Source organism: Parasteatoda tepidariorum, chromosome 11, assembly GCF_982258835.1.
Source record: "Parasteatoda tepidariorum strain Cologne lab strain chromosome 11, Ptep-v5.0, whole genome shotgun sequence".
NCBI lineage: Eukaryota > Metazoa > Arthropoda > Arachnida > Araneae > Theridiidae > Parasteatoda > Parasteatoda tepidariorum.
Genome location: NC_141765.1, coordinates 74,729,006 through 74,989,827, shown reverse-complemented (window position 1 = coordinate 74,989,827; position 260,822 = coordinate 74,729,006). Strand labels below are relative to the sequence as shown.

Below are 260,822 nucleotides of genomic sequence, written 5' to 3'. Positions count from 1 at the left end.
TGGTCAGTGTGCGGGTTGGTGTCCACTTGGATAAGTCTGCATAGTGATCGAGGGTGTGCGGTATTGGTCCTCGTTAAATGGTTCTACAGCAAAGTGCTCCACTTCACGTGCAGGTCGTTGGGCTACCGAAGCGGGGGGTGCCATCCCCTCTCCAGAGGATCAAAATTGTGATGGCATGTCTTCGGATCATTCTCAGGGATGTTTCCCAGATCGTCGCCAATAGCCCATTGTGTAGCTCTAGTGCGACGTAAATATGAACTACAACAACAGCAACAACAACAAAAAAATATTAGAAAAGGCTTTAAAAGTATTAAAATATTTATTTGAGAAAATTTTGAAAATTTGAAAAAATAATTGGCAATTTAGCTAAAAGTTAAAATTGCCATCATTTTAAATCTATAAACCTCTGAATTAAAATTTCATTATGAAATTTCTAGCTAGTTTTCGAAGATGTTATTTTTCCAAAACACAACTTTTTTTGATTAATAACTTATTTAAGAAAAACTTTTGTGACACGGACTAACAAAGAGGAAATTCAGATATCTTGGTCAGAAATGGGCCCAAAATGAAAAAACGATCTAGAAAACACTTCTAAAATTCGTGAAAAATTTTCTCCGTGAAAAGTATGAAATAAAAAATTCAGATGGTTACATCTTAAATTTGTTGTTAAGTAAAATTAATTGAAATTTCATATTAAATATTTTATAAAATATCCTTGAACGAAACCTTTATTTTTCCTTTTTTTCTTTACATTTTGTCAGTATTTTCGTCCTATGTTAGAACGGAACATAGGGATTCTATCTCAGTTGTCAGAGTTAAGGTCAGTACCAAATTTACAAAGATGAGGAAATATTGTTAATGTTAGAAATAAAATGTTGGGTGTAACCACAGAGAGCTTTCGAGTTGACAGTCAGTTAATTTTCCAACTATGCTCATTTTATGGTATATATATAGTGGCGCGACAGCCCATAGTGAGCCAAGGCCTACTGTGCCCTTCTCAGTTTTCTTGATCTTGGGCTCTGGGGTGCAGGAGCAGATGTTCCGGTTAGGTGGTCAGCCGTACGCGAAACCCCCAGTGTTTAGTTCCCAAGTATGCTTGGTACTCATTTGTCGACCCACTGAAGGTATGAAAGGCTGAGTCTACCTTGCCCGGCCCGAGGATCGAACCTAGGACCTGTGGCACGGGAGCGCGAAGTGCATTTGATTTCTTTATTTTTCCTTAAAAGTTGCAAATATTCTTTGCATTAATCACTAAACTCAAAAGTAACCTAATGTATGGTGACCAAAAATAGTGCAATAAATAATTTTGAAAATCAATAAATTATTATCTTTCAAAATTTGAATTTAAATGAAGATATAGTTGGAGAAAGTTCAGGCATTTCCATTAACAAACCATTATTATAACAGAGAGTCAATTCCAACATAGAGGTAAAGTGACCAAACACAAATTTACAATGAATAGTATCCGGATTCACTTAAAGTATTTTCAAAATAGAAATAAGCCATTAAAAATGACAAATACCTGATTGTTACTAATAAAACTATCTCTTTAAAGTCAACAAAAATCGTACTTTAAATATTATCCCAACAAATATTTTCGAAAAATTATATATTTAAAAAGGAAAAAAAATATAAATGAAAACAAACAAAAGGTAACTTGCAAATTAACCAAACTTGCAGTTCAGTTTAAAAATAGGGAAAATAGCTTGGTCAGTCAAAAATTAAAAACTGATATAGCTTATACCATATTAAATTTGGAAGTTTGCTTTGGATTTCAATTAGTGATTAATTGTGTTAAACAAGTTGTAATGCAAAATCAGAGAAGACTGATCACCTTTTCTGATTATAAAAGCAACTGATCCTTACACGTTTCTCCTGAAATCCTGGTTAATGTTTGCAATAAAAATACCAATAATGAAAGTAGAAAGAAAATAAAAATAAAAGAAAGAATAAAAAAATTTTAAATATAAGAACAACAAAATAATGAAAATATTAAAGAAAAAAATTTTGGACATAGAAAAATGAGAATAACAAGAATGTAAAAAAGTGAATTTAGAGAAAAACAAAGTAAAATATGAACTAAAAAATAAAGATTTAAATAGCAAAATGGAAAATATTCTTGGATTCTCTAATATTTTTGAGACTAAATGTGACAATGTACAACATTGCCAAAATCATCTTGACAGAAATGTGCAAATCCAAGAAAACAAAAGAAGGGATAAAAATAAAAAATTCCCAACTTAGAATATTCCCAACTTAGAAATATATATTTTTTTCAAATATTTTGCCATTGACAAAACAAATAAAAAAGGTTAATAATAAAGGTAAATAATAAAAAAATGTACTACTTTAAATAATATTGTGGTTTAATAATAGAATTAATTATATTTTATATTAAATTTAATGCTTTAATGGTTTTTCATTACTAAAAGTAAAATTTAAAATACCGAATATGACCTAACAATTACACATGGTTCAGTGGAACATGTTGTCCCCTTTTTTCTGGAAGATTCGACACTTCAATTTTTCCTCAAATTCAGCGTTTACCTATAGATATACGGCGATGGTAATTTTTTCTCTGCTTGTGGTAAAAACCACAAATAAATAATTTTTTTTATAAAGATAAGTATTTATTTGAAACTAGGATCTTCCAGTTCAAGATTGTTGAGATTTGGGACTGTTTTCCTCCTTTTGGGGAATGCAGTCCCTTATCCATTAAAAATGCCTTTAAAAATACTGAAGTCTTAATGTTAGAAATAACGACCACTGTGTCAATTTTTTTAAAATTTTGCATTCAAACAAAATATGCAATACTTCAATAAGTCAAATTTCAGATTGAATTTTTTTTAGCAAAAAGTGTCAACTTGTCCTTCCATATCTCATATCACTTGTATTTTCATATTTTCATCTTTCATTGGTTTCATGATTTAATAAACATCGTTGAACAGCTGACCCAATTTAGGGCTTACGACTACTGATGTTCACCTCCGTAGCCTTGTAATTTTAAACCCAATCCAGAAGACAAGGAAACTCAGGATCAAGTATTGGAAGAAATTTGCCATCGTGGAGGACTTTTTACTGGAACTAACCCGCATTTGTGTTAAATTAATTTAAAAAAGAAGTTTTTGAAATTTTTTAATTTACTTTTATCTAGTTTAAGTCGCAATGGGGTAGAAATTTCGAGAGATAAAATTTCAAAATATTGCTTGCACCATTTGAAAAGCAGTTCAAACTTGGATTAGCTTCGGACAAGATAGCTAATTGGAAAGTAGTTGAAATTTCAATCGACATTAAGTTTTCTCAGCAAGAAAAAGTCAGATTATATCTTTTTAGAAAACAAATTTGGAAAGTGGTCAAAATATTCAATAATTATAAATTTCCAGGAACGACAATTGAGATATATTCCGCTTGTGGTGATCAGAAAACTTGTAATGCTTGTATTGACGCAGTACCGAAGTTGAAATTTAAGTACTCCAGTTAGTCAGATAGTGGTCGAAAATTTTGATTAACAAAAAAATCTATTAGGCGATAAAATGCTGATGGATTTTTTCTGTAGTTCATAATAACATAGTAACCTTCATTATCAACAGGCATAATGCTGTATAAGAGATTTTAAAGTACTAGTTATTCGGTTTGGAAAGTGGTCAAAATTTCGATTGCAAAATTTCACCTTCACAAATATGAAGTGAGTTAATAAAAATGTAAAAAATAAGAAACATTTTTAATAAATTTGGCGGTTTATTTATATAAATAGATTTTTTTCTTAAATAATAATGAATTAATTTGCATTTTCCTCTATATCAGACTGGTTCAAATTAATTGCAGATTGAATTATTTTATATCAAATTATTTATTTGTATAAAAAATGAAATGTTATTATATAAAATATTATTCCTATGTTATTATATTATTAATTTTATAAAAAATTAAAAAGCATTTCTTATCAGTTTCTAAAAGTCACCATCACGTAAGTTAATTTTGATCATTAAAATATAACTTCGAATGCTTATAAGAAATTAAGTCTAAAACATCAGAATTCGAAGATTAAAATACCATAATAATCACCATATGAAAATTTTGATATGAAAACATTATCATTTTAATGAAAAACCGAGCTAATTTAAATAAGTACTAACTAAAAATTTTCCAGGGCTCTGGAATATTTTTAGTCAGTATTGATTTAACTTAGTATTGATTTTTAGTTAGTATTGCCTCGTTCCTAGGATAGAATCACTTCAGGACCTCAGATTTCATATTGTTGAAATAAATATTTAAATTTTTTCGAAATTAATTACTAAATTTTCTTTTCTATTTTCCATACATCATATTTTATATACTATCATTAAATATGTATATCTTATGTACAGTGCGCAAAATAAAACACAGACTACCCTAAATAACTTTTGATATAATGTTCAAGAGTTTTGACTTTCATGTTTTAGGAGTCAGTCTTAACGATTCAAGGAGGTGACCTCAAAGATCTCAAATATGCTATATAATTAGTAGCAGACGATATTTTAAGTTACTAAATCAGACACAAAAACGTATTTTTCCTGAATGACTATATCTAATTAATTTATAAAATTCGCTTATTCAAAGATAATTCAATGCAAAAAAGAACTTTTAGTAAGCATTACATATTTTTTTATTTAATAATAGTCGAAAAAATTTTGAATTGTAAGATACACAACTCTTAAAACCTTTTTAAAGAATGTAAATTTACATAACACAATACAAAATTTGAGTAAAATTGGTTGAATATTTCCTGAGAATTTGAATTCGATTTCCCAAGAACTATTTGACCGATTTCGCTCACATTTCGAACTTTGCTTTGCAAAATTACATTCTTTAAACTGATGTACAAAATTTTAGATTTTACAATACAAACATTTTCGATTATTAAATAAAAGAATAAAAAATTATACAATTTTTTAAACGTTATGTTTTGTATGGAATTTTCTTTGAATAAACTAACGTTTTCGAGATATGGTAAAAGAAATAAGAAGTAAAATTAACATTATGGGATCTAAACTTTAGACCGCTCTCCTGACCTAACTATTTAAACCATATTTCCCAGATTGGGGCGACCCCCTATATTCTGAGGGTTAGAAATTCAAATCAATCCGTCAAAAAAAAATTTATTTCAGAGAATATACGTTTTTCTGGTTAAAAGATCAAAAGTTATTTAGGATGGAGCGGGCAGCATTAGTCTTTCTTAGAAGAATATTGAATTTATGGTAAAATTTTTTAAATGTATTTTCGAATTATCTAATTTTGATTTATATGAAGACTTTTGCTCATTACTGCCTCCATTCCCATTTCATCTTTATTATAAAAAAGGTTTCAAAATACTAGAAATTAGCTTTTGTTTACTAAAAAAATGTTTTGAATATCGTCGCTGCCTCTTAAACTCTTAAGAATGTAGGGTTTTGTGCAGTGCGGGAGAAAACACCATGAATAACTTATGATCTAATGCTGGGATTATTACGAACATGCACACAATCTTAATGGTTCGAGGACCTCACCTCATATATACTAATTATTTAATGCAGACAATTATCTAAGCTATAAAATCAGATACAAAAACGCACTTTCTCTGAATAAACATGCCTCATTTTCAATGTTTTTCAATTTCTCAAGTGTGGGGTGGGGCATGTTGGAAATATGGTCCCTAGCGTTTGATAAGGAGAGCGGTCGAAAGTTTGTATCTCATATTACTTTTATGCGTATTTCACTATGCCTCGAGAAATCCTTAAGCGACTTTTCATTCGCTTAAAAAGTCGTTTAAGGATCCAAACCGGAAGTCCAAACCATTTTTTTAAGGATCCAAACCAAAAAACAGCTGCTGACCTCCTTGTATTTGAACCGATTCCTAACTAACCAAAGAGTTTTTGTGACCTACCAACAAAAATTCCTTTGGAAAATAGTCTCGTGTCTTCATTGTGGTGACCGACAGGACATTATTCACCTTATAAATACTGTCCACGGTTTCAAACGCTTCGTGGAACATGAATAATTATCAGGAAAAAAAATCAATGGTTTGTAATACTGGCTTGCTGAAGGATCATCATCAATATTATTAAAAAAATACTGGAAGATGTATTTGCCCCCAATCGAATCACTAATGCATGTCTACTTGATTCTATACTCCAATACCTACTGACCTATACACAAAGTTTTAACTCTATTTTATTTTAATGACCAAATTTTTAACTACAGCCTTCTGGATATTTAACTTCAACTGGGTTTTAATACTTATTGTACTTTTCATCGATTTTAACTTTTATTGGCCACCTACAGCAGTTTTATCCATTGATTTAACCAACCCGAGAGAGATCACTTTTGAAGATCTTTTAAACACTCACCTCAATATCCTGATTTTATACTTCAACACCTCTTAACCTTTAAACCCATTATATTTTATTGTTTAAGTTATAACCTCAGCCCACCGAACATTTTAACTTCACCTGCTTTAATTTTTCGAACTGCTCCTCGCTAATCTGTTTTGTGGGAAAGTTAAAATCATGTAACTCTCAGCGAACTACTGCCATAATTATGGAAGTAGTTCTTTGAATATTGAACACCTTAATCATATTTATTAAGTAATATGAAAATATATTTATATTACAATTACTGTAAATTCTAAACCAGTATAGTCGTTTTGAAACTATTTTGATATTGATATTGATTTTAAATTTTAATAATTGCTCAAACCTATGTTACAAGGAATTTGAAAAAATATTTGATGTATAAATTATAATTTTGATTTTAATTAACACCTCGATTGACTTTGACTGCGCGCGAGCTGTGTGTCAGTCTCTACTCCTGGGGGGCCTATGGCGACGATGGTCAAATCTCTCCGTATACTCTCTGGGGTGGGACAGGGTTTCTCTATCCTTAATAAATACAAGACTGTGACTAAATATCTTTATTATAAAATATATATAAAGAAAATATTACACGTATAGTTTCTTAGATAATAAGATTTTTAAGTACACTGCTTGACAATTGCCAAGGAACAACTGATTTATGCAAAGCAACGTTCTTAACAACCCACCAATAACCTTAAAATCAAGCTCAGAGGGCGTTATGGAGCAGAGCTCGTTATCTGTATAAAGGTCAGTGTATACAAGCTCTTCATTCATTTGAAAACTCATGCTGTTAGGTGTTTAACCAATATAGCGCAGCAGGTTGTTGAACTTAATTCTGAGAAATTCGAGGTCGTATTGCAATAATTAAGCGCAAAATATCAGTAAGACATCATTTGAGTGTGGACGAGCAGTTGGACAACTGGAAGCAGGTTAAAGTGTGGCCACAAGAGTGGGATTGTCGAAAAGTGTCATCTCGCGATTAAAAAAAAGCCGCTGAAGCTGGAAATGCTACGCGAAAGCATGATAGGGATCGTGGTAGGAACACCACTCCTCAAAAGGATGATATGTATCCTTAGTGTCAAAGAGGAACAGAAATGTCACTCCCAGTAAGATAACTGCAGAACTTGCAACCACTACCGGTACTCAAGTTTCTCCTTGAACAAACTCACGGCGATTAAATCAGATTAATTTGTATGCACAGAAGCTAGTTCAATGCATCTCGCTTGAACCACGCAGTCGTCAAGTGAGATTATGCTGGTAAGAGGACGTATTGTTTGGGGGTGACCAATAGTGGTTCAGAATGATGTTCTACGACGAATCCCGTTATTCTGGCCATCAGTTAGCGTGGAGAGGGAAGGGTGAGGTATGGACACACATGAACGTGAGGTATAGGACACACTAGAAAGTGAAGACATTGTTCGTATGCAATGGCCTGCGTGCTCCCCAGACTCGAATCCTATAGAGCCTGTCTGGGATGCCCATAGTAGGCGTGTTTTACAAAGATCACGCCCTCTCCGAACTGTGTAAGAGCAGATAACCGCTTTAAGAGAGGTGCGGCAAGACATATTCCAAGGAAACCCCGATACTTTAGTAGACATCATAAATGATATGCATTAGGGTCCAAGATAATCATACATCTTGCTGAGATAGTCATGCATGTTTCATTCAGGCAGGAAGACAGTGTTGCCAGGTGCCGATAACCGTTCACCTACAGATGGCGTTGTAAAATCCCATAAAATTTTAAAAAAAATAACCAAAATTTTAAACTTAATGAAAAAGTATTAAAAAATAGTACAAAAGTTGAATAATGTATAGAAAACATTGGTTTAATACTTTTTAGTATTTTATTTTCAACAAATTAATAATGTGCTGATAATTGAAAAAAAAAAGATGATGAACAAATGCACCATTAATTTACCTTTAAACTACTTTTCGTGTTCCCAATCTTTCTTGTACTTTTGTACATACTTCTTTTTTCCTTTATCCTTTGGCATTGTTTTTAAACCATGCACATCAAATTTTTTTATATAATTTGAATTCAAATTCACCAAACGTACAGTATGATTGAGTTAAGTAATAACTTACTACATTCAACAAGTTCTAAAATTAAATCTTAATCTTTTTGCTTCGGTTTAACATATTGATTTTCATAATACCATCTCACACATTCAGTTTTAAAGCTTGATATTTGAACAAACCAAAATGAAACTAGTAAAATTCACAAATAACCCTAAAGCAAACCCCTAAAAACAAATTCCCCTAATATACCCACTGAAGATAAAAAATCCCCCTAAATTTAGGGGGAAAGCCCCTAATCTGGCAACACTACCCGGGGCCATGGGTTCGAAACCCTGCGAGGGTCGACATTCAAATTTTTTCTTTTTATTTATATTATTTTTTTAAACATATTTTTTGTTATTTTAACGTGAATAAAGTGTTCTGCATATGAAAAAAAAACTGTTTTTCTTTGGGAAATAGTAAAAAATAGCTAATAAACGGATAAATTTCGGATAATTTTTTATTTATTTCTTTATTTTAAATTATATTATTTTCTTAAACTTCTTTTCAATATTTTAAAGCGAATAAAGTGTTCTATATGTGAAAAGAATTATTTTTCTTTGTTATAGAGCGAATAATGGCTGAAAAAGGGACAGAAGCCATATCAGGAGGCACGCACGCATCACACCCTGTAACTCCCTATAATATTAACCTATAAATTTCAAACTCTGCCCAAAATTATATCTCAATGTATCGAACAATTATTCTAAAGGATTTTTTTATAGACTAATTAGTGGGCACACAATGGGCCAAAATAAGTTTCGTTTACTTTCCGGTAGCAGGTGTTTTAAACTAAATATTCGCGAGGCAGGCATGTGAACAATGGCGCAGTAGGTAAAGCTGTGTTGTAAGTTAGATTTGTTATCCCGGGGGCGATGGGTTCGAAAGCCTGCGAGGGTCGACATTCAAATTTTTTCTTTTTATTTATATTATTTTTTTAAACATATTTTTTGTTATTTTAACGTGAATAAAGTGTTCTGTATATGAAAAAAAAACTGTTTTTCTTTGGGAAATAGGGAATAATAGCTAATAAACGGATAAATTTCGGATAATTTTTTATTTATTTATTTATTTTAAATCATATTATTTTTTTTAAACTTCTTTTCAATATTTTAAAGCGAATAAAGTGTTCTATATGTGAAAAGAATTATTTTTCTTTGTAGAAGAGCGAATAATGGCTGAAAAAGGGACAGAAGTCATATCAGGAGGCACACACGCATCACACCTTGTAACTCCCTATAATATTAACCTATAAATTTCAAACCTCGCCCAAAATTAAAGTTTAAAGTATCGAACAAGTGTACCGAAGAATTTTTTTTATAGACCAATTAGAGGGCCCACAGTGGGCCAAAATAAGTTTTGTTTACTTTCCGGTAGGAGGTGTTTTAAGCTAAATATTCGCGAGGCAGGCATGTGAACAATGGCGCAGTTGGTAAAGCTGTGTAGTAAGTTAGATTTGTTATCCCGGGGGCGATGGGTTCGAAACCCTGCGAGGATCGACATTCAAATTTTTTATTTATATTATTTTTTAAAACATATTTTTTGTTATTTTAACGTGAATAAAGTGTTCTGTATATGAAAAAAAAAACTGTTTTTCTTTAGGAAATAGTGAATAATAGCTAATAAACGGATAAATTTCGGATAATTTTTTATTTATTTATTTATTTTAAATTATATTATTTTTTTTTTAAACTTCTTTTCAATATTTTAAAGCGAATAAAGTGTTCTATATGTGAAAAGAATTATTTTTCTTTGTTGAAGAGCGAATAATGGCTGAAAAAGGAACAGAAGTCATATCAGGAGGCACGCACGCATCACACCCTGTAACTCCCTATAATATTAACCTATAAATTTCAAACCTCGCCCAAAATTAGAGTTTAATGTATCGAACAAGTGTACCGAAGAATTTTTTTTATAGACCAATTAGTGGGCCCACAATGGGCCAAAATAAGTTTTGTTTACAAACCGGGAGAAGGTGTTTTAAGCTAAATATTCGCAGGAAAGGCATGTGACGCATGGCGCAGTTGGTAAAGTTGTGTAGCAAGTTAGATTTGTTGCCCCGGAGGACATGGGTTCGAAGCCCTGCTAGGGTCGACATTCAAATTTTTCTTTTAACTCATATTACTTTTTTAAACATATTTTTTGATATTTTAACGTGAGTCAAGTGTTCTGTATATAAAAAAAAAACTATTTTTCCTTAGGAAATAGTGAATAATAGCTAATAAACGGATAAATTTCGGATAATTTTTTATTTATTTATTTATTTTAAATTATATTATTTTTTTTTTAAACTTCTTTTCAATATTTTAAAGCGAATAAAGTGTTCTATATGTGAAAAGAATTATTTTTCTTTGTTGAAGAGCGAATAATGGCTGAAAAAAGGAAAGAAGTCATATCAGGAGGCACGCACGCATCACACCCTGTAACTCCCTATAATATTAACCTATAAATTTCAAACTCCGCCCAAAATTAGAGTTTAATGTATCGAACAAGTGTACCGAAGAATTTTTTTATAGACCAATTAGTGGGCCTACAATGGGCCAAAAAAAGTTTTGTTTACTAACCGGGAGAAGCTGTTTTAAGATAAATATTCGCAGGGCAGGCATGTGAAGCATGACGCAGTTGGTAAAGCTGTGTAGCAAGTTAGATCTGTTATCCCGGGGGCGATGGGATCGAAACCCTGCGAAGGTCGACATTCAAATTTTTACTTTTTATTTATATTATTTTTTTAAACATATTTTTTGTTATTTTAACGTGAATAAAGTGTTCTGTATATGAAAAAAAACTGTTTTTCTTTGGGAAATAGTGAATAATAGCTAATAAACGGATAAATTTCGGATAATTAATTTTTTATTTATTTATTTATTTTAAATTATATTATTTTTTTAACTTCTTTTCAATATTTTAAAGCGAATAAAGTGTTCTATATGTGAAAAGAATTATTTTTCTTTGTTGAAGAGCGAATAATGGCTGAAAAAGGGACAGAAGTCATATCAGGAGGCACGCACGCATCACACCCTGTAACTCCCTATAATATTAACCTATAAATTTCAAACCTCGCCCAAAATTAAAGTTTAAAGTATCGAACAAGTGTACCGAAGAATTTGTTTTTATAGACCAATTAGTGGGCCCACAGTGGGCCAAAATAAGTTTTGTTTACTTTCCGGTAGGAGGTGTTTTAAGCTAAATATTCGCGAGGCAGGCATGTGAACAATGGCGCAGTTGGTAAAGCTGTGTAGTAAGTTAGATTTGTTATCCCGGGGGCGATGGGTTCGAAACCCTGCGAGGATCGACATTCAAATTTTTTATTTATATTATTTTTTTAAACATATTTTTTGTTATTTTAACGTGAATAAAGTGTTCTGTATATGAAAAAAAAAACTGTTTTTCTTTAGGAAATAGTGAATAATAGCTAATAAACGGATAAATTTCGGATAATTTTTTATTTATTTATTTATTTTAAATTATATTATTTTTTTTTTAAACTTCTTTTCAATATTTTAAAGCGAATAAAGTGTTCTATATGTGAAAAGAATTATTTTTCTTTGTTGAAGAGCGAATAATGGCTGAAAAAGGAACAGAAGTCATATCAGGAGGCACGCACGCATCACACCCTGTAACTCCCTATAATATTAACCTATAAATTTCAAACCTCGCCCAAAATTAGAGTTTAATGTATCGAACAAGTGTACCGAAGAATTTTTTTTATAGACCAATTAGTGGGCCCACAATGGGCCAAAATAAGTTTTGTTTACAAACCGGGAGAAGGTGTTTTAAGCTAAATATTCGCAGGAAAGGCATGTGACGCATGGCGCAGTTGGTAAAGTTGTGTAGCAAGTTAGATTTGTTGCCCCGGAGGACATGGGTTCGAAGCCCTGCTAGGGTCGACATTCAAAGTTTTCTTTTAACTTATATTACTTTTTTAAACATATTTTTTGATATTTTAACGTGAATCAAGTGTTCTGTATATAAAAAAAAAACTATTTTTCTTTAGGAAATAGTGAATAATAGCTAATTAACGGATATATTTCGGATAATTTTTTATTTATTTATTTATTTTAAATTATATTTTTTTTTTTTAAAACTTCTTTTCAATATTTTAAAGCGAATAAAGTGTTCTATATGTGAAAAGAATTATTTTTCTTGGTTGAAGAGCGAATAATGGCTGAAAAAGGGACAGAAGTCATATCAGGAGGCACGCACGCATCACACCCTGTAACTCCCTATAATATTAACCTATAAATTTCAAACCTCGCCCAAAATTAGAGTTTAATGTATCGAAGAAGTGTACCGAAGAATTTTTTTATAGACCAATTAGTGGGCCCACAATGGGCCAAAATAAGTTTTGTTTACTTTCCGGTAGGAGGTGTTTTAAGCTAAATATTCGCGAGGCAGGCATGTGAAGCATGGCGCAGTTGGTAAAGCTGTGTAGCAAGTTAGATTTGTTATCCCCGGGGCGATGAATTCGAAACCCTGCGAAGTTCGACATTCAAATTTTTTATTTATATTATTTTTTTAAACATATTTTTTGTTATTTTAACGTGAATAAAGTGTTCTGTATATGAAAAAAAAACTGTTTTTCTTTGGGAAATAGTGAATAATAGCTAATAAACGGATAAATTTCGGATAATTATTTATTTATTTATTTATTTTAAATTATATTATTTTTTTAACTTCTTTTCAATATTTTAAAGCGAATAAAGTGTTCTATATGTGAAAAGAATTATTTTTCTTTGTTGAAGAGCGAATAATGGCTGAAAAAGGGACAGAAGTCATATCAGGAGGCACGCACACATCACACCCTGTAACTCCCTATAATATTAACCTATAAATTTCAAACCTCGCCCAAAATTAGAGTTTAATGTATCGAACAAGTGTACCGAAGAATTTTTTTTATAGACCATTTAGTGGGCCAACAATGGGCCAAAATAAGTTTTGTTTACAAACCGGGAGAAGGTGTTTTAAGCTAAATATTCCCAGGGCAGGCATGTGACGCATATCGCAGTTGGTAAAGTTAAGTAGCACGTTAGATTTGTTGCCCCGGAGGACATGGGTTGGAAGCCCTGCTAGGGTCGACATTCAAAATTTTCTTTTAACTTATATTAATTTTTTAAACATATTTTTTGATATTTTAACGTGAATCAAGTGTTCTGTATATAAAAAAAGTCTATTTTTTCTTTGGGAAATAGTGAATAATAGCTAATAAACACATAAATTTCGGATAATTTTTTATTTGTTTATTTATTTTAAATTATATTATTTTTTTAACTTCTTTTCAATATTTTAAAGCGAATAAAGTGTTCTATATGTGAAAAGAATTATTTTTCTTTGTTAAAGAGCGAATAATGGCTGAAAAAAGGACAGAAGTCATATCAGGAGGCACGCACGCATTACACCCTGTAACTCCTATAAATATTAGCCTATAAATTTCAAACTCCGCCCAAAATTAGAGTTTAATGTATCGAACAAGTGTACCGAAGAATTTTTTTTTAGACCAATTAGTGGGCCAACAATGGGCCAAAATAAGTTTTGTTTACTAACCGGGAGAAGGTGTTTTAAGCCAAATATTCGCAAGGCAGGCATGTGAAGCATGGCGCAGTTGGTAAAGCTGTGTAGCAGGTTAGATTTGTTATCCCGGGAGAGATGGGTTGAAAACCCTGAGAAGGTCGACATTCAAATTTTTACTTTTTATTTATATTATTTTTTTAAACATATTTTTTGATATTTTAAAGTGAATCAAGTGTTCTGTATATAAAAAAAAGTCTATTTTTTCTTTGGGAAATAGTGAATAATAGCTAATAAACGGAAAAATTTCGGATAATTTTTTATTTATTTATTTATTTTAAATTATATTATTTTTTTAACTTCTTTTCAATATTTTAAAGCGAATAAAGGGTTCTATATGTGAAAAGAATTATTTTTCTTTGTTATAGAGCGAATAATGGCTGAAAAAGGGACAGAAGTCATATAGGGAGGCACACACGCATCACACCCTGTAACTCCCTATAATATTAACCTATAAATTTCAAACCTCGCCCAAAATTAGAGTTTAATGTATCGAACAAGTGTACCGAAGAATTTTTTTTATAGACCAATTAGTGGGCCCACAATGGGCCAAAATGAGTTTTGTTTACTTTCCGGTAGGAGGTGTTTTAAGCTAAATATTCGCGAGGCAGGCATGTGAACAATGGCGCAGTTGGTAAAGCTGTGTAGTAAGTTAGATTTGTTATCCCGGGGGCGATGGGTTCGTAACCCTGCGAGGATCGACATTCAAATTTTTTATTTATATTATTTTTTTAAACATATTTTTTGTTATTTTAACGTGAATAAAGTGTTCTGTATATAAAAAAAAACTATTTTTCTTTAGGAAATAGTGAATAATAGCTAATAAACGGATAAATGTCGGATAATTTTTTATTGATTTATTTATTTTAAATTATATTATTTTTTTTTAAAACTTCTTTTCAATATTTTTTGAAAGCGAATAAAGTGTTCTATAAGTGAAAAGAATTATTTTTCTTTGTTGAAGAGCGAATGATGGCTGAAAAAGGGACAAAAGTCATATCAGGAGGCACGCACGCATCACACCCTGTAACTCCCTGTAATATTAACCTATAAATTTCAAACCTCGCCCAAAATTAGAGTTTAATGTATCGAACAAGTGTACCGAAGAATTTTTTTTATGGACCAATTAGTGGGCCCACAAAGGGCCAAAATAAGTTTTGTTTACTTTCCGGTAGGAGGTGTTTTAAGCTAAATATTCGCGAGGCAGGCATGTGAACAATGGCGCAGTTGGTAAAGCTGAGTAGTAAGTTAGATTTGTTATCCTGGGGGCGATGGGTTCGAAACCCTGCGAGGATCGACATTCAAATTTTTTATTTATATTATTCTTTTAAACATATTTTTTTTTTATTTTAACGTGAATAAAGTGTTCTGTATATGAAAAAAACTGTTTTTCTTTGGGAAATAGTGAATAATAGCTAATAAACAGATTAATTTCAGATAATTTTTTATTTGTTTATTTATTTTAAATTATATTATTTTTTAAACTTCTTTTCAATATTTTAATGCGAATAAAGTGCTCTATATGTGAAAAGAATTATTTTTCTTTGTTAAAGAGCGAATAATGGCTGACAAAAGGAAAGAAGTCATATCAGGAGGCACGCACGCATCACACCCTGTAACTCCCTATAATATTAACCTATAAATTTCAAACTCCGCCCAAAATTAGAGTTTAATGTATCGAACAAGTGTACCGAAGAATTTTTTTTTAGACCAATTAGTGGGCCTACAATGGGCCAAAATATGTTTTGTTTACTAACCGGGAGAAGGTGTTTTAAGCTAAATATTCGCAAGGCAGGCATGTGAAGCATGGCGCAGTTGGTAAAGCTGTGTAGCAGGTTAGATTTGTTATCTCGGGAGAGATGGGTTCAAAACCCTGCGAGGGTCGACATTCAAATTTTTCCTTTTTATTTATATTATTTTTTAAACATATTTTTTGATATTTTAACGTGAATAAAGTGTTCTGTATATGAAAAAAAACTGTTTTTCTTTGGGAAATAGTGAATAATAGCTAATAAACGGATAAATTTCGGATAAATTTTTATTTATTTATTTATTTTAAATTATATTATTTTTTTAACTTCTTTTCAATATTTTAACGCGAATAAAGTGCTCTATATGTGAAAAGAATTATTATTTTTTGTTAAAGTGCGAATAATGGCTGAAAAAGGGACAGAAGTCATATCAGGAGTCACGCACGCATCACACCCTGTAATTTTCTATAATATTAACCTATAAATTTCAAACTCCGCCCAAAATTATAGCTTAATGTATCGAACAATTATTCTAAAGGATTTTTTTATAGACTAATTAGTGGGCCCACAATGGGCCAAAAAATGTTTTGTTTACTTTCCGGTAGGAGGTGTTTTAAACTAAATATTCGCGAGGCAGGCATGTGAACAATGGCGCAGTTGGTAAAGCTGTGTAGTAAATTAGATTTGTTATCCTGGGGGCGATGGCTTCGAAACCCTGCGAGGATCGACATTCAAATTTTTTATTTATATTATTCTTTTAAACATATTTTTTTTTATTTTAACGTGAATAAAGTGTTCTGTATATGAAAAAAACTGTTTTTCTTTGGGAAATAGTGAATAATAGCTAATAAACAGATAAATTTCAGATAATTTTTTATTTGTTTATTTATTTTAAATTATATTATTTTTTAAACTTCTTTTCAATATTTTAATGCGAATAAAGTGCTCTATATGTGAAAAGAATTATTTTTCTTTGTTAAAGAGCGAATAATGGCTGACAAAAGGAAAGAAGTCATATCAGGAGGCACGCACGCATCACACCCTGTAACTCCCTATAATATTAACCTATAAATTTCAAACTCCGCCCAAAATTAGAGTTTAATGTGTCGAACAAGTGTACCGAAGAATTTTTTTATAGACCAATTAGTGGGCCTACAATGGGCCAAAATAAGTTTTGTTTACTAACCGGGAGAAGCTGTTTTAAGCTAAATATTCGCAGGGCAGGCATGTGAAGCATGACGCAGTTGGTAAAGCTGTGTAGCAAGTTAGATTTGTTTTCCCGGGGCGATGGGTTCGAAACCCTACGAAGGTCGACATTCAAATTTTTACTTTTTATTTATATTAATTTTTTAAACATATTTTTTGATATTTTAACGTGAATAGAGTGTTCTGTATATAAAAAAAAGTCTATTTTTTCTTTGGGAAATAGTGAATAATAGCTAATAAACACATAAATTTCGGATAATTTTTTATTTGTTTATTTATTTTAAATTATATTATATTTTTAACTTCTTTTCAATATTTTAAAGCGAATAAAGTGTTCTATATGTGAAAAGAATTATTTTTCTTTGTTATAGAGCGAATAATAGCTGAAAAAGGGACAGAAGTCATATCAGGAGGCACGCACGCATCACACCCTGTATCTCCCTATAATATTAACCTATAAATTTCAAACTCTGCCCAAAATTATATCTTAATGCATCGAACAATTATTCTAAAGGATTTTTTATAGACTAATTAGTGGGCCCACAATGGGCCAAAATAAGTTTTGTTTACTTTCCGGTAGGAGGTGTTTTAAACTAAATATTCGCGAGGCAGGCATGTGAACAATGGCGCAGTTGGTAAAGCTGTGTAGTAAGTTAGATTTGTTATCCCGGGGGCGATGGGTTCGAAACCCTGCGAGAATCAACATTCAAATTTTTTATTTATATTATTTTTTTAAACATATTTTTTGTTATTTTAACGTGAATAAAGGTTTCTGTATATGAAAAAAAAACTGTTTTTCTTTAGGAAATAGTGAATAATAGCTAATAAACGGATAAATTTCGGATAATTTTTTATTTATTTATTTATTTTAAATTATATTATTTTGTTTTAAACTTCTTTTCAATATTTTAAAGCGAATAAAGTGTTCTATATGTGAAAAGAATTATTTTTCTTTGTTGAAGAGCGAATAATGGCTGAAAAAGGGACAGAAGTCATATCAGGAGGCACGCACGCATCACTCCCTGTAACTCCCTATAATATTAACCTATAAACTTCAAACCTCGCCCAAAATTAGAGTTTAATGTATCGAACAAGTGTACCGAAGAATTTTTTTATAGACCAATTAGTGGGCCCACATTGGGCCAAAATAAGTTTTGTTTAAAACCGGGAGAAGGTGTTTTAAGCTAAATATTCGCAGGGCAGGCATGTGACGCATATCGCAGTTGGTTAAGTTGTGTAGGAAGTTAGATTTGTTATCCCGGGGGCGATGTTTTCGAAACCCTGCGAAGGTCGACATTCAAATTTTTACTTTTTATTTATATTATTTTTTTAAACATATTTTTTGTTATTGTAACGTGAATAAAGTGTTCCGTATATGAAAAAAAACTGTTTTTCTTTGGGAAATAGTGAATAATAGCTAATAAACGGATAAATTTCGGATAATTTTTTATTTATTTATTTATTTTAAATTATATTATTTTTTTAACTTCTTTTCAATATTTTAAAGCGAATAAAGGGTTCTATATGAGAAAAGAATTATTTTTCTTTGTTATAGAGCGAATAATGGCTGAAAAAGGGACAGAAGTCATATCAGGAGGCTCGCACGCATCTCACCCTGTAACTCCCTATAATATTAAACTATAAATTTCAAACTCCGCCCAAAATTAGAGTTTAATGTATCGAAAAAGTGTACCGAAGAAATTTTTTAGAGACCAATTAGTGGGCCCACAATGGGCCAAAATAAGTTTTGTTTACTTTCCGGTAGGAGGTGTTTTAAGCTAAATATTCGCGAGGCAGGCATGTGAAGCATGGCGCAGTTGGTAAAGCTGTGTAGCAGGTGAGATTTGATATCCCGGGGGAGATGGGCTCTAAACCCTGCGAAGGTCGACATTCAAATTTTTACTTTTTATTTATATTATTTTTTTAAACATATTTTTTGATATTTTAACGTGAATCAAGTGTTCTGTATATAAAAAAAAGTCTATTTTTTCTTTGGGAAATAGTGAATAATAGCTATTAAACGGATAAATTTCGGATAATTTTTTATTTATTTATTTATTTTAAATTATATTATTTTTTTAACTTCTTTTCAATATTTTAAATCGAATGAAGTGCTCTATATGTGAAAAGAATTATTTTTCTTGGTTAAAGAGCGAATAATGGCTGAAAAAGGGACAGAAGTCATATCAGGAGGCACGCGAGTATCACAACCTGTAATGTTCTATAATATTAACCTATAAATTTCAATCTCCGCCCAAACATATAGCTTAATGTATCGAACAATTATTCTAAAGGATTTTTTTATGGACTAATTAGTGGGCCCACAATGGGCCAAAATAAGTTTTGTTTACTTTCCGGTAGGAGGTGTTTTAAGCTAAATATTCGCGAGGCAGGCATGTGAACAATGGCGCAGTTGGTAAAGCTGTGTAGTAAGTTAGATTTGTTATTCCGCGGGCGATTGGTTCGAATCCCTGCAAGGGACGACATTCAAATTTTTTCTTTTTATATATATTATTTTTTTAAACATATTTTTTGTTATTTTAACGTGAATCAAGTGCTCTGCATATAAAAAAAAAACATATTTTTTCTTTGGGAAATAGTGAATAATAACTAATAAACAGATAAATTTCGGATAATTTTTTATTTGTTTATTTATTTTAAATTATATTATTTTTTTAACTTCTTTTCAATATTTTAAAGCGAATAAAGGGTTCTATATGAGAAAAGAATTATTTTTCTTTGTTATAGAGCGAATAATGGCTGAAAAAGGGACAGAAGTCATATCAGGAGGCACGCACGCATCTCACCCTGTAACTCCCTATAATATTAAACTATAAATTTCAAACTCCGCCCAAAATTAGAGTTTAATGTATCGAAAAAGTGTACCGAAGAATTTTTTTAGAGACCAATTAGGGGGCCCACAATGGGCCAAAATAAGTTTTGTTTACTTTCCGGTAGGAGGTGTTTTAAGCTAAATATTCGCGAGTCAGGCATGTGAAGCATGGCGCAGTTGGTAAAGCTTTGTAGCAGGTTAGATTTGATATCCCGGGGGAGATGGGTTCTAAACCCTGCGAAGGTCGACATTCAAATTTTTACTTTTTATTTATATTATTTTTTTAAACATATTTTTTGATATTTTAACGTGAATCAAGTGTTCTGTACATAAAAAAAAGTCTATTTTTTCTTTGGGAAATAGTGAATAATAGCTAATAAACGGATAAATTTCGGATAATTTTTTATTTATTTATTTATTTTAAATTATATATTTTTTTTAACTTCTTTTCAATATTTTAAATCGAATAAAGTGCTCTATATGTGAAAAGAATTATTTTTCTTTGTTATAGAGCGAATAATAGCTGAAAAAGGGACAGAAGTCATATCAGGAGCCGCGCACGCATCACACCCTGTAACTCCCTATAATATTAACCTATAAATTTCAAACTCTGCCCAAAATTATATCTTAATGTATCGAATAATTATTCTAAAGGATTTTTTTATAGACTAATTAGTGGGCCCACAATGGGCCAAAAAATGTTTTGTTTACTTTCCGGTAGGAGGTGTTTTAAACTAAATATTCGCGAGGCAGGCATGTGAACAATGGCGCAGTTGGTAAAGCTGTGTTATAAGTTAGATTTGTTATCCCGGGGGCGATGGGTTCGAAATCCTGCGAGGGTCGACATTCAAATTTTTACTTTTTATTTATATTATTTTTTTAAACATATCTTTTTATATTTTAACAGGAATAAAGTGTTCTGTATATGAAAGAAAACTGTTTTTCTTTGGGAAATAGCTAATAATAGCTAATAAACGGATAAATTTCGGATAAATTTTTATTTATTTATTTATTTTAAATTATATTATTTTTTTAATTTCTTTTCAATATTTTAAAGCGAATAAAGGGTTCTGTATGTGAAAAGAATTATTTTTCTTTGTTATAGAGCGAATAATGGCTGAAAAAGGGACAGAAGTCATATCAGGAGGCACGCACGCATCACACCCTGTAACTCCCTATAACATTAACCTATAAATTTCAAACTCTGTCCAAAATTATATCTTAATGTATCGAACAATTATTCTAAAGGATTTTTTTATAGACTAATTAGTGGGCCCACAATGGGCCAAAATAAGTTTTGTTTACTTTCCGGTAGGAGGTGTTTTAAACTAAATATTCGCGAGGCAGGCATGTGAACAATGGCGCAGTTGGTAAAGCTGTGTTATAAGTTAGATTTGTTATCCCGGGGGCGATGGGTTCGAAATCCTGCGAGGGTCGACATTCAAATTTTTTCTTTTTATTTAGATTATTTTTTTAAACATAATTTTAGTTATTTTAACGTGAATAAAGTGTTCTGTATATGAAAAAAAAACTGTTTTTCTTTGGGAAATAGTGAATAATAGCTAATAAACGGATAAATTTCGGATAATTTTTTATTTATTTATTTATTTTAAATTATATTATTTTTTTAACTTCTTTTCAATATTTAAAAGCGAATAAAGGGTTCTATATGTGAAAAGAATTATTTTTCTTTGTTATAGAGCGAATAATGGCTGAAAAAGGGACAGAAGTCATATCAGGAGGCACGCACGCATCACACCCTGTAACTCCCTATAATATTAACCTATAAATTTCAAACTCTGCCCAAAATTATATCTTAATGTATCGAATAATTATTCTAAAGGATTTTTTTATAGACTAATTAGTGGGCCCACAATGGGCCAAACTAAGTTTTGCTTACAAACCGGAAGAAGGTGCTTTAGGCTAAATATTCGCAAGGCAGGCATGTGATGCATGGCGCTGTTGGAAAAGCTGTGTAACAAGTTAGATTTGTTGTCCCGGGGGACATGGGCTCGAAACCCTGCCGGAGTCGAGATTCAAATGCTTTCTTTTTTTTAATATTATTTTTTTAAATATGTTTTTTGATATTTTAACGTGAATCAAGTTTTCTGTATATAAAAAAAAACTATTTTTTCTTTGGGAAATAGTGAATAATAGCTAATAAACGGATAAATTTTGGATAATTTTTAATTATTTATTTATTTGAATTGATCTTATTTTTTTTAACTTCTTTTCAATATTTTAAAGCGGATAAAGAGTTCTATATGTGAAAAGAATTATTTTTCTTTGTTAAAGAGCGAATAATTTCTGAAAAGGGTGCATAAGTCATATCAGGATCAGGAGACACGCACACATCACACCCCGTTACTCCCTATAATATAAATCTATAAATTTCAAACTCTGCCCAAAATTAGAGTTTAATGTATCGAACAATTGTACTAAAAGATTTTTTTATAGACTAATTAGTGGGCCCACAATGGTCCAAAATAAATTTTGTTTACTATCCGGGAGGATGTGTTTTAAGCTAAATATTCGGGAGGCAATCATGTGAAGCATGGCGCTGTTGGTAAAGCTGTGTGGCAAGTTAGATTTGTTATCCCGGGGGCCATGGGATCGAAATCCTGCGAGGGTTGACATTCAAATTTTTTTCTTTATATTTATATTATTTTTTTAAACATATTTTTTGAGATTTTATCGTGAGTCAAGTGTTCTATATATAAAAAAAAACTATTTTTTCTTTGTGAAATAATGAATAATAGCTAATAAACGGATAAATTTCGGATAATTTTTATTTATTTATTTATTTTAATTTATATTATTTTTATAACTTCTCTTCAATATTTTAAAGCGAATAAAGTGTTCTATATGTGAAAAGAATTATTTTTCTTTGTTAAAGAACGAATAATGCTTGAAAAAGGGACAGAAGTCATATCAGGAGACACGCACGCATCACTCCTTGTAATTTCCTATAATATTAACCTATAAATTTCAAACTCCGCCCAAAATTAGAGTTAAATGTATCAAACAGTTGTACAGAAGAATTTTTGTATAGACCAATTAGTGGGCCCACAATGGGCCAAAATAAGTTTTGTTTACTAACCGGGAGGAGGTGTTTCAAGCTAAATATTCGCGGGGCAGGCATGTGAAGCATGGCACTGTTGGTAAAGCTGTGAGGCAAGTTAGATTTGTTGTCCCGGGGACAGTTTTGCCAGATGCCGATAATCGTTCACCCCCAGATAGCGTTGTAAAATCCCCTTAAATTAAAAAAAAAAGCCAACATTTTAAACTTAATGGTATAAGTATTAAAAAATAATACAAAAGTTAAATAATGTATAGAAAACATTGGTTTAATACTTTTCAGTATTTTATTATCAACAAATTTATAATGTGCTGATAATTAAAAACAATTATGAACAATTGCTCCATTAATTTACCTTTAAACTGTTTTTCGTGTTTCCAATCTTTCTTGTACTTTTGTACATACTTCTTTTTTTCCTCATCCTTTGGCATTGTTTTTAAACCATGCACATCAAAAATTTTATTTAATTTGAATTCAAAATCACCAAACTTGCAGTATGATTAAGCTAAGTAATAACTTGCTACATTCAACAAAGGGGTTAAGTTCTAAAATTAAATCTTAATGTTTTTGTTTTGGTTTAACATATTGATTTTCATATTAGCATCTCACACATTCAGTTTTAAAACTTGATATTTGCATGTCTCCAAAATGAAACTAGTAAAATTCACAAATAACCCTAAAGCAAGCCCCTTAAAAACAAATTCCCCTGAAATACCCACTGAAGATAAAAAATCCCCCTAAATTTAGGGGGGATACCCCTAATCACTGCCGGAAGACCCTTTTTTCAGGCTGTTTGGAAATCGTCTAAGGAGCATCTTTTTTATATTTAAATTTCTTATTTTTCGATGTGACAATATTTGTACCATTTTTCATTATAATAAATGCATATTGTCTCCACTAAATACGTACTTAGTTTCATTTCTTTTATTAATAATCTATTATTAGTTATTCTGAAAAATGTAACTGTTCTTTAGAAATTGTGAAACGGTGTATATAATCTATAAAGCAGATTAAGAAAATATCGTTAAATGAGAAGCAAATAAATAACTTACTTGTAAAAAAGTTCTTTTAATCATTATATGCCCATGACAACCAAAGAAATCTAGAAAATCTTAATTGGAAACTGGATCGTGACATTTAACATATCAGTTCAAAGAAAATGTGCTTGGCATTCATCACCTTCAAATTAATTTTATTTTGAAATCATGGAATCAAAAATAAAGTTAGAATTCTTGATCGCCATTGTCATTTTGAACGACTTAAATCATTTTGATTCGAACTATTTGAATAAAAGATATTTTTTGCTGTTGTTTTGGTTCTAAATGTCAATAAAGCACAAATACTAAATTATCTTTAAAATAATGAAAGCATCATAAACTCGAATGCTTAATACCATACACTTAATATGTATTAAAATTTTAAAAAAAGAAAAGAGAGAGAAATGCGCCTTTTTGTTAAAGAAAAAAAAAGGATATCTCGCAGCCAGTTTTGTCGTTTTGATGTCAGTGTCAAATAATAATTAATTTATGTAATTTCAGTATTAAGAAATCAGATAAATAGTTAGCGAAAACATTATTTTTTTGTCTCATGTCTCTAGGTACATTAATTTAAAGCAGAATTGAGCTGGTTGGTTTAAACCAAATGAGTTTTTTAAAATTCTTTTTAACAATTTTGTTTTTAATATTTTTTATATAATTTTTTTTTCAATTTAGAAAAATAAATTTTCACAAAATTTTGAGTTGAATTGCTGACATGAATTTGTTCACTTTAAACAAACATAAATATGTAATTTTGAAAAGTTTACATATCATTGCGTTCTTGAAAAAATGTCTATGTAAAATAAATAAATGTGAGCAAGTTTTATGTTAAATCATAATGTCTCTAAAAGTGCTTGACCACCACTAACTCTGTTTAGTTTTCAAAATTAGTTAAATAAATAAGAATTGAAAGAGTTTGGAATTACACAGCACTATGGGACAGTAATGAACTGGTTATGGCTGATGAGCATTGAAAGATGCTTTAATAACTGTTCAGTTTGATGAAATAATTCATACCTTTTGTATTTTATTTTTTTTCCTTGATTTGTTATATATTTATATTTTCTATCAGCTTCCAGGGTTTTGAAAATTATTTTATTATTTGAAGATTACAACTGGTTATTATCTAATTTTTTTTTAAATTATGCATAGTTTCAAAATGCTTTATTTTATGTGCATTGAGTTTTCGGAGAAATCAAAAAGTGTTTGAATTTGTTGAAATTACTGCTCGTCTTAAAAAATTTAAAAATGCTTTTTTTTATGTATGTGAACTTTTTCAGTTCGATTTTAAACTGTATGACATGTTATAAGATCCCAAAACATTTCTGCTCCCGAGGGCCCTGCATGCTATTAAAAGGGCCCTGGATAAGTTAGTTTTAAATACGTTCGTATGTGTAATATATGTTTCCAATACAAACAAAATTAAATCTTATGTGACCCTTTCTTTTAAAATAAAAAACACATTAAATTAAATAGATGTTCTCCTGAATATATTATTAAGCTATTTACGATTAACAACATATGACACGAAATATTGGAAGCATCACATATGATGGCAATACAAGCTTTCCAATGACAGTTCAAAGAATGGAAATTTTAAAAAGATGTATTAGAAAAAAAAATGTTATTTTCTCAATAGTAAGTATTTCCTCTGATTTAGTGAAAGTTACAACGATAAAAAGTTACAATAATTAGAAAAAGTCATCAAAACTTACTCTAAGTCTAGGTTAGATAGACACAAAGGAGAGAGTTTAAATATATCCTATATATATTGTGGCAGTTTAACTTATTAATGCATTTGGACAAAGCGTTTCGTGACAGCAAAAAACTTGTAAAATTTTAATGCTTCATTTATTTACGGGTCAAATATATTTCGTGATTTAAGTATTTTGTTCTTTTTTAATACATAAGTAAGATTTTTTTTCAACTAGCTGGACATTTTTAGGCACATATATGGTTGAATCCTTGTTCCTCAGTAAAAAGTAAAGAAACACAATGGTGCTATAAATTCAGTGGCAATTTCATCTTCAAGAGAGATGACCACTTTCCATTAATAAGTTAAGCCATACCAGGGATCGTAGGGTCCTTAAAAATTTAAAACTGGCAGCAAAAGTGAGATGTATTTTAGTAAATTCATTTTCATCACCACTACGCTCATACATAACCCTACAATAATGGAAGAGACCCTTTCAGTTTTAGAAATTTTTTAAAAAATTTCTCATGAAATACTTAAAGGTTTAGGGAACCGATTATCCGGAACGATCGGGACCATCGCTATTCCGGATAACGGATTTTTCCGGTTTTCTGAATCGCTACAAAAAGCCGTTTTTTTTATTGTTAAACCCAATTTAAAAAAAAAAAAATATTAGGAAATAATCTTAAAAAGAAAAAACGATGAAGTAATACAGTAATGATTATTTCTAAAATGATGGTATGGTAAACATCTTTCAAAAAAGAAAGAAAAATCCTAAAATCTTATGAGGAAAAAATTTTTTTTTTTAAAAATGGTGGGAAAATTTATCGAATTTCGTTCCGGTTTTTTGGTTTTCCGGTTTTCTGATTTCCGGATAACGGGTTCTGTACTGTATTATAATTTTAAAGGTGTTTAGATCATGCAATTTCTTATACTTTTCAATACATTTTAAATCTTTCAGAGTTTTGAGGGACCGGCAATAAATTACAAGCGAAATCAAGTAATTTTGAAAACCATATGCCATTAAATAGTGCAATAAGCTTTTAACTTGCATCGATAACTTTGACTGTTATTTACAATAATTGCATGGAACTTAGCACAAATGTAATCAGAAAATGAATCTAATTTGCAAATACAGAAAAAGACAAAATGGTGTGATTTTGAAAATTATTGTGTGGTATACTCTTTTCACGAGTATACCACACAATAATTTAAAGAATATTTGTTTAGAAATTTTTGATAATTATTTGATTAATGAAGACGTTAATAAAGAGGATTGGATAAATTTATGTAATGTAAACATTTTCGAAAATTATCTTTTCAATGGTATTTGCTTTTACAGACAAATTAAAGGTATTTCAATGGGTAATTGTTATTCAAGTGCTTTTGCTAATATTTCTTACATTATCATGAACATAAATTTTTACAACATAATTTATTGATTGGCCTTAAATTTATTGATGATTTCATTATTTTTGATTGCAATGATTTTGATTTAATTAATGATATTTATCCTAAGGAACTAAATGCAATTGAGACTAATTCAGAGGATAATTGAGCATATTTTTTAGATTTTGATATTAAACTTCTTAACAATAAAATTTTCATAGGATTACACGATAAAAGAAGGGATTTTAAAATTAATGCAATTAGTTTAACACATTTTAATTCCAACCTTTACTTTAAGATTTTTAAGAATATTGTGATTAGTCAAATTCTTAGATTTAAATTTATTTGTAACAATAAAACAGATTTCTTTCAGCTGTAGGGACTTCCAGGATTACCATAGAGAATAATAATTTTCCTTTTAATTAATATAATTATGATGTTTTAATTCGAAATATTTTAAAAATGTTCAAATAGTTCGGCCGATATTGAAACCCGCATAAATAGGCCTATGAGGTGAAATTTAGGATTTATTTTCCAAAGCAGATGGCAGCACTTATTAAAAGATTTTCTTGCTCATTGAATATCTTTTAGTTTCGTTTTTCAAGATTTTCAAATAGGGGTCAGCACTTGATTTATTTATAATATTTTCTTACTGATTTGGCAATTTACATTTTATTTTGATTTGGTTATTCTAACTGTAACTATTTTTATTTATAAGTGGACGTATCATTTTTAAGTCTTACTATGTGCACTTTTAAGTTGTGTTTGCTGGTTTATTAGTTTTCTGTGCTTTTTAATTCTTATAATGATTTTCTTTTATTTGTCTATCCATTATGGAGAATCAGGGCACTGTCCGTTTTGGTTTTTCCATTGACAACATAAAGGCTCCTGTGTGTTGGCAGGCAGTGTGTCCCCTGATGAAGTGCTGTCTTGCCAATACACATATCTTTCATTTTTATCTCTTTCAATTAATTTTTCCTGCTTTAATTGTTTTTTTGAAGAACTAACTTAGCATAAATATTTAAGGGGACAGTTTGTATTAAAAACGAATTTTTTCTTTTGTCTTGCGTTTTCTTGCTATAACTTTAAAAGTATTCAACAAAATTTTGGATCAATTTTTAATTAATAACACAATTATCACTTTAAAAAATTGATTTAAAATAGTGCAAGATTTAAAGTAGTTTTCTTTTTACTGCTCGTGTGTGAGATAAAGCTCTGCATATGATAAGAGATTTTTCACAAATTCTTCTATTAAACACGTTTTACTAAAACCGGTAGGTACTATGGTTGAACATCCCCATAAAAGAAAGTTTTCATACCTTCACATTTGTGTGTACGGACGACTGTTGTAAATTATAATTTGTTATTAAATTTTGTCCTACAATACAAAATGAAATTTGTGGAAAATCCCTTTTCAGAACTCTATTTTAAAAGGTACAAGGTGAAAGGTACAATGGCCTAGGGCAGTATTTCCCAAACTTATGACTTTTGTGCACCCTTTCTAAATTTTTCGTGACGCTGTGTACCACTAATAAAAAAATGAATGTATTTTTTACTACAAAAAAATTGCTCAAAAGTTAAAAAGCACAACTGGCTGTTGACACCACTAATTATTAACTGTTAACTAAACTGTTGTTGCAAATAATAGCCAATAGAAAAATACGTAATCATGAATTTTCATGACTAGCTTTGTTTTCAAATAAAATTTTTTGAAATTTCCCTTTGTTGCAAGATATTTCGCATAAGAATGCGTACCCCTGCTAAACTGTTCCCGTACCCCTGGGGGTACACGTACCACACTTTGGGAAACACTGGCCTAGGGTGTTAAAAAATACTTGTTTCCGTTGGTAATATATTAACGGTCTCTCAAACCTTTGAAAGTTTTAAACTTTATTTATAAATCTGAGAAATTGCACGGCTTTAACACCTCTAAAATTACGAATTAATCCTCTACTTCTTGTAAAATTTAAAACAAAATGTCGGAAACTGAAAATGCCTCTTCCATTATTGTAGGATATAGTGTATTTCCAAAGAAATAAATCTAGTTAAGGAATCTGGTCTCGTTTTTCCTAATGAATCTTAATGATTTTTAATGTTCTTAATGATTTCGTTTATAAATGATTTTTGTTTCGTATTCTTTAGATGAAAACTAATAAAAAGAAATCCTTTTATTATAAGCACTTTAAATTTTTTTTTAATTAGGGCCATACGAGCCCTGCATTCTCTAACATATAATCTGAAAAAACATTATAATCTACTTGATTGAAATATAATACAGACTCAGAATTTGATGAATATCAGTGTTTTGAAGAAGAATATAATACTAAAATATGAACTGGATAAGATGTGCATGCACTGGCTCTAAGGAACGTGTTTTGAAAGGCAGAAAATGTAGTTTCAAAAGTAATCTTTGCTTTAGATTTTGTTTATTAGACTCTTCTTACTTAGATTTTGCATGATAAAATTCATTCTTTACAACTTATCGTAAGTTCTTCACGATTAATCTGGACGAAATATGTTATTTTTTTATATTTTATTTAATTTTTCATTTACTGTATTAGATCAAGGCTAAAGAGTGGATAAAGAAGGCCTAGGTTGTTACTTTGAAGAGTTTCTGATTTCAGTCAGCGACGTCACGGCAGAGCAGCATCAACTTCTCACTTTAAAAATTGTTTCGCATGTTGTAACTAGAATTTTTTTTTAAAACTTATTTTAATACATTCAATGATTGCCATATTTTTTTTATTTTGAGGAGAATTTCTTCTCCTCTGATTGCAAAAATTTAAGAGTATTAGGCAAAGGTTTGCCTCGATAGCGACCGGCAAGAATTATTATAAAACACAAAGTGAGAGAACGCAATTTTCCATGTTTAATTAAAAAAATAAATATATAAAGGTGACACCAAATGAATTATAATATGTAAGAGAAGAATTTATCCTGCTGTGAATAAAAAGCATTATATTTCTTGTTTAAACGTTTAAGAACTTTTAATTTCGATATTAAAATCGATACCGACTTGTAACTTTAAGCAGAAAAGAAGAAAAAAAAATGTACAAGGTCAAAGAAAATAAAATCTTGAAGTTCAAAAGTAAAAGTTATTTATGCTTAAAAATTCTTCTAATTTTATAATATATTTTTTAGTGTCAAAATATTTATGCGTTTTAATTATAACGCCTTAATTTTAAATATTCAGGAGCAAGTGTAATATTTCCATTATCCCAAAGATTATTTTTTTAGTAATTAAGATTTTTGTTTCCTAGGGATAATATATAAAAAAAAGTTACTATTATTATTAGAAAATACATTATTACTAGAAAATACATTAAAATTAGACATCCCAATTAAAAACTATAAGGATACTTATATAGTTACATATTCTTATCGTACGCTATAAAACTGTTCTTTCTTTCTTTTAACAGTAAAAGTCAATAACTAAAATTAGAATTGTGATATTTTTCTAACTTCAAAATGTTATTTTTTAATACTGTTAGGAATGCTAAGAAAATGTATGAATACTCTATTTTTGAATAGATATAATTTGTTAGCAGTATAAAGTTTGACAGCTATTATCAGAAAAGTGTCGACCATTCAACTCATTTCTTACAAAATGTATGAACAGTAAAGTTTTCATAACCTTTACTTGTGATATTTGAAATCTGTGTGCGGCCTGACGTCATGAGTCGGAGATTCGTAACTTCAGCTCTGAGTAAGGAATGAACCAGCTCTTCTCTATTTTCTCTTTAGCCATGGTATTCGAAGGCCAACTAATGTAAGTTACTATTTTTTTCATATTTTGTTCTCTATATTTCATTATTTTTTGCTCAAAATATGTTGAAAACATGTATTAGAGCCATGGGGGTGGCTTGGGTAATAGAGAGCTCGCCTCCCAATGAAGTGAACCAGGTTCGAATCCCAGCGATGGCTGATTGATGCGAATTCCGCACCCGGCTCGCACCGACTGCAGTGCAGACGTAAAATATCCTTTGTGGTCGACGGGTCATGAGTTAGAGTCCCCTTGCCACGAGACAAACCCTGGGAGGATTTCGTTGTTTTCCTCTCCATGTAACGCAAATGCGGGTTAGTTCCCTCATTAAGTCCTCAAGGAAGGCAAATTTCTCCCAAAACGTGATGCAGAAATTTCTTTGTCTTCTGAGTTAGGTTCAAAATTATTGTACTAATATAAACTCAAAATTTGGTCAGTTGTGTAAAAAATAAATACATGTACGATTAAAAAATTAATACATGTATGAGAATTTAAAATATGAATAATTTCTTACATCCTTATTTTATTACTTTGACTTGATAAAAATATGGCCATTTTTCCTAGACTTACCCAATAATTTTAACTATTAAAAAATGAAAATGCATTTTTGCTCTTTGAAGTGAAGTAGTGATATTGGTTTTTCCTGAAGTTATAACTCATCTTAGTATGAATGACTAGAGAGCAAAAATTTCGAGTGAGTAATTATAATGTTCTTAGGTTCCTTTCAGAAAGAACGTTGTAACTCAATTACTTCAAGGGACATTCTTTTTAAGATATTTCGAATTTTTTTAAGATATGTCATAGAAAGTCATCAGATTCTTCTTCAGTTGTTAAAACCTACTGATATTCATGAATGCAGTTTGAACAATGCCCTAAGATTAAAAGTGGTTAACTGCCTAAAAGTTATTCTGATGGACGACCCATAACTTAATCATTAATAGGACTAAGATGCTGATGACCTTTAAAAAATGCAAAAAATACATCTGAAAAACATCAAATATTACTTAAAAATGAAAAAAATGAAAAGAAATGAAAAGTATGCCATTAAAAATTGTCAAAAATTGATTTATTACTAACTTTAAACTTAGCTTTTTATTAACTTAATAGGATTTTGTATTTATAAATATGATACAAGAATACGTTAATAATTAAAATAAATTTATAAATGTAAATAAATACTTAATAAAAATGTATAAGAATTTTATTTTAAAGTATTTCAGAATGTGATAAAAGAATGTCCGAAAGCAACGCCTCGAAAAACTCTCTTAAACATATAAACTTATTATTAGAGAATAAGATTCAATGCTAAATTTACAATAAATTATAAAGAGAAACCTAATTCGCAAGAAAAGCTCTTTTAAATGGAAAATTATCATTCAAAATTCATAAAAGTTATTATAAAAGGGAAAAAAAATCTAAAATACAAAAAAACCACGCCCTATAAAAGAATAAATGCATTTGTCATAGAGCCCTGATCAGAATATGTTTTAGATATGGATATTTGGTTCATTATGTTCTTAACAAAATCTTTACAAATTCAGGAAATTTAACACAACATACAGAAAGAAGTTACAATAATGCTAATATTACATTAAATTATAAAGAAAATGCCTAATTCACAACAAAAAGCTCTTTTAAGTGGAAAATTATCATTCAAAATTCATAAAAATTATCATAAAAGGGAAAAAAATCTAAAAAAAGAAAATAAATAAATAAATAAAAAAAATTAAAAAAAAAACACGTCCTGTAAAAGATTAGATGCATTTATCATCGAGCCCTGATCAGAATATGGATATTTGATTCGATAATGATCTTAACAAAATCTTCACAAGTTCAAGTATCTTAAGACAATATACAGAAAGGAAGTGTTAGTTTTATAAGAAATTACATTTTTTAGAGCAGGCTAATATAACCTGAGTTGTAATTTTAACTAACCTTTTTAAAATCATAAAATTCTAGAATATAATTTTAGATATTTCGGTACAGGGAACTTTTGAACACTTTCATTATTTTTGTCGTGAAGTATTAACTTCATAAATATTTAATCCATAGACAGATTATAAAACTATGATTATTTAATTGAGAAACAAATAGTGTTAGATTTGATGCAGAAAAGTGTCATAAAAAGTTCAGAAAATATCAATAACGGTATATTTGGGTGAGGCTATAATTTCGTGAGGCCAATATATTAGGAATAATTTATTTTTGTAATTTTCCGACTTAAATTTGTACTATAATTAAACACTCAAAAATTGTGACACTACATGTATTATTAGTTTCTACTGTCGAGACTTCGTAATTCATGATAATAGGTGTGGAAATAAATAAATTACGTTTTACACTCCAATTAAAAACCACTCAATCATTCTCAGAACAGAATTGACTTTTTCTTTGAATGTACTGAGGATCTTCATCTTGAAGAAGAAACATCTTTGGAAGGGATGACTTCACAAAATTCCCTGCCAAGATGCCTTTCTTCACGTGCGTGCAATGATCATCTTTTACAATGAGGCGCCGGCAGGAAACTTCAATTCTGATTGGTTAAGAATAAACGAAACTGCCGCCATCTACAGGTGATGCGAGAATTGTTGTGAAAATAGTCTGTCAAACAAGATCGAGGATGATTTTGAAGAGCCCATTTTTGCTCTTCATTGCTATAATATTTTTCAATTGTGCATATTCGAAGGAATGCAGGGAGTAAGTAGAACAATGCATTCTATTTAGATTATTTCGTTTGTTTATAATCAAAACAGTTCTGTTAATTCAATGAATAATTTGATGATTTGCATGAAATGTGAAATCGCAATTTGTAAAATCATTGAAGAATTTTTTTCTGCATCTTTAATTTCAATAATCAATAAACTTTTTAGCTATAAATATCCCTTAAATACTAATATTTGCTTTAAAGTGATATGTTTTGGTGTCTATTAAATCAGGTTCTTTATTTTATAGCATATTCTCCTGGTTTAATTTTGTAAGTAAAGAAAAAACTATTTTTTCCTGCAAAAACTTACGTTTCATTGCATTAATAAACATAATTTTTATTCAATATTAACGAGATCGAATATTAGTATTGTGATCTAATAAAATGAAGATGTTTAATTGCTTCAAAATATTATCTAGCTGTGGTTTAAAGAATCCTTTATATTCAATTTTTTTATACCTCATTTTTTGTATCTTATAATATTTATATTTCGTATTCGATTTATTTTAGCTGATTTACTTAGCGATGTATTATATGAATTTAAATTTTTTAATTAAATTCAAACAATACATGCTAAGTAAAATTTAAGCATTGTTGTTGCATAAAATATCTTAATTGATTCTATAAAAGACATTTTGAACATCGTTTACTACAATTTAAACATATCATTTCTGTTTCAGCAAACGATAATATATATAATTTTAATACATAGGTTAATTTTGAAACTATTTTCCTCTAAAATTTGTCCTGAAAAATCGATTTAACGTATTTTGCATAAAAAAAAAATCTAGATCGTATTCATTTTTATTGAAGTGAGAATATTTATTAAACATGCAGCACATTTTTTTAGATTATAAACTCAGTAGCTTTCCTACTATATTCAATTAATTTTAAATATCTCGAGAAATTTATGAAGTTTCTTCAGGAAAAAAACTATTGGATTTCTTTTGTGTAGTATTCAATACCCATTTAAGATTATCTGTTATAAAAATTAATGAAAATAATTATATAAAATTTCACTAAAGTGTCAGTTTTATGCAAAATATCCTGTTATAAAATTAGCTGTTAAGAAAACCTAGAGTTAAATAAGTATGAGGGCCAGAGATTTGTAACCTATTCCTTTTTTGTTTATTTCTTCTCCTCGCCTTTGCGTCAGTCATAGTTTATAACCCGTGGTAAACATATTTCGATGTTTTCTTTCCCGATAGATTCCTAAATGTGCAACCTTTTGCATAATTTTCCTGATCCATACACACTTAAAGATAATGGTCTAAGTAAGTGCCGGGAAAGCATGAGGGATAACTAGAGATTATGTACCATTTGATTTTGTTACCTAGGGTAGAGGTTCCCAATTTTAATTCACCTAACGAAACACTAAGCGATCGAGCTTCTTTTGGCGGAATCGCGATTTAAAAAAAATGCTTATTAGCAGGTTTGAATATGCTAAAAAAGATGAAAAGAAAAATTCGAATTATTTTGAAAACATTTAATAGAGTCATAGGAGCTCAGAGAGCGTTCGTCTCCCAATGAGGTAAACCGGGTTCGAATCCCGGCAAAGGCTGGTTGATTCAAATTCAGCACCCAGCTCGTATCGATCACAGTGCTGGCGTAAAACATCCTCAGTTGTACACGGATCATGGGTTAAAGTCCCCTTGCCGTCAGGATAACTGTAGGAGATTTTCGTAGTTTTCCTCACCATGTAACGCAAACGCGGGTTAGTTCCACCAAGAAGTCCGCCACGAAGGCACATTTCTCCCAATGATTGATCCAAGAGTTCCCTTGTCTTCTGTCTTGAACATTGATAGTCGTAAGCTGAAAATTCAGTCTGCTGTTCAACGACGGTTATAAAAATAAATTATTGTGAGTAGCACTTTATTTACGTCACGCTAAAGCTTCCTAATGGGCTACAGTCTTTAAAGCATCCCTCAAGATGATCCAAAAACATGTCATCACAATTTTCATCATCTGCGTAGAAGATGGCTCCCCAACTTTGGGTAGTCGAGTACTTTATGGTAGAATAGTTTAATGCGCATCCTCTGTCACTTCGCAGGGTGATTAAAGTGGTCACCTACCCCGCTCATTGATCGCAGCCAGTGTTGCTTGACTTCGGTGATCTACTTTTTTTTAAACGGCAGGCACTGAACATATCGTTCTTCGCTATGAAAGTTGCTGGAAGTGTTGCTCATTTTGCGTTGCCTAGTGAGCAGCTTGTGACCAAAGTCACGGAGATGAGTAATTATTACCCACGCTACACTGCCACACATACCAGTTCGGCCACATTCACACATCAAACACTACAGAGGACAACACTCAGAGAGAAACAGACATGCCTTGAGCTGGATTCGAACAAGCAACCCTTAGCTTCGAAGTCAGGCACGCTAACCGCTCGGGTATTTGGCCGAATCTTCGGTGATATACTGGGAACACTTAATGTGAAGAATAAAAATTATTCAATGTTTCATTAATAACGGGAAATTAGGTTTTATAATCGTAATGAAATTCATAGGTCTGCGGCGGCTTTTTATCGAGTCATTTTTGGCGTATTTATCAAACGCAGCGTAGTTGACGTTTTAGTCAAACTGGATTATCGTTTTGAAAAAAAAAATTTTTTTTAAAACTGTTGATTGGTTATCAGTGAAAAATAATTCTTTATTCTTGAACTTGGTTATTTCATTCTGAATTGTAAAGTTTGATGCGAAAGAATTATGCTAAATGCATGAAAAGGAAGAGATATACATATGGAAAAAAAAAACTAAATCTTACTCCTTCTTTTTTCATATTGAATAATTTAATAAAAGTAACCTAAACATTAAATAAATAATAGATTATTGGTTGGGTGCAAACCTATTACAGGTTTAAAAAAAGCATTGCTGGTTTAAAAAAAAAGTCCGAACTTACTGAATCACTGTGACTTCTTACGGAAACCTAGAGTTCTGCGGAACATCTACTGGGAATCGCTAACCTAGAGTATGTAATATCGAATGATTTTATATTGCAATTTGCGTAGTTTATTCGCAATTAAACTCTAATTTTAAACGAAATACTATCATTTTGATACAAGTTTTACATGATCCTTAATGCTTAAGTTATTACTTGAAAATGTTAATATTCAGAAGTGAGAGAAATAATGAAACTTTTTTTTTCTGAAATGGTACCTCTCTGGAATGTTTTTTTTTCTTTCGAGAAAAATAATTTCAGTAACTTAAGTATTGAGAAATTTTAACGTAACTTTTCTAATCCAATTTCTTATTCAAGATTTTATTTTACTGTTCAAGTTTTTACTGTTTCAAGTTTTATTTTATTATTATTAAAAGGAATTTCTGGGCTTATTAGTCGGAAAAAAATGGTTTCTTTAGATAATGAAGATTTTCGTACATTTCTAAAATTTTTTTAATGTATCATTAATGATTAAAAAGAATATTCACAAAGAAAAATTTGATGCGTTGATTTTAAATTTTTTTGTACAATTAGCAATGCTTTTGGATTTCAATGTTTTTTTAAATGACCAATTTAATTTTTAGAGAATACGAGCCTGTTTCCAACTAACTGCTTTTTAAGTTTGTAAGGCAAGCACAGGAAGGAATCGATTTATATTCAATGCTTCTTTTTACTTAAAATGTTACTAGTTTTTTTTCCACAATGTTTTTTTAAAAATATTTTTGAAGTAACCTTTCGTATAAATGCAATATGTGGTCATAAAAGACAGTAAAATCATTCAAGTATATATATTTTAATGAAATGAAAGAGATGGTACTCGTATTATTTAATTTAATTTAATGTGGAGGAAAGTATTCCCCAGATGAATCTAGAAGATGTTTCGTTAATTACACTGTCTCAAATACGGTACTTTTTCACACATTCTTTATTAATAAAAATTAACTTGAACAATTTAGAAAGTTAGAAACACAAATCAAGCAAAAAAAGAAGAATTTATAAAGATATGTATGGTAGCAAAAACAGCACTTCATCAGGGGACACACTGTCTGCTACTAAATTAATTATAACACACCAACATTTAGCATTTGAATCAACATTTCAATTTGAACACTTGAATAGTTAGTTATAATTTTTTATTTTTTAATTTAATTGTGGATGAAAAAATTTTGAATTATTAGGCATATATTTTTTATACCCTATTAACATTAATTATTTTTTATACCTACATATTTCTCTTTTGAGAAATCTGAAATTTCAAGTGTTTTTATTTAGTAGAAGCCGAGAAAAATTAATGTTATTTTTAAAAAAATAATTTAGTGACAATGAAGAAATATGTAAATGAGTTGATTAATAATTAACTTACAAGGAATTTGGCTTACGCCTGCGTAGCAAAAAATTTCATGTTAGTTTTTCGCTAATAGCCAATTGCTAATCTTTTTTTTAAAAAACTATAAATACATTGTTTCTTTTTAAGTCGTCTGAAAATTTATTAGTAATTTAGTAAAAAGATTTGAGTAAAACATTATATTCAACGAATGTCGTATTTTATAAAAGCATGTTTCTGATAAAATATAATTTACATCAGCCTTTTTTCTTTAAATTAATTTTTTAGTTCAATAATATTTCAATAATTGTACAATTTCAATAATATACATACATATGCCTAGATTTGGAATAATATATTTCTAAATTTTTTCAATATATATTTTATAATTATCTAGCAATTACAGCTTAAATTAATGTATACGTTTTATAAAAGGTATCGTTATATTTTCTTGGATAAAATTGTAATATGAACGATGATCATCTGAAATCGTATTTTGACATTTCATGACACTAGAAAGAGAATAAATGATGAATACGTAGCCGACATTTTTAAACATCTTAAAATTTCGCCACAACTAATATATTGTCTTAAACGCCTGAAACTTAAAATAAATTTTTTAATTACCTGGCCATGCGTGTTTCATAGTTCAATTTTAACATCTATTTAATTACATTTTTCAAAATAAAAGTTTTTATACTACCACGTAAATAATTTTCAATAATATACTAATAATGTTTTTTTAGTTCTTTAATTCAGGTTTTCCTTTAAAGTGAACGTTCGTTTTAAAATTATTGACAAGTTCTTAATAAAAGAAAACTTAGAATTATTGGCAGCTAGCTGAGAATTAAGTCTTGTTAGGAAATTAAGAGCATTCTGCTGCTTTAAATTTAACTCGATGCAAAACAGCTGATTATTTACGAAGCATATTATTTTTTCGAAAACTGAAGATACATTATTGATCGTCTTTTTTTATTGTTTTTTATTTATTGAGCAATAGAAAGTAAATGTGCAACGCATAAAATTACAGCAGGTTGCTTTTCTTTTTAAATGGACAAAATAATTTGGAACTACAATTTTATCTTGACGATCAAACTTATTCTCACCCTCTAACTTGCCCTTTTAAAAAGATAATATTGAAAAAAAGTTACTTCAAAAAGTTGTTAATATTATTTCTAAACATTAGCATAATTCACAAAATATTGTTATATCAGAAAAATGCTCGATATACTTTTCTGAAAATAGAAAATTGTAAAGAGATTCAAAAACAGTGCTATTATTAGAATAATCTAAAAAAACTGCTCTTTTTCTAACTTTAGATTTTTATCATTATTAAAATAAAATATACTAAGACATTTACTATTACAAATTACAAATAATTTTAAAGCTGTAATTGGTATGTTCATCAAATAATTTTACAATTTATCTATAGCCAAAGAAAGCTACATAACTCACATATTTGCTACATTCTAGAACATACATATTTCAATGTTTATAAAATGCCTCGTAACTTTCCTTAATTTCTTTAATTATAGAAAAAAGTAATATCGTGAATTATATAAAACCTTGTGAATGTGCATTATTATCTTTTCCAAATACTCTACATTTTTTACGGGATCTTTTTCGTGAAATCAGTATATAATTAAAATAATTAATGCAAATTTAGGTTTCGTTTATGGTCTTGATATTTTAAAAAGTTAAAAACTTAAAAAATACAAATACCATATAAAAAGTTCATATATTCAAATACTGCAAACTTGAAAAGTCACAAAGAATTTACATACTGATTAAAATTTTATTTTCCAAGGAGATGAAAACTAACGTTTGCTTTTTGGGCAGAAATAAACTTGAAAAATGTCTGTTGCCTAGTTATTTCGAGACATTTTTTTTATTAACAATTAAAAAGAAAGAATTCCCCAACCAAGATATGGTTTCAGTTTCTATTTCATTCTTCTTATTGTTTCAGCTGGGTTACTTAGCAACGGAGAAACACTAAGTATTTCTCTCTTGACGATCATGCAGTTAGTTTATGGCTATCCTAAACTACTCCACCTGCTATGGCGATAGCATTTGACCTTTTTTTAGGGATTACACGAAATATATATAGCTTCCAAGGACCCCAATTCCTGATCCAATTTTTTCGAAATTTGTTCTGCTGTCCCCGTATTTTAAGGGCCCTGGAATCAAAATAGGTAAAGAAAAATCATATGTTTATTCAAATAAAGTACAGTTTTGTGTCTGATTTCATAACTTAACTAACAGCTAGAACTAAATAGCATATAAGTCACCCCCTAGAACCATTAAGTTTGACACGTAATTCATAAAAATCCAATCAATTGAACTAAAATCATTGTGGGTATTTATTTTGCTCACTTCTTCTGATCACACATAAACAAGTAGCTTTGCTTTGCTGTCGCTATCTGTAGATTGGAGTGCGTGCCTTTCCAACAATGTCTATTTCCTTTATTTCCCACAGAAGTCTCTCTTAGAATGCCTTTAATGGAGATCAATAATTTAGCTTTTTAGCCTTAGCAATACAGTTAGCGACCAAATGATACTCGTTTAATGATGTGGTGGACCTTTTACGTCCTTTCTTTCTTTCAAAAGTTATTCTTTTTATCGATGGTGTTTGGAGTTAAAGGTGCAGTTTTGAAGGTTTCATTGTCTGATTTGAGAGCTGGTTGTCGCAAACAATGCAGAATGATTTTGGTGATCACCTGTCCTAATGAATCTGTTTTTCAAGTTGGTCTCATGGTATTGCCTATTAAAAGTTACAGATATCTTTAATGTTGAGCGAAGGCTCTTCTTCTGTCTTTTCACTTGGCATTATTTCCCCAAGGAAAATTTCTAACATTTAAAAGTTAAATTTAACCAATACACTGTAAAACATTCGAAAGTGCCGGTGAACACAGAAATGAGCTATTAACATCTTCTTATTAAGAAAGCTACTACCTTCACTTTATAAAGCTTGCAGCCCCTCAGCCAGAAAACTTATACGCGACGACTCAGCTTCAGATGTCACCTGAAACCGCCCTGATGTCACGATATTTTGCGCATGCGTGATATTGGTACAGCTTCAAGTAACATATCACTGTATTTTTTCAATCATTAAAAAATTAGAATTAAAAATAACAAACTCTTTTAATAAAAAAACCCCCTTGAAATTTTGCACCATCTTAACTTTCAGCATTAGAGGTTTCCAGTCCCTGTCACTCGCCAATCCACGAAACTGCTGACGTCATTCAAATCCCAGCTTGCTTCACTCAGCCTTTTCTCCGAAATCTTATTTAGTATTCCAGTTTTTATACCTTTTATAGTTTATCTTAATTATATTAAGGGTTACTCATTTGCAGATATAATAGTACGTAGCTGCATCATAATTTTCTTTCAAATAGTTGCCTCAATTACGGGCATCTTTAATTTTGATGTAAAATAACTCAATGAGTAATAACTGCATCAATAACGATTTGATAACTGAATGTTTTCTTTAAAATTTCTTTAGACTCGTGGGGACTCAGGGATAATACATTTTCTTCCAATGGTGTGACTTAGGTTCGATCCCAGCGGTGGCTGATTGATGCGAATTTTGCTCTCGATCGCAGTGCTGACGCCCCGATCACAGTGCTGACGTAAAATATCCTGACGCAACGATGATGAGTGGTAGACGAATAATGGGGTAGAATCCCCTTGTTGTCAAACTAACTGTGGGAGGCTAACGATCACCCGTAATATTGATTCACGGCATCATAACAGCCCAGCAATACGTTTGCGACATCCTTCAGCTATTTGTGAAGCCATTTTTCATCAAAACAATGCTGAGTCACACACAGCAAGGGTGTCACAAGACTGCCTCCGCCACATTTTCCTGTCCTACTTGATTCCCAGTTTTGTCACCGAACGAGCTTATCTATGACGGCAAGTTGAACAACTTCCACGTTCAGTCGATTTAGCAGAGTTTTTACAACTGTGAAACGAGGTTATAAAGGGTTTACCTGCGTCCATGACCAACTGTCTTTCATTCGCGCTAGAGGTGGCTCAAGAGGGTAATAAAACTTGTATTTTTTATTGCAATAAATGCTCCTTTATTTGCGTTAGAGGTGGCTCAAGAGGGTAATAAAACTTGTATTTTTTATTGCAATAAATGCTCCTTTATTTGCGTTAGAGGTGGCTCAAGAGGGTAATAAAACTTGTACTTTTTATTGCAATAAATGCATTATTTGTGTTAAAGGTGGCTCAAGAGGGTAATAAAACTTGTATTTTTTATTGCAATAAATGCTCCTTTATTTGCGTTAGAGGTGGTTCAAGAGGGTAATAAAACTTGTATTTTTCTTTGCAATAAATGATAACTTTAATTCGATTTTTTTAATCGTATCTAAAAATACGTTTTATTCTGACAACTTTTTCCAGAAGTGTTAATTTTATGGCAATAACGCACTTGCGTAAATCCTTTTATTTAAAGTTATTAAGATTGAAAAATAATATAAAGAGATGGTATTATATTTAAAATCAAAAATAATCTTTAGCAAAAAAATAATATAGCAAATTAATTTATCAAAATAATATTACAACTAACAACAAACAAAAGAAAATCATTCATATGTGTTTAATTATTTCAAATAAAAAAAATGCTGAAAATACAAAGTTAAAGAATGTTATTTACATTCACAATGATTTCACGTTGCCTACTTTGGAGTTTGAATTTAAAAAAAACAAAAAACAAACAAACATTGAAACAGAAAAAAAAAAACACTGAACATTTGACAAACATAAAACAGTCTACTAAGAAAAGATTTTATCTTAGTGGCGGCTTTTGAAAAATCTAATCTTAGTGTGAATTTGCTGCAACACACGGTTTTAATATACTTTGAAAATGTTTACTTCTTATTTTAAAACACAAAGTGCTTAATTGACCTTTAAGAAATGTTAAACCTGTTTTTAAAAATAAAAGTGCTTGAAAAATAAAGAGCGTAAGCAAATGCCAATTTTTTTTAACTCTCTCTGTCAATAAAAATTGATGAGCATTGTTTAAACCTTTTCAAATGCATTTGACTTAATTTAATATATATATATATATATATATATATATATATATTACACAGTTTTAGTATATTTTGGGGTGTTTACTGGGCATCAAATTTTTCTTGTCAATAGCAAAATAAAAACAAAATGAATTGGAGGTATAGGATTTTAATAAAATTGTAACCGCCTTTTTTTCATATACAACTTTGAGTTCATTGATGTATATATAGGTGATTCTCACGAAATATGAAAATTTACAGTCACTTGCTCCAAGATCTAGGACTATACAAAAGAACCTCTTTTTTCAAATTTTATTTAATAAATAGCATTGCTGTTAGTATATTAAAATGACCTTGTACTAGCATTGGCTGTTTTGTATATTTAAAAAATCCAATTGAATTTCAAAATGTCATTTTCCTGGTATATCACATACAATATTTTCAATAATACCTAGCTTCAAAACATCGCATAAATTTTTCAATATCTAATTTTTTTTTTATCTCAACCATTGTAAGCATTTCTAGAATATATGCGGATGATATTATTTTTCTGTCAATAATTTGTTTATCACAAGAAAATCTGTCATTTTCGTGGCTACTTTTATTTAGTGATTTATAACTAAAATAGGTAGCACCAGCAATCAATATCTTATGTTAATAGATTGATTAGAATACCATCCTATCTGAACATGTCTTATTGCGTGAATAAAGTAACAACTTTCTGGTTCAAAACCTATTTCAAAAAATTTTACAAGGTGATTAGGTTTTTATGTTCTCATTTTCCTGTCCTCTTGAAATCATTACTAACATGAACTATTTACATTTACCTTAGTTATTTCAAGAAATCCTGTTGTTTTCTGCGGAATGTGAGCATCTTAGGCAGAAATGTTAAATTAAAGTTAAATGCTATATAATGGCAAATTGTCATTATCCTGGCTGTCATTTTCCTTACTTATGAATGCCAGGGCATTGAAACAGTTACCAGAAATTTTTTTAAGCAGTTGAATGTAAAGAGAGAAAGCAAATATTAACCGAATACAATGTTTACGTAAGATTGTAATATGCTTGAATGTAATCAAGGTTATTTTTTTCATTTAATGATCGATTATTATACACAACTTTATTCCATACATATCAGTAACAAAAGCATTTTTGATTCTTTCTACAGAGGACAAAAGAATTAATTTAAGCAATTCATGGTCAATGTAACGCAAAGGCTTAAGTTGAGTTACTTACTATTAGCTTAAAATGACTGTTTTTTTTAACTTCTAAGCTAATATGTCATTTCCCTGACATTCAAAATTTGATGAATTTCTATTTTTTTTTCTTGAGCAAATGTCAATAAACTACACTGCTGTCTGTAAGATATTAATTTTCTTGAACTACAAAGTTCTCCTGGGCTACACGTGTGGCAAAAGCACCATCTTGTTGGAAACAAATATATTCCACCACATATAAACTCCGGTCACTTGGAAGTAAAATTTTCTCCAAAACCTTAATTTTTTAATATCGGGCATTGAATTTTTCTCCAATTTTAATGAAAACTTGCGGAAATTTGTCTGTTTTCGAAATAGCCTCCCAAAGCATCACAGATGAAACATTTTAATAACGTAGAACATAATCCTGGCTTTCCCCCTTAGAAGCATAGGGGGCTCTTCCCCCTTCCTTTTCATCATTGCAGACTCCGTGAATTTGACTCTTTCTATGAGCTTTGCACCCAACGTCCTTTCTCAGAATATCTAACATTGAATCTCATGACATTTTGAGCTCTTGTGCAAGTTTCAGGGCAGATATCCTTCGTCACATCTTTTCCCTGACCTTTTCACAGTCTTTTGTCATCAACATAGAATCTGTCGTCAACATGTCAATCACATAAAAAAACAATCAAGTGATCAAAAGCATTTAGTTTTAAAATTATTTAATATTTAAATATTCTTCAGTGATAATAATCTTAATACTATCTGTTTTATAAAAATGTTTGAAAAACAGAAATTCAACAGTAAATATTGAAGAAAGTAAAGGAGAAGAGTTCATCTACTCCAAAAGAAATATTGTTCGAAGGCAAAATGCCAGGTAGCATCAACCCTTCATACTCTATTCATCCTTTTAATTTTTGTTTAAAACTGTGTCTATTTTCTTTAGACGCTCTAACGATTCATAAAAAAGAGGGTTCTGTCACTTAAATATATTTGCTTGATTTATTTACTGTAAATTGAAGCTGCATTCAAAGCATGCATTCACGAGTCTTTGGAGATTTTTTTTTAAAAATTTTTTTTTATTTTTTTGAAATTTGCGTCATTTTAAGTAGGAGGAAAGTTATTAATTATTTTTTTTACATATCTTAAGAAAATGAACAGCTTCATAGGTTGACAGTAAAGTTACTGACAATACAAAAGAATGATTGTATGTTTAGAATGTATATTAGTAATGCAATTTAAAGATTAAATGAATTTTTTTTCGAATGAAAATTTTGATAAATATTTTTGGAATTTTCAAAATTTAATTATATTAAAATAATATTTATGTATTTTAACAATTCAATCAGTATTAGAGAAACAAAAATAAAGAAATGTATGTTTTGCTGGTTTTGTTTGGGTTAAAGATAATGAATTTCTTTTTAAACTTCCATTTCTTTATTTATTTTTCACTTCGTTCTGACATTTCACGTTCTCTTTCATGCTTAATATAATAATTCGTATATATTTTTTCTCATACTAAGTCATAAATCATGCCAAATTAAAAAAATATTTAAAAAAAAGTCAGTAAAAATAGTTTTCATATAAGCAAGAACGCTGACAACATCACAAAAAGATAAATTTAAAAAACTAATTTTTAATAAAATGTTCAACCAATAACATTACAATAGAAGTTTTTTTATTATAATTTATTACTATTTATTAAGTATTTGATAAAATTTTCTTAAAATATTTTATGCAACAGAATAATTTTTTAATAGTAACTACCAATGTTAGAACATTGTTCTGTATAAAATTGTTTTAAAGAAACGTCTACAAAATTTAGCTAGTTTATAACTTTATGAAATTCAGATAATTTACTTTATTAACTTTTCAAGCCCATCTCAGTTTAAATAAATCTTATTTAAAGCTCAATAAACTTAAGCCAACACTTGCTTATAGGATTTTAAGGAGAATCGTATCTAATTAAAGTGTTTTATCGCATAATTTTATGATCCAATTGCAACATCTGTCATTTTTTTTCGCAATTAAAGTTTTTTAAAAGGAAGATGAAATACTAGTTACTAGTTTTTAACTCTTAAAGAAAGTTTTATTTCACATAATAATGATTTCTTTAAATAAAATTATTTCTGTCAAAAAATATTTAAAAAAAATTATTTTCTATTACAAAAATTGTTCATTAAAATATGTTTTTAAATTGAAAATGATATTTATAATTATATATCATAAATATTATTATTATATAAATATTATTATATATTATAAGTATTATTATTTTATAAATATTATTATATATTATAAATATTAATATATAAATATTATTATATATTATAAATATTATTATTATATAAATATTAGTATATATTATAAATATTAGTATATATTATAAATATTATTAGTATATAAATATTGATATTATATTATTATTATAAATATAAGATTATTAATATTTGTTTTGCAGGATCAGTTGGAGGCAAACTGGTTCGAATAATAATAAAATGGTTGAACAGATAATGTTTAAAATTTTTAAATTATTGGCTTTATAACCAAAAATCATGTTAACCCAAAATAACTAAACTACACTAAAAGACTTTTGACCAGTCCTGCATTTAAGCATTTTCTACGATAGCGATTTCAAAAATTAGCGTTTCTCAATGTTAATTTGTTTTGATATAAATAAGTCTGATTTTAAGTCTATATATAATTAGTTACAGATGAGACTACCTTTAGTTTCAGCTCGTATGCCTCTACGTAAAAATATCATTGCTTTTACTGGGTTGGAATTCTTGATTTGGGCAGTTTTCATAAATATCTAAGGTATTTTATTTCATGACCAAAATATCCTAGAATTAGTAAAAATTACAATTTTTAAGCAGTAATAACTAAAAATTTATAATGACTTGAATATTTTAGAACAAAAATTTTGCATTTATGAGTTCTTCTAAGCTAAGTAAAAAGAGTTATTATTTAAAGTTCGAATTTAAGGGTTTACACGGGTCTTGGATTAAAGAGATTCTTCGTTCATAATTTATGTAATTTAGTTAAAGAATGTAAAGTTTAGTCTTCTAAAATTAAGGAACATAAAAATTTATACTTGAATATTTAAAAATGTTAAGTGTATAGTTATAGTTGAAGATCAGATAAACCAACTTTCATACTTTTTTACTAAATAATGCTTCTGAGCAGCAGCTTAGCTTTGATTGATTTTCCAAAATTCGTATTTCGATTTTTGAAAAAAAGATATTTTGTCAACAACAAACATGACACCGTTTTTATCTTGCTATCTTTTTTTCATTGTGGTTTCACACTCATTTTTTTTATAAAAAAATTTTTTTTTTCATGTAAAAGTCCCACTAAAAATTAGTTAGTTTCATGAGCAGTTTTTATAATCTTGCCGTTTGGTAATTTTTTTCTGTTTGATTTAGGAAGAAAAGAAACTGAATTGATTTAATTTTTTTCTTAAAAAAATGGAATATAAAGAATTTGCTTGTTTAAAAAAAGCTTTCAATTTTTTCAAAAAATGAAAAACATTCAGTTTTTTAAGTGTTTATTTTATTTTAGGCCCCCCCCCCAAAAAAAAACTTTGGAGAATCGACTTAGTTAAATGACTTGTAAAAAACTTTCGAGCTAATTTTTTGGTATTATATATTTTGATTAAAGTTAGATAAGATTCAATCAAAATAAGCTGATTTCGAAGAAAGTGAATGTTTTCCGAAATAAACAGTAAGCCATTCATCCAATGACATTTTGAGGGAATAGAAGTGACATCTTCCAATTCTATTTATAAGTTAATTATGATATAAAGCTCAATTTATATCTAATTCAGAATGATTATTCTATTACTAAATGAAGATATTTTGAAACTATTTTGTGAGCTAGAGATTTTTCTCATCAAAACTTTAGTCAACGACTAAAACATATGTCGTTCTTTTCTATTAAAACGAACTATTTACACTAAAATGAAATTTTCAAATTTATTTTTTTCTTTAGGAAACTATTATGTAGCAAACTATTATTGAAATTTTCTCCAAATTAGATTTATTGCATTCGAAGCGTTGGTCTAGGTAGATTTAATGCATAAGATTTTTTTTCTATCCTGGTATGGGCTGAAAAGAAATAAAGGTGGTAGTATTTTATTTATGTTTTCGTGAGCGTTAAAATATGCTCTTACTATTTGTTTATTTTTTCTTGGGAGAGAAAACAGTCATGGATAACAACCTACAGTCATTTGCCCAATTATTATATGCACTATAAGATTTTACGTAAAATCTTAATTATCAGGTGATACTATACAGCTTTATCGTTTTTACGCGGTTGAAACCAGTTTGCACTTGTTTACGTTCGTGTATCAGTTGGTTAACACTGTAATGCAATACGTTAAAAATAAATATAAATCGGAAGTATATAAAAAATCTCCCCATTACATATATGTTTAAATATAAAAGTATCGCATATAAACTCGTGCAAAGCATGCAAATATTAAAAAACTACAGAGCGTCTAATAAGTTGGTCTAATTATTATAATATACTAAAATAACACCCGATATCATAAATATTTTATATGTATATAATATATCGTCTAATTTATAAAATCATCGAATTTATATCATTTATCGCGTAATTTAACCAATTGATACACGAACGTAAGCAAGTGCAAACCGGTTTCAGTCGCGTAAAAATAGTCGAGCTGTATAGCAACACCTGATAATTAAGATTTTACAAAGAATCTCACCGGGCGTCTAATATTTTGGCCAGGTACTGTATAATGAAGTGACGCGGAGATCGAAATGAGTGGTTTAATATTTTAAACCTTTCTTATTAATCATTAAGGGGCAGTGTTTGGGGTGTCATGCGATAGAACTTCATGTTAATCCATTATTATAAATTTGCGGAACCGTCATAACCTTGTTAAAACAACTATTGACTTTTAAAGTTTTTTTTTTAAAAAAAAGACTAATTTAATTAAATGTACCAAGTAATTCATGCAAATCAACGAGATCACGAATTTATTTGTATTTATTAGTTTATTATTTAAAAAAAAGGAACTCATAAAATAAGTTTGAAAACAGAATTACACGCTATGTTCATTTCCTTAGGTTTAATATATGTTCTAAGAAATGCTTCTCTTAAGCGTCTTTACATCTGATCACTATTATTTACAATTCATGTTCATATATTGTGTTCCAAATTTTATTGTCCTGGCCTATAGGGCACCTATAACTTTTTATTACGGAGCATTCTTTTGTCACTAAAGAGCACATCTTTAGATGTGTACATTTACATTCGCGCAACCCAGGGTCGGGGTTGTTTCATTTGAAGGTAGGATTTTAATTCATTTTCTTGAACTGATAAAACACAGCATTTGAGAGAATTCCCGGGCTACCCCCCATTGGGGTGGGGCTAAATTATATTCCCTTAAGCAGATTCTTCCTACATTTATTACATATCACAACATATGAAGTTCTATGGGAAGAAAAAAAAAGAAGAAACAAAAGAAATTCCATAAAAAGAAAGAATACCCTATCCCCCCCAATTTTTTTTTTTTTTTATATATATCAAAACATGGCGATATATAAGAATCAAATGAAAAGTACTAAATAATTTAAGCGATATATAAACGATTAAAATTTCTCCTGAATAAAGTTTTAATTCGTATCTACTATATATTGTGAGAGCATAAAAAGATGCATTTTTAAATCATTTCTCTGGAAACGATTCCGTACAAAATTTTGATTTCGTAATTTAAACGTAAGTTCCTTAAAACAATTTTAATTATTCAAAAATTTATAACTTTTGATTATTATTAAATTAAGTAATTAAATAATGTGTAAAATATTTTTTGTGAGAGGTTTAGATACAAAAAACGTGAAAAGTAAAAACAAATCATAATTTATTAAGGAACATATTTTTGCAGATTTCATTTTGTATTATTTCCCCATAATTTCAGGGTCTGAATCAATCGAAGAAAAGGTATGTTTATTTAATAAAAAATAAATTTTTGTATTTTATTTCGTAATTTTATTCATACCTTAATTGATTAAAATATCTATTATGATTTCCCCGCAATACATGAAAAACTGTTAATTAGATCATAATTTATTCAGGAGGAATTTATCTGTACTACAAAACATTAAAATTATCCTCAAAAGGTTCCCATCTTAGACGGAACACAATAATATTAAAAAAATTATTGCTTTTTTCCACCCTTTTATGATTATTGTATCAAAATATTAAATTGATTTTCGTAAAAATATGAACGCTTGATATATCGACAGAGGCTACGCTAAGACATGCCTACATTTGTGCGCTCAGTTGATTAATGGATTTGCCCACTCCTATCGAAACAGTTTAATAAATTGCAAGTATTTTAATTATTTCATTGGAATGATTTGTAAAGTTATGTAAGAATTAATTGGAAGAATCATAAGAATCATTGGAGGTTATGTAAGAATTAATTGGAAGAATCATAAGAATCATTGGAAGTTGTGTAAGAATTAATTGGAAGAATCATTGGAAGTTATGTAAGAATTAATGATACTTTACATACAAATGCTAGTGGAAATAGCAAATTATTTAGTAGTAATAATTTTTAATTACGATTGCTACGAGTTCGAAATAAATGTAGGCCCAACAGCCAAGGAACATGAAGATGACCGCAGATCCTGAGACGACTAATGAAGATAGATTGACTAAAAAAGGGCTAGACTAGTACTTGAGACTGCTAAAAAGGCATCTTATGAACCTGGTAATGATGCATTATAGATAATTGTTATATATTTATATGGAGTATTCATCACAAAACTTTTAAACTCAATTTATTCGGAGTTATGTTTCTCTAACTAGTACAATTTTCCACCAATTTATTTTAAATAATGTTCATTAGAAATATAGTTTTAATTGCCCTTTTATTTGAGTTGACTGCATTTGAGTAAATCACGAAACTTATTTTAGGTCATCTTTTTTTGTGAATTAGGAAAAAAAATTATTTTTTAAAAATTCTACGAGCAACAAAATTACATTCATATAGTTTTAAAAAATCCAAACGGAATCAAATTTGGATTATATTTTTTTTCAAGTTATGAGCACAGCAAGTTATTGATGATTTATTAAACCAAGTTGTATTATATGAGTGCTACTTTTTTAAATTTTTTAACGGGATTAAATGTACAATTATCTATCAAGTTAATCACAAAAATCCTTCTTTTTTATAGGGTGTTGTTCCCCTTAAAAGCTTTAGGGATCCGCTCAAATTAATGCGTTTAATCTTTATTCCGTTGTTTTCTAGGTTATGCCTGAAATGACGAGGCTTAGTAACTGCAAATCTATTATAGACCGACTGTAAAATAAAATAACCTAACTATATTTTTACGGAATTATTTTCACGTGAAACTTGGTGAGATAATTCTCGTTCTTCCTAAAACAGAACATTTTGTTTTGGATTATCGTTTAATAAATCGTAAAATAATTGGATTATAATATTAAATTATTAGGCAATAAAAGAAAATAATGATGGCTGACATCATTTATAATTCATGTTTTACAGATGTGATTTATTAGCAATGAATTTACTCTCTTGCCATATATTCTTAACGTCTACACGCTAAAACAACATAAAAACCCATCCAAATAATGATTTGAAGCTTAATAAAATATGGGGACATAAAATCACTATAAAATAGTTATCTTGAAGCATTTATCTCGTTCTATGTTTTAGTATCCTTTTAGTTTTATAGTGCTGACTTGTTTCATTATAATCCTAATTTTCTAACGTGTGAAAGATGTTTTTATTCTAGCTGTTGAAATATTACCCGATAGTGTTGTTTATGGAAAATTGGGTATTTAGAAAGACTCAAATTTTAAATTTAATAATTGTTATTTGGTTGTTTCAGCTTTTAGTATAAAAATGTTACTACTGGCTACTTAAGAACAGATACGATGTAGGATTTATTAGATGTGCATGGATAGGACAACATTTTGCTTCATTGCTTACTTGTTAAAATGTAATCCAATTGCATTTTTTCCAGCTATTCATGGGATGCTTAAGATTGTACTTAAAGATTTGGTTTTTAGAAGTCTCTCCAATTATTACTTCTTAACTGTGAATCTCTGTTATAAGTGTTTGCCATATAAAATAGCGGGCAACCAAATATTACTACTTGAAAAAAGTGAAATTTTTTTATGATTTAGGCTAAAACATTAAATTTCTGTGTTTTTTTATTTATTAAATTCGTTAATTATGGTTTGTGTTGGAATTCGTTACAGTAAACTGATGCTGAACTAAAAAGCGAGCTTCGGAATTTGCTGAAAATGTTTTTTTCACATATAATCTGACTATTTCTACTTGTAAATACTAAAGAAATCTTTGAAAAGTATGGTCCCTGATAATATGGATCCCTTCTTGTTATTTTCGCTGTTTGCGTATTTAACCATATTTTACAGCGAATAAAGAAAACAAAACAATTTCTACATAATCATAAAATTCGTTTGATCAATTTTAACTCCTTGTAAAAAATAATCCTTAATAATTTTTCATTATTTTATTTAATATGTAATTGGTCGAAAAATATCAAACTATAAATTATTGCACCTTTTTATATTGGGGAATTTCGAATGATAGATATAAAATTTGAACTAAATCGATTGAACAGATTTTGAGAAATCAAATTTTAAGTATGCAACTTTTTTAAAATTTGATAACTCTAAAATTGATTGATTCACCTCGAAATTTGTATTTTGCCCTTTAAAATTACATCCTTTAAAATGATAAAATTTTAACACACATTAATAAATAAAATAATAAGTAAATCTGAAATTATGTTTGGATGAATGAATTTTTAATTGTGGGCAAAAATGACTCGATTCGCATAAAAATCTCGAGACATGGCACAATAAGTAAAATTAACTTTAAGAGATCGCCTCACCAAACTATTGAGATTACTATCACCCATATTTTAAGGGTGAATCCATTTATTAAGAAAAGGTGTCTGATTTCATAATATCGACTGCTCTAATTAATAAGCACTCGAATTGCTAAGATTCGTGAACATCCGATTGAAAAATCAAAAGTTAGTTGAGTGTTTACATTTTTATTTTGCACACTGTCCATATATTATGAAAATAATTACAACCTTTGAAAAAAAAGAAACAAAAATTGGTATCAAGAAAAAAAAATGATTGTGAACTGATCGTGGGGTTGAAGAGCAGAAGTTAATAGAGGATTCTGCTCCATAGTATATATAAGTATATATATGTTTCCCGCAAAGTATGAAACGCTGGCTTTCTATAGAATGCCTAAACATTGGATAGAATGCCGGAAAGTATGAAAGGCAAAGTATGAAAGTTACTTAGGCAAAATATGAAATATGAGAATTATTACATACTTTTCCTAGAGAATTATTATATACTTTTCCCTATTTAGGCAAAGTATGAAGAAAAGGTCCTAATAAGGCTATTATATAAATGACGCGCATTCCTCAAATATAGAAACGTTATCGTGAGAAAAATGAATACCATTAAGAAAAATATTTAAAATACGAATGTAAAGAAAAGTGTAAATTGTACAAAATAAAATTTATGCCCTTCTTATTAAGATAAACAAAATTTTCCTATAAAAATTAAGAAATTAAAATTAACCTATTTGTTTTAATATGATAGGCTTGAATGGCATTTTGAATTACATTTCATTATATTCGGAACGAATCGGAAATGTACTATTTCATATTTTGAATGCTTCTAATCTAGTATTCCATTGAATGCTAGATATCAAACATTGCAGGTAACACTCACACACATACACACACTAAGACACACGCACAGAGAATAAAGCTAATATGAATGCTTTGATTTACAAAAGGAATGATTAGGTGAGGTTGTGTCGAAATTGTCTATTAATTTCAATAATAGACTTTAGGATGTTCAGAGGTGTCATCTTTCCTACATTTCACTAAAGCATTATAGTTCAGAATTTAAATGAATTAAATCCTCAGTTCAAGCACAAGATTAAGGCATTTAGATTTACACTTATCCATTATTATCCACTACTTTTATCATACTATAAATATGAAAGGACAAAGACTTAGTTCGCTTATTATCTTCTCTGTTTTCTTCCATAACTAAAGTACTTTCAGTATCTAATTAACTAAACTGCTTTATTTAATTTTTAACTTGTTGGCTTTGTTCTAACTATAACTAAGAAACAAATGGTAGTAGTAAATTAAATTTTCTTAAGTTTTTTTTTATATCCAAGTTGCATTGTAACAAAAAGAAGAACAAGATTTATGACAACTTTCGTTTTAGTGCTCTATTTTCGTACTTAAATTTTGAAAGGAATGCATAATAACAATTATTTTTTAAACCTAAATAGTTTAGAACCATTAGATTATGCAAACCCAGCCATTATTAAAAAAGTGTTGCACATACATGAAAGAAATTTTTTTTCCCAAGAAAGTAATTTTTGCACCTTTATTCTTTGTAACTAAATATTTTTTTCTTATTACATTACTCACCAAATGGAAGACAAATGGTGCTAGAATGTTTCCTTTCTTCACAATTAACGAATAATTTATGACTATTTAATAAATCACAAAATAATAGAAATAATTGTCAGAGTAAATTTAATCATTCGGAAAGATGTTTCCCACCCTATATAAATACCACGTGTTTGAGATACATTTATGAATAAATTACCGAGGGAATTAAACAGGTGGAAGTAGCAAACAAATGTGTCTTTCGGATTTGCAGTATCATATATGAAGAAATAAAAACAATGCTCGATTTAAATGGCTGTTGGTGATCATAAACTGTATTATTTTTCGTTGAAATATGCAAATGAATACAGACAGTGATGTATTGGTGAATGTCCAAGATATTCGTTGATATTAATTTATTCGGTATTTTATTATTTATTAGAGTAGACATCTGATTAAGGTAGATTAGGAATAACATCCTTATAGAGAATACCGTGAAATGGACATTAAAAAACATCGGTTTACGGGACATTCACGCTTTTTGATAAATGTGATAAACATCCAGATAAATAATATTCATCAAAGTTGGCCTTTCAAAGTATTCAATTTGCAGGGACTTGAAAGAATTCCAGTTCTTAAAGACAATTTTAGTATCCCCTGTTTTTGAAGTGTCATAGAAATTCCTATATAATTTCGAAGTATAAAAGGCATGTGGAAATGTGCTAAAATTTCAAATATATATAGAAGCCCAAAGAGACTGGAAAGAATTCCAGTTCTTAAAAACAATTTTAGTATCCCCTGTTTTTGAAGTGTCACAGAAGTTTCTATATAATTTCGAAGTACACTCATGTTCATAAATTAAGGATAATTCAGAATCACACAGAAATCAAACTTTAAAATTAAAATTTCACCTGTGGAATTATCACATATATCCTGAAGAATAATATGCAAATTACAGGAAACCACTAGATGACGCTGGTAGTACGTCACAATGACGAGAGTGTAAGAGAGGGGTATATAAGGAATGGTGGCAAAGTAGTAAAATTGTTCACAAGCGCTTTAAAAGCCTTTCAGTGCAATAACCGCATAGTTATGGTACAAAGGAAGCATTTGGATGATTTTTTACGTGGCAGAATCATCGGACGACTGGAATGTGGACGCATCCAGCTGGAAGTATCCGAGAAACTTGGAATCACCCAGAGTGTCATCTCCAGGCTTTGGCAACGATTCCAAGATGATGGTAATGTGAGTAGACGTTACAGCACAGGTCGCCCCCGAGTTACAACGCCGAATGAAGATCGGTATTTGGCAGTTACTGCCAAAAGAAACAGACGGAGCACAGCATCAGACCTATCTCGTCAGCTCTCTTCAGCTACCGGTACGACAGTTTCAAGGCAGACCGTGTACAGACGCTTAGGGCACATTGGTCTATATGCTCGTAGGCCTGTCAGATGTGTTCCACTTACCGCAACTCACTGTCGCCTGCGATTAGCCTGGAGTAGAGAGCATGCATTGTGGACACCGCAACAGTGGTCTTGTGTGATGTTTTCCGACGAGTCCAGGTTTAGTTTGCAGTCTGATTCTCGCCGGACTTTCATATGGAGAGCGCCTGGTACCCGTTACCACCAAGACAACGCCATTGAACGACACCGTTACGGTGGTGCAAGATGGCTCGTTTGGGGAGGAATTATTCTTGGTTCCAGAACTGACCTGCATGTTCAGAGTGTAACGATGACAGGCCACATCTATAGGGATGTCATTCTGGAACAACATGTACGTTTGTTTCGGGACGCCATGGGTGCTGAATTTCTGTTTATGGACGACAACGCCCGTCCTCACCGTACAAACATTGTAGACGAAAGCCTTCAATCGGAGAATATCACCAGTATGGATTGGTCAGCATACTCACCGGACTTGAATCCAATAGAGCATGTGTGGGATATGCTTGGCCGACGAATTACAGCCCGTCAACCCCCTCCCACCTCTCTACCGGACTTTCGGAGGGCATTGCTTGATGAGTGGCGTAATATTCCCCAAGATCAGATTGATAATTTGATACTCAGCATGCCTAGGCGTTGTACAGCCTGTATTGCATCGTCCGAGAGACATACTCCGTATTAACCATCATACTAACCGTGCTATACTGTTTTTTGTAAATAGGTTCTTTTTTAAAATTTGCTCCAGGGAGTAAAAATCGCAATTTTTATTAATTATGTCAAATATATAGCATCCTTTTTGCTCTTTACCTTTTGTTTAATACAGACTTTACAAATAAGTCAAATTTTTTTAGCTTCTGCCTCTTTCTGTGCCTGAAGTTCATTATCCTTAATTTATGGACATGAGTGTATAAAAGGCATGTGGAAATGTTCTAAAATTTCAAATATATATAGAAGCCCAAAGAGACTTGAAAGAATTCCAGTTCTTAAAAACAATTTTAGTATCCCCTGTTTTTGAAGTGTCACAGAAGTTTCTACACAATTTCGAAGTATAAAAGACATGATGGAAAAGTGCGAAAATTCAAATACATATAGAAGCCAAAAAATATACAAGCTCCATCGCCAATAATGTCCCATTTATTCACCAATAAATATCAAAGCGTGTGACATTGTGTGCACTGCATATCAAGTAGATGATTATGAAAAATTAGCGAGCATTTTATTATGACAAACTGCGTAAAGTTTAATGCATTTCCTCTTTTTCCCTTTCCAAATAGGCGCAAAGTAAAAAATTTATAAAAAAAAAATCTAAATCGAGAAAATGTTTAAAATACAAAACGAATTCATATTCAAATAGTTTAAATTTAGGAAGCCAGGATTTCTTAATGTAACCAAATAGTTAACGTTATAGCGTGATCTTTAATAGCGGTTACTATGCCGCTCAACTTGAATTATATTCTCACATGTATGCAAAACTTGTATAAAAGTAAGGTAATTACGATTGGTAGACATCCGGAACCTTGTGCGTGTAAAGAATATTGTTTAGTTCTTATCTTAATATATTACTTGGCAGCACACGTTTTGACTTTTAGTCTATAGCCTTTTTTTATGTTTGCATAATCTGGAGACAAGGATATTAATTTTTAAAATAACGAATATATAGACGTTTAATATATATGTTATATATGTTATTTATGTATTATTATAAATATTATATATATTATTATATATATAATATATATATATCATTACATATATCATATGTACATTATTATATATATCATATATATATTATTATATATATGTTATTGTATATATGTCGAATGAATATTTTTATTATCGCTTTGAATTTCCGAAATATTTGTTAAATATCATTATTTCTCTTTGATACATCGTTTCACTCTATTCGTAATCGAATTTCTTTTATAAAAATATTTGCTGCGCCGACAAGATCTCTTGATTCACAGCTATCATGTAAGTCAGTAAAACATACTTCTCTGATAACTGGTAGTAACTTGTTAATGAAATAGCCTTATTTTTTCATTGTATTGAATTTTTATAATATTTGTATATTATTTCTCACTTAACTTGTAAAGTGCTCGACTTCGCGCACAGGTCGTCGGGCTACCAAAGCAGGGGAGCCATCCCCTCTGCAGAGGATCAAAATTGCTATGCCATGTCTTCGGATCATCCTCAGGGATGTTTCCCAGACCATCGTCAGCAGTCTATAGTGCTGCTCTAGTATGACGTAAATAAAATACCTAACTATCAACCCATTTATTTTGTTTTCCTAAAGCTCTTTAATTAGAGAGTAAATTAGTATTTGTGGTTTAAACTTAATTAGTATAAATTAGTATTTTAAGGTTCAAGAACATTGATATGTTTTGAGTTCGATTTTTTTGAGTCTATTTAATTTCTCTGTTTAAAGTTTTTTTTTTTGGATATTTATTTTCGATAGCTAAGCCGATGTTATATCTTTGTGATCGTATTTATTTTAATTTTTTCTTCAATTTTATAATCTACGGGAATCAATCATTTTCTGGTTTTCAATTTCAAATTTATTGGATTGATTGATTTTATAAAATAATTAATTTTTTCAATATTTTAGGCTGTTTTTTTGTTGCTGAATTCATAAATGTTTGAACAGTTAAGAAATTGAAATATTTGAAGCTTTATTTTAATTCAAAAACTTGATTTTATAATTGCAAATGTATACTGGGTCTTTTCAAAATTATTTTAATGGTTCAATTTTTAATTTATCTTTTACAGAATTATTTACTGAATATTTTTATAAATATGAGTAAATAAACTTTTAGCATTTATCATTACATATTTTTTTTTAAATAAATTACGCTCATCAGCATGTAGTTATTGAAACCTATATTTTACAGACATAATTGTTAATATTGTAAGTATATCTGTAAACACAAATAGTTTGAAATTTGAATAGTTTTACAAGTTTTTTTTTTGAAAATTAAATACGATTGTGTTTTATTAATTTCTTGATCAAAGTTATTAGTATTTTTTCATTTCTTACTTCCATTTTGAATCATATTGATTATTGCTATTCTAACCAGCTACGTATTATATTTCAGCAATAAATATGTAGAGCAGCAATTAAGATAATTAAAAACTATATTCTAGAGGCTAAACTCTATCCATTAACTCTGAATTAGCGTAAAATGCTTTAAAAAATAGCCTTCAAAAATTAGGTATGCAATGAATATTCGGTATTTGGTTCAAGCGAACATTTGGATTTGGTTTAATACTAAAGTAATGCAGCCGAAGATTACTAATATGGTTTACATTTATAATCATTTCAATTAATTTAGATTCTTAAATATAGAGCTATTAAATTATGTGTGCACAGTGAGCAAAATAAAAAAGATATCACCCTGATAAAAACTTTAATTGAAACTTTGCTAATTAATTAGAGCTAACTATTAATTAAATTTCAAAAGCAGACACAAGAACTTATTTTTTCTAAGTAAACATGTATTTTGTTTTACATATTTGAATTCCTGATCCTCAAAATAAGGGAGAAAAAATTTCGAAAAGATCAGATCATTAATTAGGGGGCAAGGAATCTATATATATTTGGCGATAGTTCCAAAAAACAGTCATGTAATGCTGCCTCCACAAATGGTGTAAATTAAGAATGGTGCAATTTAAGAAAACCGTACACTAATTTAAGAGAGCAATACCGAATTTTACTCCGCTGCTAATCAACCAAGTTCAGACAATAAAAAAGAATGAAATAATGTTTTGTGATTCCTCGAAGAGGTTTGTTTATTAATAGTTAATAGAAAATATCTCGAAGTTTCTAGACAATTGGCACTTTTTGAGCTGATTTATGTTCAAAAAGCAAAGATTATTTTCTTTTAAATCTCCCTTGAAAAAGAAAATTTAAAAATTTAAATTACTTGTGATTTTCCAAGCTTTTAAAATTTGAAAACATGAACTTTTTAACTATCATTATTTGTGTGTTTTTTAAGTTGTTTTTACTTTATATGAGGATTTGATACTAAAATCAAATTTGCATAACTTATTACAAGTATATATACAAAATTTTAGGGACAATCATTTTCGCATCTTTGAACGAGTCTTCCAGGCAAAAAAGTTTAAAAAAAAAAAAAAATCTTTGAAATTTTTTTTAGACCGTATGGTAATTTTAATGCACATTCGAAAGGTCTTCTATGACTGTAGAAATTGGTAAATGTTAAGTGGCATTCTGAAACATTGAAATATGCATGTTTGAGAATAACATGCTGTAAGGCTTCTATAAGTGTAGAAATTGGTAAATGTTAAGTGGCATTTTAAAACATTGGAATATGCAAGTTCAAGAATAACATGTTGTAATAATATGATGTATATTCCGGATTTATTGTTTAAAAAATCACTTCATTCTGCTAGATATTTAAGTTACATGGTTTTCTTTGGATAAAGATAATTTGCAAATAGCATCCTGATGTTTGGATACATTTTGAATTTTTTTTTTCGCAAACTCACCATAAAATTTCGCTAAGTGCTAGGTATAAAAAAAAATCTCTTAAAGACGTTGAAGAAATTCTGTTTGTAATTGAAATTTAAAAAATAGAATGAAAAAAATGGAAAATCCACTAGCACCAAAAATTTAAGTCAAATAGTTACAAACATAGTTATTTTAAACAAGTTAACGTTTCCGTCCTACTCGGAATTGTTTGAAAATGTATTTTTTATTTATCGATTCTAAAGTTTATTCTAGATACTTATTAGGGTATACTTTAGGGTATACTCTTCAATAGTTTATTTTTACACCCTTATTTGTTTTAAATTATTAAATAATTTGCTTAATATAAATTATTCAAGCTATATGATTTAATGCATCCATAGTGTAATAGAAAAAGGGGCTTCCAACGCATATTCTTATCCTCGATACCGCTATCGACAAATTAATAGAATAAGCTTAAATAAATAATATTAGCAAAATTGTTTCTCATTTTATCTTTCAAGTAATATGTTTCGTACAAACAGATTTCATTTTTGGAAATAACGAAATTCTTGAGTAGATTCCTTGGAGCAATATCATTCTTTTCCTCTTATGAAAAAATGTAGAAAAAATTTTAATTCATAATTTCTGTACAAATAATATTAACCATCTCACTCGGTATTTTTTTAATCAATAAATGTTCAAAAATTGCGTATTTTTATTACATATTTCAAATAGGACGAACATTCTAGAAAAAGCACGGTTTTGGAATCTTTTTACAGTTTTCCATTTTTAGTATTTGCTGTTTAACAAAATAAGGCATTTTTCTGATAGCAAATTATACTATAATATTAATCTTGTGAATTGTGCTTAAAGTGCAAAAATAAAGTTAATAAGAGCACATTTTTTTAACATATTTTTTAAACAGAGCAGCTTTCTTAAATGTAACTGTGTTTAAGCGTCAAAACAAAATTGTGGTTCGAATTTGTTCAGATAAAAAACGAAGCAAACAGTTGCGGTTTTTTGAGTTGCACTAATATGTATTTACTTTTCCCAAACCAAGCAAATAAGAAATAATAAAGTAAATAAATAAATAATTAGATGTTCATTTTTAGAAAAAAAAGTGCTCTTATTAAATACGATCAGACAGAAGCTTCTAGACTGTAATTTTAATGTAGCAAAATGTACTTAAATTCTTATCAGTTATACTTCTGAGAGTGGGAAAAAACTTGACAACTTGAAACAAGTAGGTTAGTATATCTAATTTTAAGGCATTTTAGTTTTATTTTACTCCATATCAGTAAGTTTCTGTCCTAATTTTCTCCTTCTTTAGTTAAATTTTTAAATTTTTTTTTTTAGTGAAACAGATGCATTAAAAAGAATGATTTTTATCTTAGGATAATTATTCTTTATTTTGAATTATCTATTTGATTATTTATTTGAATTATTCTTTACCATCTTAAAGCGTCCTGAAGGGAACCTTTATATATATATATATATATATATATATATATATATATATATATATATATATATATACAGGTGATTATCAAAATAATGGAAACACTTGTGAATAAAAGGGACATTTAAGAATTCGCTTCATAAGCATTGAAATATAATCTTAGCTACCAGTTTTTTTTTTAATATAAAAAAGTACATATATTAGGTGGTATGAGAGAGCTTTAGCAGAGTTGGCTACGTCTTGATTTTTTGTCAGAAGCGTAAAATGTCAGACCTCACAGATTTTCAGAGAGACCAAATTGTAGGAGCCCGACTAGTTGGAGCAACAGTGACCGAAACATCCCAGCTTTTAGGCGTTTCTAGAGGTACGCTGTCAAAAATCATGACAGCATACACACAGCGCTGAAAGACAAGCTCAGCAAAGCAAAATAGTGGACGGAAGGAGAAGCTGAGTGAAAGAGACCGACGGGTATTAAAGCGGATTGTAATGTCTAAAAAGAAAACAACTGCAGCCAAAGTGACCGCAGAGCTCAATCAGCATCTGGATTCTCCAGTGTCAACAATTACAGTTAGGAGATACCTTCATAAAGAGAACATTTACGGCAGAACAGCAAATCCATGCCTTCAAAATCTAGGGTGTTTCCATTATTTTGATAACCACCTGTATATATATATATATATATATATATATATATATATATATATATATATATATATATATATATATATATATATATATATATATATACATGAAAGGGTGGCAGTCATGGTTGAGTGCTGAGCAACACAGGTAGCAGTTGGATGGCAAAATGCGCATAATTCAATATTCAATGAAATATCTCCCTAAGAAAACATTAGAGAGAAGAAAATGGACATATTCAAACAAACGTTTGAGACTAAATCTATTTTAGACAAGGTATAAGTAAACAGTACATTTATTCAATACATATTTCACAAAATTGCAACGCAACTGCGTTAATAATGTTACTTTTTCTAATGCGCATAATTCAATATTCAATGAAATATCTACCTAAGAAAACATTAGAGAGAAGAAAATGGACATATTCAAACAAACTTTTGAGACTAAATCTATTTTAGACAAGGTATAAGTAAACAGTACATTTATTCAATACATATTTCACAAAATTGCAACGAAACTGCGTTAATAATGTTACTTTTTCTAACGCGCATAATTCAATATTCAATGAAATATCTACCTAAGAAAACATTAGAGAGAAGAAAATGGACATATTCAAACAAACGTTTGAGACTAAATCTATTTTAGACAAGGTATAAGTAAACAGTACATTTATTCAATACATATTTCACAAAATTGCAACGAAACTGCGTTAATAATGTTACTTTTTCTAATGCGCATAATTCAATATTCAATGAAATATTTACCTAAGAAAACATTAGAGAGAAGAAAATGGACATATTCAAACAAACTTTTGAGACTAAATCTATTTTAGACAAGGTATAAGTAAACAGTACATTTATTCAATACATATTTCACAAAATTGCAACGAAACTGCGTTAATAATGTTACTTTTTCTAACGCGCATAATTCAATATTCAATGAAATATCTACCTAAGAAAACATTAGAGAGAAGAAAATGGACATATTCAAACAAACGTTTGAGACTAAATCTATTTTAGACAAGGTATAAGTAAACAGTACATTTATTCAATACATATTTCACAAAATTGCAACGAAACTGCGTTAATAATGTTACTTTGTCTAATGCGCATAATTCAATATTCAATGAAATATCTACCTAAGAAAACATTAGAGAGAAGAAAATGGACATATTCAAACAAACGTTTGAGACTAAATCTATTTTAGACAAGGTATAAGTAAACAGTACATTTATTCAATACATATTTCACAAAATTGCAACGAAACTGCGTTAATAATGTTACTTTTTCTAATGCGCATAATTCAATATTCAATGAAATATCTACCTAAGAAAACATTAGAGAGAAGAAAATGGACATATTCAAACAAACTTTTGAGACTAAATCTATTTTAGACAAGGTATAAGTAAACAGTACATTTATTCAATACATATTTCACAAAATTGCAACGAAACTGCGTTAATAATGTTACTTTTTCTAACGCGCATAATTCAATATTCAATGAAATATCTACCTAAGAAAACATTAGAGAGAAGAAAATGGACATATTCAAACAAACGTTTGAGACTAAATCTATTTTAGACAAGGTATAAGTAAACAGTACATTTATTCAATACATATTTCACAAAATTGCAACGAAACTGCGTTAATAATGTTACTTTTTCTAATGCGCATAATTCAATATTCAATGAAATATTTACCTAAGAAAACATTAGAGAGAAGAAAATGGACATATTCAAACAAACTTTTGAGACTAAATCTATTTTAGACAAGGTATAAGTAAACAGTACATTTATTCAATACATATTTCACAAAATTGCAACGAAACTGCGTTAATAATGTTACTTTTTCTAACGCGCATAATTCAATATTCAATGAAATATCTACCTAAGAAAACATTAGAGAGAAGAAAATGGACATATTCAAACAAACGTTTGAGACTAAATCTATTTTAGACAAGGTATAAGTAAACAGTACATTTATTCAATACATATTTCACAAAATTGCAACGAAACTGCGTTAATAATGTTACTTTTTCTAATGCGCATAATTCAATATTCAATGAAATATCTACCTAAGAAAACATTAGAAAGAGAAAGACAACACATACATATTAAATATTTTTATTATCTTATAAGAAACATTTCTAGAAAACAAAAAGTTCTAATATAAAAAATCGTCAAAATAAATAGCAACTGTTTTTTGAGAACTAAATAAATGTTAATATTTTATTTCTATTACTTTATTCCTAATCTAAATTCTAAATCTAGATGAAACTAAAATACATTCCAAACATAAATAATTATTAACTAATATCTTAAAATTTGTGTCAATCCCCTATGAGATAGAAATGACATATGAGAACATAGAAATGACAGCAAAATAATATTTTGTAATTTCTGTCATTCCCCTGTTTTCAATGCTGACAGGGGAATGAAGACAAGGGAATGACAAAATTATTTTATTTATCACAATGGCATATTAAGAGCAACTGCTTTTTTTAAAAAAATAAATTAAAAACTGTATTTTAAAGACTAATTAAAGGTTATTTAAGTTTTATTGAAAAATCAGTAAGAACATGGAAGAGATCGTGTAATGACAGGTAATTAAATACTCAACAAAATATTTGAATAATCTTGACAAAACCACGCTTGTTAAATAAAATCAAAAGTAAAGCAAAATGATTAACTAGGTTGCCAGTTTCTAACGTGTTAAGTATAAAATGATATTCACTCTTTCCAGATTTAAAAATTGCATTGTTTTTTTCTCGGTGGGGGAATGACGAAAATACTAAGGGGCAGCAGCATTAAGTTTTTCAGCATCCGAGAAAATGTTTGAATTGTGTTACGCTTTGATTTTCAAGATCTATAGTTGAGCCCAGCACTATATTAGCAATTATAATAAAGATATGGGAAAGAAACTTTATTTGCTCCCTAATAACTTATTTTTTTGTTCGTAAGTAGTGACAAACAAGGGAATGATATTATTGAAAGAAAACAAATTATTTAAAAATAATTTTTACTAATGAAAATGATTTATTTTTTGATTTAAATATTTGAAACAAATTATTAAAAATTTTCTCACCTTTAGTTTTCTGTTTTTCGATATATTTCTTCAATAGTTTTAAAATGACTGAAAAGTATTTGTTTAGGGTAAGTGACCCGTATGCACAGTGCACAAAAATTAAACGGATCACCTTTAATAACTTTTCATCTAATGATCGGATCCTCACTCAGTCTTAATGGTTCACGGGAGTGACCTCAAATATGCTAAGTAATTAGTGCAGACGGCTTTGCATCAGAAAGGTTCTGGGTTCGAATACCGGACAAGGTATAGATATTCTTTTATTCTCTGTATTATCTGTCCTTACTGTGGGAGAAACATTTGCCTACCTAATAGGGTGCCCATGAAAGAGTGGCCAACAAATCTGCCCTTATACGCTTGAACTGACGAATGTCAACCCAGGTGAGCATAGTGCAGACTATATTTTAAGTTAAGAAATCTGACACCAAAACGTACTTTCGTTGAATAAACATGCCTTCATTACGACAGATTGACCCCAAAATCTAGAGGGAGAGCAATCTGGGAAATATGGTCTCAAAATTTTCGTCAGGAGGGCGGTTTGAAAACCATTTAATGTTAATTTTACTTTCTGTATGTTTCATCATATCTCGACAAATTTTTTAGGGAATTGAAAATTTCTTTCACACAATAATGAAATTTGTTTATCCAAAAGAATTTTCAGGCGAAAAATTCTTTTAGTAAATATTTTTTATCATTTTATTCAATAGTAATGGGACAAAATTTGATTTGCTGGGAATACTATTTTTACACCGTTATAAGGAATGCAATTTTACATGACCATCTACAAAAGAAAGAAAATATCCTTCAATACCGAAATTTTTTATAACAATTATAGCATATACATTTACAAATGAAATAATCTTATACGGCCCTAATTTTATAAAAAAAGCCTGCAGAAGTTTTTCCGGCTAATTATAAACTTTTTCCCATTATTTACTTTCTTTTGAAAAAGAAACAGTCCTGTATATATGTTTTAAGTTTAAATCAGTCTAGATAAGCTGGGATATTTTTTCTCGAAAATAAGGCAATAATGAAATTGCTATGATACCAGTTTTTTTCAGAAAGATTTTGTTTTAAAAAATTGCATAGGTAATCACTAAGTTTTTAAAAGTTTCTCTGATAACATAATAGTAAAAAAATTTTATTGAAAATTGTGACAATTCTCAATTATAACATATTTCCTCTTTTTCATGGTTTTCTAAGAGTCTAGTTGCAAAATAAATTTTGCACAAATAGGCAGAGCGTTATAATGGCGACAACACGTAAGTTTTTCTCATTTTTCTCTTCGTTCATTTTGGCAGGTTAACTTGTGCTTAACATCACAAGATAGATAAACACACATAAGCTGCCAAAAGTTGCCTTTCATAATAATTAATGAACAAAATTTCACTGATATCATTTACACTTGCTAGGAGGTCCTGGCATGTCGCACAATTTAATTTTGTTCAAAACAATGTGTGAAACTAATTTTATTGAATGTATTGTTCTGGTAAAAGATAATGCATACAAAATAAAATAAGTTTACATACACAAATGGGTGAAGGCTGAAGCCCATTAGCATTTCAAACATATAGAGCTTTTAAGAATGAAAAGGTGTTGCTGTCAGTTGCATTGTTAGTATTCTAGTTAGCTATTGAAAAGGCTTTGAACTTCAGAGAACATAGAATACGATTCATTTTTATTTAATTCATTGAAATACAGGCTATAAAATTGACTAGAGCATATAATTTCACACTAAAGCTAAAACATTTAAGAGCATAAAATAAAATATTGTGTCAGATACTTACAATGTATTTTCAAGTTTTGCACAGCAACTCATTGGAGAAAACTTTTGACTGCCACATGGACATTTTAAAAAGAAAATTATTTTTTTATTACTCCCTCTCTCATGTTTATTGTCTCAGCCTGTTGAAGCCCGCCATTCTGCTCTGCATGATATACCGTAAGTAAAAAGTTAAGTTAATCGAAGAAATGTTTGACCATATTTTCGAGAGAAATATGATAAAAGGAAATAAAAGTAACGTCTTAAATTAAAAAAAATTTTTTAACTTTAAATTATTATATACTAATATTGTTGACACTCTAAAGCATTTGATATTGTTTCACCTCAGTAATAAATATTGCTTTAATATTTTTTTACTCATTTTTATATCAATGTCATTTTGTGCTTAATACTCAGAAGGATTAAATGATTAGACATTTAACTCTCTCATTGAAGAACTAGTAATTTCATAAATTTGCATAATATTGCGAATGAAGAAATAAGTAAGTTTTCAGTTCTCATCGTTATATTTTATTTTATATTATATAACCGTCTTTGAACAGAAGACCCAATTTTTGGGTTTACGACTACTAATGTTCAACTGTGTAGCCTTGCAATTTTGAGCCCAATCCAGAAGACAAGTGAACTCCTGTATTAAGTATTGGGAGAAATGTTGCTTTCGTGGAGGACATTTTTGATAGAACTAACCCTCATTTGCGTTACACGGAGAGGAAACCAACGAGAACCTTCCGTGGTTAGCCTGACGGCAAAAGAACTCAAACCCATGATCCGTTTACCACTGAGGATATTTCACATCAGCACTGTGGTCGGTGAAAGCCGGATGCGGAATTCGTATTGACCAGCCATTGCAGGGATTCGAACCCGATTCTCCTCATTGGAAGGGGAATGCTCTATCCCCTGAGCCATCGTGGCTCTTATCGATATGTTTAAAAAAACATTTAAAAACTTGGTAATAGATATGAAAATCACAAATGAACTTTCATGTAATGACATTTCAAATGCATTAAACTAATGTCAGTCTATTTTTCATTCTTTGAATTTCAGTTGAAAGGAAATTTTTCTACGCAAAATTCAAGATAAATAAAATTGAAATTTGTTATTTTGAGTAAAATTTCATAAGTTTGTACTAAAAAGCTTTCGGAAACAAAACAGCTGAGATAATGTAAGCAGTTATATACAGAGGAGTCAATAAAATTGAAACAATAAAAATAATAGCAGTGTAAAATTAAAATTCTAAAAGTGGCCCCCGTAGCTGCACCACGACCATCCGGAACAATTGAGATTGAGGACATCCAGGAAGAATTCGGTGAAAAGAATATCCAGTCGTGTGAAATTTACTGAGCTCTAATCTTAAAATTTCAATCAATACCATCAATCTGTACAAAGACTGAACCATCTGCAAAAGTAAAATCATAATTAAATTGAAAAAACGAGGAGAGGACATTTTTGCACTGAAGATTGTCTGTCGTCCTATCTTCGTATTCTTACTTTTTACACAGTGTAGTGGTAAATTTTTCTGTGGAGGGTAATGCTAAAAATGTAAACATTTTATGTAAAATTTTTTTGTGGAAACAAAATGCAGAAGAATTATAAAATTTTTTGTTTTAAACTGTATTCGGTTTAAAGTTCTTTACAGTGTAACTACTTTAAATTCAAGTGTTCACTTAGATACTGAGCTAAATTAAAAGCTCACTAATTTTTATCTACATATAAGCATGCAAAGATAGTGTTGTTTACTTACAAATTGTACTTATTTTTCGTCTAAATAATTGTTATAGAGAAATGCTGTTTATAAGATTATCAGGGATTGCCTTCTATAAAAATATAAAAAATAAAGAAAGAAAATTAAAAACGGTAGCTGATCTATTTTAATAGGAAATTTCGACCACTGAGACTTTTGCATCTTGAATTACTTACGAGATATTACAGCTACTGAGCAAGTGAACTTGTATCCAAAAATATAAAAACAATTATTTCACTCTTCGTTTTATCTTCTGCAAACAAAAAATGTCTATCCTTTGCCATATTTTAGGAAGTTAAATTTTAATCTTAGTTGTAGCATTTCTTAAGAAAAAACCTAAATAATACTAACGAAAAATAAATGCACCAACTTAAATTTAATATATTGAATCGTTTTGTAATAGTATTTTTCTTGTTGTTGCTGTTACTATGTAAAATAATGGATTCAATATAAAAGAATGTGTGAAATATACTCTCAATCTTAGAGAACTTTGAATGTAATTAATAAGCAGCTGAATAATTAATTTTTAACACACACTATACTTTGATCAGATTAGCTTGTTTTTATAATTACCTAAACGTAAACTTAGAAGTTTAAAAGAACGAAAATAAATAAATGGAAGAACAAATAAATAAATAAAACTTTTTACAAGCAACTTGAAATAAGAAATAGCTTTCTTACTTTCTAACTCAGCATTTCATTATAATTTTATGATGAAGTATAAAAAACAATACGCTATAATTTTTTTTAAAAATTCAATCTGAAATAAAACAACAAAAAGCGCCAGAGAGTTTTGTACTATATATCAGGATGTTACAAATTAAGCCTACATGGACTAAATTAAAAAGTGATTAAATATACAAAAAATTCAAATTATTAGATGTATATGCGAGTATTTTTATAGTTATTGATAGTTAAATATAAACAAATCAATAATGTTAAATAATTATAAATACTTTCAAAAAATTTGCAGCCAGTAATACAATATCACTTCTCACTACATGGCCTACCGTAAAAAACAGCCTCAACCATTTAAAGAGGCAGAAGAAAAATTGTGAAATAAATATTGTAGTAACGATATTTAATTTTGAATCTGGCTTTTTAAGCAAATTTGATCTATTTTAGCTCTTTAAACCTTTTTTCTAGAATTTTGTCACTAAATTAGCTTCTTATGAAATAAATTGACTTTTTATGAAATCTCGTCACCTGAATATCTAAAATGCCTTCCAGATTCTTCGGTGTTCACAATGTCGAACAAAATTAATCTAATATCGAGCAACATTTCTGTACTACTTGGGAAATATGTCGCCCTGGTGTCACAAACTTCATTTTGACGTGACCAAGTTGAGATGTCAATAAGTCACATTTTCTTCACCAGGTGACGTCACTGCGACACTAGGTGACGCCACTTCGACGACGTCCGAGTTTGGGTTACGTCAAAATGTGACGTCACCAAAGACCCGACATTTGATCTACACATTAACGTTGCAAACACCACACGTGATTTCACAAATGAGTCCTTGTGACTGTCGCATTTTTATTGCAATCTGGTTACGGTGCTATCTGGGTATAGAGCTTTAAATTTGGACTTTTCTCAATCTAATTAGTAATAAATTCTGTTAAATAAAAATATTTTTATTTAACCAACGTAGTTAATATTAGTCAGTTAATATTCTTTATAAAACTTAGTTACTTAGTATGTATTTTTATTTTTTGTTGCTTTTCAGGGTCAGTTATAAAAATGAGCAGTAAAGTCACAAAATTCATAGTTTTGATATAAATTTGACATAAATTATATTTAAGTATTCCTTTCCTTCAAATTTGAGAATTAGAAACACTTATTAGTTTCATAACACGCCATTCTTTTATTTTTCTATAGAAAGAAGTTTATACAGGAAAAATGGGTTTGTTCGATTATTTTTTTTTTTTACATTCACTAATTGATTTAGAGAATAAAATGTTTAGAGTTATTTTTCAAAAAAATCGGCATAAATTAATCTTTTGATTTATGTCCCAAATTTTACAAACTGTTTCTATGATTTTAAATAAATTCAAGCAAGAGCTTTTATTTTTGGTAATTTTTCAGTTAAATTCACTATATTAAACATTAATTTAGACTGATCTGACGATTTTAGGTACATGGCTTGCGGAGAGTTATTTTTAAGGGATTATGTTTTGGGGGTGGAGTTTCTGCAAGCGGTACAACGGTCTAATTCCCCAAAAATATAAAACAACAGCAGTTGGAGTTTTATATTCTATTATGACATTCCACACTTCTAAGGTTTCAAAAAAGAACAAAATAGAGAGAATGTTTTAAAATTACTGCCGAATTCTCCTGTTTAAAATGCAAATTTTGCAAGATTGAACTTACATAAACAATATCCAATTTGTTAACTTTGTTTATGATGCATAGTTAGATGCAAATTACTTAGACCTTGTAAAAGGTATACCAAACAGGATGTTAGAATTCATATTCAAAAAGAAACGAACTATTTTTAAAGCCTTTTGAACATTAGATTTTGTGTCTTTGTACCAGATATTTCATGTCGTGTTTTTGACTTAATTAGATGTAATTTTATTTTAAATTTTAAGTACAATAAAATTTTATAATCGTTAATTTTTTATGTAGTTCAGAAAAATTATTTATTGTTTGAATTATTATTGGCATATTTGAAATTAATACTTGTCCTTATAATTATGAACTACAGTGTAAAACATACGTATAGCCTTATACAATTCGAATAAATTATTAAAACGTTTTTTTACTTTTCAGTGGTTTCTGTCAAAGTAACAATACAGCTCCTTTGAAATTTGAAGATATTGTTCCAAATAATTACGATAAACTTGTACCACCAACTACCAATGGTAAGTCTAAAATGTTATCATTAGTTTTAATAAGCAAGATCAGGTAATGAATTGTATAATTATAATGCTTAAGTTACAGAGTCATATTTTAAAGGAGATAACATATTTGTTTTAAAACTATTACATCACAATATTTATGGCAATATATTTATTAGTTTGATAAACTATTTGTGGCATGGGTACATCATAAATATGGTCTACGTACATCATAATTCAAAACGCCCATGAAAGCTTTTAATAAATAAAACGTGTTATTTAACATGAACTCTGTTTTTATTTGTTAATTTGATGACCATAAAATGGAAATACTAAATTGTTGTGATATTTGAAAATAAGTTTTGAAGTTCAGATCCCTAAAAATGATCAAAAAAAGATATCTCATTTTTCTTTTCTAGATGATATATACATCAATAAAACAAAATCTGTATGATTGTGTTTGTATAAAATGGAGCCTCATTTTAATTTCAAGAAGATTATCAAAACTGCGTTTATCAAAATAGTTCTTAATTTCTTATACTACTGATTCCAGAGGTAGAGAGTTAAAAGTTTTGAAAAATAATTAAAATTGTGCTTTGTTTTGATAAAATAAGTATGTTTGGCATTTTTATTTTAGAAGGAAGAAAATGGTTATTGTAAGAGTTATGATAATGGATGTTAAAATGGTGGTTAAACTTATAATCAATATTGAGCTTTAACTTTTAATTGATAATGAGGTTTTATTTCAATTATACATCATACATACATACAAGAAATACTGTAAAAAATTTTAATGCCAAAAATGAGGGCAACAAAATGATGTAGAGGTAAAGACATAGAAAAAGTAATACAAATATTTATAATTAGAGTAAAACAAGGTGCACATAAGAGTTAATATAAAACAATTTAGGATGTTTGTGATCAAAAATCAAAGAAACGTGTAGTAAAGAGATAATATCAACGCGGATAAAAAGAACCAAAGCGGAAAGAAAATATACACTACAAAATTATTTAATACAGTTTACAGAGACTTAAAAACACCTTATAGCATAACTAAGGGCATACATGCGCATTTAAACAACGAACTATTGCTTAAATAAATATATAGAAGCTTTGAAAAACATTGAAAAACAAAAAAATCTACAGATGATATCTAACGCGCTCCAACAGTGGTGTTTCGAAAAATGTAAGTATTTAACAAATGATGTGAAAACGCATGAGATTGGTTTAAACTTTTCTTATTGTAAAAGTTTTAAAGGACAGTGGTTTACTGTCCTCAGTAATTGCCTCAAATTATAACCACTACTAACTAACAGTATGCGGATGGCGCTTCTAGTTGGTTGTGCGTCTAGTTAGGTCCCTCTTCTCATTGTCGTATGAAGGGTGCAATTTATAAAAATCAAGAACTATCTTGGAAATAAGCTTCTACCTGGTCAAGAATGATGTATTAAAATACATTATGCCAAGTTATGCCGAGATTAAATTTGAGATATTGCATTCAGGATTAGATTTACAACTAGAATATAATGTATTTAGAGATAGTATTGCATTTATCATTACATCTTTATTATCATTATGAGTAATTGAATTTTATAAATGTACCGAAATGTAAATTTTGGAATGAAAGAATGAGTGAACTTATTATTTGTGAACGTTGTGTTACTTACAAGGGAAACTAGGGAAGTGTGACTCGTCAATTTTGAAATAAACTAGTAGGATGTATGCCTTATGGATAATAATTTTAGGGGGCAACATTCGTTTCGGCCCATAGAGGGTCCTATGAGAGATAAAAAATAATTAAGCATGTAGAAAAATCGGTATTTCATTACTTCAATGCAGACTATTAGTTATTGTAATTATCTCATACTCCAATTAATTTTGTGCTACTTTCACGTACTATATAATGCATATTTATTGTCAAAATTGGTTTCGAAAATTTTATATATCTGTAGTTTTTCAGAAAAAAAAATTAAAAAAATTGGCATTTTTAAAAAAAAAAAAATTTGGCATCAAATTTTTAAAATTTTTTTTCTTTTTCAAAAAATTTTCCAATATTAAAACTAGTAAACAATAATAAATTTCATTTATATGAGAGTCGAAATATAATACGCATTTTCCCAAACTGATGGAATTTTTTCATATTTAATGTGTATCCAAAAATGTGATTTATAAAAAAAAGAATTTTTTTCTTCATTTTGTTAGATCTTGCAAAAAAAATCTAAATAATTTATGTGATTGCATAAAATTAAATTGCATTTATAAAAATGTTTTCAAATTTGTTTGGCGGGAAATTTGAACTTAAAAAATGTTTAATATTTCAATTCGATTTTTTTCATAAAAGATCAACAACTGTACTGTATACACAAAATTTGAAGTGATATGTCACTTTAAGTGGAAAATCCGTTGATATCTATGTCCTGTGAATTATTCAATATTTTGTCAAAACATTGCTATCTTTATAATATTATTTTTATATCTGATATTCTAGCTAATTTTTGAAATATTTAACTTTAAAAGTTGGCATTAGCTAGGATATCAGGTATAAAGATAATTGTATGAATAATATTTCAAAAATAGCAATGTTTTGACAAAATATTGAACAATTCACAGGACAATTTTTTTTAATAATATTTTAATTTTTTGGCAAAAAATTTAAATTTTTTTGAAACTTATTTTTTTTTCATTTTTTTACCAGCTGTGCAATAAAAAAAAATAAGAAAAAAAATGTGTCTATTAAAGCGACAAATACTTACAAATTTTGTTTATATAGTACAGTTGACCTTTCAAGAAAAAAAGAAAATCATTGAAAACTGAAATATTTTTTTAAGTTCAAATTTCCCGCCAAACAAATTTGAAAACATTTTTATAAATGCAATTTAATTTTATGTAATCATTTAAATTATTTCAGATTTTTTTGCAAGATCTAACAATATGAAAAAAAAATTTTTTTTTTTATAAATCACATTTTTGGATACACATTAAATATGAAAAAATTCCATCAGTTTGGGAAAATGCGTATTATATTTCAACTCTCATATAAATGAAATTTACTACTGTTTACTAGTTTTAATATTGGAAAATTTATTGAAAAAAAAAAATTTAAAAATTTGATACCAAATTCTTTTTTTTTAAAAAATGCCAATTTTTTTTTTTTTTTTGAAAAACTACAGATAAATAAAATTTTCGAAATCAATTTTGACAATAAATATGCATTATATAGTACGTGAAAGTACCATAAAATTAATTGGAGTATAAGATAATTACAATAACTAAGAGTCTGCATTGAAGTAATGAAATACCGATTTTTCTACATACTTAATTATTTTTTTTCTCTCATAGGACCCTCTATGGGCCGAAACGAATGTTGCCCCCTAAAATTATTCCTCATAAGGCATACATCCCACTAGTTTATTTCAAAATTGGCGAGTCACACTTCCCTAGTTTCCCTTGTTAGATAGAAAAAAGATAAAGATTTCAAATTAGTACTGGAAAATTAGAAACCTGAATACCAATCAAATTGGTTGAATAGTATTAAGTTACATTATAAAAAATTATAAAAAATGATTTCGTAACAATTGATTATTTCCTGTAATTCAGTGGACATTTTAATTGATTATAGATCGGAATCTGAGAAAAGTTTATGAAAAAGTCCATAACCGGATTCGAACCTTTCAACAATCGACTCCACAGAATCAACACCTCAAAATCAAGCACAAAACTAAAGGACATGTACTGATACCATTAATAAAAATTTATTTATAGCCCTTGCCGATAGCTTTGCGATATTATATGAAGTATAACACTTTTTTAGATGTTCATCTAATCAAAATAAAAATGAAATGAAATCAGTATAATTTGCCATGATATAGCTGCTCAAGCCCATCTCATAATAGCCACAATCAAGTAATTATCTCTTTTGATGGACCAGGAAAAACTTATTACCACAATACAGTATAGTACCTACAATATTGCCATAATACTAGTAGAGATAATTACCAAAATTAATTAACCATTATCGGAGACAATAATACATGGTGATTTGCTTATGGTTCCCCTTAATTAATTCAAGTGTAAAATATTTTTATACAATATAATTAATAAATACATTCTTAAAGGTGTGGTTTTTTAAAAGTGATTTTATTGATGAAGGTTGTTTTTAAAAGTGCCATTTTTTATTAAGAAATTCTAAAAGGCATATGCTTTGAAATTACTATATTATACCGTTCATTAAAAATGTATTGATTTAAATCAATAGTGATCTTTTTAAAAAAAAATCGATAATTTAAACAGGCTGATAATAAAAATTATTGGTTGACAAAAATAATTAATCCAAATATAAATAATTTCATACAATAGAAATTATAATTATATTTTTAGGTAACTATTCTTTTAATCTGATTTTATTGATAATGAGTTTTTTTTCTTCTAAAAAATAATGAAAGTGATGCGCATGTAAATTATTATACTTCAAAACAGACTAAAAGTGAATAAGAGTGGCATGAAACTTTTAAATTGCTATTTTCCATTAAATACATATGAAATAATTTTCTCGCAAAAACATGTTTCAATTACACCCATTTATTTTTTGCTAATTCAAATACAGTGTTTTTAAATCTTATTAAATATGTAATTAAAAATGTAACATGTGTCTTATTAAATATGTAAATTAAATATGTATCATGACTTGCTCGATCCAGAATGACATAATTTTTTTTTCAGTAATGTTTTCTGATTTTTAACAATCATTAGCAAGTTAAGCTTGAAAAATAGAACTATGATTTTTTTTAAAACTCAGTAAGACATAATAATTTTATTCATTTTAGTAAGAAATATGAACTATTTTAGTTACATCATTTAAGTTAGTAATCAGAAACTTTGGATGGTAAATTTAAAAAGTTCCGATTTAAATTTAGAAAAATTCCGATTTAAATTAAATATATGATTTTGTGATTTTTATTTTTAAAAATCACTATTTTTGCCAACCGTGGCTACTGGTCAGTGTTCCCGTTATACTCTTTTCACTCGATGAACGGTAAAAGTTCAAACATTTCATGTGCATAATTTTGTTTTAAATATTATGGAGAAGTTTTGTTAGATTTAGTTACTATGGATGGGTTAAAATTGCTTTAAAATTCACTAAAATGTAACCACTTTGAAGTAAGGTTTTTCAATTTAATTAAAATTTGGTATTTCGTGCTTGGTAGCAGAGAAAATATTGCACCCAGAACTTTTACTTTTTAACCCACTTAAGGTGACAAGGGGGCACAAATTTAAGAAGAAAACTTTTTAACCAATATTCGTGAAAAAATCACATCGGTCTAATCAAAATTTTGACCAATTTTCAAACACTTTGAAAGACCCTTGTCACCTTAAAATGAACAAAGTAATTTTTTTTGCAGTTTAAATATAGTTTGTATTTTAAAACTACAGAAGTAAAAAAAAATTACAACTCGTAAAAATTTACTTTTAAGTGAAAATTGACCCAAAAACTTTACACTTGCTTCTGGCGAACAATATTGTCGAGACCACAATTTTATCAGAAAATGCATACTGTATGATTAAATTTGGAAGGATGGTCACGAGGGTGCACCAACTCTTCTCAAAGGGGGATAAGATGCTGGGTTTTAGAAAACCATTAGCGCAATCCGTCATCACCATCCTTTAAATTGTATATGAAAGTGTTAATTTGAAAAGAAAAATTTTTTTTGATCAATATTAAATTCGGAAAGAGTTTTTACGGTGTAGGATAGTGCTTGAAACCAAACATTTTGACTCCTTTTGAAAGATTTTATGACAAAACGTAAAACTAATGAGTTTTTTAAAAATTTTTTTGATCGATTTTGAAGACAAAGATGTGTTCATAGGACATCCATAAAAAAATTCTTCTGCAATGAATTGTACAAAATATCTGATTTGTGGACAGAAATTTTCGTGACACGTTGGTGGTACGTGGTCATTTTCTGATGAGTAGTATTTTCATGTTTATTTGGTTGGGAAATTAACATTAAGGTTATAGTGCGTTATAGACGTCCGCTGTATAATACCGATCCGTATTTGATTCTAATAATTGTGCGAATGATTACTTTATATCAAGTTAATACCGATTCGAGTGTTCTTACACACTTGAAAGGGTGGATTAACACAAACATTTGATAAAACCATACACCAATCTGCAGGTTGTTGGTGAAAAAGCTTGTGCTTTTCAGAGCTCCGTAAAATTGGCGAATAATTCTAGTATATTTAACTAACTTCTGGCGTAAAATGATGGTAGGGCTTATTTTAAACGTAAAACAAATACTTTTGAACCATTATTATAAGTGTAAAGGTGGATGATTGTGCAATTTTAAGATTTTGACATTATGGCGGACAAGATGGTGATTTTGTTCACATGAAATTTACAAATGAATATCCTCTAGTCAGATTGAATTGGTCATACCTATTAATTAAGTTTCAATTTTCTTTACTAATTTATTTAAAAAAAAGTCGATTATTTGCAGAGTCATTTCAATCCTCTTCTCAGATTATTTTGACACTCATATTTTTAGTTGCATAATAAAGATATTCACGTTCTCATAAGATTTGCATAAACTTATTAATTGTATAAAATAATATTTAACTTCTATTCACTTCTGTTTTTTTTTTTTCGAATTCATATTTATATTCTGTCTGTGCTGTGTGTATGACAACAAACTAATTTTATTTAAAAAAATAGTATATATATATGTATCCTAAATTTATGATTTTTCCTTTATATAGTATCGTAAAAACTCTACTGACTCACATCTTATTGTCTCACATCTTATTGTAACTGAATAACAAACATAGTGACTTTACACCCTATTTGGTGTAAAGTAAAACGTTATGTACAAAAACATTCTAGATGTTTCGCTACATCAGAAATTATCCTTGGTTTTGGTGCAATGGAACACCACTTTATTGTAAGGCCACCATATTTTAGGTTCAGGTACACGAAAATTTTTTACAGTGTAATTATTTCTTATCATCCAGTAGCTAAACTTGTCACAAATCATTTTATTCTGTTTCCAAATGAATCTGGCATTTTAAAAGAACGTACACTTGTATTTTTGCTATTGAAATATCTATATGTAAAAATTGTATTTTCTCTTGGATTGCAAGGGACTCTCTAAGGAGGATCTCTTTGGCAATCCTCTCCTAGTCTTCGACTTCCTTTCGGTCAATGAACTCGTGGATCTTGTCTGACTCCGTCAGACAGAGAAGATAAACAACAACAACAACAAAATTGTATTTTAGGTAGATGCACACTAATACCATCATGTAATAATCTAAATGGTACCTGGGTTTTTGCTTGAACACACTTATTAATATGGGCAAATGGTTTTCAAAGTTACAAAAATTGGAAACGTATATTCTGAAAATAAACAGGCCTCTTTTTGTTTGTGAAATTGGATTTTTGATCCACAGGATTTGGATACTTTCCCACTTTTTTTCCCTTTTTGTGTATTCTGCCATATTTCGGGAGCTGCAATCCGTGGCCAAATTATTAGAAGCGCTATAAGATTCTATGAAAAATCTTAATTATCAGGTGATACTATACAGCTTTATTGTTTTTAAGCGACTGAGACTAGTTTGCACTTGTTTACTTTCGTGTATCAATTGATTAACATTGTAATGCAATACGTTCGAAATAAATACATATAGGAAGTATATAAAGATCTCCCGCATAAAAACCCATTACATGTATGTTTAAATATAAAAGTATTGCCTATAAACTCATGCTGAACATGTAATTATTAAAGAACTACAGTGCGTCTAATAATTTGATCTAATTATTACAATAAAATAATATAACACCTAATATAATAAATATTTATATAATATTTCGCCTAATTTATCAAATCGTCAAATTTATATTATTATCGCCTAATTTAACCAATTGGTACCCGAAAGTGAGCAAGTGCAAACCGGTTTCAGCCGCGTACAAACAATAAAGCTGTATAGCATCACCTGATATTTAAGATTTTACATAGAATCTCATAGTGCGTCTAATAATTTGGCCAAGGACTGTAATTTAAATTTATAAAATTTGTTATCGAAAGATAATTCTATAAAAAAATAATTTCATTAATTTGTTATATTTTATTTTGTAATTTTAAATAATCAAAAAATTTTGAACTATGAAATATAATAATTTTGATATGAAATTAAAATAGGTAATTTTAATTGACAAAAGTCATAATTTGAACTAAATCGCTCGAATAGTTTATTTAATAGTTAGTCGCATTTTTAAATTTTAAATTAATAGTTTCCCATTTTAATTATTTTAATTCGTTTTTAATGCAGTTCAATATTATCATGGGGTAGTTTTCTTTTTGTATTTGAGAACGTTTAAACTGTTTTTGCGAACTTAATCTTTATTCATTAATTTAAAACCGTTATGATTTTGCCTTTTTATTCACTAGAAATAGTCATTAACCCTTTGTTTACGGTGTTTCATGCTGTACCATCATATACGGTCCACATGCTGCACCAGCCGTAAGTGAAAGGTTAAAGAAATTTCCATTATGTGGTAAAATAAAGGACTCTTTAGATGAGAAATCTTTCCTATATAACGTGCATGCATCCTTAAATATTCCTAAAATATGGAGGGAGCGACGACAGAAAATGTGTCTAAAAATAACTGAGGGGACGACACGCTTATCATCTTTCGGAGAAACATCTTACTAATGAGTTCCTTCAAAAATTCTATTCGTTGGGTGAAAGGTTTAAAAAGACCCTTTTTTAATCTTCTTTATCTTTAAAATTGGAAATTTATATTTGAATTAAATAAAGATAGAACCCAATTAAGACTTATTTTAATTCGATCTGTTAAATTAGAGTGCTTTAGAACTGTCATAAAACAGAATTTCCTTTTTTTTAATATTACCATTTTCTACCTAAAAGAAGCAATTTACTTAGCTAATAAATTAAATAAACATATATAAATAAAATTGCAGGAACGTTACAAGACCAAAACAGTGTGTGTAAAGCTTTGAGTGCAGATATCATTCGAGTACTGAAATTGTTTATTTCCATTAGTTTGTTTTCCCGTTTCTGATAATATTTTCTTCTATGAGATTCTTTACAACTATCCCATGACTTTTCATGTTCCATCAAGGCTAGTTTTCACAGTTGATTCTGGCTTTAAAATTAGATGAGTCGACTGTTTAATGTCGGTTTTAAAATAAAAAATCTTGCCTATCCTCTTTGAACCAGATTGGCACATAAGGCGCGTCTAATATTTCATTAATTATTCTAGACCAACTATTGACTTTGCTAATTGCATTCTTCATTGAGCGCTAAATCATTATTTTGAAGAATCCTTTTACCTGCGATTCATTGGGAGCAGAATAACCTGACATTGTAAGCTTCTGTTAATGCTTGCACAACCTATCTACATAATCATCTGGAGGAATTATAATATTTTTAAGATGAGAACTCTCGATTATACGCCGAGATCACATGACTATCAGGTATTGACGAATGAATAATCTGCAAAATGGTCAGAAATTGTTATCCGTGTATTATTTATAGTGTTTAAATACCTTTTAGTAACAATTGACATTTTTGTTGAAAAAAATTCTTAATGGAAAAATTAAATTTTTATCCGCAAAATACCAAGTACGAGTATATATATGCTTAAATAGAGGTAAACATACAGACATATTTATCGCTAATAAAGTATCGTGTTTCACATTTTGCGAAAATCGTGAGACAGGGTTTTGGGCAAAAAAGTATTATGTGACTCATCAAGACAAAATAGTATTCAAAAAATTCTATTTACTTTGCTACTGAAATTTCTTTTTTACTTTTAGATAAACCAAAAAGTGGATAATCAGGAGTGTATACAATTTAGGAAAATTTTAAAAAAAATCGAAAAAGAAAAACGAAACTGTATTTCCGTAACTACTTTATATTTAAAAAATTTACTTTTCAGTCTTTTGGCAAAGCAAACATTTTATAAGTTACTTTTTAAGCGTGATTGATATCTAAGTTTCCCAGAAAATATTTTTCTGACACTTTTCTCCATTCTGGTAAATAATTTAAGATATTATTATGAAAGATTTTTTTAAATTCAAACATAATATTTTAGACGTTTAGTTAGATATTGAAAATTAATTTATTAATTTTATGAAAAGTACGAATTACGAAGAGTTAGTTTCTTTAGGCAAGAAATTTCCCTTTTTTTTAACTTTCCAACACCTTGGAATGTTCGGTCTCTTTGATCGACATGTGGTCATGCCTAACATATCTTGGATTGAGTAAAAAATCCAACTGGATTTCCTGTGGAACAGTCTTTAAGTTCATGTGGGACATCAATTTCTAATTCTTATGACTAGAAGTACCGTTGGGATCGTTTACTGTAATTTCTTATGTTATTTTTGTAGATGCAGGTGAGTTTCATAGCTCATATTTTTTTTTACTTTTCCTAAATCACTTCTAAGTATACTATATCAAAATTTCACGTATTTCTGTTGGGTAGTAAAATAAATAGTTTTAAAAATACCTAAAGCAACCATAAAGGGTCATTTTGACCTCTAGAAGAAGCGTCGTTCATTTTTGAAGTTTAATGTCTGTTTTTGATTTTGAAGGACAGAAAACATTCTGAATGTGAATTGTAGATCAGAAATTAGGGTCCACCGTGTTGAAAAATGTCACGCACTACAGTTTTCGTGAAATTATATTGTATATTGGATTCGATTACCGAAGTAGCTTTGATTACTAAGATACTTCGTTCTCATTGAATTATAATTTCGTTATTGCTTCTAAAAGAAACTATGATTATAATCGATTCGCAATCGAAAATTCTGTCGAGTCGCAAAGTCCTCCATCTTCCCATAACAAATCAAAACCTCTGGGGGTACTGGATTGGAGATCGATCGTTCTCTGATTCAGGTCAAAATTACGATCTGTGGATGAATGAATGGATGCATGAATGGGTCCGCCATATAAACAGGTGTGACGTATGGTGCTGCAGAAGACGAATTCTTGACCATAGATGGCGCCACTGAAAAACAAGAACCCCACACTCTGCCTTAAATTTGCTCGGTTAATTAAAACTCTATGGTTTCACCTAGCAGGCTTGCCCGTGTGGCAACTGGCATTAGAACCAACCAACCAGCAAACTACTGACGATATTCAAAGCGTGCGAACATAGGAAGTAAAAATAATTCTCGTATCATGAGTTCTTCCTTTTTAAGTGTTTAAATTTAAATTTCCTCTTTAAAAATTATATATGAAAGCTTGTTAATCTGAAACGAAGTTTTGGTTTGCTCAACATCATATTCAGATAGATATTACAGTTTGACCTATGGACACCCCTGAAAAGAAATCACTTGAAATGAGCCAATTTAATAAAGAAGCATTCGAAAGGTATAAAGAAAAACAACATTTAAAATTCTTTTTGACATAAATGTAAGCGGAAAATATCTAAAGATAAAAAATATATATATAATATCTGAGGGGAGAGTGGAATATCCTCATATGTCATCGCTGGGTCATGAAATTGACAGTTTCAGTTAAAGTCTATGTAAAAGGCGTTCACCATCATACATCAAAAGCACGACAATATTCACTCCAAAGTATTGTAAAAAACGAAGGGTGTCAATCATTTCCTTTGCGGGTTCTTTCGTATTTCTTTAGCTGATCGATAAATATAGATTAATATTACAAAACAAAATTTATATCATAACTCAGTTAACTGAAAATTCTTTTTTAAATTATAATTTTTGATCTACGAGTGAACTAAGTGTGTTTGAAAATCATATTTCATTCGAAAATATACAGTGAATCCCAAAAGTGTTCGTAAGCTTATGACTTTCAGTGAAATAGGGCTCTATTCATTTGTTAAAATGAATATTTCAGAATGGGAATTTAATGATAAAATCTATAATTTGTTTCTAATAAAACTGCTTGTAATATTTTAAAAACAAAGTAAAAATTTATTTTTAAGATATTAATAATCAAAAAGTAACACAAATTTTACCTCACAAAAATCACCGCACATTTATATATTCTCGGATAAATTCATTATCAAAATTATCATCAATTGCTTAATTTTTTAATTTACATAATTTTTAATTTATTATTATCATTTAGTTATTCATTTATCTTTTTTTTTTCTCCATAGATATGGTAATAAAATTGGATTTTAATTCTTGCATGCGAACTCCATAATATTTTCTTTTATTATAAAAAAAAATGGCCTCTCTAGTCCTGCACAAACCACTCATTGGGGCGAGGAGGTGTTCCTGGGTGGAATGGGCGAAGCACGTAGGGAGTTTACTCCTGGTAGGGTCACCCTAGGCGAGATGGCCCATTCCATTATGCCCAGCTAAGGTTTGCAGGCAACGGAGCTGAGTCAGACTCTGATCACAGAAGCAGCATCTTTTTAACATCCACGAATAAGTCACAGATCATAATTTATGTTATCAATAGTTCCCACGTTGGTAACCACGTTAAAGTGTAAAATTTTTTGAATAAATGTATTAGAATAAATGTAGTAATTAGATTAAATTATAATTAATTAATTAAAATAACTAGGTGAGCTTTTTATTCTAGATATAGCTCAAAATTTGTGTTTAAGAAAATGGACACAACTCGAATGTATTTGATTATGTTAAACATCATGATTCCCTTTTTTCAAACTTCTCTTATGAAAATTGCTCTTTTTTTTTTTAAAAAAAAAAAGCTAATGTATGAGATGTCATCCAATTGCCTAAAACAACCAGAACTTTTTTCTAAACTAGTAATTTTTAAAAATATATTTAAAAGTTTATTTAACAAGGCTGCCATGGGTCATATAAGCATATAATATTGGTTCATTGTATGAATGTAAATTTTTAAAAACACTTCAATGCACTGAAAAGTTGCATCAGTAATATCCTCGAAGACTTAGCTTCGTAATGATTATGCCTTGAGTAGATGTCGATTTCTGTGCGCCGGCTAACAGCCTATGCATCTGAAATAAAATTCGATTAAACTTGTGGTTTGCGCTCGATTTTTTTCGAAAAAATGTCAGTTTCCGGATTCAATTGAAACATTTCGAACATTTTTCATCACGTGACAGCACGATAGCTTGACTTTGAAGGCATACCCTTATACAAGGAAGCGGTGCTTCTTCGATTCAATTTCGTCGAACCAGTTCGATAGCTATTCGATGGTGACCGGTTTCCTGATTCAACTGTAACATTAGGCCTCAATCGAAATATTCCTTGGTAGAAACTTTGAAATAGTGAATTTAAGCGAGTAGATAATTGAATAAATGTTTCTTCTTTAAAATTTGATGCATTTTTAAAATTGTTTAAACATTCTTGGAGAGTTTGTTAAAAATCAGCAATATTTTAATTTTTGATGGTTTTTTAGACTATCTTCCTCAAGGTATAACAAGACACTATTTACTTTTTCACCTAGCACATTGATTAAATTTCAGTTTTAAGACCCTCATGTATGTTTTTCGTAGCAAGGACTCGTTGCAATGATGAAAAAAACTGATTAAAATTTTCAGGCTTGTATGGGGCTGGAAAGGATAGAGTTTATTTCTGGTGTATCCTTTATTGTTTTGGGTGGGTTATACCCCTTTGATTTTCGCCTCCAGTAAAAGCATTTCTTTTTCGAGTCTTTCTGCTTTTTTTCTAACTATACTTGAATTTTGTTTTGTTTAAGTTCCCTGTCCTCTGCCTGTACCCTTTCTTCTACGGCAATAGTTTTTAACAAATACTGAATCATTTTTAAACATTCAATTTTTCTCTTTTAATTTAACAATATTGTCGGTCCCGTCTGCAATCCCTCCTATTTCTTCTAATACCTTTACTTTTTTTTTGAGTTTTTATACATCTCGAAAATAACCTGATTTGTAGAAAGCAATCCAATGGTTTTTGAAGAACGTTGTCTCAATCCAGATCATAACTGCATTCCTTCTCGGCAAAACCCCGATGGAATTTAATACAGCTTCATTTAAAACAACATTTCCTTGAACGTTATCTACTGCTCCTACACGAGAGTAAAATGGCAATTAATTGTTGGTGCAAAAATGCACATCAATATACCCTTCACGGGATTTCAAAAGGAAAAAGATGATTCTTCAAGGATCAGGATGGGAAGGAATCAGTGAGGATCGTACATCATATATATAACACCTGGTTTCATTTTACATAAGAAATACTAATTTGGTGACGTAGCCAGCCTATGCTGTCATGCACATATTGGTCATTAAGTTAAACTGACACAACGAATAACTATAATGAAATATTTAATAACGCGTAATAAACTCCTTTTTTGATTAATGAGAGCTATAAGCATGCAAGCAACACCGACGCTAACTTTAAAATCATCAGCAGTTTCAGTTACATCTTGCTCGAAACCAATGAGAAAATTTCATTTTTTAAATGTCTTTCTTTAACGATCTAATTGAAATTTTAAATGATTTTTAAGATGAGGTTCTAAAATTGTCCATTTTACCCATTGTCCAACACGCTAGCTCAATTAATTCAGGAGATACACACACTCGTTTTTTTATTATTGCTTATTATTGTTATTATTGTTTATTATTGTTAAGCATTGTCTCGAATAAGTCCCCGGTATTTGGACTTTCACAAGCCTCCTGTTGAAAAACCGCTTGACTTACTTGCATTTGATAGTGATGGTGGTCATTATAATCCATCTAATAAGTACTTGACCTTAATTATTGACAATATGACTAGATATTATATGTGGGCCTTGACGTTAATTAGAACTGTTCATTAAATTTTTCGAAATCACGTAAGTAAAAAAAAAAAAAATTAAGTGATAAAAATGCAGCTTTTACGTCTTCTCATTTTAAAGAAAACTTCCTAAGCGTCACAACGTTCAACAGCTTTTAACTGCAGCTCAAGTTCAGAAACTAATGACAAGGTCAATAGATTAGGACAAACAATAATCATTCGTTTATTTTGTAAAATTAATAAAAATTCCTCCAAAATACCATGATTAAAATTATTAAAAGAAATCATTCAGGAATATAATTTAGCTCCTCACTCTGATACAAAATTTCCTCATTCATATTTATTAAATAACATTTATTCATTTGAAAATTCTTTAAATGAGGATCCTCTAATTGAAAAAGCAAGGGAAATAGCAATAGAATAAACAAAATGCTACCACGAGAAAAATAAAGTTTTTTATGATTCCTGATTTGTGGATTTTTTACCAGATGTCATGTATAAAGACTTTAGGCATCCTAACACAAGAAAACTCTCTCCAGTTTTTAGTGGTCCTTCATTTAAAAGGTGTCTGAAAAATAAGGAATATTAAAGAGATAAACAAAAATAGGAATTAAATAAATAATACCAAGGAACGATTAAAAACGTTTCAAAGTATATGAATAAGAAATAACAGTCGACATGTTTCAAGTGCTCAAATATAGGTGCATATTTTCAAAATTTGCCAAACGTGAATGAGAATAAACAAAAATGATTTCAATTATAAAATGTTAAGCTGCCAGTGATAAGTAGAAAAAGAAAGGGGAGAAATAAAACTAGGAAAACCACAGTAGCCGAGAGAGAAAAAGAGATGAAGAACGGAACAAGAAAAAATATATATACCATATATATTACTGAATATATATATATATATATATATATATATATATATATATATATATATACTGTAAGAGTCTATGCAAAATCTTAATTTTCGGGTGATACTATACAGCTCTATTGTTTTCACGCTACTGAAACCGGTTAGTACTTGCTTACGTTCTTGTATAAATTGGTGAAATTAGACGATATATAAAATAAATTCGACAATTGGATAAAGTAGACGATAGATTATATAAACATAGAATATTTGTTATGTCAGGTATCATATTAGTATATTATAATAATTACACCAAATTATTAGACGCACTGTAGTGTTTTAATAATTGCATGTTTGCACGAGTTTATATGCAATAGCTCTTAGAGTTAAAAATAAATGAAATGAATAAATTGAATTAAAAAGTATTACTGAAAGATCGAACTATGGTGTGTGTCCTATGAATCCATAGGGCTGCGTGTCAGTCGAATTTAAATATTTTTTATGTTTTATTTTCTCTTTAATAGCTTCTAAAAAGAGCCAACTATATACGTTTTAGTTTATGTTTTGAAAAGTGTTTCTGTCTGTGAGAAATTCCCTTGAGAAATTATAATTACGAAACATACCATCCTTTTACCAGCAAATTCAAACATGAATTTTTTATGCATATGAAATGCTACATAGCAGGGCTCGAAAAACCACCCGTCCGGCCATCCTCGGCGGTCAAAAATTCCCCGCGGACAACGAATTTCTCGAATCAGACGTCCGCTCGGACGGCCATTTTCCCGTTAATGTTCGTGATACATTTTAATTTTCTTTCACCTTACAAGAGTCTAGCACCTCATTTCTAAATTGACCCTCAAATGGAATTGATGTTTCCTCTGTCTGGGAGTACTGCAGCGGTTGAAAGGGGCTTTTCAGCAATGAGCTTACAAAAAAAAACACATTACGTACTGGTCTTAAGCAAGAAGCGTTAAAAGCTATTATGAACATCTACCTAAATGAAAAACCCCTTTCAGATTTCTGTGCAGAAACCTCTGTAAATCATTGGCTTGATTGTGGAACTGGCAAACGTCATAATTGATTCATTTAAAAAACGCAGTACCCTCGGATAAATTGACATTCCAGGTAACTTGACTTTTGTCATTTAAATTATTTCATAAAAGAAATAAATTATTTCATAAAGAAATACTAGATTATTATTAGTTACCTAGTATTTCTTTTATTACTGTATAATGTAATCCTAGTAACTACTAATTCATTGTGCAATTTAGATAAATGTTTGTTTATAAATTAGCGAAAATAATATTTTTTATTTATTTAGAAGCTACGGGTTAGTTTCAAAGGAGGACGGGTACCTTGTTGGACAAGCCGTCCTCGGGGACGGGTAAAATTTCTGAGCTTTTTCGAGCCCTGCTACATAGTATTTTAAATGTAATGGTGTAAGTTTGTTACTGTTTGCTGGTGTTTTATCTTTACCACGATTAAACGAATTGTACTTTCCATACTATTTTTCCTATCAAACTAACTATTTTTCCTATCACTTTGTTTTAAACAAAATTGAATATTAAAACGATTCATTTATGATAGTTGAATAATATGATACTCTTGTTATAAAGCATTTCGAATTTAGAATCTCATTGTCTGAAAATTTTAGTTGGTATACATAAGCATATTAAGTTTAGATTATTTAAACTTATTTTTTCTGATGTATAAGCAGTATTTTTATGCATTTTCTGACCTTTTAATCAGTATTTAAAATTAAATTTTAAAAGCTTTTACCAAAACACTCTGCTTTACATAGATAATTCTAGTTTAAAATGACTTTTGTTTTACAGCTCTTATTAGGACAACAATTTTGCTTTTGTGAATATCTTGTTGAAAAATGTGATCATTTGATAGTATTTTGGCGTGAAATTTTTTATTTATATAATGATAATGAAGTTTTATAGTTATAGGTTTTTTGAGAGGAGAATATTGTTTATAATATCAATTTTACAAAATATAATATTGACCTATTTATGCTGCATTTTTTTTATTTAAGAAATATTTTTACTGCTGAACTGTAATATGTATCTTTCATATCTGCACAAATATATTTCTGAGATGTTCTTAACATTTTAGTTATCTATGTAATATTTTGAGGAAGTTTTATTTTTTCGAAATATTTAAATCTAATATCAAATATATTTTTTTAAACAAATTTGATTTTTTGGAAAATTAATTTGTCTGTTTTTTGTTTTTTAAACAAATTGTAGCATATTTTTGATAACGCAGCACTTAAGTTAATTAATATGTATTTAAAATGTTTATGAGATCTTTTAGAAATATAAATCAAATGCTTTCTTTTTGGTTGTAGACTGAAATTTCTACGTTTCAGGCAGTAAATAAATATGTTCTGAAATTTTCAGAAAAACGTTACAAAACTGACTGATTCCGAGATCATTTTTACTGTGTTGGTAATTTTATTAATTTTTTTTTTCTTTAACAATTTTTTTCTTCTCTTACCGCTTCACACATTTATTCATTTGAATTTTGGTTGTTAATTGCCAAGGTTTTTTTTAAAAATTTTTTTATTACATTTTATTCATTTCATTCTCTTCCATTTCATTATTTTACTAATTCAACCTAAACTTTCACTAATTCATTCTAAATTTGGTATCAACTATAGCTAATTCGTTTGAATTTCAGGTTCCGGACTAACTCACTACATCGTTTTAATTAATGTCAGCTATTATTTTTTCTTATTTAATTTACTATACATTCGAGTCGCTCTAGCCCCATTAGATACGGTGTATGCCTTTTAACTTGTTGTTGACTTAGTTTATCTAAGTTTGTTCCACTACACTTTATTTATTTTAAACCCGCTCAAAATAAAATTTGAAATGTTCAGTCTTATATTTCAAATACTTTAAAAAAAATATTATTTTGTAGCAATTTAATTTTTTTTAAATCATTGAACACAAAAAATAGTATTTCAATTATTTTAGTAGTATTATTTCAATTGTTTAGTATTATTTCAAAAATAAATTTACTATACAGAAGTTAAGATTTAAAAAAAATTGGTTGACTTAAATTAGGGTTTTATTTAGAAAGCTAAAGAGTTCTGATCAGTAAAAAATATATCAAGAAAGTGATTTTATGGTGTACATTTCAACAAAGAAAAACTGTTCACTATCACAAACTTTTTTTGTTGTTGCTGGTATAGTATATTTTCTAAATTTGAAATGATTTCTTAATGATTAACGGTAACGAATCCTTAACATTTAGATTGAATTTGCATAAGTAACTGTTCAAAATATTTTTGATCATTTTTGATTTAAATAATAATATAATTATGTTATTAAAAAATATTTTCTTCGAATAAGCGAGTTTTATTATAACATGTAAAAATGGCTTGATTTAATTCCGTATTTCCAAATCGATGGCAACGCAAAAAAAACTTACATTATAGGACTCTAACATATAAGGACTTTACTAAATTAGAGAGACTATATTTTTTTCAGATTACTTTTACGCTCCACATTTTAAAGGTTAAATATACGAATCGGTTGGATAAAAAACATATTTGTTCAGAGAAAATACGTTTTGCGCTTGATTTTGAAATTTAAAATATCGTCTGCACTAACTAATGTACAGTCAGGAAAAAAAAAAGATGTCACCCTGAATAACTTTCGTTCTAATGATCGGATTTTCACGAACTAAGTGTCAATCTTAATGGTTCCTGGGGGTGACCTCAAATGTACTAATTAATTAGTGCTAACTATTAATTAAGTTACGAAATCAGACACTAAAACGTACTTTCTCTGAACAAGCATGTATTTTTTTTACATATTTGGAATCTAGATACTTAAATTAGGGGGGGGGGGTAGACAAAATTAAAAAAAAATTGGGTTGTAAATTGGGTTGCAATAAAGGTTTATATATTTGGCTATAGTCTGGAAAACCGCCAAAAAAAGTTGCCAGCGCAAATGAATATTTTAAGATAACCCATTGACTAATTCAAAAGAGGAATGCTTAGTTTTACTAGGTTGCTAGGCAACCAAACTCTGATTGTAAAAAAATTTAAATGTTCTGTGATTGCTCGGAGAGGTTTAATTAATTGTTAATAGAAAATATCTCGAAGTTTTTAGGCAATAGACAATTTTTAAGCTGATTTCTGTCCAAAAAGCAAAAATAAATTTATTTTAATCTCCTTTGAAAAGAAAATTTGAATCGATTTATAAATTATTTATGATTTTCTAAGTTTTTAGAACTTAAATACATGAACTTTTTATCAGATATTATTTAGATTATGTTGTTTTTGCTGTATTTATTCGAGGATTTCATACATAACTTATTATAGCTATGTACAAAATTTTAGGGATAATAATTTTTACAGCTTTAATCGAGTCTTCTAGGCAAGAAGGTCTGAAGAAAAAAAAAGTAAATCTTGAAAAAGTAAATCTTGAAAAATAAAATGTAGATTGTATAGTAATTAACAAGGTTTTCTATAATTTATGATATTTCTTTTTTCTATAACTCAAGGAATTGCTGAATGTTCAGTGGCATTTTAAAAATATTGAAACATGATATACTTAAGAATAAGATATTGAAATAATATGTTGCATATTGCATGATTCATTGTTTAAAAAACGCTTCATTCAGCTAGATATTTAGGTTACATGGTTTTCTTTGGATAAAGATGATTAGCAAATAGCATCCTCATGTTTCGATACATTCTGAAACTTAAGTTCGCAAATTCACCATAAAATATCGCACAACATATTCTTCAATTACGATAAGCTACATTTACCACCACATACTGCTACTATGATTATTTTTGCTTTCTTATATATATCTGATACTCTCTTTTTAAACAGAGCTCGTAAGATCCTTAAGATATTGAAATGGGGGCGCAAGAACTTAAAAGATAAAATATTTATTTTCATTAACTGGTCTCAAAATTTTAATTTTTGAGTTAAATATAACTTAAAAATTAACTGGTGTTTATTCACTGGTTAGAACTGTTCCTTCACTTGGTTATCTCACTACTTATTATTTAAACCACTAAAATTTTAAAACAATATTATGTAAGTCATCGAATTTTTTTTTACATAATTTGCATTTAATAACAAATTGTCGACCCCATCATTTAGCTAAAATTAAAAATTTCAAAATTTTTATGATTTTTTTTAAAGGCAAGTTAAGCTTAAGTGTTCCTTTAATGGTAAGTTTACCCTAGAAGATGTTGAGAAATTTGCGATGTTGTGAGAGATGCTTAAAAATGCTTACTACGTATTTTTATTAATATTTATGAAATATATATTCAAGAAATTGATAAATATATTATTCCAAATCTATGCATACCTATGCATGGTATTAAAATTTTCTCAGTTATTGTAAAACAAAATCAAAAAATAAAAAATATTCACATCAAATTAGCACAATCTTGCATAATCATATTCTATCAGAAGCACGCTTTCATATAACTAGACATTCGTTGAATAAAGTGTTTTTTATTCAAAATGTTTCATTCAAATTTCTTCACTAAATTGCAAATTGATTTTCAGACGACTAAAAAAGAAACATCGTATTTTATAGTTTAAAAATAAAAATATTAGCAAACGATTATTAGCGAAAAAAATATGAATGAAATTTTACGCTTCGCGCGCTAAGTCAAGTTCCTCGTCAGTTTATCACATTTTAATATTAATCGCCCCATTTAATCATTTCTTAATTGTCACCAAATTATTTTTCTTTAAATAATTAATTTCAATTTTTTTATCTTCTAATAAATAAAAACAGTTGAAACTTTAGATTTTTCAATTAAAAAATATGTAGATTAATATGGTATAAAAATATCCATACCTTATATTTCAAAATTTTCTTCCTCAATTTAATTAAATAATAAAAAATAAAAAATAATTATTAAAAATTATTTTTCTCATGAAATTATCTTTGGGTAGAAGAGTTATATGAGTGGGTGTAATTTTTTTTAAATTGCTTTATAAAGTTTTAAAATATGACTGAAAACGCAAAAAGCGAAATTAACATTAAGGGTCCAAACTTTGAATCGCTCTCCCGACCAAACTTCCCAGATTGCGGCTACCCCCTATATTTTGAAGAAAAGGAATCCAAATATGTAAAAAAATAGATGTTTATTCAGAGAAAGTACGTTTTTGTGTCTGATTTCGTAACTTAATTAATAGTTAGCACTAATTAATTGGTTTATTTGAGGTCACCCCGAGGAACCATTAAGATTGACAGTTAATTCGTGAAAATCCGATCATTAGAACAAAAGTTATTCAGGGTGATATCTTTTTTTTTTGCGGTCTGTACCTAGTTTCGGTAGAAATTTATTCAGTTTGTATCATTTTCGTGTTTTGCTTTCAGTACAATGCAATAAACGAGTCTAAGGTTTTTTTTTCCTCTCATTTTATTGCATTTTTGACTGCTGGCAATGTAACGGATTCAATAGGAGCAAGCACCGAATAAAATGAAAAACCAGTCCTCTTCTGTGTAACAAATACTGTATGAGAAAATTATGCATAGATTTTGAATTTTTAAATTCCATTTGACTCTCTGGGGTTATTAGTGAACTGAGACTTATCTTTTTATTCCACTAAATTGTTCGAACTAGCATCAGTTATTCTTGTCATTAGTAATTTTTACTTCACGTTTAGATTAGTATTCCAATTATTAAGTTTAGAAAAAAAAATCATGAAGGAAACTTTTCTATTTATGTGAAGATTAAAACAACCCAAACTAATTGTCACCTGAAGCATCGGCTTTTCTTATCAACGGCAGGTTGTTGTCAAATTGGTCTCAAAGGGAAAGCCATTACTTGAGGGCTATAAAAAGGTATACTTTATTCATCACATTTGTTTTAGGAAAGTAAATAATCTCATTTACACTCAATTGTGTGATAAAGACACTTATGTTTGGTTCTACAGACTGTGTATTTTTTACGAGGACTGTTTTTTAAGTAAGGTCAGTTTGAAAATATAAACCAAACTAAAGAAATTTTTCCTAAAGCAAATTTATTTTTTGATCCTACATACGTTTCTCTCTTTTTTTTCTCCAAAATAATTGTCAAGTTTTTTTAACCCCTTCCTTCTCGCTCCCATGAAATTGAGAGGGTGAGGTTTCGCCTTCTTTTTCTCGCTCCCGTGATATTCCCGGGCTAGAGTGTTAAGTAGTAACGTGAAAGTAAGAATAAAACGAATAATTTTTTTTGCCCGGAAAGCATTTTATTTCTCATTTTACACACCAGATGGAAGTACTAGGATATTTTTAGGGTAATTGTAAATAGTTTATTTTAAACCAGATGTCAGCACTAATCAAATACGTGTATAATATTCGTGTATAAAAATAGACACTTTTAAGACCGTTTTCTTTAAAATTAACAGATCGTTAGGGGGTTAAACACTTATCATACCTTACAACTAGTTTCAGAATACTCTCTTCATAGTAACTTGCCACCTGTTTTGTTAACCAAGAGGTCACGATCATTTTCACGTCTTCGGCATCGTTGTACTGGTTGTCACCAAAATGATGTTTGAGACATCGAAAAAGATGAAAATCACTTAACGCAAGGTCTGGGCTGTATTGAGAGGTGGTCTAAAACTTCGCAGACCAAAGAGTACAATAAAGCTCGGGACTGAGCTGTGGAAAGAGTCATTGTCATGGAGTAGTAAAATTTCTGTCAGAGTGCCAGTAGGAAGCTTCGTGAACTTCACAAATCTGCCTGTGAATGCATGCAGCAAACAGATTTTTCGCCAAATAAAAACGCATTACTGACCGTGCTTCATATGCGGAGGGAGATTTGTTAAACCTGAACATTTTAAAGCCGTAGAACTGAACGTACAGGTTGCCTACACAGCTGTAATTGAGCACAGCTGTTCCCAAGGAATGCCAGGACACAAAGCAAGCACTCGTCACCCATTTGTGCACACAACAAAACGGTTCTTACTTAAAAAACAGCCCTAGCATTTTAACAGTTTTATACTCTATAATAGAAGTTTATTAATATAATTTGCAATGCTTTCTGAAATAAACCAAAACTGTGTTCTAATTTTGAATAAGGAGAGGTTTTTTAGTTAAGATTTGAAAGTCTGTTGGTTACCTACACAGCTAACCGTTTGTCCTTGTCAGCAAGGTGTTCATTGTATTTCTGTACAATATCATTCCTGAAAAGTAATAGGTGCACCATTTATTTTAAAAATACTAAAATAATCACAAATCACTTGCCTTTAAAATTCCTGTATATTTTCTTTATTTTCTTAGAAAAAGTCAAATCACCTGTTCTTAATTGTCCCACAAGCGGACCAAGATCAGGTGCAGACGTAAATTTTAGATTTAGACATGCTATAATTTTAGTGAAAAATATTTTATTTTACATGACAATTTAAAAATAGTATGTATAAAATTCACGCGAGATGTAGTTATCTTCTTACCATCTTCTTCTGTCGCAAACCATAACTCTTGTCGCTCAAAGGAGCATGAATGTCATTTTCTAGCGTCAGAAACAAAGAGCCTGCAACCAAAAAAACATTGTTTAGATAGATTTTATTTTCAGATTTTGAAGATCTAAAATGAAACTTTTTTAATAACAAAAGGCATTTCAAAGCATTTTAATGCTTTGAGTCTGCAACATTTAGTATCAATTTTTATTTCTAATTATTATTTAATTTCATTTTTAACAATAGGGGTGATTTTTATACCTGATAGTAGTTACAAATCTCACACAATTTAGCCTAAAAAAATGTAAGTGTAGTAAATACCGGGCAATGAGCCCTGAAAAAACACATTCAATACCTTTAAAATCATCAAAATACGGACCGGAGCATACCGAGAATTGGCTCTTAAAGTTAAAAATAAACGTCAGTGTGTAAAGAACTGAGAAACTTTACTTTAAAAAATGATCAATAATAGGAGCATGTTGACCTCATGATGATCCCATGCATGAGAAATGCAACAACCCAATCAGGAGGCAGCTTAGAATTGAAGGTTTTGTAATCATGCTGCCTGGTTCGACCCCGAGATTATCGTAACGGAACAGAACTATATTACCATTGGACTAAATCTTTATTGTTTGTTAGTCTATGAAAGAAATATGCTGGGATTTTACTTAAATTTTTTAGCAAAATACGAATAAGTTAGAAGTTAAAAAATTTAGTAACCTACATTAAAATTGACTCTTTCTTAAACTGGCAGATGTGTGGCCCGTTGGGTTTTTCGACTTTTTTGATGACAACCTTTCGCGTAAAAGGTTAATCTTCTGTGTAATTGAAAAAAAAAAAAAAAAAAAAAAAAAAAACTACGTGTTTTACGATAGAGAAGTGGCGTCTCTTTCTCTGGCTAACGCTAATAGAAAATGTTCTTCCTTGAAACATGCAGCTGATTATACAAATGTATAAAACAACAAATGTATGAATGTATTGCACAGCAGTATTCTAGGGCGTTTTTCGTCCGATGAGTTAATTATTATCCAAAGAGTTAAAATGAGTAATTTTATATTTTCTAAAATAATCTTGCATTAGGAGTGACTTATGATGTTTACATACATGTTCTTTTAACTTACTGATGAGTTACTTTCACCTTCGCTGATCATTCATCACGGAAACTTATCTTGGTTTTTTTTTCTTTGTTTTTCTTCATTTCATTCTATTTTGTGATTGTATAGAAAATAAAAATGGTTAAAAGCCGTCTGATTGTTTTAAAGGGCCTTTTCCCTAACTCTCTTGGATTTTAAGTAAAATATTTTCATTCCTTAATATTCTTAAGAGATCTTTCTCCTTCCGACTGATGTCAACTGTCGAAGGGTGAAGGTTTTTAATCCATTTAATTTTTACTTATGCTTCGGCAGTATCTAGCCGTATATAGCAAGTCATCATTTAATAAAAATTTAAGGCGTAAGGTGTCTGGTATTTCTTCATTTTTCTCTCATAAAATTATATCAATCCACATTTTTCGTAAGGTAGTTTAGAATGATATAGTTGTCCGCATTTATATTTTTGATAAATATCTTTGTTTTTGCGTGGTTTACGTTAAAAAAAATATTTAGATTCTTCCATTAATTTAAACTGCAACAAAAATAAATATAAAAAAATTTATCAATAGGTTTATTGCTTGAGAGAAAAATGTATCTAAAAAATATCTATATTTCTTTTTTGTCGAATGACATCAAAAATGCATGAAAACAAAGAAGAAAAAAATTTAAAGATGCTAAAACATTCTGATTCTAAATTAATTTTTTGAAAAAGTTAGGTGCAAAGAAAGCTATAGAATCGTGTGTCTGAAGATACCGAAAAGTAAACTAGATATCAATATACATGAAGCCTTCTATAATATATATATATATATATATATATATATATATATATATATATATATATATATATATATATATATATATATATATATATATATATATATATATATATGTTATAACCCAGTAGCAAGCAGCAAAAGCCGTAGGCAATGTTGCTATTGACTGGACCCTACACAAGTTACACTAACGGAAAAAAAATCCCAACATCAAGAAGGAGTTGTGTTAGATTAACTAAATTCGGCAGGCTTGTTTTTACAACTAAAATACGATGTATATTCAAATTTCGCGCTTGGAGCATGAACTTAGGACTAGTAGCACCTCTGTGAACATGCAAATGAAGGTTGCTTTAAATACGTGTTCTACAGTTTGCAAGAGTTATTGTTAGTTAAATTTTGACGCAGTGAATTGCTGTTAGTCAAGAATGCCATAAAGAAGACGAAGAGGCCAGCAGCTCGCTGAATTTGAACGTGGTCGTAAAAGAGAACTACGAGAAGGTGAATTTTCTTTCCGCGATATTTCACAAAGACTGGGGAGAAATTTATCCACTGAGCATGATTCTACAACCGTCGTTGAACAGCCGTCCTAATTTTTTGGGTTTACGACTACTAATGTTCAACTCCATAGCTTTGTAATTTTGAACCCAATTCAGAAGACAAAAGAACAGCTGGATGAAGTATTGGGAGAAATTTGCCTTGGTGGACGTTTTTTCGATGGAACTAACCCACATTTGCGTTATACCACGATAACCCACGAGGAAAACCACGATAATCTCTTTCGGTCAGCCTTACGACAAAGGGACTCTGACCCATGATCCGTCTAAAACTGAGTGTATTTTATGTCAGCACTGTGAGCCGGATGAGGAATTCGAATCAACCAGCCATTATCGGGATTCGAACTCGGTTCACCTCATTGGGAAGTGAGAATTATATCCCCTGAATTACCACGGCTCACTGAGCAGGATTGTTGGCAGCAGTGGTACTGTTGAAGATGACCGAGTTCTGCGCGGCCACGCGACACTTCTAAGAGGGAAGACTATCGTGTACTGCGTATGGCTGTGGCGCACTGTACTACGTCTGCATCAGAAATTCGAGCTGCAGTGACACAACGAACCGTTACAAATCGGCTGCTTCAAGTACAGCTCTGAGCAAGACGCCCGAGTACAGCTCGATTTAGAGCTCACTGGAGGACTGATGCTCGGTGAAAGTTGTATATTGGTTAGAAGGAAAAGAGGTGAGCACCTGCTACCAACCTGCCTCCAGCCTAGACACACTGGACCTACACATGGAGTTATGGTCTAGGGAGTAATTTCCCATGACAACAGAAGCACTCTCGTGGTTATTCCACTCACCTAGACGGAAAATTTGTACTTCAACCTGGTGATTCAACCTATTTTGTAACCATCCATGAGCAGCATTCAAGGGGTATTTTCCAACAGGATAACGCTCACCCTCATGCTGCTATTATAGCCCTAGATGCTCTACGGCGTGTCGACATGTTGCCTTTGCCTGCTAGATCCCCAGATCTCTCACCAATCGAGCACGTATGGGACATAATTGGATGACAACTTCAACGTCATCCAGAAACAGTATTAACTATTCCCGTATTGACTGACCTAGTGCAACAGGCAGGGAACTCCATTCCACAAAATGATATTCGGCATCTGTATGACACAATGCATGCCCATTTTAATGCTTGCATTCAAAATTCGCGTGCCCCAATATTTCACATTTGAAATGGTTTTCCTCTTAATAGCATTAAATTGTGATCATGAAACTTTAATCAATTAAATGTATTACTCAGACAAACGCATTGCCGAAAATTCATCACTTTACAATTTTTCTGGGTGTTTGGATTTTTTTTCCATCAGTGTATAATAACACGAGAGCTCAAAGATATTTGAAATATAAAATCGAAACATTTTTTAATCCGTAGTTCAGTGCTAAAACAAACTCTATCCTTGTGCACGTTGATATATACCACCACATCAACAGCCATCCTTCCAAATTATTGGATTGAACATGGTGTGTCATAAATGAATAAAAGTGACGTCTATGTTTAGGCATTTGTGGACAGTGTAAATCCCAAAAAGTAACTTTAAACTTAAATTTTAAATTGGGCCAAAAAGTGAGTGATATAATTTACTTGAAAGTTATTGCAAGTTTAAGTTTAGATTTGAAATTTTTACTTCCCGAATCCACTATCTCTGTATACAATAAACGCAAAGACTTCAAATTCGAGATACTCAGTCAAAAATTTCAAAGCTAAATTTTGTTACATTTACTTTCCAATAATTTTTTCAATACCTTTTGGTCCAATTTAAAATTTAAGCTTAAATTTTTCTTTTTGGATTTACCCTGTTCCCAAATGCTTAAACTGTTCCTTATATTCATTTATGACCCACCATTTTCAATTCAATAATTTGGAATGATGGCTGTTGATGTGGTGTAAAAGTGGACTAGGATAGATATATATTATATATATATATATATATATTATATATATATATATATATATATATATATATATATATATATATATATATATATATATATATATATATATATATAATATATATATATAATATATATATATAATATATATATATAATATATATATATAATATATATATATAATATATATATATAATATATATATATATATATATATATATATATATATATATATATATATATATATATATATATATATATATATATATATATATATATATACCTTAGAGAAAGCTGGAGACCTTTAAAAAAAAGCAAACCTCATAAAACTATTTTTTTACATCTTTTTTTTTTTCTATATAAGAGAAAGGTATAAAATGTCGCATAAGAATGTCATATAAGAAAAAAGTATTTTTGTGTGTAATCAATAATATTTTTTTCGTCTGACGCATAAAAGTTGTCAGTCTTTTTCAGAAGTGAGAGTTATTTAAAAAATATGTGTACGAATTTCTTTCTTTTGGTAATGTAGTCACTAAAATGCTAAGCCCTGAATTTCGAAGCATATTTTGCGGAGCATGTTATTCCCACTACGACATTGGAAACTACATCAATGTATAGAGCAAATTAAATTTTTGAAATATCGAAGTAAATGGAATAAAGAATTATGCAATTTTTCAGTTCTCCAAAAAGTAATTTGCATTATAGATAAAGCACCTGCTATTTTTTGAACTATTTATTGAACTATTTCACATTTAATTCAAGAAAGTAGTGTACTGAAACATGCAGTGACTGATTATTTGATCCTCCAAGTCATTAAAAAAAGTTTTAAAAAAAACAGAGGTGTGCTCCATAAAGTTTTTAAAAAATCAAACGTTTTTCAAATATAGATTCTAAATAGTGTGAAAAAATACAAATGCAATTTTAAAATTGGTTACGTAGCTTACTAATTAAACAAATACAAAAAATGAATATTAAACATGCAGTGAGTACAAAGTACAATATCAATAACAAATGACTTAATAGACAAATAACTTAAAGAGATCTCAGAAAAGTGTCCTCTACGAAGACATGCGCATCACATTTTTTCAGAAGCGAAAATAAACATTTGTTGAGCACTTTTTTTTGCAGGACTTTTTTTTTAGAATTGGCAAACGCAACAAGAATAAAAACGAACAAAGATGTCAAACAGGTCTCTCGGACAACAACATCTCTGATATACATCGTTCATACAATTGTTTGTTCTCCACTTGTCTCGCAGAACAAAACGATTAAACTGTTTTGTAAACAGAAACCTTTTTTACATCCTCAAAAAAATTTGTTATTGTTTCTGCTATTTCTGTGAACATCTTAAGAGCGTACATAAAGGCAGCATTGTAACAAGAATTTAGAACATTTAAAATAGTTTTGTATTGTAACATTGCAGCACAATATATGATCATTTTAAGAGCTAATGCTCTGAAAAATTTTGCAAGGGTCGAAATTTTCTTGATATTCTTAATAAAAAAATATTTTGACCTATTTTGGCACTTTTCAACTTTTTTCTGATTTTTTTTCTGTTATAGAGCAATATTATAACTCTTTTATAATACTCAATATAACAAGTACGATCTCTTATGAGCTCCCGTTTAAAATGCTAATAATTATTTTACAAAAGATGTATGTTTAAAATTACTAGCCTGCCGCTTTTGTAACAATTTTTTTTCGCTCTTAAATGAGTAATATTACTCGAAATAGAAATAAATAAGTAATTTTTTTCTTAAGAAATTTCTGGTATCAATATATAAAAGTGAAAAACAAACTTCATTTTATGTTCTTACAATCCTAACCGGAAATGTTTATGTACCTAACATTCGGTCACTAGTTAAGTAGTCCCTAAAGTAAAAATACCTTTGCTATTTTTGGAAATTCTGTTGCATACTTCAAAAGAATGCACCTTTATTTTCGTTGATCACAATCTATCATGCTACCTATTTTCCACCTTTATAGTTGACTATTCAGATCAGCATTCAGAATATCAATAAGTCAAAAGCCATTTCTTTTTTTTCTTACATCTTGGAAATACTTTTTATGTTTTGGCAATTTATTGTAAGTTATAACTTGCTTGAGTTTTAATGCTAGTTAAAATGTAGTTTGTGGACAGTATTAAGGAAAAACAATAAAATTTGGCATTAAATAGGTGTACTCGCTGTTTAACTGATTTTAAAGCTTTTCATTCCCCCATTAGTGTTTCCGTGTTCACAAAGATTTTAAAATTAATGGTATATTTTATTAGTTACGTGAAAAAAATGAATTCTCATGTATACGTAAGTAAAATTGAAAGATAACAATATTGTTTGTTAAGTAAATAACCATCAATAATCTTGGTTCTTCCCATTAAACTCTTATAAATACGATAATGAATGAGAAAAGCATTTAAATTAAACAAAATCAAAGTATAAAATAAAAAAAGCATGAAAATAATGTAAAAATGCATCATAATGAGCAAAAAATAATAATACAACCAAAAGCAATAAATGCACATCAGTTTTTTTTCTATGCTAACTTGTGATAAAAATAAACTTCTTAGTTTTTTAAAAGCAGAATCCTTCTATAAAATATTGCACATGCTGACTGAATTCTCGCAGTAATAAACTATTTCTGCTAATAATTTAAAATGTGTATTCAAATAAAGTTAATTCTTTCATCAAATAAAGTTAATGAATAATATTTCTGCTTCATATTGAAAAATAAATGCAATCGGTTTAACTGTCTGTCTGTCTGTGTGTGTATACACACACAGATATATATATATATATATATATATATATATATATATATATATATATATATATATATATATATATATATATATATATATATATATATATATATATATATATATATATATATTTGGTGTGATGTTTTAAAATGTATTATGAATTTCTAATAGCATGTCTCAACAACAAATCAATTTCTAAACATATATTTTCCCCCAGAATGTTTCTTATTATGTTAATTTTAAAGCGTAGAATCTTTTAATTAAATGCTTATAGCTGATTACGTAATTGTTAGCTAACGATATAAAACAATCAGTTATATGGAAAATACTTTTGAAAAGCCTTGTTTAATAAATAAATTTCTTATTAGTTAATTTTTACCAATTTTCAAAATTTAAAATAAATAAATGCAAATTAAAAGCAGTGAACTGTTTATTATTCTCCGGTGAAGTTTTGAACAAAAAAATGATATAATATAGTCTTAAACCATAATAAAGTAAACATTTAAGTATTCGCTTTCTTTAATTCATTCATAATCAGAAATAATAATTTCAACTCTACAGCACACGTAAAATTTCAAAATTGTAGTAGATAAATAACTGAATGATTGGTTGAAGAATGAGTGTAGTTAACAAAAAAGCATAATAGTTAAAGATTTAATAATCATAGACATTTAAGAAAATAATTTAATAATACCTAAAAGCTTCTCACACAGCCTCAATTTTTATTTTGCTAAAAATAGAAGAAAGCTGGTCAATGTCAAATTCTGACAGTAAAAGGAACTCTATTTCCAGTCTTTGTTTGGAAAGTTTTTTTTTATTGCTACGTATTTATTTTTGTTTATTGTTTTAGATGTAAATTAGTTGCAATGCGAGTTATGAACTAGGAAAGATTTTTTCAGTAATATATGAAGTAAATACCATTTGTAAAGCTTAAAAGCTTATTATGAAGGAGAAACAATTTGACTATTTGAATTATGATAGAAGAAGTTCTTTTCCCTACCGTTTTCTGCTAGTAAATTAAATTGTACAATTAACTATTCACATTGTTTGATTAAAAAACTTCATTCACTTCAAGAATATACAGATTAAAAATAACAGTTGACATGTTTCAAACGTTCAAAAATCGTAGCCTATTTTTGAACGCTTAAAACATGTCTACTGTTTTTTCCAATCTGTATATATTCGAAGCGAATGAAGTACAAGTAATATGTTTCTTTCTTCAGTTTCTTGGTATTATTTATTACATTTTCCATGATCTTCTTCGCAGCAAGAAATCTTTTCTTGTCGCTAATAGACTGTCTTTTCCCTCTCCACACATTTTTGTTGTGACTGCCATGAGCTCATATTTAAGGTTGTTCTTTATCTTCAAAGAGAAGAACTCACCGGTTCAGAGCAGCGTAGAACAGCTCCAGCTTGCGTAAGAACTTGATTGACATAAGAACGTTAATATAAGCCAAGTTTATAATGCTGTGGGGATAGTAGTTATCAACAATGCCAACCTTCATCTATGAAAAGTTACCCCAATTAGGTTACCCATTCTCGAAAGAGTAGTAGTTATAGAACACATATTTCGACAGTATAACAATTTTCTTAATCGACTTCTATTATCCAATTTAATTTGTCAAAAAATAATAATATTTCAGCTAGATTTATATAATTTGTTTAAAAAAAATAACATTAGTCGCATGCTTCAAGTAAAATTTGACGAAAACAGCAAATAAAATTTGAATAAACACTGATATTATGAGACATTGTGATAAGTTTATTAAAATTTAATTCCTCACTAAATTCCCTTTTATGACATGCATCATTTTCTACTCTAATTATGAAAGAGTTTGGACCAATATGGTGCAAATTGTTAATGCAATTGGTTTAGTGGAAGACTGTTAAAGTACTTATCTGTAAGCAATACTAAGTAAAATCTTGGTCAATTTTTAAAAAAGGATTAAATTTATTTAATTCTTAATATAAAAACTCTACAACTCGATCACATTTTTGCTGTGCATAAAGCGAATTCTCAGCTTGCTTTGTTCATCACATGACTTTAAGCTCATGTGATGAACAAATATTCAGTCAACTCAAAATTTATTCAACTCCTTTTATTAATGTTTGAACCGTAGTGAATATTTTTTTTTTGCATATTTTTCCTGTATGCATAAAATGTAGTATTATACAGATTTCAAAGTGCACTTTAAAAACTGTAACATATTTTATAATAATTCACTAAAAGATGTGCAACCTAAACAAGATAAGATGAGCTAAAAAATTAACTATTAAACTTATTTGCGAAATAAATGCTTTAAAATTTTTATAAATATTAAAATTGAATATTAAAATAATATCTTGGGGAAATCAGAACTTAGTATAATCTTTAATCAATACAACTAGAAATATTTTTGATAGATTAAAAATTGTTCTAAATTATTCATCTGACATAAAAAGACATTTTAAAGTCTACGAAATTTTTTTAAATAAATGTGAATTTAAAAAGCAATATGAATTTTCCTTAATGCATCACTGTAACTCTTTAATGTTCTTTCTATCACCAAATTACGTCCTATCAGTTTAATAGAGCTCATTTGAAAATTAGGTTTTTTGAAATTGTGATATTTTAGTAGTTATATGCAACGTATAAATAAAAAAATGACACAGGGATGAAAAAAAGCCCTAATTATTACTGAAGACACTGTTAATACTTTTTATTACTTTTATTGTGCTATTTAAAAGCAAGAAATTAAGAAAGAGAAACTGAATTTGGGTGTGTGTAGTAAGCAGAAAATTTTAAGAATACGAAATTATACGAATACTAGAACACTTTTCAGATTTTTTTTTCATTGCATATTTCATTTTTCTGAAAAAATATTTTTAATTTTGAAGCTCTGTTTAGCACACATATACACACAAAAAATAACACTAATTTCCACAGTATGTCTTAATTATGAAAAATTATTATGATATTATGGAACTATGAATTTGGAACAGGTGTACTTTAATATCTGAGGATCATGCCGGCTTAAAAGATATAGATTATTTAAAAATATATAATGAAATTCAAAAATTATATATATAAACAGGAAAAAATGTATAATATATAATTTATAAAAACTAAAAATGAATACCTAAAAACTGATTATTTAAAAGGTAACAATTTAAAAAAATTATTCTAAAAATAAGTATTTATTAAGGGTTACTTTTCATAAAGTAAATTTATTAACATCTTTGATTTTGACTATCATTGAATAATATCTAATATTAATATTAAAACACTGAATTTTTTTCAAAGGAAAATTAATGCTTAAAATATCTTATCTTAAATGAAAGACTAAAAGAAAATGAAAGTACAATATTCGAGTTAATAATAATTAAAACATTAAAAATGACACAATTGTCGCATTTTAAATGTAATTTTTTTATCACTTGTTAGGTTCGTAATATTGCTTCGCTAATTACGCATAAACAGATTTTTTTTCAGTGTCGTTTACCCTCTTTCTATAAATTAAATTCAACTAAGATTCTAATACGAATAAAACACATTCTTAAATTCTCTTGAAAAATGGACTAAGCCAAGAGGAGAGAGAAGTCCTCCACGCGGATCAATTTAGTAGTCCGACGTAACGAGCTTAAGCTGCGCAGTGTAGGAAAAATAAGAAAGTTATCCCTACATTCTAGTTAACTATTAATCAGGATAAGAATAAATTTATGGTTATCAGTAATCGAAACTTTGCCTCTCGTGATGAATGATTACACATTTGAAGGTGTCAGTTTGTTCAAATACCTAAGGGTAATTTTTATATAAATAAATGTACAGTAAATATTTAATAATGACACAAAAACAGAGATTAATAACAGGATAACGATGGCTAACAGATGTTATTTTGGATTGAGAAACCAACTTAAAACAAAGTTTATTTCCATTAAAAATAAGATTACTTTACTCTAATTAAGCTTGTATTATTTTATGGCAGTGAATGATGGTCTGTAAATAAAACTGATGAAAAGTGACTACTAATTTCTGAAATAAAATACTCACAACAATCTTTGGAGCTTTTAAAGAAAACGATGCGGAATCAGTACAATTATGAGAATTATACAGAAATTTAAACAATCAAACATAATTTCAGACATTAAATCCTATAGAATAAGATGGCTTAATCCTATCTATTAAAGATTACCCAGTTAAGAAGGTATGAAAGTAACTGATCAGATGGATTGATTCTTTGGGCAATAATAGATGAAAAATGGAATTTTATCAACGTTATTACAGATGCCTTCTTTATACCCGAAATTAAATAAGACTGTAAGAATACCTTTCTTAGAATCTCATTCTCTACATTTTTCAATATTTATAAAATTTTATGTAAAAATTGTTTTTCTTAAAGGAAGGTCAAAATTGTTTCCAGTTCATATTTTATTTTAATTTAAATCTATTATTGAAAACCTGAGAAAGAAATATCTTGATTATTTGATTTATTACACGTATTACTATTAAATGATTATCTTCTAAATCTAAAAAAAATATTGCCATAATGTTAGATTAGATAAATTTTTTAACTAACGTTTATGCAATAAATGAATTTTGGCAACATTTTGAAAATAAATTTTAAAGTTTTAAATAAATTAAATTTTTTGATAGTTTTATTTATCGTTGCACTTTCTTTTCCGAGGGTTTGTTGTATTTAACTAAATAAAAATCTCCTAAATTCTATATGTCCCAGTAATGTTTAATCGTTTTTTATATTTTTTTATCAGGCTTAGTTTACAAACCCGTATCATTAGTTTGCATAATACAGTGTGTTTTCGTTAAGGGTGTCTAATAATCTATAATAATGCTGAAAATGTCAATTTTACTTATATAAGAAGTATATATCTGCAAAATTCCTATTGAAACGAAACCAAACTTATATGATTGAATGCATAGGATATAATAAAAATTTGATTGATCTTTCGAAAATTTGATTGACTTGATTCAAGATAGAGCCCCTTAAAAATGTCTTTCATTTAATATTAATTTACAAAATAAAGCATTAAATGTGCATTTGTTGCAGAAAGGTATGATATCTGACTCACAGCTGAGAGGGTGAAAGCTCCGTCCCAGCTGATGACAGTATAATAATATATACTGAAAATGAAGTATAATAATATAACTGAATAATATATCTTAAATACTAAAAAAAAATTTTTTTTAATTTAAGGCCCAAAATTAAAGATTATTTATTTAGTTTAATATAAATTCTTCAGTTTTACAAACTGAAGAAAAGTTTACTTTATTTTTTCATTTAGAATACAAAATTTTTTTTTTTACAAAAAAATATTAATTAATTTTAGTATTTTTATGCCAGAAACTATATTTTATTCTTTTAATAAAAACAAAAATTTGCATTGCAAATAATTATGAAAGCTAATTGCACAAAATCTTCTAATTTTTTTTGTAATTGAAATTAAATAGCATACATAAAAAGAAAAAATATTAATTTTATAAAATGCTTTAATTATTTGCAATCGAAAAAAACACACATTTAAAAAAGCACATCATTGAAAATTTTAATTAAAATAAAATATAAAATATGTGGAAACCTTAATTTTTAAAATTAATTAATTTCCATCTAATTTTTTTTTAATTTTTAAAATAAAATTATTTAATTTTCTCTCTTTTATTTCAGTTAAAAATTTGATTTTAAAAGCCGTTTAATTATTTAATGAAGAAAATGAGTTTCCAGTAAGTAACCTTAAAAGAAAAATTTTTTCGTTATAAAATTACTTGTCATTAGAACCTTAAGCTATGAGATTTGTCCATTAAGTGTCCTTTAATGTGTCAACTCTAATACTCAACTCCTTTTATTCAAGGTTGGTTTCTTTTCTAAAGAAATTTGAAATACTTCGCTTGTTATAACTATTTAAATCATATAAATCAATTTACACTATTAAACAAAAAGGCAGCTAATAATAGAAAATATGATATGCCAAATATGATAAAAATATGCCATATATGTTTCTATTTTGGAAATTTTTATGGAATAAACTTCACTATAATGTCAAAATTCTGAAATGTAATTGTGACTTCAATTTTTTAGGTGAGCCTGCTACAGTGTACATTAGGATAGCAGTTTTAAACATTAATTTTGTTGATGAAGCTAAACAGGTAAACTACTATTCATTTAAACTACAACATAGCACCACATTTTTAGAAGGTCTTTAGAAAGCCTTACAATCTATATTTCTTAAAATGTTAAATTAGATTGGTTTCGAGGCTTATCTTTCTTTTATAAATGAAATTTCATATTAAATAAAAACATACTGTTGTTTGAGATTAGTGAGTGTGCGTAGTAAATAATTATACTAAATATCATTTGTCCTAGTGATTCAATATTCGCAAACTAAGTGCCAATCGTAGTGTTTCAATTATGATAAATGATTAGCGTTAACTATTATGAAATCAGATACATAAACGTACTTTCACTGAATGAACATGGGAGGGGGTAGTCGTAAGCTAGAACATATGTGTTCCGATTCGGTCGGACCCTTTCATGCTAATTTCATAACATATATCGATAACTTTCGAGTAGAATTAAGAAAAAATTGCAAAATGATGCTAGCAATGAAAATCATTTCTTTCATACGTAGTTTTGGAATCCCTCACAATAAATAAATAGAGGTAAGAAATGAAAGGCCGAATCACAACAGCGAAAAATGGCATCAAATTGCGTCGTTAGTAATAATGGCCTTTTAATTCTAATCTGCAATCAAACAGGTATTTTCAAGTATCATAAATAGTGATTCGTTAGATATCAATGATTTCTTCGTTTAAACATTCTTTTACGGCCTCTTATCTCTACTACATAAGAAAATTATTCAAAATGTATGTATTATTAAACACACTGTGTATGAAAATTTTAATTGAGATCAGGATTTTGCTGTGTCTGAAGTTTAGGAAAAAAATAGCTTTTCGATTGACAAAATGGTTGAGCATTAGCATATGTAAGTTTCTGGCAATACTTCCACATTTATTGCTCGATTTGCTGTCCAACTTTTCAATCACTTGATGCATTGTTTAGAACGAAATGACTAACAAATACTAAATTTTTAGGCATTTGGGGTAGACATATTCTTTCATCAAATTTGGAATGATCCTCGAATAAAAATTCCAGTATCTCACAACACTTCCCGCCTTGTTCTGGATAGTAAATGGAGACATCATTTATGGACTCCAGATACCTACTTTAAGAATTTTGTGGATGGAAAAGTCAATGATATCATTATTCCTTATAGTTATATGATTTTGGATAAGAATAGTGATTTGTTCTTTGCAGCTAGGTAAACATTTTATTCTAGAATATCTTTTTATTAATGTTTGTCTATAGAAATATTAATTTATAAGCAAACTGTGCTTCAAAGATTATAATTTTTAATACTAATTAGACAGAAATAAAGTGGTTTTTATTTTATAAATTAGTTTAATGAAAGTCAGTTTCATACAGTTGATGTGAAATAATTAACATCTTGAGAATAACACCAGAATACTTATATTGTATTAAAGAATTATAAAAGTTTCGCTGAACTGAAATAAATCGAATTTAACAAATATAAGCTTAAAAGTAAAAAAAAATATAAGCTTAAGGTGAAAAAGAGGTAAAAAAATAATAAGTTTAAAGGTTATGAAAGGTAAAAAAAGAAAAAAACTAAATTTAGTAACTAAAAAATTCTCGGCCAGAATTGGCTAGCTAATTCCTTCTCAATAAGATCTTGGTTATTTGGTTGGTGTGACTCAATTTTTTTATATCTCGCCTACGACCGTTTGCCTCATCATTTCATGATCTATAATAAATTTAAATAAAAAGTTCTTATTTAATTCTAGGGTAAGTTTAAAGCTTGACTGTGAAATGAACTTGGCTTCCTATCCACATGATGTTCAACAGTGTGAAATATCAGTCATGAGCTGTAAGTGCAGTAAATTTTATTAAAAATGAATTCTTAATAAAAACTTTTTTAAAATCTAGTTTTATTAATTAAAAAAATGATGTAACCATATACGTATACATTAGATGAATTTTTGAGCAAAAACTTTTTTCATTATTTAAATTATTAATGTCCTATTGTTTAATAATTATTAATGTCCTATTGTTAAATAATTTTAAATTTTCCACAATCTTTTTAAAAAGTTCCTTTAAAATTCACATAAATTCGATTATCTGGGATATTCGTTTATCCGAAGCTGAGTATTTCCCGACAATGTCAGTAAATTGAGGGAAGCAAACAATTTAGTGTAGAATAAACTCATTTGATGCATACTTGCTACATATAAAAGTATTACAAATTGCAAATGGCATATGTTTATATAGTTTAACAAATGAAACATTATGTCAGTAAATTGAGGGAAGTAAACAATTTAGTGTAGAATAAACTCATTTGGTGCATACTTGCTACACATAAAAGTATTACAAATTGCAAATGGCATATGTTTATATAGTTTAACAAATGAGACATTATGTTATTAAATTTCCGAAAAAATAACGATGGAAATTATCTACCATTACGAGACCTTGCAATTTGAATGCAGCAAAGTTTTAAACTGACAAAAGCTAGCACTAGTGGTTATTACATGTAATTGAAATGCTCTCTAATTATATTGCGTAAGTGTACAAATAATATTGCAATTACATATATATATATATATATATATATATATATATATATATATATATATATATATATATATATATATATATATATATATATATATATATATATATATATATATATATATATATATATATATATATATATATATATATATATATATATATGCTTTCAACTTAATCACAGTCTGCAAAGAAATTTAATCATTCTAAAAAGTTTCAGTTACCTCATCCTCTATGTTCTACACAATTAATAATAAAAGATAGTTGTTATAAAATAAAAACCTCACGTGATAACTTTTGGATTACTTGATAACCCTTTCAAATGTGCCTTTTTAAGTACTTTCTTTTAATAACACCAGGGTTGCAAAAAAACGGTTTTTTGTTTTATAAAAGTTTAAAAAAAAAAGATGTTTTGGTTTAAAGGAAATTTTTTCTCGTTTTGACTGGTTTTTTAAGGTTTTATTGAAAATTAAGATATAATAATTTCTTAATCCCTAAACTAACAGTAAGAATTTCACAAAAAATATTTTCCATTAAAAAGAATTCACAAAAATCTTTTTTTTAGCAACTGATATATATTTTGAATAAAGAGTGAAAAACTTTTGTTCCATAAATATAGTAAAAAAAGTATAGATTCCGATTATACTATTTTATTACTTCACAACTAACTTAGCAGCAAAATCAACATTTAACATCTAAATTATATTTGAGTAGTGTATTTATGTAGAGGTTCCCTCTTTATTGTCAGTTTAAATAAAAATGTATTTAAAATTATTTACATTATTAATATGTTATTATACAATTCGTTATTATACAATTCATAGTGTTATTAGTGTTATTATACAATTTATTTAATTTATATTAGTGTTATTATACAATTTACATTATTGAGTATACAATTCGTAGTATTAATCTTAATTGATTGAAGATTTCTTTTTGGTCATTTTATTCAATATAATCGAGTTTTAAATTAAATATGCTTGTTGACGTATAACAGCATTAAATTAATAAGAAAAATAAACACTTCAAAAATGTATTAAATGAATTTTGAATATTTTCTTTTTTAAAATAGCAAAACAAATATAAATTAAAAATATTTCATTAATGAATATTGGCATACTGCATTTATACAATACAAATTTGAAACCCTGGTAATAATGTATTTAACAAGTTATTTAAAATTAAGTCTAAAAAGAACTCTTTTAATAACTGCTTTTAAAAACTAAAGGAAGGGAAATTAGTGATGGTCTTTCAAGCATTTTTAAAAGACATGACGACTTAATATTTCTCACATTAATTTATTTTATAAAGATATTTTTGTGGAAGCCAAACTCTACATAAATATTAAAAAATCACAAATTTATGTTTATTTACAGTAATAGAGAATTCTATTAGCGATGAAGCTCAAAAATCTAATAAGAAATGTAAGAAAACTTATATTTTTGTATTTGGTTGTAATCAAACTGATAGAATTCATATAAGCAATAGAAAATGTAATTATTAAAATTTTTTTTAAAAAAAATAGTCTTAGAATTTAAATTTTTTTAAATCATGGTTTAAACTAGACAATTCTGAATAGCACTATTCAGATTAATCAATGTTCTTTCTTAAAAATTTTCCAACTTCATGAATTAAATATTTGCTTCAAAATCAGACAACTTTCACCAGTTCGTTTTTCAACCCGCACCACTTCCATAATATAAAAATCTTACGCAAAAACTCAAGCTAATCACGTCATATGTTTTAAGACCAACAATAAGTGACGTATTTTATTTTGAAGTGTTTGTTTCTATCTGGTGGAAAAAATGGTTTCACAGTACCAATACAAATATATATTTGCCAAATTCTCAAATTAAAATTATTTTTCAGTGACACATACAACAAAGAATGTAGTCTTGAAATGGAAGGAATTTCAAATTACTCAAAATATTCTATTAGCTCAATATTATGTGAGTGGAAACAGTAGTTTAGGTGGAACAAAGAGGTATAGCATAGGTACGTAAATCTTTTTATTATCACTATAAGAATCCTTTTATAATTTTCTCGTAAATACTCTTTCATTTTATATATTCAAAAAGTATGTAGAAAAATAGCATATATGGGCTAATTTGTAATAACCACCTTTAATGCTTATAATCTATGTCAAAAATGAAAAACATCAGGCATCACCGACAAATACAGAGCAGCAAGCAACAGAACAAACGTGCTCCGTGACTTTACGGACGCCCTATATTTTAGCGAGAAAACAAAAGCACTGTCTATTCACAAAAGAAACCATTTTGAATTGTTAGATTCAAAAAATTTTAAACTGCATGTTTGTAGTTTTGAATGACATCATCCGGGTAAAAGTATTATTTTTCAAGAACTTATTTCCTAACATAATCTGTATAGATCCTGATTTAAAGATGGCACGGAGTTTAAGGCTCTGTATCGGACTTTTCGGTGTAGCCTAATCATCAGCTTTAGATGAATAAGTACCTGAGCGAATGGTGTGGGTAACAAATATCACTGTATTATGGTGACTCCCTTCGTCAACAACTTGCTGCTGTGGTTTAGAGCAGCGATTCTCAACCTTGGGGGCGCGAGCACACTAGAGAGGTGGCGCGATCCAAGAGAAAATATTACTTCAAAAATTTGATTAACTGACTGAAAAGAAAGCACACATACGCATAGAAAACAAAATACATTTCAACTTATTTTACTTTAATAAGTTATTAAATAACTTATTAAATCAAAACTTAGGGTGGGTGAGCCAAAGGTGGCCATGGCTACCCTTGGCTCATTTGGAGTGGCAAATTATTTTTATATGTATCATATACATTGATAGTTCTTGTGTGACGTCACTAGTGATACTTTTGAGTTAACTCATTGAAATAAATCAAGAATTACTGAGTTCATTCTTTCAAAAGAGTTCACTAACAGTAACTAGTAAGTAAGAGTTAACTAATCATATTGGAGTTAACTAACCTAACCCATAACTAGTATAAAAATACCCAATTTAAGAAAATAACAGAATCTATCACAAAAACAAATTGTCTTTTGGTTTCACCACTTGTCGTGAAGTCTAGGAATTTTTCTTTATCAATTGAGAGTCATTCGGGAGTCTTATGAAATAGATCCCTAACCCACTCGCAACATACTACCAGTTTTTCATCAGAAAAAAAATACCTTTTTTAATTATTTGTCAGCATGGCTTAATGATTTTAAAAGGTTACAAAAACAAATTTTAGATGTTCTTTGTTAGTCTTGTAAGTTTTAGTACAATCAGCCACATTTGCAAACATTGTTAGGCTTTTTTACTTTAAATTTCCGCTCCACAATTCCAATTTTCTACGAAAAGCATTAACTTTATCACTTGTATCCAACATATGTGTAATAAAATAGTAACGCTGAATGTACTGAACCCATGTCTTTACAAAGTGCGGAAAAAATTCTCGATTTCAGGGGCCTCATTTTTGTATAATTTACTACGGTTATGACAATAGTTAACACAATATTCAGACCATGACTCATTTCTTTCGAAGCCAAAACTTTTCTGTGGTTCATGTAATGCGTCCAGACGCACTGAGGTGATTTTTGTTTTACAAGTACTTGTATACTTTGGAATCTTCCTGACATTAAACGAACACATTGGTGCAATTTTTCTATTCTACGTTTCCCACGTTTATAAAATCATTTAAAACAGCAAGTAATGGGAGTGCTGTTGTTATGAGTTCTATTGGTTTGCAGAAATGTAGCTATTCTACTACTGACGTAATCACGAAATCGAATAAGCAATTAAATGAGCATCTTTATTACTATCGGTTACTTTATTGAGCGGTATTGAAAATAATTTGTCACGCAACTTAGAGAAAAGCTGACACTGTACATTTTCAGCTATATCACCAATTCGACGAGCAACAGTATCATTTGAGAGATGTATGAACTGCAATTATTTTAAAAATTACATCCAAACATAGTTTCTATTATCTGAATTGCTGCTGGGAAAATAAGTTCTTCACCAATAATGTGAGGTTTTTTACATCTGGCTAATTTACATGAAACTTTGTAAGATGCAATTAAAGTTTTTTTTATTATTCACAGACAAGGTTTCTGTAAAAAAATGATTTTTGCTTTTTATATGATTTTAATTTTAATTTTAAGAATTCTTTCGGTTTTTTGACGTACTTACTATGAAGCTTTTTCAAATGTCGTTTAAGTTTATTAGACTTCATGCTGTCTGCGACCAACATTTTCGAGCAAATGATGCACAGGAACCTTTCTTCTTCATTTACTTCAGTACTGGTAAACTCCAAATTTAAGTATTCTTGAGAATATTTTCGTGATTTTATTTTTGGAACCACGCTTGTTGCTGCTTGACTATCGTCTAATGCTGTTTTACTTCCGTTTAAAAATTTATCCACGGGTCTGCATAAATCTGCTGCCTTGAATATTTAATACAGTGAATTACAATTAACAAGAAAATATGTATAACATACACATTTATGATAGATTCGATAACGATAGAAGGATCAACTCGAAGGAGATTGACTGGAATTTAAATTTGCGTTATCGAACATTTTCCGTCTTCCTATGAGAAAAAATTTGCTCTGCGTATGTTCCAGACGCCATCGGTGGTGTGGATTCCTTTCCACAAATATTACTTTTTTATTGCTTAGTCATGCTTCTGATTTATTTCTTTTATTATTCAAAAAAATGGATTCACTGCTTCTAAATATAGCTCACCCCGTCTAGGTTAACTTTCACTGAAGAATTTTTCTATTTTCATATTATTTTAACGTTACCTCCCTGTTTGGCTCTCATTTCAAATATAATATTTAAATTTTCCTCTCTTTCATTGACTTCATCTGCTCAACGTCCCCTTTGGCAAAATGCAAGATGTGATTTCCTCCAAACGCTGGCACGCTTTTACTTTTGTTTTGGCAGTTAGTTAAAAATATTTTAAAAACAGAATTTAAAATATTCAATATACATTATTGTTGCATACATTTTATTGTAAGCGCGGGGGGCGCTGTGAAAAGTATGATTGAAACCTGGGCCGCGAATACTGAAAGGTTGAGAAAAGCTGGTTTAGAGGATAGAGCTTCCCAATGAGGTGACCCAGGTTCGAATCACAGTAATCGATACAAATTCTGCTCGTATCCGGAAGAAATATCCTCAGTGATACACGGATTATGGGTTACAATCCCCAAGCTGTCGGGATACCGTGTGATGTTTTTTGTGGTTTTCCTTTACATGAAACGCAAATGCAGGTTAGTTCCAGCGGAAAAAAATTCTCCACGAAGGCTAGTTTGTCCCAATTCCTGATGTAGAAGTTTCCTTGTCGGCAGGGTTGGGTTCAAAATTATAAGGTGGCGCAGTCTAACATTGATAATCGTAAACTAAAAATTGGGTCGGCTGTTCCACAACGGTTAAAAACAAATGGGTGTTAAATTTACTAATTAAAAAGTATATTTAAGTTATGTTCTTCGATCCACCAAGATTTCAGATTCATACGGAATAAATGATCAGTAGATTATTTAAAGTGATAATATTTTTAACTCACTGTAGCATAAAACTTTTCTTGACATATTTTAAACAAATTGTTGGAAGTTTTTTGTTTTTGACTTATAAATCATTTTTTAGGTGAATTTTCCTTTGTTGCTGGAAGAATCCATTTAGCCAGAAGATTAGGATATTTCTTAATTAATAAGTACATCCCATGCGTCCTCATTATTTGTATGTCTTTTGTAACATTTTGGATTCCTGCTGAAGCCTATCCTGCAAGAGTTACTTTATCAGTTACATCTCTACTAACAATTGTAACTCAACAATATCAAAGTGCAATGCCTTCTGTATCGTATGTCGTTGCTTTGAATATTTGGATGCTTTCTTGTATTGGATTTGTATTCTGTTCTCTTCTTGAGTATGCTTTTGTAATTGCGGTCATGAATAACAAAGGAGCTGAGATATGGCCATTTCGTAAGGTAAATATCTTTAATTATATTCTGTGAAACACACCCAGACTATGAAACCATACTTCCACTGTAGGTTACGAAGCCTCCATGACGACTGACGCGAGTGCGTTTTTATTTAGTTTGTATGGATTAATGCAGCTCCTATTTTAATATTTTTGCTTAATCAATTTTCTTCTATTAAAATATCAAAGAATGTAAAGAATTTTCTCGTCGAATCCTTCACGGAGTTTCTCTCTCAGCACAAACAGCAACTCTTGTTCTACCTACTATTGTAACTTTATGAACAAATTTGGCATCAACCCTTTGTCGTAGTTTTAAATTGGCGTCATGCTGGTCTGAATTAATTTTCGTTGAGCGAAAAGTATAATATGCAAGATTATGAAGAAAAAACAAAATTTATTAATTCTTTTTTAAACTTTGGATTTATGTAACACAATAATATGTTCTAATTTTATGTAAAAATCATATTTTATAGTTCTCCATCGTGTGGTATCTTTCAAAGCACTATAAGCAATATAAAGTCCTGCTTTTTGAGAACATGTGTCGCAAAAATAATTAGCTTGGCGTCTTCCGCCTTTAATTTTTCTGTTTGAACATACAAAACAATCTTTACTCTTTAAGTCTTCACAGTGCCGCAATATATGTAGTTTGCCATTAAGCTATGGCTAACATCTTTGCTATGGCGGCTGAGAGCATACATACGACTAGAACGGTAAAAAAGCTTTAATGGCTGAGAGTAGACTGCAAAGGGTTAATAAAGGAATTTAAATTGTTTTTCTGAAAAAAATATTATTTCTAAAAAATATGACCCAAAAATTTTGATTTCAGTTTACTTCTATCCCTCTCATTTTGAACATTTGACGTGGAAGTAGAAATGGATCAAATACATTGTAAATTACATATAAAATATATATCGTATTTTATAAATTTTACAAACTAGATTTTTTTCAAGAAATTTTTATTTTTTTACGAATTTTTGAAGAAAAGAAAATTTAGGAATCAAATTCAAATAGATCACAGTACTTTGAAGAAAGTGAATTTACATACACTTTTATTATTTCTTTTATTTGAAGCAACTTTATTGCTTTTATGATAGGAGTTTTTTTTAATTCTAATATTAAATGTTAAAAACAATAACAATAAATGTTAAAAACACAGACTTTCATTAGTCAAAAAATGCTTTTCATTCCTTTACTTTGAAAAAAAAGCGTATAAAAAATTATGTGTAGTAACACACAGACATTATAAAAAGAAAAGTTGTGCTGACGGAGTTTTGAACAAAAACTTGACAGCGCAAGAAAATTTTGTTTACTTACTTAAATTAATTTTGTATCTTCATTTATTTAAAATTTTAGTTATAGTTGGTATTGCTTAATAAAAGTTGAAACAAGGTCAACTTTATTTTCGCCTTAAGGTCGATGTGAGATGGCCATCTTGCACAGTAAAAAAAAAGTGAAGCTAAAATATTACATTTCATGCAGTTGACCATGAAAAAAGCTGTAAGGAATGAATTTTACTTCGGAAAAAGAGTAAAAAGAATATAATAAAAGAATAAAGAATATCTTATGTACAGATTTAATTAAACCATTCCAAGAACCTTTACTACGCGTTTTGAGAAAAGTTTTCATTGTTTGTGCATATTTCATGGAGCCATTGCATGTACCTTGCAGATTTCATGGAACCATATTTTTTAGTTGTGGTATTGTATTCTTCACCACAAATGACACACTTATAATTATCAAATTTTGAGTGTGTAGAATCTCGTAATTCACTGATGTGCAAAAATAAGGATGAAATGGTAAAACTAGCATAACAACAAAATAGGCTGTTACAACGAAGTGAAAAGGCATTGAGAAGACCAATCACGGCAAGGAAAAGTAGTAAATTTGCCTATATGCACATTGACGTACCGGCGGGCGTGTCGTAAGGAAATAAAACAAATTGGTGGTGGAAGCGCAGTATTTATGCTAATGGTATTGCACGGTATACATCAGTTTAAACGAAGTGGATTTGTTGTTACGGTGCGATATGGCCAACAGATAACACAGAAGACGACATCTGGATGAGTTTACTCGAGGTCGAATCATTGGACAGTTAGAAGAAGATCAAAATGTGAACAGTGTGGCTGCGTTGTTCGGGATAACCCACGTTTCACGAGCTTGGAACACATTTCAGAAAACAGGAATAGCTGTCCGGAGGTTTAGTAGAGGTTTTCCTCGCACAACCACGCAGCGGACGACCAGTATATAATCCTATAGGCTAGAAGGAATAGACGGCTGACAGCAGGAGAAATCGCTAGGGGCACACACAGCAAGGTACTGGACGCCCAATATCATGTTTTACCGTGGCCAGGAGACTGAACAAGGATGGTCTATTTGCACGATGGCCACTACGGTGTGGTCCATTAACACTAGTTCAACGAAGACGCCGTTTAATGTGGTGCCGGTAACACAACTGAACAGATGTGCAATGGTACTCTTTACGGATGAGAGCAGATTTAGTCTTATCAGTGATTCTGGAAGCATACAGCATGGAGAGAGCAAGGAATACGCAATATCCCCTCTAACATCATCGAAAGAGACCTATTTATAAGAGGCAGAGTTCTTGTATGAGGTGGTATCATGCTTGGTACCCGCACTGATCTATACATCATCCAAGGTGGCTCAGTCACTGGTGCCCACTATTGTATCAAGGTTCTCCTTCGTCACGTGCGTCTTTTTGCAGTGCTGGGGGTTCTGAGTTCTTTTTACTGAACGATGATGCTGCACCTCAGCGTACAGTAACTGTCACAGAACTGTTTGAGAGTGAATATATTGCATGCATGGAATGGCCGACTATGTCCCCAGATTTTAATCTGATTGAACACACGCTGGACACTCTAGGGGGCTCATGGCAGTACGTGCCCAACAGCCAGTAACAATTCCGCAGCTGCGATTAGAATTACAACAGGAATGTGCAGCAATTCCTGAAGAGCTTGTTAACAACCTGGTCCTCAGCATGGGCAGATGATGGCAATCCTGCATAGCAGTCAGAGGTGACCATATCCCATTTTAAAGGCTACAATATCCTTGCCAATCCCGTGTAGCATTGACGTTTTGATCCTTTATACAATTGTGTTTTAAGCCTATATTTCAATAAAGTTCCTTATTATTCCTGTGGATTAAATTCTTTTTTGCAAGTTGTTTACTTTTCCATATTCTTACATTTTGAGGATCCTGTGGTATAATTTTTTATCGATTTTCAATACTGCAGCTCAAGCGTTCAGTCGAAAAACAACTTCGTCCTCAATTTTTGCACACCAGTGTATGTAGGGTTCCATCTAGTACGTTATAGTGTTGCATCGGATAATGCACTGCTGGACAATTGCTAAGGATAAACCACAAATGGCTGCATAGCGCATAAAAAAAATTAAGGGTGGTAAAATGCCAAGTGAAATAAAAAAAATGACAGAATGTTGACACGTTAAAAAAATGGTAATTTACTGTGCTCTGAAACCAGAAGGTTCGAAATCTGTTCAAGGAATAAAACAGCGATTTTGTATTGAAAACGCGAAAATAAAAAAAATGCAAATACCATTTGTAGGCATCATAGAGTAAGATGTCAATAGGGAGTCATAGAGGGCGATAAAACGTCGTGGCATGCTTTACACGACAGTATTCAGCATCTGTTGGGGCAATTTGTCCCATTTATTTGGCGGTGCACGGATGAGGTGCTCTCGTTTATTGCAGGACATTCTCGATCAGCAACACTCCTACCCAAAGTGTATCACGCTTTTTCAATGGGATTCAGATTTGAAGAACGTGCTGGCTATACTAGGTGTTGAATATCCTCGCTCTGTGCACACTCCTTGACTGTTCGATGAGATGTCTATAAAAACAAATTTATCAGTAACAGATCCATGGAACAAGTGAGGAATCAGAAAATGATTAATGTAACGGTGACCAGTCCCCAGTTGGAAGAATATAGAGGGTGGCGTACGGTCATTAATTATAATGACAACCCATACCATGTCACTACATGTAGGATATCCTTTCTTGTATGTCTACTCAACTAAACGCAGTATCACGCCAGATCATTTGGCCTCGACAATCAAACGAGAGACTTATTCTATTCTCATCAGATAAAAGTGTGGTAGAAGAATGCTGATCAAAATATTGGTAGAAGAATATAAAAAAAACTATGAAAATGCAATCTTTTTTCGGTTATAAAATTCGTTTTCAAAGGAACTGCATAGCTGACAACTTCAGAAGTTTTTATATTAAAAATGGTAATAACAATGTTCTTATACATTCTGGAATTAATAAACGTAGTTTTAAATGATTTTTAACAACTTGAACATGCAAATAGTTTTCAAGAAAGGTCTATTATTTGAAGTAGCTTTTAAGATGCTTACGATAAGAAAATATTTGTTTTCCTTTATCAATGCAATTATGCGATTGTTGTTTCACTTTTCTCGCTAAGTGCAAATGTTGGTTGCTATATAAATGAAAATAAAATTAAAGCAACTTCAATCCCGCCAAACTATCTGGCAAATATCTTTCAAAAAAAAGAGAAAGAAATCTTCCTGATAATAAAATTTGCGCGTGCTGTTATCCGTATAAGTGAAACCAGTACCAACAGCATCATTAAGCAAGAGAACTTCAGTACTTGAGTGCAAGATCGTGATCCAATATGCTTTTCCAAACCTTCCATAATGATTGACGTACACTGAAGGGCCTTTTATTTGAAGACGACGAACATCAACACTATATAAAATGTATGAGAGGGGAGACGCGTAATCTCAAAGCAGCATTCTTAAACAAGTGGGATCAGTTGAAACAGAAATAGCCTTATTTTCAAAATACGCAAAGGAAAAAATTGACTGAATCTTCATGTACTCACTCTTAATTGTTTAAAGGGGTGATCGCTAATTAATTTGTTCAAACAATGTTTTAAGTTACGAAACACAAAAACGTACTTTTTTAAAACTTTTTTCTGACCCTCAAAATATAGGGATACACGCAATTTGACCAGGACATCGGACGCATTTTACTTGTTGCGTATTTTGCCTTATCTTGAGAACTTACTTTTTTGCATATAATTAATTATACAATTAGTTTATCAAAGATAATTACAATGCAAGAAATAATTTTTAATAATTGTTTATTTTAAAATAGAAAAATTTTGCAATTATGATGTAAACAAATTTTTAAAACATTTCTAAGAAAGTAATTTTATATGGCAAAATGCAAAAAGAATTGGTCGTATAGTTTCTAAGTTGCCGGGAAGTCTTAGCCCACGAATAGAGGTTATCGAAATGAAAGAAAACAGTGCTGCTTTTCAGACAAAATCCGTATTGTTTTTTTATGGCATAAACCTTTAGTAAACGTATAACTAAATGGTGTAGAAATAATTTTTATAAATGTATTGACTACTTAATAAGGATAGTTTAAAAATAAGACATAATTAGAGAGTTGTCATAGTAAAAAAATTGTTTGCACAATATTTTTAAAAATATTTAAAAACATTTTATTTAAGAAAATATAAAAAAGCCAGATACAAAAAAGGATGCAAAATGATGCCGAATACAAAGCAATTAAAAGATAGCATCAGCTCACACGATTATATCCGCAAAACAGGCGCTTTCTAATATTGTATTAATATCGCCAAAGCAAAATATAACAATACTATAGTAAGAGGAGCACCCAAATTGAAACTAAAATAGAACATATTAAGTAAAAAATATACGAAATAAAATAAATCAAGCAAAAAATAGAAAATAAAATACAGAATGAAATATAAAATGTTATCTATAAAGCGAAGAGCGATATAGTATGAACTTACACGTTCTGGAATCTCTCAAGAATGATTTAAAATATTTTCGTAATAAGTTTGCCAGATTACAAAATATGAAAATAGAAGAGTAAATAGAGGAATATTTTATGTCTCGTTCTCACGGCACATAAAATACTCACGGCACATAAAGGACTGAAGTGCATTTGATTTTTTTTGTTACTTTAGATTGGCTCGAAAATGGATGAGAGCAATCTAATAATATTTTACTAAATAATTTAAAGTTTATAAATAATAAGATTGATATTTAATTATACAATTTTAATGATTCTAGAATGATTCCGGTTTGCACAGATTTTTAGCCAAGGATTTTCCCGAATTGGATTTGCAAATGGTATAAATATGAATTTAGTTAACAAAGAAGTTTTTAGTAAATTTATCAATAATAATAACATACAATTAACTAAATGTTTTTATTTAGAACTGAATTAGATTAGTCGGGTATAAATTGTTTTCTATCCATTGTTTTTTAATTTTGAAAGAGTTTGTCTATTTTTTTTTTTTTTGGATAAATGAAAATTACTACATATTCTTTTAATTCTATTCACTTGATTAAAAATGGTATTTAATTAAATGTTTTTAGAAACATTATAATTCCAAGTAATTAGTTTATATTAAAGTTAAAATAATTTCTTTTCTCGTATAAATAAATCAACAATGCAAATATTTTCTTTTTTATTACCTAAATCCAAACAAATGAAATTAATATTATCATCATGATTACGAAGCAAGGTTAATTCCTTGGGGCAAATATTATTTTTAAAAAATCGCATTATCTTGAAAATTAAAAATAATCAAATCATCAAAAATTTTAAAACAAATTTAGTATTAAGAGAATAATTTTTTTATCATGATAGTGTAAAAATAAGTTAACTAAGAGAGAGGAAAAATCAGATTCTTGTTGTATTCCATCAATTTGAATAAAAATATGCTTTCCATTGTAAAGATAATAATTAAAAAGACATATATTAATTAAAATTTCCCAATAATCAAAATCGCAATTTAGGATATTTTTAAAATTATATTAAAAATTCAAAAGAAAATCTTTTAGTTTAGAAAGGAGAATACTATTGGAAGGATTCTGGAAATCAAGAGAAGTCGCAATAGAATAATTCTATTTTGTTTAATAAATTCTAAAACCGGTATATCATTAGTGATAATCCAAGAAAAACCTTTTTTTTTTAAATGTTTTTAAAATTATTTTATTTTAATAATTTTTCTTCTTTTCATTCATCTTTATTATTTTTCATGCTTTCTCTAGATTTTTTTAACTTATTTTATGAGTTCTATATCCTTTCAGCTTATGCGCAGTTAAAGAAACTTATTATTTTTCTTAATTTTCATCGTTTTTCTCTATTTTTCTTTTTATCCTTTTTGTTCTTATATATATATATATATATATATATATATATATATATATATATATATATATATATATATATATATATATATAAAATATATATATATAAACGCGAAAGCGTTTAATGTGGAATAATAATTTAAGAAGGGGAATTTAGATAAGGAAATAGCATAAAAGGATAGATAGAAGCTTTTTATGTTACACGCCCCTTCCCGAAAATCTTTAATTACCATCTCAAAATTGAATAAAAAACATCTATTTACAATACTTTCCCAGGGATAGAAGAACACTTAACATGAAAAGAATAAAATTTGTAATCTCTACACTCATTACATAAAAGTAATATGAATTATAAAGAAATGCATTTTTGCACACAGGATAAAAATTTTAACACAATTAAAATGTTGTAAAAAAGAAATTTCTGTAGCTGGGCTACTAGCAAATTGAAGAGTTTGATCATCATTTCTAACAGTCTTTATGACTTAACAGCTTCTTTCAGTTCGAAGTCATTTGTTTGTAGTTCACAAAAAAACTTCAGCATCGCTTACTTTTTCTACTTTGAAGTTCAAAAGGCTGTTTTTTGAAGTCTCCATCGTATTATGAAATGATGCTTTTTTACGAATAATATCCTATTTTTGTAACTACTGTGTGTTTGAAACTGTTACTCATGTCTGTTGGGTCAAGTTTAGCTTATCTAAAGCCAGCGCTGTCTACGGTTATTTTGAAAATGGCTCTAAACGTCGATATAGAGAAAAGCCACAGTTTTGTGAAAATAAAAAGCGTTTGTGGTCTAATTTTTTAAAATTTAAAAACTTACTCGGATGCTGTCTTACCAGGGCAATCCATAAAAATTTGCTGAAACTGAGAATAGGATAGCGGTTTTCATAATTTTCATCTAGGTGGGAAAATATCGTCAAATTGTCGATTTTTAAAAAAAATTTAAAATATTTAAGTTATTTGTCTGTTCTAAAGCCCAGATAATTCTTCACTTCAAGATTATTTTTTTGTTTAAAATTATAGCATTGCTTCAAGTGTAAGGCACTTAAACAACGCCTGTTTTATTTTCCTTGGCGACAGAGCTTCGAAAAACAACGTTAAGGATTCAGTATTTTTAGGGGAATATTTGCTGGCTATAGGAGGATATCCTAAAGGAGGAAAACAGTCCCAAATCTCAGCAATATTGTGCTGGAAGATCCTAGTTTCAAAAATGTGTTATATAATAATTTTTTTTTATCTATTTGCGGTGTTGACCACAAACAGAGAAAAAGAAACCATCGCCAAACAGGTAAACGCTGAACTCTGAAGGATTGGATCTTCCAGAGAAAGGGGACAACATGTTCTTCTGATCAATGTTATTGCACGTCATATTCAGTACTTTTTTCTTTAAAAAAATATATTTTGCACCAATGAAAAACCATTAACGCTATTTAAGCTCCCTAAAACTTATTCAAAATTTTAATAAACCTAAACGAATTATTCATTTTCAAAAAATATGACAGTGCTAAGCTTCAAAGATCTTCATCCAATCTAGACAAAATAGTAGGAAAATGTTTAAACGACTGTCATTTTATGACGGGAGATCGTTAATGACAATCATAAATTGTTTAAACATTCAGACTAATGTGTTTTTTCTGTAGTTCGAAAAATTATTAAAATTTTTGAAGTAAATATTTTGTACAGTATTAAATCTAAAAGCAAAGAAGATCCCGATAATTTAAAAGATTATAGTTATTTTAATTAAATTTAACTAATTAACAATTAGGAGTAGCTGAAAATCTTAAATTTTCTCTTGGCCCATAACTTTGACCTTTTCCATCCCTAAAACAAAAATCAATTCTTAAATTCAAAAATTTATGTAGATTGCCCTAAGTAAGTTTTAACAGAGCTTTTTTAGTTATAAAAGACTCAAACAATTCAACTATTCAGCTTTTATAGACAACACAATGTTAAATCATTAATACAACCATGAATTATTGCATTTTACAGTTTAAAAAAAGTAAATAAATATTTTCTTAACTTAACAAAAAAGCGACTGGTGGGAAAGCATTTTTAATGATGATCACAAGCAAAACTTATGGTAAGATGACCAAAAAATCTAGTCCTCCCATTTTAAGCTTCTGCTTTTCTGTGGTTTCTGATTAACAATTTTTAAGAAAAAGAACCCCCAGAAAGTTTCTACGGGATGAAATTTACGTCTAAAATTTGGACCAAGCCTCCTGTGTAGACCCCCAGAAGCCAAAAAAAGGAATCCGTCAACATTTTTTCTGCAGTAATAAAGATAAAAGTGAGTAACATTTAATTTTGCAGTATTTTCCTCCCGTCAGAAAAAGGACATGTAACACCACTCCGGGGGATGATTTTTTAGATGTTTCCGCTAAAACTTTCCTGAAATAGAAACTTTTTTTTTTTTAAAACCAAGAACAGAAGGTCCTATCTGAACTTTTTCCGATAGAAACAAAATTGATCAAGCAGGCGGGGTGGTTGTTAGTTTCTAGGAACTTGCAGGCTGTCATGTGACATTCAACCTCTTTGCACCCCATTATCGTCAGATATAAGAAAAGAAAAAAAAGACTTTTAGAAGGGTAAACGCCGTGAAAAGGGTAAATAATAAATATAATTATTTAAAAATTTCGGAAAAAAAGTAACGGTTTCTTTGGACATTTTCGTTACAAATACCTGTACTTCCCCCTCCCCCTAAAAAAAGCGAAAAACTAGTAAAAGTACTAAATTTTGAAAGTAACGAATTACAAGTAAAAGTACGTACTTTTTACTTTCAATTTCGTTACAAGTAACGAAAGGAAAAGTACTGCCATGTATGGTCACGGACAATCAGCTTTAAAAACTGTATTAAATAAACATTTCTTGTTGACAAATTTTTAAACATAAACATTTCTATTAGTGCCATTTGTACTTATAAAATGCATTTTATTTTTAGAACTTGTTTCCGTCTTCAAAAGCTCCTAGAGACCAGGAAAGTGATAAAGCACACAGCACAACTGAAGTTACCAAACTATCTCATCAAACTATTGATAAATTATCACGGTTGATCTTTCCATTGTTTTTTGCTATATTTTGCATTTGTTATTTCGTTTATTTTTGTCGCAGATAATTCTATAAGAATTGATTTCAATGTAAAGAGAAGTTGTACAATTGATGTTAATTTTGCAGCGAAATGATAAAGAACTTGAAGAGGTATCTTGCGACAATATATATATAAATATTTGTCAAGTTATGCACAATTTATGGCTCTGCTTTAAATATGACGTGCAAATTCCTCGTGCCAAACCTCTTTGGGATTTTCATGTACTCAATGTCCTCTTAAATATTCTAATTCATTAGTTCAAATGATATTACGAAATTGGACAAAAAAAGAACTTCTTTTTAAGGGATTGATCAAAAAATTGAACCACAATCTAAAAAATGGAGTCCGATTTGTTTAGAGTAGTCGAAAAATGTTATTTTCTTGATTTGTTTTACAATACTTCTAGAATTTATAATGCAAATCGAAAAACCTTTTACACATACTGATAAAATTCGTTTATCCAAAGATAATTCCATGCAAAAATTAATTTTTAATAATTATTCAGTTTATTAAGTTAAATTATTTAAGAATAGTAGAAAATTTTACGCTTCCTAAGGTAATTAAATTCTTAAACGCCATTTTAAAATATTCATTTTTAACTAACAAAGCTTGAACTAAATCAATAATCAAATAGTTTCTAAATCAATCAATTTCAAAAATTCTTATATTTCAAAATTTGAAAACTATTAAACCTTTGAAACTTAGTTTCGTTCAAAATTTTTGCTGAAAAAGAAATAAAGCGAGTACTCTCCATTCAATGTGGCCCAAGAGTCATAAAAAGTATGTCTTATTTTGCAACTTAAAATAACGTCTACACTGATTTGAACTACATGGAAATCCGATCAGGGTATTCACTTTTTTGTTCTGCTCTCTCTACCTAAAATTATACCTAATGTGCAAAATAGTTCAGACTCATAAACGTGTTATCCCTATGTAAACAGACACTGGAGAAATTTATGCATGGTGTATCCCAAATATCATTCTTAATATAAATTTTTGAATTCTTGAAAAATGAAGTTAAATCGCAAAACGAGTCAGAAGTTTATATTTAAACGAACAAAAACATTAACCACTATCGAAGTATAAATATTCATTTTTTTAAGGAAGTGACTTAAAAATTATATAAGCTTGTTTGATTGAAACAGAGAAGTCGGAAACCTGTTATGAAAAACACGTTTTAACAGACAGTTTCTCTGTTTGTTTCTATATTAATGAGTGACCCTTAGTATGTATTCTTTTTTGAAAAGGATACAATATATAAAAGTTGATCATTATAAAACACTCTGTATATCAGTTCGTATTAAAGTTTTTTTTTCGATCTATATATGATTAAAAAAAAATTTCTGAAGAACAGCAATTAACAAAAATATTCTCCATAACTGACCTTATAATTAAAATTATTTTTGATAATTGAATGGGAATTTGTGCATATAGACAAAAAAAAAAGATGCTTATTTGAGTCAAAATTTGAATATTTAGAAAATAATTGTTATGCAGAGAAAAAAATGAAGCTTGAATTTTTGTGTAATTTTCATTTTTTATTCCCTATAAATAAATATACAAATTTTGTCTGAATACCAATGTCACTTTTTCGAAAGATTATAATAAAAATTCACGATACTTTTCCAAGAAATCCAGTTTTCATAGTAATGAGTCAGACTTCTTCTATGCGTATCTAAAAATCACTATTCTACAATACGTAGTTTCAATGTCTTCAATATAAATATATTGAATATCACATTAATATATATCTTAAATTTTAATACCTAATTTAATTTTTTTTATCATTTTCTGTAGTATGAAGAATATTCTTAAATAGTTTTCCTTTTAATTATATGTGAATCCAGATTCATAACAATCCTTCTAATGTCATCACTGTCTTCTTTATAATTACGTGTCATAGGCGATTCGCAACATAATAAACACTTTTAAATTGTCTTGTACAGTATTATGTAGTTTTAATTTTAATTGTACGTGACTAAAGACTCACCACAGTCGTTATAGTATTCAGGCTGTGCGTCTTCGAGGTTTCGAATTCTTTAAACAAACAAAATTTTACCAATCCATCAACAAATTTTACTTAACCTGATAAGAAACATTTCTCAAATGCTGAATGCGTGAACCTTTGGGAATGACTTCTAATCTAAAGACAGATCGAGAAGCAAGTTATTTAGGATACATCTGTCTCGTATTAGCATTAAGTTGTAGTTGTAGAATATCGACGAGAAAATACAACCAATACCAATGATCGTGGCAACGAGTGTGGCACTGCCTTCAGTCTAGATGTCTTCCCCAAAGGTTCACTCATTAAACAATAGTGAAATAGAGATTTGAATGTTTCTTTATCAGATGAAGTAAATTTTGTTGATGTATTTGTAACATGTTTCGAATAAACCTTCCCAACTCCGGAGGGAACATCCTGTAAGTGGATAGTTAGGAATTTAATAGGTAAAAGGAAAACATATAAATCAGTATAGAGACTTTTACTGCAATTGCAATCATTAGTATGTGCCAATCATTATTATATGTGCAATATTTTATTGAGTATTGTTTGAAACAACTTTTTTTATTTAATGATTTATTTAAAGGCTGAAGTGATTAATAAAATGTTTTTACTTGGAAATGTTGTTTTAATGTGCACTTTCAATTTGAAAAGATTTCTTTTTAAATTTTCTATGTAAACAAAATATATATGTAAAAGAAAATCTGTATTTTATCAAATGTTTCTTAATTTCTATGTAAATTTCCTTTACACTGCTTTTGCGTTTATGGCTGGAAGAAGTGATTCATCAAAAATAAAAATGTATATGGTAAGAAGGGTATCTGTGATTCGACAAAATATTTTTTTTTAACTTCAGCATCGCAAACATAACATTGCTGTATGTCATACATCACATATATCATTAAATAATTAAAAATTAGCAAAGAAAAGAAGAAGAGAAAGAAACACTAAATGAAATCAAACAAAGCTAAAAAAACAAATGTTGTCCCAAGTTAAAAATGTCTTTCCTCACTTGATACAAAGCACTTAAAAAGAAATAAAGATAAAACAAAAAATTACTTTCTGAGAAATCAATTCCTTTCTCTGGAAATAAAAGAGAATTTCAGATTATAAATCTGCATATTTGAATGTTTCAAATATCTTCAACTATCTATAATTCAACTCGTCCTATCTGATTACGGTACGTCTGACGAAATTTTTGATTTTTATGCGATGACGCAATTCAATTGATGTACAAGTGTTAATTTTTCAACGTTGCACAATACATTTAAATTAAAAAGTTCATTAATTATTTTGAAACCTATTCATTTTGAAATGAAATGATGCCTTAACAAATCTTTTATTCATTTTCTAGCTTAACGTTATAAAATTATTCTTGAAAGTATTTAATGTATTTTTAACATAAAATTACTCACATTATTATTTATTTACAAGTTACGAGCAAAAATTTCATGACCTTCTTTAAAAGGTGGTACACAATGAGACATTTCTTTAGTTAATTTATATAAAACTACCTTAAGATGCTAATTAGAATATTAATTAATTAGCTGAATATCAAGTTTACATAGTCTCAATTAAAGAATCAAGACACATTAAAACGTTTAAATTTTAATTAAAAATGTTGTCATTCTCAGGGACGGGTTGCTACGAAGTCTTTTTCTTTATAATTCCGCCAGATGGCGTTCTTTTTAAACTTGTATATATTTGTCTAGTCATTAAACTTTTACTTTCTAACTGAATCTCTGTCTCCACAGACTACGAAAAATAATTCCACCAGGTATTTTATTGGCACTTGAAGTCAAATTCATGAATAATTCATTTTGTAGAATATTGGAAAAATATTTAAGCTTTTAATTTCTATCTGAATCTCGGTCTCCACGGACCACAAAAAATAATTCCACCAGGTATTTTATTGGCACTTGAAGTCAAATTCATGAATAATTCATTTTGAAGAATATTGGAAAAATATTTAAGCTTTTAATTTCTATCTGAACCTCGGTCTCCACGGACCACAAAAAATAATTCCACCAGGTATTTTATTGGCACTTGAAGTCAAATTCATGAATAATTCATTTTGTAGAATATTGGAAAAATATTTAAGCTTTTAATTTCTATCTGAATCTCGGTCTCCACGGACCACAAAAAATAATTCCACATGGTATTTTATTAGCACTTGAAGTCAAATTTATGAATAATTCATTTTGTAGAATATTGGAAAAATATTTAAGTGCATATATGATGCATATAGATTTCATACATAGGTAGATTTCATACATATAAATATTCTAATTTTTAATAATAATGGCAGTTTCCCCGATCGAGAGCCTGATGGATAGACCCACGAATTATTCAGAAAATCACAATTGATAGAGAAGGCTTTCATTCGTAAATTAGCAGAAGCAGAGAAACCTCACAGACTAAACTCAAGGATTTCCATTTAAATATTCATATACAAGAAATTCCACCATTCAAAACAAATTAGTCACTAATTTTTTGAAAAAAAAATTTCTGGATGTAGTTTTAAATGTAGTATTCTCCCTATCAAAGAGTCAAAAATATATTTAAATTTAAATAAAATGCTTTTCATAAAAGGAAAATAAATGCGCAATCATATATTTTAATTAGAACTCTTATAATTAAAAGAATAATCATGAATATTTCTTCAATAACAATACAAATAGTTTTTTTTTTCGTTTTAGCCTATAAATACAATTATTTGCCCAGTTATTTTTAATGTATTGTTTGAAATTAGTATTTTTCCCAACAGATGGCTAGACTGAATCTTTTTAATCAAAAATGTAATTTTCCAGTCAGTTGATAGATGATTTATGTGAAGGCAACATGACTTACGAAAATTCAATAACTCATTTATTATTCAAAGAAAAATGGAATCATAATATTGTTCAATAAATCATGCTCTTATAATCAATTAAATAAATGATAAATAAAATTCTGTAAGACTTGATATCTTTGATTTGTTGTGCGAAGTTGTTATTGTTTTTTGAATGATTTACTATTATTTAACTTGTTATTCATTCCACTTATCATTCACAAAGAAAAGTTTCGTGTCGCTAAAAGAATTTACTTAAGTACAAATCACGCTAAGTTGCGATTTGAAATTTTCAATAAAAATATGACGCAAATATTTATCTCCAGCACATGCTTTTTCTCTGAATCAAATTTGTTGAACATTTCCTCGAACAAATTATTCCGAATCAATAAATATTTGATTGAATTCCGTTTTTAATGTCGCGACTATTGTTTACGAAAGGAATCAAATTAAAATGATATAGGTTCGACAAAGTGTAATTTTAATTTTAATCGAGGACGCGTGCACTTATATTTGAATCACCTGCTTGGGATAGAAATTGCTTTAATAATTATGCATTTTAAAGAATAGTTTTAACCTAGTTGAAAAGTACTTTTATAAACAGTGGGGAAGCATTTATGCAAAGCAGATAGTTAAAATTATTAGCTTTTCAAAAATTCCATACAAGTGATTTCTGACCGATATGAAATTTCTTATTTGTTGCACTACGCCCTAAGAACATAATAATCTTTTTAGAAAGGAAAGGGTTACACAAATTTGTAATTAATCGATATGAATTTTTAAAAAAAATCTAGATGCATAAGATGGGTATTGTGCTAAATGCATATGATGGGGGGGGGGGTGCTAAAACTAAATAACTCTAAAATACCTAGTTTTTTTTATTTTTAAAATGTTTTAAAATTGTTTGTGATTTATTTAATGCAGTCTTGGATCTAAATACCTACTATCACAAAATTCTTCATTCGATTAGTTGTAGAGTTATCTAGTAATAACATTTTAAAGCTATAATTGGAACCGTAAAGATAAGGTATATATAATTCGAAATATATTTAATTGAGGTATCCTTTAGGGGATAAAATTATTTTATAAGGATATTAATGACTGTATTAATGCATTAAAACTTAAAATATTGCAGGAGGGAGTTTAATGATTTTTCGTGTACCTTAACTAGTTCTAAAACTATATTCAAAAAAAAAATTTTTTTAATCCTCGTGTAAACGATTGTAAATGCTAGAAACAATTTAAAAATTGTTATGCCTTAACATGTTTCACTTGCTTAAACTTGAATACATTATTATTAAATCCTGTTCAATTTTGTCGAGAGAGAACGAAAAGTTTCACTTTTTAAAATTACACCATCACAAAGAAGTTGTATTTTTAAATTATTATTTCACAAGAACTATTCAACCAATTTCCTTCGAATTTCGTCATTTAAATTTATTAAATCTAATTGGTATATCTTACAATTTTTTCGACCATCATTAAATAAAGTAATAAAGAAATAATTTTTAACTTAGCATTATTTTTAGATAAACATGTTTTAGATCTGTACGCGAATATTTTTGATTCTCTTTATTAGTTCTGGAGAGTTGATGAAATACAAAAAATAAAGAATTGTGGCCCATATTTATTTTGAGGGTCAAGAATCCGTCAAACAAAAATTTCTTCTAAAAAAATTCATTTTCGTATTTGATTTCTTAACTTATAATATTATGTCTTCCAATTAATCAGCATATATAAGCTGAAACTGTATATTAAGTCTTGATATATATTACCCTTGAACTATATATTGAGTCCTAGTGCGTAAAAAAATCCAATCATTTGATATAAAGTTTTGCGCCTGCAGGTCAACAGAGCATGTTTTGTTGCCTAAGAAATAGTTATGAAAGGTGTAGAATGATATTGCTTTTTTTCTTCACTGAAAGGCCGCATTATTGCGTCCCTGGATGATCTCTTTTGAACGACAATGTACGAAAATACTTCAGAATATTTCCTAAAAATCGCATTTGTCGGTAATAATCAAAATCTCTCATAATAATTTGAAGGGATGTATCAGTAAAGGGGCATTTGCGACAAAATCTTAGTTTAGTGATGCGTTCAAATAACGTTGCTCAATGCAAAATTTCTGAATTACTCTTTCATGGCACAAACTAAAGTTCCAAGTATTTGCAAAATAAATATTATAAAAATAAAAAACGAAAAAATTTAACTTTTATTTTAAAAAAAAGTGTTTTTATATATATGTGTATAAAAAATTAACATGTTCCTTAAATGAAATGTAAATCAAGCTCATAAATTTGTTCATATCGTCTAATAGGCAAACTAACTCATGAAATAGACTTATTTTTAAAACAAAATAACGTTTTGATAAACTGATTTTTCTACTAAATATTATTTATTTGAATTTTTTTCAATATCTATCCTTATTTTTCCCCCAAATAAAACTGTTTTTTTTAAGTATATAAAAAATAACTTACTCAATTATTCCGTGTTCAGATTCCCATAAAAATAGAGCCGCAACTTGATGAGGATGAGTTTATTTCATTCTAAAATACATCCTGCAACACAAAACAAAAATTACCGATACGTAAAATTTCTTCTATCAAAGAAGTGTTGTTTTAAAACAGCTCATTTTTAATTTAATAAAAATTTCACTTCAAATCATTTCCCATAAAAATAAGTTTTTTTTTCTATAACACGAACGAGAAAAAGTAGATAACTATTGAATAACTTTTGAACTGATTTAGATAATTCCCCTAACAGGATTAGAGATCAATAAGGGTGGAATCCTCACAAAAGCAACTTCAAAAGTGTTTCATTTACAATCAATGACAAAGAAACTCATTTTGTCTAGTTATACAATTAAAATGAAGAAAGTTATTAAACGAACTGAACTAATCAGATTATATATTAAACTATGAAGTAAAATTATATGGAAAATAAAGAAAACTGATGTCACATGATGCAAGGATAAAATGGTAATTATTTTTTTTATTTCTGGCTTACTTCCAGAGTAAATAATCAGTAATTGATCAATGCTCATGATTCCAAGTAATCATAATTATCTAAAAAGCAGCTATTATTTTAATTTTAATTACAATTATTATTGACAAGCAATAATGACTGGATTTCTCATGAAGATGATTCAAATGCAAGTCATCCGATTTTAGAAATAGTTATGAGTATTATGATTATTACTAATATCTGCGGCAGAGTAGTTTTTGGAATCATTAAAAGGAAACACTATCTGGAAATGTTTTTAATACTACTTCTTATTTTATTAAAATTATTTCAAAATTATAATATTTTTAATGAAAATATAATTTCTTAAAAAAATGTTTCTAAAAATTGTGATTTTATCTCAATTTGAATTCGATATATATATGACGGTGGTACTAACTACTCTTCTTTTTTAAAAAAATGTCTCGCATATGGAAAAATAAGAATATTAAAACTGTTATGCATATTTGAATAATTTGAAGTGAAGAAAAATTTCTCTTATTATTTGGCAGTATTTAGGGAGTTATTAAAGCATAACGCTTGAAGCACAGACAAAAATTTATTTTAAATGTAATTTGCAGTAAAAGCTTCAGTATTAATTTATAATTGTGTCTAGCGAAAGTAATGAATTATTGCAAAAGTTTTCCACATAATACCTAAAAATATCTCTCTCTAACCAAATAGGCCAATTTTGAACATTCGTGATATTAATTGAGTAACATGAAAGAAAAAAAAAATAATAACGTCTGGATATTTACAAATTAGTTTAAATATGATTTCTACTTGATACTATTCTTAACAAATGGCAGCAAGTTATATTACAGAGTTATATTTTTCGGGAAAGCAATTTAGTGTTTGTCTAAAATGCAACGTACGAAACCATTATTTTAAGAAAAATAAAGATTAAATTAATTTAAACATATTTTTCTATATTTAAAATAGTTTTAAAGCATTTAAACATTTTCTGTAACAAAATTGCCATATCTATACTCATGAACTACAAGGATTGTCCAAAAAATATGCGCGCAAGGCTGATAGTTTTCTCATAAATTTTATTGATAACCTGGTGTCCTAAAATTCAATGATTTCTAATTAATTTTTCTTAAATAGAAAAGTATATTTTACAGCATGTAATATAAATATGAATACAATTTAACATTTTGTTCCAATTTTTTGGGAAATATCCTAGAACAAATTATAAGGTAAAATTTAAATATTCTAAAAAATAAATAAAAAAGTCCTAGACTAAATTTAAATTCTAAAATGTTTAATTAGTCGTCTATATTATAGAATAAAATCTCTAAAAATAAAAATACAATTCTTCAATGTTGTTTAGGTTATCTATTTAACAGTAATTACGATTTTCTTTTTTCCTTTTTCGAGAAATATAGATAAAATTCAGATACTTTCAATTTATAGCTTAATGTGGTATAAAAAAATATATATGAAAAAATTTTTTAATAAGAATTATGCAAAAAAAAACTTTTCGTAAATTTTTTTATCGGTGAGTAGAATTCAAGTAAAATCAGAGATACTGTCGTGTCTATCTTTATTAATGTTTGGTAAACACGTTATAATTAAATAATAAAAAAAATATTTCGGATTTTTTGTAGGCAAATCACGCGTGATAAAACTCATTTTCTGATTTTAATTTAGAACATTTTAAATCAGGATCAACAAAAAAAAGAAAAAGAAATAAAAAAATGAGAGGGATTGTTGCCCTTTTTTGTTAGAATTGATTTTAAGAGTTTTTATAATTTTAGTTTTTCGTTGGGAAAACTTACATTTCTAGAATGAAATCGATACGTAAAACAATCTATTTTCCTCTAAGCACGCAAATTCAAGTTTGTAGCTCCCCAGTTCTTCTATTTGCAAATTATTTTAATGACAAAACTGAGGATTTGAAACATAACATTAAATGACATTTTTATTTGTTTTATTGTTGCACATACGTAAGCAGACTTGTGTGCTCAAAGTACACCTCTTTATTTAATATCATATGATAAAAATTTGAATATATTGTTTTGTTCTATAATTGCTCATTTTTAATAAGTACTGAACGTCTGTATTCCGCTGACTGTAGGTGGATTATTTATTATTTTTTTTAATGAGTTTGTGTATTTTGAGTAAATGTTTTATTCACATTTTTTATATAACATTTTAGACATATTTCTTTTTTACTGCGTATAGCTGGGACTAATGTGCTAAAGTACAGCAAAATAATTTTTTTTCTCATGCATCTTCATAAAGTTAAAATACAGTTGGAAAAAAATATCGAATCCCCCGCAGTAAATTTGACATAATATTCGAACTTTACAATACTAAATTGCAACTTAAATGATTTTAGGGCAGAGACGACGAACCTATGGCACGCTTGCCACAAGTTAGTGCATGACCAGTATTTCTGTGGCAAATGAAAAGTAATTACTTTTATTCTTTTATAATTAGGGAATAGTTAAAAAAAAAGAAAAACATTCAAAGTCCAGAGACCATCAAAGGCAGATTCAAAAACAAGTAGGATTTTGGTCGCCATTATGACATTTTCTGGTTTAATAGTTCCTTCTTCACTTTGGAAGTTATGAGGGGGGGGGTGACTTTTTCTAGGGAAATGCGCAAGGGCAATGAGTTGTTAAAAGAGAACGCGTACTCAATTGCAAGTTGTGAGAAAAAAATTTAATAGTAAATTTATACAAAGCAAGTGTATTTATCAATGAATTCTATATGAAATAAACTGTAACAAACCATCTTGTTATAAAAAGCAACAACTTGTAGCCTTTATTACGTATAATAAGTAAAATTGTATTTCAAAAATCACTCTCGTTTTTTGTGATTTCAATTTCACTTCATTAAAAAAATAAACTAGATGGAGGAATTACTAGAAATTTTTCAATTACTCTCAGTGAACTAACAGAAAGTTTCCGTAGAGGAAGTCAGCATCGAATCATGCACTGAATTTGCTGGAGCCCTTTTCAAGAATAGCTTCGTTATATGACGTCTTTTCTTCAGAGAATATTAAAATAATTCAACGAGGTAGTTCATTAATTACTGAAACAGTATGTAAAACTGAAATTATCCGTATTAAAAACAGAAAACACTCACTTATGTGAAATATCGTAAAAATGTTGGCAACCCTGCTGCTACCCATCATCTGCTACCAACTGCAGAAAATGTATTAATAAATGCAGTTTTAAAACTGTGGTGATTAGGCCAATTCCGCTACGGAATTTTTGAGGTCAAAACACTGCAAAATTACTGCAGTTAGTAAACAGCAGTAATTTTGTAGTAGCACCAAACTCAAAAATTTTGCAGTAAATATGCAGGATTATTAGATTATGTAGTGGTGCCATCTATCATAAGCGATGGGATAAACTAGACTTTTTTTATTTAAAAAAAATTTTTGTTTCTACTTTTTTAATTCATTCTATAGTTTGTCTAAGCTAAGAACTCCTCCCACCACAAAGTATGAGACCGTCTGGTGCTATGGAAACAAGAAGGACGCATTTTAGGGAGGTTAGCTTCACTCTAGGGCTAACGCAACAGACCGAAGAGATTCCCTTTCTCTTGCCGACCCGAGCTGAAACCATGCCAAAACAGAGACTCAGCACCCCTACTTGAAATTGTCATAACGCGTTACCATAGTTACCGCCACAGGTCCAGACTAATGTTTGGGGAAGTTCTTATTTTAGACAAACTATATTGATTATGAGCATCAATTTTAGAGTGCAAGGCACTATATACAATTCATATGTTGAAGGAATGTAACAATTATTAACATGTCTTCGCTGGAGATTAAACTCTCATTCTGTCGGTCGTGAAAATGACCGATTTGCCCTCTCGGCTACAGCTCAGTTGCTGACACTCCGCTAAGATCTAAATAGTTTCATTAGCAAGGGTCTAGTTTGCGTAGATAAAATACTTGTTTGTTTAATAATAATAGATGTAAACATTTAATAAACTATTTTTCTCAGAGTCAATAGTTTGACTACTGTTTTTTTTTTTTTTTTAATATTTATTTGACTTTTTATGGTTGAATACGATAAAATAACAACTAAATTAATTATTATTTAACCGTTTATAAGAGAAATTTCGAATAATGTAGATTTTCATTTTTCACCTTATTACCTGGATTTGTCATTCTTTTTTTCGGACCAATTTTAAAAACAAGCAGCTCTTTAAATCACATTTATGTTCAATTGAAAATACTATAAGCTATATTTTTTCAAACAAAGTTATTTGTTAATTTAAAAAGGATTTAAGCAATAAAATAGGTATATTGTTTTAAATTATCTAAATTCATTAGATAATTTACAAATTTCAGAAACAGACTGAAATTAATTAAGTTTTGAGGGAGAGATTTGAAGCTAAAAAATCTGGTGTTAAATATCCATTTTCGATTTCAATTGTCTAAACTCTTTAGATATAAATTTGTTTAAAACCCAAATAAAAAAATTATTTTGATTAGGCAAAATGACAAGTATAATTTTAGTTCTGAAATAGTTCTAGCTTAGTGCGAATTAAAATAAAAATAACTAATTAATATTAACAACTTACATTTTACTCTAATATTGTTTTCACCATAACTTTGTGTAAAAGCAGCTTCTTAAGTCAAACTAAATAAGTAAATAATAATTTAATTAAAAAAATTAGTAATAAATTAACTAAAATTCAAAAATATTTAAATTTATAATGTTAAGCAGATTTTAGAACAATTAAACTGTGTAAAAATCATACTTAAAAATTTTCGACACTTCTAAATTATAAAATAATTATAACTATTTCAAATATGCATTGTATGCATTTTTCTTTTATAAATATATACATTGTACCTTATCTCTGCCCGTAATGTGTATGTTTCGAATCTTTATCTAAACATAAGAAATTAAGAGTCAGAAATTTATACATAATCAAGAACAAAAATGTTATAAAAATTTGAAGATTCATTAATGAGGACTTCAAGAAACATCTATTCGATTGCCGGAAGACTCTCTCAATTTTACAACAATACAAAATAACAGCAGTTTTTCTGCAAACACATCACGAAAAATACTTCTGACTGTATGATTACTTCAAATTTATAACTACGGGTTTAAAATTTCATTATTTTTTAAATTTATCATTTTGAACCGACTTTCTAACCGAACCAAACCATTAACTTAAGTAATTTTGCAGGCAATAATTAAATTTTTTTTTAAAATAAATTATTGAGAAATTACTACACGTTGTTTACAAAATAACTGAAGTTACACAGTTAAGATTGCACTACAGGAAATCTACAGTTGACTATAGAATAATTTCAAGATCACTTCAGTTTTGTAAAAAAACTGCAGTTTTAATTTTAGCTAGATGGTACATTCACCGTTTTTTTTTAGTTTTTTTTATGAGAAAATTTTAAAATACAGTGTTTATCTATTTTGACTAATTGTAGATTAAAAAAAAGCATTGGTATTTCTTCACTGCCTAAAAACTATTAATAAAGCGTTTTATTAATAAGCACAATTATAGTTTTTAGAGTATTAAGTTTTAAAAAAATGGTTTGGAATCTCGTTCATTAATTCAAAGCATCCTTCCATTATGAGCTCTTTTGGATTTTAGGCAAAACTTTTCTTTTTCAAGAGGTTTTTATTTGATTATTTCACAGCTCATCTTTCAAAAAAGGAGAGAAATAAAAGCTTATTGTTTAAAAAATAAGTGCTTCATAACTTTTGCGTAATTTCTCTCGAAAAAATAATGCAACAATATCGTTCGTTTAGAAATTTTGAATCGGTAATTTTATACTGTATATTTTAATAGGTTACAAACTTATTTTTCATTAAATTAACTAATCATATATTAATTATAATTAAGTATTATACACAACATTCAGGCAAATTAAATAACTGACTAGTAAATAATTTAAAGCATATTTGCTTTATTTTCCTCTTTGACGTAAGACCTGACTAACAAAAATTATTTGCAAACTCTTATTCAAACGTGAAAGTAAATAAAATTTATTTCCTGTATATATTTTCTACTAAGAATAATTATATTTATGTCTGCTTTATTTTTTAACTTAAATCTAATGTTATAAATTATACTGAAAACTAAAAAAGAAAAATGTGTAATAATCTTCAAGTGGAAAAAATCAGTACTAAAAATCTGCTAAGAGTAATTTTACCGTTTTTTTTCCAATCCGTCACGGATTTTTTAAAAAACTAAAAAATCGTGGGTTAGGTCAAAAATAAGAATTAATAACTATGTAACCTTTGCGTAAAGCTTTCTGTAAAAACAATACTAATACTTTAAAATCAGGATGTAAAAACAAATAAACATTTTCTTTTCTTAAAATATTCTATATAATACTTTTATTCATACGATTTGTGCGCGAAATTTTGAATTCATTAAAGTTAATTGCTATTTGTGGACTCTGCTTTGAATTTGGTAACAAGGAGGAAAACACCACTTATTATATTTAGTGCCAAATTTTCCTTTAATACTGAGAAATGTTTCTTAAAACAATTTAATTAAAAATAATTTTATTGCTTGATTGGAAAACATGTTTTTTTAATTATTTAACTGTGAATGATAAAAGCTTTCTCTCTTGTAAAAATTCGATACTTATTGTTGTTTTAATCTTAGTCTGCTATCGCAGAAAAATTCTTTCAGTTTTATATTTAAATAATAGATGGCAAGACTATCGGAGTGATTGTTTTCATTTCCCTTTTCTTCGTGAAGAAACAATTTCTTAGATTCTATCTGTCAACTGCAAAATTCATAAAAATAACGACAAAAAAATAAAAAAAAAACATTTTATAACTAATTAGTAATCTTAAAATGTTCAATGAAAATTCTGGATATTTTCATATGTTTGAAAATTGCTTAGACTATAGTGTGTTCTACAATGGAGGCGCCATCTTTTAGACAAAATTAATCTAAGTTCTTAACGTCAGTAAGTTCTAAAACTTCTTAACGCTATTATTTTATTTATTTATTTTGTTAAATAAAAGAGTTCAAAAATATAGTAAGTTCTTTTTGATATAGTCATTATTTTACTTACAATCTACAGTTTAAAACTAGCAATTTTTTTTAATCATTACAAATTGAAAAATTTATGAATAGAGTATAAAAGACTTAGAGAAAATATGGATGGAGAATTACTATAAATTTTTATTAAACTAGATGAATGAAATACTACATTTTATTTAATTAAAAGAATAAATTATTATAGATAATTACATGTAGATTCTTGTGGCTAAAACGCGAATAGAATTTTATTAATTCTCGTTTAAACTTGAAACCAAACGAGAATGAATAACACCAAGTACACGCCAAGTAATACTAATAAGTAATAACAATTCTCTATTTTCGCTAATTTAACCCGGATTTATACCTAATTTAACACTGAAGATCTACTTAACTATTCGTGAAGATTCAAACGAAAAGTAGTCAAATACGAAATAGCTAGCTGGAGGTTACAAAGAAATATACTCTCTCTACAAGACAAAGGCAGAGACTACACCAGAAAGTGTTTGCTTTTTGCTACAAGCACTTTTGATGATGGTTATAATTATAATAAATATTAATGAGTTCGAAATTGTGGTTCAGTTCAATGATGTCAGCTTCTGATTCTACAATAATAGTCATTCTACAGACAGAAGGGGGTGGGGCCTCTTCTAACGACATATAAGGCACTCATAGGGATTTCATACTGCAGTCAGAGATCCTAGGTTGTTCTAAGATATCTTTTTCGAACGTATATTTATGAATGCATCCATAAGGAACTGTTGCAACGAAACATTTAGAAACTTTTCGTTAAAAAAACTGTTTATAAAAAAAGTATTCTGAATTTAACTATTCATTTAAAAAAAACTAATTACCTCATAACCGTCCTTACTTAAGAGAAAAATAACGGATCAAAACAGCAAAAACAAATAAAGAAAAAGAATATTAAGTAAGAACGAATTATAAACTTTACATGCATCCAATACAAAAATATCCTTGACCAAGAATGTGCCTTCGTCAGTGAACGACACATTTGCACAAAAATCTCCTGCTGTTGAATTTTGATTAAAGATTTTAACCAAATGTTTATTTATTAAATCGGTATCACTATTGGTTTTACATTAAATTTGAACTTTTGTTATTTATTATGTAAACTTGAAAAAAGAGAGCAAGCATGGTTAGGAGAATTTAAAAAAAAATTTTTTTTTAATATAAATTTTAATTCATATTAAAAATTTGAGGGGGCACTCAATCGAGATTTTTGGGTATTTCTGATTTGATATTTACATACCTAACTGAGCGCACGTAAGGGTAAAGGGTAAAAATACGTACCGATCGCCCTTATCCAAGTACTAACTATTTCAGCGTTTGGCGTAGGCGTTAAATTTGACGTAGAACAGCTCAGCATCAAATTCAACGCATACGTAAAAACGTAATTTACATCAGAATGGAAGTAAACTCTAGGTAACGCAGTACAAGTCTAGTTCGTGGTGCCTCTTAATGGTAATTTATCCTAGATTTTTTATTTTTTATTTTCTTGGATTGTAAATTTTGTTGCGCCTTCAAAAGGTGACATTCCACGGCTTTCATGTTCACACAAGTTATTTCAATCTCAATTTAGAAGTACAATTTTATCTTACTTTTGCTGTTAACTGTCCATAAATCGAGTTAGAATTAGAAGTTCGTTCGTTAGACTCAAATTTCATGTATCTCATCATGAACAATGACTCAGTTAACTCAAATCTCAAAAAATCTCTAAACATAGCGAATATTTTTTGACATATTTTTCCGACCGATATGCATATAATGTAGTATTATACAGATTTTACAGTGTTCTTCAAAAAACTATACCATTCATCCTATTATTGTGAACAGGTATACGCCAAAAGTGTGATCTTCAATCCAAAAAACTAAAAAATATTTTTGAACTGGATTAAAATTAATCTTAACGATAAATCTATCATAAAAAGAAATATTAAAGACAACAAAAATTATTGAAATACAATATGAATTTAAAATGACCTAACTGCATCACTGTAACTGTTAAATGTTTTCTCTATTTTAAAATAAAGTCTTGTCAGTTTATCGAGTTAATAGAGCTCATTTGGAATGTAGATTTAGCTAGATTAATTATGACATTTTAGAAATTTATAAAATGTATAAATTAAAAAAGGAGCTGTGACGAAAACAATTTTGGCTCACTGATGACACACAATTTTTTACCATTTTTATTGTACTATTTTAAAGCAAGAAACTGAATTTGAGAGTGTGTTGTAAGTAGAATACGAAATAATGTGAATAACACAACACTTCGCATGTTTTTATTCATTACATACTTTATATTATTACTATTATTATTATTATTATTGAAATTTTCTTTAATTTAGAAACTCTGACTACCACACAAGAAAAAAAAATAATTAACTCAATATAGCTTAGTTATGAAAATTTATTACTAAACTATTAATTCCAAACAGATGTATCTTATTCAAAAATAATTATTTATTATAGCTCAATTTTTATAAATTAAACTTAATGTGTTATAAAACTTCTTTGATTTTAACTATCTTAGAATTATATCTAATAATAATATTAAAGCATAGTATTTTTTGGAGAAAAAAATTAATGCTTAAAATGTCTTATTTTAAATAAACGACTAAAGGAAAATAAAAATACAAAATTCGCGTAAAAAAGAATTGAAACATTAAATATAATACGATATTTTGAATGTACTTCTTTCGTATCATTTGTTGAGTTTGTAATCAGATTAATCGATGTAAAGTACGCATAAACATATTTTATAATCTTTTTCAACCTTGTTTACTCTCTTTAGATAAAATAAATTCGATTAAAATCTAACTCGAATAACAATTGTTTGTAATTCTTTTCCGAAACTAATTGAGCATAGAACTCAAGCGAAAGAATAAGGAGATTCTTGATAAAGTAGAGTGGCAAAACTAGTAGGGCTATTATTTTACTTGAAATAGCCGCAAAATGCTCTGAAGCTTTTGGACACATGTTGTCCGATCCAAATTTTGACATGAACCAGTTATCTCGGACAAAATAATTGCATTTGATAATTACATTTGATGATAAAGTGGACTAATGTTTCTCCCTTTCCCCGATTGATTATACTTAATAAATTCATTATACTTCATAAACTACTTTATAAATTGTAATACTTCACAATAATGATTTTATAATAATGATAATAATACATTTATATAAATTATATTGTACTTTATAAATTACTATACACTATGAAAATTGCTGCTGATATGGTAAAAAGATCTAATGAAGAAATTTTTTTATATTTTTTTCAGATTTATAAGAGAGAAAAGTTTCAGAAAAAACTGTTAAGAGCAAAGGAATGAAGAAAAGCATTCGAACATGCCTAATAATTTTATTTATTTTAGCCACAATGGTTTGCTATGGATTTCCTTATTTTCCAGAGTAAGATATTTAAAATAATTATATTTTTTATATCTGATTTTTTAAATGAAATATACATTTATTTTGCATTGAATCTGATTTCATTATATTACATTTTCATTAAAAGCTTTAATAAATTGAATAAAGCTTTAAACTGATTAATTTGTTTTAAAATCTGTTAAAGATGTACAAAGAGTAAGATTTTTTTCCTTCAAATACTTAGACTATATATATCTGATTTCTATATGACAATTATTTTACATCGACTCTGATCTCATTATTTTACAATTAATTTTAATAAGATTTAAAAGAAAATTTCATTAAACTTTTAAAATAGTTAATTTATTTAAAAAAATATTACGTGAGTACGCCGCAGCTTCTTATTTTTCAACACCAGGGCGTGATTACTGCTAACTAGACTTGGCCCTTCGATTTAAAAGGTCCCAAACACTTAAACATCACATTTAAAACGCAAAACATTTCATGGAAAGTATACAGCATTATTTAGCGTTGAATCTTGTTAAAGTGGATGGAAGTAAAATTATAGAAAATTCAGAAATTTCATTTTCTTGTATCTCTATAAGCATTGTTATATTAAAAAAAGAATTTAAAAAATTACAATCATACTTTCAAAAGTACGAAATTGAAATTTATTTATTTGGTGCTAATATTTTGAATGTTGGTTCCTAATTTTAAATAATTGGATCGATGAAATTAGGTTTTATTAAGTCTTCTTTTAAAATGAGGGTCAAATTAATAATTGCGTGTGACCTAGGAAACAAGCCGACACATAAGGGATCAATTTAAAGGAGACACTTTTTTCATTGCCATAATATTTTCAATATCATTATAAAGATAGGTAAATCTTCTTCTATTGGCATGACAGCCCTTTGCGGGCCTTACTTTCCTCTATTCTGTTCTTTTCTTTGTAATTGTTCCCCAGTTCGTAATTCTTAGGATTTTAAAATCCTCTTCAACACAGTCAAGCCATCTGATCTTAAGCCTACTCCTATCCCTAATTCCCATTGGTTCGTAATTGAAGAACTTAAATGTTATTCGACAGCTTTACTCTGATGTATTTGTTGATATCAGCTTCCTTGAATAGCCTATATGTCGTTGTCCCCATTAGTCATCCACTTTTATAGTACCGAAAATTTTTCTCAAAGCTTTTCTCAGGTCTGCTTGTGATTCAGTTAAAGATCCTGTTTCGAACCCAAAAGTTAAGACAGGTCTAATGATTGCTTTATATAGCATTCTTTTTGTAAGTCTTTAAATTAATTTTGACTTCAGAAATGTTTTTTAAGCCAAGGTAAATATTTTGGTATTTTAAAATGAGGGGAAAATAAATGATTGAGTATGACCCAGGAAACAAGCCAAGACATAAGGAATCAATTTAAAAAGAGACACTTTTTTCCTTGTTATAATATTTTCATTAGAATTGTAAAGGTAGGTAAATCTTTTGGTATTTTATAATTAGAAGATAATGGCCAAGAGAACACATATGAAAAGAAACTAAATTTGAAAATTTTATTTATTTTCTTCTTAGTTTTAATTACTGTAATGAAATTGTAATATTCTAACGAAATGTTTAAGCAAAAAAGACATTCTTCAAATTTTTAAGCAAACTCTCATTTTTGCATAAATACACATTTTTATAAATAAACTCTATGACTCAGTAGAAAGATGCAACAAATTCAAACAAATAGAATTGTAGTTCTCCTTTCTGCCTTAACACTTGTTTTTATACAAAATAAATAACCTTCGTGACTCAATAAAGAGAAGTAAAAATAATAAATAAGTCAATAAAATTAATTAAAAAAAATATATTACTCAACAACAAGAAGCAAAAAACTCAAGTGCAATAGTTGTTTTCATTTTCGTTCAAATACACATTTTTATAAGTAAACTGTATGACTAAGAAAATAGAGAAAAACTCCGACAAATAGAATTGTAGTTTTAAATTCTGCCTAAACACACATTGTTATGAATAAACTCTGTCACTTAATGGAAAGAAATAAAGATAGAATTTTAGCTCTTGATTTTGTTTAAATTCATATTTTTGTAAATAAACACTTGTTCTTCGTCAGCACTACAGCCTAGGCCCAGGCTGTAGCTTTGAGCTAGATTTTTCCACCTGTTTATTTCCAACAACTTTAAGTTCTTTTCAACACTGTCCAACCATCTTGTAGCTGGTCTCCCTCTTCTTTTAGTTCCTTCAATATTCGAAAAAGTAAGTTTTTTAACTAGGTCTAAATCTTCAAGCTGAAAAAAGTGCCCAGCCATCTGATCCTGTAGGCCTTAATAACCCTCAAAATATTAGGTAATCTATATTTAATGTATATCTCATGAATATATAAACTTCTCTAAATATTATTTTTCTTAACTGCTCCAAAAATTGACCGAAGGATCTTTCTTTCAAAAATGAGTAGTCTACTTTCCTCTGTTTTATTAATTGTCTTATTTATTATGGTCTCGCTACCATAGAGAATAATTACTTTGATTAAGGTTTTGTATAGATTTACTTTTGTACCAGTGGAGAGGAATTTCGATTTTAATTGGTTCCTCAGACCAAAGTAGCACTTATTAGCTATCAAAAGTCTGTTCCTAACTTCAGCCCTTACCTTATTTTTGTTGGTAACAAGCGAACCCACATACTTAAACTGGGTAACTCCTTCAAAGGTATAATCCCCAATTCTGATGGACTGTACATGATGTACTCCAGAGGGCTAAATATTTATTTAATAATTATTTTAGAGAGAACAATCATCCAAGTAACTCAAAATCGTTGCACTCCTCAATAAAAGTTAGAGAAAATCGTGCAAAGTAAATCCGTAAAATTTTTCGTTTTAAGGAATAAGGGAAATCTTAGTAATTATAATTGGTCCGTTAAATAGATCCAGGGAAAAAGTCCTTCACGCGAGCTAGTTAGAGGGATAATTGTTAAAATGTTAATTAATGCATACTTGAACTAAAAATAGATTAAAAGACAGGATTTGAGTATTATTTTAAGAAAAAGATTTACAGAAAAGGAGTCACTTAAAACGTTTAGTTGATGCTTTCTATTATATATATATATATATATATATATATACATATATATATATATATATATATATATATATATATATATATATATATATATATATATATATATATATATATATATATATATCCTTCCTTCCTTCCTCAATGGCACGACAGCCCCGGATGGGCCCTGGCCTTCTCAATAAACTTCCTCCAGGCCTGCCTCTGCCTGGCAGTTGTCTTCCAGTTTGAGACTTTTAAGACTGAAAAGTCTCTTTCCACGCAGTCGGCCCATCTCAGCTTTGGTCGACCTCTGGGCCTTGATCCGATGGGCTGAGCCGAAAAGATTATGTTTGTCGGACGCTCTCTGTTCATTCGAATGATGTGACCAGCCCATTTAATTCTTTGAATTTTTACGTACTTGACAACTTCAGGCTCTCTAAGTGCCCGATAGAGTTCTGAGTTTGAACGTCTGTACCAAGTACCATCAACTTGTTTGCCCCCAAAAATGGATCTTAGGATCCGACGTTCGAAGATTCCCAAGGAATTCTCATCTTTCTGTGTTGTTGTCCAAGTTTCTGAGGCATATGTGAAGATAGGTCTGATTAAGCATTTATAAATTAACAGTTTAGTATCTCTTTTTAGTAGGTTTGAGTTTAAATATTTTTTTAATCCATAGAAACATTTACTTGCACTATTGATTCTTCTTTGTAATTCGGGTGCGATATTGCCATTAACGTTGACTTCAGAACCAAGATAAACAAAACTGTTTACTTTTTCAAACTTGTATTCACCAATTTGCAAGTGAGTTGTAGAATCAGTTATTTTGGTGCATTGCATGTACTTGGTTTTCTCCTGGTTAATAGTGAGATGCATTTTTTCTGCCTCTTTTTCCATGGATAGAAAGGCTTGCTTTAAGTCAGATTGTGTTCGCGCTATGATGTCAATGTCATCGGCAAAAGCGAAAATTTGGACAGACTTATGAAAGATATGTCCTCTGGTATTGATTCCTGAATCTCTGATAATGTTTTCTAATGCCAAATTGAAGAGTAGGCATGCCAAAGCATCGCCTTGCCTTACACCATTTTTTACCTCCATTGGTTCCGAGAAGTCATTTTGGATTTTAACTTTCTGCATGGTCTTACACAAAGTGTGGTGAGTCGTACAAGCTTGTCCGGGATATTGAATTCTCGCATAGCTTCAATGAGTCGCTTCCGGTTTACACTGTCGTAAGCAGTTTTGAAATCCACAAATAGGTGGTGGGTACCAATTCCAAATTCCCTGGTCTTTTCCAGAATCTGTCTTATGCAAAATATTTGGTCAGTTGCAGACCTGCCCCTCCTAAAACCGCACTGGTATTCACCAATGATGTTTTCTACATAGGGGCTAAGTCTGTTAAATAGAATTTTTGAAAAGACTTTATATGCAGTGCAGAGCATGCTGATACCCCGGTAGTTTGAACATTCAAGAATGTCTCCTTTTTTGTGTATAAGACAAACAGTGCTGTGTTTCCATTCTTCCGGGAGTATCTCTTTTTCCCATACTGATGTTAGAATATTATGTATGGCCTTTAACCCATCTGGTCCTGAGTTTTTTAAGAATTCTGGTGATATCAAATCTGGGCCAGGAGCCTTGTTGCTCTTAAGTTTTTGAACTGCTTCTTCAACCTCAATCATTGAAAGAGGTGCTATACACTCTTGGTTAACGTTTGGTGAACAGGACTCTGTCTGAACGCACTCTACATTAAGTAGGTTATCGAAGTGTTCATTCCACCTATTGAGAATGTCTGTTTTATCGCTTAAAATATCTCCATCTTTATTTCTGCAAAGGTTAGTTCTAGGTTTGAACTCTTGACGACCAAAGTTAATGCCACGAAAGAAAGCTCTGCTCTCATTAGACCCTCGGAGATGTTCGACATCCTTAAAGAGGTCTTCGTGAAAAAACTTTTTCTTCAACCTATGAACTTTCTTTTCTTCTCTTCTTGCAGTTTTGTATTTCTCTACTGATGCTCTTGAGTGTTTTTTACTGAGCATCATATTATATGCATCGTTTTTTCTTTGGGTCGCGTTGCGACATTCTGTATCAAACCAATCCTTTTTCTCAGCTCTTTTTATTTTGCTTATTACATTATCACATGTGTCCAATAGGGCTTCTTTGAAAGAAGTCCACTTTCCATCTATGCAATCAATATTTTCGATTGCTTTTTCATCAAGCTTCATAGTTAGTTGTGACTGAAAGTCATCCCTGACTCTAGGGGTCTTTAATTGTTCGCAGTCAAATTTCTCAAGACGTTTCCCATGACATTTACGTGCATTAGATAGTTTGGCCTTGATCCTTGATCCTGGCCTTGATTAAGGTTTTGTATAGATTTACTTTTGTACCAGTGGAGAGGAATTTCGATTTTAATTGGTTCCTCAGACCAAAGTAGCACTTATTAGCTATCAAAAGTCTGTTCCTAACTTCAGCCCTTACCTTATTTTTGTTGGTAACAAGCGAACCCACATACTTAAACTGGGTAACTCCTTCAAAGGTATAATCCCCAATTCTGATGGACTGTACATGATGTACTCCAGAGGGCTAAATATTTATTTAATAATTATTTTAGAGAGAACAATCATCCAAGTAACTCAAAATCGTTGCACTCCTCAATAAAAGTTAGAGAAAATCGTGCAAAGTAAATCCGTAAAATTTTTCGTTTTAAGGAATAAGGGAAATCTTAGTAATTATAATTGGTCCGTTAAATAGATCCAGGGAAAAAGTCTTTCACGCGAGCTAGCTAGAGGGATAATTGTTAAAATGTTAATTAATGCATACTTGAACTAAAAATAGATTAAAAGACAGGATTTGAGTATTAATTTAAGAAAAAGATTTACAGAAAAGGAGTCACTTAAAACGTTTAGTTGATGCTTTCTATTATATATATATATATCTTGCTTTACCATTAAAAGGAATGTAAAAAGTGTGTTCGAATGAACTTCGGTGGAAGAGTTGGTTCAATATTATCTTTCTTATTATTTAGGGAAGATTAATCCTTCCAATGAGCGTCCAAATCAATAATATAAGTTTTTCATTACATTCTGTAAACTAAATTCAAATTAACTTCAAATTCAGCATTTTGATAGATTTCTTCAATGCTAGGTATTCTTCGAGCGATATTCCAGAGTACCGACAGACAAGAGTAAGAACTCAGTATTATGAACTAACTAAAGAGAAATTTTCACAGATGTCTGATGAAAGTTACGAGAAAGAAAAGAATACATATGAATCAAAACATCACCGAAAAGGATTTAGGATGAATTCTTATCGAGAACAAAAGAAAAAAAATGGATTTCCGTGTCCATGCGACAGTAAAATTACTATCGAGAATAATTTGTGTTGCCACACGGAAAAAGTAATACCACCCCCTAATGATGAATGGCCAAATATACTTGGTGATTTTGATGAAGATATTATGAATGATGGTTATTTATTTTCTGATCCTGCTTTTAAGGATAAGCTTTGTCAACGAGGTTTAAAGGATTACAGCCGTTCATCGTCAAGATCAAGAGGTGAAGTATTACTTTTTAAATCTAAGCTTTTTAAAATTCCTTATTTATTTTTAATTGTTGATTTCGAAATCGTTAAACCTTGCTTGTCTGTTTTATTTATTAAATTATTCAACGGAGAAATTTTATTTATTTACTTAAATTATATCAACAATTAACGCATTCAGGAAGTCATTCTATTAAAACTGTAAGACTATCAATCAATCAGTAACTTAATCAGTAACTTTACTTTATCCATTGCAAACATTTCAGGAATATTTATAAAAGTCCGTGATTAAAAAACTTCTAGTTTTCAAAAACTGATTACAAATAATTCTATACCGGTAATTCTATACTCATAATAATTCTATACTCAATTCATTGCAAGCTTGAATTTTATTTTATTTTGTAATTGAACTTATTTTGTAATTGAAGAAAGATTTTGGAAAACTATCAGGTATAGTTAGATTTTAATTTAAATCAGAGAAGGATTGCTGTGGTTTACATCAAATTTAAAGCCAATGCGTTGGTAAAAAAAAGTTAGTAATGTTTATAACGCAAGAACAAATTGTAAGCATATATATCTTCTTAACCAGAAACAAAATCGTTATCTTATGATAGAATGTATTTGGCAGATGACGCTATGCGTATCTTTCTTATGATCATTACTATAGAGCTTGGCCAAAGGATAGGGCCAAGTTATAGAGTATCCAACTGGCGACTGACTGATGGCAAAATTAAAAATCTCGGAACCAAACAGTATGGAGAAGTTTTGGAATTTAGTTGCAAAAGTTGCCACCTGCAATCCATCGTCGATCACAGCTATCTGTTATTGCGCTGAAACGTGTGAGAATGTTGTCCTATCGGATAACAGGTGCCATTGAGCACCGTAAGTTTCTGGTACTATTGGAATATTACAGATAAGATTACAGTCTGCGCCATTTGTATTCAAAAACTCAGTATAGCGTATAGTACCATCCGCTTGCAACTTTCGTAGCTAAATTCCAAATTTTTGTTTTAAATTTTTTAAAGCTTTCCTGCTTTTAACATATTTCCATCGCGTTTTGTTTCTGGTATTTTAAAATCAACCAGTCTTTCGCTGGAGATCTTGTACATATATAACATGCTAAACATAAATAATTTTAAAGCTTTGATATTTAACAATTATTATTTGATGAATAATTTATTTTTTTAGAAAAAATAAATGTTTTAATTGTTGGAGATGAAACAATGGACTTTTTGAGTGGCACAATATATAGAGGAAAATGCAAAGTAAGCACAGAATCTTATCCAGGCTTAAGTATAACTGATGCACGGCAAAGAATGAAAGATGTTTTAGCAAAGGTTTGTTACAACCAATTATTGTTATTCGTATGTTCAATAAAAAAAAAGGAAAAAAAAACTTCTTTAAGCCAATATAACTTTGACTCGCTAAATCTGTTTTTTTCCCTTCATTATTTGCGTATTGATAGTTTTTTTTCTGGTTGAATCAAAATGTAATCATAATTTTTTTATAATTAGCTTGAGTTTCAACGCAACTGGGTAATAATAGACAACGTTCTGTCTGAACCATTGGTTCCCAAAAACGGGGAATACTTTATAGTTTCAAGGGGAAATGAGTTCTGTACTGATTACACTTGATTTTTAATCCATTTACTTGAAGTCTAAAAACAGGAGCCTGAAAGTTGTCTTTTGACGTCACAAGCCTGAAAAAAAATTAGGCAGAAAGAACGTGAGGCAAAAAGCTGATCAACACACGCCAGAGTCCTGACCTGACTTCGCCCGGCAATGCTTGTCAGTAGAATCGGAGGAAACAAATTAAATTTTCGTTCTTCGAGTGACTGCATGTGCCAGGGTACGGTTAAATGGAAAGTATGGCCCTTATATCTTCAGAAAATTGATTTAGGATCTCCTGAGATCTCTGGTAAGAGATAAAATTCAATTCGAAATTCTTTTAGTTATCCGTTGAAAAATTTCGTAAAGTAAAATGAATGTCTTAACCAAAAAAATTTTCAAAATTGTCTTTACCTAACTCTAATCCAAGAGTGCCAGAAAGAGTTTTGTTTACAGTTTTGTAGATTTATCTTTGTGAGTAAGGCATTTATATTACAAATAAAAATGACTTCAAGAAATAGATTGGAAGTTGAAAGTGACAAGTGTTTTGTATTTGGAAGCTCTGTTTGGCGCATCTAAGAATTAGCGAATTAAAAACAATCACAAGCATCTAATTGAAAAAGATGACTAAAAAGACTATACTAATACTTTATTTAATATGTAAAGCATTTAAGTATTTAGCTTAAATAATAAGTCGGTTTAAAAAATAAAATAAAAACTTTGGCATTAGTGAAACAAAATTATTGCTTAAATTTTCAAAAATGCAAAATTTGAATAAATATAGCAATTTATGGTTAGAATTTTTGTAGGGGCATAAGTTTCTAACGATGATAAAAAAATGGATCAAAATTGGTTGAGAATCACTGTGTTAAACTCAACTGTGCAAATGGGATCACGATTTTGAAAAACTTCAAACACGATTACGAAATCTTCGCGTAATTTTTTTCAAACAATAGCATTAGAAACGCAATGTGATTTTTAATTTTTTAAAAATTTGTATGAATTGAAAACAAAATTTTTTTTTATTATTGTATTTTTTAAATAAATTCTATTCTGACTTCTGTAAAAATGCTGCTTCTTTTTAGTGTTTGCAAAATTTAAATCTCCCGATTTTTAAACTTGAAATAAATCAACTGTTATGTGTCTTCAATCAAACTACAAGTCCTTCTGTATTAGAATATATCAGATCATTCCAGTTAAAACTTTTTATTAAAAATCAATTTAAAGTAGAAAGAAAGATATTGCACACTACTCAGCATTACAAAATAAAATCTAACAGTTATTTAATTAGAAAAGAAGCAGAGTTTAGGGGCCGTTCATGTGTTAAGTAAACACCTGAACAGGGATTCTCGCTTATTTTTGCTGACAAAGGGAGCCTGAACAATACTTACGTAATTCACTAAAGTTGTCAAAAATCTCTTATAAGTTTTAAAAATAAATAATTCAAAATACAAATGATAAAATTCAAAAATATTAATTTATTTGAAGAAAAAAATGAATACAAAAAAAGCCTATACTTCAGCCTATCGTTATTTTTTTAAGCTCTTTCAAATGCAAATGAGATACGAAATAGTATGATGGATGTTATTTCCAGTCGTTTCTGGGGAAAACGTTTTTTACACATAGAATACCCGTTCTTTCAATAATGTTTCGGAGAATTCTTTTCAGGAATTATTGCAACAATTAACAAAAATAAACTAGGGAACAATTTCCTGTTTTGAAATGAATATCTTGAAACAAAACTAGATATTACATCAAAATTGACGCAGTTTTAAGGAGGAGATGTATCAAAAGAAAGAGTTTAAAAGTTTTTACTATATAAACCTGTAAGAGATGTTTAAAACGAAACAAATGACTAACAAACGACTATGACTTACAACGATTATGAAACAAATGACTATGTTTAACGGAAAAATAAAAGCTTCTCACAAAATAATAAAGAGTTTAAAAGGAGTTAAGGAGGAATTGCAACAGGCTGCTAAAAAGAAATTATATTTTCTGGACTACTTTATAAAGGTGAGCTTATTTAATATGTATTATTTTTTAATATTTATTTATAGACATTAAATGAGAGCAAAAGTCCCATTTTGAAAAATGAAATTTAACGTTTTTACTCTTTAATCTAAAAATATAATTTTAGTCACCTTTCTGAAGGAGATTTTTTTGTCTTAAGCATAATAAAAGAGTATTCCCCCAACATCCCGTTGTGAGCCAGGGGTAGCATGGAGGTTAAGGCTCTACAGTTTTGAGACCAATGACATGATTGTGTGACTAGAAAGCACTGCGCACAGACCGTCTTTACTTTCAGACAACATTTTAGTGCCTTAACCAATGAGCCCTCACGACTCTTATCAAAAACTAATTTTTCTACCTATGTTTTTCTATTATTCATCAATCCATTCAATTCAATTTAAGAATACTTCAATTAAATTTTGATTCAAACAGCTAAAACAAACAAACTTGTCTAGGGAAATTAATTTTTAAACAAATAGTTTTGTGCTACTCTCTTAACTTCAATTAAAACATCTGGTAAATCGAATATTTTTCTTCAACACTTGCTGCCCAACACATTCTGTCAGTTATTGTCTTCATAAAATGCTTTTCCTTTTACTTTTGAACTGTATTTCATAATTAATATTTTCATTTTAATTCAAGCTTTGTATGTAAGTTCGATTACAAAATGTTCTTTAAATTATATACCTATATCTACATATATATCATCTTAAAAAAACTTTTGTTCGAATGTGAATTGTAGCGTAATAAAAATCAGTGGTAATGGTCCAAAAGTTGACCACAAATATGCTAATTGATTAACTATTAATTGTTACGTAATCAAACACAAAAACTTCCCTAATCTTCTTAAAATTACCTTTAAATCATTTTTTTTCTTCAAAACTTTAGGAAATAACGGCTCATTTATTGATTTTAATCAATTGTGAAACCAGACTAACAATTCATGCTACTTTTTGAATACTTTTTAGATTCGGATGTTATAATTATTATTAGTAAGTAATTATTTATGTTTCAGGGGGATATAAAACCAGACAAACTTATTATTCATGCGGGATCTAATGATATCATCGATGATTTACCTTCTGTCACTTCTTTGGTGATTTCCAAATTGAAAAGTCTCGTAGATGACATGAGAATATCTCAAGAATCCGAAGACAGATTTTATGCATTGTCAGGTATTATTCCAAGAAATGATCCTTTGATGACATTTAATAATAAGGTACGATTTCATTGTTTAAAAAGTAGATTGATTTATTGAATTACCTTTCTAACTCTTTTAATTTTTAGAGTAAATTAATATAACACAAATATTTTCGCGCATTTCTTGAATTCCCTATTAAAAAGTCAAATTTCTGAACAAAGGGTTCAGAATAACAAATATGCTCAGGTAAACGTTAATAGATATTTCGCTAATAGATTATATTATTATTGATAATATTATATGTAATATTATATGTAATATAAAAATATTGCTTTTGTAGTGGTACGAACCTCAAAAATTCTACAGTAATACAATGTAGTCGTATTGACATTCGAGCTAAGTTATGATACGCTTTTCGTTAGGTAATGTAGAGTGCGAAAAAAGGAAAGAAAAAACGGACCACTCTGAATAGCTTTTGATCTAATGATCGGATCTTTACATTCTGGTACTCAATGTTAATGGTTCGAAGGGGCGGCCTCAAATATACTAATTAATAAGTGTAGACGCTATTTTAAGTTACGAAATCAGACACAAAAACGTATTTTCTCTGAATAAACATACCTTTTTTTTCGATGGATGTTAATTTTCTTTAATGTTAATTTTGCTTTTTGCATATTTTACCATATCTCGAGAACTTTTTAAGCGAATTGAAAAAATTTTGCACACAATTATAAAATTCGTTTATCCAAAGGTAATTCCATGCAAAAAATAATTTTTCGTAAATATTTATTATTTTTTTATTGTTTTATTTAATACTGGTCGAAAAAATTTTGAACAGTGAGGTACACAATTTTTTGCATCATTTCAAAGAATATAAAAATCAGATATTTCATAATCAGATATTTAAAATTTGATTTCTTAGGAACTATTTTACCGATTTTGCTCAAATTTCGTATTTTGTAATGTGAAATTTGATTCTTTAAAATAATGCAAAAAATTGCATAGCTTACAATTCAAAAGTTTTTTTGACCATTGTTAAATAAAATAATAACTAATAAATACTTTTCTAAAAGTTATTTTTTGCACGTAATTACTTCTGGACAAGCGAATTTTATAATTCTGTGCAAACATTTTTTAATTAGCTTAAAATATTTTTCGATATAACGAAATACGCAAAAAGTAAAATTAATATTAAGGGGTTCAAACTTTGTAGCGTTCTTCTGATCAAACTTGAGATCATATTTCCCAGATTGTGGTTACCCCTCACATTTTGGGGGTCAGAAGTCCGAATCCGTCAGGAAAAAAAGGTATGCTTATTCAGAGAAAGAACGTTTTGAGTCTGATTTCGTAACTTAAAATATCGTTTTCACGTATTAAATAGCATATTTGATGTCATCCCTTCGAACCATTAAGATTAAGTGTTAGAACATGAAAATCCGATCATGAGATCAAAAGTTATTGATGTGGTCCTTTACAGAGTGGTATACAGAGTGGTCTTTTTTTTGCACACTGTTAATTGTAATTACATCATGTTAAACTTTTCGTAAGGTAATGGACATTGTAGTTGGATTGTGATTGAGTTTTCTCAAAAGAAACGTGGAATGTAGATTAATTAGTTTATCAGGTGGGGCAATCTGTCGGGAAAGATGGGAAAAACTAGAGCTCCATAGTGCAGTCATCTATGCGTAAAGGAGAGTTTATTGTTCGAATCTTCGCCAAGGTTCGAATTGTCTAGAGCAGAGGTCGCCAAAGTGGTCTATATAGACCCCCCAGGAGTCTATTTAACATAAGCGGGGGTCGATCTGAGCCAGGGGGTCGAATGGGGGTTGATCCGAACCAGAAGGGTCGAGTGGTCGAAGGATTATCAGTATTTTTCAGATATGTGACAATTAGAAATAAAAGAAGAAGACTTGGAAATATATACTGGTAATCTTCAAAAATTGAGCGACGATTTTAAGCTGCGTTTTGTTGATTTGGAAAACATTGACATCCCTGATTGGATTATTGTGCCATTTTCTGCTCAAATTGAAAACGTGGACATCAACCAGCAAGATGAGCTTGGTGGTTATTATTATGGGGATTTGAAGCAAAGACGCTTTTTAAAAATTTAACAATAAGCAAATTTTGGACAAATATAAATATAATGCAAAAATATGTAAGACTTTACGAAATAGCTCAGCCATTTATGATAGCATTTCCAAGTTCCTATATGGTTGAAGCCGGTTTCAGTCACGTAAATTCAATCTTAACTAAGAACAGAAATAAATTAAACTAGGAGGCTCCGCCCCCTGCTCGCTAACGTTCGCCAACCCCCGAGAATTGCTACGCAATCCTATGTGGTTCACGTCGTGAACCATGGCTCGCTGCGCTCGCTCGCCAATGAACACAATGTTCTAGCACAAAGACATAGTATATTATCATCAAAGACATAGTATTTTATCATCAAAGACGTAGTATTGTACTTATGTAGACGAATTCTATCAATGTTCGTATTGGCTTTTAAAAAAGTATATTAGCTATTTAGATTGTACATGGTGAAAAAATCAAAACATTACCTAAATGAGAAACATATTAGCAAAATAAATTATAAAATATTGCAGTTACTCACCTAAATTCAATTAAATGTGTATAATAAATTAGTTAATGCTAGAAATTCTGAAAGTTTTAGAAAAAAAAATTATTATTTAAAAATATAAACTTTAAACCCTAACTTTTCCTTGTGAGATAATAACCCTCAAAAAGTCTTTCATTTTCAAGAACACAAAAATTTGTTTTATCGCCAAATGAAATATTTTTTGGTGATCAGCATCAATTTCTATATTAATTAACATTTGTGATAGCATTTTAGAACAAAATAAGCAATTAAAATTTTTCCAAAAACATTTTTTTCTGCAAAGCTTCAAGAAATTAACACTAAGCATTTAAAATTACTTTGAAAACACAATTATAGATTTGGCATCTTGGAGCAATTACTGAAAGGCTCTCAAATGACTTGACTCTTGACAGGCCAACATAAAGTTGTCCATGACTAAAAACTTGTTTAGTCAATACTAAACTGATTTTCTCAAAAGACTGACCTTGTGACTTATTTATAGTCATGGAGAAGGCCAGCCTAATTAATTCCTAATTGAGTTTAAACTAAATATTATCATGTTTTTAGGGCATGAATCTGAATTGAACAACCTGATAATGCTCACTCTGGTTATTGTTTCCGTTTTTAAAAGCGCTATATGTTGAGCCACCTCATGTGACATTTGCCATGTGACATTTTTAGCAGCGATCATTGGTCGATTTTCTAACGTTGCCATTCGGGGAGTTGTAATGAGGCTTTTTTTTGGTGCCGTGTAAGAGAAATATATATATATAGATGTGGAGTTTCAAGGGGGTTTAAGATTAAAATTGACCAATTTTGAACCCAATATAACGAACCTTGCAAAAAAAAAAAAAAAAAAAAAAAAAAAAAAAAAAAAAAAAAAACACCAGGCACACCCATGTCATTGATTAAGAAGCAATAAATCCGTAGTTACTTTACTTATTATTTCTTCTTACTTATAATTTACTTATTATTTCATAAATATTAAGGTATTTATATTTCAACATTAATATATTTTTCATAAAACTATTGTTACACTATGTACTATTACTTTAATAAATGTTTAAAATCATAAAATAAATGTACAAACACAGTATCTAATAGAGTTTTATTTCAATTAACAGAAAATTACACTTATGGGGGTCGATGGAGATTTCGAAAAATTACGTAGGGGTCGATGATCAAAAAAGTTTGGCAACCCCTGGTCTAGAGTCACCATTTGGGAAGTGCAGAATATTGGAAGGAATAGAAGGAATACTGCGGTGTCATCGCTGCGGGTCGAACACGCATCCGACCCCCAACAGGTTCAACCCGTCATGAAATCGACAAATTAGCCATCTCGGCTACAATAATTTCCGATATTAGTCCTATATGAAGATTAATCTAATATTTTGTGTCCATTATTCAGCCAATATCGGCCCTTCATAGAATTGTCTATTTAACCCGATATTTTCCAGCCACTTTTCAACCGATATCAGCCCTATATAGAAATGTTGTTGCCCAATATTAAAAGCCATTCTGGGACCAATATTAAAAAATGTTGCAGATAATATGATCAAATAATTGTCCAATTGAAGCTTTATTTTCTTACCTTTTTTTTAAGCATCTAAAAACTATTTAATAAAATAGTTTTTTTGATGTTACATTTGTATAGTTAGCGGCGTAGATGTCTAGAAGTTAGAAAAAAATTAATTTTTAATGTATTTATCGAAAACTGTTACAATAATTTATGTTAATTCCTGTCACTAGATGATATTATAAGTTTACTGTCAAAATTTCACTGTGAATTAAACTTAACGTGTATTTGATACTTATTAATTTCGCAAGTATCAAATGTAGTTATCAAGTGCTGATACATTGGACAAAATGATAATTTGTAAAATGACTAATGAAATGGAGCTTATTGAGATAAAAAAGAAAAGCAATACTGACTAACTAGTTAAAATAGACAGGGAATTGAAATAGTTATAAGGTAATGAGTAATTGAATGAGAGCAGGTGAAAACGTAAACAAACGTCGTTGGTTGACAAGTTGAGAGAGATGGATCATTAAAATGGAGAGATTATCAACGCAGAAATAAAAAAATAACTGTAAACATTTACGAATTATACCTTATGAGTATGCATCATTTTAATACCTCATAAAATCAGACAGTTATAGTAATTTCTTTTACATAAATATTTGACTTTACATAAACTAATTGAAGACGCCTTAAAATTAATGAGATGAGAATGGTAAATTTATGTGTTTCCATTGTAGTTTGCTTTTTAGTTTCTATCGATTTTGGTACACTGACCAAAATATGTAGCCTTCTTTTTCTATGGAGCTCTCCGTTTACCAAATTATACATAAATTATTATAATGAATTGAATGATTTATGTAACTTCTTACTCAACGAGGGAAAAAAAATTTCCGTATTTTTTATCTCCAAATTTATAATACCGCTTAAGTTTACTGATATCTTATGAAGCGTGGGACACATAAAGTAAGTTAGAAATGATAAGTTATGCATTTAAGAATTTTAATGATTGTGTTTTAAAATTTGCATAAAGCACACTTTTTTTTCTATTTTTCATTTTTAAGATTTGTTTTCTTGTGAAGCATACTCATACGAATAGAACATACTTTCGAATATTTAATGCCATAAATAATTTTTAAAAAATAAAAAGAACTGTAATTCAAATTGCTTGGGCCATCTAGAGCAGTGGTTCCCATTTTTTTTTTTTGGCTATGGAACCCTAAATGATTCTTTTAGTGGAACCCCGTCATTAAAAAAAATCATTGGCAGTTAAGAATGTACTAACCGAAACATTAAATAAATGATGGATTATTGATTGAACATAAATATACTTAAGAAAACTCTAACTTGCAGAATTCTAATAATCCCTCCGCGGAACCTTAGAGTTCCACGGATGACCTTAAGGGAACCACTGTTCTAGTCTTAGAAATTCTGGGTAAATGACCCTTACAATGGCTCTGAGTTCCTTAAATGAATGCTCCTTAATTTAACAGTAGTATTTATTGTCTTTTAGGTGAATTTAATAAATTCAAATGTTGGTTGGTATGCCCAACGAAATGGTATAGAATATATAGATCATTCTCATATATTTTGGCATAATGGAGAATTGCGTAAAGATTTATACCATTTTGATGGTTCTTTAAACGAAGATGGTTTGAGAAAAGTTGAAGAATCTTTATTTGAAGATAGTTGGTGTCGAAGAAATGACTATAATGATGAAGCTTGGCAGCTAAGACAGAAATTAAGGTAGAAAAGATCTATCATTCTATGAATAAGAATTAAACAAAATTAAACTTATATTCGTATTATATCTTAAAAACTAAGTTATAAACTGTATGAATTTTCTAAATTCTGGCTTTTGTCTATGAAGTAGCGGTATGGTAGTCCTATGGCTATGACTGTATGGCAAAAGGTACCAATGCTTATGGAATAATTTCCTCATAAGTTATGTCACATCATAGTCCTATAACGGCAAAAGTTTGCCATAAAAATACCATTTTACCTTACGGGGTTTTGCTTCTAGTAAAATTTTCCCATTCAGTTTTGCTACTTGCGAGAGGCAAAAATTTTGCATCCACATATAGCAAAATTTGCAAAAGCATATGGCAAAAATTTGTGATACGCATAAGACAAAGGTGTTAGATAAAATTTTACCATAGGTAAAACACCATAGGAAAATTCTATGGTACTTTTTATGGCAAACCTAAGGGAAATTTTTCTAAAGGTCATATCGATTTACTTAGATTTTCAAAAAGTTCTCACTAACGCAGAATAATTTTCAGAAATTTATTTTATTAATTTCAAAAAAAAAAAAAATACACGAAAGCCTGCAGATGGGCTAAAAACATGCTATCAACAATTAAATGCACAAACGAACTAATATAAATAAAAAATTAACGAAATTATTCTTTATCTTTTTATTATTTTTTAAAAAAACTCAGTCACTAAGATGAGCCTCTTTTATACAATTTTGTGATACGAGTATTAAAACATGTTTGTAGAATTGTTGAAATTTGTGAAGAGGGTTGCTTATTAGTTAGGATTAACTAAGTTTGATATGAATAAAAAGTTTTGCAAAAGTTATGAATATGAAAAAAGTCGCATAGTTTTGTAGTTTACTATTATAAAACTAAATACCTAAATATACTTTGTTTACTTTTTATAAAAAAAGAATTCTAACTCTGTTTATGCCTAACTTTTCTTTCAAAAATTGAGATTCTAATTTATTTGTGGATGATTGAAATTTTTATAGATTATAGTTATGTTTCTGAATTTAAAAGGAATAATTTGTGATGAAAATAATTTTTCATTTAATTTTAATATTTAATAAAAATTTAATTATTAATGAAAATTTAATTTTTAAAATTTAATTTTAATGAAAATTAAAAATTCATAATTAAAAAAATCCATTGAAAAAAATAATAGTTCAACATTTTAAAAATAATAAATAAATAAATAAATAAATTTATTCTGGCTTAAATTTGAGTAAAATATTTTTTAGTGATATCCATTCAAAACAAATTTGCTAAGATTATTTTCGAGATTTAAATTTTTTTTTAAAAAATCACTGTATTATTTTAGGAAAAAATACGAATAAAATGTCTATGTTCAGGGAATGTGCAAAGCTTGGTTAAATCGTCTTTGAACTGTTTTCGAACAAAACGCTTTGTTGAACATTATACCATTTTTCAAAAAATGGGGTTACTAAAATTCTATTTCAAAAATATAAAACTGAGGAAATGTATTTTTATTAATTTATTTAAAAAAAAGTTATAACTGCTGGAGAAAACAACATGTTTTAGTTTATTGAATTATTGAATTTCTTTCTTTTTTTTTTAATTTTACGCAAAAAGATTTTTATACTGGCACTCATATTTTACCCAAAGTTTAAAAACTCAACATTTTGATCAGTCAAAAACGATTTGAGTGATTATATCTACATCTTTAGAAAAATATTTGTAAAGGAGTACATTTTTTATAACATAACTCATCAAAAAACAGAACTGAAAGAAATAGTTTCAGGTATTAATTTCAATAATTCAAAATTACCTAAAATCTTTTTATCAATATAAGATAATTTTATGAATAAAAAAAAAAGAAAAACTAAAATAAACAAATAACAGTAAGAATTAAAGTAAGTGCAGAAATCGCAAATTTATAAAATAATTAGTAAAAGATTTAGTAAAATAAATAGTTAAAAGCATAACTGCCAATGTTTTACAGTATCTATTTTGTAGTTTTATATATGAACTTTTATTTTTTGAAATAAAATTCCTTAAAAATGAATCAAAGATGAAGGATTATTTTCTTTCTTTGTTTAGGCTTAGAAAACGGCCATCATTAGAATTGAAAGATATTCTGCCGATGGAAAGGAAAGTCTACGATAAACACTTACCACCCAAGAAAGATGGTAAATGGCTATTTTTAATTATTCCAAATGAATACTTTCTTCAGAAATATAGTTCAAGACTTATGTTTTAAAGGTCAACCAACGACGGTGCGTTTTCATGTGACTGTTTTAAGTGTGGATTCAATTGATGAAGAATCTATGGTAAACATTTTCTTTATTTGTTAGATCCTTTTAAGAATTTTAATTAATCACTGTAGCAATTAATGGAAAAATCAAGCAAATTTTAAAAATTCAGGAACAGCAGTAACCCAATTATAATTCCTTTCGACAACAATTCATTCATGAGAAGAAATGTTGCTGAAAAAAGTAAACGTTTATAAAGTTCAAAACAAAAGAAAACGCAATAAAGAAGTTTCATTCCTAATTTTCATGAAAATTAATTTCAACGCAAGCTATAAACTATTTCTAATCAGTATTGATAAAAATAAATAGCGTTACTTCTTTGTTTAATATGTCTACAATTGCTAATAAACTTGATTTATTAAAGTGGGCCAAACGAAAGTCAATTATTTAGGGTCTCATAATAGAAAAAAATTGCGAACCGCTACTCTAAAAAACATTCTCTTAATTGATAGATTCAAACAGTACATTAAAAATTTTATTCATTACTTGAATCCAGGATCTGTATTAAAGGATACAAATAGAAATATGTTAATGAAAATTTTGCGTGTACTTCTCTACGGTGACTCCGAAAGAGATGGAAAAAAACTCTCCTTGAGACACTCATTCATTAAAAGTTTTTATCACAAAATATATCCAAGTCTACACATTATTTTTAATCTCTATATAGAGTCGCCATCTGTTTCGTTTATTATCTGAAACGCGGAGACTATGCTTATTTTTCTTTGACCATTGTATTTTAAATCGAATGCATCATTGAAAATGGAAAAAAGAGACCATCTTTTCGACATAAGTCATTGTGTGCGTTTGAAATCTTTACAATATTAAGTTCTCTCTTTTTTTTAAAAATGGAATTGCAACTTTTTATTAAGAAACTCTTTCCCTTGATCTATTTGTAACTTAAGGGTTTCTTTTCAAGAAATGATACTCGCACAATTCCTACGCTTCAATACATGTCAAGATGTAGCAATAACCATCGTTAAAACTCGTTCTCCCTTTTAAATCTGCTATGTCAGTTTGAACCTGAGAAGCGTAGACGAGTTTTGTGACCATTATTTTTTCTCTTGTCCAGATACTTCTCCTTTCATCAATCGGAAAAAAGCTTTTACCCCTCCAAAACTCGCAGATAGTTCGGGATCATTAAAAAAGTTATTCAAATGCCTTCTGTCAGAGAGACAAATGTAGTGTTACTTTCTAAAAAGTGCATAGCAAAAATGATAACGATTTAAAAATAATATATATATGTATATATATATATATATATATATATATATATATATATATATATATATATATATATATATATATATATATATATATATATATATATATATATATATATATATATATATATATATATATATATATATATATATATATATATATATATATATATATATATATATATATATAAATCGAAAGCAGTATGAAAAAAAAGTTAATACAATTTAAAAAAATTTAAATACACTTATTTAATAAAAGATTATTAACCAGAATTAAGCATCACGGATTTATCTAAATTCAGAAAAATAAAGAATTCCTCTATGATCCTAAAATATCAAATCAGCGATAACATTTGCAACCATACTCCATTGAGGATCCCCTCATATTGATAAAACGATAAGTCACTGAACTGCTACCGTATCCCCATGGATATGCCGTCACAGTGATAAGATGAAAGGTCATTAGATGTCATTACGACCGGACTACTACACGGACTACTTTTTTTCAATACTACTCGGAGATTATAGAAAACAAAGTTTCGAAATTTTCAATACCAAAAATGAATTCTCACTGTTTTTCATAATTTGTTTACATTAAAAAAAATTAGAAGAGCGTGCAAAAATATTATTATTTTTAAACAAGAACTTTATTTGAATGTGAATTTACTCACGGTCAAGATGGCAAACATCATAATATACTTTAGTATATTAACCAGTAGAATCTATAATATGAAGGTGGTTAAATAAAGTCCATCGATCTTTCTCTATCTATTTTTAATGAAGAGAAATAAATACTAATAATTCCATCCCCACCTAGGTCCCAATCAAATCTTGTCTGGGCTGATGAAAAGTGGCTGATTACTTGCCGCTATTGATCACGAAACCCTAATTTGAACGACCCTCAGGGAACTGCTGCAGGAATACTTTATTTAATGTCACAGATAATGTGAAATCCCTAAAAAGACATGAATGTAATAGATTTACTTCCACTTTTTTTTTCCTTTCCCTGGAAAGTAAGACAACTGATATTGTTTACTATTTATCAAATGTCACACGCAAATGAATAAAAATTCCCAATTGTCTTTCTGCAAAATCTCTGCTTCTGAGTTGTACTCCTAAGGAAATTATATATAAAAGAGGCGATATTCAATTATCTTATATTTACTATGATGATATATTAAAAATGTGTATTTGACAAATGCTTATTTTTGACAGACCTACGTAGCAGATATATTTTTAGCCCAAAGTTGGCAAGACTATAGGTTAAGGTTACCAGAAAACATGACGGAAGGATATAGAATCTTAGATGTTGGGTGGTTGCAATACATTTGGAGGCCAGATTCATTTTTTAAAAATGCTAAAAAAGTTACTTTTCATGATATGAGTGTTCCAAATCATTACTTGTGGTTGTACTATGATAAAACTCTTCTTTACATGGCAAAGTAAGTCATTAGAATTTTTTTTCATTTTTTTAAAAAAGATGTTTTAACATTTAATACTTAGTCTTTCTTAATATTTTCATACCATATCTTCAATTTCATTTAGGGTGTGTCGGGGTAACATAAGATGGATATTGGACCCACAGTTACTATTTGGTATGTTAGGTGGCAACATAACAGTCGAAAAGGTGAAGATACATGAACATACCAATATAGAAAAAAGTTGATAGGAAAAGTAACAAATCGTCAAATATATCTTATGGATGGTGTTTTCAATACAAATGTTGGTTGGTTCTAAAGCCACTTGCCACACGGGCAAGCCTACCTGGGTGAAACCGAGCAAATTTAAGGCAGAGTGTGCGATTCTTGTTTTTTCAGGGGCGCCATTTATGGCCAAGAATTCGACTTCTGCCACATCACACTTCACACCTGTTTATAAGGCGGACCCATTCATACATCCATTCATTCATCCACACATCGTAATTTTGACCTGAATCAGAGAAAGATTGAACTCCAATCCAGTACCCCCAGAGTTATTGATCAATATAAATGTAAATGACAACAATCTCGAGCTTTTGGTCTCTCTACTTCCGGTTTAAAAGTATACAGTTGCTTATTTACGGCTTATTTTGCGAGGCGATATTTTCAAACAGATAATTTTGTCTTAAATAAAATAAATAACTAACGTAATTTCTGATCTCAAATCTGCTTTACTTCATAAGATATTAATAATATAAAGTAATTCTGAATTTGAAGAGAAAATTTGTTTTAGTTATTAATCGATGTATAGTTAAAAATGTTTACATGGTTGCTAAATTAAGAAAGAATTCTCTTCTTTGGCAGTCCTGATTTTTGTCTCTTAGTAATAAACTTAGTAAATTTTGTTTGATTAGTAATAAACAAGTAAAAACTTGTTTATTACTATTTGTTCTTGCTGCAAGCCATGTACCATCATACGTTAATGTTAGCATATTGTTCGAGCAGCGAGATTAAGTTCATTTTACAAATTATCATTTAGGCTTAAATTTCGAAGTTGGTATATTATTGACAAGGTAAGAAGTATTTTATAACAATTCGTTTTTTCAAATGATGAATCTTACGCCCCGAAATATCAAGTCCTTAAATGACGATTCTTATAACGATTCTTTTTTTTTAAACACAAATAATGAACCAGGTAAAAAAATACAGGTACACAAAAAATACTACCGAAGAGAGTCTCAAAACACAATGATCACGTTGTCAGCCAAATGACTTCAAAATACACCGGAAGTACAGGCAATAAGGCTTGTAGCGCACCCTAGTATAGAAAACACCATCCATAGATAACACTTTGTGTAGTGTTGTATTAATTAGTTCAGATTCGATTCAGACGTTGCAACGTGAAACTCTCTTGTTACTAAATACTTTTTACCATAAATAGTGTTAACAATAAATGCTGTTTCTAATGACTCTTCAACAAGACAAACTCACCAGTCATTGGTTTTACGCGCTAAGTCTGGAAAAATTGACTTTCCTTTTCCAAGAGAGCACCACTAAGGTGAAAGTGCAGCCAAGCCCCCGAAGAGATGACCGCACCACGCATTCGTGAGGAGAGTTTCAAAATTTAAACATAGATCTGAAGAAGGAAATTTTTTGCCGATTACTGTGCAGATTCAAAAGTCGATTTCTCTGGAAATCACTCAATTTTTGTATTTTGCCGTTTAAAATTACATTCTTTAAAATGATGTGAAAAGTTGTATACCTTACAATTCAAAAATGCTTCAACTGTTATTAAATAAAAATAAGTACTTAATAAAAGTTATTTTTGCGTGAAATTATCATTAGACAAATTTATACTTGGGTGCAAATTTTTTTTTAATTCGCTTTAAAAAGATTTCGAGATACCTCGAAATATGCAAAAAGTAAAATTAACATTAAGGGTTCCAAACTTTGGGCTCCTCCTGATCAAATTATTGGGACCATAGTTCCTTGATTGCTGCTACCCCCTATATTTTTGGAGTCAAAAATTCGAATCCGTCAAAAACAAATGTGTTTATTTAGAGAAATAGCGTTTTTATTTCAGATTTCGTAACCTAAAATATTGTCTGCTCTAATTAATTAGGATATTTCAAGTCACCACCTTCTAGAACGTGAAGATGTAATCATTATGAATCAAAAGCTATTTCTTTTTTTCTACTGTACATTGGACACGTTTTTTATACGAATTTTAATACAAATGTCGAGTATGAATTTTTAAGCATTTTCATAAAAATAAATTCAACATATCACTTTGAAATGTAAATTAAATATTTAAATACTATTTTCGATACATTCAAAAAAGAACGTCGTTTACAAATGTAATCAGGTTGACTTGCAATTCATCACCTATATATTCTTTAAAAACGCTAACACTCAGTTAAGCATATTTTAAAATCAAATCAGTGAGTTAGATTTTGTAAGTTAACAATAGGACGATTATATTTCGATAGTATTCCATTGAATTATTTAACAAAATAAAAAACACAAATTGTACTTATAAATTAACTTTAAAATGTATTGAAACTTCTTTATCGAACGTGTTAATATGGGGAAAAGTAAACAAGAGTTAAACTATCCTACGAATTTAATTATCCTACAATAAATTTAATTAGCTATAATACCTCGATGAACGAATTTATGACTTTTTTATAACTTACAAAGAGAACAAAATACATGCTTAATTAAGTTAAATAAATCAGCTTTTAGCTTACCGCAGGGATATTAACCCGTTTTGTCCCGATTTTATACATTAAATTTGATACAAAAAGTGGTTTTATGGAAAAAGTGGTATAATATATTATCGAAATTAATTGGTTTTCTACTGTTAGAGCATTCAAAAAGTTTTTGATAGATCAAAAAGTACCTGCTCCTTATGGTTCTAGATCTAATCAGAAATAACTAAATCATTATGGTATCTGAAAATCTTTTAATTCACCTAGATAAATGAAAATACTGAAAAAAGTTTCGCATCACAATGAATGTCTTTGAAAAAAGGAACTGTCCTAAATATATGACGCTGGGCGTTAACCGGTTAAATGAGACAAAGTTCATGGACATGTTCATCATTAAAATTAGAGAATGAGAATTACGACATTTTCTTGTCGTTATTAAAAAAAATCCTTTTTTTTTTCTTTTTTGTTTTAAAGGAAAAATTTTTTTATAACAGCGTAGAGAATATTAGATGCTGAGTTATTCTTCGATATCAAACAAAAAAATTTAACAAATTTCTAGAATACGCATTGTTGTTGTGTTGTTGACGTATGCCTGTATAGGCAGAGGGGTGCGATTGCTCTTGTTTTCCAGTGGCGCCATTTATGGGCAAGAATTCGACTTCTGCCACACCATACGTCGCACCCGTTTATAGGGCGGACTCATTCACTCATCCACAGATCGTAATTTTGACCTGAATCAGAGAACGATCGATCTTCAATCCAGTACCTCCAGAGGTATTGATTTATTGTGGGAACATGGAGGACTTCTGCAACTCGACAGATTTAACGTGCATCCCGGCGGGGTTCGAACCTACGAACTCTCGGACATGGGTCCAGCGCCCTATCGATCAGGCTATCCCGGCCTAGAATACGTATTGTTTTGACCTAAAAGTCTTCATTATCCACCGAGGGGGAATGATAGTTGGAAACTCGACTGTTAAGTTCTCTCACAAAAGGATGAGCCAGCCCTGAATTTTACTTAATTCTTCAATAACTTACTTCGAAAATTTTTAAAGCTTCTTGATTTGTGTAAGAAAATTATTTCTGCAGTTTTCAAAAAACAAAATTTCGAATAATGATATTTTTATAAGTTCAGACACAAGTTTCATTAAGGTACACATTATGATAAAAAGTCTCTCAAAACTAAAAAGTCTAGTACAATATTTCGGAGTTGAATCAACGTATCTAGTTAGGTGTTAAAAGCTTTTCTGGTTTCAAGTAATTAAATATGTGAAATCTTTTTTAGATTGACATTGGAATTATCTTGTGCAATGAAATTTGAAGCTTACCCACATGATACTCAAAATTGTTCCATGATGATAGAAAGCTGTAAGCTTATAAAAATATTTTCAGTTACTCCATCCTAATCTTTTATTCAATTTTCTGTAACATAATTTGTTTATTAGTTTGCTTAAATTTTTTAAATTATTCCCCATTTCTCAGTAGATGACATATTTATTAAACATTTCTGACATTTCCCCCCTTAAAAAATTGCTTAAAAGACAATTTTTAAGAATCTGTATAGATTTTCAAGATGTGTTTGGCAACATAAATATCAAACCATATAACATCATCAATAGATATTTCTGTTTTAATAAATTAGATCTATCATGAATAGATTTCTTTTAAACTTTATAAGTCATCTAAATTGAGAATTAAACATACTAAAACAGGAACATTCTAAAGAATCACATACTGGCCTTTGATACATATACTCATTGTACAGTACACATTCCAATGCATTCATGGTTAATACATGAATTTTTACTTCATCATCAGTCATGAAATGCATCTTGTAAAACTATGAAGACGTTCTTAAGCTTATATATTTTTTACAGCTCTTGTAGAAAATCTTTGATAAAATAGACTTTTAATGCATTATAAGGGTCTACCAGTGATCCGTTATAATATTCTATTCAACACAATAGTGCAAAGACTGCCCTTAATCAGTATTTTTAGAATCCTTATCAAAAATGAAAACAAAAAGCGTACTTATGGAGTATAGCAAAATAATATTTCTACTGTATTGTACAAATACAGTAGAAAGAAGAATGGAATAAACATCTAATCAAGTTTAATAGGAAGCTTGTAAGAGTTTTGAATAAACAACTTCTGCATTTTTCCTATCAAATTTGTCTTGTTGATATAAGTTCCCCTTCCTGTACTCTGATCGGCTCTGTTTGTCTTTCGTAAAATATTAATTTGATATTAATGAGAAATTTTTCTGTTTTCCTTTATGATAAGGATTCTGAAAGTGCATATTGAAGGTGGTCTTTACAGAACACCCTATATAGAAGTCTGAGAAATACGCAGTGAAATTTACATTTTGCTAAATAAAGAAAAAATCTAATTGATTTTATTTACCACCACTTCAAAATTTTGAGTGAATAATGGGAGGTTAGTTTAATAGCTTAAGAATGTCCAGGTAAAACTAAAAAAAAGAAAAAGAAAAAAAAAGTTGTAAATTTTATTATCAGTTCTGCACTCACATTTTAGAAAATTTACTACCCTTAAAGCTTCTCCCCACTCGAAATCTCACATCTGTTAAAGAATCAGAGAATTTTAAAAGCTCGCTTATTCAGAATATACCTTGGATGAATATAGCAACCTGGTGTCCAGATAGTGTATGACTTACTAATGTAAAAATGAGTACCGGGATCTTGATAAATTCTTAAAATAATTTTAAAACTATGATTAATAAGCAGGTTTTATAATAATAAGGATTAAGCAGGTTAATAAGCAGAAAAAAATTTTTAGGTTTTCTTCTAAAGTTGGTAAATCTTAGAGTTTGGAAAGTATGTGTAATTATTTTATATCATTCATCAATAATGACAAATACAGCAATAATAATCATAAATGCAATCGATAAATATAATTAAAAACATAACAGTAATTGATAAATATAATGAAAAATATAACAATAATTGATAAATACAATAAGAAATATAATAATATTACTGATAACTCTAAAAATAATGTTTTTTTTCGTTTTTCACATAGCAATCATGAATGTTCTTATAATAATAATAATAATAATTAAATTGTTTCATGTTCTTAATTGCAAAAAACAAATAACAAAAGAGTTGCTAAAAATGTCGTACCTCATACTCGCTGTTAAGAAAAAGAAAATGTTTCTCATAATGTTCTTTTTAAAAACTTTATAAAGATTTTAAAAAGAGACATATTTTATTCCAATACTAGTATCTCATACCGTGGATGACTTAATATTTCTGTGGAACATTTCCTCACCCCTTGTCGTTAGTGAAGACGTTGAACTACCACAGTTAGATATTGTTGAAAGCAACACAGAAGACTGTACTCTAGAGTACTCCACAGGTATTTTTTCAATAAAATTCTATCTACCTGATAATTTAAATTGTACTCAATAATTGTTGTAGGCTCTCCGCAAATAACCGATGTCGTTTCATAGGTTTATTGCAGTGCATTGCAAAGAGCCTGATTTTTCTAATCAGTTCACGGCATCATTCTATTATTAGAAAGAAAACCATTGACGAAAAGAAATTTTTATTCGATTGTATCTCATGTTAAGTAATCATGTTTATACCCAATAGTTACTATTTTCACTAAAATTTCTATATATCGTTGGCTAATTAGAAGCCCATTCCAAACAGTTTGTTTGAGCTGTTTGCAAAGAGTTTCCAGTTTGTCGTTCTAAATGAGGAAAAAACCGTTGTTTACAAAAATAATTTAAATGGTAAATAAAATAATTGAACAACACCGTTCTGGTTATGAATATTACTAAATATATTTCAATATCGCAGAAAAGAAAATGTCATCGTGAGGGAGGACTAAACAAAACATACAGCATATTGCCAGTCACTGCACATAATTTTTTCTGTTTGTTGTCAATTATAGCTGAGTCACTGACTCGACCAAACCATATCGATTACTTTATTGTTTATCTTTGTCTAGCGTCGCTGTTATTTTATTCTAAAAATGTGGTTCTAACCTCATATTATGTTTTTTACTTCCCATACCTCTAAATAACTCAATCTGAAATTTCATTTCGATTAGTTAAGCAGATAGGCCACTGCTGTTTTGAATATGGGTAGAGTTATTAATTTTTTAAAGATGAATTAAACTTTTCTAATCATTCCTAATCCTGTTATAATTAAATAAAATCAATTATTTAATTTTTATCACATTTGATTAAAAGGGAATATAAACACTTATATGCGTTTCTTAACAATCAATGTAACGGTAAATTTTCTATTCAATACAAGTGTATTAACTTATTAATCCAACAAAAGTTTTAAAGAGTTTTGAATACCGTGAAAATTTAAAAAGTTTCTTGTAATTTACTAAGTCGTTTTTGCATTTTTTTAAAAAGAAAACTCTGATCGATAAGGGGTTTTCCACATATGTCATTTTGTACTACTAAATTAGATTTAATAAAAATGACACTTGGGAGGGATTATCCCCCATAAAAGTATGTTTCCTCTTTTCTAAGGTATTATCATTTGTTATGTTTCAGGGAACTTCACTTGTTTAGCTGTTGTTTTCAATTTGAAAAGGCGACTTGGATACCATCTTTTTCACACGTATGTTCCAACGACCCTCATCGTAGTGATGTCATGGATTTCCTTTTGGATTCGACCAGAAGCAATTCCTGCTAGAGTTACTCTTGGAGTGACAAGTCTTCTTACACTAGCTACTCAAAATACTCAATCCCAATCATCCTTACCTCCTGTTTCTTATGTGAAAGCAATTGATGTATGGATGTCATCCTGTACAGTTTTTGTATTTATGTCACTTATGGAATTTGCAGTTGTCAATCATTATATGGGTTATACTGGAAGTAGCAAACTTATGAGAGGATATTCAGTGGATGAACTCGATAAGGTATATCTTTCTGAGGTAATTTAGTAATGAAAGAGCTTTCATTAGAAATGGTGGGTTAACTAATTTAGAAAATTGAAGTGGGTTCAAAAATCGTCAGTGAAAATCCTCAAAAATTTCATATCGTCAATGATATCTGGGTGGTCATTGCAAAAAGTAAATTGATATGATAATCCATAGTTAAGTTTGTATTACATAATTATGTTGTTATTGTTGATGTGTGCTTGCTTAGGCAGAAGGGGTGCGATTGTTCTTGGTTTCCAGTTGCGCCATCTATGGCGAAGAATCCGACTTCTACATAATTATGTAAATGTATAAAATAGCCATAATAGGTTATTCACTCAATAAAACTGTTCTGTTGTGCTAAGCACATATCTGCAGCCAAGCAGCAAATAACCAAACAATTTATGTTTTTAATTTCAATATCATTTATTTTTACACAAATAAAAAAGGGAGACATCATACGTGGAAGTAAAAAAAAAATGTTTGAAATTAAGCCTGCTGAGCACTTCAAGTCACGCTTTACACAAAACATCGAATTAAATCATTTTTGTTAACATGCTTACTTGATAAAGATAGCGGATTTTCTTCGAGGATGCGGCTTTAAAATTTAGAAGAGATTGAAGATATGTTGAAAACATTTCTTCCATTGCATTTTATACTTTGAAAAAAATTTAAAAAGTTTTTGAACAGCAAGGAAAGTTCTAGATGTCAAGAAGCATGTAGTACATGCGAAATACATCACTCTAATTCAGTTTTGATCGGATTTTCAGGCACCAAACATTTATTGATAAAGGGGTTGATTAGTAATTAGCCAAATAAATAATTCCATTAATAAATAAATATATATTCAAGCACAAAAACGCAATCTTTTTTTAAGAGATCCTCAAACTATCAGGTTTAGATACAATCAATAAAATATGATTGCATCAATAGCAGGAGGGAAAGTGATCTTTGGAATCCTTTAGTATTAATTTCACTTTTTATCTCTATTTAAGCGAATCACAAACTCTTTCCATACAATCGTTAATCACATTTATCCAAGGTATTAATAATTGTTCATTTTTCTTATCATTTTCATTTAACAGTATTCGAAACAATTTTATATAGTAACTTATAGAAATTTTTACATCCCTTAAAACTATGTTTAAACTATTTTAAATGACAAAATACAAAAATAAGTTAGCAGAGTACACTTGAGAAATGGAATTTAAAAATACGATTTTTTTTGAAATTTTATTACTTAAGAATTATTTAACCAATTTCATTTAAAATTTACATTTTGTCATTTAAAATTATATAGTATAAGTTATGAAAACATTCGTATTCGTGAGGGTTTATTGTGTTTTCAACCATTATTAGATTGAAAAATAATAAATAATTATAACAAAATATTTTCGATATCTTTGGATAAAGAAATTTCAAAATAAAAAAATTAATTGATTCACGTAAATAGTATATCAGAATACTAAATAAAAATTAAGGGATCTGAATATTATAAGGGGTAGCTAAACTATTGGAACCATAATATTCAGATTGTGGCTTCCTTTAATATTTAAAGGGTCAAAAATACAAATTTGTCGAAATAACGTATTTTCAGAGAAAAACGTCTTTTGTGTCCGATTTTGTAATTAAATTAATAGCTAGATCTAATAAATTAGCATATTTAATGTCAACTCTTCAGAACATAAAATATTACGGGAAAATCCTATTATTGAAACAAAGGGTGATATTATTATTTTGTGTGTGCAACCTATCTCTACCACATCAAATTAAAGAGAGGTAACAATATGTCGGAGCAAAAATGCAAAGAAGTCCCTTGACTCAGCAGTAATTTTCAAACGTTTAATAGAAAATAAGATATTTTCTTATCTTCTTTTAGTTGCTGCTTCAAAGAAAAAATGGCATCAATGTTCGAGGAAACAGTTTCAGTTCGCCACCCAGAACTCCAAACACATGTTGTGAAGTCGACATTGCTTTGGCAATCGACAGATTTTCCAGGTTTTTCTTTCCTTTTTCTTTCTTCATTCTTAATCTTATCTACTGGTGTGCATATGCATTCACGTGGTGAAGAAATACAAGAATCACAACAATCTTTGTTAATTTTTGTCGAAATAAATAATTCGTTAAGAGAGGATTTTGTTTCTTGTTTTGCATCTAGAACAACATTTTACATTTGTGAACAATTAACCAATTAACTGAATTTATCTTATTAACATTTTGAAGGAAATCTTAAGGGTAATTAGAGGTGCTGCCAGTTGTAGAAATCAAAGTAACCTACTTATTTCTTAACTAAAAACACAAATTCAATTTTAAGGAAAATAATATTTCGTTCAAAAGTGAAGTAATAATTAAAATTTAAATAGAAAAAAGCAAAAACTGAAAAAAAAGGAAAAAAGTGAATAGCAAAAAAACAAGGTTAATTTTTTATATTTTAAACTCCCTTTAACGAAATTGAGCAAAACATAAATTTCATTAAAATTATGTTGAATAAAAAAATAAATTAAATAAAAAAGCTAATTACAATCATAGCACAGAATAATGAATGTGGAAGCACCACTAGGCATTACAGCCACTATATCCTACTTGCCACTATGTTATTCCTAACCCCAGCAAATTTCCCTTAACGTAGGAGGGGATTGTGCAGTTCAGTTTTTCTTAAAGCAACTTGGAACATTTAATTTAATTTCTAATGGTAATATCTTGAAGAAAAAAAACAAAAAAATTCTTATAATCCTAAGAAAAATTTACTCATGACAATAATCATCTATTCCTGAAACTTACTTTAAGTTTAAACAACTAAAATATAATATACAGGGTGTCCCACAATGCCATGTACAAACTTGGAAGGAAGTTAGAGAACATCGTTAGGAGCCATAATTTCATAGGAAAGCTTGGGTGGAAATCGATAGGTGGTGCTGTATACGAGCACTCAAAGTCGAAAGGTGTGGCTTCCTCATTGCAGCAACAACTCCTAGAAGAAAGAAGGCCTCAGCACGGATCAATTTAGTAGTCCGACTTAACGAGCATAAACTGCTCAATGGATGAAAAATAAGAAAGATGTCACTACGCTTGGTCTATAAAGCTACGCAGTGATAGTTAATACGAAAGATGTCATTACGTTTGAACTACTAAGGGATCAAATTTCCTGTTTATGGTAACCCGTGCTGAGACCTTCTCTTTTCTAGGAGGTGCTGATTGCAAACGCCAGCTACCTGTGCTGAACAATAATCGTTTTACAAAGGCAGAGCTGGCGGACAATCTAAGGCCTAACCAACGGAAATGAACGCAATGCTGTTCAGTTGTATTGGGAAAGATAACCAACGAGAAACCAACCAAATAATCAAATATTCGCTCTGGTGCATCAGAGCCTTGCGTAACGTGGATCCTTCACAGTCAGGATTAAAGGTACTGAGCTGGTGCGAACAGCATGGAAACCTATATTCGAAGAGGGTCTGTTGCATGCTATGAACCGAAATCCTAGTACCACTTTACGGACGCTTGCAGTTGGAGCCAGAGCTTCTAGATCAACTGATCCACGTACTGCGAAACCTTACATCCTTTTTATGTTCAGAGAGTTCAGTTATTACAGTCAGATGATCACGTGTCGTCTTAGATTAGTGGATTCTACACCAAAATGCGGCGGATGTACAATTTTCCAGTTTTGTTTTGTTTATTGAGTCAACAACCTTTTCACGTGGTGGGTTGGTCAATACGCATAACGAGCACAAGTGGGTCTTAAACAACCTACACAAAACTCGACAACGAGCCGCACAACAACGCTTCACTGTTGATGTGGAGATAGGTATTATGGGGAATAACTTATTCTGGCCAGACATCTTACCACCTCAACTGGATACATACGAGTGTCTCCTCGTTCTTCAGGAGGTACTTCCGGAAATGCTTAACGTGTTCGGCATTGAATGTGATTTCAACAGGACGGGACACCAACTCATTACTGAAGGTGTGAACATAACTATTTAGACCTGACACTTAGAAATAATTGGATTGGGCGTGGTGATCCTGTTACTTGGTCACACGGATCACATCATTTAACTCCCCTTGATTTTTTTCTCTGTGGTGCTTTGAAGAGCATTGTGTACGACGCGTTCGTAAATTCTAAAAAGCACCCGGTGGCACGAAATCAATCGCTGCTGCTACGATCAGTAAAATGCCAGATATCTTCGGAAATATTCGCCAAATCCATGTCGCGTATGTGTCATGCTTGTTCCAAGCCAATTGGCGCAATTTCAAAATCCTTCTGTGATACTTGTAAATCATATATTGTATTCTTATGTTGTATAATAAAGAGTTCTACACTACATTCTGTGTTGTAGTTTTAGTGTCTTTGTGTCTCTTTGTTACGTGAGGATGACGTTTTCGACAGTGATTTCCTATGTAATTATGGTTCTTAACGATGTTTCTTACTTTCCCTTTAAGTTTGTATACAGCATTCTGGGAAACCCTGTATAGATTATCAGCTTATAGATATTTAAAATTAAAAAAAACTGGGATGCGCCAAGGCAAAGGGTTGAGAAATTACATGTACTTAATGCCTAAAGAGCATTTTTAAAAATTTATTTTAAATCTTATTTAAAGAGCATTTTATTTTAAATTTTTACAGAACACATTGAAAGGAAAGATACTAGATACTAAAATTTTTCTTAGGTAAATAAATGCACAAAATTTTACATCATAATGACATTTCCTCTCTTTAACCTAGAGCAAACTAAATATGACGAATAGCTTAATCCTTGAAGTTATAAACTATAATAATAGTCTTTTACAGATAAGAAAGTTGATCAAGAAGATACAAGTCAAAAAAAGATACAACTTCAATGTCTTAAAAATAAAGGCACACATTTTTTCATTTTTATATCAATACACCTCGGGCAATTCTCTTTATCATCCCCAAAGATTTATCATATTCATCAGTCATAGACTCAAGGCGTGAACTCAAAAACTTCGATATCATTTTGAAATACCACAAAATATACCCCTGTTATCAAAATCTCTCTTAACCAACTCTTTGCCATAAAAAAAATTTAAAGAAGTGAATAAAAAATCGGATAATTAAATTAGAAAATTATTAAGAATATATTATTATTAAGAATCAACTTCATTAAGCTAACCATTAATTAAAATTGAATTTTTTAATTTGTGGATAAGTAAATAACGAAACATGAAAAATAATTGTTACAACAATTTACAATTAACTAACCATTAGTAGTCAATAAATGAAAGGTTTTGTTAATAGAAAAATTATTGAAAATTACTTAGAATTAAACATTGATTTCGTGGATAAATTTACAATTTTAATAGAAAAGGTTTAATTAATGAATATTATATCTTTAAACATCATTTTATCAATAAGCAAAAATATTGAATTTAATCATAATTAATTAATAGGAATTTAATTAATAAGAATCATCTAAAAGAATGAGAAATAAAATACGACCTATTGGGCTAGGATGTAAAGTAACTAGACGTTCATCGATGGAAAAATAGTCCAGGAAACAACAAAAAAGGTCCAGTTCAAATGCTTGTTTTAATTGTGCTTACTTGTCATCTTTGAGGTGGAATGACGGGTTGTCCATAGTATATATTACCATTAGGAAAATAGACTGCAGCAGAACAAAACATGGGCATGCTTACACCCCCTTTTTTTGGGCAATTACTAATTATATTGGTGAGAGCCGCGGATGCAGGTTAAAGAAAGTAATGGCGAGGATCTTGTCAAGCTCAGGCATCGATAGGCGATGGGTGAAGGCTGGATTATAAACTCCAAGATGTCGAGGGAGCTCTTCAAGAAGGCCATTCAATTAGAAAATAAACACTGCAGGTTGAGTCGTGGTAGTTCAGGGGATAGAGCGTTCACCTTCCAATGAGGTGAAACGGATTCGAGTCCCAGCGATGGCTGGTCGATACGAATTCCGCACCCGGCTTGCACCGACCACCGTGCTGACGTAAAATATCTTCAGTGGTACACGGAGCATGGGTTAGATTCCCCTTGCCGCCAGGCTAACCGAGAGAGGTCTTCGTGGTTTTCCTCTCCATGTAACGCAAATGCGGGTTAGTTCCATCAAAAAGTCCACCACAAAGGCAAATTTCTCCCACTACTTGATCTAGGAGTTCTCCTGTCTTCTGAATTGGGTTCAGAATTACAAGGCTACGGAGTTGAACATTGGTAGTCGTAAACCCAAAATTGGGTCGGCTGTTCAACGACGGTTATAAAAAAAAACACTGCTGGTAGTGCCTCCGTTCAGACAACTGCAGACCGGTAAAATTTAGAAGACATGTCTGATCAGGGGAAAACTTTTTTACTCCAGCGATGATGCATCGTGATTCAGCTCCATCCAGAGAGTGTGAAAAATATTAAGAAAGAAAAATTTAATCTACTTTGGTCATAGTAGAAATGCGCTCATCGCGGAGATATCTTCGAATTTATGCAGGATTCCGTTTCTTCCTCAAAATGAATGTTCTTAAAAACTTGCTTCATCCCCACTAGTTTTTGTCAGTAGATTTTAATTTTTGGAAGAGGCAAAGAAGCAGCTTGTTACATCCAAACCAAAACAATAACGACACCTAAACCAAAGCAATGACGACGTCGCACATGCCAATCAAAAGAGCAGACAAACAGGCACCTAACAGACTAATAATTTCTAAGCAGCGAGCTTCAAAGAGGGAAAAGGGTAAAAATTTCAAAAATGAATTCAGTGACCCGATGTTACCGAAAATACGATATCTCTTATCTCCGAATTAACACATTCCAATTAAATGCAATTTGGACTAAGATCAGACTCCTGAATTGTGGGACCATTATTGTCACCCCCCCCCCAAATCTATAAACCTCTTTGAGAGCAAAATGTTTTATCTTAATCGACAATGAAGGTTCTCACCGCCTCCTCAGTTATGACCAACACGAAAATCTTTCAAAAAACTTGGTTTTGAGTTTAACTAAACTATTCTAGCTCCCAACCTCACATAAACTTCAATCAAATCAAATTTAAAATTTGGTCTGGTGAAGCCTCCCTGATCGACTGGGAAAAAGCGTGTTCCCCTAACGGGTGCCTCCGAAAGTATTGGAATCACTATATTTCGCTTTCTCTGAAAACTGCAGTATTGGTCCTCGTTAAACTGTTCTACCGTAAAGTGCTCGACTCCGCATGCAGGTCGTCGGGTTACCGAAGTGGGGGTGCCATCCCCTCTGCAGAGGATCAAAATTGTGATGACATGTCTTCGGATCATCCTCAGGGATGTTTCCCAGACCGTCGCCAATAGCCCATTGTGCAGATCTAGTGCGACGTAAATGAACAACAACAACACTTGAAAACTGCAAATTTTGCATCGAATTAGTCTCCTTCTTCCCGATCATCTTCACTTCTTCAACTCAACCTCTCCAAAAGTGTTATTTTATTTTGTTTTGTTTTGTTTACTCTTGTTTAGTTTTGTTTTGCTTTTTTTTTTTTTTTTTGGTTCTGTTTGTTTTTTTTTTTGTTTCGGTGTTTCTCTCTGTTTTGCTTCTGTTTTTGTTTTGTTTATTTATTTCTTTTTCGACTGCTGCCCTGAAAAAGGTTGTTTAACAATTCCGTCCACAATTGAAATTTCAAAAGTCGAATGACACCTCTCCCCTGGAATCAAAGTTAAGTAGTTACAAGGTCAATTATTTCGAACAAGTTAGCGTTTTCGCCTATTCGAAATTTTGGGAAAATACATTTTTTATTCATTGATCCAGAATCTATTCAAGTGTATACTTAAGGACATATTTCAATAGAGTTTCTATTTTATCTTTTATTTTATTTTTTTGTTTAAATTACTCGAGTTATATGATTAAGTGTATGAATAGTAAGATGATGGTAAACGGAGTTTTTCACTACTTTTCCTCATCTTTTCTGCCGCTGTTGTTGTTGTTGACGTATGCCTGTTTGCGCAGAGGGGGTGCGATTGTTCTTGTTTTTATAGTGGCGTCATCTATAGCCAAGAATTAGATTTCTACCACACCATACGTCACACCCGTTTATAGGAGCCGACCCATTCATACATCCATTCATTCATCCACAGATCGTAATTTTGACCTGAATCAGAGAACGATCGATCTCCAATTCAGAGCCCCAGAGCTATTGATTTGTTATGGGAACATAGAGGACTTTTGCGACTCGTCAGATTTAACGTGCATCGGTCACTTCACTACACGGGGAGTCTTCGGTAAGCTGGGTTTGAACCCACGAACTCTCGGACATGGGCCCAGCGCCCTACCGACCAGGCTGTCCCGGACCTTTCCTGCCACTCTTAACAAAATAAAGGAATAAATTTAATTTCTAATAATTTTAGTAAGTTTATTTGTTTCTGTTTCAAGCAATTAAATGCTACGTCAAAACAGATTTGCATTTTGGGATTAATTAAATCATTGTCACGTTAGAATTGAGCATAAATGAAATGTTAACATTCTTGTATTTTTACGGCGAACAAAACAGAACAATTTCTATTTATAATTTCTAAGAAATGTATACTAAAACTATTTGCTGAACATATTAATTACATCTATGAAATAATTTGTTATGCAAAAATCTCTTAATATTTCTTATTTTAGTATTAGAGAAATTCTAAAATTAGAAAAAAGAACAATTTTTTGAGATGATGATTCTAAAAGTATCATGGTTTTGGAATCTTTTTACAATTTTCTATTTTTAGTATTTGCTGTTTAACAAAATAAGGCATGTTTAGCATTTTCCTGTTGTTACGATATTCTCTTAAATTATGCTGAAGTTGAGAAATATTATTAACAACTTTTTTTCACAAATCTTTTCAACGCTATCCGTTTTTTAAGGGCAATTTTCTTAAGGCAGCGGGGGAGAATAAGTTTTAACGTCAAAATAAAATTGTAAATCCATAATTTTTTTTTCATTTAAAAAACAAAACAAACTGTTGTATTTTTTTACTGTGTACATATACTATATGTATTTACTTTTCATTATTCAAAAATAAGAAACAATGAAAAAAGAATAATCTATCTCCATTTTTCGAAAAAATAATATGCTTTGTAAATAGTCAGCTGATTTGCATCGAATAATTTTATGCATCAGAATGTTTTTAATTTCATAACAAAATTTAATTCTCAGCTAGCTGCAATAATTCTAATTATTATGCACTTGAAAATAATTTAAAAAGGAATTTTACTTTAAGGAAAAAACCTAAATTAAAGTGCTAAAAACTTTATTAATCTGTTAATGAAAAAAATAATATGCGTGGTAGCGTAAAGAATAAGATTTTGAGAAATGCTGAAATTGAAATAAATAGTTCTGCGAAACACACGCGGGCAGGTAATGGTAATTAAAAAATTTATTTTAAGATGCTTAAAAATGTTGACTACGTATTCAATATATTTTGAAGAAATGGAGCAAGATATTATTCCAAATCCATGCATGCGTATGTATATTATTGAAATTATATCAATTATTGAAAGAACAAACTAAAAAATGTACAAATATTTCTCCAGTGCAGCCAGCCCGACCCACCTCCTTAGCTGTATGGATTTTGTAAAGGAGGATTTTCTGCGCGACCCGGTCTTGTTTTTTTGATTTCCTGAAGGTGAATGGACTCATGGACCTGGTCTAGCTCCGCTAGACCAGTGGTGATGAGAAACAACAACAAACAACAAATTAAAAAATAAAATTAAAGAAAGCTGATGTTTAATCACATTCTCTCAAAAACATGCTTTTATAAAACTCGACATTCGTTGAATAAAATATTTTTTATTCAATAAAGAGTTTTATTTAATTCTCTTTACTAAATTACGAGTAAATTTTTAGACGATAAAAAAAGAAACAAATTTTATAATAAATAAAAAAAGCTTAGCCATCGGTTATCAGGGAAAAAAGTATGAATGAAACTTGACGCTGCGCTCGTGTTCCTCGTAAGTTAACAACATTTAAATATTAATCGCCCCATTTAAATATGTCTTCATTGTTGCCAAATTATTTTTTTAAAAATAATTAATTCTAATTTTTCTCGGCTTCTACTAAATAAAAAAAGTTGAAACTTCACACTTTTTGATAGAGAAATAGGTAGATTAATATGGTATAAAAAATTATACCTCATAATTCAATATTTTTTCATTCTCAATTAAATGAAAAAATAAGAAAATAATAATTATTAAAAATTATTTTTTTCCTAAAATTCTCTTCGGGCAAACTGGTTTTATGAGAGTGTGAAATTTTTTTAAATTTTTAATTAATTTTAAAAATACGACTAAAAACGCAATAAGTGAAATTAACATTAAGGAATCCGAACTTTCGATCACTCTCCTGACTATAGGGACCATATTTCCCAGAATGCGGCTCCCCTCTATATTTTGAAGGTTAAAAATCCAAATATGTTAAAGAAAATATATGTTTATACAAGAAAATAAAATGCTATAAAATAAAATATATGTATATATGTTATAATAAAATACGTTTCTTTGTCTGATTTCGTAATTAAATTAATAGTTAGCACTAAATATTTAGCATATTTGAGGTCACTACCTGGAACCATTAAGATTGACACTTACATGAAAATCCGATCAGAACGGAAATTATTCAGCGTGATATATATAAATATATATATATTTTTTTTTTTTTTTTTTTTTTTTTTTGCGCACAGAACATGCTTGAAACAGAAGTGAATGTAAGCTAACAGAAGAATTAACATCTTTTGGTATGGAAACAAACCTTCAGTTTACGTATAAGAGTGTTAGGTTTCCTAGCGTGTTTCCACGCGCCCAAAGTAAAGCGTAACAAGTTGAACAAAACTTGATATTTTAGTTTGTTTCGCAACAAGAACGAAAGGTTACAAAATTTACATTCAAAGAATCATAGTAGAAATTACTCAAGAAAACGTGACAAAAACTATTCTTGAAAACGCAGTAACAAACTATTCATGAAAAAAGTCATTCAAAATTTATAATTCTAAAAGGGGACAAAAATCGGAAAAATGACAAAAAATAATCATCATTAAACCGAAAAAAGGAAAAAAAAAACAAAAATGCAAAGAAAAAAGAAACTTATTTATCAACAACGTTCTAGCCCTGCTTATTGTCAATAAATATTCTATGGAAAAGAAATTTCTCTCTATAAGTTTTCTCAAAAATGTAATCTTTAGAAAGTTCACCAAATTTAATCTAGATGGCTCTGGATTCCCTGAAGAGTTGACAGAAACACGTGTGAAATTCATTCAGGCGATAAGTAAGTTACTCGATGTTAAAACTGAGTAGAAATAATTGGTTTTATGTGCCTTCAAATGTTTTAGATTGTTGTTGTGAGAAAAAAAATTGAATAAGATTCTCAAGTTAAATTCTTTGACAGCTCTCTTAAGGATTCAATTTATATAAATGAAGCAAAATAATTGGTAAGTGAAATAAAATCTATATATTTTAAATCAATTTTTAATAAGATATATATTTCTTCGTTTTTCATTAAGAACATTTTTCATCCATGCAAAACAAAACAAATCCAATTGAACAAAATTTTCTGGAACCGTCATTGAAATATGTTTACAAATGCTGTAAAAATTGTAGATATTACTGCCGAACAAGTGCCAGAATGTTTATTTTAGTTCAGTCGATCAAAGTTTCCAATATAAAGTTTAAAAACAAAAATTCTTTTCGAGTTATGTTATAATCATTAAATAATGTAATTTAGATAAACTGAAATTGGGCACCACTTGTTTAGAACGAATCGCCCGTTTCGTATTGTATTGTTTAAACTGATTATTTATTAATTTCATTAAAAACAATTAGTTTAAAATAACGTTTCTGAATCTGTTCATTTGTTTTCTAATAGATATTAAATTAGTCTGAATTAGATTAGTATTATTTCTGATATAAATTGGAATATTTTGGTATTAAAGCAAATCCTTTTAGTATTGTATTGTTTAAACGGATTATTTCATTATTAAGTTCATTGAAAACAATTAGTTTAAAATAACATTTCTGACTATATTTATATATTTATTTCTATATTTATTTAATACATATTAAATTAGCCAGGATTAGATTAGTATAGATTTCAGCAGTGTTATTTCTGATTTAAATTGGAATATTTTGGTTTTAAAGCTTTTCGTATTGCACAGTTTAAATAAGTAGTTCTTGTTCACAATCTTATTGAAAACGATAAATTTTAAATTGTATTTTTTAAACTTGGATTTTATATGAAATATAGATACTATGGAATTGAACTTTCTAGATTTCTCCATTCTTTAAACACAATGACATTCATTCTTTTTGAAACTACGATTGTTTATCCTCCTATTTATATAGATACATATAATTGCAAATCATGTGATTTTTATTTAGAAATCAAAATATTGTCCTCGAAAGAGAGTAAACTCGTAAATGCGTTAATTTTGTTTTCTAAAATAAATTTCAATCAAATTTTATGATTATATTTTTATTGTTGCATTTTATTCATAAACAAAATCCAATAATAAAATATTTATGACATAAAACTGTGCAAAAGGTTAGTTGAATGAAATTTCTTTTAATTTTTCATTGTAATGGGACTAATTGTATTTTTATTTAGAAAATGGCTTTGTGAAAGCATATAAATAGAATATTTCACAAATAATAAAATTATGTTGTTCAAATATTACAGTTTTAAGAAGTTAAATCAGCATGTTATTTGTGAGGTGCACATTACACGTTATATGAGCTAGCGCGTTCATGGCAAAATTATTTAAGGGTTCCGATTCAAGTCTCATTTTTAACATTTTCGTTGCATCCAGATTAAAGTGGTTTTACTTCATGGGGCACACAGTATAATTGTATTAACAATTAAATATAGATAAAATATTAAAACTTTATCAACAAAATGTTATTTCAAATAAAACTTTGTGTATTCATTTATTTCTTAAAAAAATATCCAACAATGCTCGAATAATTATTTAGTTGCATTAAATTCGGGTTCGAATCGAATTGGACGTTACATTTAAAATCTCTAATCTTTTTTCCCCGTTGTCTTTCAATGCTCTTTTTTTCTTCTTTCGCTCCCGTGATTATATTTTCGCACGCCTTTCAATCTTTCTACATGCAACCTGTAATAAAGAAAAAGTTTTCATTGCATAAAAAACTTTTTTAATTAAAACTTTGAGATGAACTTTTACAATCTCACAATTATCTCACTTTTACAATTTTTAATTTGCCGGGTTTCTTCGAACTTAGATTAGAAAGAACAACATATATGTTTTTAAATCTTTCAATAAATGCGAAATTGTTTACAAATGATTCGTTCTTTAAATTAATCTCTTTGATTTTCCGTTCCGCAGTGGATTGAATGTAATGACACGGTTCCCAGCAGATCACCGAAGTTAAGCATCACTGGCTGCGGTCAGTGTGCGGGTGGGTGACCACTTGGATCAGTCTGCGTAGGGACTGAGGGTGTGCGGTATTGGTCCTCGTTAAACTGTTCTACCGTAAAGTGCTCGACTTCGCGTGCAGGTCGTCGGGCTACCGCAGCGGGAATGCCATCCGCTCTGCAGAGGATCAAAATTGTGATGGAATGTCTTCTGATCATCCTCAGGGATGTTTTCCCATACCGTCGCCAATAGCCCATTGTGCTGCTCCAGTGCGACGTAAATGAACTACAACTACAACCCAGTAAAACATCGAAGTAAAGCATCACTGGCTGCGGTCAGTAAGCGGGTGGGTGACCACTTTGATCAACTTGCGAAGGGTGCGCGGTATCGGTCCTCGTTAAACTGTTCTACCAAAATTCTCAACTTCGCTTGCAGGTGATCGGGCTACCAAAGCAGGGCAGCCATTCCCTCTGCAGAGGATCAAATTGTGATGGCATGTGCTCTGATTATCTTCAGGGATGTTTCCCAGGCCAATAGCCCATTGCGCAGCTCTACTGCGACGTAATTAAATACCTACCTATTTCACTTTTCCCGTAATAATCCTTTAATGACCTCATACTTATTTCGGAATTGTTTTCTTTAATCTTGCATTTTTTTAAACCATATTAATTCGCAATTTTGTTCTTAGAAATGTTACTTGTGCTAGATTAGAAGTGTTAAGTACACATCAGATGTTAAAAGGAATTCAGTATTTGTGTCAGTATGAAGTAGCTTTTCTACGAAAGGGGCACTTTAAATACTTTTGCTTTCAATTACCAAGATATACTAATATTTTCCAAAATAATTTGACTTCCAATAAAAGATACGATTAAACTAAGATTTCAATCGAATTATTTTTCCCGTTTTATTTATCTGGTATATTTTTGAAACAAGGACTCTGGAAATAAGGACACGTTATTATGACGACGAATAAATTTTAACTAACCACTGCATCTTTTTAATTAAGACATGAAACACTTAGTTTCGTTAATAAGTACTATGCAATTGTTAAAACGTCTGTGCACAAAGGCAAAATTTTTTTACTTATTTGACTGCCTTTCAAAAAAGTTACTCAATTTTTACCATATTGCTTTGACTCTTGCTCGTAAATAATATTACCAAAATAAAGAGAAGTTTAAAGAAATAATTTCAATTTCTAAAGGAATTTTTGAGTCAAATAATAAAAAGAATTTCAGAAATATCGTCACAATTGATAATCTTCAGAAACTATAAAAATAATCTGCTTGAAATTTATAACCTGTTCATTTGCGTGCGAAATGTTTTTTTACCGTTTTAATAGATAACTTACTAAAAAAAAATAATAAAACTATGCAAATTGTCTTTAATTTTTTAAAGAACCAAAATTATTCCTTTTTGCACTTGATTCACACTGTTTTGCTTTATTTAGACGTTTAAAGACGTAAGGTAGGTTTAAAAGAAAAAAAAAATCTAGTTAAATTTGAATATCATCACGCCGAATAAAAAATAATACAATCGTGATTTTAGAAATTCGCTATCTGCTTGTGAAATAATCGCCTCCACTACTAATACTTTAGTTAGTTATTTTTAAAAAACGTATAAGAGATGATAAAAGCTTTTAATCTTATTATCAGTTTGGACATCGCTTAGCTTAGCTTATCTTTTTATGTTTATTTACTCTCATCTATCATTGATATCGGAAGTGATCATTCTTTTGTTGATTATTAGGAAATCATTCAGTAAAATTTTTTTACGTATATGTATAAATTTTAGTTCTAATAGCTCGACAAGCACAAAATATCAGTTATTTCATTTTTAAAAAAAAAGATAATCAAATGATTATTTTTAATCTGCTAATCTGATTGCGTGAATTGAAGGTATAAGCGCAAACAAAATTATTTTATGTTCGAAAATTATTCTTAAACGAAAAATAATCGAAAATTATTCTATGACGAATAATTTTAATTATTAGTAGAAGACTCCCAGTCTAGTAAATGGTGACTGATGCACGTTAAATATGTCTAGTCTCAAAGTCCTCAATGTTCCCATAACAAATCAATACCTCTGGTTGTACTGATCCAGGAGTTTCCTTGCCTTCTGGATTGGTTCAAAATTACAAGGCTACGGAGTTGAACATTAGTAGTCGTAAACTCATGAAATTGGGTCGGCTGTTCAACGACGGTTATAAAATAAAATAAAATTATTAGTAGGCGAAGTACAAATAAGAAATTAGTTTGCAATCAATATAAGATGGCGTTTTTGACATTGGCGTTAGATTTGCGGCATTTTTAAATGATTAAAATACCCTAACTGTATTGAAATGCTTATAAAATTCTTATAAAATCTAAAGATCCACAGCTTTAGTTTATTATCTCCATATTTTTTATCCCTCTGCAGAGGATCAAAATTGTGATGCCATGTCTTCGGATCATTCTCAGTGATGTTTCGCAGACCGCCGCCAATAGCCCATTGTGCAGCTCTAGTGTGACGTAAATAACTACAACAACAACCATATTTTTTATTGATTATAATTAATTTCCTATCAGGTTTTTTCTTCCTCAAATAAAATAAGTTAAAGAATTTCTTTTTAATCAGGGCTTTAGAGTTGAGTATCAAAGAAGTTGGAGTCTGAAAGTCGAGTCCGACTAAATCCAAATTACTAGAATTCGTCATTTGTTTATTGTCGTTCATAATTGTTTGTCAAAAAAAATGACAGCACAAATAATACCAGATGAACATGTATTATTATAAAGTAGTATTTTGCGAAAATGATTCGCATGGATTCGATTGAAAAAGCAAAATACATAAATAATTATGCGAAATTGTATTAAAAGCTGTATTCTGGGTCTCATATTAATTTCAAAAGTGTGCCCTCAACACCCTCATATGAGATTTAGCTACTATCTTGAATTTATAGGGGGGGGGGAGAGTTGTACAACATTGCTATCTTGAGCACGAGGTGTTGTTTCCTATGTATTCTTTTACACTGAATCTAATGACACACCAAAACCAAGTCAACCAATACTGCAATTAAATACGCTGAAATTCAGTTTAGTATCATTGATAGCACTTATGTAATTAAATAATCGTGATAGTTAAAAAAAAAAAGCAATAACAAAATTCACGCAAAACATACAAAATACTATCAAGCAAACCCAAAGGACAAATGTCCCGCAGTGGACTGATCGTTAAGGCACGGTTCCCAGCAGATCACCGAAGTCAAGCATCACTGGCTACGGTCAGTGTGCAGATGGTGACCACTTGGATCAGTCTGCGTAGGGACCGAGGGTGTGCGGTACTGGTCCTGGTTAAACTGTTCTACCGTTAAGTGCTCGACTTCGCGCGCTGGTCATCGGGCTATCGAAGCGGGGGTACCATCCCCTCCACAGAGGATCAAAATTGTGATGGCATGTCTTCGGATCTTCCTCCGGGATGTTTCCCAGACCGTCGCCAATAGCCCATTGTGCAGCTCTAGTGCGACGTAAATTAACAACAACAACCCAAAGGACAAATCTAAACCCACGTAACCAATAAGCATTCCAACCTTGTTCCCTTTCGCTAAAATATAACGAAAACCGATAATATATATATATATATATGGGTCATTCTCACTGAAAAGGTATAAATAGACTAAAAAAATTTCTTAAATTAAAGTAATTAAAAAAGTGATAAAAATTACATAAATGCCTTTATTTATTTTTGTTATATGTCCTTATAATAATGGTCAAGTTTTCTATTTTATTTTTTACAAGATTTAAAATATTTTAAATTCTGCCTTGTCCACGGAGGAGATGTAATAGTCAATGGAGGAGACATTTTACGTTATAAAATATAAAATGTTAATAAAGACTAATTCATTAATTATTGGGCACAACTGATATGAGTTTAACATTAATAAGTAAATAATAAAATATTTCATTATTAGAGATAGAGCTACTTCTGATTAATCATGCTGCTATGAAAGGAAACATCCATTTTTAACCTAGGTGTACAATTTCTTAAGTAACTCTTACTGAATATTAATAAATTAAAATGTAAAGACTATTGAAATAAAAATTCAGACTCCACATGAAAGTTGAGTGTTGAGGGTACTCTTTTATGACCATTTTATGCAAGTTAAACATACTGTCATCCAAATAACGTTTTTGTTTTTTCTCTTTTCTTCTTGTTATTGTTTCTTTTTTTACCTGGCCACAAACGACTAGCTCTATCAATTTCTAGAAATTTAAGTACATTTAATCACGATTTTTCTGTTAAATCTTTTTCTGATACAAATTTTAAAGTTTCCTGCTCTTCGTTTTTTTTTTTTTTTTTTTTTTTTTTTTTTTTTTTTTTTACTTCAAACAATATAGGGTTTTCTTTTAATTTCTGTCTAGCTTGTCTCATACTAAGTTTTTTCTGTTCCCTTCTCTTTTGCATTTGAACATTTGATTGCTTTCTTTTCTTAAATTTTGATTTTGCAATTTGTTTCCTAAAATTTGAAGAGAAAAAAAATTTTAAGCATCATAGAAATTATTTAGAAAAATTGCCAATATTTACTTCTCCGATAAGAAAAAGTTAAACTTAATTGATTTTCTTTAAAAATAGAAACAAATTAACACATTTGTTCCATTTTAAAAAATATCAATTAAAAGAAAATAGTTTTTTAATTATTAAAATTGCATTATGGTTATCTAACACATTGTCTCTTACATTGACTGTGTCTTCTCCTCCGTGGACTTGTTATGTCCACGGAGGAGACTAAATAAGGAAGAAGATTTGGATAAAGAAATAACATAAAAAGATTAATTTCAGCTTTTTATGTTACACACACACACACACACACACATATATATATATATATATATATACATATATATATATATAGAGAGAGAGAGATAAACAAACATTACGTAAGCTGGGAAAATTTAGTTACTAAGTGAAAAGTCGAATTATGTTCTCAAATTCCTTCTTTAATAATTAAGGCCAAGAAATTTTTTTTAAAAGAACCCTTAATTTTATATTTTAAACGTGTTACAATGGTTTGTCCTAAACTTTCAACTTTTCCATTAGTATCTGGTCTATGAGTTGTAGTTAATAATTATTTGATTTTATTATGTTAAATAAAACTTTTTCATTGAGAAGAAGTAAATGCTGCGTTTCTAACACCCAAATAATTTTTGTAGTTAGAATTTGAAGCATTTGGTGCAAAAAATTTATTATAAGTTTCTATTATTGATTTAGACGCAAAAGACCACCTAAATCGAGCATGATGATCAATTATAAATGATGATTTTGAATTTTAATATTTTTACTTGAATTATAAGAATTAAAACCGCCTACAATATCTATTATAATTATTTAAAGAGGTTTGTCAACTGTGGGGGCATTACCTTTTTGTCTCTGTTTTTTAGTTATTTGACAAGTATATGATGTAATATCTAAACTGGAAATAAGACATAAATTCTTAATGATTAAAAATAATTAAAAATAAAATATAATATATAAATGTGTGTTTGTAATATCTAAACTAATATTTTCTTAATAATAAATAGAAGTAAGTAAATTGTATCCCAGGATGACTGAATTTTTATGATTAATTTCAAGTCATTTGCGTCTTAAAGAAAATGGATTTTTTATGTATGCATAAAACATTATTTATTTCTATAAAATTTCCCGTTAAATTATTACATTGAGCTTCACGAATTTTATCTAATTGAAAAAGATATGAAAAACGGCTTTCATTACCAATGTTATCATTTTTACTATTATCAGGAATATTCCGAGACGTCAAAGTGCCTTTTTATGTATTTTATCTCATAACCATACATACTCAATTGCAAAGATCAGCGGCCTTCCTTTTACATTTTTAAGCCAAACTAACGCTGCGTGATCTGTATTAATCTGGAATTTATTACCAAATAAATAGCAATGAAATTTGTTTAATGCTTCAACAATAGCGAGACTTTCGGCGAGAGCATAATTTTTTTTTTTTTTATAGACTAAAGAACGAGAAAGGAATGCTATTGGATGTAAGACTCCTAAAAAATCTGGCTGTTTCAAAATTGGCCCTTTTGACTTGCATCAACAAAAGCATGACATTGCAATTTACGATTAAATATTTTTAAACAAAGTTTACAAATGAAAGCATTTTTTAAAATTTTTAATGCTTCTGGATATTGGGAGTTCAACACTACGTCTTCAAGAGATTGTTTAAAGATGCTCTAATTTCAGCGTTATTGTTTATAAGTTTTGTTATACAAATTTATTGAACCTAAAAACCGTTGAAGAGATTTAACAATAGTTGGAGGTTTTAAAATTTTAATTACTTCAATGTTGAGATCAAGAGTTACTATTTCATTACAAATTTCATAAGCTAAAAATTCAGTTTTAATTTGTAAAGATTAGCTTTTAATTTTAAGCTTTCGAATCTACATACTTCAAAAGATTTTCAAGGTGATTTATATTATCTTCAAAACTATTAGAAAAATAATATCATTGAAATAATAAGCTTCCAGCGCGACTTTGTTTGAGAATTCGGAGGACTGTTCTTTTTAAAATACTTAGGGAGTTCTTCCACCCAAATGTCTATCTTAACCATTCGTATAAGCCTTTATTAGTGACAAGTTTTTCAGTATCATCAGGGTGAATTTGGATATTCCCGAAACCATATCCAAATACACATTATTGCCTAATTTATCCTTCCAAGTTTGTATAAGAGCTTCTGCATCCGATTTAGTGATTTTATTTAATTTTCTAAAGACTATACATAATCTACTGTTTTTACATTTTTTTTTAAATCTAAAGTTACTGGAGCCGATTAGGGACATGAGCTTTCTTTAATGGAAGAGCTTAGTGGAAAAACAAGCTAAGTGACACTTTCAGAAAAAATTGAGATTTCTCGGGGGAAATTCTTATTTCAGCTTTATTTAAATATATTTCATTCATATTGCTAAATCTATTCATTCCGAAGGTACTCAGTGGAAGAATTGGCTAAGCGATATTATTTGAGTATTCAGTGAATGGAAGAACCGCTAAGTAACTTGGCGCCAGATAGTCAACAAACAGCCCTAGAAAACCTCTTGCTTGGCATCGAACGTTAAGGAACGGGAAGAAAAATTGGTGAAAATGAAAAACTTGAAACAGCCATTTTCATGCATTAAAGAGGAATTTGGTTATTTTTACGAATCAATAATTAAAAAAGACAAGAAAAAATATGTTCTTTTTTTTTTACGAATCAATAATTGAAAAAGACGAGAAAAAATATGTTTTTTTTTTTTTTACGATTCAATAATTAAAAAAGACAAGAAAAAGTAACTCTTAAACAGCTTCATCATACAATTTTGTTCGCATTTATTTATGTTTCGGACACATTTCCCAAGTAAAAAATATAATTTTTTTTTCAAAGCAAAGTCGCGTTGAAAATAAATATTATTTTGTGCAACTTTTTCAGTTTATTATTATTACTTACTGAATCCTTGTTTTCTTTTTAAAATAAAATTAAATAATCAATAAATCGGCAATGATCAACATTGCAAAATTATGCACAAAATTAGAGATTCGGAATCATTTTATTGCTCGAAACCAACGCCTGATAGTCAAAAATTACTACAATCAACAGTTTATTAATCCCTTTCGGTAGGCTGTAAAAAAAAAACTTTATTTCACACTACTCATACTAGGTATCGTGATGCATATATTAGTATATATAGTGCATATTAAAACTGCATATTAACAAACATCAGTTATAACGATTACCAAAAAATTTTCTATTTTTCGGATTATTGTATTTAAATTGTAAACAGGGACTCAACGATCTTTAAGATGTGTACGCTCGCTTAAAATATTGAGTCTTAAATCCATAATGATAAGCGAACTTAAAGGTTTGACAAAAGCAACTTTAAAATTTACATATGAATGCTATAGATAGTAAAACTTTATTTTACTCTCTGTTAGCAGAGATTGACGTGCTAAGTAAAATTATATTTTAGTAGAGACATCAGAGCGCCATTGGCATCGGGCTTACCACGAGAGGTTTATTTTGCGCAAATGCTGATTAGTTTCACTTAAAAAAAATTCTTCTTGAAGGTGAATTCGATTTTGTTCTTTAAGCAGGTGTTCTCTTGTCTTCTAGATTCAAGGTTAAGAAGTTGAAAATAAAAAAAGCTACCTATTCACTGAGTGGATTGGCGTTCAACGGCGAAAATTCGTGAAATGGTAACCTAAATTATAAAGAGAATATTTTTTAAAATAAAGATTTATCGAATTCTCGCCAAATAAAACGATGCATACTGGTGAAACATCTACCCAGCGAAAGTTGAGCTCACATTACCTCTGAATCGTTTTTGATTGGACAAAAAAAGCCAGATAAAATTTGATACCAGTATGTTCCAAATTAAGGTTGTTAAAGTTTTATTCTATGAATGTAAACCTAAATATATGTATACTTATTTTATCTTTTCAAATAAAATTGTATTCGATGAAAAACTAATGAAAATTGTCCGTGAAAACAAGCAAATACTGTGCAAAAAAAAATCGTTAAAACCTTCCTTTATAAAAGAGTTAGAATAAAATTGACTCCTAAAAACTTTGAGTTATGGCTTCATAAATGCATTGAAAACATAAAGTTAGAGCGAAAAAAAAAGTAGGAACGTATAAACTTAAGAGCTCATATATTCAAATTCATTTAAGTGTCGCTTAGCCGGTTTTTCCACTAAGCTTTTCAATTATGTTATGCTTTAATGAATCTTCAATTTGTTTATTAATTTCCTATTGTTGTTTCGGGAAAGCATTGTATGCTCTTAAGGACACTTGTAAGCTTGATCTTACCCCTTGAAGTTCAATTATAATTGTCCCTGCATCATATTTATCTTTAGCAAAAATATCTGCAAAATCCTTTAATTTTCTTTAGTTAAGAATTTTTTTCACAATCTTGAGTTTGTAAAATTCCGTTAACATCACTTTGACAATGTGGGTCCCCATTATTTTTTGTTTGAGGAATATTTGAAAATTCAAGATTATTTCCCATTTTGCCATTTAAATCTTTAAATCCATTTTTTATTTTATCTTTCTTTAAGTTTACTTTGTTTACTCTTTGACATTCGTATTTATTTTCTTAAACATTTTCATGAATATTTTCATTAGCATTTTGTTAAGTGTTATTTGACTTAACAATTTTTCATTTAATTTTGCTTTTATTTTTATGTGCAACTTTATTTTTTTATACATTTACTTATAACTTTATGCATTTATTTATAACTTTACAGATAACATACATTTATTTACAACTTTATTTTCTATTTGAATTGGTGCTAATCATGAACCTAATCATTACAAAGTGGGCCTCCATTCAGCCTCTGGAATATATGAAGATTGTTTTCAGTTTCGCTATTTAAATCCTTATTTTTAAGTCCATTTTTTATTTTAAGTTTACTTTGTTTACATTTTTGACATTATTATTATTTATTTTTATGTCCAAAACTATTTTTTACTTCGACATTTTCACGAATATTTTCAATAACACATTGTTTAATGCTTTTAGATGTAACATTTTTCTTCCCTTTATTTTTACTTATAACTTTATTTTCTTTACCGGTACTACTATTGCAATCTTTAACCTGGATTTCAGGATAAGTGTGTAAGAACAAATAGATTTTATAATAAAATAAAATGATCAATTCTCTCCGATTTTGTAATACCTGTTTCACACAATCAATCACCAATTGAAATTCCAATACAAGCTTTTTAACTCAAAATCGTATAAGATAAATCAGAATTCAAGTATTTAAGACATAAAATTCAACTGACTTGGCTAATTTTTCCAATTTTTAAATTTAAAGTGCAAGTTTAGTTTCGTTGCAAATTACCTTTTGTTTGTTTTACATTTACGAAATTTTTTCTTCCCTAATGGACATTTATTTTTCCAAAACTTTTAATTGAGATTATATTTACTCCACCTGTGTCGATATTTAAAAAGAAAGTTTTATTAATCACAATCGGGTGTTTATTTCTTAAGTTATCATTTTTATCTTGAATGGATACTATTAACTGTCAATTTTATGTTTGGTTGCTGGTTTGTCTATCTTTATTAGGTTTATTTCTCAGCGTTAAAGAAATTTGTGTTAGTATAATTTTGGAATTAAGCATTGGTAATCCCCAGGTTTATCACAATATTAGCATAGTCTAGAAGGCCTGAGAAGCTTAGGCAAAATGACTTATTTGCTGTTTATTTTTATTAAATCTATCAGTTTCTTTATGAAAGCTAAGTCAGGATTGTTGGATGAAATCTTGACTTGGTCGGAAAAAAGTTTAGTTTTAGTCTCTCAAAATTATTGCAATTTTGATTCGCAAAGTTATTAATGTATGACAGTCTCGTTGTCCAGTTTTGTATTGTTTATTTCGTGTCTTTACCCACTAAGTTTTGGCCCCTTTTGTTTCCTTTACTCTTGAGTAATTTAATGGGGACATCATGCATAATTTTCGAAACAAATGCAAGTCATTAAATAGGAATTTCGGGTTCTTTCAGAACCAAAAGAGTTGATCTGTGAGGGTAATATCATAGATAAACCATCAATAGTATGTTCTTTACTTAAATTTATTTTTCTACTCGACCTTATCGATAAAATATGAGTTTAAGCTTGACCAGAAAATTTTTAATTTTGAAAATCATTAAAACCAATTACTGGTAAAAAAATAATGTCAAAGAAAAATTTCGACTATTTCCTGGAAAGAATTATAATTTAAACCATTGTTAATAAATAATTTTCAAGCTGAACCTTCAATAAATTGCTTAAAATTTTTGCGTTCACAATGGTAATTTAAAAATTATCTATATTTTCTATAGTAATAGGAAAATGTCTAAGCCAGGCTGTGATCTTAACACCAACGTCAGGATCAAACATGATTATGTCCTGTTTTTCTTCCACTTTATCTTTATTTAAATTTTGAAAACTGGTATTTAATTAATTTCCCGAATTACCCAAATCTATTACACTATTTGACGCTTCCATATTAGTGGATACATCCTCATCAGGGATTGAATCCTTATTCGGGTTAAACTTATAATTTTTGCCACTCCTTAAGAGCATTCAGATATTTTTTAAAAAATTTCAATTATTGAATATTACAGTTAGAAGAAAAAAAAATCAAATATTTTAATTGCTAACTTTTTAAACTATAGGGTTAATGTTTAAGTAAAGATTTAAAATTTAACCCTTATGATATCAGCACATAAACTGTGACATATATGAAACAATAAAATAGGTAAATCCTTAAAATATTATTTATTGTTTACAATACTCATATTACTGAATCGTAAGAAGAAAAATTTCAAAAATTATTTAATGATAAAAATTAGAATTTAAGTATTACCAATATTTGATAATGAATAAAACTGTCAATATTGTAAGAATTTTTTCAGTTTAATAAAAAATATTATTAAAGGAAATATAAAAGATGAGAAAAAAAATTTAACTTTTAATCAAAATCAATAAATATTATTGTTATCTAAACAATTTCTTTCCCATAATTATTTCGAAAATTATCATTAGAGCAAAAGTACAGTTCAAAATAAGTAAAATCGTTAATTATTAATAATAAACACCATGAAAAAATACTCTTTATAAGATAAATATAAACACTAGTAATATTTTTTTTTTTGGAAATTTATTTAAAATATTTAAAGTAAATGGAAATTTAATTTACAATTTCATTTCTCACAAGATTTCACTGATAAAAATAACCAAATCTATTATCATTTAAATTTATTTCGAAAATCATATTCCACTAAATATTTAATCACTTCATGAACTCACAACCTTGTAAAAGAATCACAAACGAATCCACTACCTCTATTTTTTATAAATGTTGTCACAATGAAAATCGGAAATCTAAACTATATAATTTTACTTTTCATTTTTCCTTAAATTTCCATAAAGCAATAAGAAGAGGAAGCCCCCTTTTGTATAGATTATTTATTTTACTCAATATAGTTTAAAACGATAATAGGATGAAATCGAAAATTATACGAATGGCATTCATCTTTCGTTGGCGTGAATCATAGCATCAAATCGAAACTTTTATGAATGGCGTCCATTTTTCCATAGCGTGCATAGGAATCCAGAATTATTTTTTCCTTCGGCATTCCAGTTTTCCTTTCTTTTTATTAGAGTCCCAGCAATGACTGGTCGATTTGAATTTCGCACACGGCTCTCACCGACCACAATGCTGACGTAAAATATCCTCAGTGGTAGACGGATCACGGGTTAGAGTCCCCTTGCCGTCAAACTAATCGTGGGAAGTTTCCGTGGTTTTCCCATTCACGCAACGTAAATGCGAGGTTAGTTCCATCAAAAAGTTCTCCACTAAAGCAAAATTTCTCGTAATACTTGATCCAGGAGTTCCCTTGTCTTCTAGATTAGGTTTAAAATTACAAGGCTACGGGTTTGGACATTGGTAGCCGTAAACCCAAAATTGTGTTGGCTGTTTAACGACTGTAATAAAATATCCATGGGGAGAGTCGTGGTGACTCAAGGGATAGAACGTTTGCCTTCCAATGAGGTGAACCGGGTTCGAATCCCTGCAATGGCTGGTCGATGACTGGTAGATGCGAATTCCGCACCCGGGATGCACCGACCACAGTGATGACGTAAAAATATCCTCAATTGTGGATGGATCATGGGTTAGTCCAGTTGCCGCCTGAATAACCGTGGAAAGTTTTCGTGATTTTCCTCTCCATGTAACACAAATGCTGGTTAGTTTCATCAAAAAGTCCTCCACGAAGGCAAAATTTCTCTAATACTTGATCCAGGAGTTCCCTTGTCTTCTGGAATAGTTTCGAAATTACATGACTACGGAGTTGAACATTGGTAACCGTAAACTCGAGGTTGGGTCAACGACGGTAATAAAGTGTGTGTGTAGGGGAAGCGGTGAAACGGCTGAAAAGTTTTTTTCGATAGTTGCCTCGAAGTTCAATTCCCAAGTTTGCTATTAATTGCAATTCATTTACTCAAAACAGTGTGAAATAATCTATTATGTTGTTATTTTGAGAAAAAGTGAAGTTTCGGGTCTCAATATGCTTTCAAAAGCTTAAGTTCGGTTTCTGTATCTGAAGGAAAATTATTTAAAAACCTTTCTTCAAATAACTTTAATTTTTGAATGACCTATTATTTATTTTTTCAAATTGTACTTCTTCGAAGCTTTATTCATACGAATAAACAATAATACGAAATGAATACGTTTTTGGTTATTCAACTCTCGAAATTAAGACATTTGATTTTATACATTTCGCATCACTACATAAATTCACAACGAGTTAAGTCATTTAACGTTCCAAAAAGATTTATCGGTTGTTATGGAATTTTTTCTTACCATTTTTTAATCGTTTTTGAAGAGATATTTTAACCTCACTTTGAAAATTCTTAAATTTTTAAGACTCCCATAATTAGTTCCCATTGTTATTCTTAAGAATTAATTTATGGTTTTTTTAAGTTATAAATATTTTCAATGATAATAATATATTTTATAATAAACAATTATTTCAACTTTCTATTATGCGCTTTGATTCTCCAATTTATACCATTGTTTTCTAAAGAAAATCGGTCTGTATTTATTAAAATAAACATCATACTAAGCATTGAATTTTTTTTAAATAAATTTAGTCTTAATACCATAAAATTTTAAATCAAAAATACAATTTGCAATCATTGTATTTCATTCAATTGAAAATTCCGAATCTACCTTATGACTAACGGAAACTACTATAGACATAAAAATCCACGCAATGATCATAATAGTAAATAGTAAAAAAAAATTTCGTGAAAAGTACATAAGTATATTTTTTATTCATTTTCACTTATACCTTTCACAAATACCTTTCACCAAAAATTAAAAATCGTTCACCTATGCCCTGTTAAGGTTGGGTATAGAAAGAATGAAAAAGTTGCAAAAAAATAACAATTTAGAAAGAGAAAAACTAAAAAAATTAATGGCCGGGTGAAACATAGTTAGTTGTACATTTTACGAAGTTTGGCTAACCCAGAAAAATAGTAATTCTTCTTCTTCAAAAACAGTTCTAGAAGATAACAAGTATATTCAAAACACATACCTTTTTATCCATAAAAAGATATCCAGTCCTGGATCGGAGATGAGTTTAGGATGAAACAAACAAAAACTTTTTGGCTAGTGAAAAAGGAATCAGTCCAGTTCTTTTTTTAAAAAAATCACTATTGTTTTATTGGAGGAAAAACAAACTAGACAAATCATCATGTTGAGGCACGACATCATTTTAGGAATGGCTCATGCCAAGGATGTGGAACTAGTGATGACTGGAACAGGAGTTAAAAATGACTGTGGGGGATTTCCATCCCTGACGGTAGTTGGTCAGCGGATCCTCCTTTAAAAAAAACTGGAGATTTTATCAGGAGAGTTCTTTAGTAGGCATTAAAACCGATTTATCAGGAAAATTCTTTAGTAGGCATTAATCCAATTTGTCAGGAAAATTCTTTAGTAGGCATTAATCCAATTTGTCAGGAAAAGGAAAATTCTTTAGTAAGCAATTCATCAGAGACAATGAAAAGGACAGCATGGCGATAGGTGAGTTATTTTCAGCGAACAAAGCCCAACATCAAATGAAGATGGCGCAGAGAAGCCATCTTCGAGAAAAAAAAAAGCTTCTCCACCTTAGGGAGGTGGGAGCAAAAAATGTTAAAACTCCGTTAAGCGGAGGGCAGCAAATTATATGACATCAAATTATCGAAAGCTAATCGTCTTTCGCGCTCTTCCTTTTTATAAGATACAAAAACTTAAAATTGAAGTTGTAGTGCATGTTGTGCAAGTTAAAGTTAAATTACCTAAAAATCACGAGTTGAGACGAAAAATTGATTATGCGTTAAAAGTTACGGTTGAGAAACACAACAAACACGCGGAGATGAAAGATGCCGACGACCAGTGGAATTCTCAGAAAAAAAAGGGTGGAAACTTCTCGAAATAAAGGGGCTCTTTTAAGGAGCTGGTAAGGAATTTTAGGGGGAGAATGTCCAAATTGCGCTACCGCTTAAGGGGCTAAAGAAAGATGATGAAATAAAAGAATGTATTACAAAATTAAAAGAATTAGTATTATTGATTAAAAAAACAGGATATTTATAAATTAGGCTGTGACCTAATGTCACATTATACCCCCCACTGCAGAAAAAAATTTTGTAGAAAAAATTTTTTTTTTTTTTTTTTTTTTTTTTTTTTGTTTTTGCCAAAAAAATATTAATCCAAAAAAATTTATAAATGAAATTAAATTCTAACAGCCTGCAACTCCAGTTCACCACTACTCCACTTACAAATAGTCAGATGTTTACATAACAATCTATATCAAAACTTTTGATAGTAAGAGTCTGAAATGAGAAAAGCTGTGCCTCAAACATAAGACATACAAAGAATTAGTAACACATAACAACACATACATATAAGCAGCTTTACATGGCTGCATCTTGATTAGTGAAAAGGCAAACAATGTTAATTGTTTGATAAATGGACGAAAAAAAAACACAAAACAATCTTAATTGTTTGCTAAATGAAAACAAACATTTTGACACAGAATCGTCAACACATGTACTATAAATTAAACTTAAACAACATATGCCTTGATGCATGTGAATGCCTATAAGTGCAATAACACCCGTATAAAAAAATTCAGGCTACATGAAGTAGACTGAGAAAATCTTCTCCAAAGAAAATAACATTAAGGAGGTAAAATGGATAATTGATTATTCAAAAAAGAAAATCTCACTTAGTAATAGTGGAAACGCAATTTTTGAGGTAAAGGACATTAACTCAAATTATTCCTTGTAAGAAGGAATTGAAAGGAAATTGATTTGTTTGCTGGAATTTATTATGAAAAAAAATTGAAAAATTGCAAACAAACGAAAAAAAATCAGGCTACCATTGTAGACTGACAATACTCCGAGCTTAAACGAAAAAAACTTTGTACAACATTTTGTACATCAATCCATTAAGTGAATTTTGAGAAAAAAATTGAAACCAATCAAACAAGATTGATAAGTAGTAATCCGAGTTAAAACGACAAAAAAATTAGTACACATCAAACTGTATACCTGAAACAAATCAAAGTCATTAGTGAGAGCAATAAGTGCATTAACATTATTAATTTTAGACTTGAAAAAAAATTTTAAAAAATTTGCAATTAAATTTACTAGTTGTAACAGGAAAAGCCTAGGCAAAACATTAAACTTAACAAAAACTGCAAGGAATTTTAACACTTAAAAAAACAAATTGACTCACAGAACTTTGACCAAAAAAAAAACTGCTAAAACAAAACAAAAACAAACAAGGCCTTGACACATTGCTTACAAAAAGCATTACCTAACAAAAATTGCTGAACAATATACAATTAACAAACTCAGCATCAACAATTTGTATAAAACAACATAACACAAAACCATAAAAAAATCATAACAACCGTTGTGACACCTTGAGATGTACAATGAGGTGTACTTGTATACATTACTAATGCAAAGAGAATTCACACTCTGCAAAAATCCAAAAAATTTTGTATGTAATAATAGTTACTTATGACATACTAGAAAAGGAAAAGAAAAATACTGTACAGAACTACAGGGTCGAAAAACAAAAAAATTGGCATTCGAAAATCAGACGTCATTAATTAATTACAATTATGTGTTTACGTAATTTAAAAAAATACAAATATTAACATGAAATATTTGTTAAAAAAAATTGCAATCAGTTAGACATGAACAACGTTGTATCATTTGTTCGTTTATAAAATTAGTGATTACTTAATCAATGTATTATTGATTATGAAAGATTTTGATGATTATTTCATATTATTCCAACACAAATGAAAGAATGTTCTCAAACAAAGCAAAAAAATGTTTAACCTCAAAAGACATTTAATTATTAGTTTAACATTAACAGTGAAGGTAACATTGTGAAAGTTATGTACTTTAGTAATTATTAACATATGTATATTCAAAGGTTACGCAAAAGATTTTCTCAAAGAGCATCAAAACAATTCAATTATCTAATAATTGACCAGAATAATTTTTTTGTATTTATTTTAAATTATTATTATATATATATGTCATATATATCATCCGGTTCTTTGACCAGGGTATCATAATTGATCTTCTGGTTTCTTTGACCAGGAATACCTTCTGATTCATTTTTGATCAGGAAACTAAAATTAATAATTAACGTCTGGCTCTATTATGGCCAGGGAAAAGTAAAAAAAAAAAAAAATTCTGGTTTAATTTACCAGCAAAAATCGTTGAGCTCAGGTATTACCCAGAGCAATCGGGACATATTTTTCCCAATTAGTTTAATAAATTAATCCCAAATAATAATTGAGGCATCTGTATTACCAGACACTATTCAGGAAATTCACTATCCCAAATATTTTAATTTTTTTTTTTGTAATAATTCAAGTAAATATTAAATTATCAGATACTCCAGTAAGAAAATCGTAACACATTCAAACATATAAGCTTGGCAAATCTTACATCAAAACATTGATTCACTAAAATTGAGAACATGACATAATAAAAAAATTGGGAGAGAGCCAAATTTGAGAACATTAGATAATAAAAAATTTGGAAAGAGAATTATTTTTTGAAAAAAATGATAAAAAATGACCACAAGAAAATCCAAAATTAAACTGCTCATCCTCCATCATTAAAAAAACCCTTCATTTTTGAATACCTCATTCAATTAAAAGCAAATTAGTAAAATTAGAAACATTAAAAAGTTAGAAGAAATAAATTTATAAATGCAAAAGTCATTGATATTGTATAACAACTGCTACAAGACCCCGCTGTTCCACGGATATGTAATGACCAGCATCACACACAACGATGCCCAAAATAACACTCGTCACACATATATCAATAAGTTAATTACAAAAATTATTGTCAAAAAAATTATTTGTTAAACTATAAGGATAAACCTTAGGGATAGTGATATTGTTAAAATTATCAGGCATAATTATTGAATTAGAATAAGTTCTATTACGGGTTTGAATTGGGGTCATCTAAAGAGAAAAGAATTTAAATAATAAAAGTATCAATTACACAGGTATTATTACTAATTGTAACCTTTTGATAACCTCATGAAAATAATATATTGAAATATAATAAATTTTAGTATCAAGAAAAACACAATTAAAAATTAGGTAACCCTTCAAATTAATCATATAACGATATACTTGCATAAACAAGAAATATCAACCATTAGAAAAAAAATATTGTCATTAATTATTTCAAAGTGCAAATAAATACCCAAACATTTTCAAAAACCAATCAATTGTAGTATAATATATTAGAACACTAATAATTTAGCAATATAGGAGAGTAAGACATTGGCAATACATATTAAAAATGAATTCAATAACCTTTCAACAAAATAATCAATTAAATTATTAAACATGACCTATTTCAAAAGCATACGAAACAAAATTTTATTTCACATAACATTTACCAAATATTAAATAATGATTATTTATTTTAACCAATTGCTGTGAAAAAAAAATATTTTTCAAATAATTTATGTAAACATCAATTTTATAGAATAAAAGGAATCTTATTTTTAAATTGTTATATGAAAAATTATTTACCAAACCTTATCCAATTACTACTTATTATTTAATCAAAAATATTTATATTAATCATCCTAATCAAAATCGTTATTTTTAATTACTATTATAAAGCAATTGTAATATTCAATTACAGCAATTATGACAAATAATTATTATTAACTCAACTTAAAAAATTATCTATTTGGTTATTGTATGAAACAAATTAGTAAATAACCAAAACAAGATATTAATGAACTAATCAAAACATAAAGTCTATTAAAAAAATTTGATTACATTGCATAATTTATTATTGTTTCTTTGGCTATTCTATCAAAAACTATTGAAATAAACAGTTCATTTCCTACTCCAAACTTAAAGAAATTTATTGAAATTAATTGTATTAAACATTGAATAATAATATCTTACATTACTCATAGTAAAAAAATTTAATTTGAAATATTCCTCGTTACTGGTCAAAATAAATATAGTTAAAAACTATATACACCAACCGAAAAGCGGAACGGCACCAGATGCCCTGTTAAGGTTGGGTATAGAAAGAATGAAAAAGTTGCAAAAAAATAACAATTTAGAAAGAGAAAAACTAAAAAAATTAATGGCCGGGTGAAACATAGTTAGTTGTACATTTTACGAAGTTTGGCTAACCCAGAAAAATAGTAATTCTTCTTCTTCAAAAACAGTTCTAGAAGATAACAAGTATATTCAAAACACATACCTTTTTATCCATAAAAAGATATCCAGTCCTGGATCGGAGATGAGTTTAGGATGAAACAAACAAAAACTTTTTGGCTAGTGAAAAAGGAATCAGTCCAGTTCTTTTTTAAAAAAAATCACTATTGTTTTATTGGAGGAAAAACAAACTAGACAAATCATCATGTTGAGGCACGACATCATTTTAGGAATGGCTCATGCCAAGGATGTGGAACTAGTGATGACTGGAACAGGAGTTAAAAATGACTGTGGGGGATTTCCATCCCTGACGGTAGTTGGTCAGCGGATCCTCCTTTAAAAAAAACTGGAGATTTTATCAGGAGAGTTCTTTAGTAGGCATTAAAACCGATTTATCAGGAAAATTCTTTAGTAGGCATTAATCCAATTTGTCAGGAAAATTCTTTAGTAGGCATTAATCCAATTTGTCAGGAAAAGGAAAATTCTTTAGTAAGCAATTCATCAGAGACAATGAAAAGGACAGCATGGCGATAGGTGAGTTATTTTCAGCGAACAAAGCCCAACATCAAATGAAGATGGCGCAGAGAAGCCATCTTCGAGAAAAAAAAAAGCTTCTCCACCTTAGGGAGGTGGGAGCAAAAAATGTTAAAACTCCGTTAAGCGGAGGGCAGCAAATTATATGACATCAAATTATCGAAAGCTAATCGTCTTTCGCGCTCTTCCTTTTTATAAGATACAAAAACTTAAAATTGAAGTTGTAGTGCATGTTGTGCAAGTTAAAGTTAAATTACCTAAAAATCACGAGTTGAGACGAAAAATTGATTATGCGTTAAAAGTTACGGTTGAGAAACACAACAAACACGCGGAGATGAAAGATGCCGACGACCAGTGGAATTCTCAGAAAAAAAAGGGTGGAAACTTCTCGAAATAAAGGGGCTCTTTTAAGGAGCTGGTAAGGAATTTTAGGGGGAGAATGTCCAAATTGCGCTACCGCTTAAGGGGCTAAAGAAAGATGATGAAATAAAAGAATGTATTACAAAATTAAAAGAATTAGTATTATTGATTAAAAAAACAGGATATTTATAAATTAGGCTGTGACCTAATGTCACAACCTATTTACCCTAAACTATCAAACATTTTAATTTTAAAAATAACTATTTTTGGAACTAAATATCATTATTTACTTAAAGTGAAAACAACATAGAGTGAAAACATCGTCTGAATTAAAATAATCGGCATTTTAAAAGTGAATAATATGGAGAGAACTTTATTTTTTACTGAAATTATTAAGATAAGGAACAATAAAATTTTGTCGCAAATCTTTGTTAAATTTTATCTTTCTTTGCTCTTTGATCTATTGGGCAAAAGAATTACTCATTCTGTTTGACGAATAATGTTAAAAATATCTTTTGAAATCAAATAAAATTTTTATTTTATTTTCAGAACTTTTTTCCGTCTCTAGATTAATTTTTGATTTCTGCATGAGCTTAGTTCTTAACAAAATTATATGATTCAACAGCACTTTTTATGATATATGATTTTAAGTGGCAAAATACAAAATTCGGACGAATTAGATTTGGATACGAATAGTCTAGTTAGATGAATAGTCTACCTCTTAGATAGTTTTTTGACCAATTATATCCCCATTTTGTATTTTGTCATTGAAGATTACAGTTGAAATAAAGAAAAAACTCACCGTTCAAAACATTTTTGAACAATTATTATATTTTATAAAATTATTTTTATATGGAATTATCTTTGGATGAACAAATTTTATAATTGTGTGCAGCAATTCACTAAAAAAGTTTCCAAGATAAGGAAAAAAGAAATGTTATCATAAAGGATTCAAATATTCTTTCCTGACTTAACTCTTAGGACCAGATTACAGTTATTCATTTTGTGGGTCAGAAATTCATCAAAAAAAGGTATGTTTATTCAGAGAAAGCACGTTTTTGTGTCTTAAAGTTAGCATTGATAAGCATATTTGAGGTTTCCCCTTCGAACCATTAAGATTGGCTCTTATTTTGTGTCCAATCTCTGGAACAAAAGTTATTCAATGCGATAATTTTTTAACACACTATATCATAACTGGTGTAGATAAAGACATTTTTCTCACTAAATTTCGAATGCTTATTAACTCTTTTTTAAGTATGATTGTCCTGCTATGTTTACGCGAAGCTTTGATTTATATATTTTAATCTTTTCTGTTAGGTTTACTTCATTGATTATATTTTCTATGGTCATTGCCCTTTAATGTCATTGTTGTTTTTTGAAGGTGTGGCAAAAACTATGGCTATCGACAGAGGACTCTTTCTATTTTAGCTTCTTTTTTTTCAACAATAATTAAATGAAACATTTTGAACTTTTTAGTGTAATCTGAAACACTAAAAATGTAGCATTCTTTTTACATTTTTATTTTTACCTGAAAATGTTATGAGAAATATATGTACAGTGCAAAGGAAAAACGCCCTTTTTATTTAATAATTGAATTTTCACGTACTTAAACTTAGTGGTTCTAACCTTAAATAAACCAATTAATTAGTGCAGATAGTATTTTAAGTTTCAAACTCAAACAAAAACGTACTTTCACTACAAAAAGGTAACTTTTTTTAGCTGATTTGGATTCCTCAAAATATGAGGAGTAGCCGTAATGTTTAGAAATAGAGTCCAACTAGTTTGGTCAAAAGTTTGGACCCATTTTCTTTCTTTTTTTTCTTTTTTTTTTTAGAAGCAGCAGCACTCGATACATGTGACTTGCTGGAGAGTGCACACTCTCCACGCTAGCATACAAGGGGAAAATAAACATTGAACATAAATTAACATCTACTTGAACATGTAACATAAAAACGTTATAGAGACTATAAACATTTAAGACATTAGAGAGTTAAAAACATTGAAAACATTAAAACATGGAAAAAAGATGAAAAAATATCAAAAATATAAACATAAACAAAAAATTAATAGAAGGTCATGGAAATTGCAAGGCTTGCAATAGCTCCCCAGCCCTCCAATATCTGTCGTAAATGTTTCCTACCACTGCTCGGCAAACCTCCAGGTACTCAGCATTCACCAGGGCGTTCTCCTACATAGAATACAATTTGGGTATAGAAGATACTTAAGTCTGTAGAGGTGAGTGGCAAGACAGTCATGCCCGGCTGCAAACCTAAATGCTCACCAATTTGTTTGCTTTAATGAATATCATAGTTCTTATTGACGTTACTTTTAATTCTGTTTATAGAAGAATAAGGTGAAAGCACTGCAAGATACTAGCTCTTTTTTAGCTAGGACATCAACCATTTCATTTCCATACATATTACAATGAGAGGGTACCTACTGCAACACAATATTCTTTTTTAGGTTCAGAAGGTACCCTAAATTCTTTTTACAGCCCTTAATTCTATGTGAATATGAGAATTATAGAGATGTAACTGCTTGGATTCTTGATACGGAGTCAACCAACACGACAGCATTTTCAAAGTCCTCCACTCTTGACAAAAGTTGTTGAGTTGTCGAGGCTGCGAGCAACGCTGCGTACGCAAGTTTTTCGTTCCTCAATGAAATAGATACCAACAAAAACAAATTGAAAGAAATGTTATATTCCTCAAGAACAAACTGAAAGATAAGGCTCTCTGCTATCTAATTCTTCATAAATCTATCAATCCTTATCTCTCCCTCTGCTGACCATATAGGTGGTCCCCACGACGTCCAAGCTTCCATCCTGTAGTGTCCACCATGTAAAAGGGGCAACCACAAGCAATTTGTAGCTTGCAAATTTTGTGGTGGGGTTGAATTTCATTGCTGGAATCAAAGCTGCTAAGAACAACCATGGAACTAACAGCTTTTTCGTTCCTCAATGAAATAGATACCCCACAAAAACTAATTGAAAATTTGTAAGCTACAAATCGTTTGTGGTTGCTCCTTTTACATGGTGGACGCTAGATAACGGCGGCTTGAACGACGAGAGGACCACTCGTCTGGTCAGCAGAGGGGGAGTTAAGGAAGGATAGATTTATGAGGAATTAGAGTGCAGAACGCCTTATCTCAACAATTTGTTCTTGTGGAATATAACATTTCTTTCAATTTGTTCTTGTGGATATCTATTTCATTGAGGAATGAAAAAAAATGAAATAGATATGCCTCAAAAACAAATTGAAAGAAATGTTATATTCCACAAGAACAAACTGTTAAGATAAGGCTTTCTGCATTCTCATTCCTCATAAATCTATCACTCCTTATCTCCTCCTCTGCTGAACCTACTGGTGGTTCTCTTGCTGTTCAAGCCCCCATCCTCTAGTGTCCACCATGTAAAAGTTGGCAACCACAAACGATTTGTAGCTTACAAATTTTCAATTCGTTTTTATGGGATATCTATTTCATTGAGGAACGAAAAAGTTGAGTTCTCAGATGCAACTTTGATTCCAGCCTGAATTTTACCCCACCACAAAATTTTAAACTTACAAATCGTTTCTGGTTGCCTCCTTTACATGGTAGACGCTACAAGATGGGGGCTCGGACGTTGTGAGGACCACACGGAGGTCGCAGAGAGGTAGGATTGATAGATTTATGAAGAATTAGAATGCAGAAAGCCTTATCTTTAAATTTGTTCTTGTAGAATATAACATTTATTTAATTTTTTTTTTGTGGGGCATTTATCTCATAGGGGAGCGAAAAACTTGTGTGCTTGCAGATAGCTTTTACTTCTCCTTCAATCGTAGTTTTACTAGGTCTCAAGCTCAAATAAAACGAAAATAGCTCTGAAAAATTCGCAGCTCACGGATTTCCATCCTGATCCAATCGAGAGCCATCTGTATAGACGTGAAGCAACTTAGATTGCGGATATCTTTGTATTTATGGTTTCCAAAGAAATTACTTTCAAAACTTCATCAGAGGTTTCTTTTTTCAGTACCATTTAAGTAAATCAGTTCTACCCCTGAACAAGGAAATTAAAGAATCGAGTGGAGGAGGTATAATTTCCTGATTATCAGGGATGTTAAATTGTTCTTTAATTTTTACCACCTTAAGTAAAAATCCTTGTGTTTTTAGTCTTCTGTTGTAGTTACTATACTTTCTCTAGTAGATATTCAAAGGAATTCGAATAAGCTTTTCATCTAAACACAAAACTTTCTGTTGAATAACTACTTCAATTTGCTTATTGCTAGTAGCAATAACACAGCATTATTTGGAGTAGTTTTTAACAGCTCCTATAATTAACTTAAAAACTTGGTTTTGAGCAGTCTCTAGTGCTGTGATCTGAGCCTTACTGCATGTTATAAGTGCTTCGGAGCAATACGTTATAACAGGCTTTGTATATATATCGTAAGTTAGATTTAGGGTATCTCTTACACAGCCCCATTTTGTTCCTGCTAACCTTTTCAGAACCGTCGTTTTCTTTCAAACATTTCTTGCTATTTCTTCTATATGATTTTGAACCCATTAACGTTAACTTTAAATTTTGCATAGTTCACCCTATCTCGAGAACTTTTAAATCGAATCGAAAACTTTTTTGCACGCAATTATGAAATTCATTTATTCAACCATACAAAAAAAAAAAAAAAAAATCTTGAATAAATTAGTCAATGATTTCCCGTGCAATAATAATTTAAATAAAAAGTTGGTTGTGAAAAAACAATAAAAGAGGTCAAATTTAAGAGATTTTGGCTTTTTGTAACGAAAGCTATAACTGTTCATTATAATTGAGAGTAAGCATAATACATAGTTTATTATATTTAACCTGAAATATCAGCCTGTAATCTAGTACAGTGTGTTAATATAATTACCTAAATTAAATAATAATTTTCATCTCTGTAAAAATCTTTAAATCTTAATGGATCCTCCATCCAATGGGCCAATCTCCATCCAAAATCTTGATGGGCCTTCCATTGCTCGAGAATATGAATTTATTACCTTTTCGTAAGTATGATTTTGAAAATATGAGTTATTCCAAAAAAGCATAGATAATAGCTGCTAAATTCTGAAATAAATTGAAGCCACCATTAAAAAAGATTTTTAAGAGAACACGTGTCACATATTTCAGTTGCCTGCGCGTCAGTGTCAGGCCAAAATAATTGCTCTCGTGATAGTACACATATATGAAACTTTAATTTCGGATATCTCAAATTTACTGACTATTTTTATGATGTTGATCTTGCAAAGATCTATGTGGATGGACTACACACGCCTTCTGCAATACTTTTTGAACGATACTATACAAATCTATTTATATTTCACTATAAAGGCAAGCCAATTTATTTTATCCTGTGAAAATAAAATTTGTCCTAAATATTTTATAAATAAAATAAAACAGATATTAATAAAAATAAAATACGATAGTCCCTGTAGCTACCATCAAAAATGAAAAGAAAATATTTCGAAGCAGATTAATGGGGTTGGTGAGCAAGTGAGCAGGAAGTGGAGCCACCCAGTGGCATAATTAAAATAGAAAACTGCATGCGCAAAATAACAAATTGTCGTCATTGCTTGAAGAGATATCATTCAACACAAGGAAAAACATTCAAAAAGATTTCAAAAATATCCATTTTTTCTTTTTATATCCATCGTTGAACAGCCAACCCAATTTTTGGGTTTACGACTACATGTTCAACGCCGTAGCCTTGTATTTTGAACCAATCCAGAAGACAAGGAAACTCCTGGATCAGTACCCCCAGAGGTATTGATTTGTTATGGGAGCATGGAGGACTTTGCGACTCGACTAAACGTCAGCTTAACTTAATTAACATCAATTTTGAAAAAAAGTGGAGATGACTGGTGTTCGAACTCATCGATTAATTAATTTCTTATCGTTCGAAAGCTATCATAACCCTTTAACCTTCATAAAAAATTATTACAACTAAATAAGATGCATTTTCAATTATTTATATTAAAAGTACATTAATTATTATTTTTTTCTGCATTATTTAAAGAAAATATTTCAAAAAAATATTTAAAATAGTATTTTAGTAATGTTTTTTTTTTTTTTTTTTTTTTTTTTTTAGTAAAAGCAAATCTATTAATCAACTGAGCGCACAAGTTCGTGTTCATACATGTCACAGCGCGTCCTATGTTGAGCCCCGCGTTCGACAAATGATGTAATTTTTATATTTTAACGAAATTTTATTTATTTTTTTAATTTTATTTCCAATGCAGCAGTCTATACAGACATTATCCTAACGCCGTACAGAGATAAAAAAAAAGGAAAAGAAAAATACAAATACCGAAAAGAGATGAAATATACGAAATACAAAAACAAGAGCAAAACATCAAACACAATTCAATCAAGAATTTAAATTGAATAAAAGGTCTCTGGCCTCCCAGTATCGGCATTCATCGTCGCACCACTGCGGCAGAGGGGGCAGGCAGGATTATCCACTATTTTTTTTTTTTTTTAACGAAAACTAATGCCAAGTTTTAGTACAATAATTTGAAAAAGAGCTTTAAAATGATAATAGCAACCGAAGAATGAATTTATTTTTTCTTTGAAAATTTTACTGTGTTTCCCCTTAAAGTGTTTATCTTTTAGTTCTAAAGACAAGTTTCCCCCTTTAAAATTTATTCTTTTTATACAGCGGTTCCTTGAGTGGGCGCCGCCTTAGATAGCCGAGATCTTCTTACAAGTACGCCGCAGCATTTCCGTTTTAAAAGAAAAACGGCATTTCCGTGTTTTTTCTCTATTACAATTTGACGTTTAGGTCTGGAGAAGGTGCAATTAACTGAAAGTTTGGACAATACTGTTGTTTATTGTTATGCCTCATACCCCTTTATTAATGTCGCAGATTTCCATCTTGCCGGTGCAATTAAATTCGGCTATTTTTCTTTATTTAATATTTTATTTCTTTGGAAGAAATAATCTTCACCAAAAAAATAAAAAGGTTTAAAAAAAATTAAACTTTTTTTTCTCGGGGAAATGGAAAAGTGCCATAAAATGCAAAATGATGCAAATTATTAAAACGGCTAAACTTCATGTAGAAAAGTATTTCTCCCTAAAGAAACTAATAATTCTCAATTTTTATTTCTTCATCTTTGTATTAAAACTAATTACTGAAAATAAAATATAATGTATCCAAAAAGTTTGGAAACTATCAATTATTTCGAGAAGTACACATCGGATAAAAATGTGATATATTTTCAAATGATGCAATTCGAAAACAAACTTTATTTGGGAACAAAACCAACACATAAATACAAGGAATATATTTATATAAACATTCGTCGCCAAGAGGAAAGTCCTGTCCAGGCGACAAAGAAAGGTAATACAATAAATTTAAAATGGAAATTAAGAAAAAGAAGAAGAAAAAAAGGGGGGATATTACAATCATAAATTATTTTGCTCATCATAAGACATCATATATTGTTGAACTCTGTAATAATAGGAAAAAAAATACATGAGACTATATAAAAAAATAACAAAGGTAACATAAGAAATTCATTTGGATTGGCACAAGACTGGTATAAAAAATCAAATGCTTCCTTTAAAGTGAAAAATAGAGATCTAAATCGTTAATGTTCATCACAAATTGAAATAAAGCACTCTTAAAAGAGGAATATATTTGGGTATTTTGCAACTGAAATGGTAATTTATTATATAATTTAGGTGCTAAGCAAAAAGAAATGTTTTCGTGAAATTTCTTTTGTAAAGTGGGGAATCTCATATATTTCAGTTGGTCTCCCTTCAGACATATTAGTTTTTAATATGCATATTAATTTATTGTTGTGTAAATAAAGTAAAATACGAAAAAATACATTATTGCGAAATGATAATAGATTAATTCTTGTATATATATTGGTAGTAGTTATACTTGAATTATTTATATTTAGAGAATTAATAACCTTATGCATTTATTCTGAACTGAGACTAAAGGAAGTAAATTAGTTTTGATAAGCAATAATATTTAAGTCCATAGGGAAATCCTCTTACTGAAATTTCATATAAGACCCTGTATTATGGAATGTTCTTCTTGCTATTTTAACAATTATAATTCTCTGATTATGATTAAAAAAAGATTGAGTGGGAAGTATTTCTTACTTTGTTAAGGAGGTATTTTAAAGGGTTTTTTCCCTTTAAATAAAAGATTTGTTGTTTTCTGTAGGAGTTAATTTTGTTTTATTATTCAAGGATTCTTTTCGATACCGTTTTACTCCGAACCTCTTTTATAAATGCATTTTTTTTTACCAATAGTCCAATGAAAGATGCTAAACATTATCGTGCAATATAATTTCTAAAATACATATTATAAAAATTCGACACTCTATTGAGATAAGAATTAGATTTGTTAAAATCGGATAGGTTATTGGCCTGGCACTTGAAGCTTTTGAAATTTTAAGCTGGTATTAGAATTCAACAGCTCTTTTAACTCTGGATCATTTGCTTGAACATTAGCCATATCAGAATAATTTAAATCATTGTGTATAGAAAGATACTAAATACGCGAAAGTGCGTCGGCAACGATATATTCAATATGAAAATTGCTATTTCGAGAGAGTAGTACAAAGTTTACAACTATATAATATTACAAATTCTTACAATTCAATTAATTCGGGTGAGTTTATTTATTTTTGAAAATAGTGTAAATAAAAAAGTAGTCATTTTTGAGCATTTGGGTGGGTCAAACATTTTCAAAGTATACATAAAGAACAAAGCAAAATATACATTAACTAATGCATTTTCAATGAAACTATGAAAATTTCTATTTCGTGAGGGAAAGTGCTACTAATCCATTACAAATATTACAAATTCTTACGATTCGGGAGAGCTCAGACTAGAACAGATTTTTGTGACCCTGGGAAATACCCAGTTCACCATAAGCACTATAATTTATTTTTATTGTATTTATTATTATTTTTTTTTTTTTTACTATTTATGTTTCATTTAGCATTAACCAAAGAAAAAAAGAAGTAAGAACGAAATTTTTTTTGTTGATAAATACTATATAGTTTCAACAATAAGTTCTACATTAATTATCAAATTGTTCTTTTGTTTGTCTACGTTTTCAGAAAGTTATCTTCGTAGTTGCGTATAAATTAACACACAATAAAATTTAATCCTCTACAGATCTTCTAACTTGCTAGAATATTGCCTTAAAAATAAGTACATAATTTGGGGGAATCAACGGAAGTTCAACCCCTACCTGTTGCCAGTCAGATTTTTCAATTGAGACTAGTCATTCTTGTTCGAGTCTTTCTTATGAATGAATGAATATTCGACCTCTAAAGTTGCTGCATGCCGTTGCACTTCACAAATGATTTTATGATCCTGAAGTGCGTCATCGAGTTCCGCTATTTTAGGTAAGCAACATTTTTATGAGTTTCCTGCAATGATAGCCAGCATTATTAATTACCCGTTTTATTTGAATATCGAGTTCTTTAATCAAGTAATAAAATGACACTTTATGATTAATATGGTTATTATTAAACATAATTTTTAAGATGAACAATTACTTTTTCTTACTGAAAATATTTGTAAAAAAAAATTAAGTAAAGTTTCGTTTAAGAAATCAACAATATTAAGACTTATTTAAAAAAACTTCCTATGAACTATTTTTCCCCCATTTAATTTAATATGTACAATAAATGTGCGCTTTCCATTTACAAATTATATGATTGTGAATCGTTCGTGAAATGATATTTACTTTCAGCAAATAAATATTTTAGGTCAAGTTGAAGAAGTTGCTTACATACATATTTTCTTTTATTGTGTTTTATTTCTTTGCAAAGAGGAATTTTAATCTGATTTAATATTTGAACTATTTAAGATTTTTATTTTAGTTTTAATATTAGTGTTTCTGAAACAAATTTCCAAAATAACTTCGTAAATGCAATATGAGTAGCTCTTCGTAAATGTTCTTCATAAAAATGAGAAGGACTTTTAAGACTGAATATTTTATATCTGTAAAAACTATTAAGTAAAGCTTCGTTTAAAAAATCAACAACATTAAGACTTATTTAAAAAAAAAACTTCTTATAAACTATTTTTTCCCCCATTTAATTTAATATGTGCAATAAATGAGAAGAATGTGAGCTTTCCATTTGCAAATTATATGATTGTGAATTGTTCATGAAATGATATTTACTTTCAGCGCATAAATATTCTAGGTTAAGTTAAAGAAGTTGCTTACATTCATTTTTCCTTTAATGTGTTTCATTTCCTTACAAAGAGGAATTTTAATTTGATTTAATATTTGAACTATTTAAAATTTATATTTTAGTTTTTATATTAGAGTTTCTGGAACAAATTTCCAAAATAACTGCGTAAATGCCCTTCATAGAAATGAGAGGGACTTTTAAGACTGAATATTTTGTTTTTTATGAAAACTGACGCAAATTGATGTTGCATGACACGCGAATGAATTTTTTAAAATCAGGCAAACACCAAATTGTGATAATTTCAGAAAATGCTGCATATGAAGACTGTTTAGATAACAATGATTCTAAGGATGCTTTCTTAGGGCGGTCTAATGCATGCTTTCCAAATGATTCTCGTGGTGTTGCCAAAAATTGTAAAAGCTTCAGTTTTTAATTGCCAATAAAATATTTTGCTGTTCTTTAAGAACTTCAATGGATTTTTCTCATACTGACGAGATTTTTCAAACGATTTTTCTCAAGCTGATGATTTTTATCGATTCTTATCGAACGATTATTAACGATTTTTATCAAACGACTTTTATCAAACTAACGAGAAAAATACCTTAAATATTTATTTGACTGCCAAAAAATTTTATAGAGTGGTAGATAATTGAAACTAAAACTTTCAGGATTTTTGGTGGCAACATTTTAAAAGTCTCACCACGAAAGACAAAATGGCGTTTCATATAAACTTTTAAATTATTTGCATGTAGTGTTGTGGAAAATAACTTTAAATCAAATATTCAAAACAAAGAATAATACATTACATCAAAGCTACCATAGGAAGAAATTTTTCCAAAAAGTGTTGTCAACCCTGTGTTTACTAAAATCATGTATCATTAATTATTATTTCTATTGCTGCAATTAAATCGTTAGTTGTTGTAATAAACCAATATAAAAACCAATAATTAACGTCAACTTTTTGTGATGACATGCTATTACAAGAATGTAACTTGCTCCGCTATGTGGACAGTATATTTTTAGTGCTAGCAAAATTAATTTTTACGAATAATTCTCTGTTTAGTAATTTTAATTTTAAATTATTTTCCTACTACTACATATACATAATTCAAAAGTTCTTATAAAATGATATCTTATAAAAGATAATTTGAAGTATTTTGACGTTTCTTCTATGCTAATACTGGCATAATACTTATTTGTTTCAATAAATCTCAGCAATAAAAGAACTTTTGAATTTGTAAGTTAGTATGTTTGCGATAAGTTTGTAAGTATGTTTGCGATATTTTTTGCTCATTAAATAGGAAAAAAATCTCAGCAAATTTGAGTTTTGAATGAAAGGTTGGCAACAAAATATTAACCATAATTGAAGTGATTGTTGGAATTTATCATTTTGGCAATGTGAATTATAGGGGAAGTAGCGTCAGGGATATTATATTTTGGGTTAATCTTACGTCACTTCATGACATCATCAATGACACCTTCCCCAATGGATTCCAAAAGTAATATGGAACCGAACTTTAATATGACATTTCCAGTTGAACTTGACGTGGCACGTGTTTTTTTTTTTTTTCGTTGAATTTCAATTACAAAATAGTTATTTAAATGTATTAAGGATCCCATTTGGATAAATAAAAAAAAAAAAGAATCGGTTTGATATAAAAGCATCATTGATTTTTAGTTTAAGGTTAATTAAATTGTAAGAAAGGAGAGATTGGTTATGAGTTTCGATTTATGATGTGTTCAGTTTAGGAATATGTTAGCGATTTTTATGGCATTCTCCGTTAACCTTACGAAATTAAACTTCTAATTCGCTTTTCACCGAATTTATTGTTTCATTAATATTTTGCTGATGAACCAGAATTATTTTAGAGAGACTGAAATGCTGTTGAAATTGCTCATGCGAGTTTGTAACGCAAAAAGTAATTAAGAATGTAACCACAAGCAAAATAAAAAAAATTACAGAAATTAAACAAAATTATAGTAATAAGTTTATTAAAAAAAATGCATAGCTTCCACGTTTTAAAATTTTTCAAACATTTTTTTTTTTTTTAATGTTTCTTAAAAACGTTAGACTGCGAGATTGTCATCTCTTTTTAATGCTGGGCAATTTTTATACAAAGATTATAACATACATTTTTTTAGACATTTAAAAAAAGAATTTGAAAAATATTATTGGTTGCAATTTAATATAAATATGAGAAATATTTGATAAAAATATGTAATTCTAATGACTCATTATAGAAAATACAAAAACACACGCGATTTGGTGATCTAGTACAATAGCATATACTTAGTTTAAAATAAAAAATATTGATTATCAGTAAAAATAACGAACTACAGTATTTTTATGCGTGAGAATGTTGGTAAGTGCGGAACAGTTTCGAGTTTATAGTTATAAAAAGATTTTAATTATTAAGAACGAATAGATGTTATTGAAAATTTTCTATGCATCTAATATTTCGAAAACACAGTCTATTACTAATAATTTTACTTTCTAAGTACGTAATTATGTTTTGCTCTATTTTAGTTTTGTGAAATTTAGCAACAATAAGTAAGCTTTATACAAGGATGGGTGCTGAGGGAGCTTTAGCCCTTTCATATTTTCTAAATGTGAGAATCTACTAAGGTTACAATTTTTCAATTAATATTTGTGTCATTAAATTTACAATTAAAAAATCAGCTAATTTCTTTTTTTGTCAGAATACTAAAAAAAAAATTTTTATATCATTAGAGATGAGTTCAATCTTACTCATGGAGGTAAATACCCAATCTAGCCCTAAGAATTTTAATCCGAGCCCACCAGAGGGCGAGATTACTTTGAGTTCGAAATATACGTCGAAAAGGTCAAATTTTGCAGTCTCGTCACTCGACTCTTGATGTCTACATACGGAAATTTGTCGTTAAAACCTTTTTATCACTAACCTGTAAAACGAAAAGTAAGGAGAAAAAACTTAACCTACAGAAACTCCAAGATGACTAAAACAAAAATTTTAAAAAAAAAATTCAAAATCTTCAGCTAAACAAAAGTCATTTCTCATTTGACAAATAGTGTTAGCCTCACAAAAGCACCGAGCAGAAGTAACAGATTTCTGTTATGCCTTACAGATCTCCTTTTCTCAGTTATAGTCTGAGCCTATCTCATCTCTATCCCTCATATACGAATTTTAACCAATAGAATGTCGGTAGGTTTTAGATAGTGTTGAATGTCCAATTTGGATATCGCAGCATTCAATCTGAATTCTACTTAGTACTTATTTTGTAAGATACTCAATATCTGTTTTAGCTATGTTAATGCCTATTTTACACAATCCTAAACATCTTTTTCAGGAAAAATTAATACCCAATTTGGGTGCCTGTTTTAGGAGAAACTCCACATCCGAATCGAATAAATTTAAATATCTTTTGTTAGCACATTTAGTATTTATGCATATTTTAGATGTTAAACTTACAGCTTCATTTGCATATTTCTTTTATTAAAGCATTACAATAAAAGTTTTTAATTAAGAGATATCAACTTCCTAAAACTACTCTTGTTTAAGAAATATGACAATTAGCTCAATTTCTATGCAATAATAAATAATTAAATAATCTTAAATCAGTAATGTGTGAAATTTTCTCTATCATATTTCAACTAGTCAGGATCTTGATTTGAAATGACTGTAAAAATATTTCCATGTCTTACAAAATTGCTTGGAAATTTATCTCCCACATTAAAGGGCAAAATTGTGAACTTTTTATTTTCCCTAATAATTTAGATCTTTATTCAAAATAAAATAATGATCACAAATTACATTAATTAAATACCATTAGTAAAGAATTAGTAGTTATTTTTATTAGAATCTGAGACTGAGGAAAGGGCGCACATCCAGCATTTATAAAGTAATTCATGCAGGTATGAAAGAGAAAAATGGGTAAACTTTTTAGGCACATTTAAAGATAAGGATTTTTTTTAAACACACATGGCATGCAAGGCATATGAGCAATTCTACAAATAAACTCCAATTAGGCGGCCAAATGAAAAAAAAAAAATTTTGGTCGCCTAATTGGCGTTTATTTGTAGAATTGCTCATATGTCTCATTTAATTTTTATTAAAATGAAAATTTTAGTTGTTTAAGCAATCCAAATGCACCACATTTTTGCAAAGTCTGAACAAAAAACTTCAGCAACAAACTGTTTAATAACAAGAAAAAAAAGACTTCTTTTTGATGGAAATTCTATGTTAAATATCCAGTAAGTCGCCAATGATCAGAGAAACAACTTTCACTGCTTTATTCGTTTCAAACATGGGGACACTATCGACATAGCAGTAGAAACATGTACTCTTCATCAGTACCAATCGTTATCAATCTTGATGGCTCAGTCCCTCTATGGTAGTATTTTCTTATGTTGGAATAACATTGTATTAAAATATCGGGACGTTTAATGCCACGTGGAAAGGAAAAAATGGAACAATAACTTTGATTTCGGGTGAAATCTTCCCTAAAAATTGAAACAGTTGTACTTTTAATTGTTTAATCAACCTAACTGCATCACATTTTTGCTCGACATAGCAATGGAAACATGCTCTCCTTTTTACTGCCATTCGCTATCAATCTTGGTAACTCAGTCGCTTGTGGTATCTCCTCTATGGTAGTATTTTCCGATAAAAATAAAGATATCTTTCTACTACTTTCATCACTTTTCGAATTGCTAATGTCAGAATAATATTGTTTTAAAATGTCGGGACTCTTAATACCGTATGGAAACGAAAGAACGATGGAGAAATAACTTGGATTTACTATGAAATAGGCTCTACAAATCGTATCGAAAAATGATTATTTATACGCACGATTAACTTACGTGTCGTAATAACATCGTAGTTAAATAACGGGATTGTCGAAATGAGGTTGAAAATATAGCAATAATTGCAAAAAAAAGTTTAAAAAAATCACTCTACTTTATGATGCAATCAGCACGAATAAAGAGCTTCAATAAGTACCTATTGAAATTCGCGAATTAAAATTCGCATACCATAATAAGAATCGCGAAATTTTTCAGACCACGTGAGAATGCATAGCGATAACTCCCGAAAAAATTTGTAACTTGGATTCACTTTAAAATCGGCACAAATAAATAGTGAATATTTAAATAAGCATTTTGATACTCACGTGTCGTATAATATCGTAGTAATAATAATATTGAAATAATATACAGCATACCATTCGAACGGACCTCTTGTGACCTGCAGCTTTCAGATTGTGTGCCCCTAGATTATAACAATTATTTATTGAAAGTCAAAATTAAATTTGAAAATTTTCTTACATGTGTTAATAAAATTAATTTTCTTCGGTAATCAATCAGGTTTGATGATTTCAGTTCAACTTCCTCAGTAATGCTTTGCTGAATTTTGATATCTTTCGGGTTTTTTGATTTCTTAAATACAAATTTTTTTATTTCTCATGAGTACCTCCAAAGTGTGAATCAGCACTTTTAAAATCTTTTAGGTACACTATACATGTAAAAAGAGTTTACGTGTGTACGGGCTTGACGCAATCTTGAAAATTGAAGCCAATATTAAATAATTCGATCTTGGCCAAGGGATCTTGTTAGGAAATCTTCAAAAGGAATCTTGTTTGCCAAGAACTCAATAATATATTTGTAAACCAAATTGTTGCCAGACCGACGCCTTAATAATGACATTTTAAATTAAACTAAAATTAAAAAATTACTATTTAAGTTCTTTGACATATGTTCCAGTAATATTAATCTGAACTTCGAAAGTTTTAATAGTTAACAATAAAATTTTGGGTTACTAAGCAGTTATCGCTATACTTTCCCACGTGGTTTTAAAAATTCGATATTTTGATTCGAAATTCGATTTGATATTTTGTTATTTTTTATTATTATTTCTTTTCTCTCGTTATTTTGATTATGGGATGCGAATTTCAAATCACGAATTCAAATAATTACTTAGTGACGCTCTTTTTTCTGGCTGATTCCATCTTAAAGTAAAATTAATTTTTTAACTATTTCTTTTCTTCCAATTATTGCAATACGTTTCAACGTAATTTTGACTATCCAGTTTTCTAACTACGATGTTATTACGACACGCGAGTTTCAAATTGCGCATTTAAGTAATAATTTTTTGATACAATTTATAGGACAAATTTCTCCGTAAATCGAAGTTATTGACAATCGTTTTTTTTTTTTTTTTTTTTTTTTTTTTTTTTTTTTTTTTTTTTGCTACCCCACATGATATTACTGGTACCGATATTTTAATACAATGTTATTTCAACATAAGAAATTCGAAAATTTATAGAAAAGTAGAAAATTATAGGAAACTATCCTTTTTATAGGAAAATACTACCATAGAGGAGGCAATACCACAAACGACTGAGTCACTAAGATTGATAGTGATTGGCAGTAAAGAAGAGTGCATGTTTCCATTGTTATGTCGATAGCGTCCCCCTGTTTACAACTAATAAAGCAATGAAAACTGTATTTTTGATCATGTTGACTTACTGTATTTTTAAAATAGAATTTCCAGGAGAAAGTTGTCCTTCCGCTTGTTATTAAACAGAGTGTCGCTGAAAAAAAAAAGTTTTTTGATAAGACTTAGCAAAAATGTGATGCAGTTAGGTTGATTAAGCAACTAAAAATATAATTTCAATTAAAATTAAATGAGACATTGTATGTTTTGTCCTTGTATGTTTGTCATATTTGTTATAATAAAATCTTCATCCCTAAATGTGCCACAAGAAAAAAAAAATTGGACCATTTTTCTTTTTATCTCTGATGCCTGAATGAATTACTTTTATAAATGTTGGGTGTGCCCTTCCCCAACACCTACTAGAAGGTCAAGGCCAGCTGGCTCCCCTCCCTCAGTCTCAGATTCTAATAAAAATAACTAAATTCTTTACAAATAGGTTGATGTTTTTGATTGTAATTTGTGTTAATTGTTTTTGAAATTTTATTTTGAATAAAAATTTAAATTAATTAGTAAAGTAAAATGTTCACAATTAGTTTTACCCTGTAATGTGGTAGAAAAATTTTAAGCAATTTTGTAAGGCAGGGAAATATTTTTATTGTAATTGTGTTTCAAATCAAACCTGTCCAGTTTTAAATATGATGAAAGTCCAAGCATTACTGAGAAAGTTATTTAATTATTTATCATTGGATAGAAAGTTTTCAGCTATTTGTCATATTTTTTAACACTAATAAGTTTTAAACGTTCATATCTTTTAATTTTAAAATTTTATTGTTAATGAAAGCAATATGTAAATGAAGCTGTAAGTAACATTTAAAATAAATTCATAAATACTAAGTGTGCCAAAAAAAGATATTTAAATGTATACAAATTGAAGTTCGGCCTAAAACAGGCTTTAAAAGGCACCCTAATTGTATTAATTTTTCAAGTAGTATTCAGATAGGATGTTACGATATTCAAATTGGATATTAGACACTGCCTAAAATGGATTCCCAGCGATGTCCAGAAGGGGTTTTGAAATAAGGATAAACAGGTATGGGTCATGACTCAATCTAATATTAAACTAAATTAGGTAACTTCATACTTGACAATCTCTCAACCTAAATTTGGTCTTTTTTTATAGCCACTTTAGGTTTTTTTTAATTTTTTATTTATTTTTATTTTTTAATGGATAGAAAACCATTACCAAAACTGGCATTAGTTATGACCCAGTTTAGTATGAAAAAGTTGAAGCAAACCTTCGAAACTGAAACTAATAACCAATCTTTAATTTATTTATTTTTTAAATTTGACTGTCTTTAAACTAAAAAGTAATAATGTCACTGGATCAAATTGATTATTTATTATCCAAACAAGCCTTTCCATATAGTTGAACTATTGTGTTATTAAAATTCGATGAGAAACCTACGTCACTTTGTTTTACGGGATATGCCATGTTAAGGATTCAATGTCAATGTTTGGAACGCTCAGATAGAGGGGATGGCAACGGTCTGAAATAGATAAACGCCACGAATGACATTGACGAAAGATCAGATCAGGATCTTTACCCTCCAGTTTTCCCTTAATAAACGCCCATTCCCTTCATAAATGAATTAATGAGTTTGAAAACCGGCATCTCAAACAAAAATAATTTCACAGGTGAGGTAAAAAAACTGAGTAGTTAAATGATACACCGAAGAGCCATTACATTATGACCACCCTGCTATTAACATATAGGACCACCTTTAGCCCTCAAAACTGCCAGCACCCGCCGTAGCATTGATTCCACAAGGTGCTGATAGGTAGTCTGAGGTATCTGGTACCAAGAGCTCACCAACTGGTCCTGCAATTCCCTCACATTGCGAGGGGGTAGCGTGGCAGCACGAATTAGGTTTTCCAAGTAGGACCACAAATGCTCTATTGGATTAAGGTCAGGTGAATTTGGGGGCCAAGACATGACTTGAAAGTCACTGAAATGTTCCTCGAACCAATTCATGACGATTCGACCCTTATGACATGGTGCATTATCCTGTTGGTAAACACCATCCCCCGCAGGAAAAACTGTTGCCATGAATGGGTGAACTTGGCCTGCAACTATGTTCAAGTAGCTTACAGACGTCAGGGATTGTTCCATGAGGATTATGGGTCCTAATGTGCCCCATGAAAACATTGTTCCTGGGTGAGAAACCTTGAAAACCTGAGCGAGCCCATTGTTATAGATGGAGGGTGGTCATAATGTAATGGCTCTTCGGTGTAAATGCTTAATATATAATAAGTTATATAGTTAAATTGCTCAATGCTTGATAAATATAGCTTTTTCTCATTTTTTGATATTAAAATATGGCTGGTAACAATATATTTTATTGCAATCGTGCGTCAACGTCTCTTAATTTTTTAATTTAAAAAGTAATTAAAACTTGGAGATGACAGGTTTTCGGACAAAACCTTCAAACGAATATTGTACGTTATTTTTAGCAAGCGAAAATATTACAAATTTGCCAATTTAAAATGAAAAAAACAATTGTTTTAAGTCTTAGTCTAATACAGACTCGTGGATATTTGTATGGATTCATAAGTCTTTGGATTATGACAATCTTTGAAATTTTCATAGAAATACAAAAACTCGGTTTAAATTGTAAAAACTTTTTTAATATCTGCAATTTTCCTCCTGTGGTTTATGACAACTTTTCCAGAATATGCCTCTTTAACTAGCTATGGTGCCAATTTCAGGGTACTTTTTCTTTAGAGAAAATATTAATTTGAATAAGCCACCTATGAAAGGAGATATTGTGACTTACCAGGTGTAGATCTTTCATAAGTAAAATTGGTATAATGTGACACCTGAAAGTTTTTTTGCCTTTTTTGACTTTCCATATAAACATTTGAAAAACACATTTTTCTTCTAATGTTCAGACCACCAACTTTGGAAATAAAGTATATTATTTGTAGTCACCTCCTTCAGTTACTTTTATGCTTCTTTATTTTCTTGCATATACCATCTAAAAGACTACTCTGAATCACTCATTGTGTGATTAAAAGCATCAACGAAATAACAAGTTAAAGCTAAATAATTAAGTTATGCTAACAATTTCATAAGCAACGACGGCAGTCATCTTGCGATATATTTCCTTTCCAAGTTTATTTCGAGAACAAGTCATTTCCAGAAAATGTCATATTTTCTAACTAAATTCAGATTTCAATGCACAAAATATACTATACCAAGTAGGACAGGAAATGTTTACATCCTAACTATACATCTACTTCAGCTAAAATTCAAAAATCTCAATTTTCATTTTTTTTTTTTAAATGGAGATATCTTGTTTTCTGTCTCATCGATTTAAATAAATTCCTTAACAAGCAATCTTAATATAATAAACAAACGTAATTTAAGTTAATTAAAAAAATTCTTTACTAAGCAATTGTAGAACTAATTTAATTTCTTATCTTTTTCTACTTTTTTACTTTTTTAGATAAATGACTTAGCTATGACTTTTCATCTTCTGGAGAGAAGTGGTTACTTTAGAATTCGTCTTCTTCAAGTTGAATCCAGGGAAATTGATACGAAACTTGAAGCCTCCAACACATATTGCATCATAAGCCAGAGAAATAAAAGTCCCTCACTTGCCGAAGGTAATTCTTGATTTATTTTGTTATATTTCGAAAACGAGATAAACATTTTAATTATGTGTTTTAATTATTTTGCAAAATATTATTGCGTTCCTAAAATGGAACCTTTAAAGGGGCAGCAAAAAAAAAAATTGCATTTTGGAAGATTTTTTCAACAAAAATTCTAAAATATTAATAAAAATATTAAAATATTAGAATTAAACTTTTTTTTAAATAAAGTATTTAAAAAAGTATACAGTAATAATTACAAAAACAAGATCTGAATCTCAATTGCCATTAATCTTCAAAATTGTGAGTTTCATACCTGCCAACTTTTACGCATTTGGCGTAAAATTTTATTTCTATCTTTAAAGTGGTAGTAAAATGTATGCTTTCTATATATTCCTTGCATTTATAAACTTAATTTATAATCTTTTTGACCACCACTGTTTTTAAAAAAATAAGCATATATATTAATATGGAATACTGTTGTGGTAGTCCGCGTAAGCTTTTTCAAAATATAGCGCATATTTCTGCCTAAATTTAAAATTTAAATTCCATTCCACTACCAGTGGGGAAAATCATTCTCGAAAGGATTAAAAGTTGGCAGGTATGAAATTTGGTTGAGGTACTTATCCAGCTGAAAAACGTCAAGTTTTACTATAAAATCTTATTATTTTTAATAATTCTCTTAAAAATTATTCCTAAAAATATATTTGAATAATTTGGTACTTAAATTCATTAAATCTTTAAATAATTATTTTATAAAATTTTGGTCAATGCTTTTTGATATATAAAGTATGATGATTCATCAAAATTTTTAGAATGGACGTATGAGAAGAATATTCTAAATGTATTTAGAATACGTGTGTTTTTAGAATATACAATGTTTATTTCATTTTATATTTCTAGATTATGTTAAAATTCCATTAAGAGTTTCATTAGAGATATTTTTTATTATAACTGTATTGTAATAAATATAATTTTTAAAAATTTAATTTTTCATGTTTTTTTTTTTTTTTTTTTTTCTTTAATAAACTTAAATTCTTTGAATAGAGAAGCCATCTCGTTTTCGCTCTAATTAATCAATGTACTGAATTTCTACTTTAAAGTATCACTTTTGTACAAAAATATAAGGTCGGAAGAAATGCTTTAAAGAAGTGGGAACTCATGCACTCGAAAAAATATTCCTTAAATTTATGCAAGAATTTAAGGGGGCAAAATAATAATTTTTCAGTGGTGCCATCTATTGTTTATAAAAGCAACAAATATTTCTCTCTACAGTTAACTGTTGAATTTTCATCTAACAAAACACATAGTACTAACAAACTTAACTTCTATGTTTTGTGGGAAACGTGAACACATTTAAAATTTACTATTACTATTTTTTTTAGAACTTTAGGCTCGGCGAGTATTATTTATAGTACGTGGAAGAAATCTTTAATAATTTTTTTTTAAAGGACTAGGAGACTCCACCTATTCTCTTCTATGATTTTTCTGCATTAATTCTTCGCATGTAATTTGTTATGGAACAATCCCTCGTGTGGCAATACGTCATGAGCACAATTCGTCTCGATGTCAATTCTTGAGCACAGTACAACTCATCGTAACAACAATTCGTCGCAAGCACAATTCTGCGAAGACGCAACTTGCCGTAGCGACAATTCACTGTGCGCACAATTTCTTGCGTCTTCGATTAAGTCCAGTTCATATTAGTCCAGTAAATATAGCAGTAGAAAGTTTATTTTTCAGAAAAATTGATATCAAAATTTTTTTTTTTTCCTTTGACGGAAAGCTTTCTTATGCCATAATAAATGATACTTAAAACCTCCCCTAAATCCCCTCTGTAAATTTCTTTTTTTTTTTCTTTTTTTTTTTTTTTTTTTTTTTTTTTTTTTTTTTTTTTTTGAAGGAAACAGGGGTGATTTGAGGGGGAGAATTGAATTTCTTCCTAAAAGGCAAGCGATGCATTATTTCCATTTCCAATCTACTTTTTTTTTGCGTTGAATTGAATGAAAACAATTTCTGATCAGACTAATAGTTTGAGTCATATGGGACTTATGAACAAAGGGTGTAAACTTACATTTTTACCTGTTAATGCATCTGACATTACTATCTAAACAAAAGAGTCATTGTTTCCAATGTTCTTTCTTGCGTTGATTCGTATGAGACTATGCAAGAGTAATTAGAATAGATAGTTTAAAAGCGTTTTATGTTTAAAAAGTACTTCTATTGACATGTACATAGGTACACTTTTTCCATTGCTATATAGAGGCTATCTGAACACGTAAGGTACATTTTCCGGTGCAATTTTTCATGCTAAGTTGAATGAGGTAAAATACAAGTTGATAGGATCAAAAACTTCTAAATTATAATGAATTTCTTCCTAATACAATTCAAAAAATGGTACTTTTTATATTTAAAAGAAAGCATTGCAACTTTTGAAACACTAGTCCTTTTTTTTCGTTCGATTAAGTGAAAGAAAAATACATAGAAAACAATACCTAACGCGTCTGTATAGCAATAATGACATTCCTATGTTAGAGCAAATAGAAGATATTACTTTTTGTACTGAGAACCCTTATAACTTCTTAATTATTTATCTTTTCAATTCTTGTTTTATCTCAATCGATTTAGCTTAAGAAATATACCTTAAATGGTCAAACAAAAGTCTTACATAGCAATGTAAAAAGTGTAAGTGTATGCAGGGGCGAATCCAGAAATTTTTCCGGAGGGGGGGGGGGGGGGCACGGACTCAGATCCCCCCACACACAATTAATTTTTTTTATAAAAAAAATTTTTTTAAATATTTTTTTTGAAAAAAAAATGGGATTTTTAATGCTAGTTATTTATTTTTTTCTTAATGAACAATAGAACAATACATAAATAATTCAAGTATTCAAAATCTTTAAATAATAAATGTTACGAGATTTACAATACAAGTTTCGCAAGTTTCCCATCTTCACCTTTATACAATCTTTGGTTAAACTTGTTGAAGCGCTTCAACATTATTAATATTTACAACGAAACTATGACGAATTTTGTTTTAATCTTTTGGATTGTGATCTTGAAACAGTGATGAACATAATTAGATGAAGAAAAAAAATCTATATGCCCCCTTAAATAATTTTTAAAATATTTTATCTCTTTTGTAAACTATTAAAAAAAAAAATTTTTTTTTCAATTTTGGGGGGAGATCATGATTCCAATTCCCCCCCCCCCAGCTGGATCAGCCACTGAGTATATGTCAAAAGGAGTACTTTTCATAGACAAAAACCCCTTTAAGTTTTGAACTATTCGTTTTATTGACTTGTGCTTCTTGTGTATATAGTATCACTAGATTCAGCTCGAAAAAATGCATAGGAAATAATATCTCACTTGTCATATAGTATTGTCAGTTGTGTTATTTGTAGTTTTTCTGAATAAAACCCTTATTATTCTAAATTGCTCGTCAGAGGGTCTCAAGATTGGTTTAATTCAGTTTAATGAAGAAGAAAAAAAAATATATCGGAAACAATGCCTTAATAAAATGCAAAAAGTAAAATTAAAACAAAAAAGTCGGGTCTTTTTCTAGTTACATTATTTGGATCATATTTTTTGTGGCTACTCCTTATAATTTGGGGCAAAAATATGACTTAAAAAATTTATGTATTTCTTGTGTGAAAATGCAGTTATGACGAACCTCTTTTTCCTGTATAATGGGGGATGTTTCCCAGACCGTCTCCAATAGCCCATTGTGCAGCTCTAGTGCGACGTAAATGAACAAATCAAATCAACCTTTATAATGGACAATTATTTTGATTTTAAATAATTATCTTGAGTAGGCAGTTTTCTTCAGACGTACTTTATTAAAACAGGAATTTCTAGAACAGAAATGTTTGTAGAGTAAGTTTTCAAATCAGAATACTAAATGATAACAGTGAACGATATTATAATTTAGGAAATCTGATAGATGGTTCTTTTCAAGTACAATAGAATTTTTCTTTTGTTAAGAAGAAAACTTACCCTGTTGTCCTATTAAAATAACGTGTTAAAATTATAAGAAGGTTCTGTATTGATATCAGAAATAAATGTTTTCCATTTAAATCTTTTTTGTATAATATTGCTCACTTTAAATAGTAGGAAAATGTATTTTCCTAATAACAATTCTGTCGTAATAGCTAGCAATTTTTAGCTCATTGTAAACATAAAATTTTTGTAACTTTATTATTTGACAGTGGCCAGGAAATGTATCATAACATTCCGTATTCATAATATCGAGCTTTTTTGTCTGTTTTCATGCAATACCATCATATATCTATCGCTTGTGGCGCTTAATTAGCCCAATTAGCACCGTAATGTGTTAAAATCTACCCTTTAAATCAAAAAGTATTAAGAGTCCCGCAGTGGACTGATCGTTAAGACACGGTTCCCAGCAGATCACCGAAGTCAAGCATCACTGGCTACGGTCAGTGTGCGGGTGGGTGACCACTTTGATCAGTCTGCGTAGGGACCGAGGGTGTGCGGTATTGGTCCTCGTTAAACTGATTACCGTAAAGTGCTCGACTTCGCGCGCAGGTCGTCGGGCTACCGAAGCGGGGGTGCCATCCCCTCCGCAGAGGATCAAAATTGTGATGGCATGTCTTCGGATCATCCCAGATCGCCCTGTTTCCCAGACCGTCGCCAATAGCCCATTGTGCAGCTCTAGTGCGACGTAAATTAACAACAACAACAAATATTAAGAATATTCTGTTTTTCATTTTGTTTAATAAGTTTTTGTTTGAAACTTTTACTGGTCTCATATCCTAAAAAAGACCCAGTTTCAAGGATGTGTCTATTGTGTCTTCAATCTTCGTATGTGGTAGCGAAATTTAGAACTTTTGTATATAAAAAAATACTGCTGCAAATACTAAAATTAGATGAAGGAAAAATTATTTTATAAAATTATTAAGCTAAAAAAATTAAATCTGGATAATCTAGAATATTTTCAACAGCAAGGCGGCGAGTAGAATATTATATTTCTTGCTACAAATATGTTACGACTAATAGAAACATTTTGCTCAGTCAAGGTAACCGGCGATTAAAAAATATCTTACAACCAATATCACGAAGTTATTGAACTGAACGCTAAGGACTAGCAACAACAATCATTTTTTAATTCAGTGTCTCACCCTGGTCCCCTTTGTAAGTAAGTAACAATAAACTAATCACAAAACCCTCCCCTCTTTGGAGCGTTCGTAATTTTTAAACGGCTACAAATTAAATAACTAGTTAGCTTTTGTAAGGCAATGAAGAGTTTTGACAATGTAAATGGATATATTTATAGATGTTTCGAAACAGCAAGAAAATGTGCCCGCGGCGAATTGTGCTCGAGACGAGTTGTGCCCACTATGAATTCTGTTTGCAATGAATTGTCCCACGACAAATTGTGCGCGATGAATTGACGTGACACCCTCAATGATTGCTTTTTTGTATTCAATATTGCAAAAAAGGAAAGCATAATCACTAAATAATTTAAATAAAATATTTTTTTAATTACTTAACATTAGAGCTTTTATTAGTTCGTTCTTTTAAATACATATGGCGACAGATGACAGCACTGAGGAAGACAGTTCTAAATTGTAAATACTCTCTATTATAAATAACATCTTACAATTTTGAAAAAAATTTTATGAGAATTTAATTAAACAGAACTGTAAATGTAAGCATCTTTTTTCCTCAATAATGAATTGAAATATTTCTATTTAAAAGAAAAAATTATAATTGAAGGAAATAGATATGAATAACTCTGCAGTAATTCAAATAAGACTCTTAAATTTAAAAAAAAAAATGATTGGAAGGACATTTTTTTTTTGCCCTTCTAAAGCAATGGACAATATTTATATCTCAATATCTATCTTAATATATTTAAAATAAGGATACTTTAGAAAACTTTAGAATTTAATTTAGTTTATAAATTGAAATATAACTGAATACTTTCGAAATCTAGCTTTTAATTTAGAATTGAGCATAATGTAGAGGTTTTTAGTGCATTTATTTTTATAAGTATCACTCCATAATAAAAGTACCCAAGTTACTAAGAACATTAATATTTTAAAAATGCAGAAAAAAAAGTGCTTAAATTGCATTTAAAGTTTCCTGCCTGAACGTAGTCTGAGAAATTTCTAAATTTTAATCTTTGTAAATTTAAGGATATGAATAGATACATAATTTAGTTTAAAGAAAATTATTCATTTATCTAAATGATCTACTTTCTATTTAGGTAAAAGAATTGTTGAATGGAGGGCTATTGTTTCAGTTGATTTAAAGAAAGGTAAAGAAAGTCTTTTTTCAAAGCGTTAATTTTTATTTTCGTGACATAATTTAAATATAATTCTTTCAGATGATTCTCTTGTAATTGAAGTAATAGAAAAACCATCAGATAGAAATGTTGCATCACGAAAGCTGTCATTAGATGATTTAGATAAGCTATGCCCTGATAATGACCGATGCTACAAAACGTGGGTACGTATCCATTTCCTATTATTAGTGTTTGTCTTTCAACATTTCAAATGAAATTTTCGATGCATACATTGAAACGGTGCCTCGTCAATTCCTATCGCACAATTCGTTGTGAATCACTCTCAATTCCAAGGGGCGGCAACTCATCTTGAGCACAATTTGTGGCAAGGAAAATTCATCGTGGATCAAAATTCGTCTGGAGGACATTCGTAGTGCACAAAACCCGTCGCAATGGCAATTTGTCGTAGGCGCGCAATTCGTCACCAGCACGATTTGCGGTGGATGCATTTTTTCGCGGCAACAACTCGTCGCTCACGCAATTCGTTAGGAGTTCAATTCGTGGTGGGCACATTTCCTCGTGATGACAGCTCGTCGTGGGTACAGTTTGTCGCATGCACAACTCATCGTTGGGACAATTCGGCGTGAGCAGAATTTCTAGCGATTTCGACGAAATGTATCTCTCAAGAAGACAAAAATATTGCATCGTCTACAAAAGCGAACAAATTATTTTATTTGTGGTCGTTCAAATATTCAAATATTACGAAAGTACTTAAACGACGGAGTGGTATGAGCAATGCTTGAAAAAGATAATAACATTTCCTCCTTAAATTTTTCTTAAATGCAAAAAGATTGTTGTTCCCTTGGCGCCAAACATAATAATTTTGAGAAAAACACTTACATTGATTGAAAAATATTTTTTTAATTAGCATTTTTCTGTTTTGGCAAAATAATTGTATCCTTCGTATGTTTGTCGCGAGAAATATGATCTTCTCACCGTTGTTAAAAATATTCGAAATGGTAAGAAAAAAATAATTTAAGTTTCTCTAAATCATATTTCTATAAATTAATATTTTCTTATTACTCATTAATTCTTGTTTCGCAGGTGTTCTTTTTAATTAAAAAAGGAAAAAAAATTGCTCATTTTAGCTGTCTAGAAATTTATATAGTCAAATTTCTATATAGCCATATAGAAATTTGATTTTTACAACAGATATAAATGTTTACTGGCGGAAACTAGGACTTTTTGGATATGAGACCAGTAAAAGTTTTCAAACAAAAATATTTTTAAACAAAACAAGAAACTGACTGTCCCAAATATTTTTAATTGATCAGATTTTTTGATCAGATATTTCAAAGATCAGATTTTTTCCATGCTATGTCAATAATTTAATAATTATGCCAATAATTTAAATGCTGCAAGTCAAATATAAATTAAGAAATCATATGAAAATCTACTTTCTCTAGGGAAATACCCATTTATTGGTTTTATTTTTTACGAGAGGTTTAAACTTTTCACTCAAATTATCATTTAAAAGAAAGGGGGGAATTATGGAGCATTAAGTAATATTAATATTACTTAATGCTCCACAATTTGGGCTTCTAGTTTGTTTAACCAATAGTTTGTTTAATTTTAACAAATGCATACAATTAACATTTTAGTGAGTTAGCATAAAATGATAAAAGTATTTAAACTAAAATAACAACTTTTGCTTTGGTTATTTGTCTCTTTATTTAAAAAAAGTATTACAAAATTCCTTATAAGAACATACTATGTTGTTTGAAACATTGATAGTTCTCGACTCAATTAAAATTTTATATTAAAAACAATTATTGATGACGAAAAAGAGAATTATTCCCTTCTTATTTTCAGAAATCGAAATATAATATAGTAATATACATATAATAATAATGCGTAGCCACACCTTCGACAACCTATAATAATTAATTAATAATTGAACCTATTATAAATAATACAACCTATAATAACCTAGTTAATATTTTCCTGAATAATAAATGTACAGTAATAAATATAAATATAAAATTTCCTAAATAAATATGAATATCCAAACAATTTTTCCTATAATAAAATAATTTTCGAAATAATAAAAAAAACATTCTTCGGCTTATAAACTTTATTTAATAACGGAATTTATTAAAAGATCATTTTATTTTTGATCCAAAAAATTTTTCATTACAGGAAATGTACTTTTATATACATTTTTAAGTTTGTACAACTAAAATATGTAATTAAATTCGATTTAAATTATCAAAACAATTTTTTTTTCAACGCATCAATATAAGCTTCAGAGCGAAAATAAAAAGCGATTTGTTCGCAAAATATTAGCGTGAAAAAAATGCGCCAATTCCAATGCACGCGTTTTATCAAAAAAGCAGTAAAAATATCAAAATATTTACATCAATATGAAATTTAATTGTAATGAAAATACCTACATATGTTAACTACATTACAATCTATTAATTTAAATATTATTATAAAAAAATAATAGCTATTTTGCTAGTTAAAAACCAATTTAATTCATTCCATAACCTGATGTGCTGATATACAAATTGCAAATAAATGTTTAAAAGTGAATGTAAAAGAATAAGTCTTATTTGTGAAATGTAAAAGGCCCTCCTTTTATGAATTTTTCTTCATGAGTATGCACAGTAGTATACGACCATTTTTATTGAATTTTATTGTTCAAAACAAAGCACATCAATCCACCTCCATAGTAAAAGACTGGGAATAGGGTTTACTAGAGGGAAAATTGTGGGGGGAGGGGTGCTGGTTCTCTCTATGTAAATCACTCCTGACCACTTGGATCAGTCTGCGTAGGGACCGAGGGTGTGCGGTAAGGGTCCTCGTTAAACTGTGCTACCGTGAAATGCTCGACTTCGCGCGCAGGTCGTCGGGCTACCGAGGCGGGGGTGCCATCCCCTACGCAGAGGATCGAAATTGTGATGGCATGTCTTCGGATCATCCTCCGGGATGTTTCCCAGACCGTCGCCAATAGCCCATTGTGCAGCTCTAGTGCGACGTAAATTAACAACAACCAGGGGTGACTGCTCTGAGTACTACTGATTTCTCAGGATCTATACATCCAAATATCCTGAAAATTTAATCACTTGTTCTTCCATTCCAACAATAGTTTATGTGCCCAATAAATATCATTCTGTTATTTGCATTCCTTCCTGGTGTAGCAATTTTAATGGCCAGTTGTGTAGTTTTTTCTTCATGACTTAACTGTTACGTAATTACTTCATAGAAAGTTTTACGGATTCCAGGGCCAAGACAGGCACTCTTAATTTTAAATTATTTCTTGCAATTACGATAATTACAAACATCTTATCAAATATTACTTAGAAAGCATTACAACAATTTAGGATAAATATTTAACAACAGGAAAAATTATTTTCAGGCTAGAAAAAGTTACAATTACTAATTTTATAAAATAAAAATTCCATTTCAAATATCAAATGATCATGGTAATGCTTTTGACTTGAATATACTGGTATCGCCATCTATTGATTATTTCCTTAACTAAGACAAATATAAAAAAATATCCTGAAATTAATGGATCATACTATAACATATTTTTTAGTTAAACTTCAGAATAAATAAAAGAAAGAAAAGGAGAAAAAAACTTAATTGAACCTTGTATTGTTTTGACAGTACAAGAAACAGGAGCGATAGAGTGAAATAGATTGGCGAAAATAAAATTATACAAAATTCCTCCTTTTTTTCTTTTTTTTTCGTTTTCGTGGATGAATGCGTTTTTTTTTCTGTGAGGAATCAGAGGAATGAAGGAAAGTGAAAAAAAAACAATGCTTTTCCTAAAACTATGGTTGGAAGTGGGGTCTCAATATGTATTTTAATGTGAGCATAAATAGGTTTAATTAAAGCAAACAATTGATAGTAGTGTTGCGCGTGAAGAAAATAACAGCATAAGTTTATATTATGAAGGAAATCGGTATATATAAAGTTTAATTTTAAATTCAATTTTGAATCAACTTTAATTTTTACAGGACTGATTTAAAATTATTTATTTATGCAAATTGAATAATTTTTAAAATATTTTATCAAAACTTAAAAAAAAATATATATATGTAAATAAATAGTTATATAGGGTTTGTAGTTTCCTGATATAACCTGATTAAATATTTTTTGCCCTGACTTCTAGTTTTGATATTCATGTTTTGTGCGTGTTTAATTTTCTTTAATGCAAATCTGTATTTAAAAGAATCTAATATTTTTTTTTTATCCAAAATCTATTTACTTTAATAATTAATTTCGGTAAAGTTGTAAAATGATCCTGTTTACAATCCAGCAATGATGAAAAAACTAGCAATAAAAATAATTAATTTCTACCTTTGCTTCGGGGACAATCAACTTCTCCGAGGTTATCACAACTTATTAACGAGTCATATTTACTGTATATGCGATATAACTACTAACAAGCAGGAACTGATTGACAGAAGGGCATTCGGAGCACAGCGCCCCAAATTACATAAAAAAAAAAATATATATTACTTTTTTTTAAAACTAGTTTGTCCTCTAACTTGTCTACAAATTTTTCTTTTTCATATTATAATACCAACTTTCATGCAAGTATTTTAAAATGCGAAATACATTTAAAGTTAGTTGCTTTCATTTCCTACATTTATTACTGCCTCAAACAGACTTGATAAATAATGTTTATTTAATGTAAATAATAAATCTTGCAATTGAAGAACTGCTATAGATGCTTGCTAGAAAGTTAGTCTAGTTCATCATTTTTACCCGTACGTAACTCTTACTCTGTCAATTGAATTTTAATATTTTTTTTTTCCTAGTTTCGTCCAATTAAGTTTTGAATTTCTATATGATGCATTTCTAAATAAGGTATCGGGTTGTTTACAATCTGATGTTGTTTAAAAAATTACCTTTTGATATGATTAAAAACCATGTCGAAACTTGTCGACTTTTTTAAATTTTGTTGATAAGAAAATATTAACTGGTAATTTCAAGAACTATTATTAGCTAGGCTATATATCCTAAAATAATTTACGATATTTTTCGCATCATTAAATCACATGGAAAATTGATGCTGTAATTACCTATTCCCCAAATTTAACTTTTTTTATAAATACATTTAGATTTTTTATGACTGCAATCATGTGGAACCTTTCGTGAAACAGTCTAATTTAAATATTTTCTGTTAGAAAATTCAAAAATAATTAGCTATGCTGTATTCTATTACGAGCAAATGCAAAATTCAATTAATTGAAAAAATTTTAAAAATAATTTGATCAACTGTTTTATTTAGAGGAGTCTATCATATTTATACTTGATTGGTAAAAGATAATTCAAATAATTCTTTTTTTTCTTTTCTTATTGAACATTCCGTTTCTATTTCACAATTGAATAAAAACTATTTTTATAAATTTGCTCGGTTATTCCTTTCAAAATATGCGTTAAACTGCTTTAAATACAAATTGCCCATTTCCGTTATTATGATACTAAAAAAAAAATTCAGAAAGTTACGATAGCATATTCATGTAAATTAATCACGGTTTCAGAAAAATATTCCACTGTAAAAAAAATCTAACAATTAAAAAACCATGATTTTTTTAAAAATTTTTTTTAATATATCTTCTCAAAGATAACGAACTTATTTTCTCTTACATAACTTGTTTTAAAATTATTAATTAGTTCTTGAGTTTCTTCAATTTTTGAGCAATATGCATGTATTGTACTTGACTGTCTGTAACAAAACTGAGAAAATCTTAGCATTTCCTTGTATTTATAGCTCAGCTTTTTAATTGAAGTCGAAAATTGTTTATATCGATTATGCTTTATTAATTAGAAAGCTATTGTTTAGAAACATTGTTCTTTTCAAAACTTAATTTATGATTCAGTTACGTTATGTATCTTTCAAATCCCCGAATAATTTTTACTGCTGTGAGCTAAAAAATACTAAGTTTTATATCGTTATTTATAAAACCTTCATATTGTTATTGTGCTATCGAATACGAAAAATAAAAAATAATAATTGGAAGGATGAAAAAAATATAGACTTACAACATAACATACAACTGAAAAAAATAAATCAAAAGTCAAATCTTTTCTTCTTTTTTTTTTCCTGAAGAGAAAGAGAGAAAAAAAAATATTTTTCTTCTGAGAAGAAAAAACATTTTTCTTTTTCACGCGGTTGCGAAGTCGAGAATCACCCACTTTCTTAGAAAAAAATCGCGAAACAGGAGAGCGGAAGCTTTTGTTTGGATAAGTCATGTGGTGTGGTTACAGGTTTCCGTGTTAAACGCATCGTGAGCAGTCTATCTATATTATAAGTCTATGGCTAGCACATCAAAAACAACTTCCTCTCAATCCCAACAAATGCAAAATCTTGAATCCACTATCCCGTCAACACTGGCACAAAGCACTTCTGAAAATAAAAAAAATACTTGAAATTAACCCCAACAGTTAATAAACAAGTTACAACACAGAAACCAACACAATCTCCACCAATAGCTAAACAAAAATATGTGACCATATGTAGACGAAATAAATTTAAATGAGAATAATAAACAACATTCACAATCTGATGCAATGAGAACAAATGAAGGTAAAGGATGACGAACTTCCAAAGTAACATTCAAACTGAAAATGGGATGGAGACTCCTGGACTTTGGTCCGAACTGGACTGTACTTTTGTCCAAAAAATTCTAAACCTATAACTCATAAGTGATAAAATAGCCAAACTAATATAGTGGAATTTCAGACGCTATAATACGACAAAACCTGACATCATTGATATTGCAAATAAATTGTCTCTGTGTTGCTTCTGTCTCTAAAAAATCTCAGTAAAACCTAACCAAATTGTAAAACTCTGCTGCTATAATATAGTGCGGTAATATCATTGACAAAAATAAAGGTTTAGGCGGAATCATGGTTATGACTTACTGACAAAGTTATGACATGGTTGAGACTGCTTGAAACTGATATTCGCCGCGCTTTCTTTAAAAATCTGCATCTAGTTTCAATTTTCGTTTACATAGAAAAAGCTCACGACCGAACTTGCTGCTAACTTGCATTATAAACTGTGGAATAGGGGATAATACGTATTATTTATGAAAAAATTTCCATTCAATAGAACTTTTCGGGTTAAAATGAATTCCATTTTATCTTATGCTTTTCCTCAGGAACAAGGTGTCCCTTCGGGAAAGGTTTTAAATGTAACGCTTTTACATTGAAAATAAACAGCATTTTAACTGAGCTTTCTATTAATATGACACTCATTGAACAACAAATGCAACTAGCTATAAATAAAATTTTAAAATGGGCAAATGAAAATGGTTTAATCTTCTAACCTAAAAAAGCTCACTTTGGTTGACGACGCGGTTTTCATTCTCATCCTGAAATTGTTTTAAATAACGATATTTCTCTTGTTGAGAAAACAAAACTCCTAGAAGGATTTTTATTTCTAAACTACATTTTTAATCATTTAAAAATTATAAAAGGAGAGATTGTTCTCAATTAGTAAACATTAAGGTCCTCGCAAACTGTTCGTAGGGGGGGGGGGAGGCTGATATGGATTCGATGTTGAATATATAACGTGTAGTAATACGTGTTCGAAGCTAGATTATGGTATTTTTACATATTCATTAGATAATCCATCTATTTTAAAATACCTTGACACAATCCATCCTTAAGGAATAAGAATATCATTAGTGCCATTAAGATTTCCCCATTTGAAAGTCTGTATATGTTTTGTTCAGACCCCTCTCTTCATTTTGGGCAGCTCTAAATTCTCGTTGAATTATTATCTTAAAATTAAATCTAGACCACTTCATCCCCTTTACTCGTGTGTCGTTCATACACAATATATCATCGCTTCCATCTTATACTCTTTTATTTGAGAATAGAATCACGAATTTTTTAAATGATTTTCAGTATTTTAAATCTCGAGCTGTTTACTAATACAAAAGCTATTCCACCTTATGTTGATCTTTTAATTTGTGTGTTAGATGTTATTACACTATCTCAACACTTTTATTCAAAAATTTTATGGACATCAATATACCATTTTTAAAGCAATTTTTACAGTGGGATCAAAATACTGTTGGTTGTAGTGTCGTAACAGAAAATTGCAGTGTATCTGTTTCCTGATTCTTCAGTTTTCAGCTTGGTATTTTCTAGCCTTTTACTTTTTTCTGACCAAATTTACCTTAAGTGAATATTGACTAGCTTAGTTTTATCTCAAGTGTTCCTCCATTGGACATTGGACTCTCAAAATTCAAAACTACATCACGTGATGAAGAGGTTTCGATATTTATTTCTTCTGAATGTATGTCAGTATACATGAGAATGGACGAGCTGATGAAGTGGCAAAAAGTACTCATAAGCAGGAATTTTTTAGCAACCTTAGGGATTAAGCGAATTTGTCAATCATCAGTACAGCAAGCCTGGAAAGATCACTGGAATACACAAATTACTGAATTACATAAAATCTTTTCTTCGATTGATAACTACAGAATAATATCCGTTGATCATAAAGCTTAGATGTTAATAAGAAAGCTGAGCATTAGCCATTCCCGTTAAACCCTTATACATTTATGAAAAAATGAACAAGCACCAATTTGTTTGTATTATCAAGTTGTTGTTATCAATAAACATATTTGTGAGACACAAACTTTTTTGAAGCTTTTATTCTGATCTTCAATCTTTGCTTGGTGACCCTAAATACCTTTTAAAGTTTATCAAGACAATTGGACTTTATTCTTTACTTTAAGCAAAAATACACTAATTTGATCTATTTGATCTAATTTGATCCAATTTTAACACAGTGACTGGCTCGTGTGCCTATTAACTCCATACGACAAACAAGCAGAACCGAACCTATAGTATGCCAATTTTTGTGCTTCCATTTGCGCATTATTCACGCTTTTTTTTTCCCTTTTAATTTCGTTGAATAGTTGAAAAGAATGTCAAAAACCGTCTGTTTTTCCTCATATAAGAATTTGTTTGTTATTTTAAGTCTGCTAAGAACTGCAGTGAAAAAATTAATAATTACATTCTCATACTTCATATGAATATTTCGCACATTAAGTATTAGGGGACCGGTAAGTAATATTGTTTCGGCGCGTTAAATATTCGTTAGTCTTAAAAACTAATTCATTTTTTTTCGATTAATTTTCGGTTCGGCATTGAAAGGTTGCTGCTAATGAGGGTGAATACATTATTGATTAAAAATAAAATCTCGATAACAAATGCACCTAAACGACATTACTTTCCGGTCCCCCTAATATATAATACCAAGAAACAAAGATAAATACTTGATTAAAATTATGACGATCTTAATTCATAATTTTTAAAGTCAAAATTCGTAATTTTTTTAAAGCAGAAGAATTTTTATTAAACTTTTTCACACATTGTTTAGCCTTGACCTTAAAGAAATAAATTTCGCTTGACAAACATCTTAGAAGCTAAAAAATAGAAAAACCCCTTTGTAGACTGTTTTTGTAGTGCGCTAAGAATTTAATGAAACAATGAAAATAAATTTATCACTTCATTGTGTCGAGTCCAACCCTTTATACGTAAATCTCTCGCAAAATATTTCTCACATTGTGTTTCGCAAATTGCATCGTATTTTAAGTTTCTAAAAAAACAGCCCCGGTTCTTTTATCTTTTAACAATTTTTTGATGCATTGTTTGAAAACATGATATTTAGTTACAATAATAGCTGCAGTCATTGTAACTCTTCTTGTTGTTTTTAAATGATAATATATTGTTGTAGCTATGTTTTTTTTAATGATAGTGATTGACAAAATTATACGGATATTAAAGTGCAATACGGATGTTATTTTAACACTTTAAACTCTTAGTGACTTCAAATTTATTTTTCCGCGTATCTATTAGTTTTATACATTTTTACTTATTTCTTTATTATTTCATTATATTTTATTTATCCTTACCACCCTGATCTGCACCAAAACCCGGGGCAGGAGAGTATGCGTGATATAATTTTCTGTTAATAGATAAGAAAAATATATTCTTCTGTTTTCTTAAAATATCATTTTCAAGAAAAGGAATTATGTATATTGAAACATTTGCTGCTCTTTTAAATTTAGTATTTTTAAAACATATTTTAAACCCCGTTCTGCCCCACTTTCCTTTACATAATTAGACTCTAGAGTAAAAGGTCTCTTTGATGCTATTTTGAGATAAAGTTATTTTCTTTATCATATAAAGTAACAACTTTTTGTTTGGAGAGCAAAAAGCGTTAAGAATTTTCCTTTTTTTTTGAGGAATTGCGACTTCAAATACCTTTCTACAGTATGCATATTCCGACGTATGCTAACAGAAATAACGTTACTCAATTCATTAAAACTAGGTATCTCCTCATTTCTTCAAGTTCTAGTACGGCAAATTTAATCCGTGTTTTCTATGAGTTTGAAAATCCTGTTTTGCTGACAGAAACTGAGTTTCAAAACCAGTGATCTCCTTATCTGCCACTTTTGATTAAGATTTCAATTATTATTTGATGTTGTTGTGCTTGCGCCTCTGATTGTGTAAACACACAATTGTTAATTGAGTTTCAAGATTCTTCTCAATTAGAAAGAAATAAGCAATGTCTCCCTAATAAATCAAAAGAAAACAATAGAGAGGCGATCCTACGTCACGGAGAAAAAAAACGCAGAATTTCTAACCGTGTAACATGTTTACTATGTTCACTTTTGGTCTCGGGTTTCGATTTATTAATTTTTTTAATCAAAATTCACAGCTGTCATTGTCGGACATTATTTAAGCACTACATAACAATATTATTTACTCATCACTAGTTGATATTTCAAGTGCATCGTATTATGAATACACCTAATTCAATCACCAAAGAAACTTATATAATTATACAATATTTTCCGTTTGTCATTTATTGTCGGTCCCTCAAACCTCTAGAAGCTTTAAACTTCATTCATAAGTAGAAGAAAATTCCTAAATTTATAAAATGATTCTCTTAGTATTTTTTGGGAAAGCTCAAAAAATGTGTTAGTAACGAAGTGTTTCCATTATTTTGTCCAACCCCTGTGAGTGCGTGTGTATATATATAGTTAAGAAATATTTATTTATTTTATTATTTATTAATTTTTTTTAAAGTGCGTTGTGATTATAGTTCACTTAATTCAATTTTGATTTGATGTAAAATAATTGAAATACGCATTTTTGTCTGTATGCAATTTTAAAAACTCAGTACTTGAATGACAATTCAAAATAAAATTACACCTTGTTTTAAAAAACACTGTCCGAGTTAGATGCTTCTGTAAATCCTTGTTCTGATTTGGAACTGAATGAGCTCATGGCATTATATGTTCGAAAGGATCTTCAAACACACTGTCTGGATAGAGTTTTACTGCAGATTATTTAAACATTTTCTTTAAAATATGAGGTGAAATCAGTGAAGAGAGGTTACCCTTATATTTTCAGAGACTTCTAAAGGTTATGTATATGAAATTGGTTTTCTAAAAAAATTATTATTTTTTTTAAGTGTAATTTCTTTTTCTTTATAATCTTTAAAATTTTTGCATTTTTTAAAGCAAAATTCGAGAAGTAGTTAAACAAATAATATCTATTCCCCTCGCCAAACTTTCTAATTCTTTCGCTTTAAGTTACAAGTTCTTAGCTTTTCTAATTAATTTTCTGTATTCATCCACTATTTTCTTACAATTTCCTGGGGTCTTCGAACGCAAATATATACCAAATTTAGTAAAAATAAAAAATTCTAATTTGTTTTTTTATATTTTTTAGAATTTGCATGTTCTGTAATTCTTGCAGGATGTTTTTGCTAACATGGACATTTAGTCTAATATTAATGATGAATGTAACTATTTGTGTGAAAAAGTAAGAAAATCTAAAAAAAAATTTGAAATTTCGTTAAAACAAGGTTAATTGGAACTGAGTTTCATAAAAAGTTTCAATACTTCTGAATTTCTGGATAATTTAGTATAGGTAGGTCACACAATTGTCCCTAAAGTTGTTCTTTGAAGGCTCTGTCGTCGCATGAAATGATGCTTTTTTGCGAATAATATATATTCACAACTGTTGTGAGTTTGAAATAGTTACTGTTAGGTCAAGCTTAGCCTATTTAAGCCAGAGCCTTATTAAGCCAATGTGAAAAAAAAACAAGAGTTTTGAGAAAATGAAAAAAGTTTGTTATCTAATTGTTCGATATTTTATAACTTACAACAATCCGGCATTATCTGGGTTAATAAAAATTTGCAAAACATTAGAAGAAGGCATTGATTTTGATAATCCAAATTTTAAAATCCAAGATTTTGATAATCCAAGTTTAATAATTTTAAAATATTTAAATTATTTTTCCGATCCAATGCCCTGATAATTCTTTAAGGCAAGATGATAGAAGATATATAGTTTAAAATGTTAGCTTTGCTTCAAGTGCAAAGCATTTAAACTATGTATTTTTTATTTTCCTTGGCGAAAGAACTTCAAAAGGTTTACCCAACTCTGGGTGAAACACAAGACGCCATCTGATAAAGACGGCAGAGACAAGACTGCATTTTTTGCACTATAATGTGTACAGACTTTAACAAAATTTAAACTGGATTTGCTTGAAGCAGTAATAGTAAGATTGAAAAATCCATATTCATTCAACCGATTGGAATTAATAATTTAGCAGCATTTGCACTGCCAACCAATAGAAAAATCAACGAAAGGGACAAAAAAAAAAAAAAAAAAAAAAAGAATCAAAATAGAGATTTTTTTTATCTATTCGGCATTTTTGGGTGGCAATGTGTTGCAACTTTTTTTTTCACGCACCATTTTTTTTCATTAGTTACCTGATATTTTAGAGCTGATAGTATTAGCAGTGGAAAGAAAATGGTTGTTAAGCTGCTTCTTTTTCAAAATTTGCTCTAACTTCCCCAATTGCACGGCAATGTAATGATTTTCACCATATTTTCGCTGCCCATAGAATTCTTTTTTACGGAGTTTATAGTTATCACATCTCTAATTTCCATATTTTTTAGCCTATAAGATGGTGGAAAAAAAGTATTTTATCACTCTATTAAACTAAACTAAACTAAACTCAGTGGCGCGACAGCCCATAGAGGGCCAAGGCCTACTGTGCCCATCTCAGTTTTCTTGACCTTGGGCTCTGGGGTGCAGGAGCAGATGTTCCGGTCAGGCGGAACCCCCAGTGTTTAGTTCCCAAGCATGCTTGGTACTCATTTATCGACCCACTGAAGGGATGAAAGGCAGAGTCACTCTATTATCGTTATAATTTTATAAACCTGCCGCCAATCAAAATCAATTACTTGTCGTCTCTATACATTTTATTTTTCACGGTGCAAATGCGATTGATTCGTAAAAAGTGAAAATTTGAAGGAAATTTTTAATTAATTGAAATTTAAAGATTGAAATTTTAATGAAATGTAATTTAAATTATTCAATCCATGAAAGTTCTTTTGGTCTTACTATTTTTTCTATTATCAATTGAAATATTTGAAGTTTTTTCATTAGTAAAGTTTTTGTTCCTTCCTGTTATTTAGTATATTTTCTTTTTATAATTAAATTAAATTAAATTTTCAAAGGAAAATAAGAATTTTTTTTCCAGCTGAAGTTATTGCCCAAGGGGTGGTTGAAACTTTGCATCAGATACTATGATAAAAATAATGGTAAGTTAAGTTTTCAATATCTCATTTTAAGCAAAAAATTTATGTGATAAAAAGGGTATTCTCGAGGATTCGCTTTAATTATATATTTTTAAAATTCTTCAAAAAAAAAAATTACTTGTCAGTCAGATTATATAAGGCCATCCAATCGTTATTCAAATAAAAAAAAATAAAAGAAAAACCTTTATTTTTTTTTTATACTTCGATGCTTACCATTAGTATTAATAATAATAAATTTGTAACCTATTTTGATTATTAATTTGAACTAAAGCTGATTATTAATTTTAGTTAAAGAAATTGAACGAAACAGAGGAAAAATAATCTATATGTGCCAAGCTTCAAGAAAAATTCAATGTTAGGTTACTTTAATATTTACACAAATAAACCCTCACAAAAATGTAATAAATTAAATTTTACTGCTATTCCTATCTATACAAAGCACTATTAAGTATTTTAGGGACCGTAGTTTGTGTACCGATGAAGATTTTAAAGAGAAGTTTTCACATAGATTAATTTATATTTATATTTGTTTTGAAAAATTTAAACTAATTAAGGGATAAATCTTTGGTTTAATATGCTGTCATTTTATTGAAAATAAATTTAAAAAAATATTGCACACTCTTTACATCTTTAAAATTTTAAGCAATTAATTGTTAACAAGTGATGACATTATCTGTGCATTTTGCTTCACGACATATGATTGAAATACTAAGAATAACTCTTTTTTTTCCCATTCTAATGAAAAAGAAGTTAACCGATCTAGAAAAAGTTAACAATTTCTTTCAAATATTTGTGTTTTTTTATAAACTTTTATTCTTTTCCAAAAATATTTTATAAAATATAAAATGAAAGCTTTAATACACAATTTAAGGTGCTCAAATTATCTTTCTTATGGCTCAGAAGACTATCTCAGACTTAAACCCCGCAGAAGAAATAAATATATATGTTTTTATACATTTTGAGATTATCGAAAAATATACCAAAAAATAACACGGAATATATGTACCGAAATATATGAAACTAAAAATATACAGAAAAAAATACGCAACTTTTTTTCGACAATCACTGTGGTATGAAATGTCTGTATAAAGCCATCTAAATAATCACAACACTTTGATTTTCCAGTTTAAAATGTGTGCAAAAAAAACTGTTACTTCAAATAACTGCAACAATAGTTTTCTTTAAAACTTTCAAAACAACGAATTCTTAATTCTGTCACTGTGCAAACCAATAATGTTACTTTTATAAATAGAATAAATTATTTAATGCATAAGCTAAAGTTGTGTGCATTAACGAACAATAAAAAAAAATCAGATAATAGAGAATGAAGATCGTCTTACTTCCCCATAGTTCTAAAAATGTCTTCGTCAGATGCGTGTGTTCAAAAATGAAGGATGTCTACGCGAAAATCCCTTTCTTTGCCAAAGAAGATGGGATTCAGTAATCACTTTTTTGAGTGAGATCCATCAACGCAAGGAAAAAAAAAGCATGAATTACATAATCAACACTATCACAATTCTTAATTTCTGTCTATTTCGGTGTAGATTCCTAACCAGAGGGGAATTTTATACTTTCTGAAGGGATTTGATGACATTTAGTTTTGACATCAAAAAATGAATTTAGAATATACTTTTCCTAACTGTCTGATAAGAAGTTGAATCAAGTTCTAAGTTAATTTATTTTCTTTTTGAAAAGTTTTCCATATTTTGCAATATGAATTTCTTGGAATGAAAAAATTATCCCACCAGGTGGAATTTCAAAATTGCTTTGTTGTAACTATGTTAGATACAGGAACTCTAGCTACAAAATTATAAATATTTTGACAGGCAACGTCTTTTAAAAGTAATGCCCATGTTCAATAATTTAAAACAAGATTATTATAAGTCAATATTTATAAACCTTCAATTACTAAGAAATAAATATATTTATAGTTTAAATACTTTCTAAAGCTTTTCTTGTTTTAAAATCCGAATTTTTAGATATTGATGAATCTGAGATTTTGAAAGATTTTGAAGATGAAAAAGTAAATCACCTCCTTCGCAGGCGTCGTGGGGCTATTAAACATCAAAAAGTACACGAGGCTAAAGGTCACAAATTTGTAGCAAGATTTTTTCGCCAACCCACCTTTTGTGCTTTCTGTAAAGAATTTTTATGGTAAGATCTCATCTCTATTGAACAAGTGTCATATTTTCTTATGTCCTTATTCATTTAAAAAAAATTGGGAAATCAACTAATGAAATTCAACTTGAAAGAAAAAACGTTTAAAGGAAGGGAAAAAAAACTAACAAAATATAGAATCATTTTTGTCTGTACGAGGTATTTGTACCAGCAAGTAAAAGTGAGTAACCTTAGAACCCAGAAACTTGAAATTTCCAATAAAAGAAAGTATTTAGCTAAAATATTTTTTACATGCAAGTTTGTCTAAAAATAATTAAATAAATTATCCGGTTTCTTTTTAAAATTGAAAGACTATGGATCATAGAATTAAAAACAACGATGTAGGCCATAAGATGTTTCTGTCTACTTTGATGTTATCTTGTGAAAAATCTGAAAACCTGTAACGCACTTATTTGGAAACAATATTATGGAACAGTGTGGCCCTTCAATTAAAAAAAGTATTTCTAACTTAAAAGGACAGCAATACCACAAAACTCCATTTATAAAAATTTTTTACCAATTCAATAACGGAAAATTATTAGTGTGAATTTCTTTTTAAAACCATTCCTACATGAAACAGGGTAAAGATTAATGCAAAAAAAAAAAAAAGAAAACACTTAGTTTTAATAATATGAATCCTTGTTTCTTGTTTAAATATAAGGAACATTAGCACCCCATGCGGATATAGTTGCGTCAATAATCTTACATGTTCGGAATCCATGTTTCTTTTAAATGGAAGAGATTGAAAATTTTAGATTTCTACGCATCTTGTTTAAATAGTATTAATTTTTGCCTAAATAGAGTTTCTTGCTCCTTTTAAGAATTATTTTACAACGTTGAGTCTTGGGGAGAAAACTTTTTTCTCTCAATTAGAATATTAAATTTTAAAAAAAATATTACTATAACTGTAAAATAAAGAATTTGATTAGCGGTTTTGCTTTGAGAGAGGAGTTAAATTACTCTTATTTATTTTCTTTGCATTGATTTAATTTTGGAAAAAGTTTTAAATGCTGATTTACGAATTGCTTCGATAGATTTATGGAGTTGACAGATTTTTCATATTTAAGTTACAATCAGGAATTAAAAAAAAAAACGAATAATGAATAGAATGAGATATAAAAGAGTTCAAACTCAGTCCCTAATGCAAGGATTTTAAGCATCAGAAGACACGTCAGGAAACTTGATTATTGCCTAATTTTTTCCCCTATTAGCTTGAAATTTTTCTCATTATCTAAAAAAAATAGAATGACTTGGAAAACTACAAATTGGTGACAGTTCAATTTTAATAACAATATGGCTAAAGCCCACATAAGAGGGCCATATTGTTACACGAGAGCGCAGGCCAGGCCAGATGGTATACTTATATACCTATATGGTATACTTTTTCATAAAATACATGGATAATTCATAAATAAATGCAAAGATAACTCATGGATAAATGCATAGATAATCCAATAGATCAATAATCTTTAATTCATACATCTTCCAACTTAAAGCAAAAAAATTTTTCCCCTCCAAATTTCGAAAAAATAGTGTCCGGTTTGAAGAGATGGAAAATAACGTTTCAGGGCAAAGGTGACTGTCCGGTTACGGCAGTGTCCGATTTGCAGAGAATGTGCGTAATGGTTTTTTAAAAGAAGATTCACGAGGAATTAATATGTCCGTATTGAGTGGCGTCCGTTCCGCAGGAGTGTCCATAACAGGAGATATATATATTTTAATCCTATCAAATCGAATAAAAATGGATTTAATCATGCTTGCAAAAAGATAATTGAGTCTCCAAAACAGTTATTTCTTAACTAAATAATTTTCATTTTTGGAGATGAAGAATTGTTTTTTCATTCTGATAAGAGTAATTTTATTCAAGGAATATTTTAGGGAAAAAAATTTCCTTGATGGTTGGACTTTTCCCTGTGTATAATAACGCATAAACTGTGTACTTAATTTCTTTTTTCCTTTCAGGGGTTTTGGAAAGCAAGGCTATCAATGTCAAGGTAAATGTTTTTGAGTCTTATTCTCAGTGGTATTAAAATGATGGATTTGAAACTTCTATTTTGTGGAATTTTTTGAGTGTGATTTACATATGATTACACAAATGTTTTTCATTCTATTTTATATAACTTATAAAAACTTATCCAGTGGTCTTATCTATTTATTTTTGTCATCAGTGCTATTTCAATCAGTAATTCTAATTAATACCTTTGTTACTTTAAATGAAATCAATTCATATCTATTTTAACTCAAAATAAAATTAATGATGAATTTATTGAACAAAACTTTTTTTAATCTATTTTGTGAAATATCTCGAAACCTTTGGGTACTAAATAATGAGGAAGTTTAGGTTTTACAAGCTAAAAATTTTACTTCTAAAAGAATTTTCTGCTTTTTTTTATACGCAGCATTTTTCTTAAAGATCTTTAGCACTTAAATAAAAGTACTTTTTTAAACTTCTAATGTAAGAAGGAAATTCAAAAATTCTGGAAATCTAAGGGTCTGTTGAATGTCCACGTATTGTTAACGCGTAAACTTTAAAGCCAATTTCGTGAAGTGTTGCTAAATATTTCACATTTCTTACTGTAACTTACACAAAACTCTTAAAAAGTTAATATTATACAAAAACTGGTAATTTCAACACGTTTAGGACCGACGAAAACACTCTGAGAGCACAAAATAGTTTCCGCATTTTGAGATCCGCCGCTGGGACGTGAAGCGAGGAAGAACTATATTTCATTGAGAGTTCTGAAGTGCCGCTTAGATAACAACTCTGCCATTATTTTAAAGTTCATTTTGTCATGTATCGAGAGGGTTCGAATGAATTGTTGGCTGAGGTTCATCAAATGGGTGACGTTTTCAACTCTATAATTTGATTAAATTTTAAAATGCATAATGGTTAATAAAATAAAAATAAAAAATAAATAAAAACAAACGCTTTTTTAGCTTTAAATAGACTTATTCATAATTTCAATAGGAGCATATAAAATAAAGTCAAAGGGAAATTCATATTTTAATATACATTGGTTTTACTTTCCGCAGTGGACTGATCGTAAGGACACTGTTCCCAATAGAACACCGAAGGCAAGCATCACTGATTGCTGTCAGTAAGTGAGTGGGTGACCACTTTGATTAGTCTGAGTAGGGACTGAGGTGTGAGCGGTATCAGTCCCCGTTAAACTGTTCTATAGTGCGGCTTTCAGAAGAACTCCTCCAGACATCAGTCTCGCGTCGTGGCGGGTACCATGGTTACGAGGGAAAGTCAATTCGAATAGGGGTGTGGGGTGAATAGTTTTGTCTTGATCTTTGCATAGGTCAGCTTAAGTAAACCAATCTACACCTTCCTTCCTCCATTTCCCCCCCCATTAGAAATGTGCTCTCGCTTGTTACCGTAGCAGCAGATAGCCCCAGAATTTTAGTCTGGAGAAGTTCTCCTCAAAGCCGCACTGTACCATTAAGTGTTCGACTTCGCGCACAGGTCGTCGGGCTACCGAAGCAAGGAAGCCACCCCTTCTGCAAATGATCAAAATTGCGATGGCATGCCTTCGGATCATCCTCACGGATGCTTCCAAGGTCATCGCCAATAGCCAATTGTGCAGCTCTAATGCGACGCAAATTAAGTACCTACTTACATTGATTTTATTGAAACGGATTCTTTAATGTAAAAAATAATAATTAAATGTAGACATGTAAATGCATAAATAATTATGTTTATAAATAATACCAATTATATTAAAAAAGAGGATAGATATTAAAAAAAGTGTAAAATATAATTAATTCGTAAAAATAATAAATTTTTCCTTTGCAGTTAATATAGTAATGGTGTTATGTGAAATCATATCGATGAACGCTTTATGGATGCATTGATATTTATTTTGTACCAGAATAGTGGAGGAATTTGGTTGAGACATTTTATATTTTTTTAAAATCTCTTTATGTTCTCTCTATGTCGTTTGGAAAACTGATTTTCCAATCCTATAATGTCTTCTAATGATTGTCTCTCATATATAGAGTGTTTGGTTATGATCAACAAATACTTGTACTTTCATTATTTCTCTTATTATTATAATTCAGTTAATCTGAGGGAAATAAATTTGAAATAGTTCCTAATACTTAAGGAATTAATATAGCACTTCAAAGATAAGGCAAAAAAATGAAATTGAGATAATGGTTCTAAAACTTTTAATTGTTATCCTCTCCAAACAATTGAACTGCGCCTCATATTTTGTAGCTCAAGAATTTAATTCAATCGTTGAATAAAAGAAGTGTGCTAATTCAAAAAGTAAAGGTTTTTGTATTCAATTTCGTACTTTTATCGTTTTTTCAAACTAATTAGCATATTTAAGGTTAGGTTCTTGAAGCGTTTAGATAGCACAATGTGAAATTCTGTATATTTTCCTACTTAGTCACAGTGTAGGTTCAATAAATGAGTTTAATGCAGGATTTTCGGTAAAGACAACCTTTAATTTCCTTTTGAAATCCATATCGGAAAGTTGATTGCCTTAAATTAATATTTAAGCAAAGAAAAATCACTATCAAAATCTGATAAACCACATTACAAGAAACACCTTAAAGTTTCAAACTGCGATTAAACCTGTTTTGATGCGTATTGCAGGCGCTTTCCTCTACTATGATTTATCAAATTTTTATCTCGTGTACCCTAATGTGTGTATTTTTTTGGTTTTCTTTTAGATAAGAATTCTAAAAATACATTTAAGGGTGGTCTTCACGGGGCACCCTGTATTACAGCTACAGTGATAAAAAGTGTTTCCTTTCACGTATTTTTCATTAAGTTTTAAAGCAATGAAGTGGTTTTCGAAATTTCGGTAGTTTTTATTATCTTGACAGATTTTTTTTTATGTATCCCTTTATGATATGTGATATTAAAGTATCATTTTTATAATAATTTTTTATTCATTTTTTTGAAAAAAAAACTCATATCACCGTGTTTCAACAATCTTTTTGAAATCTTATAATTATATAATTTTTTTTCAGCTTGTCAAGTATCCGTCCACAAAAAATGTCACGAGAAGTTTCTCGCAAAATGCGCAAGCTCATCTATTGAATCTCAAACAACTTTGGTGAGTTGAGAATTAAATTTCTTAAACGAACAAATTGATCATTTAATTAAATCTTAAATCTGTTTTGTATTTTTCAGTACATCAAAGAAAGAATCAAACTAGACGTTCCACATCAATTTCAAGTGCACACATTCAAAAGTCCTACTTTTTGTAATCATTGTGGTTCATTATTATATGGATTTCGGAAACAGGGATTCAAATGCACACGTAAGTATAACCTTTAAAATTATGATTCACTTAGTATAACAATAAAACGACTGTCCAATATTTTTTAGTAGCAGATTAGATAGGTAAATAAAAATAATTTTTGCCTTTTTCGATTGCACCTTTTAAAACAATCTAAGAAGATATTTTATATAATACATACTTCATTTGATTAGTTAGTAACAACCCCGTTCAATTAAAACGAGGAATTTTCATGCTTTTTTTTTCACTTTCTTAGCTTTTTATCATAATTTTTTTTATATTTTTTCATACTTTTTACATTTTGAGAAATAAGAGTGTCTTTTAAGTACATCCAGGATTGCTATAGATCTGATAACACAGTAACTCGTTTAATTTTCAGCAAAAATATTTCTTTATTAAGACCAGCCATGAATGCAGGGAACGGCATCAGTCCGTGTTAATCCGCCAAAAAAAAAAAGACTCAAATGATAGTTTTTTATTTATGAAATCTTTTTTCGTAGTAAGAAAGAATGAGTAGAAGTAATTTATCACTGATTTTAACATTAAATAAACCTTTAAAAATAGTCTTCATAAATTGGAAACAAAATCGAAAAAATAAATTTTTTACGGATTTTTTTCCCCCCTTTTATTTAAATCTGCTTAATCTCTTCCTTTTGGTCAAAATATTTTCTGCCTTTTCAAAAGGGAGGAAACGTGGCCTTGTTTAGCGTTTCTAGAAGGGAAACAATTAATTTGATCGAATTTCAATAATCAAAGAAAATAGTTTTACAACTATTATTGAGACTGGCTTTTGGAGACAAAAGTTGGATTCTTAAGTCTAACAATAATATTCCAGAGCATCCTATAATGCAATCCTACTTTAAGTGAGACATTTTTACATGAAACTAGTTTTTCCAAGCTTTGGTTTTCATTTAATGAAATTGTCCCGCAGTGGACTGATCGTTAAGACACGGTTCCCAGCAGATCACCGAAGTCAAGCATCACTGCCTGCGGTCAGTCCACGAACGGATGATCTCTTTGATTTGCCTGCAAAGAGACTGAAGGTGAGTGGTATTGGTCTTCGTTAAACTGTTCTACCATAAAGTACTGTACTTCGCGCGCAGGTGGTCGAGCTACCGAAGCGGAGGTGCCATCCCTTCTGCAGAGGATCAAAATTGTGATGGCGTGTCTTCGGATCATCCTCAGGGATATTTCTCAGACCGTCACCAATAGCCCATTATGCAGCTCTTGTGCGTCGTAAATAAGCTATAACTATATTCAGAAGAAAATTGTTTGAGTTTTGGCTTTCTTACAAAAAATTATACTCCTCCATATGCTTGAAAACTATTAAAATTCATCATGTAGTTAAAAGTGGGTCAACTAAATCTTTGAATATATTAATATAGAGTCGAATTTAACCACTGACATGGCAAGAAAAAGTGTTGCATATATTAATATTACGTTAATCTCTTTTTATGATATTAATTGGAATAGCTTATTAATTGCAAATGATTATGAAAACTTTTTGTATATATGATTGAGAGAATTTGTATTTAATATTTACCATATAAATTGTATTTATAATCTGGAAATTGGAAATTTGTGAATTTTATTATTTAGAAAAAGTTATTTCTAATTTATGTTTAATTTTTCTTAAAATATGTATATTATATAAATCAATTTTTTTTATAATATTGAGACAACTTATTAATTGTAAATAATTATGAGAATTTTAAAACAAATTAAAAAGTTATGTAAGAAGCATGAATAAAGTCAGATAAATTAGTGAAAATTATAAAGCATTTTAGATACACGTTTTTAAAATAGCTCAAATTAATTGGTAAATTTACTAAAATGATAGGAAGTAAAAAAAAAAAATTATATAAACAAAAGAGTTGACAGGTCTTAAAACATATTTACAACCAAATTATGAAATAAATATGGATGACTTGAATGTTACGTTCACTGCAACAAATAGAATATTACTATAAAGGTAATTTACAAAATTTTTTATTCTGTAAAAAGTGATAACAGTAACATTTGCCAAAATAAAAGCTGTATAACTAAATATGCATACATACATTAAAGAATTAAGTTTCTAAATTAAAAAATTTCTTAAAAATTTGAATTATATTTAGTTGAAATGCATGCGAAATTAATATTATTAAATAAGTAAAATTTAAACATCTATGTGAATACATAGATTAATAAATATGAATGTTAAATAAAAGTTTATGTATGGGATAAGTATGTTTTAAAAAATTCTAAAAAAATTCATGTTGCACTTTCTTATCAAATAAAATAGGAATCTGAGATTTTAAGATAAATTCATATATAACACCTAAAAAAATTGTTCCTCTCACATTTTAAAATGAAAATTAGAAATTTAAAATTCTAAAATAATTTAGCTATTCTGTATATAAAAATTCTGGAAACTAAACATAATATTGACCCTTTTAACATACCACTACACTGTACTATGATAACACTACACATTAATATAGCACTACACTACTAACGTTAAGAAATAATCTAATATTATTATTAGATAATAGATACCTTATTATCTAATAATAAGGTAACTTAATTTTCTCAAATAATTAATGCATAAAACTATAGTTAAAAACTAATTAATGATGTTGACAAATATAAACAAGATAAAATCTCAAGTCAAAATAAATCTGAGTTTAAACTAAAACTCTGTGCAGATTTAAAATTAAATAAGTTAGTTACATAATTTATTCCTATTTAGTAGTTAAAAACTAAAGCTTATGAGAATTAGCATCAATAATCAGAAAATCTTAAGCAAACAAAGTTTACAATAACTACAAATTTTATCATCAGACATAATTAAGTAAGCAGACATAATTAAATAAACAGACATATTAGTATTGATAAATACAATCTAATTATAGATTAAAAATTAATTACAAAACGTTTTAAAACAATGCATGCCTATCCATAACTAAAGAAAAAATTAGATGTAGGTCAAGAATATGTAACAAATTCTAAATAAAATAAGACATTATTTTAAACATGAAGCAAGAGTTAAAAATATTGACGCTTAGATTTTTATACATCAAAATTAAAGATAACTTGACCATTTTGAAACTTTTTTTTATAGCATTTAATGCGCTTAACTCGTAAAATCTACTGATACTCCGTATAAAGAAAACTACTTAAATTAGGAATAAGTTCCTTAGAAGCGCTATATAAATTTATTTATTTCAATAATAAACTAAAAATCTTGCCGTCTTAAATTCACATAGGAAATGCCATTGAAATGGTTCGTTCGAAAAATTGTTTCGAACGCGTTTGGAAGGAGGCGGGGTTTGACGTCATAAAATACGTCATCACTGTCCCTGTCTATAGCCCATTGTGCACCTTTAGTGCGACGTAAATGAACTACAACTACATTTAATGAAATTGATAATTCGCATTTCTTTAAAAAAATGAGATTAATGTTAAATAAGCATACAAATTAGTGTCATAAATTTGTGTGTGGAGTTCTCAGCAAAAATTAAGTTTGAATTGAATTTAAATTAAATATATATTTTTGTCTGCTTATCTATTTTTTTCTTTCTAGTTAAATTCTTCATATCGTTAAAAATTTGCAGAGAAATATTTATGATCCAAAAATTTCATAATGCTATGTTATCTAACTTCTCAGGTGAACTTATAGTGTACCAAAAAAATGTGTCACTTTGAATAATTTTTGTTCTGAAGATCCAATTTGCTAATCTTAATAGTTCAAAGGGTTGAGCTAAAATGTACGAATTAACTAATGCTAAATACCGATTAATTTATAAAATCAGACACGAAAATGTAATTTCTCTGAAAAAATGTCTTTTTTCAGTCTAATATGAATTTTCGACTATCAAAATCTGCGGTAACCACAGTCTGGAAAATATGATTATTGGGATCCGTTACTGTTAGTGCTGGTTGCAAAAAAGATGAAAGAAAATGAACGAAGCGAGACTAGTTTTTGAGCCAGAATTTAATTTTGTTA

General features: G+C 29.3%; 3 protein-coding genes across 4 annotated transcripts; all 3 read left to right on the top strand.

Annotated features, from left to right (window-relative positions):
* The first annotated feature begins 33,289 nt into the window (after positions 1-33,289).
* On the top strand, positions 33,290-129,436 carry LOC107436394 (glycine receptor subunit alpha-1). The gene is made up of 8 exons (XM_087155451.1): positions 33,290-33,442; positions 71,776-71,867; positions 109,008-109,075; positions 110,021-110,247; positions 110,789-110,871; positions 113,442-113,567; positions 117,198-117,538; positions 127,657-129,436. The coding sequence occupies exons 1-8, from the start codon at positions 33,366-33,368 to the stop codon at positions 127,828-127,830; spliced, it is 1,188 nt and encodes a 395-aa protein (XP_087011577.1). The 5' UTR covers positions 33,290-33,365; the 3' UTR covers positions 127,831-129,436.
* Positions 129,437-135,427: 5,991 nt separating this feature from the next.
* Positions 135,428-177,891, top strand: LOC107436392 (uncharacterized). 2 transcript variants are annotated; one of them, XM_043048390.3, is made up of 13 exons: positions 135,428-135,613; positions 145,937-146,066; positions 152,208-152,617; positions 153,789-153,937; positions 157,236-157,439; positions 162,987-163,219; positions 165,295-165,383; positions 165,457-165,524; positions 167,942-168,168; positions 172,141-172,223; positions 174,096-174,230; positions 175,390-175,757; positions 177,637-177,891. In XM_043048390.3, the coding sequence occupies exons 2-13, from the start codon at positions 145,984-145,986 to the stop codon at positions 177,823-177,825; spliced, it is 2,238 nt and encodes a 745-aa protein (XP_042904324.2). In that variant the 5' UTR covers positions 135,428-135,613; positions 145,937-145,983; the 3' UTR covers positions 177,826-177,891. The 2 variants fall into 2 exon arrangements, with proteins under 2 accessions (XP_042904324.2, XP_042904322.2); XM_043048388.3 differs by having other exon boundaries at positions 135,457-135,613; positions 175,390-175,772.
* A 51,481-nt stretch (positions 177,892-229,372) lies between these two features.
* On the top strand, positions 229,373-256,872 carry LOC147801832 (protein kinase C delta type-like). Its single transcript, XM_087154507.1, has 8 exons — positions 229,373-229,517; positions 235,735-235,785; positions 235,855-235,976; positions 249,362-249,422; positions 251,399-251,573; positions 253,539-253,570; positions 256,563-256,648; positions 256,726-256,872. Exons 1-8 carry the CDS (start codon positions 229,373-229,375, stop codon positions 256,870-256,872), a joined length of 819 nt encoding a protein of 272 aa, XP_087010633.1.
* The last annotated feature ends 3,950 nt before the right edge of the window (positions 256,873-260,822 follow it).

What these genes read in the sequence shown, in the direction of transcription:
- LOC107436394 (XM_087155451.1), top strand. Translation starts at nt 33,366, where the DNA reads ATGATTTTGAAGAGCCCATTTTTGCTCTTCATTGCTATAATATTTTTC. An exon ending in TATTCGAAGGAATGCAGGGA is followed by an intron (nt 33,443 to 71,775) that starts GTAAGTAGAACA and finishes TTTACTTTTCAG; the next exon opens with TGGTTTCTGTCAAAGTAACA. An exon ending in TGAAATATCAGTCATGAGCT is followed by an intron (nt 110,872 to 113,441) that starts GTAAGTGCAGTA and finishes ATTATTTTTCAG; the next exon opens with TGACACATACAACAAAGAAT.
- LOC107436392 (XM_043048388.3), top strand. Translation starts at nt 145,984, where the DNA reads ATGAAGAAAAGCATTCGAACATGCCTAATAATTTTATTTATTTTAGCC. An exon ending in TGATGACATTTAATAATAAG is followed by an intron (nt 157,440 to 162,986) that starts GTACGATTTCAT and finishes ATTGTCTTTTAG; the next exon opens with GTGAATTTAATAAATTCAAA. An exon ending in CAGCTAAGACAGAAATTAAG is followed by an intron (nt 163,220 to 165,294) that starts GTAGAAAAGATC and finishes TTCTTTGTTTAG; the next exon opens with GCTTAGAAAACGGCCATCAT.
- LOC147801832 (XM_087154507.1), top strand. Translation starts at nt 229,373, where the DNA reads ATGACTTTTCATCTTCTGGAGAGAAGTGGTTACTTTAGAATTCGTCTT. An exon ending in ATACTATGATAAAAATAATG is followed by an intron (nt 249,423 to 251,398) that starts GTAAGTTAAGTT and finishes CCGAATTTTTAG; the next exon opens with ATATTGATGAATCTGAGATT. An exon ending in GCAAGGCTATCAATGTCAAG is followed by an intron (nt 253,571 to 256,562) that starts GTAAATGTTTTT and finishes ATTTTTTTTCAG; the next exon opens with CTTGTCAAGTATCCGTCCAC.